The sequence below is a fragment of the Saccostrea echinata genome, unplaced genomic scaffold (genome assembly GCF_033153115.1).
Source record: "Saccostrea echinata isolate AGI-Se365-2 ecotype Australia unplaced genomic scaffold, CSIRO_AGI_Sech_v1 ptg000002l, whole genome shotgun sequence".
Lineage (NCBI taxonomy): Eukaryota > Metazoa > Mollusca > Bivalvia > Ostreida > Ostreidae > Saccostrea > Saccostrea echinata.
Window position 1 is genome coordinate 3,464,479 of NW_026889751.1, and position 288,358 is coordinate 3,752,836.

At 33.9% G+C, this 288,358-nt stretch overlaps 16 protein-coding genes and 1 long non-coding RNA gene across 18 annotated transcripts; 9 read left to right on the forward strand and 8 right to left on the reverse strand.

The window, feature by feature from the left end:
- Nucleotides 1-5,833: 5,833 nt before the first annotated feature.
- LOC133205312 (disks large homolog 5-like) lies at nt 5,834-42,139 on the reverse strand. Of its 2 annotated transcripts, XM_061341098.1 has the most exons (26): nt 41,730-42,139; nt 41,335-41,367; nt 27,279-27,344; nt 23,444-24,790; nt 19,100-19,316; nt 17,624-17,759; nt 16,222-16,349; nt 15,745-15,844; nt 15,557-15,629; nt 15,294-15,397; nt 13,793-15,102; nt 13,237-13,589; nt 13,052-13,136; nt 12,740-12,902; nt 12,222-12,324; nt 11,930-12,062; nt 11,554-11,731; nt 11,327-11,429; nt 10,932-11,154; nt 10,376-10,590; nt 10,179-10,220; nt 9,936-10,037; nt 9,517-9,644; nt 7,855-7,964; nt 7,520-7,629; nt 5,834-7,339 (listed from the first exon to the last, which is right to left on the reverse strand). In XM_061341098.1, the coding sequence occupies exons 1-26, from the start codon at nt 42,019-42,021 to the stop codon at nt 7,233-7,235; spliced, it is 5,961 nt and encodes a 1,986-aa protein (XP_061197082.1). In that variant the 5' UTR covers nt 42,022-42,139; the 3' UTR covers nt 5,834-7,232. The 2 variants fall into 2 exon arrangements, with proteins under 2 accessions (XP_061197082.1, XP_061197090.1); XM_061341106.1 differs by lacking the exon at nt 41,335-41,367.
- A 1,884-nt stretch (nt 42,140-44,023) lies between these two features.
- Nucleotides 44,024-56,664, forward strand: LOC133205369 (vitamin K-dependent gamma-carboxylase-like). The gene is made up of 16 exons (XM_061341172.1): nt 44,024-44,111; nt 44,312-44,475; nt 44,832-44,987; nt 46,288-46,453; nt 46,891-46,969; nt 47,068-47,174; nt 48,056-48,219; nt 48,466-48,647; nt 48,904-49,041; nt 49,475-49,606; nt 53,657-53,811; nt 54,003-54,181; nt 54,421-54,551; nt 55,162-55,309; nt 56,056-56,209; nt 56,317-56,664. Exons 2-16 carry the CDS (start codon nt 44,328-44,330, stop codon nt 56,447-56,449), a joined length of 2,172 nt encoding a protein of 723 aa, XP_061197156.1. The 5' UTR covers nt 44,024-44,111; nt 44,312-44,327; the 3' UTR covers nt 56,450-56,664.
- Nucleotides 56,665-59,406: 2,742 nt separating this feature from the next.
- On the reverse strand, nt 59,407-63,589 carry LOC133205379 (18S rRNA aminocarboxypropyltransferase-like). Its single transcript, XM_061341184.1, has 6 exons — nt 63,424-63,589; nt 61,603-61,807; nt 61,106-61,299; nt 60,341-60,517; nt 60,000-60,075; nt 59,407-59,822 (listed from the first exon to the last, which is right to left on the reverse strand). The coding sequence occupies exons 1-6, from the start codon at nt 63,539-63,541 to the stop codon at nt 59,642-59,644; spliced, it is 951 nt and encodes a 316-aa protein (XP_061197168.1). The 5' UTR covers nt 63,542-63,589; the 3' UTR covers nt 59,407-59,641.
- Nucleotides 63,590-63,628: 39 nt separating this feature from the next.
- Nucleotides 63,629-73,482, forward strand: LOC133205399 (N-acetylglucosamine-1-phosphotransferase subunit gamma-like). The gene is made up of 9 exons (XM_061341207.1): nt 63,629-63,754; nt 64,083-64,131; nt 67,640-67,774; nt 68,295-68,378; nt 69,420-69,513; nt 70,001-70,198; nt 70,419-70,574; nt 70,898-70,964; nt 73,182-73,482. Exons 1-9 carry the CDS (start codon nt 63,658-63,660, stop codon nt 73,289-73,291), a joined length of 990 nt encoding a protein of 329 aa, XP_061197191.1. The 5' UTR covers nt 63,629-63,657; the 3' UTR covers nt 73,292-73,482.
- A 625-nt stretch (nt 73,483-74,107) lies between these two features.
- LOC133205407 (mitochondrial import receptor subunit TOM22 homolog) lies at nt 74,108-77,612 on the reverse strand. Its single transcript, XM_061341220.1, has 3 exons — nt 77,475-77,612; nt 76,018-76,257; nt 74,108-74,343 (listed from the first exon to the last, which is right to left on the reverse strand). The coding sequence occupies exons 1-3, from the start codon at nt 77,568-77,570 to the stop codon at nt 74,224-74,226; spliced, it is 456 nt and encodes a 151-aa protein (XP_061197204.1). The 5' UTR covers nt 77,571-77,612; the 3' UTR covers nt 74,108-74,223.
- A 374-nt stretch (nt 77,613-77,986) lies between these two features.
- On the forward strand, nt 77,987-95,351 carry LOC133205389 (exportin-6-like). The gene is made up of 24 exons (XM_061341195.1): nt 77,987-78,090; nt 80,076-80,166; nt 82,567-82,679; nt 82,874-83,071; nt 83,788-83,947; nt 84,092-84,238; nt 84,494-84,926; nt 85,102-85,228; nt 85,350-85,459; nt 85,589-85,697; nt 85,958-86,050; nt 86,593-86,822; nt 87,546-87,638; nt 87,732-87,882; nt 88,253-88,399; nt 89,023-89,212; nt 90,050-90,205; nt 90,334-90,448; nt 90,658-90,717; nt 90,819-90,930; nt 92,081-92,254; nt 93,986-94,084; nt 94,438-94,668; nt 95,054-95,351. Exons 1-24 carry the CDS (start codon nt 78,088-78,090, stop codon nt 95,153-95,155), a joined length of 3,444 nt encoding a protein of 1,147 aa, XP_061197179.1. The 5' UTR covers nt 77,987-78,087; the 3' UTR covers nt 95,156-95,351.
- A 15,649-nt stretch (nt 95,352-111,000) lies between these two features.
- On the reverse strand, nt 111,001-113,785 carry LOC133178353 (uncharacterized). The gene is made up of 2 exons (XM_061313086.1): nt 113,517-113,785; nt 111,001-112,737 (listed from the first exon to the last, which is right to left on the reverse strand). The coding sequence occupies exons 1-2, from the start codon at nt 113,529-113,531 to the stop codon at nt 112,162-112,164; spliced, it is 591 nt and encodes a 196-aa protein (XP_061169070.1). The 5' UTR covers nt 113,532-113,785; the 3' UTR covers nt 111,001-112,161.
- A 10,437-nt stretch (nt 113,786-124,222) lies between these two features.
- Nucleotides 124,223-126,153, reverse strand: LOC133178354 (uncharacterized). Its single transcript, XR_009719974.1, has 3 exons — nt 125,997-126,153; nt 125,066-125,225; nt 124,223-124,320 (listed from the first exon to the last, which is right to left on the reverse strand). It is a non-coding gene; the product is annotated as an uncharacterized LOC133178354 (long non-coding RNA).
- Nucleotides 126,154-157,140: 30,987 nt separating this feature from the next.
- LOC133178355 (uncharacterized) lies at nt 157,141-157,960 on the forward strand. Its single transcript, XM_061313087.1, has one exon. It carries the CDS (start codon nt 157,290-157,292, stop codon nt 157,950-157,952), a length of 663 nt encoding a protein of 220 aa, XP_061169071.1. The 5' UTR covers nt 157,141-157,289; the 3' UTR covers nt 157,953-157,960.
- A 1,952-nt stretch (nt 157,961-159,912) lies between these two features.
- LOC133178356 (beta-1,3-galactosyltransferase brn-like) lies at nt 159,913-163,029 on the forward strand. The gene is made up of 3 exons (XM_061313088.1): nt 159,913-159,999; nt 161,109-161,185; nt 161,419-163,029. Exon 3 carries the CDS (start codon nt 161,437-161,439, stop codon nt 162,688-162,690), a length of 1,254 nt encoding a protein of 417 aa, XP_061169072.1. The 5' UTR covers nt 159,913-159,999; nt 161,109-161,185; nt 161,419-161,436; the 3' UTR covers nt 162,691-163,029.
- Nucleotides 163,030-167,055: 4,026 nt separating this feature from the next.
- Nucleotides 167,056-170,096, forward strand: LOC133205416 (uncharacterized). Its single transcript, XM_061341229.1, has 8 exons — nt 167,056-167,194; nt 167,323-167,420; nt 167,622-167,747; nt 168,446-168,600; nt 168,682-168,794; nt 168,924-169,063; nt 169,310-169,525; nt 169,832-170,096. The coding sequence occupies exons 4-8, from the start codon at nt 168,448-168,450 to the stop codon at nt 170,065-170,067; spliced, it is 858 nt and encodes a 285-aa protein (XP_061197213.1). The 5' UTR covers nt 167,056-167,194; nt 167,323-167,420; nt 167,622-167,747; nt 168,446-168,447; the 3' UTR covers nt 170,068-170,096.
- Nucleotides 170,097-171,376: 1,280 nt separating this feature from the next.
- Nucleotides 171,377-172,509, reverse strand: LOC133178357 (uncharacterized). The gene is made up of 4 exons (XM_061313089.1): nt 172,335-172,509; nt 172,072-172,215; nt 171,780-171,927; nt 171,377-171,585 (listed from the first exon to the last, which is right to left on the reverse strand). Exons 1-4 carry the CDS (start codon nt 172,445-172,447, stop codon nt 171,469-171,471), a joined length of 522 nt encoding a protein of 173 aa, XP_061169073.1. The 5' UTR covers nt 172,448-172,509; the 3' UTR covers nt 171,377-171,468.
- A 100-nt stretch (nt 172,510-172,609) lies between these two features.
- On the forward strand, nt 172,610-182,075 carry LOC133205421 (cell division cycle protein 20 homolog). The gene is made up of 10 exons (XM_061341242.1): nt 172,610-172,626; nt 173,606-173,919; nt 174,118-174,381; nt 174,602-174,733; nt 175,380-175,576; nt 177,768-177,862; nt 178,076-178,310; nt 178,540-178,665; nt 180,778-180,895; nt 181,050-182,075. Exons 2-10 carry the CDS (start codon nt 173,697-173,699, stop codon nt 181,232-181,234), a joined length of 1,575 nt encoding a protein of 524 aa, XP_061197226.1. The 5' UTR covers nt 172,610-172,626; nt 173,606-173,696; the 3' UTR covers nt 181,235-182,075.
- On the reverse strand, nt 182,005-194,554 carry LOC133205431 (trafficking protein particle complex subunit 5-like). Its single transcript, XM_061341252.1, has 7 exons — nt 194,473-194,554; nt 190,724-190,812; nt 187,768-187,894; nt 187,358-187,415; nt 187,057-187,116; nt 182,432-182,496; nt 182,005-182,325 (listed from the first exon to the last, which is right to left on the reverse strand). The coding sequence occupies exons 1-7, from the start codon at nt 194,539-194,541 to the stop codon at nt 182,236-182,238; spliced, it is 558 nt and encodes a 185-aa protein (XP_061197236.1). The 5' UTR covers nt 194,542-194,554; the 3' UTR covers nt 182,005-182,235.
- Nucleotides 194,555-197,691: 3,137 nt separating this feature from the next.
- On the forward strand, nt 197,692-224,778 carry LOC133205440 (A disintegrin and metalloproteinase with thrombospondin motifs 6-like). Its single transcript, XM_061341263.1, has 24 exons — nt 197,692-197,817; nt 198,258-198,622; nt 199,593-199,743; nt 200,292-200,509; nt 200,647-200,730; nt 203,011-203,138; nt 203,364-203,407; nt 203,625-203,730; nt 203,940-204,089; nt 204,557-204,698; nt 205,099-205,209; nt 205,535-205,680; nt 205,964-206,027; nt 206,720-206,822; nt 207,108-207,241; nt 207,457-207,580; nt 207,672-207,752; nt 208,904-209,067; nt 209,363-209,495; nt 209,762-209,891; nt 210,600-210,804; nt 211,007-211,183; nt 214,567-214,720; nt 224,385-224,778. Exons 1-24 carry the CDS (start codon nt 197,706-197,708, stop codon nt 224,504-224,506), a joined length of 3,348 nt encoding a protein of 1,115 aa, XP_061197247.1. The 5' UTR covers nt 197,692-197,705; the 3' UTR covers nt 224,507-224,778.
- Nucleotides 224,779-232,602: 7,824 nt separating this feature from the next.
- On the reverse strand, nt 232,603-256,577 carry LOC133205450 (FRAS1-related extracellular matrix protein 1-like). Its single transcript, XM_061341274.1, has 10 exons — nt 256,178-256,577; nt 239,820-242,041; nt 237,119-239,719; nt 236,743-236,945; nt 236,446-236,595; nt 236,098-236,207; nt 235,488-235,781; nt 235,106-235,268; nt 234,606-234,779; nt 232,603-233,989 (listed from the first exon to the last, which is right to left on the reverse strand). The coding sequence occupies exons 1-10, from the start codon at nt 256,391-256,393 to the stop codon at nt 233,661-233,663; spliced, it is 6,462 nt and encodes a 2,153-aa protein (XP_061197258.1). The 5' UTR covers nt 256,394-256,577; the 3' UTR covers nt 232,603-233,660.
- Nucleotides 256,578-279,957: 23,380 nt separating this feature from the next.
- Nucleotides 279,958-283,542, forward strand: LOC133203689 (uncharacterized). Its single transcript, XM_061339463.1, has 4 exons — nt 279,958-279,983; nt 280,759-280,843; nt 281,166-281,223; nt 281,382-283,542. The coding sequence occupies exons 1-4, from the start codon at nt 279,958-279,960 to the stop codon at nt 283,316-283,318; spliced, it is 2,106 nt and encodes a 701-aa protein (XP_061195447.1). The 3' UTR covers nt 283,319-283,542.
- Nucleotides 283,543-288,358: the final 4,816 nt, after the last annotated feature.

Below are 288,358 nucleotides of genomic sequence, written 5' to 3' on the forward strand. Positions count from 1 at the left end.
CGAAGTTTTAATGAAGAAATGTAGATAATTGGAATTTATTGAATTGATTCACATCCTCGCATTAAATTTTTTTCATAGCTCCAGGTATTCAATCAATGAGGATAAAAATTGATAGTTATGGCGTGAAGTGATCAGTTTTTAATTGCAGGATCGAATGGAGACATGTTTTACCTGTGAAAAATAACATACGCCAGTAACGAAAAATGGAAAAACTAAAAAAAAAATTCTTAAGTTTCCAAATATATAACAAGGAAAATTACTTGATTGATAATAATAAATGTCTGAAAAGATTGACATTTGGTTGTAAAGATTCAGCATAACCGTATAATGAGTACATGAAATACAAATCAATTGCCATTTTTTGTACGATGAGAATGGTAGTGAACAATTCCGCTTCGTTTTCTCTGAACGCAAAAACGACCGTAATTCTCGGGGGTGGGGTAGGGGTCGTATTAAAAGTAAAGAGGTGGGATCAGGTGCCATGTTCCAATATCTTGTGTTATTAAAATACAGAGAAATAATGGTTAAAACTTAGGGCGATAGTCCCCCTCCCCTTTAGTAACAGGGCGAGGCGGAGTGATCGACCTTTGGGCAATACAGCCCCATGCTACAAACAGCTGTCTCAGTAATCAAGAGCAGCTGTAATAGTGCTGATAGTTGTACACTACTAGGCATATGATATAATACTATTTGGAGAGTATACCGCTACTTTTTTTTTTGGAGAGGTCACTGTATAACTTTATTTGTTTCCGTAACAGTCTGATATTAAACAGTTCTTTCAATATTACAATAAGCTGTTCTTCCAGTATTACCAGTCGGAAGGTCGTGGGTGTGTCTGTTAATTAATAATGTTGCTTTAATTTAATTAATGATAAGTGATAGTAAGCAGATGGCAGTGGCAGTTGTTTATTGATAACCTACCAATAAAATGGTTTCAGAATAAACACCTCATAGCATTTAAATTGTGGAAAAACTAAGGGGTTTCATTATGGGAGTGATGCTCAAGCAGGGGCAAAATCAAAATAAAACAAGGGCAACATGCGTTTTGTCGGATTCTAAAATCAAACTAATTACCTGATGCCGCTAGATCGACGGTAGTATTTGGTTCGAGGGTTCGATTAAACGCATTCTGTCCAAGAATCAAGTCAATAAATGTTTTGTTATAATTTTAGCCACGGGCCCATGGGCCACAACGCTCACTTGATATTTCTAGTGGTTATCACTGTGGTATACGCGAGCCAACGACAGAGGTGAATGTATGAGCCGATGGTTGAGAGTGCTTAAGAAGATTATTTTTAAATGACAACATCCAATTTTCACTATCTCTTAATTATCTCCCCTTGGAAGAGGATGTGGCCTTCATTTGAACAATTTGAATCCCCTTCACCTAAGGGGTACTCTGTGCCAAGTTTGGTTGAAATCTACCCAGTGGTTCTGGAGAAGAATATGAAACTGTTTCAAGAGGCCCATGGGCAACAACGATCTCCTGAGTAACTATGGTCCTTCTTTATTAGCCTTTTTTTTCTCTAATATTTTCCTTTGAAAATTAAGATAAGGTCCACTCTACCCCAGGTGTCATGATTTGAACAAAAATGAATCTACAGTACCTGGGTATGCTTCAATATAAATATGACTAATCATGGTTTACAGTCCCCTAGAAGGAATTTAAAAAGATTTTTCCCTTTATATTCTTATGTTAAACTTTGGCTGCCCATTATGGCCCCATCCTAACCCCCCTCGGAAAGAGGAGGGGGTGTCTTGACTTGAACAAACTAGAATCTACACTACTGATGAAGATGCAGATGCTTCGGTATATTATATGATTAATCATGGCTTTGCTGTTCTTGAAATGAAGACTTCTACAGATTTTTTACTACGTATTCCTATGTAAATTTATAATCTTATAGTGGCCCCATCCTACCCCTGAGGGTTCTGATTTTAGCACTTGAATCTACACTACCCGAGGATGCTTCCATGTTAATATGATTAATCATGGCTTTGCTGTTCCCTTAAAGAAGATTTTCCTACATATTCCTATAAAATTTTTATCGCCTAGGCTATCATGATCCCACCCTACCTCTGAGAGTCATGATTTGACTAACTTTAATGTACACAACCTGAGGATACTTCCATATAAATATGACTGATAATGACTTTGCTGTGCAGAAGAATTTTTAAGATTTTTTCTATGCATTCCTAAGTGAAAGTTAATTCGCCCATAGTGGCCCCACCCTACCCCTGGCGGTCATGATTTGAACAAACTTGAATCTACATTGTCTGAGGAAGCTTTCACGGCAGAAATTTTATCTTTTCTGGTCCAGTGGTTCTTAAATAGAGGGATTTTTTTTAATGATCCCAATTTTCATTTTTTCTTAAATATCTCCCCTTGGAAGAGGGTGTGGCCTTGGAAGAGGTTGTGGCCTTTCATTTGAACAAAATTGGTTTCCCTTCATCCAAGGATATTCATTGCCAAGCTTGGTTCAAATTAGCTCAGTTGTTCTGGAGAGGAAGATGAAAATGTGAAAAGTTCGCCAAAACGACAGGCAATGGGCAAATTTCGATCAGAAAAGCACACTCGAGCCTTTGGCTCAGATAAGGTAAAGAGTTTACGACGACAACGACAGACAACGGACAAATTTTGATCAGAAAAGCTCAGGTGAACTAAAAATTGTTTCCGGTAAAAAAAATGAAAATGCGCTGGCTTTCATGTTTGCAATGATTTTGATTTACCTGCAATGCACATTTCGCAACTGTCGAACACCAAAGAATACAAACGGACTAACCTTGCTACGGCGCTGCTGGAGGGACTAATTAAAAAAATACATGTATTTATTCGTTAAGACAAATAAGATATTCTTCTTTGTGCGGACGAATTAGATATTTGTTCGGAAATTTTTCAGAAATTTGTTCGGACAAATTAGTTACGTATTTGTTCGGATAAATCAGATATTAGTTCGGACATATTAGAAATTTGTTCGGACAAATTAGATATTCGTTCGGACGAATTAGATAGTTGTTCGGAGAAAGTAGAATTTTCTTCGGACAAATTAGTTATTTGTTCGAACGAATTAAATATTTGTTCAGACAAATGAGACATTTAATTGTTAGCATAAACAATTATCAGTATTGGATGCACATTGGGTTTGCGATGGGTGGGGATATATCTGGAAAGGGAACTCCATTCCCTTTCGACTGCTAGAATTTCATTGAAGTTTTAGGCGATTACTTAGGTTAGAATTTATTGCATATCTACTTTTTTGGCCATGTACTGGAGATAGTTATTAAAACATTTTTGTGACGTCATTATTTTGTTTCTACAGTCTCATTTTTCAAAGAATGTACCAGCCTAGTCCAGTATTATTTTCAGGGGTACAGCACATGTATTATATCTAATATTGTACTCTAAAATAATACCGAGTTGTGTGAAACAAAGGCTGGCTTCACCTAGCTTTTACACAACGAATAAATTAGGCCATAGATAAACAAAAATTATGCATTTTATATAGAAATAAACATTTCGTAATCCAATTCAAGCTATATAGAAGCCAATTCAAATTATATAGAAATCAACATCTCGTAATTCAATTCAAGCAAAGAAACTTCAAAAGTAGGAATATCCTCGAAATCCTTTAGAATATACACTCGGTCACTGATTGTGAAACTACCGGTATGGAAGCACATTATATGGTAGTTTCCGACCCCCCCCCCCCATTTTTTTTTTGTATTTCCAAATCAATTTACATAAAGATGTAGCACTTTCGATATCCAAGGGACATAACAAAAAGAAAACAGCGCATTCCTGGGATAGTTGCCAACTGGTCACTTACAATCTTTATCTGTTAAATCCTTCACAACACTCTCAGAATCGCTTAATGTCATGAAGTTGCTCAGCTCCTTTTAACGCATATGTAGTGCCACAACGATAAATAAAATATGAACAGGGTTCAATAAGGATTTCTTTTAGTGAAAAACTATTCTTCTTTCTGAAAGAAATGTGTTAAACTCCTAAGCACCCCATGGCCCATCATTTGGTTTGGTCGCCGTCACCAGTGTCATATTATGACAATAACCAATACAAAAGTGCTTTGAAAAAATGTTTTAAATAAAGGCCGGTACACACGGTAAGATTTGTATTATAAGATTTGTATTATAATACAAACCCTAACTGTTTATCTCGTGAAAATGACATATTTACTTGTGAAAATTACATAATCTCTTGTGAAAACGAGATATTATGTCGTTAAAACGACTTATTATCTCGTGAGAACGACATATTATCTCGTGAAAAAACATTATTTCGTGAAAACGACTTATTATCTCTTGAAAACGTATGTCGTTTTCACGAAATAATAAGTCGTTTTCACGAGATAATAAGTCGTTTTCACGACATAACATCTAGTTTTCACGAGAAAAAATTTTCCTGGAATCTTCAAAAAAAAAAAAAAAAAAAATAATTACGTGTCCTAAATGATACAGTGTATCATACGATCTTTCGAATCTTATAAAACTATTAAGAATAAGAGCAATGCTCTATTTCTTAATACAAGTCTAAAACTTACCTTTCACTTTCAAATGTACTCACACTCACAGGCACTTGGGGTCTGGACCCCCCCCCCCTTTTCCATTTTTTTTTCTTTTTAAATATGGGGTCGAGTCACCTTTTTCCTATTTTTGTATTCTAATATGCACTATATGTTATCAATAATGTAACTCTTTTGTCTCTATATGCTGTTTTTAAATATACCGTTTTCGACTGATACATGGAATAATGTATCAGTCGAAAACGGTATATTTAAAAACAGCATATAGAGACAAAAGAGTTACATTATTGATAACATATAGTGCATATTAGAATACAAAAATAGGAAAAAGGTGACTCGACCCCATATTTAAAAAGAAAAAAAAATGGAAAAGGGGGGGGGGTCCAGACCCCAAGTGCCTGTGCTCACACTGGGGTCATCCTATTTTTATCATTACTAAAATTGCACATGGTAAATAGTGACCGACTTAAGAAGTAAACATTTCGAAAAATTCGTGGTTTTATGGGAAGAATTTCGAAGCTTTGTGGATTATCTCAAGTGGAAACTACCACAAAAAATACATAAGAAGCAGAGCTAATGAGACACTGCTAACAGAGTGCTCACTTTTTTTAGGAAGAAATATGGCGGGGGGAAACACGTGGAAATACCTGGTCTATTTACAATATCAGCGTGTGTACAAGAGAGTATTATAATATTTGTATTATACTACAAATCTCATCGAGTGTACCGGCCTTAAGATACAAAACTCAGATGGTATGTCAGATACGGGACTGAGATTCGGTGCTTCGCATCTCGTCCCAGTCCCATATCCGACATATTAGACCATCTTCGTCTTGTATCCCTTAGTTATATGCATAAAAAAATATCGACCAAAATAGATGTAATTCATCTTATTCAAAATGATTTCTTTTGTTTGGAAGTCCAACCCTTGCGCTCATTTACTGTGGGCAAGCAAAATTTTACTTTTTTCGTGGAGACGTAATTTCGTGGGTTACTCGTTTATATTCGCGGGGATGCATTCTCCCCCACTTTATTCTTTTCAGAATCATCTAACTTTCGGTTGGAAGGAAAAATTCGTTTATATGTAAAGTATTTTTTTTTTCTATCAAAACATACACAAAGTTATGGTCAAAATATATACAAAGTTATGGTCCATATCTAAAGATAACACAAGGAAAGAATCCTTTGCATGTTGCTGACGAGAATGGATGTAGTCAAGCCTTGTCCAGTGTCTGGCTATTTGTCATATTTAGTTTTCCATTATTAACCTCTGATCTACAACACAGACAGACTGCATTTCCCAATTTTTATTTCTCATTTTCTATAGTGCAATGTCCCTGATTAACTATTACAGGAATTTAAATGTACATAAAGTTATTCACCATCTCTTTACCCAGATATCTATTCCCTTGCTATTCTATGAATTGCCGACTTCACTGTTTACGAAAATAAGCACACTACCGAAAACAAAATCAACAAACAAATAAGCAAGTCTGAATCCGAAAAAAGATGTGCCTAATAAAAAAAAATCTACAAAACAAGTAGATAAAATCTGAAATTAGATCACAACTTCATTATATTAAATACAAATTAAATAAAACACTGTCAAAAAGTTTTACATTAATCTATACTGAAATATAACAATAAAATCATAGTGACTTCTAACACACATTTCTTCTTATACAAACTATATTTGCTGATAATTTACACCAATGAAAATAAAGATCTTCACAACTAAAATAAACTGAATGCCTCAGAATAAACTGCACACAACATTAAACATTTAAAATTAAAATAAAGGAAGCTAATTCTGACCCACTAGCCACCTGCTGCTTGAGATCAAAATATGAACAGTTATACTGTGTAAAATTCATGATAAGATGTGTATGTATGAACAATAATTTCATAAAGCCCATAATAATAATTCTCCTCCCTACCCAATTTACACATAAAACAAATTCTATGAATATTTAGGTTTTTGCTCAACTATGACTTGTTTTCAGTTTGTTTGTTTTGCATTGTTTTGTTTTTGTTGTTGGGAATTTAAATTTGATTTACTTCTTTTGGTCTTGGTTATCGTTATCAAGGACTGGAATGGTTTATTACTATAAACACTTTTTACAGCAGGTTGCCATGAACCCGAGATGGGTTTGTGTCAATGCCAACATATTAATAAAAGCAGAACAAAAAATAAATCTTCCAAAGCTACACTTAAAAATGATTTTAAAAAAAATCTTTTAAGATACACAGCAAAATTTGTTATTAATGCACTATTTTTGCTCATGCACCACTAAATACAGAAACTAGGTCACAACACCAAAACGTGTCACAAGACACCTGTTATCACAGAGTTAAACAAGACGTAAATATTTATGGACAATTTCCATCACGATCCTTGAAAACATGAAAAGGAATGAAAAATAATATTTATATTAAACAAAGACTTGCAAACAGCTGATTCCAATCAAGTTCTTTGTTCCTTTTTCTGTGAGACAGCTGTACAATATAGTATGTAAGCGTAATTTGGTAAAAATCCTTGTATTGTTAAAGACTAGAATGTTTACAGACCTCACATAAGTACAACACATTTAACGAATCTTCTAAGGAAACTGAACGTGTCTGATCACACTCTCAGACAACACGGGTTCTAGGTTTCAGGACAGATCTATGTAGACCTGTAGACATCCCTCTTCACACTCGGGGACAAACAGGAACCCAGATGGCCTTTTTCTGTTCATTTGCTATCACAGTCTTAACTTGCTGGTGCATTTCTGCCAAATTGCCACCTTGAATTATAGCTGCAAAATAAAAATGCATAAAACTACGTGTTCAGAATGAGAATGCATCATTTACAATATACATACACACATACATGTTTATGATATAGATATTTGCTATACTGTAACTTTAATAGGAAATCTCAAATACATGCACTATTTCCTGCAGATTCATGCTTCACAGAGATTTTTCTGGCCTACCTGAGAACTGGTGCTGATAATCCTTTTCTAGTTTATGGAATTTATCATACAGATCCTTGGCTGATTTAGCACTGAGTTTCTGGGAATGGAATTGGGGGTCAGTGATCTCCCTTGAAGAGTAAAATCATCAATTAGACTTATTCAACTAAATGCTCGAGTCTTCGTAAAACGCTAATTCATATCACTCAAAAATAAGCTAAATTGGTCAGCATTCCTCATATCACACAAAAATTTCTTTACACTGACCAACTGTACTCATACAAAATCTGCATGCTTATTTGACGGACCAAAAAAGGCAGGAAGAAGTTATTCTCAGCCTATCAGATTATTCTTACCTAAGCTGTTTATGTGATCTGTGCCTGGCAAATACAACAATGGGGTAGATCTGTAATCTATGAAGTCGTTCTATGGCTGATGGACTAATGTTTAACAGGCAGTGCTTACCCTGTAAAAGAATGTCGGTTTTATTATTTCAATAAAATGTTGGTATTTTCAGTGTATTTTGATTTTTGAATCCTCTTTTTTCATAAATTTTTCAGAAATAAACACTTATCTTAAATCTTTACGTCACGAGAAGTACACAGTCACAGAGGGTATTCCTGTATATGTGTAACTTCTATACAAACAGACAGGGGGTTTTCCTGTATAAGTGTAACTTCTATACAAACCGACAGTGGGTATTCCTGTATATGTTTAAACCGACAGTGGGTATTGCTGTATATGTGTAACTTCTATATAAACAGACAGTGGGTATTGCTGTATATGTGTAACTTCTATATAAACAGACAGTGGGTATTGCTGTATATGTGTAACTTCTGTGTAAACAGACAGTGGGTATCCCTGTATATGTGTAACTTCCATATACACAGACAATGGGTATTCCTGTACATGTGTAACTTCTATATAAACAGACAGTGGGTATTCCTGTATATGTGTAACTTCTATTTACACAGACATGTGTATTTCTGTATATGTGTAACTTCTATATAAACAGACAGTGGGTATTCCTGTATATGTGTAACTTCTATATAAACAGACAGTGGGTATCCCTGTATATGTGTAACTTCTATATAAACAGACAGTGGGTATCCCTGTATATATGTAACTTCTATATAAACAGACAGTGGGTATCCCTGTATATGTGTAACTTCTATATACACAGACAGTGGGTATTCCTGTATATGTGTAACTTCTATATAAACCAGGGATCGACATTAACGGTTGTCCGATTGCCCGGGACAAGTAAATTCTCAGTTCGGGCAAGTGAATCTTACGACGTACTTGTCTGATTGGGCAAGTGAATATTTCTCATAGAAATGTACATATTTATTTAGTTTACATTAATTTGTATTTAAAACCCCCAATAAATTGAAGACTTGATTTCCGCCAGGTACCTGACATTGTTTTTGCATTCGGAATTCCTTGTCAGCATTTCTGGATTATACTTTTCATTTGAAAATCCGGTTCGTTATTCTGTTTTTTTCCCTGGTAAATATGCTGTTCGTCTAACATCTCTGGAAATTTGGATAGTAGATTATTTATTCACTCACAGAATATAAGTACAGAGTAACACGATGTATCCTGATCATTAAGGTAAAGATCGATGTATGTTACCTAGCAACTATCTTCCTTCAGCGTTGTTTCACAGTTATCTCAGAAAATCACGATTCACAAAAGAATCCTACCGAAAATAAGTTTAAAAATATGAATTTTATAAAACGGAGCGTTATTGCTACATATGGCAGTGTGTGTTAAACCAAATACACATTTTTTCTTGTCGTAACATTTACAGTAATAAAAATTTATTCTGAAGTTTTTTCCTTATTTTGGGCAACCAAGTTTTGCATTCGGACAAGTCAAAGTTTGAGATCACTTGCCCGAAGGGCAAGTAAATCTAAAAGTTAATGTCTATCCCTGTAAACAGACGTGTGTATTCCTGTATATGAGTAACTTCTATTTACACAGACATGTGTATTCCTGTATATGTGTAAACAGACCTGATCACAGATTTCTTTGATGACTGCTGTTCTGATACACTGGAATTTGTCCTCTTCCTGCCAGTAATCAATATAAATACCATCTGCCAGACCTTGTTCCATCACCTGCTTGGTCTGTGGCATTACAGCTAAAGAAAACAGAGATAATTTACATACATTTAACACTATTATACTCAGCTAAAACATTTTCAAATGTACCTAAAACACATGTATTTCAAAAACAATAACATGCAGACAAAGTATGAAATGATTTCTGTGCCATGCAAAAAAAATCTAAAGGATTTTACAAAGCTGAAATGATGCAATTTTTTTTTAGGTTTATTACAGTAGATGTTTGGTTTTTTTTGCATCTAAGTAAATGTAAAATTATACATGTAGTTTGTTTAATTTTCGCTTCAGTAGTGTACTTATATACTTACTTGGTGGTCCAGTACTGTACTTGTCTGGTGACTCAGCCACCAGTTTCTTGATGAGGGAGTCAGCCAATGGTGCCAACAGTATCACTGGCCTGGTATCCTTATCTGTATCAAAAGATAATGAGGTACATGAACACTCAAAACAAGTATAAATTATATATTTTAAATTACAGATAACGTTTAGTAAATAAGATTATCACTTTCCAAAATGCAAACAACGGCTACAAGAAAACTTGAGATACTCACATTCCATCCTCTCCACCTTTGTGTATTTGTTAAATGCAAGATCTATAAAATGAAAGAGATGGAGAAGCTTTAATCTATCTTTCCATAAAATAAACAAATAAGTGCAGACACATAAAATTCCATGAACTGACAAGAACAATACTTGTAATCTGTATAATGGAAGAGATTGTACACTGGTTTGGTCTCTTTTCTCATACCTTCAAGGACGGGAACAGAGTCACTGGTGAGTGAAGTCTCCGAGAATGAATTGAATTCACGACTGTCTTTGGAGTTATTCCTCTTATGTTTAGCCTTCCTCCTGAAGAAACTACTCCGGGCAGATCCAGACATCCTTCTAGTAGATCCGCGGATCTCCTCCAAATCATGAAGACTCAGACTCTCAGAATAGCTCCTCCTCAGTTCCATTTCTAGCCTAATAAAGACAAGAAATTCTCATCCATACAATTAAGGAAATGCTAAATGCAAAAAATCTATATAAGAGCTATTATTACACAGATTAATGGATTTGCTACCTTTACAAAATGCTTGATAAATCATCTTCACTAACTGAGGGTAATGACCTCTCCTCTTTTCACTTGAAAAGAGAAGAGTGGACCATCAGCTTGCTAGTGAAGATGTTATTAAATTTAACACTAAAAAATATATTTGTATACCAAAAGTTTCAATAACTTCAGCTTTCAAATGAATATTAAATCAATATATCTTTAAATAAATCATTTTTTGATTTTGGATTTATGTTTGTTGCAGACATACTTGTCTTGACTTGGAATGATTCCTTTATAATTCAGTTTATGGCCATCGTCATCCACTAACCACGCGAACCAGTTGTCTGGTTTGCCATCATACAGAGTGTTCTCAATGAGCATGATGTCGTCCTTCCTGAAGCTCAGCTCACCCTCTCCTGATGGTTTGTGGTCAAAGTGAGCCCTCACATAGAAAGACTCACTGTTAAACTGGTTACACAACTGCCTGTATTCTGTAAAATTACATAAGACTTTGCCAAACTGTGTACATACATTTAAAATAAGTTTCTTTTACTGTTGCAATAACCATATGAACATCAGACAGCTCTTTGAAAATAAAGTTTCTTTTTTAAAAATATTCTGTATTTTAAAATGTACATCTTCAATCCCCCCTCAAACACTTACTTGCAGGATTATACTGTGCTTGCATTCTCACAAAAGCACAAGGTTTATTCAGTTCTGTTGAAGCCTTTTCCAGTGTAATAGTTAAAAAATCCACATTGTTGTACTGCAAAAAAAAAGGCAAATATAGTATAATAACTTTTTATTCATTGCAGTTTGTTGATCCAATCCCCTTTACAAAAATAAACATTCTATATAAACAATGAAGTGACCTTATGTTATCTCCTCACCTCCAGAATTTGGTCTCCACACCTCAATCCCTCGTGTCCAAACACACAGCTGTTGGGTAGGACTTCTTTAACAAATATTCCAAAGTTGGCTTGACCAACAATAGAAATACCCAAGTTCTCACTGGGTAATGATTTCCTTGCTGTAATATACCTGGATGGTTCAGATGGCAAATCAGAGCTACAAAAATGATAACTTACTGCATTAAAATTCAATGCTTCTAAACCTTTGTATAAAATTCCATTCATGTCACAATATAGAGAAACACACATATAATGTCTGATGTTAAATTCAGAAGAGTTGCAAATTGGGGGGAAAAAAGGAAAATTAAAAAAGACCAAAATCCCTCCCTTTTAGGTGAGTTGCTAAAAGACCTACCTGGGTATCCTGATGTGAGTGCTGGACTTTGAACTAATTTTTCTGCTTCTTCTGAATGTGTCTGACTCTGGAGAATTCATTGGAGAAGTTCCAGTGCTCTCCCCTGAAGAGTCAGCAGCTCTGTTGTTATACTCTGTAGAAGATAATACCGAAAATATACTTAAATATTTATAAACATTTCGCTGACCATTAAGAAAAAGATCTCTAGAAAGTAGAAAATAATGTAAACCAACAAAAATTTTGCATAGACTAGTTATTTAGTTCTAAAAAGAAAAGGCACCCATATGATTACCATCAGGATTAAACTGGACCAACAGACTCAGGGTGTTCCCTGTTTGTCGTAAGAATTTAGCTGCCATATCCTCTGTGGCTGTTCTCATGTTTATTCCACAAATCTGAAAGATAAAAAAAAATTAATGAAACTTAGTTTTCACTTATTCATTTGTTAAACTACATCCTTCACTCGGACCTTATATATAAATACAGTTGAACTTTGGATATCTCAAATACCATGGATGTGTCTAAGTGAGCTGGAGGTCCCAATGATTTTTACTTCATGTATTTCATTCTCAAAATCTCGAATTCTTGGAAAGTTTTTTATTAGTCCCAATGAGTTTGAATTAATGAGGTTTGACTGTAAATGCATTCCTGAATGTGTGACTGCCTGAACAAAAGTTTTGTTGCAAAGGATGCAAGCATAAAATAGTAACGTACTTGATATGGAAATACAGGTACCTGTATTAAGTTATCATTTTTAATCCATCACAATTTTACTTAAAATGACATTTAAATTTTTTTCAGATATTTTACCTCTAGAAGTTGGTCTCCAATGACTAGCCCTGCCTCCATGGCCAGACTGTCTTCCTGCACGGAGGAGACAAACACACCCCCATGAGGACCACTCCCTATAGAGAACCCCACAGTCTGAGAGTTCCTCTCTACATTTATCTTCCTTGTCTCTCCCATAAGAGGCCTGAAAATCATTAATATCCTCAAAACAACTGCTCTACTGTTTTTTTCACAACACCAACTGCCCAATCTCAGTACTTTAAAACAATATTAGTGTAATTTTCCCGTTATGTCTTGTTGAAAAATATGTTCAAGTTTTAAAGTCTTTCTTACTTTCTTCTTCTATTGTGAAGAGACTCTGAACTTGTAACTGGTTCTTCTGAATAGCTGGGTGATGTAGGACTAGTTCTTGCTGCAACTAAAAAACACAAAAAAATTATCCAGACCTTGCACATAGAAATACTTCAACTTTTACATTTCTGTGTATAAAACTGTGAAAACTGATCTGATTTCCTTACCAACTTCTACAGAGCCTGTTTTGCCAGTTTTTACAGGGGGTATGTAGATCCTTTTGGAGTTGTTCTTTGTGTAGGGGTTCTTGGCTGATCCATCTGTGTCAGACACAGTTTTTTCTGATGAAGCCCTACTTGGAATGTAGCTATACGGATCACTGGTAGAGCTGATGACGGAAGGACAAGGGGAATTACAGTAGTCAAAGGGAGATCGGCGGGGTTCTATGTCTGGAAACGAACCCTGGGGTGAATTATAACTTGGGGAGAAGGATGGACTAACAGCAACAGGAGCACTTGTTTGGCTGCCATGAACTGAATTATAATGAGGGTTGGGTCTCACAACCAAGGAGGAACCACCACTGGAAAAAAAAATACATGACTCTCTTCACACTTCTGCAAGGTTTTTTAACTTGACATAATCATATAAATGGTGAATGAAAATTACTTCCCCCCCCCCCCCTTTAAGGCTTTTTATATTATTATTTCTTTGCTGCATTTATCTTCAATGATTTATTAGGACTCCTTTCTAATCCCATACATGAAAATTTAATTTGGGATTTACCTGTTATGTGGCATCCTGTAGCCATGACCAGTGGGCCTCTCATGAAATGGAGGTGGAGAATTAAATGCAGAGAAATCACTTGGAAACATGGACTGCCCAGGCTGGTATTCCCCTGTAGGCAATCCCGTCCCACTCACAGAGGAGTCATTAGAGGAATGAAACTGACTAGAAGGATTGAACGGAGACAAGTTAGCACTGTGCCAATGTGGTCTGTCCTTTTCTGATGATCTCGTGCGATTCCGTGCTCTGCTGAGTTCCCATGCCTCTCTTGGAGGGATATTGGGTGTATCATAATGGTTATGATGACTAGAGGGAGGGCGTTTCTTTGTTTTAGGTGGTAGGTGCTTAACACCATAGTTATTTGGAATGGCATTGTCAGGATTAAACACAAAAGGGGCCGGATTGGGATGTAAACTGGAGTTGTTACTGTGTAGATATGAAGTTGATTTGGTACTTATGGGGGGAGAATGTATTGGGGAGTTGGACTGTTTGATTGTAGAGTCACTGCTCTGTGGACTGTGATGAGGACTCTGTTTCACTGCTATATGTGAAGCCTCAGTCCTCTCTGGGGGAGTCGGGGGGATTTTCTCCGGCCCCTTCATGAAAAAGTTAGTTATAGATGGTCTGTCTGGGTATTTCTGTGGTGAAGGCATCATGACGGTCCCTTGTTTCATTGGCTGCATTTTGTAACATTTCGGCCAAGTTCCACTGTTTTCATTGTCAAACTCACGTTTTTGAATATTTTTTCTGTGTCCTGTTCCATGATTTCCATTTTGGTCTCCTAAGCTGAATTCAAGCAACACATTGTCATTTATGGTTGAAGTAGGTCGATTAGATGTATGTCTCTTACTTACTTCATCATGGTCGTGTCGATCATGGTGTTTCGATTTGGGCTTAAATATCTTTCCAAGAGCTTTTTCAAGTCTATGACTATTTTTAGATTTATGGTTGTCCAGATCTTTTTCACTTTTGGAGCCCTTCACAGTCCAGTCATTTGATCCTGGACTACTATTCAAATTGTCTGTTTGAGAACTGCTGGTTTTGACCTTGCCAGAAGTTTTGGGGTTCTCCAAGGTATCATTTCCATCCCATACATTATGTTTTAAATCCTCATTTTTTGTGAAGGCTGGTGAGAGCTGAGCACCAGGGTCCTGACATGTTTCCTTATGATTGGCAGGGATTGGGGAGGAGCCTGCAGAGTTGAAAGGTGACATCTGTCTCCACACTTCAATGGATACAGGGTCAGAACATCCCTGAAGGAGCTTCATCAGTTCTGCTGGAGTAAAATTTTCCACTGATGTACCATTCACCTGGTGAAAAAAAAAATCAATAACGACGTGTCATGAACCTGAGAAATGAACTTGGTATGTTGATCCTTTTCTGAATAATAAAAGATGTGCATACTGAGGGATTTATTGTTTTATATCAAAAAATTTTTTAAGTGATTTGCCCTTGCCATTTATAATGCTATCATTAAAGTTGCCTGCTGCATCCTACTTACACAAATGATTCTGTCACCTGTGGACAGCATGCCTTCTTTGGCAATTGTGGATCCAGGAACAATACGAGCTATGTACAATCCTTGCTCAATAAATATACCCATATCTACAAAAAGATCCAAGACATTATTATTCACCATACCATCTACTCCAACTTTCAGTAAAACAGTATAAATTTTAAATACTTTGTTGTCTACTTAGTATTACCCTTTTGTATTAGCATTAGCAAAAACAAACTTTGTGCACTGTTGGAATTAACACTCACCCTTTCCCAATGACAAATTAAGTTGAATTGGCTGCCAGATTCTGGGTGTGACACAGCGCCTTCTCCTCACCAGCTGAAATGGTACCACAAACATACATCTCTCAATTACTGATCAAATCCATTACCTCTAAAGTCACTGTTATAGTATTGAAAAATGACTCAGAAAAAAACTAGATAATTTCTCCTACCAATGATACTTGAGATGAATTCTTTAGTGACTGAAGAACAGTTCGTTTGTCCACATTTGTCACATCCATATTATTGATCTTCAACACCACATCGCTGATCCTAGAAAAAGATTTCAAGAAACTTGTCATTAGTACATACCTCCGCACAATCTTATTTCTTTTTTTCAGTCCAGTGAATTGTGACACAATTAAAATGTAAAAGTGAGATTCTTCTTATGAGTTATGACATAATATAAAAATGTCATAACAGGGAAAAATTATCAAATGTATGGAAAAAAAAATCACAAACATTACAATGCAGATAAATAATGATCCATAAACAAACTTCTGAAGGTGATAATTTTTTTCAAGAGATAATTATGTGAAAACCCATTACTGCATGTTTCAAGCATTCCTCAAAATAATAAAAAGGATTTTATAGGGGAAAAAGTAAGGTGTAATTTGAACATGACAGCTAAGTTTTCTGTGAAAGCTTACCTGAGTTTGCCGTCTGCTACACTTCCTTTGACAATATGGTTAACATATACTGCGTAATCATTTGGAAGCACTGGGTCATCCTTTCCTCCCACAATGTCAAAGCCTAGGTTATCGGGAGTCAGGCCTCTCTGCAATTGTTTACAAAATTTTAATATAATAAACAAAATGTACTAACAAATTCCTTCATAGAAAATATTAAAATGAGAAAATTCTCAACAAACAGCATTTTCCAAAATACCCTATGAGGAGTTATATCTTTTTTTGTTGTTGACATTTTCTTTTGAAATATTAAACTAAATATGTTTAGAACTTATGTACTAATGTTTATAATCTTCTCAACATATTGTTCTTTTTCATAACCTATCACTAGACACCATTTAAAAGTGATTTTTTTCCTCCTCTTTAGTCTCATGTAATCTTCCATATTTATGTTATTCTTACAGATTTCGTTTTGAATCTGTTAATCCCATGAAAAACATATGATAAAAAATGAAGATCTAATGCTCTTTGTTTACAAAGCTCTATAAGATATAAAAGCACAGGCACAAAATAGTAAATCAAAATGTTTCATCACTTTATCTTTATTAAACAGCAGGTCCCACAGACAGCAATTGGCACAAGTTAGTATTTTATATTACAGCATCTCGATTTACGAATTAAAAAGTGTTTTCACATGAAGCTGTTTTGGTGAACCAATGGCTTCAGAGCCTGGCATGGAAACCTATTATCTCCGAACATCATGGTTACAGATTTCAGTTAATTGTAGACCTCAGCTGTTCTGACACACAGAGAAATGGTAGGTGAGGTCAAAGTTCACACAGATCTACATGCATCTTTCTTGTAGATTATCCAATCTGCGTAGTATCTCATTAAATTTTTTGATCTCGAACCTCAACAAGAAGTTTGCTTTTAAATCCCTTGTTTTTATTCTTAATTGCTAATCACACCTAAACATTCTCATGGGAATTTACAAAGACAAGCTTTCAAAAATATCTTATAATTGGTAAAGTAGGTTGATTAATTAAAGGAAATTAACTGGTCAACTATTCCTGCACTTAATTCCCTGACAAAACAGTCAAAGACAAAGTAGAGTGTTGCTATTCAAAACAAGCCATCTGAGGCATCAACACCTCTATACCATAAAGTACACTCCACTCTGCTTCTTAATGCTGTAAATCCTATGTGATATTCATCGTCTGACACTTTTAGTATTTATTTTTTTTTGAGGGGGGGGGGGGGGTTAAAACTTTATAACTTAAACATCAATAGTTCTTTTCCTGCTTGACATTCATCCCCCTACCTTTACATTTATTTCATTCCTTTTCTTTAATTATCATTTTATTTACAAAATCATTTGAGATTAATCCACCCCTGAATTAATTAAATACACCTCTTTACTTACAATGTCCACCTGTACCGTCTCTGTCTCCAGTTCCTGTAAATCAGCATCAATGGCCGAGTCTCGGCTGTGGTTGTGTCCTACCCCATTCAGTTGGTTCTTTCTGGCTTCTTTCTCCATTATGGTTTCATATTTCTCCCTACAAATTAAAAAAAAATGTATAAAATTCAGTACAATTCATATGTATGTGTATTTATCAGGAACTTCAGTGTTTCAATTTTTCAAGGCTTTTTTAATATTCTTGTTAATCTATTTCAAAAAAATTACATGTAATATATAATTTAATAAACAAAAGAAGAGGCAGTAACACACAAAAATGCAGATAATAAAAATAAATAATCTCTAAAATTTTTAGTTGTTAAGACTTTCAGTCTCATAACATCACATCTGATAAAATATTCATAATTTGTAGCAACCTACATATTGATCAGACAAGTCAACTGCATGGTGCAAATCTGAAAATATTGCACTGTAAAGGTCAATTTTAACAATTCAGAGGGCTAATTCTAAATCCAGCATCATTCTCCAGTCATCAGCATAGTTTAAATGGTACAAAAATGAAAATATTGAGCTAATATCTCTCTTGTCCATTTTTTTTAACACTTAATAAAGGTTTAATCCTAAAATCCAGCAACTTTCTGCAGCATCAAAAACTTGGCAAAGTCTCTGTCAATAAAATGCTTGAGTAACAACAAGACGCTGTATGGGGTTTAGAAGGTTGTCATATATACATTAACAGGCAAAAAACAGACTGACAATAAAAATTTGTGATTCATGAAGCCAAAAAATTTCCCCCCTGATTTCTCATCTTTTGTTTTCTATATCATTAAACTTAGTGCACTCTCTTGCTTCTGCATCAGCCTTTAGGGGTTTACCTTAATCTCCTCACAAAATCTGAGATATTGCCCCTGAACCAAGACCAAGAGTAATGCAGACAGATCATTGTGCAGTACTGTGTGTACAGACACATTTATCTTCTGTGTCATGTGCACTCTTCTCATCCAATCATTTATTTTGTAGTACATTGTGTTATAAGCTAACTATCAATGCAGCTCAATCAGGTGAATTATCAAACATGACATTTTGATGTGATTTGAATTTGACATACTTTTTTTTCTTTTAGTTCTCTTAGCCAAACTGGTACAAATAGAATGAGTTTTGTTTGATTTTCATAAGAATACAAGCCCTCACACGAACACACTTAAAACTCAAAACAACATTGATGATTCCAATGACAAGAGAATTACTTCCTCAAACAAAAACTTTTTCAAAGGGATTTCAGTTCCAAAACCAATACATGTAGTACAATTTCAGATTATTCATTCAAATGTCTTTTTTCTTCTCTTCAATACCAATACACACTGTAAATTTTGTTCATTCACTTTTATCTATGATAATTTAAAATTCAGTATTAATTTCTTTGTAATTGCTTGTATTTTTAGAACGTGACTGCATTATGAGATGTGAGGACTTATGTACCTGATTTCTTTGAGCTCCTTGCAGGCCTCCATTTTTTCTTTCTTGATGTTGTCATAGTCTCTTAGGGCCTGAGCTTTGTCACTAACAGCCCTATCCCTTTGATGCCTCAGACTCTCACATAAGGAGCGGATCCCCTCTCTTTCCTGTACAATCTTGTCTCGTTCACCAAGTGCCCAGTCCCGATTCTTCTTAGATTTATCAGCCTCTGTTTTAGCATCTGTAAAGTGTATGAAGACAGAGAATGACAATAGATTTCCCATTACTATTTCTGATTTCCATAAGTATTTACTATAAACACTACGTTAAAGTACATGTTCAACAAATAACAAAAACATATCTGAAAAAAAATCTTTCTCAAAAATGAAACTAAATTCATGTCTGCACCACTCTGTGTGGTCCTAATAAAATTCAAACAGAAATCTGATTAGGCATGTTTCAAAAACTGTCAATTTTTATTTCATTAAACTCGGTGAACTTTTCTATTTTTTTTTTTTAACTTTTGAAAACCAAGAGATTCCTGAAGCCCAACAAAAATCTGGAAACATGCACAGTATATGTGTAGAATAAAAATGGTGGTGCAACTTTATTAATTTATAAATTCACATCTTTATGCATTGCTAGGTAGATCATGTAAACATTTCCATAATGAAAAATATAACACCTGCCCCCTAGCCAGGAAACAGCCTGCCTGTTCTTGAACTGAACTGTTGTGAAGTTCAAAACATAGCAATAATCCTCTGTATACTGGGGCTGGTGAGAATATTATCCTTATATTCTAATGATAATAGCTTCTTCCTCTATTAGAGGGGCTTTCATGCTCAAAGAAAATTGGAATATGGGGTCACTGATTGAATAAATGTGTTACTTAATATATCTTAAATATCCTTATTTTGATCAGTTTAGATCAGTTTGGATTATAAATGAAACCCATTTTCTTATGTTCTGGATTCATATACACATTTATAAAAATACAACAATCAGTATTCAGATTTTTATTGGAAATGAAATTAGACATATCAAAAAAAAACTAGGGATGTCAAATCGGTCAATATTTGATAATCGGTTACTCGGACGATTTTCCGATCGAGTACCCAGGTACTCGGAAAAAGTCTATACATATAAAAGTTTGTTGATTTTATTGAGACCAGTTTGCCTCATCGATGTTGTAATTCTTTCATTTTTAATGCATATACATAATCATCGAGCCCAACGAAAACGATTTTGGTACTTAATTTAATTATAAAACAAACATAAAAGACATAATCAATTAATACACCAATAATTACAAATGCTTTACAGTTCTTTTTTCATTTAGACAATTTGATCAACGGAAGAGAAAGGCGCAACTCTTTAATGATTAGACTAGCGAAAGAGAATATCTTTAGGAATGGACGTTGTCGTGATCGCGAGTCATAAATAATTTACATTTCCAAATATTTTCTCTGTGATAACTCTAAAAATTAAGTACGTTGATTTCTCGATATTTACATCTTCACCTGTTGCCCTAGCATACCTAACAAAGTAGACACTGATTTCTTAAATATATATTTGCCCCCCTCCCCCATATATGCTGAATTTACTATGCACAGCTGACTTTGAACATTTTTTAAATCTTCGGTTATTTTTTAAACATTTCTCCACTTTTGAATTGGTAGCGATATTTCTACGTATGCCCGATTTCGCTACCGTGTGCTAATCACATATTCTAGGGATAATTAATAGATCATAATTAAACGATGTTAATTGAAAATAAAAAATTAAAGCCATCCAAAAATTAATATCACAAGAGCCAAGAACAGCTATGTACGATGTCCAGTAATGGGTTGCGGTAATTACTGTACATACATGTACACAGCCACAGGCGATAAATGGTAATAACTGGTGGTATGTGACGCTAATTACTGTTTAGACAGGACAATGCATTTTCAAATCACATAAGTTTTCAATAAATATATGCACTTTGAAATATGTGTAACCGAGTAATTTGAGTAACCGAGTATCAATTTTAATATTCGATTCTGGGACATTCGATCCAGTACCCGGTTAACCGGGTACTCGTTGACATCCTTAAAAAAAACCCATGCAACATGTCAGTGATGAGATACAATTATACTTAAAACTATTTTTGAGCAGAAAACAAAGAGTTTACTTCATATTAACTGACCTAGTACATGTATGAACACTATTTAATTCACATTATTTAATTTCCAATAATTAAATGCAAAGTATATTTAATGTGAACTGAGCATATGAGTAAAGAAATGACTAAACCAACCCCTACAGTAACATGGGGCTGGTAACATCACATGTAGTCTCATCATTCTATGGAGTAAACTCCAGGCTTTGAATTTCATAGTTTTAGCAGAGAGCTCACTGTGTGTCTTTATTATCAGTTTGACTGCTTGATTCTAAGAGTGAAGATTATGCATTTTTAACCAACATTAATATGACCAACTACTCTGCCTTAGAACCTGAAACCAAGGCCCAAGAAGTCACACATTCACAACTGAAACAGGGCTCACTGCTTATTATAATCATACAGAATGCTGCCAGCTGGTTTCAAGTACATGTACCACAGACTGCAATTTTTTAAGATTGCATTAATTTTGATGGTTTTGGCTCACTCTATAAACCCCAAGATAGTAAGGACTGTGAAAATCACATAATGCTACCTACCAGATTTGGCTGAAATTGGTTCAGCTTTCAGAAAAGAAGCTGAAGATCATGTTCAAAAGATTACACAAGGATTCAGGGGAATGGGTCATTTTAATGACCTATACACTAAGAATTGTGATCTATCACCAAATTCATCCCCTCTTGACACATAAACCACATTATTTATTTTGGTCTATAAGGCTGTAGGAAGAAGATACACATCAACTACTTTAACATCAGGTAAACCCCTAACCAGGCAACCCCTCTCATCAGCTGATATCATCTACAGAGGAAACTGAACGTTAAGTACACTCAAAATCAGGCCCGCATCACCACCTTTTTCCTGGCTAACACAAAAACCAGGTCTTGGCACTTTTAATGTTTGAACCCAGCTCTGCAAGACAAATCTTTCCTCCAGACCACTAATCTGCCACTAAAAATTAATGAATTTGTTTATCTAATATTGAGGCATTATGGGTAATGAGAGCACTCAATTGTTTTCTTGGTATGAGGGCCTTGACAAACATTGAGTGCATTTCATTTTGTGTGCTTGTTTTTACTCTGTTCTGATGTGTTCCAGATTTTCTGATATTTAATAGGTATTTATCAATCAATAAAATATAAATTTTGGACTCTGTTCAAGTTTATGTTGAAACTGAAAGTAAGTACAAAGCAGCTAAACAGGCATGACTTGGCAAGTTCCACTGGGCGATTCATTTCCATACATTTTTTCTGTGATATTGTGCAACATTACCCCTTCAGAACTGGAATCAAGATTGTACAATTTTTTTTAAATTAAAAAAAATCTGAAAAGTTGAACCATATGGTAAAGCTCGCTAGCCTTCTGGAGCATGCTCACAGTGTCAACTTTGAGCAACAATCTGATATGTCATTAAAACTCTTCTCTGTGTATTTTGTGATAAAGTCTGCACTCACATTGTAAAATGGCAGAAAATCTTATCACCTAAAAACCTGAATGACACAAATTGGGTGCTGTAAAATAGTTTATCTCTCAACAGAAGTGAGTCACAGACCAAATTAATGGGAATAGGTTGAGCAGCAATGGCTGCTGTTTCCATCCTCTCTAATATAAACAGGCTTATACCAAAACCATATACAAACAAACTCAGAACCAGTATAATTTATAGGTCAAATGTTTTTGTCTCTTGACCAAATGTCTATCTCATAATTTTTCTGTCTCCAGTATGGTTCAATATTTAGTCTGAATCCACTTATCTCTTTATTGAGGTTTGTATAATGCTATAGACTTTTGTAAAGGATACAATCCATTTAACACAGAAGTGCAAAACAAATCTGACAATATTACAACAGGAAATTGGGGTAATTTGGGATCAAATCTAGAACCTGGTGATTTGAATTACATCTTTTTTTTCTGGTTTCTGCTAATTTTGAAGGTCTTCAGCAGTACAGCTTTGATTAATTTAGTCTCAAAGTCACGGTGTATTTTCTACACTATCCTGTAATTGCTTTTTCTTGTTTACGGGGAAAAACTGATTACCTTCAAAGACAAACAAACAAGTTACCAACAGATTACCCTGAGCTGAACACCAATGTTTGTGAACAGAATGTGTTTTGTTCATAACATTTGGTAACAATACCTATGTTTGTTGATTCAAAGTCTTAACCCCAGGATTTAAGTTAGGTCTATATTACACAGGAAGGTCTTACCTGTCAAGTCATGCTGCAACTTTTCAATTATCTTTTTCAGGGCCTCTGTTTCTTTGGAAACTTGGTCAATCTCCTCTGCCTGTTCTTTCTGAGTTCTCTCCCTTTCATAGGTTTCTCGCAATATCCGATCACGATCTTTAATTGCTTCATGTCTCTCTTTGCGAGCAATGTCTCTTTCTTGTGTTACCATCACATAATCCTTTCTGAAATCATCTCTTTGATTTTCTAGATCATCGTTTTTAGATTTAACATCACCATATCGTTTTTGTGAATCTTCGAGGGCTTTCTCAGCTTCCTCTTTCTGCTGTATTGCTGTCAGCAGCTCTCGTCTCAACATCTCCATACCCTCTTCTGACTTCTTTTTCTCCATTTCAAGAGCCTGATTTTTCTGTGTCACTTCATTCAACTTGTCCTGAAGCTGGTTGATTTCTTTGTGAACACTGTCCCTTTCTGCCCAAACAAGATTGTACTCATTTCTAGCAGCATCTCTTTCTTTTGCCACTGCCTCAAACTTTTGTTTTTGAATGGAAAGTAAATGATTTGAATCCTTCATCATTTCATCCCGCTGCTGTGTGACTTTGGCTAGGTCTCTGATGGCTGATGTACACTGCTGTTTGTAAATATTCCTGTCCACATTTAAGTTATCCCTTTCCCTTGTTAATGCTTCATTCTGTTTCAAAAGTTTTAGATTTTCATCCTTACACAGGCCAAATTTAGCCATCAGCTCATTGTGCTTAGTGAAAATTTCGGTGTACTCTTTCCTTTGTAAATCATGGTCCTCCTTCAACACTTCATACTTTTTCAAAGTTTCCTCGTAAAGCCTTGCAATTCCATCAGTAGATCCTTTCTCAGAAATAACTGTCCGTAACTGTTTATGTAAATCTGATATCTCCTGCTTATCCTCATCCTGCAGATTTCTGTAATTTAGTAAGTCTTGCTGTAAGATCTCTTTCTCAGACTCCAACTTTTTAATTTCTGAATGTAAATGTTCAATTTCCTCTTTGGACTGTTGGAGATTTCCGAGTGTTGCCTTGTATCTCTGACGATTAGATTCGGATTCTCGCATTGCCTGCTCACATCTTCGAATTGTCTCCTCTTGAGACCTCTTAAGTGACTGTACCTCACTCATGGCTCGCTCACACTGGCTTTTTAGTCTGTCGTACTCGTGATGCCAGTCACTTGTTCGACTTTCTCCATTTATGCCACGTTTTCCTTTGTCTATGGATGTTTTAGATTTGCTATGTCCCTCATCTTTTTTGTATGTTAATTCGTAGTCATATTCATCAGATGGAATAATTCTGGTGTAGGTTTGTGGAGTAGCTGGGTCCAATTCCTGGGATCTGTTTTCTGAAACATTAAAACCAAAAATTTGTTACAAAATAATTATGATAAATTGCATATATATTACATTGTCATTAAAAAGAAACCTCCAAAGGTTGAAATAATCTGATTTTTTTGCCTTGAGCTTCCTTTCTAACGTCTTTTATCTGAAATAGTTGTCTGCAGGAGTCAAGTTAATTTTACTTGAATCTAACAACTCATATTAACTCTCTAAATTCATATATATCCGAAACATGAGGTTACAATTTATGCCCCCTTAACCAATTTCCTCAATCATGAAACCTCATATCAGCCAATACTGATAATATACCATTGAAGAAATTGAAAAAAAAAGTACAAACATGTATAAGGTCAGTCATACAGAAAATTGAAGCTCACTAATTCATGAGATTTGATTCATGGGAATTTCACACAATTCACAAGCTCAGCATGGGAGATCTGAGCCTGATTAGCAGTGAAAACTTCAGATGTAAACAGACCCAACAACATGCTTTCAATCTGACCCAGGTCAAAAACTGCAAGACACCTGCACATCTCTCTCCAAGCAGCAGATGGCCCAAGATTTTGGCTGATCATTTCCTCCAGGTTCTTAGTTCCTGACTCAAATTTCACCTCTAGCACCAAGGCAGAGATGAACATAGAACTGATTCAAAACATTTGGACCTTGAACATTTGAACTTGTGGCAAATTTGTGTTCAATTCATACAGATATGAAAAAGAATTCTAACACAAATGAGGAAATTTTCAAAATTTGAGAAGGAACACAACACTTACCCAGGTGATGTCCAACAGTTCCCACAGTTAAGCCATATTTAACCCGAGGTCTAGGACTAGCAGCACTATGGTGCCGTAATCCTTGCATGATATCAAACCTTAAGATTTTTCACTACAACAACTCCAAAATCAAGAACACTTCATGCCTTCCTCTGCCAGTCTTCAAGTTAAACATGGCAGTGAAGTATTTTTTTGTGCTGAGAAAAACACACGCACATCCACCAGCTCACTCTGAGTGATTGGCCATATGCTGAGGAACTCTGGGATATCCACAAAGCTGCTGCTGTTGTTTATTCTCAAAGGTCACAGGGGTCATACATGAAACTGACTGTGATCAAAAGCTGGATAATGGGGATTGTATCATGGAACACAATTAACCCACATTTAACAAGAGGGTCTCCTGAGAGTTCACAGAGAAAAAGATCATGTAATGGCTCTGGAGTTATTGAATTAATCATGCAATATTCCGAGTGTTATTAAATTAATCTCCTTTTTCTTCTTTTTTGTTGTAGAAGGATTTTCAGCACTAGTGACTTCCGATTAACACTTTATGATCATAATGTTTAGTAAGGCAGATTTACTTATGTGTAATGCTACTTTAAATACTTGAGAAAATTTTCTCAAGCTAAAAATAATGTGTTTACTTCATCGATTTCAATGTTGTTTTACCAACTTAATTAATTTCTTGTCACAGAGTTTAATGGATTAATATGCTAAAAGCATCCTTACAAAGCAAGCAAAACATGCACTTTTTTAATTAAGGCATAATAGCTTGTGTTAACTATAAGCGTATATAGTAGTTATTAATAAAGTAACATATAAAGTTCATTAATTGATCACAGTCCTAAATGAGGCCATTGAACATCCATCATTTCCTTGTCATGGACTCATCCATGTCTCACAAGGTCAAAGTCCTCAGTCATAATGCAGTCATATATCATAGCCTGCAGACACAGTGTCCAAAATCTGGATATACAGAACAGAGTGCACCAAAATAAAGACATTGCCAATTATTCCATTAACACAGTCTAAGATACATTCATACATATATAAGTCTTTACTTTGGAGTTCCTGTACTATGTGATCCATATTTCACCTCGGAGAAGCCACTCTTAGTGATTAACAAGGGTAGAGATGAACAGCTGATTAATCACTACAGATGGACATTAGTTCTGAGTAATTAAGGGAATTTCCTTACATCATACTAGATTTAATACTAATTTGTTGCTGTATTTCTTTTATTTCTTTCTTCTATCAAGGTTAGAGGTTTGCTTTGTTAAAAAAAAAAAGGCAAATCAAATGCTTACTGAGCTAAACATCTCTATAGAATTAACAGGGAGAGCTTGGTATAGGAACCTGCCATTGCAAAACCTTAGCCTCAGTTAATGTTGAATAACATCCTCAATCAAAGCAAAGTAAATCAATTTGTGTTTAAGAAAAGGAATAAAAAGGTCTTAAAAAAGAATGATGGTATGACCCCAAAATGACAAAACAGACACTGCCATTAGTAAACACACACTGAAGCTTTGTTTATAAAGGAAAGTGACAAAAAGAGAGAGAAGTCAAAGCACAAAATACTGTAAATAAGTTCCCTGGAAACATCTGGTAAACAATTTAATCTTTACGTCCTGGCATTTCCAAAAACACCTTTGACATCTTATTGCTGAATGAAAGCAACTGGGGTAAAAAGGGGGAGGTGGGCTTCAATGAATGAACTTACCAGAATGGGATGTGCTACTCAAAATATCCTCTTCTGAGTCAGATGTCAGGGACAGAGACTGGGAATCTGCAAAAAAAAAAGAGAAAAAATTCAGGTTAAAAACACTGGTAGATAGACAACATTAAATTACTGATGGTAAAGAAAAATAATAGTACAAGAAATGGAAATAAGGTTTTGCCCCGTCTTGTCTAACTGTCTAAACTTGTGGTTCAATACCAGTTTGGTAATTCAATTGGGAAAACAAACACCTAGGCCTTCCTTTTGACTTCATTATCAAGAACCAAAATAGTTTGCAAAAAATCCCTGTGCATCACCTTTTGATACCATGGCATCATTTTCCATTTCCAACAAAAGCTGCACTGAGGGAAAAAATAAGAGAATATCATAGATGAAAGAATGTAGAAATGAACTTAAGTTTGAATATCACTGCAAAACCTGTACATAAGCCACCTGCTGCAATATGCAAGAACTTTGACAGCAGGTGTTGCAGTATAGAGAAAGTAATTCAGCCACAGATGAAAGGCTAATGTAATCTTTGATGAAGTTGTACAATAAAGGCTTTAGTTGCAATACACTGTGACCAACTTGTATATGTGAGGGTTTTTATCCGACAGAAAAACTTGCCAACAAACATCCAATTAGATACAATATACCACTAGAAACAGATGAAAACAACCAATATTGAATCCCAGGGGCTAATATGTATTACCATCGAAGACGGATTGTGCTCTACAAACAATTAAGACATTAAGAGAGCAGAAAACAGTATAATACATGTATCTACATATATCATACACCAATTTACCTATAGCCAACTCTGTAGCCACAGACAAAATAAATCATAAAAGATACAGAAAATCACCCTAACCCACATACTAAAAGATGTCAGTCACAATGACAATTAAAAATATATGCTTTTGTCATTCAAACTCTTTGTCCTTGGATTTTTCATTGCTGACATTAAAATGACAAAGAAGGTCCTAAACAGAAGCCCTTTTGTGGTTTTCTTTCAGGTAAAATCATTTTAGATAGTTCATTATAGTTAATACAGGGTCACCCAGTCCACATAACAAAAACCCTTGGATCTGGGTGTTTAATTTATGGCGTTTTGATCCTACTCAGTAAAGTCTATTTTAAAGCCTGTGCAAAAGAAACACATCCATGACAAAGCCATCACTAAACTTTCTAAATCTTTAACTTCATTTGCACTATTATCTTGATTTCCCAAGCCAGTAAAACCTCCAGATTTACTTTCATAGGTATATGCCCACCTGTGAACAGCTACCTGAGTTGTCAAAATATTACCTTTGGTGAACACTGTACCTATGGATGGATGACCAGTGTTGTCCATCACCTTGGCCTTGGTACTAGCCTGCAGTATCCAGCCAGTCATGAGTTATGACAGGAAAAAAAAAACCTGAGCACAATACCTAGCTTTCCCAGGATAGAAATGTAAACAACAGGCTTCGTCTACATAGGAAGACTTCTCATCAATAACACATCAAATGCTCAGGTAGAAAAACACACCTTCACCTCAACAAATCAATGAATGACACAGTTCACTTTCCTTGCACTTTGCATACACTTTGGGACTGAGAGAGAAACAGAGGTTCTTTTGTTATCTAAAGATCATTTAATCAATGCTAATGAACTAACACCTCATAAAAGACAACATAAACCAAAGAAGACAAAAACACACCTGAGAAATTCTGAAAGTGTTTAACTTAAAACAAGAGAATGTAAACAAACTTTTTACAGACTTTTTTTTAACCATTTGGACTTTTAAAGAACTATGTACAGAAACCGTCTATACTTTAGCCAATGCTTTGAAGTAGCTCTTCATCCAGAATCTATGCCCTATTGTTTGTCCTTGGCATACAATCCAAAATGATGTCTTCAATGCATGATATAGCTGATGGCTTCTGAGCTTCTTTGAAGTAGCACTGAATTATTACTAAACAATAATTCTATGGAAACTGATAGCATAATAGTAATTGCTCCATAATCCCAAAACCAAAAGATAACCCTGGAACAGCTGATTACCTTCAAAGCTGCAACCTAACATCACTAGATTATTTACAATCAACCATACAAAATAATCAACATTGCATGGAAAATCAAGAACTTTTGATTTCATATGAGGATCTATAGCATTCCCTTGCTGTCTCTGAGTGCAGACCATTATACCCTGACATTCTTAAGGTAAACCTGTTCCTTAAAGAATGGATTCATCTCAAGGACAGAACTTGGGTGCTTATAGTGCTTTTTTTAAAACAAAGATTATCTCCTTTACAGCAAATGACTATTAATAGTTCTTAGTATATGCACACCTTTCTTTCATCATATGCTAAAAGCAATTTATTGAATTTAAAAACTTTGGAAATATAGACTGCATTCTAACAATATTTGATATGTGAGTACAATTTCAAGGGAGAGAATACAAATCATATTGCATTATATCATATAATGGATATCTAGCACTTGATCATCTAATTTTGTTATTATTAGCAATAGCCTTGACAATGCTAAAAATCAATTTTGCTAATAATTAAAAAGCATAAACAATGATAAATAATTAAATATATAGAGGGGACACTGTAAATTAGTTACCTCTAAAGTACCTAAAAAATTATTATGGTAATAATAAATGTTTGTGCACTTTTCACATAAAGTGGCTAATAGAATTTGCCTATCACTAAAATAACCTGTTATACATTACTAGTTCTTGTAACCACAAGATTAAAATTTGAAAATGCATGGATTGGGATTTTATTAAAGTAATCTAAACATGACCATGATGACTGCAGGAGAATTTTTTTTTCAATGTCAATTATCTATGTTTTGTTAGCCTTTAAAAACCAATCCCTCCTTTTCCTTGAATTCCTTCACATTTCTCACCCAATAAGATTATATGGGATATATATCAGAATATAACAATGAGAGTAACTTCATTTTAAACCCCTGCAAGGCTAATTTACTGTAAAATCTTTGTGGGGGGTAATACATTTTCCTGTAAGATACAGAAACTGTTTACGTATATATACTAACCTGGAATTAATACCAGACAAAGATGGATCAACTTAATTCAGGAAAAAATTACATGACCATTTTTTGCTTCTTTTTTTTCACAAAAATGCATTATAATTTTTGGAAGAAGAAAAATTTGACTGCTTTTAACAAATTTTCTTTAATTTAAAGATATTGTTCTGCGGCATTCACTGTAAAGCAGAGGGGTATTTAAATTCCTTGTTAAAATAATGCTTCTGTGGCTCCCAATTATTTGTACTAAATCATAATACAAAACAATTAAAATATAAAAAGCAGCAAAATGAGGTCAGATGGTTGAGTAGTATAAAACTTTATTGTTCTTACCAAAAATTAGGGTTGGAGGATGGGGGTGGGCTAGGAGGGATTTTGCACTTAAACATTAAATGTTCCTTTCTTCATAACTGATTAAATAATATTTAATATTTAAGCAATATACTTTACAACATGATCAAGATTTATAAAACTTTTCATTATAGATCATGGAACATAAGTGAATCATTGTTTCACATTTTACATAGCTTAAAGGAAAACATAAATTTGTTTGTGTGTTGATCTTCTGGTCAAGGATTTTGAAAAATAAAGCAAAATCAGTCAACCATAGTAAGAAAAAGTGGGTCATAAATAATGCACTTCATTTTCAAAACAAATTTTAATGTATATAATTGAAAAAATAAAGTACTTAGAAAACTTGACAGATACGGTTGGGAATTACTAGTCTCTAACTTACCTATGTCAAGTGTTAGATGAGTTGATATTTATAGCCAAAGGTCGTAAATGTAAATAGTCAGGTAACAATTTCTGTATCCTCCAAACTGACACACAAAAAACATACACACAGAAGTCACAACAACACAATTTAGCAAAATCTCTTTCAAGAGATGGCTGGTTCTCACACTTCTTGGTCCCTGGGAAAACTGATTGAGCCAGTGGGGAATGACCAGGAATGCTAATGTGTTACCTCTGACAGGACTAGGTTTGACACCGTGGTTCTGGTCTACTGCCCCGGTAGAATGATAAAGCACTACAGCATAGCAATCAAGCATACAGGGAAAGGCAAGTGACCCCGATACACCACTTGGAGACAGATAGGCACAGCCCCCTCCTGTTAAAGTATAGGAGGGTGGGGTGAGGTAGATTAACAGCTGTGCTCTATATTTCATCTGGGTGGCCCTACAGAAAGTTAATAATCTCCTTCTTCATATGAAAATTAGTGAAGAAAAACAAAGCCTTATCTCAAGTGATAGTAAGGGGTATAAAATTTTATAAACAATATCCCAAGTGTCCAGATATGACACAGATTTATGATGGCATCTAGTGTCTCCAGACAATGGGGTATAGTGACTCTGCCTTGTAACCTATATGGGAGTAATTAGGATTATTCATATACATGACCATACATGATCCTCTGATGCTAACAGTGTGTAAAGAGTCTGATAATATGACAGGCATCATTCTACCACATCTGTCTTATCATTAGCTGTTCTTATCCAGAAGTGAATCTGCTTCATACTGTGCTAGTGCTAAATTTATAGTGTATGGGTCAGTTACATGGAAAAGAATTGCTAAAATAATATTTTCCCATCAATATCATTTTTTAAAATTGCACTTTAACCTTTTTTTTTTAAATTAAAAGCAAACATCAATTGTTCAAGTTTGTTCTACAAATGAATCATAAATATATACCTACATGAAGCATGCATTGACATCCAAGTCAGTAAACAATCATTGAGGCATGCTATTAACAGCCCTGAGATATTTATTATTTATGTCACCCTCTAGGTTTTACTACACGAAGAACAGGTAAATACAAACTTCTATCTAGTATGCTATGGATAGTGTCCTAGGCTAATCAATCATAAAGTTTGGACATTGCACCTATGACTGACACATCCATTTACAATCATAGCACTGATTTTCACTTGTCTATAGCTAACTGCTACATTAATACTGTTCTGTGTATTAAATCATACTGGACATTAATGCAGGAGGACATTAGCTACATTTTTCTTTGATGAAACAATATTTATAACTATGTATAAACAGAGTTGACATGCAACTGTTTCTTTGTTGAGCTTTTAAAATACAGCTGCTAATGGTCACTGCAGTTACTGCACTAGTACTTTAATTTCTGAATGACTCAACATCAACTAGAGCATAAAAAGTTCCCATAGTTAGGGTGTATACCACATTGAATAATTATAGAGTTTATCAACATATATAATAACAGTTGTTTTCTGGTTTATCACAGTAAACTGTTATTTATTTTAGGTTCTCTGTCAATTTCATAGACCAATTAAAGATTTGTCATGTTCCTGTGAAACCCACCTATTCTACATTCTCTAGGATATCAATTTTTGCCTCTGTTCAAATGGTGAATCATTTTCCCACTCAGACAGGTGAAATAGCAGGTTACTGGTCTTTACTATAGCACAAAATCTGAGCAGTCAACTCTTCAGGACCTGAGTCCAGAGTATGTTTTATGTCCCAGCCCCTTCAAGTGCCGAGTCAGATACTTTTAACACTTACTGAGACAATTATTTAGTACCTATCATAGACTTAATGTCTTAATATTCCCTTCGCCCACCCAATTAAAACTTAACATACTGAGTAACATTTGTCATTTTATATCATATGCCATTTGTTGTACTGTTTCCCATACTCAAATGAAGTCCATTAGAGGTATTTGTATGTACTCTGGTGATTCCTCATCTTGAAAAACTGTGATGTCTGGCAAACAAAAAGGCCCATGGGCCACAATGCTCAGCTGAGTAATCTTATCTTGGCTGTTCTTCAAAAGTTTTTTTCCCCTCTTTATTTCCAAGAAAAATTTTGACCCCATATTGTGGCACCACCCTAGCACAAGGGGTTGATTTAATTTGTTCACTGATTTAAGAATCTTTTTATTTTAATGTGTACTGTGAAATCATTAATTTTCTTTCAGGGGGGTTAAATTTTCATTGTTTTCGTGGTAAGAAGAGACACACAAATTCATATCCCCCACTAAATGTTAAAATTTCATACTACAGTGATTCTCCTTTAACCACGAATTCAAATTCCCTCAAACTAGTAATTTTTCCTTCAACCACAAAAATTTGACCCCTCAAAAATAAGTGACTTTACAGTATTAGACTAGTCTTGCCCAGCTACTCTTGAAAAGATTTATTTTTTTAATTAATTTTTTTTTTATATATTCTCAAGAAAAATTTTGAATCTCTGTTTTAGCTCCATCCTAGCCCCAGGGGCCATGATTTTGAACAAACTTGAATGCAAACAAACTGTTCAAATTGATGACTTATCATGTTACTGCTGCTCTTGAGATTTTTCCTATGCACAGTGTTTTTTTTTAATATTCTTTTGTTCAAATAAACAGGAAAAAATACATCAAATCATTGACCACAACAGTTTAGTGCTTTACATCTGAACCTGCAGCATTTGATAACAACTTCTGGCAAAAAAGCTTTTGAAGTACTTTGTTTATGAATAAATTTATCGATTAAAAACATATTTTACAACAAGCTATCCCGAAAGTAACATGTAAGCTTATTATAGCTATATGCACTTGAGAAGTAGTCAAGTGGACACTGAGTTACATCACTAGATAATGACCGCAATACACGTAAAATCGGAAAGTGCCCCTTAAAAGACTCTTCACACTTGCGTGGCTAAAACCACTGACGGACATAAAAAGGCTCTGATAACAAGCCTGTATATACTTATATTAAGTACTCAAGGATATGTGAACTATAATGTGTGAACATAGTTACTGAACATAAGAAACAAATATAGACAACTTTGACATCACTTCAGTCTCGAAGCACTTTAATAATTTATGCCTTGTTACAATTTTTTTTTTCTAAATAAGTTGACTTCTTCGGCAAAATGTACTAGAGTAACATTTTGCTAGTTTGATAGAATATTCATAATAATATTCAAAATTTTAAAAATAAAATATTAATATCTCCTCAAAATATACCTAAAGGGAGACTTATTATATATATATATATATATATATATATATATATATATATATATATATATATATATATATATATATATATATATATATAGCACTAAAAATGACCAATGACACGAACAATAAAAATTGTCAAATTTTCGGGACGACCTGTCCCTTCCTCAGGACAAAGAAAAAAGTTAAGAAGTCATAAAAACAAAGGAAACAGAGAAACAAAAACAACTAGCACTACTAATAAACCTAAACTACCAAACACTAAATATTTACAGTGTTACATCTTTAATTTGAAGTTCATAAACAGTTGTGAAGAAAGAAATCCGGAGCGCTATGAATTGCGTCTGGTCTATCGGGTGTACTCTGGTGAAGTGCGATTTTCATAATTGAGCGAATTAATTATCGCAAATTAATTAAACCATGTAGTAAATCGTACACTGTCTTATTCTCTCAAAATAGCGTAACTGTACATGATAAAAAGAAATTAAAGAAAGAATATATGGAAAGGCAATTTTAAAATATGAATTTGGATATATTATTAAATTTGGAAATCGGATAAAAGAAATAAACAAAAATGTAAGCTATAAATATTTGGGTAGGTTGTTCCAGAATTGCTAATGCAAATAGAGAGAATGAACTTGTTTGGTACAATCCGGTATTGGGTCTAGTTCACGTTCATCCTGGTGATGTCATTTAGTTTGTTAATACCATTAGGGCGGAATTACTTCAGCCTGTGCATCCAGAACTTTTCCTTGCCTTTTCTCTGAGCGTCTGTCCATCTTGGATTATGGTCTATAACCACTACTGTCATGTCCTCCCATTTGTGACCTTCAACACTGAAATGTTCCGCAACGGGTTCATTGAGTTTTTTGGTCTTAATGGTAGAACGGTGATTATTGACTCTCCTGCGGAGATCTCCTGTTTCACCAACATACTGTTTGGAGCAAACTTTGCAACTGATGAGATAAATGCAGTTGTCTGTTTGACATATATATATACATATATATATATATATATATATATATATATATATATATATATATATATATATATATATATATATATATATATAAGACAAATCTTAGTCATATCCAAAAGCCAAAAGATATATATACACTGGAGCTTTGTTGACAGCTATACACCAAGGGGAAGCTTATGGAAGATCAGATTGGGTCAGTTCAGAGGACTATCTGCTTCTTTTTCAAACATCAGTACTAAAAGGCAAACAAGGTCACCTTTAAAAAATTGTTTGGTTACCCTCTCCCGACCAACTGGCTAAAAATGGCCTGATTCAAGACTTTTTTTAACCTCCAGGAAGCAATTATTATTATTATTTTTTTTTTTTTGGTATTCTGGAAAAAAGATTTTAAAAATTTAGCATTGAAAATGAACTTTTCTGAGAAATTTTTTTTTATCTCACCTCACCTCACAAATTTTTTCATCCTGAGTCGGGAGAGGGCAAACAAACATTATTTTAAACTTGGCCCAACAACAAAATAATAATTAAAAAAAAAAGAGAGAAAAAAAGGCCCATGGGTCACAAGGCTCACCTGAGTCACCATGGCCATGCTGTTCTTCATCAGCAGATTTCCTATATAAATATTTGATCACATATTGTTGCCCCACCTTACCCCTGAGGGTCACAGTTTGAATCCACATTACCTGAGGATGCTTTCATTTAAATATGACTAATCATTGCTTTGCTGTTCTTCTTCAAAAGATTTTCATCTTCCCATATATTCCTATGCAAAACTTTGATCACCCATTGCAGCTCTACCAAAATCTTGGGGTCTTGATTCAAACAAATTTGAATCTACCCTACCTGAGGATGCTTCCATATAAATTTTACTAATCATGGCTTTGCTATTCTTGAGAAGATTTTTTAAAGATTTTTTTCCTATATATTACTAGGTAAACTTTGATCGCCTATTGTGGCTCCACCCTACCCCGGAGGTCATGATTGGGACAAACTTGTCAATGTATCTGCACTTTACCTGAAGATGCTTCCATATTTATAGGAGTATCATGGCTTTGCTGTTCTTCAAGAGAAGATTTTAAAATTTTTTTCCCTATATTATTCCTAATATGTTAAAGTTTGATCTCCTATTGTGGCCCTGTCATACCCCCAGGGTAATAATTTGAACAAATTTGAATCTCCACTACCTGAGGATGTTATCATATTTATATGACTAATCATGGCTTTCCTGTTCTTGAGAAGAGGATTTTTAAAGATTTATATATATACATGTATCCTATGTGAAAGTTTGATCTCCTATTGTGGTCCTGCTCTACCCCTGGGAGTCATGATTTTTGAACAAACTTGAATCTAAACTATCTGAGGATGCTTCAATAAATATGACTAATCATAGCTTAGCTCTCCTGTTCTTGAGACGAAGATTTTTTCCTATAATTCCTATGTAAAAGTTTGATCCCGTCTTGTGGCCACCACCCTTTAACCGTTGGGTCATGATTTGAACAAACTTGAATCTACACTATGTAATTAAGCTTTCACTTAAATTTCATCATTTCTTGCCCATTGGTTTTTGAGAAGAATATTTTTAAAGATGCCATTAATTTTCATAAATTCTTCATTATCTATATAGCTATCCTTGAAAGACGACATGGTCCTTCATTTGAAGAAACTTGAATCTCCTTCACCCAGGATACTTTGTGGCAAGTTTGGTTGAAATTGGCCCAGTGGTTCTGGAGATGAAGATGCAGTCATGAAAAGTTTATGACAATAATGCAACAATGACACACAACGTTGGGACAAATTTTGACCAGAAAAGCTCACTTTAGCCTTCAGATCAGGTAAGCTAAAAAAAAAACAAACAAACAAACAAAAAACACCCACCCACCCCTCAAAAAAAAAAGAGAAAAATAAAAAGACACAAGGAAAGGGAATGCTATGGATTTTACAGCCAAGGTTAAAAGTTGTATATATATGTACTAGGGAAACAACTCTGCTGATGATGTCCACTAAGCACATAGGAAATTAATAATTGAAAAGGATGCTCTCAAAGCAAAAGATAATGCTGAAAAAACTTAAGGAAATCCATTAAATATTCCAACCACATTGTTTTACACATTTAGAAAGGAAAGAGCATAATTACTAAATCAAGACCTTGGAAGAAGAGACAGTTTAAACACATAATCACTAGGTACTCTAGTATACTCCTTGTGGATAACCCCAATTTTAGGAATTGATATTTTTTTTTAGTATTTTCAAAACCATGTACTCCGGACCATTATTTTTCTTGTCTTTTAATACTGGTGCATGTACTCAATGTTAGCATAAAAGAGTTGTCTTCCTTGGCCCATATTGACTCAAATGAAGAATGAACATACTTGTTACTTGTGTAAATACATGAAAAATAAGAAAATTTTCTGAATGTAGTCCCCCTACCAACCTCTATTAAAATAAATTGTCATACATAAATTACACAATACATTTCAAAATAAAATTTGAATTACTGGTAAAGTTGTGTGTTTGATAAACTATATTTGATAATTAACTGCACCATTCAATTAAAAAAGATGAAATACCAGGTATTATATTTTATTTTATTAAGTCTTAAAAGCTACCCTTAAACAAATTTTCAATGTCTAAATAGGTAAAAAAAAAAAAGTAGACAAGCTTGAGATATTTGTCAACAATTTGAAGAAAGTAAAACCCAGACAGCGATTTATGTTGTATTGGTCAGCTATTTTTTCATATGCAAACATGAATTTCAGACATTTTATATCAAAATGTAACATAGAAAATACTACCGGTAGTTACTACATACTAAACACTATATGGTAATAAAATGTAAAACTGGATTATTTCCCCTTAATGCCTCTTGCTATGCTGAGCAGATCTTTTTTAGTCCAAAAATAAAATGATAAAGTGACATAATTCAATTTTGCACTCACAATTTGAACAAAAGAATGATTTTATTCCATAAATCAATAAAATTTTGAACCAGTGGTATTTTTTGGATAAATGCAAAGTGGAAACAATTAAAATGACACTTACAATATCACTAATCTAGGCACTTTTTTGTTTTATATTTTTGGGTTGCTATTAGATGTATGTCTTGAGCAATAATGATAATAAAATGTTTGAATCACTGTGACAATTAAATATGACATCATAGGCATTAGGGTTATTGGGGGATGGGGATGGGGTGGGTGGGGGTTATGTGTCATGATGAAAATTTGCATTTTATTAATAAGTTCTCAGTCATTTAATCTCAAAGAAAAACTTATCAAAGTCTTATCTTATCAATCTTAAGTAACATTAAAGGCAGCACTAAGTTTTACTGGTAAAAATAATTTCCTAATCATGATTCACATATATCAGCCAATAAAAAATATTATCTAAGCAATCAACAATCTTGAGTCTAGACAGGCTATAAACTTGCCCTTTACAAGGAAATAGTATTTTTTTAAGTCTAAACTTCATTTTGCTATATACATACAATGTCATTTTAATTATTATAATGGAGGTAGGTTGAATGAATATAGGACTTAAGAGTCATGATATAAAAAATGAACAACAAAACACATATCGTTATGAAAATGCAAAGTTCACTGAATTCACAAAAAATTAAACTGAGGATGTTCACTTTTCAGGGTCAAATGATTATTTCCATTTCTGCTTTTTCACTTGACATATTGTTATTTTGTTTTTAATGCAAAAGTCCCCCCCTGTGGTTGAATTGTATGCATATGTATGAATTAGTATACAGAGAGATAAATATGTGTCATCAGGTTTTGACATAGGTAAAAAGGAAGTACAGAGAATAACTTGATGACAGCTCTCAAACGATGACCAACAGAGACTTCATTTTTTGACAAGGAAAGAGTCTGATAGTATGTTTAAGCCCTCCTAACATTGAATCTCCTTTTAAAGCACATTGAAATGACAATTATTGACAGCTGGTTCACATCTGTGGACTACCATTGATCATCTAAACACACTACTGTCAGTCCAGGCTTTGATGGATATAACTACAAGTTTCTTGTGAAATTTAAAATGATCAGCTCTACCTTGAAAATGATACACTGATCATGTTAGAGTGTGAGGAAGAATGACAGAACCAGTATAAATAACCTGGTCATTGGGTGCTTTTTAATTAATTTTACATATTCTACGCTACCTTAATACATGTAGTATAATAATGACAAACATAAATTTGTGGTATCAAATGCATACTTTTACACAGGTATTATTAGTTAGAGGTAATTATAACTTCAGGTTGACCTATACTGAAAGGTACTCATGTGATTTGGCATGCCATGTGATATTCATGCTAATGTGTACAATACTCTTTTATGTGCAATGAGTAAGTGCACATATACTTTGAATTACAAAGGTAAATATTAACATACTGTGCACATACAACAGAATCAGCTGATCAATATAAACTACCTGTAAAAAATAGCTAACTACTACCTGTAAAAAATAGCTTTTATTTAATTTTGTCTGAACAAACAAATTTATCATCTAGTTGCGCAAAAGAACAGGGTGTGTGCAATCTTATATGTCAAGACACATTTGTAATTATCTTCGATCAACACTTTACAAAACAAAGGCCTTATCACCATTTTAATTTCTTTATTCCTCTGGCAATACTGTGTGTGCCACTGTCAAGGTTTGGGCCTTATCTTTGATTAAAGCAGGACATGAATTCAATAGGGTGGTTTTTGGTAATTAAAAGTGCAGTGTAATAGGTTGAAGCACCATGCTTGACTGGTCCCTACAATATATTATCAACTGTCATACGTCTATGTCTAGTTGTCCCACTACCGTCACAATGTACCAGTTTAGTTCAGTTTACTGTGCACTACGTACCACTGAATCATTCATCAGACAAAAACAAAACACACCAACAGTACAATGAATTCACAGAAATAAAGATCAAAGATTTTACTTTTCTTACATGACTTATTTTAATAGATAATAAACTTTTTTTTTAAGTTGAAGTCACATGGAATAAGTTTTCTATCATTTATCTTAAAGAAGTGAAAAAAGTCTTCAATGTAATAAATTGTTAATCAAGGAGATTCAAACAAAGGACTGGATATACCGGTAATAATGAAGTTGAAACAATGTACATGTACTACATGTAATGTGTTATTTGAACATAATTTCAAATCGTCAAATTTATAATTTCCTGATAGGAAATTCAAAGAACAGATATTAATGAATAAATAATTTGGGTAAATGTTATCAGCTCATTAATCTTTTCTCTGTTTATTTAAATTCAAGTTCCAATGAATTTAAAAAGAAAGTAAAGGTTCATTAATTTGTACTGTAGTATAAAACAGCCTAATGAATGCAGGTTAAAAATGCTCACGTTTTAAATTTAAAAACAATATACAGAACACTTCAACAAAAGTACCAAGAGGCATATAGATCTGTCAATGTGTCACTCTAATCTATTTTAATAACAGAAATAAATGCAATGATGTTAAAATGTGTCTTATTTCCTTTCTTTTTTTTTTCAGTGTATATTGCACACTGTGTCTATTATTCATATGGGCAACCAAAAGCTAAGGTTCCCAAGTTGAATTTCTATCCCCCCCCCCCCATCCCACCCCCAATTATCTCTATAGCCCACACCATTCTTATAAGCATCTCAATTCTTTACATTCAATCAGGATATGAATGGCTTTCTGTATGTCTGAGATTTTGTAATGTTCAGGAATGCTGACAAACTCTTCAGGGAAAGTTCTATTCAAAACTAATGCTTCATGTATGATTTTCCAAAAGTTTGGTACATAGACACTCATTTCTTGTTGTTTTTTTTTTTTAAATAGTATACAGGGTTGTCCATAAGAATTGAAATAGCAGGGGGCATTGATTGATTGAAAAAGTAGAAGGGGGGGTTGGGGTTCCTCCCCTAACAGGGGGTTGAGGGGGAATACCAGAATAACCAGGGGATTACGCTATCAATCATATCAAGCAGGGAAATTCCCCAACCCCGGGTCTTAGGGACAACCCTGGTATATATCCACTTAGTACTTGTACCTACATTTATAAATAGAACTTACTTCTGAGATACAAGATGTCCAGAGGGCTTCCTCCTACAAATGTTTTATAACAACTTATAATTAAATTTCAATGATATATATACAGTATTTGAAATGAATTTTTGAAGTGGATTGCAAAGTTTTGATATCTTTTTCATGACATCAACAGTTTCCTTCAAAAAACTCCTAAAATATGGTCTTGAAACAAGACTTCCTTATATAGAGATATCCATGTTTACAGGTTTTATATTAACTTCATTATTTCATTCAATGCAAATCAGAGTGGTGTATTGATAATAGAATATCAATTTTACTTGTGACCTTACAACTACTTGTTCTGCAGACTTGTCTATAACATGATGACATTGAGAAGTTTCCTTTGGCACATGTATTGATTAGTCTGATAAACGTCTCACCTGTGCGTGGATCCCGGTGATTCTGTCCAAGAAACATTGCCGTTAGTAATTGGGGATATGTGGACTGTAAAGCAAAACACAAATTCTGGAAAGGAAAATCGGGTTTTTGTTGGATAATTTCCAGTAGTTTTTCGACCTTTTCATCGCCTCTGTGGTGTTTGTTTATTTCCAATATGTCATCGGTCGCAAGCACTTGAGCGCCTTGTAAAAACGGGTAGAGTCTATCGACTTCAATTGTGTTGACAAATTTTTCATGATGAATTTTTAAGAGTTCCTTGTACCTTTCCTCCATGATGTGTGTCACAGGACATGCTACCGATCACACGCCATTAAAATGTATGTTGACATTACGAGTTGAAACGATCCACTTCGATTTCAGCCATGTTTGATCTAACAATGCTATTTCGAGCAGCTGATTGGGGGAACCTGCCGTAGTTTCGTATTTGGTTTGAAAAAAAAGTAATTAATGTAACTTACAGTTGACATTACAGCATTCACACAATAACGAACTCAATTCATATTTTTTAAAAAGATACAAAAACATCTAGCATATTTTTTCTCGAACAAAAGTTTGTTTACAATAAAAAAAAATATATATATGGAAAGAAAATCGGATAAACATTACATACACATTGGTAAGTCTTTTTTTTAAATGAATTTAACAGCAAAGAACGAGAAATTGTGAAAGAATGTGTTAATTATCAACCCGAGAATTTTTTAATATAAGATAACAATAAATGAATTTATAAAAAAAATTAAAATGAAATAGAATAGAATAAAATAAAACAAAACAAAACAAAACAAAACAAAATAAATAAATAAATAAATAAATAAATAAATGAATAAATAAATAAATAAATAAATAAATAAATAAATAAATAAATAAATAAATAAATAAATAAATAATATTTGATCTATTTAGACTCTCGTTATATTTTACTTAATGATATTAAATTAAATGTTAAGTCGAAAGGTGTTTTCTGTGAAATTTTACACCGCAAGATATGCTTATACTATGACACTTATTAATAAGAAATCTTTTGAAAAAACATTATACCGAAAAACAAACAAAATTTTATATGTGACTGGACAGAGAGATGTTGAACCCTATGGCACTGGCGGATTTAGAGGGGACCCAGGGGGGCCGCCCCCTTTTGTTTCCAAAATATACAGAAGATCTAATAAATCAATTTTTTGATGTGGCCGTGGGCCCCTACCCCAACCCCAAACTGGTTGGAGGCCCCCTTTTGAAAATTCCTGGATCCGCCACTGTCCTATGGTACAGGATGCTTTTAAAACACTTTAATAGGTGCCAATAAATACAACGATGCAATGTCTGAGGTGCAAAAGACTACTACATTTAGAAGATTCTTCATTTGCTGCAATGAAAATTTTGATCTACTAAAAATGAAGAGTGATGAACTAATCGAAATTAAAGTCTTGAAGTTACCCCCCCCCCCCTTTTCATCTTCAGAGTACTTAGTGTTATGACCTATGCACTATCTTATCCTCGATTGTAGATATTATTGTGCCACATGCACCTATTAAGACATGTATCGGAGGATATATTTTAGACAAGGCATGAAAAAGATTACTATAAGATTAGGGACAAGTTCGAATTCACGACTATTGAACATGCTGAATGTATATTTTTATTGCTTTATGACTGAAAAAAGATTCCATATTCCTTTGTAACAAACAGGAAGTTTACATCACATGTGTCTGCAAAAGAGTCGCTAGCAGCCTAGCAGGTAGGGAATGTGTAAAGATTTAATGCAAATTTATGAATTTAAATATTTTTTAAATATTATAAGCTAAGAGTACATACTACATCCCTTATGCATACCTTTGTAAAAAAAACAATTAAATCCTGAGTGTTCGAATTAAAAATAAAACCCTTCATTTGTTCATCTTTCTTTCATAAAGTTTAATTATATATAATACATTTTTAAATCAAACTCAATAATAGAGCTTTTGAGTTTGTCAAAATTCACCATTTAGGACTATATCCTTTTTTGTTTCATTAGTACATTTTATCTGACTTCAATTGACAGCTTATTGATTTTTTCCCCTCATTTCATTTCATGTCTCAGTCGAGACGGAGCTGCGATCACGTTTTGAATAAAGAAGCCTTTCTGATGTATGTTTGGACAGATTAATATCTCAGATATGGCAATCCCAGCAGCTGTTTGTGAAACAATTATATACATGCATTGATAATGTTAACAGTGTAAGATAATGACAGTGAAAAAGCAATAAGTCAAGACTATTATATTGTCATTTTTCAGGAAAGGCATTGAGTAATGGAGATGCAGAACAGTAAATGAAATTGATGCTGGGATTACATAGTACCTGAAGCAGACGAGGTGTTTTGTACAGCCTGTGAGTACTATAGCTAGCATCTCAATCTGAATTACAGGTAAATATAATTAAGATAATAACTATAAATATAATTTAAAGACAACGTATTATGCCAAAGCACAAAAAATGTATAATATTAATTGGTATATATGCAGTAAATTACAATCATGAATATTATAAATGTATAAATTCTACACTTTTTCTTCTTGATTGTTTTACAGAGGAATTGATGTAAAAATGAAGAATAAAATTGATCCAAAGCCAATGAAGATGCCAGACAGACATGTGGACAGCATTAGAGATATGACATCACTATCGACTCTTGTTAGATATCTATGTCATCCTACTGACCCAGCTAATCTGGCAGTTCTAAGGATTGCTTTTGGTAAGGATTATAATCTAAACCCCATGTGGATTAGCTAATCAAACAAATATACATTTGTCATTTTTATTAGTTACAGATCATTATGTTTAACTAGTATTTGCACAGCATTCACTATGAATTATATAATTTTGATAACACTTGATCACCTATTTCCTTAAGAAGCTGAAGTATGACACAGTAGATGAAGAGATTTAACATCATCAGTTTGCACTTTGCCATAACAAAGAGGACCTTCATGTTTCTTAGATTTAAGTGTTAAAATGTTCAGTAAAACCAAGGAACTTTAGACCAGTGTAATGGTCCATGAGCTTTTTTAAAGATGCAGTGGAATAAATGTTCTTGATATTCTTGTTAAGGAATTCTGATGATGGTTGATATACCTCAGGAGAGAGGGATGTCTCATGCTGATGTCAGGTGGGGCCGACAAGATGTGTGCAGGTTCCCTCTCTTTTCTGCTCTCAAAGTGGCCCCACTGGAATGGATGTATATTATTTATCTCATCATGTTTATAGGTAACTGATATATATCCCTTTTAATATTGATTCAGCTGTGTTTTATGTCTTTAATTAAAAGAAAAAAGTCTTCTTTTTTTTGTCAAGGAAAAGCAATATACATTTTCAGAAATTAGATAATTAGCCTTATACCAAACAGTAAAAAGTGAATTGTATATGTTATGGAACAAGAATTAAGATGGAGGATACTTTCACTGAGTGTATATTTTTAGCTCACCTCGACGAAGTCGAGATGAGCTTATGCTATACCCCCGGCATTGGCGTCGGCATCCCGGTTAAAGTTTTAGGAGCAAGTTCATTCCCAAGTAACTATAAGCCCTACCTGGACCAAACTTGCATGGATGATGCATCTAGGGATGGACACTTTCAGACTTGTTTGGGATTCTGAATCTGACCTATATTTTCCAGATGAGTGACCAGGTTAAAGTTTTTGGAGCAGGTCTATTCCCAAGTAACTATAAACCCTGCCTGGACCAAACTTGCATGGATGATGCATCTAGGGATGGACACTACTACACTTGCTTCAGATGCTGAATCTGACCTATATTTTCCAGATGAGTGACCAGGTTAAAGTTTTCAGAGCAGGTACATTCCCAAGTAACTATAAGCCCTACCTGAACCAAACTTGCATGGATGATGCATCTAGGGATGGACACTACCACACTTGCTTCTGATGCTGGATCTGATCTAGATTTTCCAGATGAGTGACCAGGTTAAAGTTTTCAGAGCAAGTCCATTCCCAAGTAACTATAAGCTCTACCTGGACCAAACTTGCATGGATGATGCATCTAGTGATGGACACTACCACACTTGCTTCGGATGCGGGATCTGACCTAGATTTTTCAGATGAGTGAATTTTAGCCATATCTTAATCAAATAAGCATGTATGATGTATCTTAGGATGGACACTTTCAGAATTGTTTTGGATTCTGAATCTGACCTATATTTTCCAGATGAGTGACCAGGGTAATGTTTTTGGAGTAGCTATGTAATATTATGGCATGTTATGATTAAACTTGCATGGATGGTGCATCTAAGGATGAAAACTTCCAGACTTGCTTTGGATGTTGGAACTCACTGACCAAAATTTTCTTTATTAGTAAACAGGATAAAAGTTTTTTGAGCAGGTCTATTTCCAAGTAACTATAAGACCTTCTTAAACCAAACATGTATGGATATTGATCTTGGGATGAACACTAACTAAAAAAAATATGATGTGAGATTTGCCTTACTTGTAGATAACGTTTGTCGAGGTGAGCTTTGTAATCTTTGATTACCTATGTTTTGATATTTTAAATAGGTGCCCTTGGCATAACATTGGGGTTGTTTTACCGTACCAGCTGTTTACTGTTTTGTTCTACCTACTGGTATATATTTCTTCTGGATAAAACTGCATGGAATAATCACTCCTACTTGTATGGCCTAATGGGAATTCTTTTAATGGTAGTCGATGGCAATAGATGCTGGTAGGTTGTGTTTAGTGGAAAAAAGTTTTCTTTTTATGATACAATTTAAACAATAAACAAAACTTTCTTTGTTAGGATAGTAATTAACTTTGCAGCTATTGCAGAAAAATTGATAACCCGCATAAGCAGGTTATGTCCATTTTTCTTATTGCTGCAACCATTAAATCCTATCCTAACAAAGAAAGAAAGACATTTTATTGTTTATATTCATGTCTGTACTATTAATATAATTATTAAGACAGTAATAAGTTATTTAGCTAAATAATTTTCCATATATTTTAAATTTCTGAACAACTCATTTGTCCAAGCTTATAATCAGTTCAAGAGGTACTACCCATCCAATACATTTACCGGTAGTTGATAAAATGTTGGATACTTAAAGCTGATTATTGCTATTTTGGATACTGAAATTAAATGTTTGCTTTCTATTGCTACAGGTCATTAGATGGTCTTCTCAGTTGTTCCATCAACAATTCACATGTACCCTGGTGGAATTACTTCATCTGTAGAACACAGGTACACAATCTTTCATCATGCTAACTTTGAACATTTCATTGTCTGTATACAGTGTATGTATTGCACAATGACAAGTATTATAACCTTTTGTCTTACAGATTTTTCTTGTATACTTCATTGCTGGGTTAAAGAAGCTGGACCTGGACTGGATTTCTGGATACTCCATGCAGAGGTTGTCCAGAAATTGGGTGTTTGATCCATTCAGGTATTTCATGATCCAAATATTAAAGAATGTGAATTTCCATGTTATGTCCTAAGATGACACCAGCTGATAGAAGACAAAGGTCTTGGTCATTACTTAAGAAATAAGGCATCATTTTAAAACTTTTATGAGGATGTAAATACAGGTTGGTCACATGATCAAATCCCATAAAGCCCTTCAGGCTTTATGGTAGATTTGATCATCTACCAGTCTGTATGTACATTCCAATAAATGTTTAAAAATGACACTTTATTACTCATACAGTTGAACTTCAGTATCTCGAACACTGATATCTCGAATACCATGGATATGATTTTGAAGTTCCAACCCCTTATTCTTTAAGTATTTTACCCTGGATATCTCAAATCTTCGGCTATCTCGAAGTTTTTTCTCGGTCCAATTTAGTTCGAGATAACAAGGTTTGACTGTACTGGTATTTACATTTGTAAACTGATTTATAAGAAATATTTGCGTACTTAGTTTGAAACCCATGAAATAATTTTTTTTCTCAAAACTCAACTGTATCAATTGAATGCGTTGAACATGTCAACCACTTATACTGTCACTGTGAAATTATGTCGATCATTTATGACTTAACAATGAATTTATAGTCATGTGATGAACCTGTTTATATGCAGGCTTAAAAAAACCTTGTTCAAGTAGTGTTATACAATGGAAAACATTTACAAATGTAAATATTCATTGTACAGATGAAATGGCATGAAAGATGAAATCAAATGGCAGCTAGTGTCCAAGTCAATATAGAAAATTTGCATGTCAAAATCTAGTAGAAGCACATCATTCTACATTATACATCTACTGCTTCTGTATGAGGTTGGTTTTAACAGAGGAGTAGATAGATTTGTTTATTGTTTCTCTTTAAGGTTGATTTTGACAGATGAGCAGATAGACCTGTTTATTGTACATATAGGAGGACTTACTATTGATCTGTTTGGAGGAATCCTTCTCCTGTTTGACAGAACTAGACCCCTGGCCATTTTCTTTTTGTCATCATTTCATCTCATGAACTCAACAATGTTTTCTATAGGTATTTTATCAATGCTCTATTGAAATGATGGTCCTGTAAATATATATCTTGTGGAAATGTAAACAGTTTTATTATTTCAAATGAAAATACATTGGTTTGATTGGTGCATATAGTGTCTAACTTGAAAGATAATGAGATTCTATATACTGGTACATGTATATGATTTTTCTAGGGAGAAAAAAAAGTATTCTTGTGAAACATTTTTTTTGAAAGTTTAATTCATGTTCTAATTACATGTAATTAAAGGTATGTTTCCATATGCCATGCTTGCCACACTGCCTTTATTTTGTTCTGTGGATTGGCCCAGAAAGATTATTCCCCGACTGCCAAAATGTCTTCAAATGTTCACACCAACAGACTCAGAAATCCAGCCTAGTTCACACTGTATTTATAACAAAGAAGATATCAAGCCTGAGGAAGACAAACAGGTATTAACATTAAAACATACAACAGATGGCTTCTTATCTGTATGGAAAGCTACTAAATTGCTTAATTGTCAATTGTAGGATTGTCATAACCATAACTTTAAACTTATATTCATGTACTATTTTAGACTTTTCAAGAATTTTTTTTTAATTATTATTGTATGCTACAGATGCATGAGCAAGTTCAGTAAGTTGGGAAGCTGTACAAGATAAATGACTGTGTTTGAATTGTTTTAATATTTTAGAATTTTCTTTTTAGCGTAAAGGATCAGTTACTTCATATTCTAAATCACCCCCACCTACCTCCCCCTCACTTGTTCATAAGCTGGGGGTAACCTTTACAGTTCTTTATATTGGTGTACAGTTGTTCCTGCCGTATTCTCATGGAATTACAAAGGTAAGCATAACATGACACAAAAGTTTCAAGTGTTACAGTACGGGTCAAAGTTATACTGAATGCTTTTATTTACTGGATAAAATCTTATAAAACATACAACGATCCACAAAAAAATAGGGGGAAAAATGTGATTGTGTTTCCACTTTGGGATGTACTGTATATGGAAATGATCAATTATGATACAGTTGAACTTTGGTATTTCGAACACTGATATCTCAAATACCATGGATATGTCAAGGTGATTTGGAAGTCATAACCCCTTTTTTTTTAAGTATTTTTTAAGGTTTGACTGTAATAATATGTTTTTTGAAAATGAATTCACAATTTAAGAATCAGGAGAGATAGTAAACTGTAAGGAATATAATACTATAACTAATTATATAAGTTAAATTCATTAGGAACATGCTTATATGGCAATTTATGTTTGATTTAGGGTTACAATAATTGGACAAATGGGCTTTATGGCTACTCCTGGGATATGATGGTCCATTCCTGGACAACACAGCACATAAGACTCTCCTACAAAGACAAGATTTCAGGAAAAGTGGGATATCTGGACCCTAATGTTAGTATATCTGGCGATTTATTTACAGTATAAAGAGTGTGGCTCAGTGTTAGTATATCTGGTCATTAATTTACAGTATAAAGAGTGTGGCTCAGTGTTAGTATATCTGAGGATTAATTTACAGTAGAATGAGTGTGGCTCAGTGTTAGTACATCTGGGAAATTAATTTACAGTATAAAAATGTGGCTCAGTGTTAGTAAATCTGGGGATTAATTTACAGTATAAAGAGTGTGGTTCAGTGTTAGTATATCTGGGGATTAATTTACAGTATAAAGAGTGTGGCTCAGTGTTAGTACATCTGAAGAATAATTTACAGTATAAAGAGTGTGGCTCAGTGTAAGTATATCTGTGGATTAATTTACAGTATAAAGAGTGTGGCTCAGTGTTAGTTTATCTGAGGCTTAATTTACAGTATAATGAGTGTGGCTAAGTGTTAATATATCTGGGGATTAATTATACCCCCGCTCTGAAGGAGAAGGGGGTATATTGTTTTACCCTTGTGTGTCTGTCTGTCTGTCCATCTGTCTGTGTGTCTGTCTGTCCATAACAAATTTTGGTCACAGTTTTTTCAGCAACTACTCATTGCAGATGCTTGAAATTTTAACACACTCTTTGTTTAGGCATGCCATATGGTGGGATTCATTTTTGTACGAATCTGATGTCAACTTCCTGTTTATCTGTGTGTCTGTCCGTACCATACATAAAAAATTTTTGGTCGCAGTTTTCTTAGCAACTACTCATCGCAGATGCTTGAAATTTTAAAACACTCTTTGTTTAGGCATGTCATATGGTGGGATTCATTTCTGTATGAATCTGATGTCAACGTCCTGTTTATCTGTGCCTATGTCCGTACCATACATAACAAATTTAAGTTGCAGTTTTCTCAGCAACTACTCATTGCAGATGCTTGAAATTTTAGCACACCCTTTGTATAGGCATGCCATATAGTGGGATTCATTTTTGTACGAATCCGATGTCAACTTCCTGTTTATCCTTGCATCTGTCCGTACCATGCATAACAAATTTTGGTGGCAGTTTTCTCAGCAACTACTCATCGCAGATGCTTGAAATTTTAACACACTCTTTGTTTAGGCATGCCGTATGTTGGGATTGATTATTGTACAAATCCGATGTCAGTTTCCTGATTATTACTGTGTCTGTCCATAACTGAACTTGTGTATTCACATCAGAGCGGGGGGTATTATTAGTGAGCATTGGCTCACAGTTTTCTTGTTTACAGTATAAAGAGTGTGGTTCAGTGTTAGTTTATCTGGGGATTAATTTACAGTAGAATGAGTGTGGCTCAGTGTTCTTACATCTGAGGATTAATTTACAGTATAAAGAGTGTGGCTCAGTGTTAGTATATCTGGGGATTAATTTACAGTAGAATGAGTGTGACTCAGTGTTAGTACATCTGAAGAATAATTTACAGTATAAAGAGTGTGGCTCAGTGTAAGTATATCTGTGGATTAATTTACAGTATAAAAGTGTGACTCAGTGTTAGAACATCTGAGGATTAATTTACTGTATAAAGAGTGTGGCTAAGTGTTAGAACATCTTGAGGATTAATTACAGTATAAAGAGTGTGGCTCAGTGTTAGTATATCTGGGGATTAATTTACAGTATAAAGAGTGTGGCTCAGTGTTAGTATATCTGGGGATTAATTTACAGTATAAAGAGTGTGGCTCAGTGTTAGTACATCTGAAGAATAATTTACAGTATAAAGAGTGTGGCTCAGTGTAAGTATATCTGTGGATTAATTTACAGTATAAAAGTGTGACTCAGTGTTAGTACATCTGAGGATAAATTTACTGTATAAAGAGTGTGGCTAAGTGTTAGTATATCTGGGGATTCATTTACAGTAGAATGAGTGTGGCTCAGTGTTAGAACATCTTGAGGATTAATTTACAGTATAAAGAGTGTGGCTCAGTGTTAGAACATCTTGAGGATTAATTACAGTATAAAGAGTGTGGCTCAGTGTTAGTATATCTGGGGATTAATTTACAGTAGAATGAGTGTGGCTCAGTGTTAGTATATCTGGGGATTAATTTACAGTATAAAGAGTGTGGCTCAGTGTTAGAACATCTTGAGGATTAATTACAGTATAAAGAGTGTGGCTCAGTGTTAGTATATCTGGGGATTAATTTACAGTAGAATGAGTGTGGCTCAGTGTTAGTATATCTGGGGATTAATTTACAGTATAAAGAGTGTGGCTCAGTGTTACTATATCTTGGGATTGATTTACTGTATTAAAGTGTGACTCAGTGTTAGTACATCTGAAGAATAATTTACACAGTATAAAGAATGTGGCTGAGTGTTAGTATATCTGGGTATTAATTTACAGTATAAATTGTGTGACTCATTGTTAGTATATCTGGGGGATTAATTTCAAGTATAAAGAGTGTGGCTCAGTGTTAGTACATCAGGGGATTAATTTACAGTATAAAGAGTGTGGCTCAGTGTTAGTAAATCTGGGGATTAATTTACAGTATAAAGAGTGTGGCTCAGTGTTAGTATATCTGAGGATTAATTTACAGTATAAAGAGTGTGGCTCAGTGTTGGTTTATCTGAAGATAAATTTACAGTATAAAGAGTGTGGCTCAGTGTTAGTTTATCTGAGGATTAATTTACAGTATTAAGAGTGTGGCTCAGTGTTAGTACATCTGAGAGATTAATTTACAGTATTATGAGTGTGGCTCAGTATTAGTATATCTGAGGATTAATTAACTTTATAAAAGTGTGACTCAGTGTTAGTACATCTGAAGAATAATTTACACAGTATAAAGAGTGTGACTCAGTGTTAGTATATCTGGGGGATTAATTTCAAGTATAAAGAGTGTGGCTCAGTGTTAGTATATCTGGGGGATTAATTTCAAGTATAAAGAGTGTGGCTCAGTGTTAGTATATCAGGGGGATTAATTTCAAGTATAAAGAGTGTGGCTCAGTGTTAGTATATCAGGGGATTAATTTACAGTATAAAGAGTGTGGCTCAGTGTTAGTACATCTGAGAGATTAATTTACAGTATAAAGAGTGTGGCTCAGTGTTAGTATATCTGGGGGATTAATTTACAGTATTATGAGTGTGGCTCAGTGTTAGTATATCTGAGGATTAATTTACAGTATAAAGAGTGTGGCTCAGTGTTAGTTTATCTGAGGATTAATTTACAGTATAAAGAGTGTGGCTCAGTGTTAGTACATCTGAGAGATTAATTTACAGTATAAAGAGTGTGGCTCAGTGTTAGTATATCTGGGGATTAATTTACAGTATTATGAGTGTGGCTCAGTGTTAGTATATCTGAGGATTAATTTACAGTATAAAGAATGTTGCTCAGTGTTAGTATAACTGGGGATTAAATTTCAGTATTAAGAGTGTGGCTCAGTGTTAGTACATCTGTGAGATTAATTTACAGTATAAAGAATGTGGCTGAGTGTTAGTATATCTGGGGATTAATTTACAGTATAAAGAGTGTGACTCATTGTTAGTACATCTGGGGATTAATTTTCAGTATAAAGAGTGTGACTCAGTGTTAGTTTATCTGAGGATTAATTTACAGTCATATGAGTGTGGCTCAGTGTTAGTATATCTGGGGATTAATTTACAGTAGAATGAGTGTGGCTCAGTGTTAGTACATCTTGATGATTAATTTACTGTATAAAGAATGTGGCTAAGTGTTTTATATGATCAAGTTGTCAAGTGAATCTTTCCATTTTGAGGGTATATACAGACACACTACCAATGTTGTTTGAATTGCATTCTTTTTTGCCACTAGACTATGCATATGCATACATTGTACTTAAACATCACAACATACTCTCTGCATTATAAATAGGTTTTAGCAATATGAAAAATTAAAGACTTAGTGCAATTTTTGGTATCCAGAGAAGAACAAAGATTTTAATTTTTGTATAATTTCACATACTTCTATATTTCTTATTGATATTTCTAAAGATTTCATTCATAAATGCTTTGTGTAGATGATGATACATGTATCTCTATTGATGCTTCCTCTATACTGTCATACACAATACACATACTTTATTTTGTGGCAGGCATTTGTTGACAAAACAGGAAGGCGGTGGAGTAGTCATGGTGATATGGTGGTCCAGTATGCACACTGTGTGGCAGACATCTTAAAGAATTATAACATGTCAGTGGAACTCTACTTTGACATTTGGAAGTCAATGAATAGAAGATTCCAACAAAGGTTAATATTTTCTTTCATGTATCGGTATTTGCAGTATCAAAATGACAAATAAATTTCGTTACAGTCAAAAGTGATGACAGTATTTAAAGTGAAATGTTTCAACTTTGAGATGACTTTTGTGAGTTTTTGTCATTTCTTTCCTATTTATTTTTTAATAGTAGTAGGTACATATTTTAATGTGTATTTTACAGAATATTTGATCCAAGGGTAAATATTGTGGATGTTGAGTGGTCTCCCTTTAGGGAAGTTTCCTTTGCAATGCCTCTTCTGCTTGATTTATCACCATGGCGATCAAAGCTTGCAGAGATGGAGAATGAATTGGTAGACACATCAAACTACACAGATGTGGTTTTTGTGGCTGACTTTCCAGGTAACCCATTTAGTTTATTAATTTTTTTTCTAAACATAGTTTGCCAATTAACAAGGACTGTTGAAGTGCAATTTTACTTGTAATTCTGGTTCAAACAACAGTGACAGATTTTGCAGGTCTCTCATATTCCAAGTCAAGTTTATCATGGGAAAAAACCCCACAAAAAGTATTTTTTATTCAACCACAGAAAGGAGATGGGGAATAATTTCAAAATTAATATATAAATGTTTATATAACAGGACTACATCTGGAGGCTTTCATACAAGAAGATCTAGGTAATACCAGCATCACCCTGCTATCAGGCAGTGTCGTTGTTGAATTTGTAGACAAGAAAAAGAATGTCAGCTTAAATATTGGAGACAAAATTCAGGTAAGTTGAACAACTTTTCTCTGTGTCATTTCATGGTAAAGAATATTTGTAATTAGAAAACAATGAAAATTTATCATATCTCAAAGAAAATGTAGATAAATCATAAGAATTGTATAAGGGATTTATTTTTAATTATGCCCTCAGATGAGATTTCATGTTGCCTTATTTTTTGAGACACCTGATCATAGCATTGTATTTATTCACCATGAAGACACTTTTTTTTCAAATCCTCTGTTTAATAAATAACAAGCAATACATGTTTAACTTATTATTGACAGAAAGTTTATTTTTTTGCTTTTTATTTTTTGCAAATTATGAGCAAGTAAAATGCTTATGAATAAAATGGGATTTGCAGTACATGGAATTAAAGTTAAAACCATCCCAAGCTAATTCATCTAAATGTTTTTATATCTAATCACCTTCTGTAATGTAAGGACAGAAGTTTAAAGGGTTCAGGATTTAAGGGTTAAATTGGACTCATTTGCCATCATGAAGCCCCCCCCCCCACCCCCCCACCCCCCTTCCAAGCAAGCAAAATTCCCCAAATGATTGGTATCATTTAGTAAAATATTTGAGTTTTAATTTAAAAGATGTGTTGATGTTCTTGTAGGTGCCCCCTGGAAAGTTTCACAAAGTTTACACCGTGTCTGAGGGACCCTCCTGTTACATGTACATTTACGTAAACACCACTCATGTTGAAATTATGGAAAAGGTGGAGAAAGTTGAGAAAATAATGAGTGATAAAAACATCAGTGCAGGTAAGCAGTGTAGATTGTTTGCAGTGTGTAAAGAATGAAGATTGCTAGAAAAAAAAAATTAGAAACATAATCACTATACAGGGTGTAACGATATAACTGAAGCCTTTTGTGATATATCATGATACTCTGTAACTCCATCATGATACAAATTGCAATATTTTACCTTTAAGAATCTTTTATAATTTGTGTCTTTCTGTTCTGAATTGAGAAACTCTCTATCACGAAGTGAAAGGATAATTTTTTTTTTCAAAAAAGGAAGATTAATTATTAAATAATTTTCATCAAGTTCTAGCATTAATAAATTCTGAAACTCAATAATAAGCAGCAAAACTAAATTTAAAAAAATTGCCTTTATTAATAGGTTCAACTAAGAATAAATAATACAAATGTCTTATAATGTTAAATATCGCAATACATAGGGGAACTGCAATAAGGATACTTGTCTCATTTATCAACTTTATCTTCAGTTAAGTTGGACAAGTTAAATTTTCAAAAAATTATTCTTTCACATATATATCAAAATAATTTGGTAAATTCCAGGTAAATCCCAGATGGAGACCAGACTATAATTGCTATCCAAATATATTTCACATCTATTGTTCTATACCTAATTATCAAATGTGTGCAAAACGGGAACGCAATATACTTGTAAATTGTTTACACCCCTAGTGATCAGAACTTTATAAGAAATGTTTGAACTCTGAACAATTTTGGGCATTTGAAGCAGCAGTGTAGTATTATTTTAGCTGCAGCTGTCAAAAAGGGGATGTCTAGACATGACCCATTGGTTGAAGATGTAAAGCAAGAGATGGAGAGACGAAAAAAAGAGGAAACAAAGAAAACAGTACTGGAGAAAGTCAAGGAATTCTTTACCAAGAAAGTTAGCCTTATAAATAGAAGGTAATATTTCTCAAATATAGATAAATATATAAACCACTTACATTTTAACTACAGTTAAGTTATATGTAGCATGACATGTACAATTTCTGTTAATCTTAATTGAACAGCTGGACTTTTTTGCTGGGAGCATTGGAAAGCATAGTGTTTCAAACATCATTTGATGATTTTCTGAATATGACCTACAGCAAGGAGCAAGAAGCCAAATCACTTTTACCAGAAACTGTGGAAGTAGTGTCTTAGAAGTACATCTGTACTTCCATTTTATATAAAGTTCTAAATACATGTACTACATTAAAGGGATATACATGTATACAGGTACATGTACATTTACTAGCATGTATAATTTTTTAAGATTTTCTTTCTATGGTTAAAATTGATCTTTTTACTTGTGCCATTTTTAGCAATGTATTCAATTTATTATTTTTTTTTTTTTTTACATACACTATATTTCTTATAAGTTGAAATCAATTGAATGTGATGACCTCTTTTTATATTAGATTTTTTTTTGTTTCTCAAAAGCAGTCAAACTGTTTTACATTAACTTTGATGTGTATTTAGACATACATTGTATGTTAGTATTTGAAATCCATATACATGTATTTATATTATTTTGATCAATGACATTAAATATTTTGGTTGTGAGTATGTGTACTAGCTAATTTTTGTTTACAAAGACTGTCTCACTTTCCATAGAAATATAATATTTATTATGCTTAATTGTTGTCCAGTGTGTATGTATGCTTCCCAGTGGCTTACCTCTATCCAGGAATTCCATTGTACAAAGAATATTTTTCATTCAATGCATGGCCAATTTTGCAAATATTTTTTTTCATTTCAATTATTTCAAATAAATCTTGAATACAAAATGCATCATCTTTTTTATTGGTAATAACTTTTGAATGAGAGAAGATAGAGCTTTTATATTTTACACATACATTACATATGACAACACTTTCAGAAAGGTGTATCATTTTTAGCTCACCTCAACGAAGTCGAGATGAGCTTATGCTATACCCCCGGCGTTGGCGTCGGCGTTAGCGCCGGCGTCCCGGTTAAAGTTTTAGGAGCAAGTCTATTCCCATGAAACTATAAGCCCTACCTGGACCAAACTTGCATGGATGATGCATCTAGGGATGGACACTACCAGACTTGCTTCAGATGCTGGATCTGACCTACATTTTCCAGATGAGTGATCAGGTTAAAATTTTTGGAGCAGGTCCATTCCCAAGTAACTATAAGCCCTCCCTGGACCAAACTTGCATGGATGATGCATCTAGGGATGGACACTACAAGACTTGCTTTGGATGCTGGATCTGACCTACATTTTCCAGATGAGTGATCAGGTTAAAGATTTTGGAGCAGGTCCATTCCCAAGTAACTATAAGCCCTACCTGGACCAAACTTGCATGGATGATGCATCTAGGGATGGACACTACCAGACTTGCTTCGGATGCTGGATCTGACCTACATTTTTCAGATGAGTGATCAGGTTAAAGTTTTTGGAGCAGGTCCATTCCCAAGTAACTATAAGCCCTTCCAGGACTAAACTTGCATGGATGATGCATCTAGGGATGGACTCTACCAGATTTGCTTTGGATGCTGTATCTGTCCTACATTTTCCAGATGAGTGACCAGGTTAAAGTTTTTGGAGCAGGTCCATTCCCAAGTAAGTATAAGCCCTACCTGGACCAAACTTGCATAGATTATGCATCTAGTGATGGACACTACCAGACTTGCTTCGGATGCTGGATCTAACCTGCATTTTCCAGATGAGTGACTAGGTTAAAGTTTTTGGAGCAGGTCCATTCCCAAGTAACTATAAGCCCTACCTGGACCAAATTTCCATAGATTATGCATCTAGTGATGGACACTCCCAGACTTGCTTCGGATGCTGGATCTGACCTACATTTTCCAGATGAGTGACCAGGTTAAAGTTTCTGTAGCAGGTCCATTCCCAAGTAACTATAAGCCCTACCTGGACCAAACTTGCATGGATGATGCATCTAGGGATGGACACTACCAGACTTGCTTCGGATGCTGGATCTGACCTACATTTTCCAGATGAGTGACTAGGTTAAAGTTTTTGGAGCAGGTCCATTCCCAAGTAACTATAAGCCCTCCCTGGACTAAACTTGCATGGATGATGTATCTAGGGATGGGCACTACCAGACCTGCTTCAGATGCTGGATCTGACCTACATTTTCCAAATGAGTAACCATGACAATGTGTTTGGAGTAGCTCTAAAATTATATGGCCTGTTATGATTTAACTTGCATAGATGGTCCAGACTTGCTTCGGATGTAGGAAATGAAAGACATTTTCTTGATTAGTGAACAGGTTAAAGTTTTTGGAGCAGGTCAATTCCCAACAAACTATAAGACCTACTTACACAGAACTTGCATGAATATTGTTTTCAGGATGCACGTTAACTATAAAGAAAATATGATGTGAGATTTGCATTACTTTTACTGATAACATTCGTCGAGGTGAGCTTCGTAATCTTTGATTATCTATGTTTGACTCATGACCTTGACCTAGACGTTTGACCTACTTATCAAAAATTTTAACTTTGGTCATTACTTTTGCTTCAGAAAAGATGGGGCTTTCAAATTTTTTTCACATATGCATTACTTTTGACAACACCTTTTGGATTGTATAATGATATTTGACCTCATGACCTTGAAGTTTGATGCATTTTGAGAAGCTTCAATCTTTGCAGTAACTTTTATTAATTCAATAATTTATATCTTTTGTATGATGGACATACAAGACAGGGCACACAAACAAAATGGTTACAATATGCCATAAACAATTGCATCCCAACCACTAAGACATCTAAAGCTGGGGACCACATTTTTTTGAAATTGCTTGTTAACAATATTATCTTTCCTTTCATTGTAAATTTGTCAGTTATCAACTCAGATAAACAGTATGAAAAACACCTCTGTAGATATTTTTCTTAATCTGTTTCTTTAATCTATAATCTGTTACATCATCAAGTCCCCTCAACTATGTAGTGCTTATTAAGAGGCCTCTGTATGAATTAGCTACACAATTTTGACACCAGTGTCATGAAGATTTATAATGTAGTACAATGTTCAAATTGTCAAAGCTCTGCCATAACAGATTTAGTGGGAATCTTTTCCTACAGTTTAACACCTGTTACCTCTAAATTTGAAAGTGTATAAAGTAAAATCTGCATTTAAATACTTTATTTTTTCTTACAGATGGAGCTCTCATCTTATTGTCATAATACATACTACAAACAAACAAATTATCCACATCATTTGGTATACATATTTCAAAAGTAAATTCCAATATATACTAATTAAGGCTGTTGTTTATCATTCTGGGGAAATATAAAGTCAAAGAGATTATACAGAGTTACTGATGAAATTTATTTACATGAAGAAAGTTTACTTTATACATAAATTAACCCAATTCTTTCATGTCATTGTCAGTTTGGGGAGATTCCGTCTTTAGTTGCATTTGAGACTGTGATTGAGGGGATTCCCTCTCCTTGGTGCCCCCACATGCATTATCACTTTTATTGCAGTCATCACCAGAATCCTTGTCTCCTTCCTCTCCGCTTTCCTCTTCACTCTCCTCTGAACTGAAATTCAAAATATTTTGATCTGATACTTACTATTGATGTGAATTTTCTTTAAATTCTATTAAAGTAATAATGATATATTAACTGCACAGGCATTTACAATAGCAGCATGCACAGTATGTAAAAAAAAAACTATAAGTCAAGGTGTACAATTCAATCATGCCTGTACTGTTATACCTGTCTGTGGGTGGCATCTCTCCCACTCTTCTGTTTGGATTACAGAATTCCAGATCCATATTGATGTCTGTCAGATCTTGCAATAAAAAGGTATAAAGTGATGGTTATACTCAAATACTTGCATTTGAAAATGAAGTCAATTTTTTTTTTTTACGTCTCTCTGTATTTGGAATATTTATTATTTTTTACTCCCACACATCAAATAATGGTTTTATAGAATATATAGACACATATTTAATTAATTCTGTACCGGTGTGAACATATTATTGCATAATTATAATACATATGTGTATTCCAAAAGGATTGGAAAAATATCTTTACTACTCTGTTAAAGTTTCTACCTTGTTTTGGTTGGTTGTGTTCCACTTCTAACTGTTCTAAGTATTCTTTCTGTGCTGCCACAACCTCTGTGCTATCTTTACACTTAGCATATTTCTCCAGCAGTTCTTGATTTACTTCATAAAAGGTATGCCCCCATTTGAACTTCTTTAACAGTATATCACCAAGTTCTTTGTATCCTACAATATCCAATGTAATGTATCTTTAATGTTGGACCCTAATACTGTTCATGCATGAACAAAGCAAAATATATTTGAACTTTGGTTTATCTAATATCGATATTCCGTATACCATGGATATGTGTAACTGAGTCGGAAGGCCCAACCACTATTTCTTTATATATTTTAACATCATTATCTCAAATCCTCAGATAATCTTAAGTTTTTCTCTCAGCCCCATTGAGTTTGTGATAACAAGATTTGACTGTACTGTGTAACTAAACACTTCAAATTAACGTAAATCAACTATATATACCTTTCCATGCAACTATCGTCACTATTTTCATGAGGAGAGGAAAATGGAAAAATTTTGTTACTGTGGAATCATTAAAATTTGTGGGGGCCAATTTTTGTGGATTTCTTAAATTTGACAGGTTTGTGGGGACGTAATTTTGTGTATTCTCTTTACCTATAAAAGGAAGTATGACTTTGTACCCCTAGTTTATTAATTCATGGAGGATGTTAATTCGTGGATGAGAGGTACCCATGAATTCCACGAAAATTGAGCCACCATGAAATCTAATGATTCCACAGTACTATTAATCTTACCTGTGATATAAAATGCTGCGGCGTATGCCTCCACACAAGACAGTTTGCATGGCTTTCCATAGTTGATGGGGTTTGTAGCCACTAGGTAGGGGAGCAGTCGAGGATGTCCTCCCCTCATTCTGGAGAAGGGTGTGTCCTCCAAGCGGGCCCAGGAGCAATCTATTACTGCCACTCCATTCTGAGTCACAATTTCCCTTAATAAGAAAGATCAGTTTTAGATAAGTGTACAAGATCTATATAGAGAGTCAGATCAGCTCAAAGAATTGATGCTTTTGTTATTTCATAAACTTCAAATGCTGGCTGTACAGGTTTGGAATAAAGAAATGCTTGTTACTTCCAAATATCTGACTTTCCTTAACAAATAGTATACCTATAAATATTACTGATAATATTATCCACAAATACAATGTAATATATATCACTCTGCATTCAAAAAGATATTTAATTCAACTGAAGTTTGGATGACATTCATTACAATGTTTTACTTCAACATTCACCTGTCTTCTGGGGACACACATTTGATTCCCATGGGTGACAGTATCAGTCCGCTAAACCTCTGCTGGAGCCTCAGTGTTTTAACGTATCCTAAACGTCCCAGCTTCCTACCACTGCACTTCCTCGGATCACAGTGTTCTAAATCCCACATACCTAATGGACAGGGGAAATTCTCAGGTGCATAGGATGGGGATTCCTCGTCACTGTCTAAACCAAATTTAAATCAATCTCCTTAATTATGCTGTAGATTAATAGAAAATGTCAAAATAAATCCTGTCAGTGAATGGTAAATTGTACATACTTAATATTACTTGTAAAGATTTGTTTTTTGATCAAGCTATTAATTATGTTTGTATCTATTTTTTAGGCGCCCACTACCGTAAATTCTTTTTTTCATAGATCCAAAAATCAAAATATATATCTAAAATTCACCAAATAGGTGAGACAGAAACACACACTGAGAGAGAAAGAGACACAGACTGCCAAATGTAATCATGCTTTCTTGCATTTCAGATCAGCAGACTCCAGTGCAAATGACTCACTCTCAATATATTTACAATACAGTGAAAACGAAAATTTATGTTGCTTGTTTGATCGCGATCGCCACATTCCTTCCTCCTTAAATGTCTATGCCCTCGAAGACACCAAATCAGATCTTTTGCCCTCTGCGGGACTTTCACCTACAAGTCCAGAGGTGGTCAACAGCTATAAATCTAACAAGAAGGGAGAAATATGCAACAGACCAGACCATGAGGATTCAAACCCTGAACCTGAACTCTAGACAGGTGCTTTACAAATTGAGCTATCTACCAGTACTGGCAATCATGCAAAACCTGTTTAACTTCCACTTGCAAGTCCAGGGGTGCACTAGTGAAGCAAATTACAGTGAAATTTGTCTAATCCGGATGTTGTGTATTCCGAAATCTTGCTTACCCAGTAATATGATGTAAACATTATAAGCCCCCGGCCTTTCAATAAATTCAATTCTTTAAAATGTGGTTTAATCCAGAATTTTGTCTAAACCGGCCAATTTCTTTGGAACAGTAATGATTTGGGTCATGGATATTTGCCTGGGTAGCTCAGTCGGTAGAGCACCTGACTAGTGATGCAGGGTCCAGGGTTCAATTCCCGGTCCAGCCATACTTTTCTCCTTTCCTGTTACAAATTTGGTGCCGTTGACCACCCCTGGACTCGCAGGTGAAAGTCCTGCCAGGGGTAACTAAGAACTTGGGTTGTGTCTTCGAGGGCAAAGACAATTTAAGGAGGGAGGAATGTAATGGTTTGGGTCGTGGATATCGGCCTGCGTAGCTCAGTTGGTAGAGCACCTGACTAGTGATGCAGGGGTTCCGGGTTCGATTCCCAGTCCAGCCATGCATTTTCTCCTTTCCTGTTACAGAACCATTGGTGTCCGGATTAGATGTCAAGTTTCACTGTATTAAATGTTACAGGTTTATAGCTAGAATATATTGTGACAGATTGATATCAGATCAGGATTTGAACCCGGGGACCCTAAACTCTAGACAGATTAGCTCTACTTACTCAGCTCTCTGGCCACCTGTGATTGTACCTGTCTACACGACCTCCACAATATAATATATGCATTTAGTCTAGTAATTTTCTAGTATATTGTAGATTCATCGTGTTTCAGTTCAGCTGGACGTCACTAAAGCTTTGCACACATCTTATAACGGTTTAAAGCGATAATAAAAAGATTCTCCTAATTTACTTATTTTTTAAAATTAACAGTAGCAATTACTTCTCTGGTTTGGAAATGTCAAGTTAAAATACATTGTGACATCAGCAAATATTTTGAGCTGTCTCACCAAATTGACACGATGCCATTTTACTGCTACATTTTTCAACATCAAACTTTTCATCCCTTTGTCGTCTCCTATCATGAAACTTCTTTTTCCCTCCAGTTTGTTTGTTACTCTTGCCCATTTTTTAATTATCAATTAATAATCACTCAAACAAGCATTCCTCAATGGGCGCAGCCATATTGAGGTCATGTGACTGACTGACAATGCATGCATGTCTGCTTAGAAGCCTAAAGAAGGATGCATCGACGAAGGAGTCACTTGCGTGGTATATGTGCTGTTTGTCAGTGCATTTTAATTCTACCGTTGTTGCTTTTGCTGATTTTTAGGACTGCAGGTATATAAGAATGCTTTTCTACGATATTGTTTGTGATCTTTTGAACTTGTTTACGTTTTAACTAGAATTTCCTCAGTTTTGAATTTATAAAATGCTAAATTCAAAATGCCCTGTCATTGCTTCTTTTGTTATTGTAAAAGTAGTATCCTCGCTTTTATTACACTTAACTATTGATGGATTATTCGTAACTTATTTATAAGTAATATATTCCTGAATATTAAGCTAGAATTTAGCAGAAAATTTATTTTAGAGAAGCGCATAATTATTATAATTAAGCTGCAATGTTAATTAATGATTCGTTACTGTCTAACTTTTGTGGAGTAAATAGTTTCAGAAATGGTTAGCATGAAAATTGTGGAGGAGCCATCAAGTTATGGGTATGTTCTCTTATTGAATGTTACCTTACAGTCACAGCCATAAGAGGTATACAGGTGGTGTTAGAAGTTCATCTGCAGGAATATAATGTATAGAGAATACATACTAAAATCCACAGCCTATGTCATATCAGCCCGAGTGGCCCGTTTTCGACTTGAGGCCTGATATGGGCTGGGCCCAAGGGTTGATGTGACAATTATGATATGGATTTTAGAATGTGGTGTTCTTTTAAATATATATTTAAAATATTTGACTTGCGAGTTCTCGTAGAGTCATTTTAGAATATTTCATGTATATCTACATGTATTTGACCTTTTGCTTTAACATATGCTAGAGCTAATTCTAGGTCATTTTAAATAAGTAATTCAGCAAAGGATGACTGCACTTAACGCCGGTTTTTGGGTCTTTTTCGGTTGCTTCTGTTGCTTTTATATTTAAACCTTGTTTCACTTTTGTATGTTTATGAAAGAATCCTGTCAATTTGGAACCAAATTTAAATCTTAAAATGATTTTAGACTGTAATACAATAAAATGATTCAATGTTTTTGTCCTTACTGCTTTCCAAATATAGAGAATTTACACTTACCTGCCCTTGATTGAACATACGCTATGCATGAGAGGTGGAGCTAAAATTGTAAGAATGGGTCTAAATTTAGACTTGATAAATAACAATGACTTGTTTGAAAAAAAGAACGCGATCACTCTTTCCAATCTCCCTCTCCATTCTGTATGGCACAAATACACTACCGACAAATGTTTCAAAACGAAATTAACAATAGCAGCACGTCAATGTAATTAAAGCAGATTTTATATCGATGCCAGATGACTTAACTATTCGAACACAATGTCCTAGTTAGCATAACACATGCTACTTTACAAGTCACGTGACGGAATTAAGTATTCACAAAGTTACCTGAGGTACGAAATCACGTGGTGAATTATAATATTCAACATGTCACAACCCTTGGTTACAACACAGAGAGCGAATGTACGAAGAAGCAGTTTTTTCTCTTTTTAACCATGAGCGCATGTTTGTCTATTAATCTCCTCTTGACACATTATTATTTATGTAAATATACAACTACTGTTAAACGTAGAACAATAGACAAACATGCGCTGACTATGTATGATGTCAGTAAAAAAGTGGGCGTCCTCATTATCGAACGGAGATTCAAGAAATAGTGATGACCCCTGCCTTTGAAAACAGATTCGAACTTCGTAAATACACACTTTTATTAAACGTAATTACATAAAGTTGTAGGTTGGATGTTGACCATTCTTGCAATGAAAAGAAAAATGCTTGTTTTGAAAGTTTATTTTGATGCAAATTTCGCATGTCCTTAAGTGCAGTCATCCTTTATTGCATGAATTGTATTAAATGTATATTTCAATTAAATCAAGTTAATTATACCCCCGCTCTGAAGGAGAGGGGGGTATACTGTTTTACCCTTGTGTGTCTGTCTGTCTGTCTGTCCGTAACAAATTTTGGTCATAGTTCTCTCAGGAACTACTCATTGCAGATGCTTGAAATTTTAGCACAATCTTTGTTTAGGTATGCCATATGGTGGGATTCATTTTTGTACTAATCCAATGTCAACTTCCTGTTTATCCGTGCATCTGTCCGTACCACACATAACAAACTTTGGTCGTGGTTTTCTCAGCAACTACTCATTGCAGATGCTTGAAATTTTAGCACAATCTTTGTTTAGGCATGCCATATGGTGGGATTCATTTTTGTACTAATCCAATGTCAACTTCCTGTTTATCCGTGCATCTGTCTGTACCACACATAACAAACTTTGGTCGCAATTTTCTCAGCAACTACTCATCACAGGTGCTTGAAATTTTAACACACTCTTTGTTTAGGCATGCCATATGGTGGGATTCATTTTTGTACAAATCCGATGTTAACTTCCTGTTTATCCGTGCGTCTGTCTGTATTATACATAAAAAATTTTGGTCGTAAGTTTCTCAGCAACTACTCATTGCAGATGCTTGAAATTTTAGCACAATCTTTGTTAAGCCTTGCCATATAATGGGATTCATTTTTGGAACAAATCCGATGTCAACTTCCTGTTTATCCATGTGTCTGTCCGTACCATACGTAGCAAATTTTAGTTGTAGTTTTCTCAGCAACTACTCATCGCAGATGCTTGAAATTTTAGCACAATCTTTTTTTAGGCATGCCATATGTTGGGATTCAGTTTTTACAAATCCGTTGTCAATTTCCTGATTATCACTGTGTTTGTCCATAACCGAACTTGTGTATTCACATCAGAGCGGGGGTATTATTAGTGAGCATTGGCTCACAGACTTCTTGTTTTTACTTTAAACTTTTTAAAAATATTTCTGGTTTGATTTGGGGGTCTGATATGTGATTTTGGGTTTTGTGAGGTCACCCATATTGCGCAGTGCAGAATCAGTGTATTTACAACTAAGTATATGAAAAATTAGAATTCCAAATCACTGCCAGCTAGGTTGTTGATTTGGCGTGGCCGCTCTACTTGACCAGCATGTTAAAGTCAAATTCTGAACAATTACAAGTAACAATAGCTTACTGGAAGTGCACAGAACTCCCCAATAAATTGTTGGCATTGAGTTCCAGACTCCCAAAGGGAAGATAATATTTGTTTTGGCATTGTTGTCTGACTGACTGTCACAAGTTAAGTCACGGGCATCTGAAGTGTGGATGGATAGCCTCCCCTTTAATTAAAAAATTGTAAGAGCTTATTATTTCTCTATTTTTATGACCTTGGAGTTTAACCCACTTTTGCAAAAATTTACCAAACATCTTTAGCCTTGCTCATAACTTTTGAATGATTGGTGGTAGGGCTTTCATATTTCACATGTGTATGCCTTGTGACAAGACTTATTTTTTGGTACCAACATATTTGACTTCTTGGCCTTCATCTTGGAGTTTGACCCACTTTTGCAAAAATTTATCAAACTACCCCCCCCCCCCCCCCAAGTAACCTTGGCCATAACTTTTGAAAGGTTGGAGCAAGGACTTTTATATTTCATGCCATGTGTCCAAACCTTTTTTGGGGTAACAACATTTTTTGACCTTTTGACCTTGACCTTTGGGTTTGACCTACTTTTGAAGAAGTTGAACCTTGGCCATAAGTTTTGAATGGTGGGTGCTAGGGTTTTCATATTTTGCACATGCATTCCTTCTGACAAGACTTTTCTTTGGTATCATTATTTTTTTTACATCATGACATTAGAAGTAAGACCTACTTTTCGAAAAACTTTAACCTTGGCCATATTTTCTGAATGGTTGATACTAGTGCTATTATATTTCACATGTATATTTCTTGTGACAAGACCTTTCTTTGGATATCAACATTTTTGAACTCTTGACATTGAAGTGTGAGTTATATTTGAAGAACTTGAACCATGGCCTTGAGCTGCCATAGAGGGGCATCAGTGTTTCACAAACACATCTTGTTTTAATTCTAAACTTTATGTTATATACACTTTTGCTGGTGTTGTTACCATTTTTTTTTACAGGCTAAACAGTTATAATTTTGCCAGTCACACAGTAGATGACAAAAAACTGAAAATGAGGATAAAGCCCAGTAATTTTACAGGCCCTACACATTTGAAGAGACTGTATGGGAAATGTTTCTCCAAAGAGATGAATGAGTGAGAATTTGATTTTCTTATAATGAGTTTAAGTATGCACTTACTATGAACTGTGGGCAGCGAAAAGGGTAAAAAAAAAGAAGACATTAATGCAAAACAAACAATTAATTTTGCCAAAAAAAAAAACCTGAAATACAAAACAAACAGCTTATAATATAAACTCAACAGACTCAATTGCAAAATGAACAATCACCAATGCAAAACCAACAGTCATTATTTGATTTGACTCTAGATAACATGCAACAAAGAACAGTCATAATCAGAATTAGCACTAGACGGCTTGATTTTGAGCCATTTGTTTTTTTTTTTCAGTACATAGTTTCCTTAGTCCTTAGTTTGATCTAATTTAAAAATGTATTATCAAATAATATTATAACTACATAGCTATTATTAATTTTTCTGATAAACTCATGAAGATTTAACTATTTATTCTTTACATAGGACACCCTGTCAGTTCAGTATGTTACAGAATGATAAGAAGGAAATAAATGATGTCCTATTGTAAATATTTATCTTTCAGATACAGATACGAGTTCTGTCCATTTTTCAATGTGACACAACATGAACAATCCTACAGGTGGAACCCATTCAGTGGAGTCCTCGGGTATATTGTTATTATTACAGCAATTAACATGCAGAAAGTATCCAGAAGATAAAGCACTACATGTATATTATACATTGTATGAAATCCAATTAATTTGAACTTCAAGATAATATTAAGATAAGTACCACTTGTTTTGTAAAATCTGGTGAAGATTGAGATAGTATTATGTTCTTCATGTATTAACTATTAAAACTTGTATATGGTGACTGATTAGGCATGCATCTGTCAATTTCTTGGCATATTTTCCCTCCTGATAAAGTAACTGTCTTGAGAAGGGGAAGGAGGTATTTTCATATTCTTAAGAAAATTGTAGATGGAATATCCTGTTGGGTGAATTATTGTCATAGGTAGTGAAAAATTCAAAAATTCTAATCTTCCAAGGTATTGAGACTGATACATGTTCAGTCATTGATTGATTAGTGTGAGTATACATACACTTGTATAAACACTGTATATGATGTACAAGAACTTAATACATTTTCAACAGTGAAATACTGTGATTTATTCATTGAATAAAAGTGATATTCTCTCACAGTGTGAAAGGATACCAAAGTGATATTCTCTCATAGTGTGAAAAGGATATCAAAGTAAGTAAAATATAATTTCTGGCCTGCAATAAGATGAGATAATAACTAAACCATCTTGACAAAGACTAAAACTGCCTATTTCTTCCCAAATATGTTGCTAAAATCCATGTTTTCATCTCACAACTGCTAAGCCATGACGTCTCAACTGCTCAACTATGATGTCACAGCCTATTACATTGTGTTAAGAAAAGACAGAGGCAAAGGGAAAATCAAAGAAAATGTAATAAATAGAAAATTCAATGTTTTGTGGTTGGATATGGAATTTATTTCACGAGTGGGACAGGATTTTTTGATATTTTCACTCGTGCTTCGCACTCGTGAAAATATCAAAAAATCCTGTCCCACTCGTGAAATAAATTCCATATCCAACCACAAAACATTGAATATCCTCTATTTATTTTAAATATTTGTACATATATTGATTTCCATGATATTTTTTATTTTGTTTTTCCAGAGTATGGCAAGAATGGGAAATTGAAAATAACACATTTATTGCTATGAATATGAGGGAAGGAGAAAAGTGTGGAGATTTTCACAGAACTGTCAAGGTAAATTAAGTCACAATATTTTAAGAATTCATTCTGAAAAGCAAAAGTTTTATTTGCATAAATAGCTTAAGTAAAATTAGGAATAAAAGTGATCCCACTGATACCCTTCTACAGTATTTGTAATTAAATTTTGTGATGGAAAACTAATGATATGGATTTGTGAAAGGTTGTGCATTATGATATATATTCTTGTAGGAGATACCGGGGTAGTTGTTAATAGACTTAGTAGAGTGACTTTGCAATCTAAGACTGCTACTCTTGTTCCACTTTTTTTTTGCAAAGAACAACATAATAAAAACATTGAAAATTGGGACTTAGTCCCCCAAACATTTTTTTTTGTTTGGTTTAGCTCCCCCCCCCCCCCCCCCCCCCACTTTTAATTTGCTTCTGATTATACCAGTACTTGTAAATACATGTATATTCCTAGCTTGTGACAACTTCATTAGTAATTTTATATGAATTTAAGATTCTGCGCTCTGTTTATCAGGTGATATTCAGCTGTGGAGACAAGCATGATATAGTGAATGTGACAGAGCCCTCTACCTGTAACTACCACATGAGATTTACCTCCCCTTATGTCTGTCACAGGGACTCTATGTTGGTTTACCCCACTCTGAGTGAGAAGCTTCAGCAGGCATGGGATCAGTTAGAGGGGGAACTCTATAGGGAGGAAATGACCCAAAAAGTAAGACTTTTTGTTGATTGCCTTACTTTTCAAACCCAGGAATGGATTGGATCAAAGCACCTTAGTAAAAATTGCAATTAAATAAAAAGCATGAAAGTTTTCAATAAATCTATTTGATAGGTCCCAAAAAAATTGGCTCACTTATTACTCATGCTAATTAATAAAATAAAAGAACTTGTAGTTTCGGTTTTAGCTGGTGTATTGTTATTTCCCATTGTAGGGGTATGATAAACACTTACGAAAGATATTTGAGAAAGCAGGGTATTACATTCCACAAGAGGAGAAAAAGCTTTTAGCAGAACAGGCCATTCAACGTGAGGAACATGAAAAGAAAGAAGAAAGTGGAGAGTTTGATAACTTACCAAAATGTACAGAGGTAACCATGAGCATTTGTGCCATTTTGATCAGCATAGGGGTTTGGTCTTAAATAAATTTGTTTTTACTAGACTTCCCAGATTAAGAATGAGAGAAGAGGAAAAAATGTTATTTGATTAGTTTCAATATTGTATTCATAATTTAACAAAATTCAAAATACTTGTATAGCAGCTCTTTGAGTTGGGGATTAAAAAATCCAACATCAGATTTTATATTCCTGTACAAGTATATGTGAAATCATGGTTATGGAAAACTGAGGTAGATAATTGTGAATCCAGATAAAGAAAGTACACATTCATGTAATATAATTTTTTTTATATTTAGGAATATAGAAAACTCAAAAAAGAAATAGAAGGATTGAGGACACTGTTGGCAGTTAAAGATGAAAAAGGTAAGAAAAGGGATCTTTTGAAAGACCGTGTTAAGGCATTTATAGTTACATCTGTGGCCAAGATAATTAAGGAAAAAGTGATTTAGTACTGGTAAGTATTTATCTTAACAAATTCCTTTTATGAGACATCCTACAGCAGCTTGGATATTGGAGTGGTGTAGGTTTATAGAAATATAGAGGGAGAAAATCTTTTCCCCAAGGAAAGAAAGTCCATAATTAGTCCATTTATGCAATTTTATACACTGTACAATTATCGCTGTTTTTTTTCAGTCAGTATGACAATTTAGCCACATAAAGAGTATAATATTCACAGAGTCTATAATCAAGGTTATAAATATTGTACTTTGAGGGTGGATAAATCATTGCATTGACTGAAAAACAGCAATAATTGCTTTTTTTTTATTTGATTCAATGATTAAATTGTACAGAATTGTGCAGCAAACCATGCCTTCTTTCTTGTTACATCTCCTGAAGTCCTAGGCAAACACAATAAGAGAAGTAGGCTTAAAATAAACATAACCAGTTGATTTCTTAAACTGTTTTTGGTGCAATGTAGAAAAATATGTCAGGAATGTAGCATTGGTGAGGTTTTCTGATCACATTTTGTCCGGCGCCAGTCTGTCCCTCTCTCTGTAAACTTTTCACATTTTTGACTTCTTCTCAAGAACCACTTGGCCAATTTCAACCAAACTTGCCACGAAATATTCTTAGGTAAAGGGATTCAAGTTTGATCAATACGTGATATGATGACATTGTTTTATTGTATTTTATATTTAAAACTTATAATGCATAGTTGACAAAATAAATTTGGTAAAATAATTGTTGCCATGATTGGATTTGAACTGTGGTCCTTTGGATTTTGGGGTGAGCTGCCTATTCACTGGACAATGGAGTAAAATGTCCATTAAATCATAAATCATTTAAATAGTAATATCAATATATTGTTATTTAGTAATATTTTATGTTAAAATTAGTTTTTGGATTTCTGTAAGTTCTTAATTTAATATCACATCTCAAAATAGGAATAATATAAAATAATAGTGTTTCTTTAAAATAATAATTTTTATTCCTTTATTTAAATTGTCGGTTATTCATAACAAGAATTGCCACATTGGTATTCAGAAGCTCTGTTAAAATAGAAGTCTTTAAAAGTCAAAATAAATTCTATTTTATCATCATAGATGTTATCAAAGTATGTATCTAGGTCAATAACATTGAAGTGACAGATCACAATCCATGGGTCTTTGAACAAACTTGAATCTAACTACCTAAAGTTGCCTCTATATTTAAAATGACTAATCATGGCTTTGCTGTGCTTAAGACCAGTTTTTAAAATGTATTTTTTTTTCATATATATTCCTATATCAAACTTTGATTCCCTATTGTGTCCCCATCCTACCCTATTGGTTTTGAGAAGAAGATTTTTAAAGAATTTTCCTATGAATTTCAATGTAAAACTTCGATCCCCTATTGTGGCCCCACCCTACCCCAGGTATTTGAAAAATTAATAATCTACACTACCTGAGGAAGATTCCACATGAGTTTCACCTTTTCTGGCTCTTGAGAAGAAAATTTGCAAAAAAAATTTTCCTATATATTTCAATTTTAAACTTTGATTCCCAATTGTGGCCCCACCCAACCCCCGGGGGTCATGATTTGAACAATTTAGAATCTACAGTACCACAGGAAGATTCCACATAAGTTTCATCTTATCTGGCCCAGTGGTTCTTGAGAAAAAGTTTTTAATGACCCCACCCTATTTTTGTCTTTTCTTGATTATCTCCCCATGGAAAGGGGCTTGGCCCTTTAATTTAACAATTAAAACTCCCCTTCACCCAAGGATGCTTTGTACCAACTTCGGTTAAAATTGGCTTAGTGGTTCTTGAGAAGAAGTTGAAAATGTGAAAAGCATCAGACAATGGGAGATCAGAAAAGCTCACTTGAGCTTTAATTCAGCTAACGTGAGCTAATGAGAGTATAGCTGGCACTTGCATTGCTGATTACAAGACAGACTTCTAGTATTTCGTTGATTCCTGATGTCTTCTTTCTCTTACACTCATTTTTGAGCAACATACATGTATCTTCATCTATCAGTGTATTTTGATTTATTGTATAATTATCAAATTGCCAATCTTATAATATTGATTTTTGCACAATTTTTACTTTAAAATTTTGCTGAAACATCTTATTTTAATAAATAAACTATTTTTGTTTTAGATGCATCAAATGTTTCAACAACACAGAAACCAGAAAAGAAAAAATCTAAGAGCAGCAACAAAGTAGGAAATTTATTGAAAGCAATGTCGTCAAAATCCAAGAAGACATGATGTCAACCCACTGAGGGAATCTCATATATCATAGAACTCATATACATTGATCTCATTCATGGAATCTATTAGAGTGTATATTGGTTGTTCCATAAAACATTTGTTATTGTTAATGGGAAAACATTGCTCTATGTTGGATGTTTGAGAGTTCTGTATGTTTTATAAGTGCAATAAATTTGTTGAGTAAAACACTATATTAACAAAACACAAAATATATAAAATATCAGGTATATTTTACTCTCTGAATGTGCAGAGTTAACTTTCCATCTAATTCTTGCAGAAACTTTGTTATATTCGGCTACAAGATAGGGAAATTACGTGTATATGGAGATAGTATTTCAAGGAACATTTTACATGAAATGGCAATACATGTATTTATGACAAGAGGCCCATGGGCCACTAATAGTTTTAGTAGATTTTTAAGAATTTTTTCTTATAATTTGATCTTCTATTGTGGCCTTGCTCCACTTGGTCAAGTTTAAGGAGACTTGATCAGTAACCAGTCTGAAGACTAACAAAATTTAAAAGAATAACCTGACTGACCTCTATTGTCTCTGGATTTTGATAGTCTAAAAATTCAACCTAGTCAAGCTCTGTTGCCCCAATTTCTTTGAATTCTAGTCACAAGCTAATTATACTTCTACAAGTGAGAGACTGTTAAGTGTTAATATCCCTATGCTCATTTTATACCTTGGTCATGGGACCAAGTCAAAAGTATCATGCTGTAAACCTCTAGCATGCTGGAGTAAATACTACCATATTTGTACTATATTTGCCTGATGATATTGAGCATACATTTAAGTGTACAGAACACAATATTTTAAATTTTATATTTATTTTTATCACAATGTTAACTCACACACTTTGAATACATTCAACATTAACATGTATACAATTGATCGTTTACACAAATAATCACAGGCATTCTCAAGTTAGGATGAAGATGGAGTAGGAGGTGGCATAGCTGGGGGTGGGGGGACCATGCCAGGAGGCATCATTCCTTGATTGTACATTCCTGTCCCAGACATTGCAGAGTGAGGTCCAAGTAAAATCTGAAACAAAAGTTATGATACATTCTATAAAATAATTATCATTGTCCCCTGCTTTGGCAAAAGCGAGGGGACATTCTGTCTGTTAGTCTGTCTGTCACAAAAACCAAAACCTTGTTTATAACTACTGAATGAGAAAAGATAGGGCTTTCATATTTCACATGTACATTACCTGTGACAAGACCTTTCCAAATATACTAGAATGTTTGACAACATGACCTTGAAGTTTCACATCCTTTTCAAAAATTTTAACATTACTTTTATTTGGTCATAAATTTTGAATGGGGCTTTCATATTTCACATGTACATTATCTGTGACAAGACCTTTCCAAATATACTGATTTTTGACCCATAACCTTGACCTTGAGGTTTTGACATACTTTTCAAAAATTCTAATATTGGTTATAAATTTTGAATTAGGGAGGATAGAGTGTTCAAATTTGACATGTGCATTACCTGTTACAAGACATTTTCAAGCATGCTATGATTTTTGATCCTGTGACCTTGAAGTTTGACCTAATTTTCAAAAATGTTAACATTGTTTATTTTTGATGACCCATGATGTGAATCATTGTACATAGAATATAATGACCCTGTCATTATGAAGAATGACCTCTAAATAATGACCAGTTAATCAAAATTCCCTTCAAATAAAACTTCATGCACACAGTAATGATTTACATATAATAAAAGACATACCATTATAAAATGTGCATAGTCTGTATACAATGGATCTCTATGTCATAAAATTAATCGTTTATTCATTATTATATACACCAAATTAACAAATATGTAAATTTGGCATTCATAATTTATGAGTCAAAATTCATTAAAAAAATTAATATTTTACCCATAAGAACAGTTTTATCGACTGCATATTGAAAATTCCATTAAAATGTCAAATTCAAGGAATGCTGACTTGGCTCTCTTTTATAGTAAACATTTGCCCCAAATTTTCATTGTAGTCAGGAATAGTAATTATGAATTTATTACAATGCATGTTACTGAAAATCACAAAAAGTATTTTCAATCAATCAGCTGTGCAAAAACTTGCAGGCAAAAACATAAATAACTTCCCACTCTGATCGTCATCAAGGAACTTGCTGACATTCAGTATCACATACATGTATATATTTAACATTGCTTGTCAGGAAACTATAATAAATGAATAAAAGTTGTGCTTTATTGTTTCGAGTTCCAAATCCCAGTCTAGTGATTGAAGGTCAGTATCAGGAAACATCTTATATCAGTAAAATAAAACAATTGTTTATCACTTCAACTTGGTGAAACAAGAACCGTTGACCTGGCCCACTGCTCCAGTCGCTGATCTGACCTAGGCCGCTACATGACCTTGATCAGGTCACCTCGTGACCCACGTCTCTGATCCTTATTTCACCAAGTTGGCCTCGGAAATAAGGTGTAATTAATTGTTTATTGATAACCCCAAAACAACCTATTCTAAGAACTTATCAAATTTGTGAAAGAAAAAAAAAATGAAACTACTAAACCCACTACACTCATAAACAAGTTTAAAGCATTATCTGTCAGGTCTTTCAAACTGTGCTGGTACTTTTACCGGGTTGAAATCATTATTGTACCAGCCAAAATATTTGTTGGGAGAAAAATTTGATAACATATTTAATTAGCCATGATTAATTTTTAAAACTGGTGATGTACCTGTTTTTCCTGTTGTTTTTGTTGGTCTAGCATTTGTGCTCTTTCATTTTCAAACATAACAGGTAAAACCAGTATTGTCCCAGCAGACATCGCTACCCATAATGCACTCTTGCTGAAGGAAAATCCCCACTGAGTGGCTCTCCATGAGAGAGATCCTGCTTTACAGACCACATTTCGGACAGATTCGGGAAACATTTCTGTTAATCCGATCAATCGCTCTACCAATGTCTCATCCAATTCCTAAAATCAGATTGGAAGTGTCATTTCATACAGACAACTAAAAACCTTAATGCTAGTTCAATGACATAAATAACAAATACAGTCAAACCTCGTTATCTTGAACTCAGTGGGACCGAGAAAATGCTTCAAGATATCCGAGGATTTGAGATATCCAAGGTAAAATACTAAAGGAATAAGTGGTTGGGACTTCCAAATCATATCCATACAGCTGCAATAATGTACCCCTCTCCGATTTTTTTTTTTTGGGGGGGGGGGGGGGGGAGAGGGCTACAACTCCTTAGGATCTCCGTAATGGTGCATGTGCGGGAGTAATTCACTACCGCACAGATCGGCTCATATTACCAGTAAGTGGGTAGTTTAATAACATATCTTACCTGAACTTATAAAATGTAGTTATGCAAGACATGAATTGATCCAAAAATATACAGAACAATCCATATATCAGTTATTTTTCGTGTATGTCAACATCACAACTTGAATTTATCCGCCATGTTTACTGACCTTGATCGATTTTATTTTGGGACAACCAATGAGAATTCGGGATCTAGGGGAGTGGATCGTTTAGGATTTCCTTTATTATAAGCATAAATATCACTGTATATGACAAAAATATCTCATGGAATGCTTTTATTTATCGATGTTTAGTGATATCATACAACACAAACATTTATCAACACCGATATTTACTTTATCAAGTGATTCTAAATTTCAAGCGCAAGTCTCAGTACATCACGCGAGAACTGTCATGGCTGCTGAGAAGAATGACTGGTAAACACGCAGATTTATTTTACTTGGTTTTCGTGTATAAAGGGCTATGATGTTGATCGTGAATAAAAATTCCATCTCATTGGAAGTAAGTTGAATGCAAAAACAATTTATTTTGCCTGCAGTCGCCGGTATCTAAAAAATATATTTGCACCATTACGGAGCTGCAGTGGAATTGTAGCCCCCTCCTGAAAATATCAGATTCAAAAAAATCGGAGAGGGCTACATTATTGCAGCTAATATCCATAGTATTCAAGATATCAGTGTTCGAGATACCGATGTTCAACTGTATTTATAATAAATGATTCTGTAGTTATAAAATAACAGTAATCAATATGTAATTTGATTCTTTTAATAGGTCTGGCACAATCTATTCATTTAGCTATATACTTAAATCAAAGAGATTGTGCTGGACCTGTTTAAGGTTTGATTCCACAAGACAATTCACTCACTTCGTCATCATCGTCATCCTCAATAGCATTGGTCAATTCTTTTAACTTTTCTCCTGAAAGTTCCATATTCTGGTCGCCTGCACCAGCTGCATCCATACCAAATAACAGTATTTGTAATAAAGGTACTTATTTATTATTTCCAACTCGTGCTCTAACCTTGGTCAATGTTAATGATGTATTTGGCATTTCATCATTTTAAAATCCTTTTATCAAACACTTTGCTGACGTGGTCGGTATATTACAAACTTCACATGAACAAATGGAATAATTCCGACTAAATACTTACATATTTTTAATAAAATCGTTTACCATTAATTTCTTTTCCTATGAAAGAATGAATACTTATCATCCTTATGTTTAAAATGGATAAAATAATCATTAACATAAGAAACATTCGGAATCGAAAAAAAAGTTCACGATTTAATGTAAATTGAACGCATCTTCTGCCGGAAACCCTCGAGACTTTTCACCACTCGTCGTTTGACAGGTCAGAATCATAGGATGGAATGATAGAGCCGTTAGATGTTTTAAGCAATTCTTTGGATCTTGGCGATATATGCTCACATTGAAGAAAATAAACTTATGGATGAAAATCTGTAGAAAATAATTAAATATGGTAAGTCCTTCTTTCAAAGAAGAAAATCTCCCGAAACAGGCTTTAGATAGTGAAGATAATGCAGGAAATGAGAGATCACGATCCAATATTCTGTTCTGTCCCTGCTATAACTTTTTTTCCATGATGCTGACTTAATTGGTGATTTCAAAATTAATAGTGAAATACAAAACTAAACGAATAGTTATTTTCATGTAATATATATATGAATATGATCACCACTAAATCTCAAAGAAACATTGAGCCGTAAGTAGTCTAGAGGAAACTGCCGTGATGAATAAAGATCTCTTAATTCATTTCGAGTGTTTGACTTTTTTGTAATTCTAAATAATTGATGTTGACATATCTGTTTGTGGGCATTTAACAAAAAACATATCAAACATTATTTTATTGCCCTATGTTACATTGTATAATTAAATGAAGAGTTTATGTCTCCCATTGATTCGATACTCAAGAGCATGCTCTACATACCATAACGAATAAATTCTATAACAAGGCAAGCTATTGACAAATAAGTTGATGAAACAAGAATATTTACAGTTTCATTTAAAGTCAGCATTTTGCAAATTCTATGCTCGATAGAATTACCTTGTCAGCAAATGCAGTCAATCATTAAGTCAAATGTTGACTGATGTTTTTCATAAAAATTGGTAGGCCATTATTTTCACACTAAATTGTCTATGGATTTCTCCATTTGCTCCATCATGACAAGGAGCACATGGCAGGTGTGAGCGTTTGACAGGGGATGCTTACTCCTCCATGGCACCTCATCCCACCTCAGATGTATATTGAGGTCCATGTTTGCCCTGCTCCAAATTTGTACTTTTGAGCTTGATTACTGTTCGTTATCTTCACATTTCATTATGTAATATGCAGTTTCAGACTGATATAATTATAGAAGACATTTTTTGAATGTACTTCCTCATTATAAAGAACCAAACACCATATACCTTTGAATTCAGTAATTATGTCATAATATGTTGACTGTACAACCGTTAAGGGGAGTACAATTGTGTGTTATTGGATAGTCTACCTATTCACTTTTAACTTAGATCTGCCTCTTCAAACCTCAGGAGTCATTTGGAAGGTCTATGGTGACGTCACATGACATAGTTGTTAGTTGCATATTTCCATAACAAAGTCAGAAATGTCCAATTTTTAACAAACAATGTTAAAAATCTACCATCTATCTGGCAGTGCAATATTCATTAAATCAGTGTTAGTTTATTTTCTATATGTAAAGTTAAGTTTTGTTTGGTTTTCATGAGAATTTGTTTAGGTGCCATATGCAATTTATGGAGGATTATGGGTATTGAATTTACTGTGGAAAAATTTATATTGGATCAGTGTGCAGACAGTCCGAATTTTCTCTTTGAACAGGTGTTGCTTTAAGAAATCGCAGTGACAAGTGGCACTTTGCGCCACTTGCTGTGCTTGCTGTCTTGGTGGTGATATCGATATGTATATGAAAGCTGCTAAAACTGAAATTGAAGCACTTTTTTATTCATATTACATGATCATTAGTTTTTTTTCTGTCATGAAGTTTCTAAGAAGTTCTACATTTACGGAGAAGAAGCTATGTTTTTGAGTGCATCATCTTTGTAGGGCACTGCATGATTATCTTTGACCTTAAAATGTCAGCCTTTATGGTCTCAACAAAGACTTAATTATTCTAAAGATAACCTTAAACCATGTATTATTAAGAATACTGAACATTATGTGTAATTAGATCAATTAAGTGAATTTAGAAAAAATCTCATCTAATAAACATATGATTTATTTGGCTATTGCATGTTATTATGTCAAAAGTATACCAAATGAAATTTTTTGTGACATTGCATAAAGAATATATATATATATATATATATATATATATATATATATATATATATATATATATATATATATATATATATATATATATAATATATATATATATATATACATTGTATTTGGTATTGTTTCTTTAAATCATTTTTACATTGTAGGCTTCTGACCAGGCATCTCTTAAAGCGCTTGAGAACTTAATGACAGAGTTCTTCGATGGAGGGACATCAAATGAAAGAAAAAGAAATATAGGTATTAATGTTCACTTGATGATCTGCAATGTCATGCTTGTCATTTAGATTTCATAAAATAGAATTTTCCTAGATGAACTTTTAATTTTACAACTCTCCCTGTTAGAATCTTACATAATGAACACAAACTTAAGTGCTTTAAGTCACGTGGCAGGAGACAGTAGTCATCAAATTTCAGGAAAAGTGCAAAGTTTACCCCCCTCAAAAAGTAATAATAATAATACATGGAATAAAATGAACATTACTTAAAACAACAAAATAAATTCCAGTTTTCACTCCATAAAAAACAAGAATAAAGATAAAAGTACATAAATTCATAATTGAATATTTATGATAGTAGAAAAATTACTAGGAAGTATGTGGTTAAGTTAAATTTCTGTCCTCTCTATGGTGTAAATAATTGTTGTACATTTATTAGATAAATTTATATACAGTGTATATCCTTTTTAGGGGGGTGGGACCCCTTTTTTATGAAAGAGCAAGGTTTGCTTAGAGCCTTCTTAGACCCTGTGAATTTCTGAAAAAGTGAAACTGTTTAGTTTCAGTTGGCAATGCATTAAATATTATTTAGACCCTTGGTGACAGCGTATCTTTAAAAAATGACATTATTTTCCGGCTACTGTAAACCAACTATTATTAGCATCAACTTTTAGTTGCGATTCGTCTGTTTGAAATCAATCCGCGACGATTAATTTTCGCGACTGAGGAAACATTCTCTACAAAAACAAAGCAAAATAAATGGTTAGTTAAAGTAGGTCAGGAAACTCGCAAATATTTCTCGCACGTGAATAAAAGTTGGTTTACAGTATTAAATGCAGTGTGACATCATAAATTGCGTCATTTGTCCTAATCCTGAAACTTATGCAAAAATGGCCAAACTTTTAAGCTATTTTTCAATATTTCTTATAGAGCGCAACCTCTGATCTAAAATGTGCAATTATTTAAATAATGATAGAACTGTTTCTGATGATTACAAAATTTGTTTCAATTTTGAATTGTGGGGTGTGCTCATATTTTGATTCTTCACTGAAAGTACCGAAATAAGCGTCTTTTCTTTAAAATTCAAGTACATTGCAATTGCACAATGCCTTTTTTTCAATATCTGGACTTTTAAAGGAAACTTTTTTTTTTATAGGAAATAAAAGCATAAAGTCTCTACTTTATATTAATGTTTGAAATGGGACATAAAGTTAGAGTCATTTAATTGGTATATCTTCAGGGTCATTTTATGCATAAAGTGAACCTAGCTCTTTATTATGGAAGAGTGATGCACACACACATTAACTTTTATTCCCACTAGTCCTTTAAACAACTTAACCCATTTTGGGTTGCTAAAATGAATATCAAGGAAAATTGTGCATAAAGAAGCTGTAAAAATAGCATGCTGGTATACTGTGTATCTAGAGGTCAAAGGTAATAGTTGCATGCATGCAGCTGTTGCAATCCTCACAGCATTTGTTTAAATGATGCTAAATTTTAATTGTGATAGAAGTAGTAATTGCATAGGGGAAATGTTTATCATGTTTATTGTTATTATATATCAACATTTTATTCATATCAGTTTACTTTTTTAATTTTTAATATCAGTTTAGCATTGCTTCCCCTTAAGAAGTATATGACACTTGTTGATTATGTGGTACGTCACAAAAACAAAGGTCAAGGGTCAAACTGGATACTAGAAGATATTGACTGCTCAGTATCTTGAAAACCCTTTCCTTGACAGACGACAAACTTGATACACTGGTTCCTTTTAAGGAGTAGATGACCCCTATTGATTTTGAGGGCATAAGATCAAAGGTCAAATGATATAGGCACTTAGACATAGTAAGATATTGTCTGACAGCTCAATTATGTCAATTTCTTGAGAACCTTTGCTTATAGACAGACATTAAGTTTGGTGCACTGGTTGTCTTAAGGAGTAGATAACCCCTATTAATTTTGAGGTCACAAGACCAAAAGTCAGGGGGTCAAACTGGACATAGGAAGATATTGACCTCTCAATATTTTGAGAACCCTTTCCATGACAGACATCAATCTTTCATACACTGGCTACTTATAAGGAGTCAATGACCCTGTTGATTTGCAGTTACAAGGTCAAGGGTCAAATGTTAGAGACACTAGACATAGGATGATATTGTCAGCTTAGTATCTTGTGGAGAGTTTGTTTTACAGACATCAATTTTGGTACACTGGTACCCTCTAAGAACTTAGTACATTCCTCCTCATGATGTTGAGGTGTGATAGAGATCAGTCTTAGTATTATGTTTGCCCTTGACTAGTTAATGATTAATTGTTTTCAATATCATTATAGACATAAATTTGTTTCTTTTTTAATATTGCCATTGGGGGGGGGGGGATGTTTCCCAATTCTTCTTTATGCGAGTATTTAATTTTGTTGTAGAGGAAATTCTAAATAATTTCACACAAACCAGAGATGCCTGGCAACATTGTTTATATTACCTGGCAAACACTCACAATGAATACGTCATGATGTTCTGTATGACAGCAATAGAGGTAATATTTAATATGGCAAATATAGGAAAAAGTACAAGGTATCTTTATTAATTATTATTTGCAGCTTAAAAAGACTTATTTGAGAGCCTACTTAAAGTAATTTATATTAAAGAAAATCAACTTATTTGATTTTACAATACTTTATTGTTCAATGGAGGAAGGAAACTAATGTGGTCAATGCTTCCCATTTGCAGAGTTTGATCAATAAACAGTGGGTCAGTTTTAATGGTCAGCACAAGTTAGAAATCCGCTCCACCTTGAATCGTTTCCTGCTGGACCACCATAACAGAGTTCCAACATACATCAGGAACAAACTAGTCAAATTAGTGGTGGACATCGGCAGAATAGACTGGCCACATTTCTATCCAGACTTCTTCTCCAGTATTTTACAGGTACCTGCAAATAGGGGTCTTAATATTAAACAAGTACTCATCATTGTATGTTGATGTACTTGATTTTTTTTTACCTGTAAGTTTATAGCTTTTTGCCCAGTGCTTACCGGTACTTCTTTAATCTTTTTTTTATTCTTGAAATTGATTTTGATACATGTATTGCAACTCTTTTATGTTGGAAACCAATTCTCAGATGATTGGTACAGTGTCCATGAAGTCTGTAAATGGTCTAATGTTTTTGTGATTCACTCATGTCATTTGTCTTAATATGACCAGAGCTGAGAAATGGATCTGCTGTCATATAAATATCACATTTCTCAATGTTTTGACTTGTTTTTTGTATCTTGATTCTGTAAATTCTGTTTTGGGAACATCAAGATTGGTTAATTTTAATGGAAGTTTACACATTCAACAGGCCAAATATGATTAATTTGTAATCAACAATTCTCAACTAATTAATACACTATGCATTTATTATATTTTCTTTATGTTTTCATACAGCAAAACTATTACGTTTGTTTTCTTATAGCTTCTACATCAGGTTACCTGTAAATAACACTGAATTTTATACCATTCCCTCCACTCATGTGTCCGCTGTTCAGCCTCTTATCATTATTTAGCTTACCAATGAATTTGTAAGAATCAGTTGCATCTGTGCAAATTCAAATGAGCAAGTCATTAAATTACTAACTTTAACCATGCATTTCTACATACAGCTTGCTCAACAGCCAGAGACTGCTGTTCTAGGGCTCATTCTGCTGCACACAGCCTCAGAGGAGCTTGCTTCACCAAGGGAAGATCTGAGCATGGCAAGAAAAGAAGAACTGCACCGTCTTTTGCTTGGACAAGTCCCAACAATTCTAAGCTTGATCAACAGTATGCTTCTAGAACTGCTAATTACATCTCATGACAGTTTTAAGATTGTATATTTATGCTTCTTCCCTTAATTTGCTGTGGTGTTTTTTTTTGTTTTTTTTTTTTAAATTTAAAAAAAATTTATTTGGATAATTTATTTTCCAGATATATTGGAATCAGTGTTAGAGAAGCATCGTCACTTGGTGGCTGCCACACCACCGCCATCTCCCACCTCAGGAGAAGATGGATCCACCCGTCGAAGATCCTCATCAGTAATGTTGTTTAGTTCTCCCCTGGAATCTAATGACACTGGTTAGTCTCATGGTTAGACAATGTAAAAAAGAATATTTTAGATAAGTATTAGTTTCAATAAGTAAGTAGGTATATGTTGTAAATATTTAATATACATGTATAAATGTTATTAAAGTGGATGAAATAGTATATTAATCTTTGTTTCTTACACGATGTGCCTTGTTTAATATATAACAAATCAAATTACACCAATAAGAATTAAATTCTAATAGGTTTGAAATAATTATACTGATTTAATTTTTTTTCTTTGTGCAGGTAATGTGCTCAGCAACATGTTTAAATCTCCTAGCAGCCGGATTCCCCTGGAAGCATTACCTCCCTTGGACGTTGAATCCCAGAATCTGTGTAGTCTAGCTTTGAAATGTTTAGCTCAATACTTCAGCTGGATTCCCTTATCATCAATGATAACACCTTCCTTACTAAGTACTGTGTTTCATTTTGCTGGATTTGGATGTGAAGTGAGGAGATCCAGTTCAAATGTCAGTGCTAACTTCAGCACTAATACGTACGTTCTAGGAAATCTAGCAATGAACTGTATCAATGAACTCCTATCCAAAAATTGTGTTCCTTTAGAATTTGAAGACTATCTCCTTCAAATGTTTCAACAGACATTTTACTTGCTTCAAAAAATGACCAAAGAAAGTAGAACAAATTCAACAGGAAATAGATTGTCAGAAATAGATGAAAGGTATATTGCTTTATATTTAAAAACATGCATGTATTTTATATAATATTTAATTTATAAACTTTCAGCCAAGGAACAAATTATCTTTAGTAAGTTTTACTTGAGACCATGAAAATTTACTTGTTTTATCATTTGAAGATAAATGCTATCATTCATCTACATGTATTTTCTTTTACAGCTATGTGGAAAAGTTTACTGACTTTCTAAAATTGTTTGTTGGTATACATTTAAAGAGATTTGAATCAAATCCACATTTCCCGGTGCTAGAGTTTTTGGCGCTGTTGTTGAAGTACACTTTCAGACAGGTATTGTTAAAGTCACTGTCAAAAATTTTCTCTCAAAGCAGTTTGCAGGTAATTATAAAACATTTTATACCATTGATTTAAAGAAAAGAATGATGATTTTGAATATCTGTATATACATTAGCCCACAAATGAGGGATTTTATAACTGTCTGGATACATGGAACACATTCCTGGATTATCTGGATGACAAATTAAAGGAGAGATCCACGGACAGCTCAGCCATTGTAGCAAGGTAAATTAGACACAGTAGCTCAAAACCTCTGTAAGCTTATTTCTTCCAAATAGCTTGGATATATACACTGTAGCAGTACAATATTGAGTGCATTTATTGGAGAGTGTTTCAGGTTTGTTGATGTTACAGGTACCAAGAAGCCCTATTATCCCTGGTGTCAAACATGCTACACAAACTACAGTTCCGATATAATCAGTCACAACTAGAGGAACTGGATGATGAGGTCCTAGATGATGACGTAAGTTTTGATCATTATTACATTTCATTCTCTGTCTGGAGCACTAAATGTGGTCAGATGTTCTTATTTAACTTCGTAATTTTATGTTTTACGTGAAAATTGTAATGAAAAACTTTTAAAAGTTAATTTCATCAGTGTTAGGTTAATGGTTTTATCTATGTTAAGACTGAAGGAATAAACTTTGTTGTTACATTCATCAGGTACATTGATATACATGTACATCAAACTTTGTACAATAATTGTTGCTCTTTTTTCAACAGAATGAAACAGAGTGGCAAAGCTTCTTGTGTCAGAGTTTAGAAATTGTTGCTAAAGTAGCAGAAATCTACACAGCAGAGACATTCAGAATATTGGTAGGACTCCATCATTTATTGGTTCAGTATTATTAATAAGAATTCTTCTGGTATGGTATTTTTTTTTGCATTGCTTATTGTAAATGTCACATAAGGTGTGCTTACAAAATGAAAATTTTCCTATCTTTTAAATTAAGACAGTGCATTTTACAATGCAAAATGTGGTCATTTAACTCTTATATACGGTATGTATTTAAACTCTTGTATATGTATTTAAATTCTTATGCTTGGTAGTTTAGTTTTTATTTAAATCTATTTTTACCATTTATCACTATGAGATCAATATAACATTACATCATTATGAGATCACTTATTGTGCCTTGTTATAACACATGGAAAACACTTTTCTGGGGGTAATGTAGTTTGTCAGTATAGTTAATTCTAATGATATTATATAGTTGGTGCAAATAATACTTATAAAGGAAACAACTGTGGAACATAGCTAATAAGTACATGGAGTTATTTCTGAGTTACTGTATGTTCTTTCTTGCTTGAAAAATTGAATATTTAAACAAAAAACATCATTTATTTTTTTACTTTAGTATGAACCATTTAGTGAGCATCTAGATATCTATCTTGGTCTGGATCAGTTTGTGAGGAATAATGCACAAGGCAGACATTTAACAATAACAGCAGAAAACGAATGTCGTAAACTACACTGCTCCTTACGGGATCTGTCCTCACTGCTTCAAGCTCTCGGAAGATTGGCTGAACATTTTATAGGAGAGAAATTCTTGGAGCGATTCAGTGATGGCACCATGCTCTTAGAAAGGTGGGAAAATATTATTGTTGCTGTTAGGCAAAACAAAATTGTATTATTATTTTATAGAATTAATATTAGGATCAGCTTTTTGTACACGGTACTTCAAGCCTATGTTCACTGTGGAATATTTTAATTCGTGGGGGGCAGTGTTTTTGAATAAGCAATATTTTGTTGGTTTGTAGGGACGTAATTTCCTGGGTAACTCATATGTACAGAAGATTCAATGTATAAAAATGTTGACAAAATAATTGTTTGTGGGAATATAAATTTGTTGATAAAAGTGACCTACGAAATCCATGAACATTGGTCTCCCATGAACATTGATGATTCCACAGTATTAAGTTAAATTCTGTGTTCATCATCTGAGGCAATATTCATAACTGTAAATAAAATTATCACCATACTCTGTAATATCAGGTATATAGTTTAAGGAAGCCTGGTTATAACAGCAATCCCCATTTGGAAAGGAAATACTTGAAGAAAGTTAGATTTCCTCCTTAGATTTAGCAGATGCTGAATAAACAAACAAACAGCAGGGAGTTATTAAAGCAGTCAGTCTGGTTACTGGGAATAAACATTTTGTTTTGACCTCATTTGAACTGTAAGACTTTCTGTGTAAACTGGGTAAACTGTAAGTTAGTACACTTGAGGCCATAAAAATTCTAAGCATGGATGCTACAAATTTAAAACATTTACAATTAAATGACAGCCAATTTTTCTTTAATTTTGTAGATTAGTGAATACAGTTGTTTATGGCTCCAAGTCACAACTGTTCAGTGTAACATCGACTATACAGAATGTTCTTCATACAGATTTTGTTGGAGTGTAAGTAAAAATGCACCAATCAGATTCCATAAAATCAGTACTGAAAAGTTTTGAAGATTTCCACTATAAACTGCTTGTTTTTTTTGTTTGCAGACATGCTCAAGCCATAGCTTCAGTGAAGGCCTTTGCTCACTGGTTGTCCCAGTTTTATAGTGAAACACAGAAAGTCAACTTGAACAGAGATAAATTTGTATCTTTGATATCTACACTTCTGGATTCTATTGTTCCAATGTTCTCAAAAGAGGTAAAAGTTAAGCATAACATTGAAAAAAAGTTATTTAAATATGAGTATTTAGCATTTAGTTAATAGTCTTGTTATCTATATGAAGAAAATAACTACAGAGATGATTCCTCAATCCAGGTGCAAATAATTCTATCCATTCATTTTTTCAGGGGGGGGGGGGGGGGGGAGGCAAAGCTTTTAAAAAGTGATTTAGTAATCCATAAGAAATCATTGATGACAAAGCTTGTTTGTTATAACTAAGTGCCACTTTGCATGATTCTGTTGACTGAAAAAAAAAACCCCTGTAAGATCAGGTACACAAAGTATGAGGACAAATAGAAGTCTTTTTTGTCATAGAATTTTCTGTACTTTATTGTTTGATTCATTTTAGATACCAGAGAAAATTGTGCATTCCAGTGCTCACTTATTACTGTCCATAACCACTACTGTCCGGCCCAAGTTCCTGTTACATCTGTCCAGTACACAAACACTCTGTAAACGAGCTAGTCAAGGAGCATATGACAGGCTGACTGTTGAAGTATGAACATACACAATGATTGGGGTGTAAACAATAGCTAGCATTTATTACTTTCTAAGAGAGAAAACTACAGTGTATATGAATGTTGCAAAGCTGCTTTCAGTTCCCTTTGGCTTGTGTGAATTCTGATGATCAAATTTTGTCTCTGTATTAATTTTTCCAGAATTACTGTACAATTTTCAACCAAACTTTCTTAAAAGAGCATTTGATGTAACATTTAAATGAAGGCTCCCTTTCCTTCAAAAATTGAAAATACATGTGATTTAAAGTCTTTTAAAAAATTTCCTACAACACACAGGACCAAAAAAAAAAGAGAGAATTTTTTTTTCTGGAAGCCCTGGCCACTCAGAGTAGAATGGAGGAGAGAAAGGCATAGTTTTACATAGGAATGTAGAGAAGAGAAAATCTTACAAAGAACAAAATTTCCTCCATTTTAATGACTTGTTTCTTCCATTTTAGGACAGATCTTACTGCTCATGACAATTTTTATAAGAGTTTAAAAATTTATACATGTAGTTTGCTTCTTTATCTACCCGTTTTTTATCTCATTAATTAAAAGTTGGTTAATTAGTTGATTGAAGTAACTTCTGTAAATTCCTTCTATCTGGTTTATTTTCTTCCAGGTGCAGTTGTTGGTGTACCGAGCCTTATCACACAGTCTTATCCTACCCTGGCCAAATGAGTGTGATGAAGATCAGAACTGGGCCAGCCGAGCTGCGGATCACCAAGCTTTTGTTAGACAGCTAGCCAGACATTTCCTACAGCTGAAGGACACTAGGGCCCTAACAGCAAACAAAGGCTTGCAGGAAGAGGGTGTGTTCAAAATTAATTCTAGTTTGCCATGGAACCGTTATAAGTGGTCAAAAATTAAAATTATATTGGAAGAAAATCATATAAAGTCTCACCTAAAGAGCAGAAGAGCCAAGGTTGTTCAACAAGCAATCATTTCATGTAGAGTAGATTCAAGTTTATACCAATCAAAGGAATTGTATGGGGCTACAATAGGTGGTCAAAGTTTTACAAAAAAAAAATTGTTGGACAAAAATCTTTTCTTTAGAACAGCAATGCATCATTAAGTTGAAAGAAATCAAACAAGACAATGTTTTGTAAATACTGTGGAATCATTTTAATTTGTTGGGGTAAAGTTTTATAGGCAAAGAAAATTTTACTCATTTGTGGAGATGTTATATTGTGAGTGACTCATTCATACAGATTCAGTGAACTGATAGTTGACAAAATAACTCATGTAGTTCCTGGGGATGTAAATTTGTGGGTAAGGGTAACCCACAAAATCCACAAACATTGGTCCCCCATGAACTATGATGATTTCACAGTATGATGTCAATAGTTGACTGTAGATTACTGTGGAATCATCATTGTTCATGGGGGATCAGTGTTCATGGATTTCGTTGGTAGCCCTTACCCATGAATTTACATCTCCATAAACATTGAAACACACATACATTAAGCAGTTGAATTATTTATCTTAAAAAAATATGCAAATTACCCATGAAATTATGTCCCCATGAACCAGTCAAATTTTGATTACCCATGAACATTGACCTCCACGAACAATTCCACAGTAAATTGTTAACTTAATAAATGCATGTACATGTATATGTGAAATTGTAAATTCCGGACTACTTTCAGGTAAATCTGTAATTAAAAGGACGTTGCAGATCTTTGAGGATTGGATTGAGAATGTTGCTGGAGAGGTTGTGAAAAGTAAACAGATCTGTTACCAGTCATTACAGGGAGTTATTGATGTAGCCCTGACTGTATTTCCTGTCTATCTGCATCAGCCAGGTGAGAAATACCTGCTGAAAATTCATAGGTCATCAGTCATTTTTATGTAGTTTACTCCCTCTTCTTTGATGTATTTTCACCTTGTTTTACTACATGTATTTGCAATATCTGTATTTATTTATATTTAGATGTGGTAGACTCCTTGATGAGTTTCTTCCTAGCACTGTTCCAAGGGCTTAGGGTTCAGATGGGTGTGGTCTTTGCAGAGCAAACAATACAGACCTTTATGACCCTCTTTACACAGTATGTATCCATATCATATCTAAGTATAAAGTGATTAAATGGTAGTTTAAATTATCACAACTTCTATTCAGAGAGATTTATTATTTTTTCTGTACGTGTGTATTTTTATAAGCGATAGCATTTAAGTTATGTAATTTTAGTTGTGTGTTTCTTTTAAATACGCATCTACATTGTAATGTCTTCCTGAAGTGTGAATTAAAATCTTTCAGAGAGCAGATAGCGGAAAGTATCTGTCATGAAAGCACTGCTGCCCATAGAGTGGTAGAGAAGTAAGTACATATACATGTATATATGTGGACGTTAAAGCCTCTAAAAACCTCTAAAAACTAATCAGTGGATAAGGTCTTATGTGAGAACACTTTTTTTGCAGGTTTCTAAAGATTTTAGAACTTATTGTACAAGAGCCTGGGTCAGCATTCAAAGCATTCTTACCAAATGTGATATCGATATGTATGGATCAGATTTATCCAATAATAGCACAGGTAAACTATCTGTATAAAGGGAGAAAAAGAGGAAATTTGTAATACCCCGAAATATTTTATCTTGAAAGGAATCTTTTATATTACTTCTGCTCATTTCTTTTTTGGGGGTCAAAATTTGCAAAACTTTTCAAAATGATAAATTAGCACTCGCTTATCAATCAGTTAAAAATATGTGGTATGTTTCCTTGTTATTAAATGTAGTGCAGCCTGTGCAACTTGGAATGATAATTTTACACTGCAACTACATATTTTCAGCCATTTTTAGGGGCACTGGTCATAAAGAGAATATAGAAAATCACAAAAATACTTCTTTAAACATCGTTGTTTATAAACTTTATTAACTGAACCGTATTAAGCAATATTATTCAAGAATAAATTCTTTTTTATGCAATTGACATAAAAGATTAAGTCCACATTTCAACGAATATAGGGAAATGTGCTAAATATTTCTTGAGTCGATTTACCACATAAATTTGTAAATATTTTTTAAAGTCTTTGTCAGAATGTTTTCAATCTTTAATATGATGAAGAACATACCCAAATAATTACAAAAAGTGATTGAAATATACACCTTTCCCTGCAATCGAATGAGAGACACTCTATTTATCAATACTTCTTTTGTTGACCTTTTTGCACTTACATAGGATTTAATTATTAAATGACTGTTTTGGGGCTAAGTTCAGATTTACAATGTGAATATTTATTTAAAAAAATTTATTTTTTTTTAATTTAAAAAGATACTAGTAATATTTTAGGGAAACATTATTATTATACACCAACCATTATGAATAATTAACAAATAATTATGAAAGGGAATGCATGTCATTTCATGATAGACATTTCAAAATTTACCCACAATTTTTAACAGATCTTTGACTCAGACACATTTCATCAAGATATTCTACTATTTAGATTTCTTAGGATTTTTGATTTCCTTCAAAATAGTTGCATGCCATTCACATTATCACAGTTGTGTAACTTCATTATAAAAGACAGTCTTGGAGAAAGTATGGGTAAAAGCAACATTAAATCAATTATGATGTCATAATGGATCTAGCACCAAAAAGACAATCGAAACTTATTTACTAGATATGACGTCATACGACGTAGGTTCTACGTTAATAATCATTTTTTAAATTTCTTGCTATAGCGTCCATCACCTGACATTAAAATAAGTCTGTATAGATTAGTCCATGAGTTAATGATGAACAACTGGAGATATTTCTTCAAGGGGAATGTACTGAAGACATTAAATGTACAGCATACTCCTCAGAATGGAAATGGGGAGATTCAGAATGCACAGGAGTTTACTGCCATTATGCAGGTGAAGGAATTACTCTTTTATAGACTTCTCATAAAAGATGTACTGTAAAATCACGTTTTCATGGGTCAATTTTTCGAGGTAATTGAGGGAAAAAACTGTGTGGGGGATTTAATTTTATGGATAAAGAATTGTTGAGTAATTGTGTATTTGACATTTTACGTTTTATGGTGGACATGAATTTGTGGGTCTTTCATACCTCAAAAACAACCAAAATTCACCCCCACGAAAATTAGTGATTTCACAGTATTTGGCATTTGATTTGTTGTTAGGACATGCACTAGTTATTCTTTTGCTTTGAAATTCCTGTAATGAGTTCTTTTAAGATTATGTAGGGTTGAAAAGGAAAAACAATATCTTTATAAGATATCAGTAAACCATAATAATAGAATTTTTCTTTTACAATAATGAAAATTTCTCTGTTACTTTTAACAATAACTGCTATGAACAACCCCTGCTTAAGAAATCTAACATCTTTTGCAACCCATATGATACAAATACAGGAATATATACTTTCGCTAACCTTCCATTGTCAAATTGTGTTTTTTTCCATAATGGCAGCCCTAGGTTTTATCACCTACCATTCCTGTTATCCTCCTTCCAAAACCATTTAGTGTAAACCTTCAAATATGACCCAGATTGCCCTCATTCTAGCAATTTTCCATTGATTCTTACACATGGATGAAATAATTTCCTGACACCTTACGAACTGAAACAAATTTACTTTCACAAAAACCTAGCCTAAATAACAGCTGAAAACTTATACTTGTCAACAATAGATTTACCAATCACTAAACTCAACTGAGGGCACTTGAGAGATATAAAGGACTTCTGCTGCAATCTAATGTTGACCAAATAAGGCACACTTGTACCTATTACAAGCAAACAATACAAATCATTCAAACACTGATACCAGCTAAAACTGCCTGCACAAACTACCAAAATCCAACCAAATGAGTTGCTTGTACATGTATATGGCTACCTGTCAAATTTGGTGCAATTTTTTTTTTTACTGAAATATTGCTTCTTGTACAAGACATGCACATATAAGACATAGAACACAACAAACATGAAACCTCTGGCTTTTCATGGTACCAAACACCAATATAGGATTTGTTTTTAAGCACAGATTTAATTAATTTACTGGTATTACATAGATGAAAATTAGTTAAAGGAAGACATCTCTTGAACATAGGTCAAGGTCAAGTCAAGACTTGATTTCTTAAGTAAATCAGTTTAGGTTACTTTGTTTTGTTTTTTTTGTTTTTTTGGCAACTTGCTCAAAGGTCACGGTCAAAAAGTCAAGGTCATTGATTTAAGAATCTTGCCGAGCCATGTATGACTTAGTCAATTCTCTTGTATTCACCTTGTTAGTCCCCTACTGATGAAAATTGCCCATTTACTAGAGGGGACTATAGGTCTCCTCCTTGTCTGTCTGTCCATCCATCCTTCCATTCTTCTGTCTAGCTGTGTGTCAGTCTTTCCCACTTAGTTTTCCGCAATTTTTTTTCTAAACATTTGCAGACTTTGAACTGATTTTGGGGTTTTTCTTAATGAGTTATAGATCAAATTTGCATTTTCTTCTGCCCCGTTGATTTTTGACTAAAATTACAGCCTTTTTAATTTTTAAGGGGAACCAGATTGCACTTGCTGGTAGGGGATTAGTATTGCTTATGTAATACTCTCAGAATGCTTGTTTTATAAGACTTATTTATATCGATTTTCAATTTTCAGTCATATGGCCAGTCATTCCTTCAACCAGACCTTGCCGTATTTAAACAGAATTTGGAATCTTTAGAAACTCTCAACACAAAATGGAAACTCTACCACAAAGTAAGTCTGTTAAAGAGAGATCTTTGTTTTGAATTAATATTAATATATTCAGATTTCACAAATGTTTTTTCCATATTAACTCCTTGCAGCACATTTTTTTCATTACACAGACATACTATTTAAGAAAACAGATCACTAAAATAACATCTGAAATAACAAGTAGGAAAAGATTTTAAACAGAACCTTGAGATAATGTGCTTTTTCAAAACACTAATTGGTATTAAACAAACAAATTTTGAAAATGAGCTAGTTGCATTGCTGACATATACATGTATAATCACAAAACAGTGATTAGCACACTACTTTTTCTGTTTCATATGGACTATAAAAGTTGATATTTGCTCTCTTTTTAGTCAATATTCAGAGAAGGAATGCTTCTACAGTTTTTGCATGTTCTTGTGCAAGTGTTGGTGCAAAAATCTCATGATTTACTTCACGAGGAGATAGTAGTGACAGTGTACAATATGGCTGCTGTAGACTTTAACCGGTTCTATGCCGAATTTTTACCCCAATTTCTGTCCTCATGTGAGGGTCTGGATGCCAACCAAAAAAGTATACTAGCGACCAATTTCAAAGCAGAAAAGGTAAGCAATGTAAAAATACTGCCAAAGCACTAAATGTTAAATTACTTTCTTCTGAACAACATTATTATATTGTTCAATGAAGCAATGCAATCAGTAATGTTTAGTACTTGTGCTGCATGTATTTTAAATTTTCAATAAAAGTTCTTACAGCAGCAGGACAAAATAATACAGTTGAACTTCAGTATCTCGAATACTGGTATCTTGAATACCATGGATATGTCAAAGTGATTTGGAAGTCCCAAACACTTGTTCTTTAAGTATTTTACCCTTAATATCTTGAATCCTCGGATATCTTGAACTCTTTTCTCGGGTCCATGAAGTTCGAGATAACAAGCTTTTACTGTAGTTGTATTCAGTTTGTTACATTTTTTGTTTCTTGTTTCAGGATTTGCCGTCCTTTACTCAGAGTGTTCATCGGTTTGTGAATGATTTGAGATATTACAGACTTATTAACAGTAGTCTCCCTGCAGGATCTGTCACATTCTGATTTTTGTGTAGATTTGTTGACACCACAAGCCTGAAGTCTTTACCAGTGAACAACACAATGAAAAAAAGATGTTGATAAAAGAAAGTTTTGATTGTGAAAGGACATTGCATCCTAAAATTCAAAACCAGGCATCATAAAAGTGGTAAAGGATTGAGGAGATTTTGAAAAATAAAAATGTTTTGTTATTTTTACTTTGTGATGTTGTAAAAGATTTATGTACTACATCTCTCATTTCAGAAAATTCCTGCTACAAAACTCATATAAGATGAAAAACAACTTTATTTTATGAGAGAAATTAAGAAAATTACCAACATTCATCATTAACTTTGAGTAGCTAAGGGTTACTGAATTTGAAAACTTTTAAAACAAAAAGTAGAACATAAATATTAAGTGCCTTGTTGTAGATATGTATGAACTGAAGAAAGTTCATTGCTTCACCTGAGTTACAATGTTTTCATCCTACCTTGTGTTTAGCCCATTGTTCATCAGTCATAAGACCAAAAAAAATTAACCAATAATTTCTCAGGCACCGCCGCATCAGGTCACAAGACTTTGTCACATTGATCAATTTATATTGACATGAAAAAACGAAATAACTCAATTTACTATTTTTCCAAGTTGAAAACGAAAATTGAGTTATTCTCCTTTTCATCCATGCTTATTTCAGGGTTCATTGTGATCATACAATGTTATTTTATAGACTTTCAAAGATAATGCCCGGAAATGAAAGTGTTGTACACAAACAGAATGAATGAGTTTATGAACTTGACATTTTGACCTCAAAATCAATAGGGTTCTTCTTTAGGCAATAGGGAGGTGTTGCATAAATTTCATTGCAAAAGGCTCAAAGTCTTCTTGAGATATCACCAGGAAATGAAAGTGTTACACACAGACAGAATGTATGAATTTATGACCTTGACCTTTTGACCTCAAAATCAGTAGGGTTCTTTAAGCCATAGGGAGTTGTGGTGTAAAATTCCATTGCAAAAGCTCAAAGTCTCCTTGAGATATCGTCCCGAAATCAAAGTGTTTCACACAAACAGAATGTATGAATTTATGACCTTGAAATCAATAGGGTTCTTCTTTAGGCTTACGAAATTGTGGTACAAAATTTCATTGAAAAAGCTCAAAGGCTTTTTCAGATATCGCCTGGAAACCAAAGTTTTACACATAGACAGAATGTATGAATTCTTGACCTTTGACCTTTTGACCTTAATTTCAATAGGGGTCTTCTTTAGGTCATAGGGAGTTGTGACATAACATTTCATTGGAAAAGCTCAAATGCTTATCGAGATATCGCCTGGAAATGAGAGTTTGTTAGTGATTTAGGATGACCATGTCTTCGTTCGATTGCCACATGCATTTTTTGATAATGCTGCTGAGCATGCGCAAGCGTCACATTCTCTATTTTTTTTTTGTGTAAACTGACAAAAAATACTTTAAAAAATAATGCATAAATATCTTTTAAAAGAAACCCAATCTGCAGGTTTGGGCAAAAAAAAAAAATGATACAGTATACTTATGTTACAATTTCCTTTATGAAACATCTGTTTTGTTCAAATCATGACCCCCAGGGTTACGTCAAAGTTGAACATGGGAATAGATGTATGTGTATCTTAAAATCTTCTTCTCAAAACAGCATGGCAATAATTAGTGATTTTAACATGCAAGCATCTTCAGGTAGTTAGTGTAGATTCAATTTATTTGTATAATGTCCATGGTGGGAGTCTAATAGGGGATCAACACTTCTTGTTAAGGACAGCAGGACCATGATTATCATATTGATCTGTAGGTATTCTCAGGTTGTATATACTCAAGTTTTTTTTTTCAAATTATGGCCCACGTGGGTAGGGTTGGGCCATAATAGGGGATCAAAATTTAACATTGGAATATATATAGGGAAAAAACTTTAAAAAATCTTCTGAAGAACAGTATGACTATGATTAGTGATTTTAATACGCAAACATCCTCAGATTATGTAAATTCAAGGGGTTTTTTTTCTTTCCAAATTCGGTAGGGTGGAACCACAACAGAGGATTAAAGAATTTATCTTTCAAAAACTTCTTGTAAAAAGTAACATGGTCATGATTAGTCTGATTAATAATTATGCAAGCATCCCCTGGACCTCAGGATGTTTAGATTTAAGAATGTTCAAATTATTCAAATTATGCCCCCCCCCCCCCGGGGGGGCTGTTCTGGAAAAACAGGGCAATTCAATTGTCCGATTTTTCTGACTTTGATATGCCATGTAACCTTGACCTGATTTTGCAATTTACTTTTATTTAGATCTTGGAATTACAGTATTTATTTGTACAACTTTTAATAAAGTTGCATTTTGCGGAGGGAATTATACAACCGTTCGTACTTTTTTGAAAGCTGAAAAAAAAGAAAACATTTTATGACACAGATACAATTCTATGGAACATACAGAATAAAAACTACAATTAAAAATGGGGTAATTTTAGCCTCCTTAAAAAGGCACAATTTCCTGTCACTCTTGCCTCAAGTTTAGAGTGTCAGAAAATGCAGTTTTTTAAGGGGAGCTTAAATTACAAACGAATGGCGTGTTTTGGACCACTGGAGTATAGGCGAAAACAACAACAATATGCTGTAATTTTATTCCAGTTTGAATTTCTTCACTAGTGAGTAAACACCCTTCTAGACCCCCCACATTAATTTAAAAGAAAAAAAATCTCCTACTTGCCTGTATTAAAGTTCACACCAATTATAAATTTATAATCAAAGTCTAGTTGTGCATTCAACATTAAAATTTTCAAAATGACAACCAGTTCCATTGAAACATACGAAGTAAAATGATTGAAAATTTTAAATCTCATTTTTCTCAGTAAATGCACAACCAATTCTTTCAAGCATTTAAACCTTCTTTTCATATGGTTAAACTGGTTTCTGGAAGGAAAAATAATTTATCACAAGCAATTGGTTGGAAAAATCCTTAACAGTGCCCATGGAAACAAAAAAGGAGAAATTTTATTTTAAATGGATTTCTTTTTCAATTGTTTTTCAAACAACATGTACGTAAATTTGATGCGAATATGTCGCTTCAAGTTTCTGGGGTTTACATATCCAAAATAGCTGCCGTTGCCATGGAAATAAATTTGGGTCAATTTCTAAAAGTGGAGTTTTGTAAAACTTTCAGAGAGTATTTGCTCTCTGCTTTCAAATAACAGTATCGAAGAGATGCACATGTATGCTACAGCTTGTAAGAAAAGTGTTTCATTATATTGTTTTGTTTTTGGTTCTCAGAAAATGGTATGTGGAACCTAACAATAATATCAATTTTAGAACTTTCCATCGTGAACAAATAGGCACTACTGCGCCAAGCGAGGTGTTTAGATATCGAGTCTTACGATTTTTTTTTTTACAATTTATACAACTCATATGTGGTAAAACATACATATTTACACTATACCAACTCATTTTCCATAAAAAATTCAGTTAACTTTCATAAAAGGTTTTAGCCAAAATATTGTTGATATTATTTTAACATTGATTACCAAGTAATAGGAGAAATCCTACTCTGAGAAAGAAAGAGGGGGGAATTTTGCTCTAGTATGAGATTTCTCCTCGAGGGAAGTCCTACTCTAGAGTAAAGATTCCGGGGGAAAAGCTGGCTAAGAGAGAAATCCTACTCTACAACACCCTCTACTCTATAGAGTAGGCTTTCCTCTCTAACCCCCCCCCCCCCCCCCCCGGAAAACTGGCTCTAAAGCAGGAGTCCCCGAAAAATAGGCCCTAGAGTAGGATTTCCCCCTAAGAAAAATGACTCTAGAGTAGGATTTCCTCTATGGAAATCCCACACCAGATTCAATTTTTGGGGGTGGGGGTCCTACTCTATGTTATAGTTAAAGAGTGCCATTTCCGTCAGAGATAATTTTCCCACCAATATGACATGATGCCTGTACTTATATATGAGGGGGAGGGGGAGGCACATTGTTACAAGTGTCCCTAATAAAATTTTCTCACAGATGCTCTCGCAGTAAACAATTTTAATAAAACTCTGCAAAAATTATAAACAAAAAGTCTAGTTGTGCATTCAATTTTGAAAGATACGAAGAATGGAAATTGGAAATTTTAAATCTCATTTTTCTCAGTAACTTCCCAACCAATTCTTCTGAAGCATTAAAGTCTTATCTTTTGCAACTGGTCAAACGGATTTCTGAAAAAAACAAAAACGTAATCGATTGGACAAAGGATGACTGCACACTTAAGGACATGCGAAAATTGCGACAAAATAAACTCTCAAAATAATTCAGCCTCTTTCTTTTAATTGCAGGATTAGTCAACATTACGTAATTACATTAAATAAAAGTATGTATTTACGAAGTACGAAGCTGTTTTCAAATGTGGGGGTCATCATAATTTCTTAAATCTCCGTACGATGAGGACGCCTACTTTTTCACTGACTTTATACATAGACAGCGCATGTTTGTCTATTGTTATCCGTTTAACAGTAGTTGTATATTTGCATTAATAATGTTGTGTCAAAAGGAAATTAATAGACAAACATGCGCTCATGGTTTAAAAGAGAACAATTAAGATGTGTTTGTGAAACACTGATGCCCCCGTATGGTAGCTTATGGCGAAGGTTAAAGTTTCTCAAATGCAAGTCAAACTCTAGGTCAAGAGATCAAAAATGTTGGTACCCAAAGAAAGGTCTTGTCTCAAGGAATATACCTGTGAAATATGAAAACTCTAGCACCAACTGTTGAAAAGTTGTAGCGAAGGTTAAAGTTTTTAAAAGTAAGTAAATCGGCATGGTCAAGGTCAAATGGTGCCCAAGGGAATGTCTTGTCACAAGTGATACACATGATCGTGAAATGTGAAAGCCCTAGAACCAAATGTTCAAATGTTATTGCCAAGGTTATTTTTTTAAAAATAGGTCAAACTCCAAGGTCAGGGTCAATGCCAAAATTGTTGGTATCCAAAAGAAGGTCTTGTCACAAGGAATATACATGCGAAGTATGAAAGCCCTAAACCCAACTCTTCAAAAGTTATGGCAACGGTTAAAGTTTTTCAAAAGTAGGTAAAACTCCAAGGTCAAAGGGTAAAAATTGTTTTTTTATCTAAGGAAGGTCTTGTCACAAGGAATACATTTGTGAAGTATGAAAGCCCAACACCAACCGTTCAAAAGTCATGGCCAAGGTTAAAGTTTTTCAAAAGTAGGTCAAACTCCAAGGTTAAGGTCAAAGGGTCAAATTAAGGTGTTGGTATTTAAATGAAGGTCTTGTCACAAGGAATGCAAATGTGAAGTATGAAAGCCCTAAAACCAACTGTTTAAAAGCTATGGCCAAGGTTAAAGTAGGTAAAACTCCAGGGTCAAGGTCAAAAGGTCAAAGTTGTTTGTATCCAAAGGAAGATCTTGTCACATGGATTACACATGTGAACAAATGAAAGCCCTAGCTCAAACTGTTCAAAAGTTAAGGCCAAGGTTAAATTTTTTCAATAGTAGGTCAAACTCCTACGTCTAGGTCAAAGGGTCAAAGTTGTTGGTATCCAAAGGAAGGTATTTTCACAAGCAATATGCATGTGAAGTTTGAAAGCCCATGCACCAACCATTCAAAAGTTATGGCCAACGTTAAAATCTCATAAAATTTTACAAAAGTGGGTCAAACTCCAAGGTCAAAAGGTCAAATACAATGGTACCCAAAGAACGGTCTTGTCACAAGGAATACACATGGGACATATGAAAGCCATAGCTCCAACCAATCAAAAGTTATGGGCAAGGTTCAAGTTTTTGTGGACAAACAGACAGACAGACAGACAGACGGACGGACAGGGCAAAAACTATATGCTCCCGAATCTTCGATTACGGGGGCATAAAAAAGTGCTTCTTCTTACATTCGCTGTCTCTGTTGTAACCTAAAGGGCTGTGGCATGTAGAATATTATAATTCACCACATGATTTCTTACCTCGGGTAACTGTGAATACTAAATTTCGTTACGTGACTTGTAAGATAGCATGTTTTGTGCTAACTAGGACACTGTTCTCGAACAAGTTGAATTGTCAGACATCGATTAAAATATTCTTTACTTACCTGTACGTGCTCATATTGTTAATTTCGTTTTGAAACCCTTTGTAAATAGTGTACGTGTGCCATACAGGATAAAGGGGGAAATGGGATAACGTATTTTTATACATGTCGTTGTTATTTTAGAGCCATTCTTAAAATGTTAGCTCCACCTCTCATGCATACTTAATGTTTAATCAGGGGCAGGTAAGTGTAAATTCTCTATATTTGGAACTTAGTAGTGACAAAAAACAAAGAATTATTTTAATGTATCACAGTCTAAAATCATTTGATCATTTTTTGGTGCCAAATTGACAGAATTCTTTAATAAATATACAAAAGTGAAATAAGGTTAAGATATACAAGATGTGTTTGTGAAACACTGATGCCCCCGTATGGCAGCATATGGCGAAGGTTAAAGTTTCTCAAATGCCAGTCAAACTCCAGGTCACAAGATCAAAAAAGTTGGTACCCAAAGGAAGGTCTTGTCTCGAGGAATATACCTGTAAAATATAAAAGCCCTAACATCAACCGTTGAAAGTTATGGCGAAGGTTAAAATTTTTCAAAAGTAAATAAAACATCAAGGTAAAGGTCAAATGGTGCCAAACGGAAGGTCTTGTCACAGGTGATACTCTGAGGCGCCGTTTTGGTATTTACTGCCAAAAAGTGATATCACCTACTCGAATAGGTGATATCACCTATTCGTATAGGTGATATCACCTATTCGAATAGGTGATATCACCTTTTGGCAGTAGATACCAAAACGGCGCCTCATATGATACACAAAAAAAATATTTGAAATACGTGAAATATGAAAGCCCTAGAACTAGGGATGTTAACGAATATTCGAACATTCGAATATTCATTCGATGAGTTGATATTCGAATATAAATTTAAGATTCGAATATTCGGTGTTTTTCAGATTTCACAAAAATTGATAAATTTTAATTAGAACAGTGCTGGAATTATCCCCGTTTTATCTACTAGCGATCCCCAGATTTCTTTCACTACTTTCATATCTTATAGATCTTCTAAATTATTTCATTTTGAGTAAGGTATAAAAGAAATAAACAAGCATTTTTAATATATAATACAAAAAGTACTTTCAATAGTTTAATATGATTGGATCTAGAATCGAGGACAACGAAATGAAACCCTTCTTGAATGTCTAAGAGACGTGAAGAGTGTACTTATGAAAATAAATTTTATTGATCATTTAAATGCATCTTCGATAGAATCAGCCTGTAATACTGTAAAGGGCTCAATTTTAGAATAATGCATCAATTACTTGATTATCTCGGGTTGAATACTTAGTATATTCCTAAACTTTAAAATCATTATTGGAAAATTAATGACCTAATGACCTAGGACAATTGTCTATGGAAGTGTTTGTTTATATTTTCAAAACATTGTATCAAACATTATATTATATCTCTTATTAATGAGATAATTGTACTTAATTACGTGTATTTAAAACTGTAGAATAAATGACAATCCTTCCCCTAGTTAGATTACTGGTTCTTCAGTTTGAACTTGCAATTTGCATACATATCATTTGTTAAAATTATATTTTGGTTTTATACTTAAATCAATTATTTATTTTAAACATTGACAAATATCAATTGTAGAATTTCTTATTGTATACTGACCTACAAAAGTCAACATCCATTTTACTCCCAAATACTGACGCAAAACCTGCCATGAGAGTTTGATGATGTAAAGAACAAGGTTCACTTAGGGCCTTTTTTGGCCCTGTGAATTTCTGAAAAACTGAAACTGCTTAGTTTTAGTTGACAATGCATTAAATTTCATTTAGACATTTGGCTATTTCGAATCTACCAAAAATGACCTAATTTTCTGGCTAGTCAATGCATTATGACGTCATGACATGCGTCATTTTCCTCATATCCTGAACAATTCTACAAAAGCAGCCAATTTTTGAAGCTATTTTTCGATATTTAATATAGAGCGCAATCTCTGATCTGAAATATGCAATTATTTACTGATAGAACCGTTTCTGAGGATTACAAAACATGTTTTATTTTTTAGATCAGAGGGTGCGCTCATATTATTTTTCTTCTCTGAAAGTACCTAAATATACCTGTTTTCCTTAAAATTCAAGAACATTGCAATTCCATAAGCTTGTTTTCCAAGACCTGGACTTTAAGGAGAAAAAATTTAATAGGAAATGAAAGCACTAAGTCTCTACTTTATCTTGATGTTTAAAATGGAACATAAGGTGTTAGTCAATAAATTGGTATATCTACAGGGCCATTTTATGCATAAAGTGAACCTTGAAATAAACCAGATTTCATTTATTTATTTTATCGAATATTCGAATACTTTCATTGAATATTCGAATATGAATTATTGACAAAATTGACATCCCTACCTAGAACCAAATGTTCAAATGTTATGACCAAGGTTAAACTTTTTTAAGGTCAAACTCCAAGGTCAAGGTCAATGGGCCAAATTTTTTTGTATCCAAAGGAAGGTCTTGTCACAAGGAATACACATGTGAAGTATGAAAGCCCTAGCACCAATTTTTTAAAAGTTATGACAAAGGTTAAAGTTTTTCAAAAGTAGGTCAAACTCCAAGGTCAAGATCAATGGGCCAAATTGTTGGTATACAAAGGAAGGTCTTGTCGCAAGAAATACACATGTGAAGTATTAAAAGCCCTAGCACCAATTGTTTAAAAGTTATGGCCAAGGCTTTTCAAAGATAGGTCAAACTCTAAGGTCAGTGATCAAAGTTATCGGTATCCATAGGAAGGTCTTGTCACAAGGAATACACATGTAAAGTATAAAAGCCCTAGTATCATCTGTTCAAAAGTTACGGCCAAGGTTGAAGTTTTTTTTCTAAAGTATGTAGAACTTCAAGGCCAAGGACAAACGGTCAAACTTGTTGGTATCCGAAGGACAAACGGTCAAACTTGTTGGTATCCGAAGGAATGTCTTGTCACAAGAAAATGCACATGTGAAGTTTGAAAGCCCTAGCACCAACTGTTCAAAAGTTATGGCCAAGGCTAAAGTCTGATAAAATTTTGCAAAAGTGAGTTAAACTCCCAAGGCCAAGGTCAAATTTGATGGTACCAAAAGAAAGGTCTTGTCACAAGGAATACACATATGAAATATGAAAGACATAGCTCTAATCAATCAAAAGTTATGAGCAAGATTAAAGTTTTTGCGGACAAACAGACAGCTAGAAAGACAGATAAACGGACAGAGCAAAAACTATATACCCCCGAATCTCCTTACGGGGCATAAAAAGCAACAGAAGCGACGGGGAAAACCCCTAAAACCCAGCGTTAAGTCCAGTTATCCATTTTAACTGTAGCCAAGGGGAGGAATTTTGTTTTAAATGGATTTTTTTTCTTCAATTGTACTTGAAACGACTGCCCGCGTGGCGCAGTGGTTAGAGTGCCTGCTCTAGAGTCGCGGAGTAAGGAGTTGATCCTTACGTCGCGGGTTCGAATCCCACTGTGGGACGTGGAGACCGGTCCTTCGGATGAGACCGTATAAACCGAGGTCCCGTGTCGCAGTAGGTGCTGGTACGAAAAAGATCCCTCACTGCTCAATGGCCGTAAGTGCCGAGTAAAGGACAAAATTTGCAGCTCTTCACCGACAAGTGGTGTCGTCTCCATATGAGTGAAGTATTCTCGAGAGGGACGTTAAACAACATACAAACAAATAAACAACATGTACATGATATTGATGTGTACGTGTCTCTTCAAGTTTCTGAACTACTCGATTCAAATACATGTACTCACAAAATTGTATATGGAACCTATGAATAATATAAATTTTAGAATTTTCTCACACACTCTGTGTAAAAAGCACAGATCCATAGATAAAATACTGGGCTGGTAGAGGGCAAACAAATTATGAAATCTTTAAAGGGTGCCAGATAAACATTTTTAAAAATTCTTAAACAAACAGGTACTGCTGTGCTGTGCCGCGTCGAGTCTTAGGATTTTTTAAGTGGCTAATTTTACAATTTTCTATGAGTTAAAATCTGAGTTGAGACGCATTGATATAACTATATATTTTTATGTCCCCGTAATCAGAGATTCGGGGGCAGACATCGTTTGCCCTGTCCGTCCGTCCTTCTGTCTGTGTGTCTGTCTGTCTGTCTGTTTGTCCGCAAAAACTTTAACCTTGCCCATAACTTTTGATTAGTTGGAGCTATGGCTTTCATTTTTCACATGTGTATTCCTCGTGATAAGACCTTTCTTTGGGTACCATCATGTTTGACCTTTTGACCTTGACCTTGGAGTTTGAAAAACTTTAACTTTGGCCATAACTTTTGAACAGTTGGTGCTAGTCTTTCATACTTCACACGTATATTTCCTGTGACAAGACCTTCCTTTGAATACCAACATTTTTGGCATTGACCTTGACCTTGGAGTATGACCTAATTTTGAAAAATTTTAACCTTTGCCATAACATTTGAACGTTAGGTTCTAGGGCTTTCAATATTCTAGATCATGTGTATCACTTGTGACAAGACCTTCCCTTGGGCACCATTTAACCTTGACCTTGACGTTTTACTTACTTTAAAAAATACTTTAACGTACCTTCGCCATAACTTTTCAACGGTTGGTATATTCCTCAGGACAAGACCTTTCTTTGGGTACCAACATTTTGGATCTCTTGACCTGGAGTTTGACTTGCATTTGAGAAACTTTAACCTTCGCCATAAGCTGCCATATAGGGGCATCAGTGTTTCACAAACACATCTTGTTAGATTTCATACTAAATCTGAACAATTTTTGAGTTGATAACACTCATATTTCCATTAAAAACCAGTTGATTCTGATGTAAACTTTTAGCCAGAATATCTCCCAATTGATTTTAGCGTTGATTAAAGAGGGAGAATCCTACTATGAGAAAGAAAGAGGGGGGAATTTGGCCGTAGTGTGGGATTTCCCCTAGGGGAGGGGGAGTCCTACTCTAGAGTACAGATTCTGAGGGGGAAGCTGGCTATGGGGAAAAACATTCTCTACAACACCGGTACCAAGTTTTGTCCCAATTTTGGAGAGAAAAAAAATACAAACCAATCCAAAACTTTCCTAGGCACCGGTTTACAGTAAGCTGTATATCATTATGGACACCTGAAAGGAGGGGGAGACGATAAAGGGGTCCTGTAGGTGGTCATTTTTGTAGTTCACCTTTAATAACTTTTGTCATAGATGACCATGAAGTAAGATATACCGTGTACCGAACAACAACTAATTTACAAGTATGTTCGGGATGCTATTGGATTTCTGATTTCAGTTCGGTCTTATTATTCTTCTGGAAGGAATTCAAAATATAATACTGATAAATATGTTAGTAGATACATGTACATATGTACAAATAAATTGTGTATAACAATTTCCAAATTGAACATAGGGCAAAACGCTATAGTTAGGAGCCAATACTCAACAGGGCCAATTTTCAACGCGATAATGTCATAAATGCCGAGGAAAAAAAATAACCAAGCTGTTGAAAATGACCCCGGGTATAAATTTGGGCACATTTGTTATCAAATTTTAACATTGAAAATGTTCAATATTCAACGTTGAAAAATGAACCCCAGGTCAAATTTCAACCCGGGTCAAGAAACTTTCAGGTAAGTTGTCAAATATTTTTTTTGGTTGCCCCACCCTTTTTTTCCCAAAAACGATGCTACTTGCCTACCTAGTAATAAATTATTTGCTATCCGGTAAGGTATGACAAAAGTTTAACGGTCACCTGAATTACTGTAGCCTCTATTTTCTTACCTTTGGTATGTTGTAAGTACAGGCTTGAATCAATAGTAATATTCAGGTAATCCTCTGTCTCCAAGAAGTCTGTCAGTAAAGACGATTGAAGATAATTTACATTTTATATGCTGCTCGAAGTCTGAACTCCTATAACAGGGTCATGGAATTCTTAAGTCGAGTGACTTTTGCTTGCTGTGGCTGTTAAATCGGTAACTATGCAACCTGTTTGCTTCTTAGGTGCTTGCTAGTAAAAAGGAGAAGTTTGATAAAAATTAAATGCATTTGACACCTGACCACTTGGGCAGATGTCATTTATCTTGCACAATTTTAGTCCATCTTCAAGATGAATGCTAGCATTAAAATTGTGTTTCTTGGAAAGGAAGAATTTTAAAGAAGATATGCAATTTCCACCCTGTGGTCTGACCTCCTGAGTACATGGAGTAGAGTTCATATTATTCACAATTTATGTTGAGATCCCCATTGCTTGTTATTGCTATGCACTTAGTTTGTCTCTCAGGGTAGTTTTCTTTTTCATAGAGGGAAAAAAATTATAGTATCACCCTGTGTCCTGAACTGTCAGGCATGCATGGGTCATAAATTTTACAGTTAATGTTGAAATCACCCTTGTTTGCCTGTTATCCATCTATTTTGTCTTTAAGATATTTGCTAATAAAGAAGACAATTTTTCAAATATAATAACTATATATAGTACTGCCTACGACTTAAACAGAGTGAGGGACGTATATTGGTCCCTGATGAAGTCTTAACTTCTTGGATAGAGGTGGCTCCTAAATAATTGCTAGTATTTTTTAAATAGTACTTTTGACATCGGATGGTCCTTGATAGCAATTGGTTACCTGAGCAACTCAGGTGACCTAATAACGAAGCATTTGTTAATATATTATAATGCCTTAAATTCAGATTAAACACAGTTCCCCTTATTTTATATCCACAAACCTTGATTGGTTTATTAATATATATTAAATCGAACTTATATTTAACAAGCTAATTCAGAGAATTTTTGTCCCCCGCTTAAGGAAAAGAGAATACGGTGGAAAAACTGGAAAAAATAATTATGCAGATGCAGAAATTTAAAAAAGGCAACCTTGACCTTTCAGCTTTTTGACTTAAAGTCAATATGTCTCTTTTTTAGGTTATAGAAATTCATGACCTTAAGTTTCATTGCAAAGGTTACAGAGAACTAAAGTTATCATCTGAAAACTATGTTTTCAATATATAAATTTTGACCTTGGTCTTTGACCTTTTGACCTCAAAATCAATAGGGTTTTTTTAACGTTACATTGACTAAAGGTATAAAATTTCATTGCAAAACATCAAAGAGAATTAGAGTTATCATAAGGAAACCATTTTATACAAGATAAGATTTTTTCACCTTGACGTTTTGATCTAAGAATCAAAAGGGGTCTTCTTTAGGTCATTGAGAGTTAGGATATAATTATATTTCATTGAAAAGGCTCAAAGAAAATTAAAGTTATTTTCTGGAAACATTTTTTGCATTGTATGAATTTCTGACCTTGACCTTTTGACCTCAAAATCAAAAGTGTCTTTTTTGGGTCATATGGAGTTGTGATATAAAATTTCATTGAAAGAAGCTTAAAGAAAACTATTTATTTGGAAACTGCTATTTGCAATGTATGATTTTTCTTACCACGACCTTTGACCTTTTGACCTCAAAAGCTATTGGGACCTTTCTTAGGCCATAAGGACATGTGATATAAAAGCTCATAGGCTTTTTAAGATATCATCGAAAACTTAACACAGACAGAATGTATAAATTTATGACCATGACCTTTGATCTTTTGACCTCAGAATCAATCGGGTTTTCTTTAGGCCATGGGGGTTTGTGATTTTAAATTTTGTTTTTGAATAAAAGCTCAAAGACTAACGTTATCATCTGGAAAATGATAATTGCAATGTATGGATTTCTGACCTTGACCTTTAATCTTTTGACCTCAACATCAATACAGGTCTTCTTTAGGCCATAAGGAGTTGTGATATAAAATTTCTTTGCAAAACCTCAAAGCTTAATAAGATATCATCTGAAAAAGAAAGTGTTACACACAGACAAAAATCAATAGGGGTATTCTTAGGCTATAGGGAGTTGTGATTTAAATTTTATTGAAAAAGCTAAAATAAACTAAAGTTATCTCGATAATAATATTTGACCTTGGCCTTTTGACTTCAAAATCAATAGGGTCTTCTCTTTAGGCCTTAAGAAGTGTTTTAAATCAATAGGGTTTTTTTTATGCCCTAAGGAGTTGCTATATAAGATTTAATTGCAAAATTTCAAAGGCTTCTTAAAATATTGCTCGGAAATAAAAGTGTTACACTGACAAAAATGTATGAATTAATGACCTTGATCTTTGACCTCTGACCTAGAAATTAATGCAGGTCTTCTTTAGGCCAAAGGGAGTAATGATATGAAATTGCATCGCAAAAGCTCAAAGCCTTTTGGAGCTATCGTCCTGAACACACAGACTGAATGACAGACAGACCCAAATTAATATCCTTATATTATTAATATAATAAATTGATATATGAAAGCGGGGGACAAAAACCAAAACTCAGTCGTTTATATCCCTAAATCTTAAATGCTGAAAAGCCTGCTTTTTTTAAAATCTAGGGATGAATAAATTGTTAAGTTACCTCAGTATGCCATCACTACAATATCTGAATCGAAAGATATTGTTAAAAGCTGAGGCAAACTGCTTTATGCCCAGATACAGGTACTGTAATTGTCAGGGACTTCTATATCATTCAATGCCAAGTGTCCTAGCTACATGTGTTGACACAGCGTAAATATTTTATTACAGGTACCTGCTGAGATATGTCATATTTTGCAGGTGCGACTGGATACTAAATTCGATATATATCTGTTGCTCCTAGTGGAGAATAAAATGTAAATCAACCCAAGCGTCTGGCACCTGGTGTGACATTACCCAATTATTATTGCTATTCCTAAAATCGAAAGACTTGATCAAAAGCCGATCTCCTCAATAAGGTTAAATATCTACACAGTGGAATAGTGCAGCCGTTATGACTTAATTGCAGTCTTTTTTTTACATTCTGAATAAGAGTATACCTAGACATTCCGACTATAGGATATAATCATCTTATTGTGTGTATGATACTTAATTGATTTAAATCATCTTTGAAGAAGTTTAGCTCACCTGGACCTTGGTTTCTGTGGTATATGTCTGCAATTTACAATGTCTGTAATAATTTTGTTAAATTTCTGTCATTAAACACAAGTCGTAAATAAAGTCACATACACAAAGGGTAGCTGCATATGAATTACAAGAAATAATATTTCTGCCATCCTCAAAACTTTGATCAACATAATTATAAGTTAGCTTAGTTTGTCAACATACTAAATAATAAGTACTCGCAAAAATTAAGGAATCTACAGTATATATTTCAGAATTTGTCAACTTGCACTTAAGTTACCACATCATTAAAATAATTACACGAAAAGTCTTCGTAGCTTATCTCGACCTAATGGAACAATCTCATATCTCGACAAGAATTAATAGTATTGACCCAAAACAGTAAGATCCCGATAACTTTTTGTCAAAATAGCTATAAATATTTTTTTTTTCAAATATTGACACTTTTCCAAATGTTTGGTCATTGCGTACAGGAAATGCCAGATTTACAAGTAGATTTAAAAAAAAAATAGTGGTCAAGAGTCCTGGGTCTTTGAGGTCAAGTGTTTTGAATAAGGATTTCTTTCTTTAGCATCAAGGTCAGACAGCATTTTCTTCATATTCTTAATAATTTTCCGTAGAATTTATAATTGAAAGACTGCAACTGTAACCATAAGTTTCATAACAAAACAAAAACAAAACCAAGGTTCATTACCTGCGGGCATTTGTGCAAGATTCCATTGGATGATACTTCCTATGTATAATCCTATTGGAACTATAAACTAAATTGCCAAAATCACAATTTTGTTGTTCTTTTTTTATTTTATTCTTTTTTAAGCATTTTGAAAACAATTGAAATTATCAAAGATAATGATATTTAAATCATAAATTTTTGGGGGTATATAATATAAAAACAGAAATTCCAGGGACATTTTGTCAGCTCTTCACTCTTTAAATTAGGTAATTACGATCATTTCTATAATTATATGTACTATACTAATAAAAATATACTTTGTTTTTCCTAAATACATCAAGTATCATTGTTAATGTTTCAGTATATTTTTAATAAATCGATTAAAACATTATCTTGAGACTATCCCCCCTTCATTCCCCTTTATTTTTATTTATTTATTTAAACATTGCAAGACATTGTGTAGATACAGAAAACCCAAAACACATGAAAACACTTTGCAAAAATATATGTTGATCGCAGAGTCGGTTAATTCATTAAACTCTTGAAAAGACTAGTTTAAATTATCACTTTTAGGTGACAAGTTATATTGACTAAAGTTGGCTGCCTGAAATTTATGTGACTGTTGATAAAACTTTGGCGACTTGGCGAGATATTTATGACCAAAAGCAATATGGAGTGCATAGATATGATGACATCTTGGCAATATACATTATTTACGCTGACCAAAACCTTTATGTATTGTAGATATTTGAAATAAATGTAAATGACTTAAAGTATAGAAAATGAAATTACAGCGATTAAAACGCGCTTCGCAATATTCTGTCGAAAAAATTGGTCAATTTTGAAATTCTATGAAATGACCTCCTAAAAGTAAAAGTTGCTGACACCATTTGTAGGGACGTAATAAAGCAATTTTTCATATCGTCTACTAACTTAATGAATGTGTTAAATAATTAATAAAATAGTAAATTATGAATTGTCTGTAAGTGTATTCCGTAGAAAATTAATATTTATAGTTAACCGGGTATGTTTTGGACATACACGTCTACACATGTATATTTCAGCAAAGTGACAAGATTTGTTTTTTCTGTTTTATGTGATACTTCACTATAAAAAAAAGTTTCAATGAATCATTTCAAAATAGACTTTTGGACTGGTCCACTATTTTACATACAAAATGTGTCGCATAAATCCATCAATTGACACAAGTTTTACTCACTATAATACTGAAATCGTAAAAAAATATATTTATATCAAAAACATCATTAACAAACAACACACAAGTAAACTGTATATAAAATCCAATAACAATAAAAATCTTGAGGTATTTGTAAGAGACAAAACTTCGTAATGCTTTGATTTCACTGCTCATCTCCCGTCTTTAGTATGTGTCAATTTACACGTACATGCCACCGGGTATTTTTCATAAACTATTGTATACACTTTATTTCTTCTACTTCTTCTTCTCTTTTTTCTTTTTCGGTCTCTTTCACGTTTACATTCCCTAAGAACCTGACGATACATCATCACTTCTTGACACACTCCGTCATCAAGCATTCTTAACGTATTATCGTAATGTTTTGTGATACAATTATCACAGTTACACTTGACTTGAGCTATAGATCTAGGTATTCTATACCTATCATAGTTTATCTGAAGATGATGGGGGCAACTCTCCGTACTCCGTCCGTCAGTGGGAGGAGTCAAAGAACATGTCTTGTTGCCATGGAGATAATGAACTTTAGTATCTGTGAGGCTTTCACACTTGTTACAGTGGGGAATTTTTATATCGGGTATCATATGGAAAGACATGTCCAGATTCTCATTACAAGATCCTAGAATAGTCAGTTTTCTTCGATAGCCTTTAACTTTAGCTCGGATAGGACTGGGACATTGAGACAAGGAAAGATCCACAAACATACCGAGAATTAATAGCGGTTGAATCTAAAATAAAAAAAGAGAAATGTTTGTATCATATAAAAACAGGAAAAATAATTGTTTTGTTTTGAACATATTTTATTGAAGGAATCAAAAGGATCAGAAACAAGTTCTTACAACTTATTGGTTCCTCTCCTTAAATATAACAGTATGTCATGCAATAGAAATATTAAAAGTACATAGAAAAATAAATTTAACAAGTGATACAAGTGAAAATTCTGTTCAGTAACAGAGCAATTAAAATCTACAGGTTTCATCAATAAATTTATGCACAGCGGCAGAAATATTTTTATTAGTCTGTAAAGGCAAATTTTTAATAAAATAATTAAATTTAACTCCCATAATGTAGCATTCTCCTCTTTTGCCTCTCCTGAAAACATCAGAATTTTTGAAATTGGAGAGGTCTACATTATTGCAGCTTATGCTGATTATGAACGGAAATATGCCTTATACATGGAATTGAACTTGGAGGTCACAAGATAAGATAAAATGCGCGACAGAGTTGACACAATAATAAATGGAATAAATGCACAGATTTTCAAGTTTAAAAAAAAAAACACCGATCATTCCAGGATTTGCAGAAGAAAAATAAATCAAAATTTGAAATTCATTGACACATGTTTAATAAACTTTGCTTTTTAAAATTAATTTTTATATTTTAAAGTAAAAAAAAAATGCAACGCTACGAAATAGATTCCCGAGGCATCTGTATTGTATACAGAATGATCATATGAGATTTTAATGTTTCGTACGAACTAATAAGTGACATATTTTGAATAACTTACGTATATTTTAAACATCTCTTTGCCATGTGATATTTCCAAGATTATGATTTCAAGGGAATAAAAGCACTTTTATCTATATTCCCTATGTAATTCCCACATTTCCTCAATGTTTTTGTTTCACAGTTTAATAATGAACATTTCGGAGAGGAACTATTGCGCCAGTTTCCCATTCTAGCGAGGTGATATTCCAGGTATCGTTATTTTAACTTCCTGGTATAGAACACTATTTTCTCAATGGAAATTATTCAACAACAGAGTCATTCATACCTGACCTAAAAGTGCGCATTTATTATGCATGTATTTTACAAGGTGGGTATATTACTTTGGAATCTTCGTAATTTTTTCCCACTTTACTGTTATTACCTGTAGTTTTTATGTGCCTAATTGGGTTCTAAATTTCTAGCTCACCTGAGCCAATTAAGGTAAGTAAAACATTTTTTTAAATGGAAGCTTGTCTGTCGAATAGAAGCTTGTCTGTCGTTTGTTTGTTCTGTTCATATCTACTGAACTCTTCTTGAGAAGTATTGGGTAAGCTTCAAATTATTCTCTAGACAAATTATCTTCGAGTCACATAATGGACCAAACCCTTATTAAAGGGAGTTAATAAAAAAGTGCAGAACATCGGAATTGTAATCATAACATTGGCGTTTTGATGAATTCCATTTTTGAATGGCAGCACATAATTTTACCGTATGATCATTTTTAAAGGATCAAGCGAGTCTGTGAATTTATCCGAACTCAATGAAATAAATCGACATCATTTTTATGTTACTTGGAAATTGACGTATTTTTAATTAAACGATGATCTATATACCTGTGCAGATCACTCGTGTAAGAAGGGTGCATGGATTCAGGTATGGATTGAAGCAAAATTAAAAATGAACATTTTCAAAAGTAAAAAGTTATGTTTGGAAAAAAGTGGGGGGCCAGGCCCCCGTGATGTTACGTGTCTGCTATACTATTTAAAACAAAGCTACTTTTTGGATGTATATATATATATATATATATATATATATATATATATATATATATATATATATATATATATATATATATATATATATATATATATATATTAAGGAAAGAAAAGCGGCTTGTCCAATCCCCCCCCCCCCCTCGGAAATTTTGTTGGATCCGCGCATGACTTGGAAAATTTGAAGACCATCATAGAAATTATATTTTATAAATTGTTAAATTCTGATCCCACATATATCAAGAAAACTTTAAAGAACTGAGTTAATCTAAAGGGCTTAAAATTAATTAATATTTTGTGTAAACATTTTGTGATGAAATATTTTACTAATACAGATTTCAAAAACTATTTCCTTCGCCTAGTTTAATTAAATACGTCATACTTCATGTAGAGTCAAGCCACATTTACGCTCTTAAGTTCAAGAAAGGTACGTTAGAAATTCTTAGGAACTTCGAAATTCGATTTTAAGTCATAAATTGGTACCAGTATGCGCATACATTTATTTCAAATCTAGAGTTCAAGAACAAGGCACCTCGGCGAGCGTTGTAGTCCACAATCCTTTGCTCAGATTTCAATTTTACATTATATTGCACGCATATTACACAACACTTTGCAGCGATTGCATTTGAAGCCCATTTCGTCCATGCCTTTTACAATTCTTTCTGAGTGATTTAAAACCCAATCTGGAGTCTGAATGTTTAACCCATTCGAGGAGAAAATATGATTAACAAGTCTCAATATTGACCCATTTTTCGACCGATCTAGGATTTTCTTTAAAGCTGAAAATAAAGTTTTTATGCAACTGAAAATTGAACATAAACTTTGATAGGAAATGGTCTGAAAGATTATCTCAAACGCCGGAAATATATCGAGCACAGGACGAAATTTAGATTCGATAATTTTTTTTTATTTTTACATTTCATCATCGTAGTTCAGTGGTAATTTCCAGATATACATCATACGTAGGTTGGGTTTTTATCTGCTTATACACGAAGAAAAGGAGAGAACTAAAGAGCTAGACTTCGGCCTATATACTGACAAGTAAACCTTCACGAACATATTTTGGATGAAAAGTATAGCAATGTTTTTGTGCTAAAATATCTCTTCTATTCACATTGACAACAATGATCCATCTGTCTTTTGATGTTCGTTTGCCGAAAATGAATTTAGATGTTCAGCGGGTTTATACACATACATCGTTAAACAAATCCTTAACTTTCCCAAACAAATCAGAGAATCTGAAAGTAATCTTGAAAAAATTAATCCTTATACTGCCTGACGCACGTGGCGTCAGGCAATTATTGCCAAATATTTTGTTACACATTCAATTTTTGATTTCTGTTAAGCGGACTCAAACTTACCTTCCGGTATTGGTATGAAAATCATTCAACCGTTAAATTACCGATATTTACAAAGTTGAAGATGTCCTTACTTTTTAGATACAAAATTTTATCCTATACCCTGGTATATAATTTTTCCCCCTAAAATAGGATGTTGTGTTTCTTTTGCGTTTCAGTATATAAAGAATCCATTTATCATTGCATAAAACCAGAATACTGTATAATTAATTATTTCACATTTATTACTCGGACTTCAAGGGCGGATTCAGGATTTTAAGTTAAAGAGTTGCATTGAGGCTGGAAAGGAGTAAAGTTAAAAAGCTATTAAAAAAAAGCAAAAACATACAAACAACCTCCAACACCCCCTTCCCAAAAACAAACCCCAAATAATAATAATTAAAAAAAAGGAATTAGTGTTTCAATCTGTTTTAAATATTTATTCTAATAGTTTTTCTGGAACAGTCCGTTGGTCAAAGTTTGGGAAAGGGGTGGGTGGGGGATTGGTGAGTCTCCTTTCAAGCTGCAATGCGAAACATTAAAGTTGTGATTTCCAGAACACCATACTCTAATATCACCTAGTCTTTATGCTCACTCTGCTGAAATTCTATACTTATATTAATTTCAATATACCGGCAGTCGAAACATTACCTTTACTGCATCAAGTTATGTAAGATAATTTATTTGTGAACATGTTTCCTTCTCGCTAAATTAAATGCACGTAATCGTCTGAGCTAAAATATTTTCACGAAAATCCTACTCCATATAGGGTACACATTGATTGGAAGATAATTTTTTTTAATTTGATAAAAATTACTATCATTTGTTCTTGTTCCGAAGTAGCTTGAAGTTTGGTTAACAACGGTGTAATCATAATATGGGCATCTGACCTTCAAATGGATACTATTCAATTAAGTTACAAATATTTGGTTTATTTTATTTTTATTTTGTATATTTAGTAATAATTGTTAAATATTGTCAATTTTCGTTTTTTTTTTGGGGGGGGGGGGAAATAAAATGTTCTACAATATTTGTCAAGTGACTTTATATTCATCACGTTTAGCATTGTTATTCTGTATGCATCGCGACGTTTTGTAAAGGAAATCGGAGGTAATTGTGGGTTCTTGGAGTGTAATTTTATCATCATTTATTCCGGCAAGATTTCACTAGAGCACAGGAAAGAAAGGGAGAAATCCGAAAAATGAAATAACAAAAAAGATTTAGATGGCTAAATCTCAGACTCGTTCAAAAACCAGAAATTAAACTGCATGAACAGCAACAATTTGAAAACTATATTTCTTAAAACCTACATGGCATCCGTCACAACATGCACGGACATTTATAGACAGCGGAAAGTGAAGTACGACTATAAGCTTGATAAGATCTAGCGTTTGATTTCAATGAGAGATCATCAGGAATATATGCTGAAAATTGCATGTGCGAACGTATGATTTTATCAAGCATATTATGCAATTGTTCAGATTTGTTCCATATAAGGCATTCCGTTGAACACATGAATTGATTGCTTTTAACAAAAAAAATATTCATTTCAATTCATGATCAATTCGGTGTTCGGGTTTTCTATCTCTGAGAGTTTTAAGGAGAAAGGCGGGGTAAAACGGCAAAACAAAAACAATTCTATTTTTAAAATACTTGTATATGCATTTAATTTCTGCATATCTATTAATAAGGTGCTTTATTTTTTTAAGTTTGAAAGAAATTCCTAAACCTTATGATCTTTTATAACTAAAAATACAGCTCTTAAATATCCCTTACAGGTACCCGATTCTGTGTATATAACGTTGATGTTATGTAACATTTGTGTCAAATTTGACTCGTATCCAAAATTCAGATAGTTTTGTGTACTTACAGTAGTTTGTTTTTTTTTTTGCTTTTTACCATTGCGTGTTTTTATCATATTTATTTATCGTTCTTAATATCAACAAACACATTTGTAGTGGATTCCAAAACATGCCAATTTGTCATGGTCTAATTCTTTCGTCAGTGGAACTGTTTTGTAAATTGGAGTTTTTAGCTCACCTGACCCAAAGGCTATTTAAAGTGGGTTTGTCTGTCGTTTGACTTTCGACTGCTGTCTTTTTAAGACGTTTGGTTTCTTCTCCGGAACCACTTTCAACCAAACAATCACAAAGCATCGTTGGTAAAGTGAACACAAGTGTATCCAATCAAGAACCACATCCTCTTTCAAAAGGAAAATAATCGAGAAATAACAAATATATGGTGGTATCATTTCTAAAAATATCTTCTTTCAAATTAAGAACCACAGGATCAGAAAAGATGAAATTATGTGAAAGCTTTTCTTAATTGATTCAAGTTTGTTCAAATCATGGTTGTAGAATGGGAATCAAAATTTTAAATAGATATATCTATATGGGGGAAAATTCTGAGTACACCAGGGTCAAGATTAGTCATATCATATCTTTAAAAATGCCAAGATACTAGAACTAGTGCAGATTTGGTAAGGTGAAAACACAACAGACAATCAAATTATACATTGTAATATATATAGGAAATAATCTGATTGAGAACAGCAGATGTATGATGTCATGTTAATATGCAAGCAACCTCAGGGAGTAACAGATTCAAGTTTGTTTAAATCATGCCTTCCGGGGAATGGGCTAAAATAGGGAATCAGAGTTTTACTTTTCGGGAGTATATAGATAAAATATTTATTTAACATCTCAATAACTGCACAGGGCACTGTTTAGTTGATTGATTGATTGATTGATTGATTGTGTGTTGCTTTACGTCCCGTTCGAGAATTTTTCACTCATAAAGAGACGTCACCGTATACCGGTGAAGGGCTTCAAATTTAGACTTCTACTCGGCACTCAGGGCCATTGAGCAGTGAGGGTGCTAACGCCTACCGTGACACGGGAGCTTGGTAAAAGGTCTCATGCGAAAGACCCGCAACTTTTACTCCACAGTGCCGAGCCCTTGGCGAAGGAACAGTTCCTACCTATTTTTTTTATTGACTTAGGTCAGTTGCGGCCGTGATTCGAACACACGACCTCCCGATCACGGAGCGAGCGCTCTACCGACTGCGGTTACACTGTTAAGTCGTAATAAAAATGAAAACATACACAGGTAGTGCAGATGTCAAATCATGGTCCCCAGCCGGGGAAAGGGTGGAAACAATAAAAGATCCAAATTTTACATTAATATTTATAGGGAAAAATCTTTTTAAAGTCTTCTAAACCAACAGGGGCATGATTAGTCATATTATAATGCAAGCTACAAGTAGTGCAGATTATAGTTTCTTCAAATTAAGGACCCTGGAAGTAGGGCGGTTACACTGTTAAGTCGTAATAAAAATGAAAACATACACAGGTAGTGCAGATGTCAAATCATGGTCCCCAGCCGGGGAAAGGGTGGAAACACAATAAAAGATCCAAATTTTACATTAAAATTTATAGGGAAAAATCTTTTTAAAGTCTTCTAAACCAACAGGGGCATGATTAGTCATATTATAATGCAAGCTACAAGTAGTGCAGATTATAGTTTCTTCAAATTATGGACCCTGGAAGTAGGGTTTGGCTAACAGGGAATCTACGTTTTGCAAAGGAATAACTAGTGTCTTAATTTTCTACCGTAATTTCTTATCAATAGAAATATGCATAATGACAACAAACTAGTCATAAATAGGTAACAAAGATTTTTGTTGATAAACAGAGACTATGTCAGAAAGACAATGAAGAAAATACTTCAAAATATCGTCTCAAGAACAACGGGCCACAAAATAAATCATTTTATTCGAACATCCCTCAAAGATGCATATTCAGAATAGCCCTGGGGGTACCGTATAAGGTGAAACCACACTAAGAGAGCAAATATTCAGTTTCTAAAAATCATCTCAAATAGAGAATGGCTGTGATTTATAAAACTGCTTAGTATGTATGTATACTTAAGGAAGCTCTAAACACAAATGAAAAAAAGGTTTTCTTGACTTTGAGAAAATTGTGTCATATAAAGTGTACATACTGAATTTATCTAGTTCATTTTCAACATAGGGTACCTGCCATATTTCTCCAGGAAAAAAATGCCTCAAAAACAATGAAGAATAAGAGATCAGAAATCACTGTTGTCTACTTACATTGGGAAAATACAGGCAAATAATTATGGAACGCCATAGCTGCCTTATGTGGTTATTTCATGAGAAGATGGTGCTTTATTATGTTATGCTGTGGTTATTTCATGTGAAGATGGTGCTTTAATATGTTATGCTGTGGTTTTTTCATGTGAAGATGGTGCTTTATTATGTTATGCTGTGGTTATTTCATGTGAAGGGGGTTTTTCGTGTGAAGGTGGTTTTTCATGTGATGGTGGTTTTTCATGTGATGGTGGTTTTCATGTGAAGGTGGTTTTTCAAGTGTTGGTGTTTTTTTTTTATGTGAAGGTGGTTTTTTTTATATTTAATGTGATGGTGGTCACTCGGAACTCCTAATATTTTTGAAGACTGAGTTTAACACTGAGTTTAACTGTTATTATCTTGAAATTTTGAACGGTTGGTGCTAGGGCTTTCATATTTCACTTGTATATTTCTTGGGAGAAGGCCTTTCCTTGGGCACCATTAATTTTGACCTTGACCTTGGTGTTTGACATACTTTTGAAAAACACTTTAACCTTTTCAATTTTCCACATATTTCCATATATGGTTGCTGCTAGGGCTTTCATATTTCACAGGTTTATTCCTCGAGACACGACCTTACTTTGGGTACCAAGATATTTGTTTTGCATTTGAGAAAGTTTAACTTTTGCTATAAATTGCCATACTGGGGCATCAGTGTTTCACAAACACATCTTGTTGTTATATTTTTTTGTTATTTGTATGAGTGCTATTGGTGTGCATATTGTGTGTGCAGGTGTTATTTAAATTTTGTCTTGAGCAGGACAATAACTTGTTTGCATATACTCTTTGTCCTTTTTTAGCTCATCTGAGCTAAACGCTCATGTGAACTTTTCTGATTGAAATTTGTCCGTTGTCTGTCGTTGCAATCTTTTCAGAATTTCGTCTTCTTCTCCAGAACTACTTGACCAATTTCAACCACACTTGGCACAGAGTATTCTTGGGTAAAGGGGATACAAGTTTGTTCAAATGAAGGGCCACACCCTCTTTCAAAAGGAGATAATTACAAATTAGTGAAAAATTAATGGCATCTTCTAAAAATCTTCTCAAGAACCACTGGACCAGGAAAGATGAAACTCATGTGGAATCATCCCCAGGTGGTGTTAATTCAAGTTTGTTCAAAGCATGACCCCCCAGGAGGTAGGGTGGGACCATAATGAAAGTTCAAACTTGTAGGGAAAAAAGTGTTAGTTATTTAAAGAAATATGTAAGCATCTTTAGTTAGTGTAGATTCAATTTTGTTCAAATCATAACCCCCCCTTTTTTTTAGGGGTAGGTCGGGACCACTTATGCATTAAAGCTTTTCAATACTGAATTGATTTTTGCTTTTTTTCCTAGCCACGGTGCTCAGGTGAGCGATGTGGCCCATGGGCTTCTTGTTCAAAGCTACGGTTGCAGCAAGGGAATATATTTCCTTGCCATTATCACAAATTGTAAATTGTGTTAGTATTCTACTTTTGTTGTACGCTTTATTGAAATCGTAATTTCACTGTAGGAGGAGTAGCATCTATACTACTTCACAGATTTTGTAGTAGCCAATGACAACATCGTTTAGAAAAATCTAAAATCAGTAGAATTAATTCTCATCGTAATGAAGTATACTTTTATATCAAGTTTGATTTATATAGGAGATGTGACAGGCATAGTCTCAGAATTACCCCAAACTCACAAGGGTAAAAGTTTTTGATACATTTTACTCAAATCGGACAACAATCGGTTGCTATGTGGCATGGTTACCATGATAATATGCCCTAAAATAGTCCCATGGTTAAGTTTGCGGCTATGCAAAAAACTGAAAATGACTGTTTCAAAAAGTTAAAGACCTGATGTCTTAAATGCATGAAAAAATTTGAGTAATCAACTATTACGTTACTATGGAAACATGGTATTGAAAAGAAATTATTATATTCATTCATTTTTATTAAGTCATAAACTAAAAAATAAAAGCAATTTTATGGTTGTAATGCAACCAAATAAGAGAAAGTTTCTTGTAACATATTCCGTGCAAATTCTAGAGATTTTACATAAAGTATATTTTAATGTTAGATGAAATATCAAGGAAAAATTTGATACAATTGAGATTCAATTTTTCACCTTAATGTTTGTCACACGATAGGCTTTTCACTCGTCATGTTCACCCATCTTCAATATTGTAGACATTTTTTTTATAAACAGCTGAACATATTTTGTTTCCCTGGATACGTATCCTTAAAGCTTGTGTTAGAGTCCCCCAACTTTAATGATAGATATTTATGAACTATTATCTGACCTTTCATTTCGATTACCACACAAACTCAAAATGGATGCAAGAAGCTACCATCTTCTATAAAGTAAACAGAAATGAACATTTTCTTTAAACCACTTTGGTTTCCATGCTTACACTACAACGAAGCAATCCCCATTTATCTTATGATATCTGTGTAACAAGGTCATAACAATGTACATTTGCCAGTCTTGACTTTCCATTTTGTTCCTTAAAATAGCAGCTTCATTCAAAATAGTCTTGTCCCATGATCCCTTGCACTTCGTTATTGTCTTGTCCCATGATCCCTTGCACTTCGTTATTGGGGTCATGTAACGGCTGTATCCATGTTTAATGGCGGCGCCCATGACGCATCTGAACGTGCGAAATTCGTAGCCTGTGAAAAAAATTGGAATACCATCGAATAAACAATTTTTCACGTAAACTGCGTGTACGTATTGATTTTTCCGGTTTTTGGCTGTCTTTTTCTGTGTGTAGTAGGACGTGACAAGCCTTTGTTACTTAAATTACTTAGAAATAAATATGTAAACAAGTTTTGCTCTACATTTCGTAACAGCTCAAACAAATATTTAGAGGCGTAGCTTAGTTTTTCTTTCACCATGTAAAGATGTACTTTTGGATGCTTTTTAAATTTTTAGTGCCCAAATTTCCAAGACATTTCGATATAATATATTTTGAGGCTACACTACGTTCGAATTTTCTCCAACATGTTGTTGCTCGCGTGTATCGACATATATCTGACAGATACAATGTACACACACACACTTACCATGCTTGCAGAAATACTCTGTGTGTGTAGTGGAGGGGTGAGGTAGTATTATTAGCCTGGTTGTCTTTTTAGTTCTTTGGGACATTAACCAGTTGTTAACATTAACTAATTAATATGAGATAGAGATATGATCATGTTTGGCCTTTTTCTGACAAAAGAATTATACTTTGGACACCCTGGGGATCTTTTGAGTTCTTCTCAATACATGTTGCAGGCAGCAAGAAATGTTCAAGGCACTTTCATTGTTGTAGATGAAACCCATTGTGTTTTTGATTGCAAATTAATCACAAGTTGTGTTCATACTTTCATCAGCAAGAGAAAGCCTTTAGCAAGTAGGAGGACAGTGTTTTGAATGCCTGCAGATGTGTATAACCCACCCAACCACCCCCATTTTATTCATACATTTAAGAGAGCTACACACTGTAAAATATATTGTTGCCCGCGTGGCGCAGGAGTTAGAGCATTTGTTCTAGAGTCATGAAGTAAGGAGTTGATCCTTACATCGCGGGTTCGAATCCCACTGCGGGACGTGGAGACCAGTCCTTCGGATGAGACTGTATAAACCGAGGTCCCGTGTAGCAGTAGGTGCTGGCACAAAAAGATCCCTCACTGCTCAATGGCCCTGAGTGCCGAGTACAGGTCCAATATTTGCAGCCCTCCACCAGCAAGTGGTGGCACCTCCATATGAGTGAAAAATTCTCGAGAGGGACGTTAAACAACAAACAAACAAATACACTGTAAAATATAAACTCACATTTGTATGGCTTTGGAGTGGAGTTGGAAAGGCTGCTCATTCCTTCTATTATTCTGAACACATATGATTTTTCCCTTGTCATTTCATGTTCAGCATCCGAAAGAGGTTCATTATTTTAGAACTGAACCTTCTATTTTATTTCCAAAATTCCAATTTAAAACAATGACATTAAAGAAACAAAATGCCACAGCAGAAAATTTGCTTTATTTTGAACACTATTGTGACTTTTAAGATTTGTCTAATATATTTTAGCTAAATCAAGCAATGGTGAATAGCATATAGCCAGTCTTGGTTCTCCAATACTGTTCATATTTGTAATTAGAAATAGGGGGTGGCCAAAGACAAGTAAAATGATTGAACACTGGTCCTAGCTGGCCCAGTTTCTAATATGGAAGGTTTGAAAGCAACTGCTTCTTTGCAATCCTTATATATTCATTTTTAAAATGAAAAAAAAAAACCCATACAGATTTAATACTTTATTATAGCTTATAGACAAGTTATAGATAAAGCTGCAAAACCATTCTTCTTTCATGTGTCCTTACAGTAGTGACCAGTGATGACCTGGAGTAAATAGAAGGAAATCAGTATAAATACTCCTGATTTTAATGAATAAAATAAAATACATATGTTTTGAATCTCTTATCAAAACATATTACTTTTCATCCTGTAGATGATCTCAACATGATATCTTTATAATACAGTGTCCATGTTGATGTTTACAACCCGATAATTTACAATTAACACTCTAAGCATTTTATCGCTAATAATGCTTTAAAAAAAAAAAGCTGAGAGAAATTAATAACATCTTCAAACCAGAAAAGAGAACAAGTACCAAAATGAAAATGCATGTAAAACTGAAACAAAAATAAAGCTCTAATATTATGTAAAAAACAAGATGTGTTTGTGAAACACTATGCACCCGGCGGCAACAAATGTCGAAAAAGCTATTTTTAGCATATAGGTCACAGTCAAGGTCACAAGGTCATTGACCTTGGTGTCATTTAAAAGAGCTTAATTAGTGGAGTAAGCATACCCAATATGAAGTCTCTATCTCTCATAGTTCAAAAGTTATGGTGAAGGTTAAAGTTGACAACAGACAGACAGGACAAAAACAATATGCGCCCCCGATCTATCGATCCGGGCGCATAAAAGAAATTGAAATGCAAGATAAAGTACATGTATTTTATAACAACACAAATGTACGTAATTTTCTCATATATTAAGGAATACTTTAACATATTTGCAAATTGATATCAAAATAAAACAAACATAGTTGCACTGCAATTCATCATTTATATGCACATACCAGTATAAAAATCTTTATTAAGATTCCAGTTACAGATGATCCACAGGGTTCATAAAGTTTTCGAGCAGAATCATTCCAAAATACATTGGCTCCAGTTTATGGCACTTCTTTGGCTTCAGGAATGAATATCTTCAGAAAGCATATTTTTCAGACTTTAATCCTATTACAAAAAAAGTAATGTCATCTTTAATGTAGTATGACACTATGTATTCCATTTTATGCTGTAGACAGGTATTTAATTTCTGAGTTTTAATTTATCTAAAAGTACAACAATAAGAGATAAAAAGAGTGCCTGAAAAATGTTTTATTAGGGGTTGCAGTGGATTTGGGGGAACTCGGACTTGGTTCTTCTTATCAGTTATGGGGGTCTACATGCATTTTTTTCCTGAGAGAGAGAGAGAGATCCTTTTCTGTTAATAATGCAATTCACGAATTCAGCTACAAGTATTTTCATATGAACAGAAACAACTGAGAAAGGCAAGAATGCCTCAAATATTTGTTAAAAATGCTGATTGATTTAACCAGATTTTTGCTTGTTAACTTAAATGACATAATAAATTATCTGTGAGTATAAAATAATGTTAATAAAATTCGCTGCATGTATGTGTACTTTGGAACTTCCTAAAATATGTCAATACACGCGAGCAACGACATGTTGGAGAAAATTCGAACGTAGTGTGGCCCCAAAATGATTTATTTCGAAATGTCTTGGAAATTTGGGCACTGAAAATTTAAAAAGCATCCTAAAGTACTTCTTTACTTGATAAGAGGAAAACTAAGCTACGCCTCTAAACACTTGTTTGAACTGTTAAGAAATGTAGAGCAAAACTTGTTTACATTTTTATTTTTAAGTAATTTAAGTAACTAAAGCTTGTCACGTCCTTATAAACTCAGAAAAAGACAACCAGAGACCGGGAAAATCAATACTTACAAGCAGTTTATGTGAAAAATTGTGTATTCGATGGCTTTCCATTTTTTTCCACAGGCTACGAATTTCGCACGTTTAGATGCGTCATGGGCGCCGCCATTAAACATGGATACAGCCGTTACATGACCCCAATAACGAAGTGCAAGGGATCATGGGACAAGACTACATTCAAAATTGAGCAACAAATTTGTGTGGCTACACTGTGTTACCATAGCAATCGTGAAGTTTATTTTTAGAATACCATTGCCAATACCTTATTACGTAAGTTCAAATAGTTTTTATTGTTTTTTTTTTTATTGTTGTTGATTGAGTTTGATCATGTAACACTTATCAATTGTCAGTGTTAACATTTTTAAAAATATATTCCAAATGTACTCATGGTAACCACTTACTTAGAGATATATTCTAAATAGTTTCTTTATAGCATAAGTGGCAACAAGGTGTCACGTTTTTTGTGAGAGTAGTCTGATTTTCTTTGTCTTTATTAAGGCTCAAAAAAGAATCAAAATAACTGAAAATATCAACTCTTCAAACTTTTTCAGCAGTTCCCATGGCAACCAAATCTTTTTTGAGATATAAACAATAATGTTCTAAATTCTATTTTCCCAGAAATTCTTTGAAGTTATTTTAAGTAGTTACTGTAGGCAAAATCATCTTTTTGAATATTATTGATGGTGTCCTGTAGATGTCCAGTAAGGTTTCAGAGTTTTCGTTTGTATCTTTGGGCCACTGGGGTCAATAAACGACAATCTTTTTTACAAAAACCATGTACAAAGAATTCCTCTTAAAATTTTCGCAGTAGTCAAATCATTTTTTGGAATAATATTCATGGTGTCCTAGAGATTTGCAATGAGGTTTCGAAATATTCAAATTCACTCTGGAGACCATTTTGGGGGAGGCATAAAAAAAACATGTTTTTCTTCGAAAATCATGTTCCTAGACCTCATTTTATATTTTACGCAGTAATCACTTCATCTTTCTGAAGATGATTGGTAGTTAAGTGTAGAGGTGCAGCATGGTTTCAGAATTTTATAGAAGAGTCCCAGAACTCGTCCAACACTCACTGTAGCTAAATCATCTTTGAGAATTATGATAGATGGTGTTCTGTAGATTCACCAAGGTTCCGAAAATTTCATTTTTTTTTACCCCAGGGGCCATCATCCTGGTTCCTTTTGGTTCCTGATGGAACATATGGTCTCAGGGGCCATTGGGGGTCAGAAACGACACTGTTTATGAAAACTTGGTTCTCAGTACTCTTACATTTTACACAGTAGCAAATTCTTTTTTTTTAGTCCCCTACCGGGGAAACCAGAGGGGACTATAGGTTTCCTCTGAGTCTGTCCGTCCGTCCGTCTGTCGGTCTGTCTGTCTGTCCATCTAGCTGTCTAGCTGTCCGTCTGTCTGTCAGTCTGTCCCACTTGGTTTTCCGCACTTTTTCTAAACGCTTGCAGATATTGAGCTGATTTTTGGTATATGAGTGTATCTTGAGGAGTTACTGATCAAGTCTGGATTTCGTTCCGCTTCATTGATTTTTGACGAAATTACAACCTTTTCAGCTTTTCAGGGTTTTCCGCAATTTTTTTTTTCTAAACGGTTGCAGATATTGAACTGAGTTTTGGTATGTGACTTTACCTTGATGAGTTATAGATCAAGTTTGCATTTCGTTCCGCTTCATTAATTTTTGACGGAATTATGAAATTTTCAATTTTTAATGGGAACCAGATTACACTTGCCGGTAGGAGACTAGTATTGCTAATGCAATACTCTCAGAATGCTTGTTGGAATATGTTTGTTGATGTCCTGTATATTTGCAATAAGGTTTCGGAATTTTCCTTTCACCATGGGGCATATTGGAGGCCAAAAAAGATTTATCTACAAAAACTGGTTCCCAAGACTAATTTCTATTTTTTTCACAGTAGACAATATATCTTTTAGAATATGATTGGTGGTGTCCTGGGGATGTGTAACAATTTTTGGGGATCTTACTTTTCAATGGATAGGCCAACTGAGGGCTAAAAAGTATTCTAAATAACATGTTCCTAGAGCTCGTTTTAAATATTACGCAGTACCCAAATCAACTTTAAAAACATGATAAAGTGGTTTCCTGAAGATATGCAAACTTTATTTAGGAGGTCTCTTTCCAAAATTCCTAATTAACCCAAATTTATGCTTCTTTAAATTGGAAATGAATATACTGTGTTAATTACTTATATAACAGGTTCATTGGCCACATGCTTGCCTAAACATTTTATGGCCAATTTTATACATGTATTTTTAAGTAAATGATGGTATAACTACTTTGACTTCTTCACCAGTTACCAGGTACAATTTAGAATAACTTTAGAGACAAGCACTTATGCGTGGGTATGACTTACTCTTCCTAGGCACCTGATCCCTCCTCTGGAATATACAGGGGTCCGTGTTTTATGACCTGTTCACAGATTTGTATTGTTGAAGGGTTTTTTTTGGACATTGTTCACTGTTCGTCATCTTCCGGTGAAACCGGAGGGGACTATAGATTTCCTCTGAGTCTGTCCATCCGTCTGTCTAGCTGTCTGTCTGTCAGTCTGTCCCACTTGGTTTTCTAAATGTTTGCAGATATTGAGCTGATTTTTGGTATGTAAGTGTATCTTGATGAGCTACAGATCAAGTTTGTATCTCGTTCCGCTTCAATGATTTTTTGACGGAATTACGACCTTTTCAATTTTTCACGGTTTTCCGCAATTTTTTTTTCTAAACGCTTGCAGATATTGAACTGAGTTTTGGTATGTGACTTTACCATGATGAGTTAAAGATCAAGTTTGCATTTCGTTCCGCTTCATTAATTTTTGACGGAATTATGGCATTTTCAATTTTTAACGGGAACCAGATTACACTTGCCGGTAGGGGACTAGTATTACTAATGCAATACTCTCAGAATGCTTGTTCATTATGATAGCTTCTAGTTAGATTTGAATCCGACAGTCCATAGAAATATGTCGGGTTGATAAGACTTATATGAGGCATGGCGAACATAAAATGGTGTTTCAGATGAAGAGATACAGTGTTTCATCTCTGAACGTCCTCTGAATTAATGGAGGTTCAAAATAATCCGCTTTGAAGTGGGGACTTACTGTTTGTTTAAATGAATTCGTTCCATATCTTCTAAGTGTGAATTTTATAATACCAAAGATTTCAAGATTTCAATTGATGATAAAAATACAACATATCTTGATTTATTGGTGAAATAGACTACGATATTGCGTATTTTGAAGTGCTTTTCATAAAAAATGCCTTCGTAAAAACACATAAAAGGATATCTATACTTCAGGTAGCAGTGATATCGAGTGTATTTTCCATTACCCAACTCTACACTATTTGATAATCTTTATTTAATTATCACAGATTTAAGAAATCATAGCATGTCTTTACTGTCTTTGTCTTTTTTAAAAGCAAGGTGTAGCAATAACTGTTTAAACATACATTTTTTCCTTTTCTTAAATTCACATTATCTTCTCCTATGTCAAATGATACAAGAAAAGACGTAGTCCAAACAATGTACTTGTAAAAGCTTAAATTACTTAAAAATATGACATATTTGCGTCACCTAATTTTGTTGAAATACTGACGAAAGTCAATCCTCAAGTGCAAACCTACTAAAATAGATGAAGAGAGGCGGCGAAAAGATGAAAGCATTTGATTTTTTTCTTTTGAATTTATCTTTTATTTGTATTGTACCTTTACGAGGCACTAAGGTTTTCATTCATTCTTACTCCCCGAAAAACACTTCAAAATACACTTGCCAACACTGCTTACCAAGAGATATATGTATATTTAAAATTAAAACAAAAAGGATAGAGCACTTAAATTTAAGGTAACATTTAAGGCCAGAGTACCCCCCCCCCCCCAAAAAAAAAATGCCTGTTGACTATGTTTATTAAAAATAAAGCATCTTATTTTTACGGATATATACTAAATATGATTGTAAATTAAGATTCTAATTACATCCGCTCTTTCTAAACAAAGTTTGGGTATATGGTGTTGATATCCTTGTCCGACGTCCATCTGTCGCACTGTCTTTCTTCTCCCATTATATTTTAAGCAGTAGACAATTATATATCTTTTGAAATATAATGATGGTGTCTTGTACATGCGACATTAAGGATCACTTTACCCGGTGTCTGTCTGTTTGTCTTCCCCCTGTCACATCTTATATCTCTAGAACTCAAAATAGTTCATAGTGCCGACATACAGCATTTTTTCTTATTTAAGAGGTAAGTCTATAGAGTAAGCTATTTAGCATGTGCACTGTTGATCATAAAACATTATGAAAAATACCAGCGTTACAATCCACTTGACCTTGACCTTTGACCTACTTTGCAAAAAATTCCCCGGACAGTTTAATTTAATGTCTTATATCTTTTGAATTTTGAAAGACAGGGTTTTGATAATCAGTATAATGATACTGTACTTTGAAACTGTACGATATTTAGTTACCACACAAAATGATATTTAAATACTATGAAAATACATCGAGATCGATATTCCACTATGGATAGCGTAGACTGAAAATTGCAGTAAAGACAGACTGAAATCTTTTTTGGAGGATTGTTGGAATCATGTATTAATAAAAAGGATAAAAATATTTGTAGTAATTTCAATTTAATTATTAATTTGAGTGTTGGGGAACTATATTTTCTTTATTGAGAGATTCTATCTCACTTTCAGTATACTTTCCATGGATTTTTTTCTTTGAAGTGAATGAATTATAATATTAGTAGTTAATGAATAACTCACCACACGTAGATTTATATATACAATGTATCTTTAATGAAGCTACAAAGCAGGCGACACATGCATTCATTGGAACACTCTAGTTAATGTATAAATACAAAAGTACTTTTATACTTTGTTTTTATGGGTCAAGCATACTTGTAAATAATAGATAAATAAAACTGAAATAAACTAGATGTGTTTGTGAAACACTGATGCCCCGTATGACAACTTATAGCAAAGGTCACAAGGATTACATATGTGAAGTATGAAAGCCCAAGCACTAACGGTTCAAAAGTTATGGCCAAGGTTAAAGTTTTTCAAAAGTAGGTCAATCTCCAAGGTCAAAGAGTCAAAGTTGTTGTTGGTATCCAAAGGAAGGTCTTGTCACAAGGATTACATATCTGAAGTATGAATGCCCTAGCACCAACGGTTCAAAAGTTATGGCCAAGGTTAAAGTTTTTCAAAAGTAGGTCAAACTCCAGGGTCAAGGTCAAAGGGTCAAAGTTTTTGGTATCCAAAGGAAGGTCTTGTTACAAGGATTATATATTTGAGATATGAAAGCCTTAGCACCAACCGTTCAAAAATTATGGCCAATGTTAAAGTTTTTCAAAAGTAGGTCAAACTCCAAGGTCAAGGTCAAAGGATCAAAGTTGTTGGTATCCAAAGGAAGGTGTTGTCAAAAGAATTACACATGTGAAGTATGAAAGCCTTAACTCCAACTGTTCAAAAGTTATGGCCAAGGTTAAATTGGGTAAAATTTTGTAAAACTAGGTCGAACTCCAAGGTCAAGGTCAAATATGGTGGTGCCCAAAGAAAGATCTTGTCACAAGGAATACACATGTGAAATATGAAAGCCAAAGCTCCAACCAATCAAAAGTTATGGGCAAGGTTAAAGTTTTTGCGGACAAACAGATAAACAGACAGACAGAGAGACGGACGGACAGGGCAAAAACTATATACCCTCGAATCTTCGATACGGGGGCATAAAAATACCTTATATTTGTACATTAAATCAAGAGAGGCCAATGTGAGAGAGCTTATGCAAGGTTTACTCTGCGAATACTATTTTATATGCTCAAGTTCTATTGTGTTGTTAAGTCTGGTGATGGTGACAAATGGGAGTGTATTAGCACTGGTAAGTACAGACAAGTAACCAGATCTGTTTTATGAGTTTTTGTTGAGTACTAGACTAACTATTCTGTTGATCCCTGATAATCCTATTCCTTTTGTTTCTGGGCAGCATATCTTCATCTATCAGTTTATTTAGTTTTATACAAAAACATTCTTTCCAAAACTGCATTTCAAACAGATTTTATGCTTAATTAAATTCTTTAGTTTGAGCCTCTTAAAGAAAATTTAATACAAAGAAAGCCTCATTAATCCGATCGATTATTTTCCAAAAGATTGATTGATTGTATGTTGTTTAACGTCCTATTCGAGAATTTTTCACTCATATAGAGACGTCACCATATACCGGTGAAGGGCTTCAAATTTTGACCTTTACTTGGCACTCAGGGCCATTGAGCAGTGAGGGATCGTTATCGTGCCAACGCCTGCCGTGACACGGGGCCTCGGTTTTAAGGTCTCATCAGAAGGACCTGCAACTTTCACTTCAAATTGCCGAGCGCATGGTGAAGGAACAGTTGCTACCCATTTCTTATCGACTTAGGTCAATCGCGGCAGATATTCAAACTCACGACCTCCCGATCACGGAGCGAGCGCTCTACCGACTGAGCTACCGTGAATGGTGTTCCCAAAAAAAATAGTCCGGATTACTGAAACGGATCTTTTACAATTGGTTTATACATTATATATATATATGTAAATTCCGTTCCCACCCAACAAATTTTGTCCTGAACGCGAGGCGTCCGGACTATTGGACTCTTGACGTCCGGATTAACGACGCTCCACTGTAATTGGGCCATAATTTACAAATAAGCTTTTTTTGACAAAGACTAAGGCGTTAGACAGGGTCTTGTCAGATATCTCTATAAACCCGTATGGTCAATGGCTGTATCCTATAATTTTAAAATATACCCCAGCTATGGTTAAGAGTTCCGACAAGTAACCACAGTTTGAAAAAGGTGATTTTTTTTTCTTTTCAGATAAACCATATTTACTATTGAGCGCTTTTAAATATTGATTCCACTGTAAAATACCTGTAAAAAAGTTAAACGTGTGATACATAAATAAAGATATAAACTTTAATTAAGAGATGTAAATTATTGAACATTTAAATATTCAGTTAACAATCCTTAAGCTATAGTTTACAATTTGGTAGACCAGGTATTGTGACTTTGGAACGTACCGTAAATTATCACACCCAGTAAAACCTTCTTTACATTTTTATGACATGAACAATCAAATTCAATTTTTTTTTCATAATGCAGTTAAAATCTAGGAATTCCAAAGAAAAGATTACGCTTTCATCTGCATGATTCAATCCGCAAATGGGGCCGAAATCGACAATAGTTCTACGACCAATCATATCCAAATATTACAGAATATTTTTGACGGCGCTAAAAATGAAAGGGTTCTAATGATAATAAAGTGTGAAAAATTGATGGACAAACAAGGATTATCCCAGCGTTCCCTAATTTTAATTTTTTTTTAAAACAGCAAAAGCACTTTAGCGCATGGCTGTCTCCGGACACTTAACGCCTCTAATCAGTTCTCTTATAAGAAACAGCATGCTTCTCGGCTTTGGATCGAGGCAAGAGTACTTACAGATACTCATAGATACAGCTCTAGAGGCAAGGTTTATTTACATTAATTTTAGCTGAATGCTGTCATGATTTGACCTAATAACAAAGAGGCTCCTAAGCACCAACATTTTTTTAAAAAAAATATTTATTAAAATGTCAGGTGTAATTTATTTCAGCAAGTACTTACTGCAACTTGTCACAGAAAATAGGTTAAACACATACTGCAAATAAAATTTACAGACAATCCTTTCTTGCTCACCTGGGCCGAAGGCTCAAGTGAGCTTTTCTAATCAAAATTTGTCCTTTGTAGGTCGTTGTCGTTGTTATGGTCGCAAACGTTTTACAATTGCATCTTCTCCAGAGTCACTGGGATAATTTCAACAAACTTGACACAGAGTATCATTGGGTGGAGGAATTCGAGTTTGTTCAAATGAAGGGCCACGCCCTCTTCCAAGGGGAGATAATTAAGAACAAGTAAAATATTAAAAATCACTGGGCCAGAAAATTTATGTGAAAGCTTCTTGATATAGCGTAGATTCAAGTTTGTTTAAATCATCCCTATAAGGGGATAATGCAGAGCCACTATGGGCAATCAAATTTTTTACATGGTTATAAATAGGAAAAATCATTAAAATCTTCATCTCAAGAATAACAAAGCCATGATCAGTCATATTTATGTTGAATCATCAATAGTTAGTGTATATATATTTATGTTCAGATCAAGACCCCTGGGGGTAGAGTGGGGTTACAATGGGTGATAAAAGTTTTACATACTAGTAGGTATATATAGGAGAATTCTTAAAGAAATTTTTTTCTCAAGAACAGCAAAGCCATGATCAGTTATATTTTTATGGAAGCATCAAGATATATATTCAATTTTGTTCAAATCATGACCTTCGGGAGTGGGTGGGGACACAAAGTTTTACATGGGTAAACATAGAAAAAAAAATCTCTAAAAATCTTTTTTCCATGAACAGCCAAGACATAATTGGTCATTTTTTACGGAAGCATCCTCAGGTAGTGAAGATTCAGATTTGTTCAAATCATGACCCCCCGGGGGTGGGGTGGGGTGTGGCCACAATGGTTTTACAAAGGAAAATTCTTTAAAAATCCCTTTTCAAGAACAGCAAAGCCATGAGCAGTCATATCTATATGAAAGCATCCACAGGTAGTGTATGTATAATTTTTTTTTCAAATCATGATCCGTGGGGGTAGATGGGTCCACATTAGGCAATCGAAGTTTTACATAAGAATACAGTAAAAATCTTTAAAAATCTTTAAAAATCTCAAGTACAGAAAAGCCATGATTTGTCATTGCAATATGAAAGCCACCTCAAGTAATGTAGATTCAAATTATTCAAATCATGACTCCCGGGGATAGGGTAAGGCTACAATGGGCAATCAAACTTTAACATAGGAATATACAGGAAAAAGAATCTACTTATAAAGAACAAGAAGGGCCATAGTTACTCAGGGGGTAAATAGTGATGGGTGTGTCCGTCTTTCCGCCCATAACACTGAGGGCACTCATCTCTTATCCGCAAATCCGCCTACACTACTGAATGAAATATAATGAAACTTTCAAAGAATCTTTATTATATAGAGTCATTGTGCACCTCTTATTTTTCATTTCAATCGGACAGAACTTTGGGCTTACCCTTAGCAAAACATGGACAAAACCATTCTTACTATAACATTGGGGGTACCTGTCTCTTATCCGCAACTTCTCCTATACCACTGAATAAAGTTTAAGAAGACTTTCATAGAAACTTTATTACATATAGTGCCATTGTGCACTCTTATTATTTTGGTTTGATCGGACAGATATTTGGGGTTTCCAATAGCAAACCCTGGACACATTCATTCTTTCTGTAATAGTTTGGGTACCTATTTCTTATCCGCATCACCTCCTAGATCACTGAATAAAATTATTTAACACTTTCCAAAAATCTTTATTACAAAGAAACATTGTGTACTTACGATTTTTTAATTTGAAGTTTCCCATAGGAAAACCTGGACAAAGCCTCTCATTTTATAATATTTGGGGTACCCATCCCTTATCCGACTATACGACTGAATAAAATTTTATGAGACTTTCATAGTCTTCATTTCAAAATGCCATTATGTACCTTCTTTTTTATTTTCAGATATCTGGGGTTTCCCATAAAAAATAAACAGAAATATGGGAGCTGGGGTATCATTTTCTGAGCTAAGAGCTCACAGTACCTCTAGTTTTAATCTCCTTCCAGATCTGAATCCCCATACACATGTAGTTCCCAATAATGTGATTATCGGAAAGTATTCTAGCTAGTAATTACAAACTCTCAAGTAGAGAGAAGCTCATGCAAAGTCAATAGCCAATCAGAATTAAGAATGGTATAAAAGCACCGTCTCATTGCAATAGAACACACTCGACTAGGACATTCATTAGGAAAGCTGTTGAAGAAAACTAAGGATAAGGTGAGACAGGGATTAGATGTGACTGAACAAGTCTTTCCTTCCCTATCTTACATTAAGTTAACTTTAAAACTGAGATGTAAATAAGTGAGCAAGCATGCGCAGTTGAGACATAATTGAGAGAACTAAGTAGACCATACTGAGACCGTCATAAGTAGAGTTAATTGATATTTAGATCATTACCCGTCCCAAAGTTTTTGTAAATAAGTTCTCTTTGTTAGGTTTTCAGAAGTTATACGATATTTCCCATTCCCATACTATTCGGGGAAATGAAGAATAATAACTTTGTAAATATTTAAGGTCTTTCGTCTTCATGATGATACTACTGATTCTTTTTATTAAGGTTCTACGTCTACACGGAAGACCTTACATTGATTCTACTACTTTTTCTTCTCCCCCTAAAATATTGAACAGGAGTTTCTTCGAAAACTATTGAATGGTTTTAAGTGAAACTTTCAGGAATTATGCGTAATTAAATGAACTTTGTCCATCACAAGGAAAATTTTGAAATTTCATTTCCGCTTCTAAGTTATTGACAATTTTCTGATTATTTTTTTTCTCTCCATTTTCCCCAGGAACGACTAAAGATATCAAGAAAACACAAAAGAGATAATAGTGCATGACTTTTCAATCTCCGAATTTCACTTCCAGTCGCTAGAGCCGATTTCCTGTTTTCAAAATGAAATTTTGTCCGAACGATGTCATAAAAACGGTTGAATACTGAAATTGAAACTTTCATGGATGATAGATTGTGACTTGTATGTGTGCTAGACAGTTTACGTTGCCTTCATTTCCATTGTTCACCTGAAGAAGATATAAAATATGCATTTTTTTAAAGTTCATAATAATGCTCAATAGGGTATTTCAAGTCATGCCTCGGAAGTTGGATATTGGAAGTCAAAAGATGAGTATTTTTCACCGAAACTTTCAGGTATGATTCCTAGACGCTTAATACTGTAAACCAACTATTATTCGCGTCATCTTTTATTCGCGAATCGTCAGTTTGAAATCAATCCGCGACAACTTATTTTCGCGATTGAGGAAACATTCTCAACAAATACAAAGCAAAATAATTGGTTCGCGGTGATTAATATTCGCGATCGAGTTAAAGTAGAATAAAAGTTGGTTTCAAGTATGTAGATTTAAGTCATTTAGAGCACTCCAGTCACACCAGAAGTGAATGAAAAAGAACAGTAATTTGTTTGAAATTTATAGATTTCACTCTTTAATGTGTTCTAAACACATTTTGAAGTATTCATGTGCCTACCTCTTTCATCTGTAGTTCTTCTTTTATCAATTAAACTATTTCAGGCAAGACCTTATCTCATCAGAAATCGGACGGAAGACTTCCTCGATGCTCGAAACGAGACCTTATCAAGTGTTGATTATATTTTGCAACATCCGCTCGGTTACACGTCACTATTTAATGGTGGCAGCTATGGGTAAATAAACAAACACTGAGAATATTGAGAAGGATCTACGATTGGGGAAAGCTGAGAAATTTTGAGACGGGGATGATTGAGAGTCATATAGAGGATTGGGACAGATTTGAGACAGAAACAATTAGTCATGACGCTAGTCATGACTGGATTGGGACAGATTTGAGACAGAGACAATTAGTCATGACGCTAGTCATGACTGGATTTAAACAGAGTCAAAACGCTACATAAAACCAAGAAAACAAAGGAAATACCTAATGTTCTATTTACAAAGTATGACCCAAAGATATGATTCAAATGTCTGAAATCCAAATTATTAAAATACTAGTTATTAGTTTTAAAGGATGAAACATGCAAACAAATTTTTCAAACAAAATCAATGATTGCATATGCTAAACATAAAAGTATTGGTGATTTGCTATTTTGCCGCAATAGAAATTACGGTTGGATCCCTGATGAAGGCGGAACCGTGATTTAGATTTTTAATACACCAGTACGATATCAAACCGCCGAAACACATTGCTGTCATAACAATACATTCAACTATTAATTACTCATTCAAAACGATGTCAATATTAAAAAGAAATAAGAAAAATCGCAGCACTGTGTCGGGTCCTCTAAATTTAGAATTGCGTGGCTGATGGGTGATGCCTAAATGCACAGGCGATGAATGATTTGATACAAGAGAAAAAAATCTATAAAAGAGAACCAGTCTCAACAAAGAAGCTTCTCCAGCGAAAAAGGTGAAGACAACGAACAGTAATTGATCTAAAAAAAATCTATAAACAATACAAATATGTGAAGAGGGCATAAGACACGGACCCCTGGAAATTCAACAGGTGGGATCAGATGCTTAGGTGGAGTAAGCATCCCCTGTTGATCGGTCACCCCTGTGTATTAATCAGGCTAACGGAACATTCTGTAGCGTTTGTGTGGACCACGCAGTGCCAAGATTTTTGTTATACCCTAAACAGAAAGCTCACAGATAATATTAACATTCCCAAATTTTGAGAAGAAATTCATCTTGGATACAGATGACAGTGAGACGGAGTAGGAGCCATACAGTCACTGATACAAGGGTGTAGTGAGAGTCATAGATTTATGAAATGCCAGTAAAGAAGGTTTCAAAAAATCAGTGAGCATAGAAATTGAAAGAAAGAATGGAGACGGCTCCAACGATTGTGAGAAAAAATACTCAAAATGTTATTTTCAGACAGGTCTTTGCATGATGATAAGCTAACCTGACAAACATTAAACCAGGTGACGATACCTATGCATTTTCCCCCAAGATACAAATCTGGTGGCAAAGGGGAATAACTTCTCTCGGAATACAAATCAATAGAGCCCTGGCCAGGACCAGAACACTTGACCAAATGGTCCAGATGTTCAAAAATCTGGTAAAATTATCCTAGCTTATTAAAACTTTTACTCTGTTTGCCTCCGATATGCCCAGGAGCAGAGAAAAAATTCAAAGAAATAATGCATTTTCACTACATATTCAATACAATCTTACTCTTACACATGAACCCATGACCCAGGGTCATGAAATTTAAAAGAGGTACCCCATCGTTATAACTATGCGCTTTGTTGAAGATTTCAAAGAATTAATGCATTTTCACTATACAATCAATAGAGCCCCACCCTAGCACCAGAACCTCAGACCCAAAATGTATATTTTTACGCAAACTTTGAGGATAAACTTTCAAAAAAATGGACCGAAGACCCACTCTTATCAAAAAATTGTGTTATAGTACAATATGAGAAAAAGATCCTTTTTGCCCTCTGTAGTGTGTGTATGCTATTTCATAGGCTAATAATATCAAACTTTGTGAGATTTTTGTAAATTGTAGAGATTTCACATAAAGTATACTCTAATGTTAGATGAAATATCAAAGAAAATTTTATTAAAATTTAGAGTTAATTTTTCACTCTTATGTTTGTCGCACTGTAGGCATTTCGCTCGCCTTGTTCGCCCATATTCTTTGTATTTCTTATTTTGATTCACTCTGTTATATTTGTAATTATGGTTTAAAACTTGTTTACACCATTTGTTATACATGCCTTTAATCTGAATAAATATAATAATAATAATAAAGAACTAAAATTATCATCTAAAAGGTATGTTTGACCTCAAAATCAAAAGGAGTCTTTTAGTCATATTGACTAAAGGTATAAAATCTCATTGCATAGAACTAGAGTTATCACCAGAAAACGATTTTATGCAGGATATAAATTTTTCACCTTGACCTTTTGACCTAAATATCAAAAGGGGTGGTCTTTAAGTTGTGGATTTATGTTATAAAATTTCATAGATAAAGCTCAAGGAAAACTATTGTTATCATCTGGAAACCATTTTTTGCAATATTTAAATTTTTCGCAGTGACCTTTGACCTTTTGACCTCAAAATCAATGAGGTCGTTTTAAAGCCATAGGGAGTTACGATATAAAATGTTATTGTAAATCCAAAAAGGATTTTTATGATATAGGACGGAAACGAAAGTGTTACGCACAGGCTCAAAGGCTTTTTTTAAGATATCGCTCGGAAATGAAAACAGTACACACAAGTAGAATGTTTGAATTATAACCTTGAGTTTGACCTCAAAATTAAGGGGGTCTTCTTTTGACCATAGGGACATGGTATTAATTTTTTTTTTTTGAAAAAAGCTCAAAGAAAATTAAAGTTATCCTTTTGAAAATGTTATTTGCAATGTATGAATTTTTGACCTCAAAAGATTTGTGTCATCTTCAGTGAAAGCGAAGGGCAATTAAAATATTACGTATACTTTCTTTATCTTGAAATTTGAACAAATCTTTGTCATTATGTCACAGAAAATAGTGCTTGAATAAAGAGTGTTGTAAAATGGGTTCCTTTATTATTTTTTTTTATTCAACACGTATATGTGGGTGCGAAAAGGGGATATAAAAGACGTTAATGCAAAACGAACACATAATTTCGTAATAGACGTATTGAAATACAACACAAACAGCTTAAAATAAAATTAATAGCATCAATTGCAAAAAAACTCTGTTGCAAAATGAACGATCACCGAGTATAGGTATAAAGCAGCCCTCCACCGGCAAGTGATGGCGTCTCCATATGAGTGAAAAATTCTCGAGAGGGACGTTAAACAACAACAAACAAACAAACAAACAATACAATCTAAAAATCAAGCTTTTGTTTACTTCAGAAATAACAAAGTTGAACCCTTTGGCTTTTCATAATTTACAGACCCGTGTGCCATCTAGCATTTATTCAGAAAATGACTTTTTTTACGTGCCATTTAGCGTCGAATCAGTGAATGAGTGTTTTGCATCGGCGATTGTTCGTTTTGCAACAGAGTTTGTTGATTTTGCACTTGAGTCTGTTGGTTGTTCGTTTTGCAACGGACACTTTTCATTTTGCAATCGAGTCTGTTGATTTTATTTTAAGCTTTTTTTAAATTTCAGTACCTTTTTGTGAAATTAACTTACACGGTTTTTATACCCTTTCCGCCGCCCATATACGTAGTCGACAGTAAAATACATTATAACCTCATATGTGTTCAATCCTAGTCTGCAAGGCAGGTCGTTTATTTCAAAAGAAGTTTTGATATTTCATTTGTGTCTCTCAGAAAGTATCCTCCAAATAGAGAAATAAATTTCTCAGCGAAATGATGTGTTCGGTACTTATTTAAATGCACTAATCAGTTAGTACTCTATGATGTTTACTAACCCTTTCCAGTCTCTGCCATTTTTTCTATTGCAAAGGAAATTACGCGTTTGCGAAGGTAATTCCTTTGTTTTTTTCGAAAATAAAATGATTTTTAAGGGGGTGATAATCATTCTTTTACATTCATTCATATATTCAACTTACTAGATAATTATCAAATTATCGTCCAAAAAAAAGGACCATGTCGCTTCAAACACTAGGGTAGATAATGTATTGTGTAGGATGTTCCATAATTATGAATGGTTGCAGATTATTCTCTATTGAGAAGTTGATGGCTCGTTTTAATACTCCCCATCAACTATTGAGAAGTTGATGGCTCGTTTTAATACTCCCCCTCAACTTCTCTACGAAAGGCCTAATAAAAGCAGTTCAGAAATTGACTAAATGAAGAACCAAACCGGGTCCCACTTCGATCGATGTTTTAAGATTGATGCATTATCATAGACATATTTTGGATGCACATATGTTGTTTTGCAGTGGAAATGTGATTAAAATACCGATTCTGCTGACTTAAATACATTTATCGCGGTAGAACACTTACTTGCGATATCTGTGTCACCGGATTCGTTTATTCATTCAAAATTGCATTTAAACCCGGTTGACCTTTAAAAAAGTCTAAAACTTCTTCTCCGGATAAATTGGATTAAGTGTTCCAGTGTTAAATAGTTATCCGAAGGAATAGTTTTAGACCTTTTTAGAGGTCAACCCGGGTTCAAACGCAGTTTTGAATGAATAAACGAATCCGGTGACACAGATATCGCAAGTAAGTGTTCTATCATTAAAAATGTGTTTTAAGTCAACAGAATTGGTATTTTATTCGCATTTCTATGGCAAAATAACATTTGTGCATCCAGACTACGTCTATGATATCGCATCAGACCAAGTGGGGTCCGTTTTGGTTCTTTCTGAACTGCTTTTATTAGGCCTTTCGTAGAGAAGTTGACGGGGAATATTAAAACGAGCCATCAACTTCTCAATAGAGAATAGTTCCAGATATTGCAAAACACCCTCATATACTTTAAATGTAGCATTTCTAGTATAGGGCTTGTTTGGTCTCGTGTACCAATTAAGATGGAGACTACCTTCGAGTTTTATATGGTAGGTTGGTCAATACAAAAGTAGTTAATTACAACTTCATCACCTGCAGTGTTTGCACTGCACTTATTTAAACGGCATATGAATATGAGGGCATGGTAATTTTGAAGTTAACACACCTATTTCATATCATTTGTATACGGAGTTAATCTTAATTCCATTTTAAGCATGTCAATCAAAATGCGACCAACTCGAATTTGATATTACTTCTCAGAGGAGCAAACAAACTGTAATGATTTAAAAGTACAGAAAAAGGAGTCAGACGTACGAACACCCATGAATTGTCTGCAGTGTTTTGTCAGCGAGAGCAGCTTTATACCTGATAAACCTTACAGGTGCATTATCTCATAAACAGAGGACAAAGGTGGAGACTCAAAAATGTTAACTTTCAGATTTTGTTGTTTACTTTTCGAAATGAACTCATTTTGACAGTAGTTTTTTTTTCACGTTGCAGAACTTAGAAAATAAGACGTTAAGAAAAATTTCATCAGAAACACATATATAAGAAAATGAAACCAAAAAAAAAAATGATGTTCAATATGCATAAAAATAATTACATGCCTGCATGTTAAGTAATTCCTGTCTTTAATATCAGACTTACCTGCCGCTGCTTCATTATGCTATTTAAAGCTGGAATCTGGAACTTTTATTAGAATAATCTCTTGAAATCTTGTCCTTGATATGGGACCATGAGCACCCTTTTCTCCCTATATCCAGACAAATATAATACATATTGCGTAATATATCTTTGGTTTTCCCAATGCAGAATGCCATGATAACCAACATCTTGACCATGCATAAAATGTGCTAGTTTATTTAGAAACGCAATGGTTAACAGGATTTCAGATTTTTATTCTTATCCCTGACCTTGTAAAATTTTTATGAATAATAATACTTTAATAAATATAAGGTATCTCTGCCGACATACTAAAAGCGCCCAAAATTATTATTCGCTTCTCCTTGGTTTGCCTGAGTACCTTAGATTCTTGCTTTCTCTACCTGTGCCTTTATGCTTACTTGATACCCGTTATCAAATTACCAGAGCATACCTCTCCGATGACAGGTTATGCAGCACGATCAGAAATGAAGGTGACCTACAATTTCGCTTCCGGGTACTTAGGGACCCTTTACATGGTCACCAATGAAAAATTTTATTTTGGCTTTTTGAGAAAATTATATCGTATAAAGATGAAAATATTAAGTTAATCTGTGTCACTTGGTATCCTTCCCCCAGGAAATATGTTCAAAGATAACAAAGGATTTATGAAAAAAATCACTGTTGCGTACTAAAATGGGGGAAAAGACATACCATTAAAGTATTAAATTATTTTATCTCGATCTAATATAAATATTAGGAATACTTGAATTTATTACATCGTAGTTTCTGGTAGATTCTAAATATAAAATAATGTATTCCTAAATATCTTAACCTTAATTTACAAATCTACATGCTCTATTTCTGGTAGATTCTTAATTTATAAAATGTGTTTTTTTAATGTCTTAATATATAGCTGATACGTATAACTTTTTTCAATATACATGTAATTGTAATTTATTTGTTTGACAATTATTGCAATCATTGTATTTATATCAAGAAAAGGATTCACATACTTGAAAGGATATCCAATCCTTTAGTATGTATGTTACAATAAAATATGTTTAAAATATAATCGAATATCGTGGATTTCAATTTATTCTATTTATAAATCTATTACCTTGATCACATTTAAGCCGATGCTCGGGAGACCAAATTTTTCTCGTATAGTCGGATGAAAAACATGACCGACCGACACTAGTATCGGGCGACGCGGAGCAGTCACATTAATTCCTAGGAACACCGATAATTTAAAAAAAAAATCAATATTTTTAAGTCGGCCAATCGTCGCCCGAACATCGTTCGCTGAGCCGCAGTTTGAATTTCACCATCGACAGACATTTACAAAAAGTCGACCGATTGACGACCGACTTAACAAACTGTCTGCCGAAGGTTTTACGACGATTGAAGGTTGGTCGACGGACTATTCAACGAATGAATCGACCACCGACGCAGAAAAAATTATAACTTGACCCGCCGGACACAAAATTGACAAAAAAGAGGTCAAAAGCGGGCAAGACAACGGCCGATTAACCGCTGACTGTCGATCGAAGAATCCTACTTGCCTCAAAAATCGTCGGCCGTTGGTCGTTTTTGGAAATGTGACTGGGGTTTAAACTTCAAATGCTTTCTTCTCCCTTGATTCAGGAGTAGCTACAAGTAGAGCTTTTTCAAAAAGCTTACCGTCTTTAGCAACAACCTTGACCTAAACCTATCAGGCCGTATAATTCTTGAAAATTTCTTGGCTCTGTATTTCTTCATTAGTTTTTTCTGACATAAGCTCTACCAAGTGAAATTTTAACAGATGCTCGGCTGTCTCCGTAAACTTTGACTCTGCTGCTGAGATCATTCGGCAAACCTCGGCTGATTCCGTCACCTTTGTGATATGTAGATGAGGTACGAATCGGCCGAGGTGTTGCCGAGTGCTGCCGAGATTAGGAGGATAGTGCAGAAGAAAGGGAAAAAGAATACATACAAGTTGTAAAGCTTGCATGCAATAAAGATCAAATCTGTTAACAATGAAAATATAGAAACGTTTTTTGGTAATTGCTATAAAAAAAACTATCATGTTAAATCGAATTAATTAGTTCCAATTTCCACTGTTCGTTTTGTCATATTTTTTTACGATTAAAAATCTTGAAAAATTGTTAAGTCGTACGAAAATTAGATCATCAGAAAATTATCTCCCTTGCCTTGAACAGCATTTCAGCCAATGAAATAATTGAAAATTTTCTCATCATGCAATTTCTACTAATCACAAAAGAGAGGAAGTGCATAGTCCGAAGACTGTAAAATACTTCAACTCTGTATACCATCTTCCAAGGAAGACGGTAATTAGAGCTAGGGCAGCACAACGATATGTGGTCAATATCTAATCATAGAAATTTAGAGGAAAAAAATTTTAAAGAAGGTTTCAAAACTCTTAATAAGAGTGGCACCAAGATAACTCAGATATAACCATGGTTATAATGATTTTCCTGGGAGAAAAGGAAATTTAATTAAACTAATTACTTTTTTTACCTCGATAGCTCTAGCAATTTATGGCATCAAAACAACATACATGTATTTAGGCAAGAGAACAACACAATGACAGAAAGGTATTTTAGGCCCGTAGTACACGGGAGGAAGGGGGGGGGGCACTTTTTCTGAAAATAGTTTTTAGCTCACCTGAGCTGAAAGCTCAAGTGAGCTTTTCTGATCACCCGTTGTCCGTCGTCCGTCCGTCTGTAAACTTTTCACATTTTCAACTTCTTCTCAAGAACCACTGGGCCAATTTTAACCAAATTTGGAACAAAGCATCCTTGAGTAAAGGGGAGTTTAAATTGTTAAAATAAAGGGCCAAACCCCCCTTACAAGGGGAGATAATCAAGAAGAGACAAAAATAGGGTGGGGTCATTAAAAAATCTTCTTCTCAAGAACCACTGGGCCAGAAAAGCTGAAACATAAGTGGATGCATTCTGGGGTAGTGTAAATTCTAAATTGTTAAAATTATGACCCCCGGGGGAAGGGCGGGGCCACAATAGGGAATCCAAGTTTTACATTGAAATATATAGAAAAAATCTTTAAAAATCTTCTCAAGAACCACTGAGCCAGAAAAGCTGAAACTTATGTGAAAGCATGCTGGGATAGTGTAAATTCTAAATTGTTAAAATCATGACCCCCGGGGGAAGGGTGGGGCCACAATAGGGAATCCAAATTTTACATTGAAATATATAGAAAAAATCTTTAAAAATCTTCTTCTCAAGAACCACTGGGCCAGAAAAGCTGAAACTTATGTGGAAACATCCTGGGTTAGTGTATATTTTAAATTGTTCAAATCATGACCCCCGGGGGAAGGGCGGGGCCACAATAGGGAATCCAAGATTTACATTGAAATATATAGAAAAAATCTTTAAAAATCTTCTTCTCAAGAACCACTGGGCCAGAAAAGCTGAAACTTATGTGGAAGCATGCTGGGGTAGTGTAGATTCTAAATTGTTAAAATCATGACCCCCGGGGGAAGGGCGGGGCCACAATAGGGAAGTTTTACATTGAAATATATAGAAAAAAAATCTTTAAAAATCTTCTTCTCAAGAACCATTGGGCCAGAAAAGCTGAAACTTATGTGGAAGCATCCTTGGGTAGTGTAGATTCTAAATTGTTAAAATTATAACCCCTGGGGACAGGGCGCGGCCACAATAGGGAATCCAATTTTTATATTGAAATATATAGGGAAAAAAACTTCTTCTCAAGAAGCACTTGGTCAGAAAAGCTAAGACTTTTGTAGAAGCATCCTTGGGCAGCGTAAATTCTAAACTATTCAAATCTTGACCCCTGGGGGTAGGGCGGGGCCACAATAGGGAATCCAAGTTTTACATTGAAATATATAGAAAAAATCTTTAGAAATTTTCTCCTCAAAAACCTCTTGGCCAGTAAAGCTGAAACTTATATGGAAACATCCTGGGTTAGTGTAGATTTTAAATTGTTAAAATCATGACCCCGTGGGTAGGGAGGGGCCACTATAGGTATTACAAAAAGATCCTCTGGTGAAGAACAGCAGGGCCAAAGTTATTCAGGTGAGCGTTGTTGCCCATGGGCCTCTTGTTTGATGTAGTTGTACTATGTAAATTTTCATATGCAAGCTGCGTACGTCGTGTGTCGGTGGTAAACTTTTGAATATTTCAGCTTCTATCTTCTCTGGAACCCCTGAACCAGTTTCAACTAAATTTTGCATGTGGGTAGAGCCATTATGGGTGGAGGAGAACAAACATTTTGAATTTCATGGTCCCTGGCCTCCTGTGGGTACGTCTAAGGATGGGGCTAAAACCATCAAAGTCATTGCAATCTTTAGAGAATCTTTACTCTTGAACATCAAACAGTCAAACTAGCTGTTTCATGATTGTAAAAGGCATTGAGCCCAGGCCCCTGTCCCAGAATTGTGAAATTCATGGCCCTAGCTGGGTCATGGGTTCTGGAGTTAGGGAAGGGCTTTGTTGATCATAAAGTGAAAATGCATGTATTCTTTAAAAAGCTTCTTCTCCCCCCCCCCTCCCCCCCCCCCGTGCATGCATATCGAGGAGACAGACAAAATAAATGATTATGATGAATAAATGTGCCTCTTCAAAACTTGGGAAATTCACTGCCCCTGGGTCACGGTGCTGGTGTTAAGTGCGTGACTCTGTTGATTATATGGTGAAAGTGAATTCATTCTTAATTTTCTTTTCTCTGCCACTGTGTATTAAGCGTACAAACTTATTGAATGGTTATGATGAGTAAGGGTGCCTCTTCCAAAATTTATGGAAAATTCGTGGTCCCTTGATCAGGAGTTCCGGTGTTAGAGAAGGGCTTTTTTGATCTTACATAGTGAAAATCATTCATTCTTTCGAAAATGTTCTCATATTCCCTATGTATTAAACAGGTGAACTAAGTGCATGGCTATGATGTCCCCTGTCCCCCTGGGGTTTGAGGGGTAGGGCCAAAACATGCAATCAAAATTATATAATCTTTTAAATTCTTCTTCTCTACTCCAGGACACCAAGAAGTAAGTCAAAATGTGCACTGAGCCCTCTACCAAAATTGTAAAATCGATGGCCACAGAGTAAGGGATTCTGGGTTGATGGTGGGGCACTTGATCATAAAGTGTAAATACAATTATAATTCATTAAAATGCCACTGGGCATGGATCCTTCATTCAACAATGGAGTGATCAGTGGAATCAACGGGACTTCGCAAAACTCGTCCCTTAACATACAGTTTCAAGGTAGTCAATTACATGTACAACCTTATATGCCACAAAGTCCACAAGGACAATTTGCAGGTTTTCTGTCGCCAATACAAACCCAATCGAACACTGTTCCTCAGAGTATTGATATGCGCGAAACTCTAACAGTTATATGCAACAAACTTGAATATGTGTCATCTAAACTAAATACCCTGGATCATATAGATAAAAGGTTAAGTGACCTTGAACGAAATGTAAGTAGTGTTAATCAAGAACTCAAAGAACTGAAAAATATGAAAATTAAAGTTGAAGACATTGAGAAGGGAATGAACCATATAGCAGTACAATATGATGAGCAACAAAAGGCTGTGAAGGAAATCGAGCGGACAGTGAAAGAAATAGACAAAAGGTCGACCTCAACATTGAAAGAACATGAAGCGATGCGTGAAGAACTCAAAGCAGTACGGTTAGACTTGAGTGACCTTAAAGAACGTCACCTAGATTTACAGACAAGGTCAATGAGGGATAACCTAATATTTGACGGGATACCAGAAACTCATGATGAAGACGCAGAGACTTTGATAAAAAACTTTTATTATTAAGAACGAGCTGAATATCACAGACAACATTGAATTCCATTGGGTGCATAGAATGGGGAGGAAGGGTGGAACCAGACCGCAACCGATAGTTGCAAAATTTGTGCTGCACAAAGACCGAGAAAGAGTTAGACGTGCAGCCCCTTGATCTTTAGCTGACAAGCCATATGGAATTAACGAACAATTTCCGAAAGAAATCAATAAACGGCGTAAACAACTATATCCCCAGTACAAAGCCGCCAAAAGACAGGGGAAAAGGGCTACACTTGTTGTTGACAAGCTTTTCGTCGAGGGACAATTGGTGCCATTACAGACCAACCATTTAGGAGACCGATTATCATTTCCAGCATTTGAAAACCGCGCGGCGCCGCCGCCGCAGACAGCGCACGTAAACATCAGGAATGCGAATACGCACTAGGATAACCAAGGAGAACTGCACAAACAGGAACTTGCAATGTGTTAGCACTGGTTCTCTGCCCTTGATTCCAGTCGCTGCCGCTAGGAATTACAATTGGTTTTTCAGGGCGCTTGCGCCCGTTAACCAATGTCAGGGTACCAGTCTAGCAATGTGTAAACAATGAGACCACTCGGCACACCTCGGCCGATTCGTACCTCATCAAGTTTGATGAAGGTGACGGAATCAGCCGAGGTTTGCCGAATGCAATGAGACGAAAAACTCTCTCAACACGTTGAAAATAATTAGTCTAAACGTTTGCGGACTCACATCAAAATTACAAAATCCTGAATTTATCGAATTTATAAATGAAAATGATATTATTTGTCTAACAGAAACAAAAACAGATAATGCTGATAATATAGAAATTAGAAATTTTAATGCCTTTTGTAAACATAGATTATCGTTGTCCTCGAGAAAATCAGGTGGGATTGTTGTATATGTTAGAGATATTTATTCTAAATGTGTTACTATAATAGAAAATGAATGTGAACATGTATTGTGGATAAGATTATTAGGGAAAGCTTTTAATTTCCAAAATAATGTAATTATTGGTACTGTTTACATCCCACCCATAAATTCTCGGTTTTCTACAATAGATATTTTTGATGAAATAGAAAGAGAAACATGTAATTTTATTGAAAGTTCTGGTAGCATTTGTCTAATCGGCGATTTTAATAGTAGGGTTGCTATGGAGAAAGATTTTTTTGAAAATATCAACTCTCATAATAATGATCATTCATTTTCAAATGACATAATTGATGAAAATATTTTTCTTAGTGATTCATGTGATGTTTCAAACCTTGAAAAATACGGATTATCTGTTAATAGAAAGTCAAAAGACAAAACATTAAACCAATCTGGTAAAAAATTGTTAACTTTGTGCAAAAATTGTAATATTTTCATACTAAATGGAAGATGTAACACTGATGTAAATGGTGAATTCACTTGCAAAAACTGCAGTATAGTAGACTACTGCATTGCAAATATTAACTTTATCAAACATGTTTCAGAAATATGTGTTTTACCATTTTCTACATTGTACTCAGATGTGCATAATCCAATAACGGTAAAAATGAGAATGTATCCTGAACCAATGAATCCAACTATAGAAAATATCCCATGACATATGATTGTAATAATCAATCAGAAAAAGCTAAGAGGTGGAATAGTGATGAGAAAGTAATTTACCAAAACTGTGTTGAAAATAAAGCTAGTAAAATTGAAAGTTTAGAAGATGAACTTTTAAACTGTGGTGAAATTTCTTTAGATTTTATTGATAATATTGTTGAAAAAGCTGGTGAAGTTTTAGTTGGAAGTGCTAAGGAAGATCTTCAACACGAACTGAATATTTTTAACAATTATTGTAAATGATGGCATCTGAAAGCTAACACTAATAAAACTAAGGTTGTTATCTTTGGAAAAGGCAATCCAAGAATTGAAAAACCATTTACATTAAATGGTAATATATTAGAAATTATTGATAATTTTAAATATTTAGGTGTAAATTTTTGTAAAAATGGTTCATTTAATACAAATATTAAGGAATTATTTCAAAAAGCAACAAAAGCTATGTATGGTGTTATAGGAAAATGTAGAAAACACAACCTTACTGTAGAATGTACATTAGATATGTTTGACAAAATTGTAAAGCCTGTATTTTTATATGGATGTGAAGTATGGGGTTATAATCAGTCACCATTAGTTGAAAAGTTGCATTTAAAATTTTGTAAACATATTTTACATGTAAAATCATCTACACCAAATTTTATGGTATACGGTGAATTAGGTAGATACCCTCTTTCAATTAATATTAAGGTAAGAATGATAAGTTTTTGGTGTAAATTATCTCTTTCACAAGGTGATAAATTATCATCAAATCTGTTAATTGTTTTGAAGAACTAGAATAGTCCATGGTGTAACTTTATCAAATCTATACTGAATGAATGTGGGCTTTCTTATATCTGGCAAACTTGCCAACCAGTGCATGTATCTTGGCTGAAGAAAGTAGTTTTTAACACTCTGTATGATCAGTTTAATCAGTCATGGTACAGTGAAATGTTTAATTCACCTAAAGGTCTTAATTACAGAATATATAAAACTTCATTTTGTTTAGAAAAGTATTTAGTATCTTTGCCTTGTAAGTACTGGAAATTATTATGTAGGTTAACTTGTAATAATAAATTGCCGATTGAAGTTGGGAGATGGCAAAATGTACCAAGAGAGAATAGAATTTGTAAGTTATGTTCAAAAAATGAAATTGGTGATGAATATCATTACTTATTCAATTGTAATGATCCATTTATTCTGAAATCAAGATTATCACTAATATCAAAGTATTACTATTTATATCCAAATGTGTATAAGTTTGATCAACTTTTTAATACAAAAAATACAGTTAAATTGATAAAACTGTGTAAATTTATAAAAATTATCTGTGAGAGAGTTGGCTCTCCTGGTTAGGTCATTGTTAGTTTTTTGACTTTGTACTTTTTCTGTTTCACGGATGCACATATGTTTAACTATATTTGTAATCTGTCTCTACACTGTACTTAATGTCAGTTTATGAGAATAAATTCATTGTCATTGTCATTGCCCTGTACATTTAGCAGACAATCTAAATGCACGGTTATGATGTCACACTTTCATCTATCAGTTTATTTTGTTTTATTATATACTTTACATGGGTGTATTTTACTCAGGTGACCATTAAGACACGTGGGCCTCTTGTTATGTACTGTTTTAAATGTATGTGATTTTTAAGCTCACCTGTTGGTGTATCATTAATTATTTTTCAAAGACAAGTAACCCGCTACGGCCCGTGCAACAATCACGTATGTCATTTTGCTCAAGGGCCATGCAATCCAATTCAAACTATTCGTGTCCGTCATAAGATTGTGGTCAAAACATCCAATTTAATCACTTTACCTGGACTGTAGTGTTTGGGTGTTTTGTTATAAGAAAATGTGATGACCTCAAATTTAGACCGTTAAAAACGAAGTCATAAATCGGCTGAAACATGTTTATTTATGGTTTGGTTTCAAAAATAGTGAGAGATAACAAGGATAAGGCAATAGTTATTTCTTAGAATGGCAGTAATGATCGGAGACAAATATTTCATTTTGGTGGAAAGGAAAAAGAAATAACTGAGTAGATAAACGAACATTTATATATTGTTCATGCGTTAAGTAATGTTAATATGCCCTCATTTTCGGGTTACGTTTTGTCTGTAGTCTCCTACATAGTTAAGAGTTTTATGATTTAAATCAGCAAATTCCAGAATAAATTACATCGCTCTTTTTACAATTTAAAGAGTTTTAACATGTTTATGTTTCTACAGGTTGCTTGGAACACAAAGGAAATTGACTGGTATCCGTTTTTGTTTATTGCTTCGACGCCATCGCTAATCCCGCCAGATTGCTGTCCTATTCTTCTCTCTTTTTCTTCCTTTCGAATTTCGTGTACAAAATTCTACTTTGATTGCCATAGTCTGGTTTTCAAATATTATCATAAAATATAGAGCTTTGAAAATGTAAAAAAAAAAAAAAGAGTCAATGAATGAGTTTGAGGCCAGTATACATATGGGCATAAAATATGCAATGAAAAATGCTTCGTTCTTCCTCGTAATTTCATGAGCGACAATACATACTAAATTTTAGATAAAATACCCCTCTAAACTATCAGGAGTAGTAAATTTAAATAAATAAAGTCCTTTACTTTTCAAGAATTGTATCACAACATACTTGTTAGATTTGTTCAATTAATCAAAGTGATTTATGCAAAGACGGAAACAAATTACGGTAAAGTAGCGCCAAATAAATTAGATTAAACCTACCTTTGATTTTTTTTTCAAATTAATCGTTTTTGTCCGTTCTGAAGAAAAATAACATCGTTCAAATTAAAAAAACAAAACTGTCATGTTGCATTTAGATGTCAAAACAATCTTGAGAAATAAAATAAAATAAATGACCGTCCGTTTGAAAATTTAAGGGAATCCCCTCCTTTTCTCAACATCGACCGGTCAAATGTGTAAAATACTGATCAACAGATCTGGCGACAGGAAAAGTTTGTTGAGACTCGGCATAACTTACTTGCTCACAAAATTCGTTTTTTTTTTTGCAACAAGAACCGTTTGTTTATCAGGCGCGGATCCAGGAATTTTTTCCAGGGGGTGTGGGGGTGGGGGTGGGGTGGATTCCACCCCGGTCAAAAAATGTCCAATCAAGAAAAGATCTTGACAAGCAAAAAACAAACAAACAAACAAACAATTACAAACAAAACAAACGTTATGGCCATTCCGCGGCGATGTTGGTGGGGTCGACGTTTTTTTTTTTTGGGGGGGGGGGGGGGGTAAAGTCATTTTTTATTTGCTCCAGTATATACTTTTAGTAACTCTGCAAATTCAAGGGGGGGGGTGGATCCCCCCCGGACCCCCCTCTAGATCCGGGCATGTTTATTTGTTTTGTTTTTTCTTGTTTGTTTGTAAACTTAGTATCAGAATTTAACAATAATGTAGTATATTGTGTATGAGTAAGTAATGGTACAATTCTACAATTTTGTATTGTGTCATATTAAATACACACATTTTAAAACCAGAGAGAGAGAGTGAGAGAGAGAGATTTGTATATTCCCATCCCTGTGATGGATACATCATATTATTTCCAGACATCACTAGAAATCTGCCCATACAAAATCCAACTTCATTCATTGATTTCGATTTGTGGATATATAGATAATTAAATAGTACTTCGTATTTCGACGCAATAATTTGCGAACCGGCACAGTAACTATCAAAGAATCGGAGCAGTTTGGTGCATTGTCCTATTGTACTTAACAAAATTTCAAGTATATGCATGAGGGTGAGGTGATATTACTACAGTAAATGGAGGGAAAACCGGAAAACGCATAGTTAATATTTCTTAAAAAAGCTTATAGAGTTATTCCTCTTTGGTCCTGTAGAACTGAGTTTTACTTAACATGTCGCCTAATATTATCATTAAAGACATAAATAAAACTTAAGAATGGTCATCTATTTCTTAAATTTTATACTAGCATTATAATCAAGCGAAGAAAAAAAATCCGCGGATAGTAAGACAACGATAAATAATATTTAACATAAAAGTTAAACTCAATATAAATTCAAATTAAAATGAAAAATCAAATTGAATTTATTAAAAATAATCATCCATTCATACGAGTTTATTTTAACAATCTCCACGTTCACCAAGCCCAAGTCGGTATATCGACCCTAAACTAACGGAACAATCGGGAACATCACACAGGCTTTTCCGTCAAGTCGAGAACAACATCGGCTTTTTCTTTCAAGTAGAGAAAATTTATTAGTAAAAAAAAATTATTGATAGAATTTCATTTCAACAACTCCTGACACTCATGATCAAAAGTAGGTTTACCGATCCCGTTTTATTTTTAAAGACAACTAATGGAACAATCGGAAAATCACATGGCATTTTCCTTCAAGTCGAGAACATCACTGGGCCTTTTCCGTCAAGTCGAGAAAAACCGCGAGGTTTTATGTAGGTTGACGATAGAGGCTGAGTGAATACCGATTTCAGTAGATCATATACATATATATCATTGCTAGTTATAAACAAAGCCATGCTTCTCAAAATTCATAAGACATAACAACGGTTCAGAGTATTCTTGAAAATAGGCCAAAGGTCAAGGTCAGGTGGACTGTATCACTGATATTTTTCAACATGTCTTTTGACAAACAGTGCACTTGCCTAATAGCAAAACTTACCTCTGAAAAGGTCAAAGAATATGTGAAAATCGGTAATATGGTATATTTTGAAAAGTAGGTCAAAGATCAAGTTCAAAGGTCACGAGGTCGGTAACCCTGGTATTTCACAAAAGCCATTCTTCCAAGCAATAGATGAGCCAAATTTCAAATCCCAACCTTAAACAGTTCTCAAGATATAAGGTGTGCCAGGCAAAGTGATTTTTAAGTGTAGTTCTGCTCTACAGGCGACACAAAAATATGTTAATCTGCAAAAATCTCTTAGGACTGCAGTTTCAGTTTCTTGAAAAAACTATAACTCTGTCTTGTATAGAGACTTTCAAGTCGTTTGATAAAGGACCATGATTTAACGTGAACCTCACATTAAATTTAACAAGCTAATTCAGAGAATTTGTGTCCCCCGCCTAAGGAAAAAAGACCATACGCGGATCTAGAGGGGGAGGGGGCGGATCCCCTGGATCTACAGAGTTATTAAATGTATATACTGAAGCAAATAAAAAATGACTTTGGACCCCCCCCCCTCACCAGAAAACGTGGACCTCTTTTAAGAAATATGTTTTTCGCGGTTGGGGAAGGAGTTTAGGTTGTTTTTTCTAAAATTATTATTAATTTTTGCTCGTCAAGAAATTTTTTGGGTTGGATACATTTGGGAAAGGAGTTTAGGTTTTTAATTTTTTTTCTTTTATTATTATTATTGATTTTTTTTTTGTTTGTCTGTGTGTGTGCGTGTGTTTTGCTTGTCAAAATTTCAGGGTTGGAAATTTTTTGACTGGGGAGGAACCCCCTCCCCCTGGAAAAGAATCATGGATCCGCGCCTGGAAGAGGGTGGAAGAAATGGAATAATTTCTCAGATGGAGAAAGAAAAAAAGGTCAACCTTGACCTTCAGTTTTTGGTCTTAAGGCCACAAAGATTTAAAAGCTAGATTTTCGTCCTAATTTGCTTAAAAATTGGGGCGGGTGGGCGGATTTTATTTTATTTTTTTTTTTTTTGTTACTGTAAACATCTATATAACGATCTTCTTATACAAAATTTTCACATTGTGAATGCCAATATGGATAAATAGTTTTGTTTATTTATTCTGTAAAATGGCCTTTTTCTAAATATATAATTATATTTTTTTCGTTTGACCAACAAATACTGGTGCTTTGTCTGAAAATATCACAGATTTCCACTGTCCTTTTAGTTCTTGACGCGTTCGATATTGTCAAAATTTTACACAACAGAGGGTGTCTAATTTAGTCTTTACTAAACAGTTCTAATAGATTTACCATAGGACTTAACGTGATCAATAGAAGAAAAATATTTATTGAATTTTGAATGTGTGAAGATGCATAAAGCATACAAAATTGATTGCTTTGAGGAAGAACAAACAGCAATGTGCAAGTTAACTGCAGGTTCGATTCTAATATGAATTTCAATAACAGATTTATCTATGGTGAGTAGCAATACCTAGTGTTATACGTTTTATTCAATAAAAAAAATATTCACTAGAGTAAAATTAATTTATTTCGAGTTTGATACCAACAAAGTACTTTTACTTCAAGAGTTATTGATTTTTACTGGAGTATAAATAATTTTACTGGAGTATAAATAATTTTACTGAGGTAAAAATAATTTTACTAAAGTAGTATTTAATTGTGAGTATAGCAATTGTCAGTATTTTATTTTAACTGCAGTAAAAATAATTTTATTGCTGTAAAGATGAATATTTAGTAACATATTCATCCAAAGGCAGACTGTATGTATTATCACGATGAAAATTTTACTGTTATAAGAGATTTTTCTAGTTTCTAAAATTAAGTTACTGTTTTGTGTTTTTTTGAACAACTCTTTCAAAATTCTTGAGCTTTTCAAATCATTTTCTTTATTGAATTTACGACTCTTAATCTTTATTGAATTAAAACATCGGCGATTTCAGATAATCCAAGCCAATTGGGTTTAACACCTGTCATCGTTTGATATTGCTAAATTATCTTTATGCAAAATAACATCAAAAGGACGATAATCTGGCCCTCAATTATTTTAAGGGTTTACTCAAGTGTCAAAACCTTTATCTATTTATCTCCAAATGTCATTTTTACACATGTCACTCTATAATTGTTATATACACTGTATACTGTTGAATTTGGTTTGGATGAGCAGTCGGAATCGGACAGCCGTCCCGAGTACACCGACCTGTATCAAAATTTGTCAGTTCCATATTAAAAGTTAAAACGCTGGTTGGAGTTTGTCTCTAATCTGTTTAATAAGACTCATAGATAGAAAGGAGCGCAGATCGTGGCTGACAGAATCCGTGAGCGGCATCGTCAGGGAACTCAAAGAGAAGTTCTTCAAGCGAGAAATAAGACGTTCATATTTCTACATAGTCTTATTTTAGCACAGCCTGAGTGTTGATCGGGCGAGATAATTTTTTTTTTTAAATTGTGCTAATTGGTGGAGAATCCGGGTACAACACCACCTCTCATGAAGCTAAGCGAGTATTCCCCAAATCTCAAAGTTTCCGAGGACGACCAGCTTTAACATTGGACTGGCATGCAGTTCCGACCACAGTGGCAGGTTTCAGCGCCGCTTTGCAGCAGATGTAACAGACGGCATTACTCCGTCTGCAACGCCTTGGAGAAACGCTGCCATAGATGTGGAGAAGAGGGACACTTTAGCAGAGTGTGCGGAGAACGTTCGTGCCGCGCTGTAAAATCGGATGCAAAGAGGAAAAGGGACACCGAACGACTGCAGGATTACAACAGCAGGAAAAGGTTGTTCCGGGTACTTCCGTTTGCAAACATAAGTGATTCCAAATTTAAAGAGTGTGTCAATTTAAAGTCAGTGTTTTCATCAGAAGTTCAGTCCGTGGTAAAAGATCTCCAATATACAAAAGCGCTAATGAAAATGGACATTGAAATCCTAGAATGGAAATTGCAGAAACAGTCAAAGTCGAACGAGGAAAAAGATCAACAGATAAAACTGTATTCTACATACTTAAACTATGCCGTGTCAGATCTAAAGAAACTTTCCGGACTTGTTTCCCATTACAACTGGCTTCTGGAAAATTATGAAATGGAACACATCGTACTGCGATCAATCAAACAGAACTGTATGTGTAAAAGAGATGTTGAAAACAGTAAACTTGTCCGAAGGGAATATAGACAGTTTAAAGATTCTGAATTATACAAAGAAATTTTGAACACTAAATTTTGAATATTTACTATTGCACAATGTTAATTTTATATTTACATGTGTATATTTTTTTTAAGTTTGAGGACAAACTTTTTGTGGCAAGGGGAGAATTGTCATATACAAATTTAAATTGAAAAATTCTAAATTTTTGTATAGGACAGATTATCACGATGAAAATTTTACTGTTATAAGAGATTTTTCTAGTTTCTAAAATTAAGTTACTGTTTTGTGTTTTTTTGAACAACTCTTTCAAAATTCTTGAGCTTTTCAAATCATTTTCTTTATTGAATTTACGACTCTTAATCTTTATTGAATTAAAACATCGGCGATTTCAGATAATCCAAGCCAATTGGGTTTAACACCTGTCATCGTTTGATATTGCTAAATTATCTTTATGCAAAATAACATCAAAAGGACGATAATCTGGCCCTCAATTATTTTAAGGGTTTACTCAAGTGTCAAAACCTTTATCTATTTATCTCCAAATGTCATTTTTACACATGTCACTCTATAATTGTTATATATACTGTTGAATTTGTTTTGGATGAGCAGTCGGAATCGGACAGCCGTCCCGAGTACACCGACCTGTATCAAAATTTGTCAGTTCCATATTAAAAGTTAAAACGCTGGTTGGAGTTTGTCTCTAATCTGTTTAATAAGACTCATAGATAGAAAGGAGCGCAGATCGTGGCTGACAGAATCCGTGAGCGGCATCGTCAGGGAACTCAAAGAGAAGTTCTTCAAGCGAGAAATAAGACGTTCATATTTCTACATAGTCTTATTTTAGCACAGCCTGAGTGTTGATCGGGCGAGATTTTTTTTTAGAAAAAAAAGTGTGCTAATTAATTGTCATATACAAATTTAAATTGAAAAATTTCTAAATTTTTGTATAGGACAGTATGCTTCAAAACAAATTAGTATTACAATTACAAACAGGGCAAAATGATCTGCAATTAACTGGAATGGCAAAACGAAACCCAAAGGAAACTGAGAGAAGAAAATGACGTGAATGTACACGTACACCTGTATTTAATTTTTCTTTTCTTACGCTTTTTTTGGCACTTGCAAAATGGGAATAATGTAAAAGTAAATTATTGCAGAACAAATAAAATTCAATAAATAAAAATCATCCGAATAAACTTTTCACGTAGCAGTTATAAAAAGAAGGTAGCAGGCAAAAAATTTATTTAACCAGAATTAGTTTTCACTTTTTATATAGATCTGGGTACATATTCAGCATTATTTTTTTTCTGTTGTTGTTGAACTAGTAGTATTGAAAATTCGAACCGGATCCACTCCCATTAATAATTGAACCACCTGGTTTGTGCATTTTATACAATTCTGAATGTGAATAAATAAATAAATAAAATAAAATAAAATCATAATATATATATATATATATATATATATATATATATATATATATATATATATATATATATATATATATATATATATATATATATATATATATACCAAATCACTCGTATCAATTGTCCTTTTGTTTTCCAGCTCGACAGCTGTTATATTTAAAAACTTGAGTGTGTTTGACAGATGGTGTTATACATTATACAAATGGTTAAATGAACCATTAGACGGCAGCCACGAACTGGATACTAACACAAAAGCAGGGATGATACGATATCCGATATCAAAATCTTACATTGACCTCTAAATCATGTTGAATAAATCCGGACTTCAGGATTTGTGTTATAATTGATTAATCCATAAACGCATAAATATTTATATTGACTGAATGGGAAATATTTATATTGACTGAATGGGAAATCTGAAAACAGGAAACTTTTTTTGCCCAAAAAATTTTTGTGCTTAATTGACATAAAATGATCATAGCATAGTGTATTTGATCCTGAAAGTAGCTTCCTGCTTCATGTTCAAACAGCTTTTCAACATTCGAAATGACATATAGCTGCTGCATGGATCGATAGTGGGAACTGCTGCTTTCCGCAATGGCTAGATGAAAGTTGTCTTTAAAGTCTACCAAGACAACCTCTTGATCGACGCTGGATTGTTTTCAGTAGCTGCTAGACACGAGGAAACCTTCAAGGTACGTACAAATAACATATTTTTTTAAATTCTTTTAAACTTTCACAGTAGTGCATAAAATGAACATTTTTGTATGAACAGAATTTGCTGTTCTAGTCCCCACTGTGACGGTCGACAGATCAGATATGTATTTATATGAGAAATTCGTGATTCACAAATAATGAGTAGTCTTATTTGTATGTTACACTGGTGCCACTGTGGTCAGTAAATTCTCCATGTCTATATATAGAAAAGTATTTACCTACATGAAACAATAGTCTCATGATTCAATAAAATCTGAAATGTAACGTCTCGGTTATTGTTAAATATGGTGCAACATTTCAGAAGAAATGGTGAATTTTACTTCATTTGTAGTGATAAAGGAAATTTTGCTCTTAAAGAAAAGCACCGACCATTTTTCTTCTTAACATTTTTAAAATTATTCATTAGCTATATAGATAATGCTCTTATATAGTTTCTAATATGCAAAGCGCTGTAAATGAACCTTTTACTCCGTATTATTCAGAGACATACCATCAATTTACAAGGAAAAAAAACGGAGATTGCTTTAAAATTACCTTAAAATTACACACAAATCGACCACATAAACTGTAGTATTTTGCTGCAGTTTAGTGGATTTATTTTCTTCCACAGATAGTGCGTTTAAAATTATAATGTCATTAATGATTAACAATATAACAACGTTAAATGGTAACGTTTTAATTTAAACCCATTTTGCATGCTTATATATATATATATATATATATATATATATATATATATATATATATATATATATATATATATATATATATATACACCCCTTGTTGCTACCAAACAATGACAGAAAATCGAAATTCAAATGGTGTTTTATTTCTCAAATGTGTCTTTGAAACACTTCTTACATGCCTAACAATGTGAAATCGATTTTTGAACTTAAACAAACCTAACTGACAAAAAAGTATTGAACCTTCTATACTCTAGATCTCGGAGACAATACTTTCTCTTGCCATTAGTAAATTTCTTCTCCATCGTAAAAGTGCTAACATGAGTGGATATCTAAGGTGATTTATGGACATTCTCGTCATAAGAACATTTTTCAAATTCTTATCAAAACTCTTCTGCACATAGGGAATAAAGGATGGAAGTATGGCATCGGAAGCAAGAAACATAACCGCCGCTCGATATTTTCTTCACATTCTTAAGAGGTAAGCAGTTAAAAAAGTTATAGTAGTTTTACTATCTTCATAATGCAAGTTAGACCAGTCTCTAATTTTTGAAATTGAACAACATCTTGAACTCATATAGTTTGATAGTTTACTAGAGAACAAATTTTCCAATAAACTTTGAAAATATGTGATCATTGGGATGAACATTGGCTGATATGCTGAAAACTTTCTTTGGTCTCGCATGAAATGACTAGATTTTTCTGTTTTCACAGATTGCTCTTTTGTTGAGCATGCGATCATGTGTCCGATTTCTGACATGGCGAAGATGCAGGAATTGCAGGAATTGTCACAGTCCGTGTCTCCTTCTTACAATTCCACTGTTCCTCTGGATTTTTTTTCGTCAACAAAGGACGCCTGTTATTACAGTATTTGCTCATATTTCCAGCATCGAGACAGAAAACCTCCACAAATACTCATATTCCAACAACTTTCCACGGAAGGGATGCCCCCTTTCTCTCAATACTAGTCATTTACAAAATGTCCAGGACTATAATGGTTATACTGTGAATAGAGTTTTATTCCAGTGTGCGCCACCGTTAAACATTTCTAATATTCGAAAGAAGAAACTGGCATTTATGCCTCTTCTTTATCCTCTAGAGCTGGATATTGTACAATTAGTAAAAACACAACTCGAGGGCAAGAAAATAGTCAATGAACCCATCAATCTACATAATTTTAACTATATTCACCAAGGACAAAATATATGTAAAGAATCTAACATATTTCTCATTTTAGTTGTAAAATCTAGAGTGGAAAATTTCTTAAACCGACATGTCATTAGGAAGACTTGGGGCAATATTAGCAATTACGAAGCTGTTAAAATTGTCTTTCTTCTTGGTTTTAACAGAAGTGTGCAAAGACGAGTTGATACTGAGGCTTTGAAATATAGAGACATTGTACAGGAAGATTTTTTGGACAATTACTCGAACAACACATTAAAAACCATTATGGGTTTAAATTGGGTTTCCCATCACTGTCGTAATGCCCAGCTAAGCTTTTACGTAGATGATGACGTTTTTCTTATCGTAAATAATTTCAAAAAATTCAGGAAATCAAGGAACCAAGGTCCTGAAATGATGTTAGGTAAACTTCTGTCTCATTCTGTACCGTACCGGGATAATACGTCAAAATGGTTTGTGTCGTGGGAAGACTATCCATTTGACAAGTACCCTAAATATCTTGCAGGATACGCCTATCTCATGTCAGCGCTTGTTGTTAAGAAATTTGCTCTAGCTATACCTTATATCCAAACTATTTCAATCGATGACACTTATCTTGGTATTGTAGCAGAAAAACTGAAAATTGTGCGCAAAAATCAGCCCGGTTTCCTGATGAAGAAACCTGGACCAGTATCAAACAATGCTGTGACGATGAATTTTCGAAATACATTAGCATATCATCAAATATCGTCCCCTGAGTCTATGATGCAAACGTGGATAGAATATTGTAGAGAAAGTAAATTCTGTTCACCGACGCTTGCTTGAAGGGATGTTGGAGCATTATTATCAGGATACGATAAATTTCTCCCTGTCCTGGAAGAAATTTTTTCACATGTTATTTGTTTTATAAATTATATGGAAATGTGTATCTGCATCGTGCTGGAGCTCGAAGCAAATATATTATGTACAACTTGATTCTGCATTGTTGTACATAGTCTGAAATAGCTGAATGACGAAATAAAATATTTTTTATTAAAATAATTTTGTTGCTGGTAATTTTTTTATTTGCTTATTTTCTTAAAGGGGAATGTGATATTGAACTTACCGATAGAACTACTTGTTAAGATACCATGGCATTGTGTGTAAAGATCTATTATTATCTGACTATTTGTATGGAAATCAATGAAATATCATGATATTAATACTTAAGTTTAGGGCAATCATTTGATTTTAGAGTAACTATTATTTGAAATTGACAAAAACACAGTTGCACACATTTGTCTGCTGTCTTGACGAGTTTTCGGTTGAAACCTGATTATTTAACGTAAAATGACATTTGAACCAGTGGTTCATGTGAGTCTTCCTGTGATTTTTCACCACCTGTTTGTCTATATATGTCATGCTCTATTTTGATTTAGTGGATGGCCTTAAAATAAATTTTATTATCTTGCTTCATTTGGGGTGTTATTAATGTCATAACTTGGTAATTAATTTGTACAAAATTGTTGCATGTACCATATTGTATCCTTATCATGACATAGCACTGGGATCGATTTCGGAGACATCCCCCTCCCCCATAAAAAAATGTGGGGGAGGGTTGAAAAGTTTCATTGATATTACCTGGTTCCGTTTCAGAATTCCATAAAAGAAGGAGTACATGAAACCCTAAGGAAATTAATTTTTATTTAAGATTTTCAGAGTATTTATTTCCTGTTGGTAATGTAATCCATGTAACCTTGTTGGACTTTTTTTTCAAATTCTATGCTTATTGTTTTGTGTGTCTTTATTTTCTATAGTTCTTTTGAATTGATACATTTCATGTATTGCCAAACAATATTGCGGTGTCTCTAAATCTCATTTTAAGGCGTCGTTGATGTAACTCCAACTTCGGATTTTTGGATTTTGTTTAACCGCCTCGTAGATAATGGGTATATTTCCTTTGAACAACACCATGCCGTTTTTGTTTTGTTTTGTTTGTTTGTTTTTTAACATTCAACGTCAGAACATACTGATAAAGTCTGCTTTCAAAGTTTTAAAATCTGCTAAACTGTTAAACTTCCTGTTGTTGGAGACATAAATTCCATATGCAGGTGATAATGGTGTATTGCTACCGGTACATAAACAAGCATTCTGAGAGTATTGCATTAGCAATACTAGTCCCCTACCGGCAAGTGTAATCTGGTTCCCGTTAAAAATTGAAAATGCTATAATTCCGTCAAAAATCAATGAAGCGGGACGAAATGCAAACTTGATCTATAACTAATCAAGGTAAAGTCACATACCAAAAATCAGCTCAATATCTGCAAGTGTTTAGAAGAAAATTGCGGAAAACCCGTAAAAATTGAAAAGGCCGTAATTCCGTCAAAAATCAATGAAGCGGAACGAAATGCAAACTTGATCTGTAACTCATCAAGATACACTCGCATACCAAAAATCAGCTCAATATCTGCAAGTGTTCAGGAAAAAAGTGCGGAAAACCAAGTGGGACAGACTGACAGACAGACAGAGGGACAGACAGACAGACAGACGGAGAGACTCAGAGGAAACCTATAGTCCCCTCAGGTTTCACCGGTAGGGGACTAATAAGGAAAGTTGACGATAGAAAAGTTAAATTCATCACGCATATAATAAAGTTTAGTTGTTAGTTTGCCATTAATGTAAAAAAAAAAATTCACATTCATTCATTATTTGGGATACGAATAGTTGGTTTTATACCAAAGCTGTGCATCTGAAGACTGTACATATCATATATGTTTTTGAAATATCCCGGAGGATTATCCGAGATACACCATGTGAACTCTGATTCAGTGTTCCTTATAGGCTCAAAAAGAGTAGTGCCTTTTTATACTGGGCGAAGCGACGGCAAGTATCATTTCGTTATACTTTGTAAGTAGTTCATATGAGGTTCATACGAAGGTTAATCCAAAAATAATGTCACAACTGATATAAAATCTTTAATAATCGAATGTAATCACTAAAATTTTACATACTAAAACCCATCTCTTTTTGTTTGTTTAATTTATATATACTCTCAATTTAGTTTTCTACAGTAACACACCTTCACACATAAATGACTTGATATGTTATGTAAGAATATTTGGGAAAATCTGGCGTAAATGTGGGATGAATGCTGAATATAGGAGTGGACTGAATTACACATTGCTCCAAGCTCTGGAAATATATGTCTATGATACATAAAAGGTGTAGTATAAAAATAATAAAGGAGATGGGCGAACATAGCGTGCAGAAAGCCTATAGCTTCAGAAATATAAAAATCATGTTCAGTTTGTGAATTTAATATTTAGAGTAAAGTTCTCATTATTGAAATTTATGAAATTGTGATAAACAAAACTTTTCTGAGGAAAATTTTCTCGGCAAAATTTATTCTTTTATTAAAAAAATTAATGTGGTATTCGTGGGGTTCGAACCCTAGCAATAAAAATCCTGAGTATCATTTTCTTTCGAGACTAGCACGCTTTTTTTTTTTTTTTTTATCTTTTATTGTTCGAGACTAGCACGCTAACCACTAGACTACACAGGCCCTGACGAACAGTGGTATTTAAATCATGTTTGTGATATGACCCTTGACTTAATGGACTTCAAGTATTTCTCGAAAAGATGCGAATGTTATGTCATAAAAGTATATTTTTAAGGTATAGTGGGTCATTGCTCCATATTTTTGATAACCAAAAAATGTATATTTTTATGTAAACTTTGAGGATTATCTTTCAAAAAGGTGGAGCGAAGACCCACTCATATCGGAAAATAGTGTTATAGTATGAGAAAATGACTCTTTTTGCCCGCTTTAGTGTGTGTCTAATATTTCACAGGCAAATAATTTCAATCTTTGAGGGATATTTGCAAATTGTAGAGATTTTACATAAAGTATATTTTAATGTTAGACGAAATATCAAGGAAAATTTTGATATAATTGAAATTTAATTTTTCATCTTCATGTTTGTCACACTTTAGGCTTATCGCTCGTCATGTTCACCCATCTCCTTTGACCAGAATATATGAAATATACTTCTTCAGTATATACACTGTATACAGTTCTTCGGTATATACCCCCCCCCCTTTCGCAATTTCGTGAACACAAAGTGGCGGGTTAATTGTTGAACCAAACTCAGTAGAGTATGTTCCCAAATAATTATTTCAAAGTAACGATTATTTCGATAAAACAAGAAATAAGAATTTCACACTTCTAAAATGTGTAAGTTTCTTAAAGTTTATCACGTGAAATGAAATAAAGAAATATTCAATAAGATGCCTCTGACTATATTTTTTTCTTTTTTCTGATTATCCATTATGCGTTTTAAAGTGAAAATTGACATAAATTGAACACGGGAAATGAAGTTCTTTTGTGAAATATGATGTTTTATGAAGTATTGAAATTCATCTCTTAGCAAAATATTCAAATATACACCCCCCCCCCCCCGAAACATGGATTCCCTAGTTAGAAAGAAGAGTTTTTTGTAATTAAATATGAAGAAAAGCAACCTGTTTATGAGAAGTCACCCCCTCCCCATAGTGTTTTTATTTATTTATTGAACATCCCTCCTCGTTCTGAAAATTCTGGATCCGCCACTGATTCACGCACGAATACGCCATTTTCATCCTGACCAGTCAATGAACTTGAGAAAAAAATGCTGCATATAATTTTTTTCTGAAGTAAATTATCAAATAAAATATCAAAATATTCATTCTGTGAAATGCAATATTTCTCAATGTAGGTGAAAATAAAACCTAAGGGACCGCCGGGTAAAAATTTATCGAAGCATGGGATCGGTGCAAACTGGTAAACTGATTTAAAAAATCGTCAATTTCGATAAATTTTGACTGGTCCCTAGGCTAGGATTTTAACTATTTCCCATTTAAGTATACACGTCCAATTGATGTAGGACTAAAATATGACCGACCTAACTAGAGAGTTCCGGGTTTAAACTAACCAATCAAAATTAATATGACATGATATGTTTGTTATGGGAACAATTAACCAATCAAAAGTTTGTAACGTTTTATGATTAGCCAATCACCCAGCGGCAAACTTGAATTATCAAGCAATAGGCCTACACAGTGTTACGCGAGACTTCGCGAGATTTCAGTTTTGGAGATAAACAAACATGTCGGCCGGTGTGCAGTAAATAGTGCGATGGCGTTTTCTATCTTATATTGGGCAAATTATACAGCTGGAACCAAAAAATTGAGCAGAAAATCTGAAATAGCTGTACATTCTGACCATGTACTGAGGTTTATTTATGACCAGGAAGCTTCATACGTCCGCGGTGTGGTCCAAGCTTCAATGCGAGACAGGAGTTATAATGTAACGGTAGGCGGATTTCCCTTCATTTTGAGACTGAATACACAAAATAAAATGATAAGAAAACGTTTTGTTTGATTCTACTTATATATGAGCTAAATATATCAATATATTATTAATGGATATATAATATATAGATTAGTCTTGGAACGAATTATAATGTGGAGAACAGCACCTGTGAGTGTGTTAATGGGCAGGATAAATGTCACCATAAGGCTAGCCTCCTTCTCTATGGGTAATCTAATCTAAATTTATTTAGTCAATAAACAACTTATAAATCTATTGAATTTATTTTAAAGCATTCGATGGACCTACAAGCATAATAAAATATGCTATGCATGTTAATATATGTAACTTCTTTTCAATCCCTGGTGGACAAGTTCTAAACACATTTCAATAAAATAAGTATGTATGTCAGGTATTTAATTCTCAACAGGTATAAGAATGTCTCCAAGACAGATGTTCGGCAGTCGTGGGTGAAAAATCCGAAGTCGGTCCCACCTCGACAAACCAAGACAATGGAGGACCTTTTCCCTGCAGCAGACAGATTTGTAAATTACAGGTTAGCTAGCTCATGATTACTACATTTACTAATGTGCAAAATATATATGATTATATATATATATATATATATATATATAGAGAGAGAGAGAGAGAGAGAGATATGTGTGTGTGTATGTATGTTTGCATTTAACTTGTATTTCAATTTACAGTATGTAGTGAATGATAATATGTAGTGTACCTTAAGTATCAGATTTAATTATTTTGCATGGTAGGCCTTTGTGTTAAACCATTTAGCATTTTATTTTGCTCTATTTTTTTAACCTTTGTCAAAAATTATTAGGGCAACAAATAGGCCAGTCAATGATAGGGACAGGGAGTTCCTATATCAGAAATTGACTACTGTGGGGAGATTTTCAGGTTAATCTGATCCTTTTTTTTATTGTCACATGTTTAGCTTTGTTCTTGTCTTTTTTTTGTTCTTGTTTTTGTATTAAACTTTTAATAATACACTTTTATTATGTTTAAACCTATTTCTTTTACTCTGAAGGAGTTATTTGTACATTCTTTTCACATGTCATTGTATACATTGAAATCCCACACTTATTTGAAGTAGTGAATAAAATAAGTTTGAAAAAATATTAAACATATATACTGGTATTAATAATTGGTAATGTAACTGCAGTTTAATACAGGGTTATTGAGTATTTGCCTTATTTTTCTATGAGGGTTTAAATTTTTTTTTAATTTAATCAACAGCAATGCATTGGATACTATCCCCTGAGCCGCCTGTACCCACACTTGCAGTGCCTCTAGTTGAAGACCTCATATCTAGCCAGGAATTTATTTCTGCGGAAAATCCGATTGCTTGGATGAAGCAAAAATTAATGATTAATGAGCAACAAATCCAACAGGTAAAGACAAAAAAGTTGTGTAGTGAGTTGAAAGTATTCAGTTTTAATTTGAATGTTGTTTAAGTTTAAGGACTTTTGTAGATTGCCTCTCTTACCACTGGTCAAAAAGAAAATTGCATGTGGTCATCTGTTAGGAAGAATAGATTAACAGCATCAAACTTTGGTTGTGTTTTGGCAGCGATCAAGAGAAATAGGTATACCTGTAGTTATATGCCTTTATATGTACATTTAATTAAATAATACATGTAAAAGCAGTTAATTAAATCAAAAATATTGAAAATTTGATCCTTATTTAACAGATGTTCTTGCTCCTTATTTAATAGATATCCTATCTCCTTATACAAAAGACTATGTTCAGCTTATGATCTGTCAAAAAAGGATGCTATTATTTGGGGGATGTGCAATGAAAAAGTCGCCATTGAAAAGTACAAAACTTTTGGGGATGCAGTTGTAGAGCCAACAGGTTGGTATTTTTCTTTCATAAATCAAGCAAAATGTTAATTTCTTTAAGGCAAATAAATAATAATAAAAAAAATTGTACTTGAGATAATTTAAAATTCAGTTATTAAACTGAAGTTGAAGATAATGAGTATGAATATACTGTTTTGATGTTATGTTTATAACAAGTCTTCTTGTACATAAGTGCATAACAATATTCGGAGTGTTGCTTTATAATGTTATCCTGTAACTTTATAATGCTATTTATAAGGTATCTGGCTACACTGTAATGGGGTTCTTGGGTCAAGCCCAGATGGACTCATTCGTCGCCCAGCTGCATTCGAATTCAACTATCAGAATCCAGGACTAGCTGACATGTTAGAGATGTTAAACGTTAAGCCAGAAATTCTGGAGGTGAAATGCCCCTTTTCAGCGAAGAATATGACCATTCCAGAAGCTATTGAAAAAGTAAATGATTTCTGCCTAGGTAATAATAGTGTATATTAAGTATTTTTTTGAAAATGTTAATTATTTTCAATAACTCCAATATATATGTTTTATATGATAAAGTTAGGTACCCATGTAACAATTGTTAAAAGTTTTCTCCTCCTGTTGTAATTATAATGCTAGTACTCAAGGCATATAATTAGCGTTCTCACTTTATTGTAAGGAACAAATTACTTATAAATTTATACTAAATACATAATATTGTGTTTTAATGTTTGAAGCACCAATGAAAATTCTTATTCTATAAAAATGAGACAAATATATTTTTATTTATTTTTTCATACAGAGGTTCAGGATTTTCATGGAGTGAAATCATACAGATTACGAGAAAACCACCAATACTATGATCAAGTTCAAGGACAACTTTACATAACTGGAAAGTCCTTGTGTGATTTCATGGTCTGGACACCAAAAGACTGTGCTATTGTTAGAATTAACAAAGACGTCAATTGGGGAATTAACATATCTGTTTTGACAGACTTTTATTTCTGTAAATTTCTTCCTTATGTACAACAGCTATAAAATATAACATTAAACATGGTGAAAACATATTCTAATTTTAACATCTTAGTTGTCTACACTTGCAAAATTCTGAGCAATTTCTTGCATGAGAGGATCCTGAAAATTGACTAAAACACAGCATAATTGAAAGACTTTTGTAGAAATGTATCTAAATTGCTGAGGGACATGCCTTAAAATTTCATAATTTTTAATGCGCTCATTTGCTCTTTCAACATGTATGCGAGACTTGGCTATTTTTCTACATAGCTGGACCTCACTGGGGGTGTACTGGGATTTAGATGTGAGAAAGGGAGGAATATTTAAATGTACTCCTTGGGGCAACAACTTGTGAATAGTGAACCCTTTGTCTGCTAAGATCATATCACCTGGTGCTAACTGTTCTAAGACCTTACAATGTTCTACAATTGCAACATCAGATGTGCTGCCAGGGTACAATTTACTAATAAATACCAAAGCACCATTTGGTGCAACACCTGTAACACTTTTAACAGTGTGTGAATTTTTGTATCCACTATATGTGCTGGCCTGCAATCTCATGTCATTCCCTGGAACATCCTGGGTGATTTCCGTCGCATCAAGTACTATTCTACATGAACTGAAATCCCCAAAACTTATAGGCATAGACCCCTTGCACTTTTGGAGAGAAGGAATGCGACTCTCTACGAGTCCTTCATATAAAACTTCATGCAATGCACAAATCTGAGAAGTTACAATGTTATTTACAGATGACGCACTAGTGTTGAACCTCTCAGCTAGGTCCAAAAATGGGGTGTTCATTGTCAGTTTCATTAAAGTCATCAACAATTGGTCAGTCAAGGAAATGAAAGATGGTGTCCATCCATCAATATACTTTATCTGGAACCTCTGCATCATTTCATCAATGGCAAGAAACATGTCAGGACGTAGACTTGTGTACATCAGCATCTATATCAAAACATGACATTAAAAACACAGTGTCAAGAATGTTTCTTTTCTTTTATTATTCAAATTTATTTGCCCATGAAAATGAAAATACTGTCCAGCAGTATTTCATATAAACAGTTTTACAAGATATAAGCAGATTTATTTTCTTTCCTGGCATTGGATGTTCTAGCACTTATCCAGTCATTTATCACAGGCTGATGAACTGTCCAGCAGTTGGCCCATTATCACAATAAACATGTAAACTGAAATGAAAATACTTAACCGCAAAGTATCGTGTTCAAAGACATGTGTGATCACAGCTTATTTTTATGAAAGGAGATTTTCAACTATAAATTTAAACGTTTTAACAAGGTTTTTATAGCTGAAATTTAATTTAATGTCTATATTGAATGATAACAAAATTAAACTTATTTATCTTATATATACTATTTATACTATAATATACATGTTATATAATACCTGATATATTTATACTATTTATCTTCCGAAACGTACCTTCCTTTCTTCACTTATGATATCACCAATCCTGAATGCTCGCTTTGTTGACATCATCCTGACCTGTATTCTTAGTTCTTCAACCTCACGCCTCAGGTTCTGGTGAATACATGTAAAATGTACATATACCGACTTACAAATAAGAATTAAAACATGTACCAGGTAAAATACCAAAGACACCAAGTTTTAATATATCCTATCAGACATTTTTTTCTTAATAAGGTGAATGCTATTGCTACTATTGAAGTACATGCACTATGTCACTTATTTTTGTGTACAGCTGTCATATTTACCTGATTCTCTTCTTTTAACTGATGATATGAAGCCTGATAGGTGTGATCTAGAGAAACGTGTAATGGTTGACATGACATTGCAGTAGATTCACACTGGTCTTCAGAGACTGCTTTTTCTTTTATCTCTTTTTTTCCGGTTCTCGACAAGCTGAACAAAAATAAAATGTAACATTTTATGCACTGAAAACTTAGCTTTAATCAGTTAATATATGATTGTTTATTCCATCAGAAAAACATATAAACAAAATCATGTTTTACTACACTATATAAAAGTAGCCCTGTTATACAGTACCTGTTTATTTTGCTCGGATCAGGGAAATTGAACATTTTTCCACAACTCCATGGGAAGAGGGTGGGGCCATTACGCTTCTCACCATCTACAAAGTGACAGCTGCAGATCCTGTCATTCTGAGGGATCATGCTTCTATCCTTACGTCTGTTTTATTAATAAACGTTTTAAAAAGTCATATATTGATACATGCTCTGAAATGTATACAGCATTCTACGTACAAACAGATGACAAAGGTCAAAGATATGATAAGTGATGATACGTACCTGCAAAGTTTTTCCCATTTCTTCGCCAATGCGAGGCTGGTTGGGAAGCGAAACATCTTACATGTTTTTCTCAACCCTTGGTGGTTACAATCGAATACAAAACAAATTGTCATAACCGTATACGCCGCCAATCTACTATAATTGCACTATATATCGATCTCCAAGTTGTCTCCGGAAGTAGTTTACCGGAAGTGAGATTTTACGAGACTGTGTAGGCCTGATATTTTGACATTTTTTCCCCTGACAAATGTGTATTATATCAGGCAGGTACTTTATATGAAGAATTTTTTAAGTAAGTTTCAAACTTTTCCTTTAGTAATAGTTGTCTTGTTTAAGTGATTTTTTATGCAAAAGTTATGTAGTGAAAGCCTTTTTGTTGACAGCGTATCAGAAGTTATGTAGTGAAAGCCTTTTTGTTGACAGCGTATCAGCTGCATTAGGTTGTTAGAGTAATGATCTGACTAAATTGGATGATAAATCTCAGGAAACTGGTATCCTACCGTTAAATGTAAGAAAAAGGATGTTTTATCAGCTGTTTATGACCTCTATTTAGTTACTTTTAAGATTATTCCAAAATTGAATTGCTGCAAGTTGTGGCGTTACTGGCTTGCTACACTATGAAATTGCTGCTTTGAACAATATATGATTTATAAACTTCCTTCAAAGTAGATCTGTAGATCGCTGGATGGCCCAGAGAGCTACATGTCACCCATTGAAAAAAGTGTATATTTATTGTGCACGAAAAAAGTGTTCCGTGTCTCATTTATTTTTTCATATTTAGACCATAATCTCAAAGTATGACTAACCCTGTGTTCCTAACTTATTCTTAAACTATGTCCACATCAAAACTTTTCCAGTAACTGTTGTTAATAGCCATCCTGGGCCTTCAACTGTGAAATTGAGACTATCCAAAATTTTGCCTATTTATAGTAATTATACTGCCATTTTGGAGGGTGGCAAGACAATTCCGCCCAATGCGTTCTTGCAGATGTTAACTACAGGAGAAGTCAATAGAGGTTTAAAGGATTTTTTTTTAAATCAAGCTTTTGTACAGTTGAGGTGAGAATTTGGAGAAATAAATCCAAAATGGAGCACAACTTTTTGTGTGCAATAATATACAGTTTTTTTCTATGGGTGGCACTGTAGTTCTCTGGTCTGACAATATTTCTTTTTCAGGGCGCAAAAGTTCTGCAGCTATAAAAAAAAGTATAATTAAGCAATTAAATATATTTTTAAGTACCTCAAAATATAGATCAGTTCCTGTTTTATAGGATAAACATTATGTGGACATGATTACTAAGCCAAACCCAAAGTTCAACAAAGGGTAAAGAGGAAAAAGCAGTATCTACACTGTGAAGCAACATGTCCCATTTTAACTTTGAGAATGAACTGAACAGTGTCTTAAGGATGGATGGGCCCATAACAAAAGGACCAAGTATGAGATTTGAGAGGAAGACAGATTGTAATCAGTCTGTCAACAGTTCCCTCAACATCAGCACAACAGCAAAAACTCCCATGAAGAATCTCAACCGATCCACCAACAATCCAAAGACACCATCTAATGCAAAGACACCAAAATCTACAAGTAATTTTATTTTCATTTCTTAATAATTGAATATAGCAGTTAAGAACATAATTTTTGATAAACATACTGTATACTGTGTTTTTAAAATTGTCACATTGACACTCGCCATATCACCTGTTAAAATAAATCTATGATGGATAGATGACTTTATTGAAGAACCTTTATATGTAATATATATAATTTTAATTCTATTCAAAGGTAAAACAAGGACACCAGGAGGATCCAAAGCTCCCAAAACACCCAGTGGTGGAGACAGATTTATACCAAATCGCAGTGCTACCCAGTTTGAATTGGGACACTTTAAATTAACTTCAGACAGTGCTAGTACAAGTGAAGCAGACAATCTGTTGAGTCCTTCACAGAAGGAGTATCAGAAAATAATGAGTGAAAACCTAAATGGAGCAGACATCTCAAATAACAAAATCATATCGTACAAGACTAAAGCTCCAGGTGCACCAGAAGGTAGTTTGTCATCCTTAAAAATATTTAGAGGGAGGAAAACTTAAATCAAACTTTAAATGCTTTATTTTTATTAAGAAAAGAAAAGTACTTTCATAAATACATTTTTTTCCCCACTTAGCTAGAATATTTTAATGATAATGATGTACTTCTAAGTAAATTTTTAAGAAAAATGAATTCAGTAAAAACACTTAAGTTTAATCATAAACAAAATGTGTTCCAGGATATCACAACAACCTTCGGGTCTTGTATAGTTCATGCAAAACACCTGCTGGTTCGATGAAGAAAACCATGCGTCATATTCCTCAAGTGCCAGAGCGCATCCTTGATGCTCCAGACATCCTTGATGATTATTGTAAGTATAAAGTTTTGTAGTCATTACTGTATATATTCTACAAATATCAGTATATGTGTACTATGTTGTTAATGTATCAAATTTTTGTAAGTGATAAAAAGGACAAGCAAGTGCTGTACTTGTATATTTGTGCAATAGTTGTGAAATCAGTATTGTTATAAATTTGTTATGTAAATGAGAGATTTTGACAACTCTTTAAATTTCTTTTTTACACTTGAACATTGAAAAGTATGATATTGACTCATGCTTGTTATAGATCAGTTGCTGACAACTGTTCCTGTGTTATCTTACATTTTTGATTGATCTTTGATATGAGATGATATAATAAAATAACACTACAAAAAAACATAATATTTCCATATTCCTAAATACTTGCCAGAGTGACCATGTGATCTATTATATATTATGAAACATTTATTGACCTTTATTGAATTAACATGGTCACTAAGGTACCCAGAACAATATTTCCCCTTTGAATACAAGTATTCTTGATAAATGGCCTTATCTGGTAAAACACAATGATTGTGGCGTATTTACTACCAAGTATATGATAAAAAAAAATGTCTTCAGTATTCAAGAAAAAAGTTCAAGTATGAGAAATTTTGTGTATCCCTTTAAAACTTTGAAGTTCCACACTTGTTTGCAGACCTGAACCTGCTTGACTGGTCATGTAACAATCTCCTGGCTGTGTGTCTGGGTGGGAGTGTGTACCTCTGGAATGCAGCCACAGGAGAGATTGACCAGCTGTTACAGATGGAGAGCTCAGACCAGTATGTTGGTGCAGTGTCCTGGATCAAGGAGGGCAACTATCTGGCTGTAGGAACCAGCAATGGGGAAGTGCAAGTGAGTGAATGTTTAATAAGGAATCATGAAGACAGGTTATGTCTGAAGGGAAAAGCAAAGTGCTCTTTTGTCATTACTTAGCTGCAAGGGGTATTCTATAATTCTAAAATCATACTTAGTTAACTGTTTATTTAAGAAATGAATTTAATTTTTGAAGATTCATGAGGACATGAACTACAACGCTTCACACCAACATATTTCATGAAGCGCTTTAGCGCTTCATGATAAATATGCCGGCGTGAAGCGTTGTAGTTCATGTACCTCATGAATTTTCAAAAATTAAATTCATTTCTTATATTTACATTATTTTTCTGCTGAGTTGCCACAAATTACACCATTCAACTGTCATTTTCCAAGCAAAACAGTTTGCACTATAGTTTTGACGTCAAGTACGGTATTATGATGTAACAATGGAGATATTCATGCTCATCTCATGGTAGTTCATGAGAAAATGAACAATCTTCTAATTTGCAAAGAATCTTAAAGAAAAATACTTGGAAATGTAAATATATATACAGGTGACTCTCGATGGCTCGAACTCCGATCTCGCGAAGTTCTCGATCTCTCGAAGTGAACCTCCGGTCCCGTTTTTTCCCTCTATATAACTAAGCAAATTTACTTCCGATCTCTCGAACTTCCCATCTCTCAAAGTTCTCCATCTCTCGAACCAAGACCTGGGTCCCGTTACACACATTTCATTGTTTTTTACTCTCTATCTCTCGAAGTTTTGATTGCGCGTGTGTACACGCCAATCAAGCGTAAAATTAATGCAGCTTGGACTTACCTGGATAACAGTGAACGCCTGGGGCTGGCATGGAGGTGTTAATTGGGTGTTTACATAGATGACACTATACCTGTGAGCATCCGAGTGTTTATATAAATAATTAATTGGTTATAATTTGTAAATTATAAACGAATTGCTTCCCAACTTATTTTGACTTGACAGCGAGACGAAAATTTTTAGAAAATAATTTAAGAGGCGTGTCAATAATTTTCCTTAGATTATGAAGTTTTATAAGTGTACATAATCCCAGTATGACAAACATTGCACAAGAAATCCTATCTCAAGAATTAAATACCGATTTAATATGAGAAATCTGGTAAAAGACCCGATCAAGCCCGGGGGGTAGCCACACCGACGATTGCTATTCAGGTTTTATGTAATCATGAAATGGGAACAAATAAATATTGAAACTTAAAGAGATCGTTTTATTTATTCAAAATATGATCATTGTTGTTGAAATCAAGTGAATTACCTGTAAAATACGAATGAAAACGTGCAATGATATTATCAACGTACACTTCCGGTATTTATAATAGTAGAACAATGATGATCGGAACTGAAAATTCCGGATTTTATTCACTTTCTATCTCTCGAACCCCTCGATCTCTCGAACTTTTCTTGCGGTCCCTTGAACTTCGAGAGATCGAGAGTCACCTGTACATGAATGTGATATAATTATGTAGAATAGGTTGTATTTATGTTTGTTCATGTTATCACGTATATTCTTTTCACTTAAGGTAGGAATTTCTTTCTTTAAGAAAGAAGAAGGTACAGTTTTGGCTTTATTGTGCCCTAAAAATTTAATGTTTTCAAAAACTTATGGAATTGGCTTAAATATGAGGTGAGTATATGAATGTGATAAATCATGAAAGAATACAGCATGAAGGAGGACCATTCTGGAAATATGACGTCATTAATTTGGTACATTTCTAAGTTTTTTACAGAAAAAGCCTCAAAATGACTCATTTCCTGGGTTAATTTTCCTTAAGAAAATAGGGTCCACAGCCGTCGCCCACTGCAGTTTTTGGATATGTTGTGTAAAATCCTTTGAAAAATCATATTTCTGAAAATCTTTGTGGGTGATGCATGCGCTCTATATTATCTGAGAGAAAAATTCACTGAAAATTGATGTCTTCTGCAACTTTTAAAGAAAATACGGGAAAATGCACAAGTGTATGACGTCACAATTAGCCTTTAAGAAGTCATATGAGAAAAACAATTTTTATATTTTTACTGCATGGAATTTCAACAACTCAGAAAGCATGAGTTTTAATTTTTTACATCACTTTCATATTTTTGAAAAATACTGGGCAAGATTTGTATTGAAACTGTACCTTGTTCTTCCTACATTAAGTGAAAAGTGCTCATGTTTAAAAAAAATAACAATTGTGCAATTTTTATCTGCAGTTATGGGATGTCGCGGCAAAGAAAAGGCTACGCAACATGGCAGGCCATGCCAACAGAGTTGGGGCTCTGTCATGGAATTCCTATATTCTGAGCAGGTAGGGTATAAATCATTTGAGTTGTGCATACAAATTGACTTATGGTATATGCATGTATGAAAATGGACACTGTGATTTAAAACTCAGTGCATGTCACCTTCTTGTGGTGCACTGAATAATGTTATTAAATTTTTTATGATTTGACAAATCAAATTTTAAAGTATGAAACAACTGTTATTTTATTTGAAATATTCTGTCAATTAACAAATGTAGCGGTTCACGGAGTGGAGCCATTCACCATCATGATGTGAGGGTGGCAGATCATCATGTCGGCACACTCCTGGGGCACACCCAGGAGCTGTGTGGCCTGAAGTGGTCCCCTGATGGGAAGTTCCTTGCCAGTGGAGGGAATGACAATCTCTTAAACATTTGGGGGGCCCAGCAGGGTAGTCCCCTCACTGACACATCACCAATGTTTACATTTTCACAACATCAAGCTGCAGTCAAGGTAAGCTTACAGTGACTTAATTTGTGTGATTTTGCTGTAACAAGAAATTAAGCAAAACTTTTTTAAGATTTTAGATTCCTGTTTCTCAATTCATTTTTTATAGATTTTTATTCATAGCACTAGGGTGGTTGCAAATTTTCTATGAATTGATTTACTGAAACACTCTGTATGTACTTAATGCTGAAAGGACTTCAGTATGAATCCTCCTAAATATTTATTTGTTTTGTAGGCCTTGGCCTGGTGTCCCTGGCAGCCTCACTTATTGGCCAGTGGGGGTGGCACTGCAGACCGTCACATCCGATTCTGGAACTGTAGCACAGGAACATGTGTAGACAGTGTAGACACAAAGTCACAGGTTAGTCTACACAACATGTTATATATAAGGAACTGTAGCACAGGAACATGTGTAGACAGTGTAGACACAAAATCACAGGTTAGTCTACACAACATGTTATATATAAGGAACTGTAGCACAGGAACATGTGTAGACAGTGTAGACACAAAATCACAGGTTAGTCTACACAACATGTTATATATAAGGAACTGTAGCACAGGAACATGTGTAGACAGTGTAGACACAAAGTCACACGTTAGTCTACACAACATGTTATATATAAGGAACTGTAGCACAGGAACATGTGTAGACATAAAGTAAGGAATGAATTTAATAGCTACCCAAGTTATATGGGTTGGGGCAGTTTACGCTTTATAACCCGGAAAGAGGATATAAAAAAAGCGTAAACTGTTCCAACCCAGGTTATACCAGTATAACTTGGGTGCTATATCAAGTTTATTCCTTATATTTTAATTTTCCATCATTAAATATAGTAGTGTACAAAATAAGACAATTGCTCCTTCAAAAATGCCTTCAAATTGTACATATTTTAAATGTAACGTCAAGCGGATTAAAACGTTTTTGATGTAAGTTGTAATGATGTAGGCAAAGCAGGTTATACAATATAAACTAATTTTATTTTACCCAATCAAATGACGTGTTAGAACTAAAATTAAATATAAAGAACAGTAGCACAGGAACATGTGTAGACACAAAGTGGCAGGTTATAATAAATATACATGTAATGTTTAATCAGATTGTAGACTTCAGAATGTCCATACTAGAGAATTAAACATCAAAATTAATGGAGACTGATGTGCCATTTTTAGGGTACTTATCCTCTGTCAAGTGGCTCCGGCAAATACTATTGCACAATTATAAATTTGAAAACCGCAGTAAAATCCATGTAGAAATTTTCTGATTTCTTTGGGGAAAAAAGCCCCTATCCTTACTCATCACAAAAACATTATCTGCTGTATAGGAGAAACTTCAGACATACTGTGCTACAGCATATTCAAATATTAATAATATTATATTGATAAAATTTCAAAAAGTTTGCACTCTGGTCAGAGATCCCTAAAACTGTTGGCCGAGATACTTGTCAATACCCATACAATGAAAACTTGAAATCAGTATTGAACACAATAATGAATTAGTACAGTGTATTCATTTTTTAAAGTTTGTACCATGGCAGCAAATAAATTACCATTTGTGGTCTTTTAAACCTGCCTCGTTATACCCCTGGCTTGAAAAATGGCGGTAGTGATTGGGATTGCTGTCCTTCCATTCATATGTCCATAACACTAGGGGGTACACATCTTCCTCCTATACCACTGAACAAGACTTTCACAAAATCTTTATTTATATTGCCATTGTGCACCTCCTATTTTATGTTTTGATCGGAGAGATACATGTATTTAGGCTTTCCCATAGTAAAACATGGACACTGCCATTCTTTCTATTATATTGGGGTAACTGCCTCTTATCTGTAATTTCTCCTATACTACTGAATGAAATTTCATGAGACTTTTCATGGAATCTTTATTACAAGTGCCATTGTACACCTCTGTTTTGACAACAGATATTTGGGGTTTCCTGTAGCAAGAAATGGACATATACTCATGTTTTTTCTAAATGTCTGAAAATTCTCGACAATCAGATATTGAAGTTAAAAAGCAGAAAAAGTGGAAGGGACTTCCAACTCACTTCGTCATATCAATTTTGTATACGAGATATTGATGTTAAAGGTATCGAAGTTCAACAGTTTCATTTTCTCCTGAGTTTTTGATTAATTTCAATCAACTCACCACATAATTTCCTTTAATTTTTAGCTCACCTGAGCCAAAGGCTCGAGTGAGCTTTTCTGATCGAAGAGTATCCGGCGTCCGTCTGTCTTCTGGCATGTGTCATCTGTAAACTTTTCTCATTTTTGTCTTCTCAATCTTCGCTAGCAAAAAGTTTCTGATCCGCTACTCTCCTCACAAACCCTTGGTCTATGATGCTGTCAAGAGTCTGGATTTTTTTCTAGAGTTTTTCTCAAGAAGTGTTTTGTGAAATAATATTTTAGTTCATTCAAGATGAAATTGCCATATTTATTTTACTGTTACTGAATATTTGAATTTTTTTCCACAGGTGTGTGCTCTGCTATGGTCAAAAAATTACAAAGAGTTAATATCTAGTCATGGATTTGCTCTAAATCAGCTGACCATCTGGAAATATCCTACAATGACCAAAGTGTCGGAGTTATCAGGTAAATCATTTTTATCTTCCCAAGAAAATTCCATCCTTATCATTTATGACTGAAAAATTAGTGTAATCTTAATCTTCATTACACACTCTGTCAGAAAAAAATTATTTTAATATTACACAATTAAATCCATACAATGATGACTGATTGTTTATAGGTCACACTGCTCGCGTTTTACACATGGCTATGTCGCCTGATGGACAGACAGTGGTATCAGCTGGAGCTGACGAGACGCTCAGAATCTGGAAATGTTTCACACTTGATGAACAGAAAAAAGCAGCACAGAAATCTGCTGTCAGCAAAGACAAAAAGAGTGTGTTCTCCATGACGTCGATAAGGTAGCTGTGACCCCTCGCACAGAGTATGAGGGTGTGTAGAAGGAAGGGATCCCTCAGGAGTATCAGAGATCTTAAATTGTGTTCAGTGTGATACTGTATTTTGCAATATACATATATATATAATGATATTACTATTCAGTTTTATTCAATTCAAAAGCATTAATAGACTGAGAATGTGTTAAAAATAGCTACCCCAGGTACACATGATCATAACTGAAATTGAAGAGTTCTTCATCAGTAAACATTTGTACAACCATCATGACCAATATATTAAATCCCTTTGGCAATATGTTTTAAAAAATGTGTAAATTGATACTGTTGTGTAGACAGAAGTGACAGCATATTTTTTTGTTAAATAACATATTTATTTCATGAGGGGGATGGGTATGCAAAAGAAAGTTATCTTTCTTGCGAAATAAATATTTATTCAACAAAGAAACTTTTAATGAATTGTTATTACCGGTACACTTCATTGTCAATTTATGCATATTTTCTTTGTTCTTTGAATCCAAATCATTTTATTATTTTAAACTGAGAAAATATGTATTTTTATCTCAGTTGTGAGAACTTAATTGAAAAGGACACGTTAAATATTTACTGTATGTGTTAATGCCTGAATTGTTTGGATTTGTTTTTTTCTGGAGTCTATTAAGGTATCTCACGTGTGTCCCCCTTTTTTTTTTGCCTCTTGGGAGGTACCATTGTTTACCTTCCATTTGACATACTTGGCTGCACAATTGTTCAGGAGAGAGGTTGTTAAAATATTTTACAGAGTTAGATAAACTTGTATTTATTGTATTAAATACCAGCTTTGTTACTTTTGAACAATAAAGTTTAAAAACACATATTCAGTCTTATATTCATCTAAATCCAATGCCATGGACAGGTGATTGTTCACAGCAGAATTTTCTCCAAAATGAAGCCCAAACGCGTCAGGTTGTCTGCCCAATAAATCACAAATCCTACACATTTCATCTCAAGCTATGAGGGATAAGAAGTCAATATCTACACCATTTTATCTCTTGCTATAACAGTTTCATCAAATTCTATCATAAATGTTGTCCCTTTATGCCAGTGAGCTGTAACTTTGGCTGGCTAAAATAAAGAATAAAATATGTTATTCATCTATGTGATATTGAGTGAAAGAACCGAGATAGAATAAAAATCATCAAGAATGCCAAATACATGTAGAAATACTTACAAAGTTTGCTCCATTGAGTACAGCTTCTATTATACCAGCAGTAAAGGCAGCACAATTCAGCTTCCCTGTAAGGTGGAAACATAGGTAATCAAAAGTTATGAAGCTCACCTTGACGAAAGATATCAATGGGGAAGGCACATCTCCAAATATTTTCTAGTTGGTGTGCATCCCTAGATCAATATCGATGCAAGTTTGGTTTCGGTAGAATTTATAAATACTTGGGAATGTACCTGCTCCAAAAATTTAACTTTGAGAAATCTTCTTAACCCATAGACAGGTATGAGGCTAGCTGCAGAACTGTAGCTCTCTGGTTGAGAAAATTTGGACAGCCAACCCAGAAAGCTACAGATCCAAGCATTGTAAAAATCTTCAATTTATGGCCACTTTTTTGTGCCTCGCTTCAGGTATTATTTGTTTTTTATGCATTGTCCTGCTTGAAGCATGGTATCTGTTAATGCAGCTAATATGAGGCAAACTGTTCGCATGATTACAATGAGTACTTTACCTCTTATCAAAATTATGAATTATGGTCTAGCATTCAGGTTGAGGTTGGTCATATTGATATGTATTGAAGTAACATTTCACCTTTGAAAATATTTTTACTCCTGCACATCTGGCAGACAAAAATATTTGCTTGACTTTAATTAACAATTAGCCCTCAATCAAAATTAAAAAATCTTTAGCCCTTGACCCACAGAATACTGACATTCCAAGGCCATATAAGCCCTGTTTGGAACCCGTGAAAGGTAAATAAAGTATCAGGAATAGGAGTAAAATATATGGTTAATTAACAGATACCATGTTTCAAGCAAGGGGAATGTACAGAATACAAGAAATAATACCCGAAGCGAGCAACAAAAAAAAAAAATCACTGTAAATCAAAGGTTTCTGCAATTCTGTCTGGTTTGTCTCTCCTAATTTTCTCAGTCAGAGAACTACAGTTATGCAGCTACCAGGCACAGGGTTCAAGCCCCAGGATGAGGACTAGGTTTAAGTATAATGCAATTTATTTTCTTTACTCTTGAACTTCTAGTAGACAAGCTGAGTGAATATGGTAATGGTGATAGATTTCTCACCAGACTGTAAAATTTCTGCCACATAATTGACAAGTTTAGATCAGTTCCAGGCCCAAAGTGATCATAAGCCTGAGAAATTCATGATAATCAGCTGACCATCAAAGCCCATGGGTCTCTTGCTGCATTCTTGTCAATGTTTCCAATGTTTTCTCTTACAAAGTTATGGGCCAGGCACAATTTCTGTCATTGACCTTGAACTTACCCAAATGACTTTGTTGGTCACAACACATATCAAGGTTATAAGCAATGCCTTGTGCCTAGTATGAGCTTCCAATGTCTACCCATGGCTAGGATAGTAATTTAAGAGTTTTTCTGACAGTGACCTTGAACAAGTGACTTGTAAATGACTGGGTCAAGGTCATGACACCCCAAAGGTCAGAAGTAATCTGTAAAGTACTGTGTCAATGGTCATCCATTAGAAAGTTCTAGACATGTAGTGGTTTGGGCCATGCTTATTGGCCTGGATAGATCAGTGGGTAGAGCACATACTGACTAGTGGTGCAGGGGTCCCTGGTTCGATTCCTAGTCCAGCCATAAATTTTCTCTTTACCCGTACAAATTTAGTGCTGTCAACCAAACCTGGACTTGGAGGTGAAAGTCCTGAAAGGAGCTAAAAAGAAGTTGGGTTGTGTCTTCGAGGGCAAAGACAATTTAAGGAGAGAGCAATATAATGGTCTGGGATGTGGATATCAGGTTGGATAGCTCAGTGGGTAGAGCACCTGATGAAATACAATCTTAAAACTAGAGCTACTTGAGCACTAAGTTCACAAAATGATACCCCCCCTCCCATATGAGTATAATGACAAAGTGCATTTCTTGCTGGTATGTAAATGAGATTCTGTGAAAGTTACATTGAATTTCATTCAGGGGTTTAGGAGGGGGTTGCATTAACGAAATGAATACCCCCTTTATTGAGTAAAATGGCAAGTCCATGTTTTGCTATGGGAATCCCCAAATATCTGTCTGATCAAAACGTAAAATAGGATGTGCACAAAGATACTATGTATTACAGATTGGTACCCTCAATGTTAAATAAAGAACAGCAAAGTCCATGTTTTGTTATGAGAAACCCCTATATCCTTCCAATCAAAATGTAACATAGAAGGTGAAAATGGCACTACGTTATAAAGATTCAGCAGACACGGTTCCAGGAATTGAAGTTAGAGGGGGCGCCAAAAGTAGGCAGCTCCTGGATTCTAGAGATTTTGTAGGGTAAAAATGAGGTCTACCGAGTAGACATTTTTACATTTTCTCAATGAAACTATGATTTACACTAACTTTGACAATTTTAGGGGGGCGCGCACCGGTGCGCCCCCCCCCCCCCCCCCCCCCCCCCCTTAAATCCACCACTGTTCAGTAAAAATTTCAATTAATTGCATTTAGTGATGTAACAGGAGTTGCAGATAAGTGATGGCTACCCCCAAGTGTACCAAAAATTGCGAAGTTCATGCTTTCCTATGGGAAACCCCAAATATCTGTCCAATCAAGGGTAAACAAAAATAGGAGGTGCACAATGGCACTAAATTACAAAGACTCTGTCAAAGTCTTAATTTTATTCAGTGGTATAGGAGGAGTTGTGGATAAAAGATGGGTACCCCTTGATAGAACGTTCCATCGTTAAAATGACGTCCTACGGACCAGGTGGTGAGGGCTTGTCCCGAGACACAGTTAGATTATTCTTACTAGGGTACCCCTAATATTATAGAAAGAATGGCAGAGTCCATGTTTTGTAATGGGAAACCCTAAATATGTGTCCTATTGAAAAATGTAATACATGTAAAGATTTTGTGAAAGTTTTATTAAATTGCATTCAGTAGTGTAATAGGAGTTGCAGATAAGGGATGGCTACATCCAAGTGTAACGGATGTACTGACGGAAGGAGGTATGCCCAGACACCCACAACTATACTCACTACTTTTAATGCTTGGGATATAAATATAGGATGCTTGTATATTAATAATGAAATGTGGTCCCATAGTTCTGGACAAAAACATTTTGGCTCTGTTGAGTGAAAATAAATGTTAACAAGAGGCCCATGGGCTACAACGCTCACCTGAGACAATATGCCCCTGATGTTCTTCATAAGCAGATTTCCTCTATATATTCATATGTAAAGCTTTGATCACCTGTTCTAGCCACACCCTACCACCAGCTGTCATGTTTGAACAAAATTGAATCTTAACTATCTGAGGATGCTTTCATATTCATATAATTCATCATGGCTTTTTCTGTTCTTGAAAACAGAATTTTAATGATGTCTGCCACCCTACCCTGGGGGATCATAATTTGAACAAACTTGAATCTACACTACTTGGGGATGCTTCCATATCAATATGATAAATCATGGCTTTGTTGTTCTTGAGAAGAAGATTTTTAAAGATTTTTTTTTCATGTCAATGTTCATATACAGTGTATAAAACTTTGATCCCCCATTATGGCCCCACCCTACTACTGGAGAATGATTTGAACAAACTTGAATCTACATTACTTGGGGATGCTTCCATATTATTATGAATAATCATGGCTTTGTTGTTCTTGAGAAAATTTTCAATTTTTCCTATATATTCCTTTGTAAAACTTTGATCCCCCACTGTGGGTAATGTCTAATTGTGTCTTTGTTGTTCTTGAGAATATTTTTCATTTTCCTATATATTCCTATGTAAAACTTTGATCCCTCATTTTGTGGCCCCACCTTACCCCCAGGGGTCATGATTTGAACAAACTTGAATCTACACTACCTCAGGATGCTTTCATATCATTTTGACTAATCATAGCTTTGTTGTTCTTGAGAAGAAGATTTTTAAAAATTTTCCTATATATTCCTATGTAAAACTTTGATCTCCCATTGTGGCCCCACCCTACCACTGGGGGTCATGATTTGAACAAATTTGAATCCAAACTATGTAATGAAGGTTTCACATAAGTTTCAACTTTTCTGGCCCAATGATTCTTGAGAAGAAGAGTTTTAAAAGATTACACCAAATTTTCACCAATTCTTAATTATCTCCCCTTAAAAGAGTGTATGGCCCTTCATTTGAATAAACTTGAATCCCCTTTACCAAATAATGTTTTGTGGCAAGTTTGGTCCAAATTGGCCCAGTGGTTCTTGAGAAGAAGTTGAAAATGTGAAAAGTTTACAGACGGACGGAAAAACAGACAGACGCCAGACAAAATGTGATCAGAAAAAGACATGTATGTCTTTGCTTCCCCTCACCTAATACATGTACATGTTTTTATTTCTTCCCCAGTATATTTTCCTTTTCAGTTCACTCCCTCAACTGTGTGACAAAAACTGTGTACAGGGAAATTTTTGCCCCCGTTTTATTTTCGCCCCTTTCGCCCTTCTCACACATGGGCGAATTTAAAACGGGATGAATTCAAAGAACAAAGTATAATTTCTTAAACAGAACTGCAACTGGGCGAATTTAAAACGGGGCAAAATTGTTTGCAAGTGTGAAAGGGCGAAAATAACCCTGTATACAGTAATATACGAGTTGTGGTTAAAAACAATGTGAATAGAGTAAGTTAACTAAGTTTAAACCTGCTTACCTTTGTCTTTTGGGACAGATATATATTTGTTGACTAGGTGTTCAGTTTCTATAATATAATCTATGGTGTTTTAAGGAAACTATTCTTGCAATGCCTATTCCAGCATCTTTTTCATGTAGCATGAACACTATTCACAGCATGTTCTTGATAAAATTCTGGTGCTTTTTAAAGAATTTATCTCTTTCTTTTATAGTGTAAAAGCAAAAGTCTCAACAAATTTTGAATGGTCCTTGTATAAACATATTTTAATTAACAGATTTATTAATCTGATAAGGAATGAAATGAGATGATAAAAGGATACAAGTTTTCTCATCATCATTGGAATGTTCTAATCTGTCTGCTTCCTTTCCAAACAAAGTCTACAAAAAAATAAATAAACCAGATAATTTTATAGCATTTTTAATAATATGATTGCTAACCCTGCACGTTTGTCTCAATTCATAAATTTAATTTTTAAGACACGTTTTTTTTTATTTCATTAATAGAAAAAGTTCAGATTGTTCATCTAGAGAGATAAGTGTTTTAATTCTAGGTATTTAAAAATCATCCATGGATAAAATCCCTGACTCAGCAGAAAATGTTTAATCTGCACCCGAGGCTTCTGTTTAGGAATAAGGATAAAACCCATGCCAATCTTCATAATCCAAATTCTGATTATTCTGATTAGACAACTTAAAATAAAGTAACTCTGTAAACATCAGCAAATTTTACCTTCCAGAAATTGTTCTTTATAAATAAGAGCATGTTAAGTAGTTTTGTTTCCCTTTTATATCCCTTCTCTCTGACAAACAGGAGGTCAAGCATGTGTGAACCAACATGTTGGCCTAACTCTGATAATCTGAAAGAAAAAATAAATCAATGATACTGTATACACTTATAAATCGTCTGATTCTAATTAGAAGGCAAGTTTACTTTGTATCTTATGCTTAAAATATACATTCATGTAACATTATAAATATTACATACTTTCAAATCTACATCTATTCAGTATTTCTGACACTGGTGGTTTAACTTGTAATGAAAGAGTAAATAACTTCATCTTTCAACACATGCAATTTCTCTGCCATTTGTCAGAAAGCAACCTTTACTGAAATACAGATACATGTACTGGTCGATACATTGTTTACATGCCACCACAAACTTTTCGTTCATTCTGAAATTTGACTACAGGTGAAGAGGCAAATTTAAACTTTGTTAATGACGTGAGTGCGGGGAGGTTTCATTTCCATACCAGCACAAGAGTCATGAATCTATCGTATTTAAGGTCTCTTTTGAAGGACAGACTTATACTTTCTTGGGTGGTTGAGAAAAAGAGGCCATTACTGTGGAATCATCACTGTTTGGGGGGGGGGGGGGGGGAGGGGTATGATTTGAACTTACTTAAATCTACACTTCCTAAGGATGCTTTTGAATAAATATGACACAAAATGACTGTTGCTGATTTTTCCAATGTATTCCTATTTGAATTTTTGATCCCCCATTGTGGCCCCACCCTATCCCCAGGGGTCATGAATTGAACAAACTTGAATCTACACTACCCAAGGCTTCTTCCATTTAAATATGACTAATCATGGCTTTGCTGTTCTTGAGAAGAAGATTTTTAAAGATTTTTTTCCTATGTATTCCTACCGGTATGTAAAACATTGATCACCCATTGTGGGCCCACCTTACCCCCGGGGGTCATGATTTGAACAAACTTGATTCTGCACTACCTGAGGATGCTTGCATATAGATTTCACCAATCATGGCTTTGCTGTTCTTGAGAAGAAGATTTTTAAAGATTCTTTCCTATGTGTTCCTATGCAAAACTTTGATCACCCATTTTGGCACCACCCTACCCCTGGGGGTCATGATTTGACCAAACTTGAATCTACACTACCTGAGGATGCTTGCATATAAATATGACCAATCATGGCTTTGCTGTTCTGAGGAAGAAAATTTTTAAAATTTTTCCTATGTATTCATATGTAAAACTTTGATCCCCCATTGTTGCCCCACCCTACCCCAGGGGTCATGATTTGAACAAATTTGAATCTACACTACCTCACAATAATTCCACATAAGTTTCATATTTTCAAGCACAGTGGTTCTTGAGAAGAAGATTTTTAAATGCCATTAATTTTTCACGAGTTCATAATTATCTCCCCTTGGAAGAAGACATGGCCCTTCATTTGAACAAACTTGAATCCTCTTTACCAAAGAATACTTTGTGGCAAGTTTGGTTGAAATTGGCCCAGTGGATGAAAATGTGAAAAGTTTACAATGACAATGCCAACAATGACGATGACAACAACAACGACAGACAACAGACAAATTTCAATCAGAAAAGCTCACTTGAGCCTTCGGCTCAGGTGAGCTAAAAAGACCATGGCTCTTCATTTGAACAAACTTGAATCCCCTTTATCCAAGGGTGTCTTATGGCAAGTTTTGTTGAGATTATTTGCCCAGTGGTTCAAGAGAGTATGTTAAGAATAAGAAAAATTCACAGACGATAGACCCATCATAACAGACAGACAAACAGACAGACAATACTGGCTCAGGTAAACTGAAAACACCTCTTTTTTTTGTCACCTCAAAGAAGTGATATAAAAGCTCTCATCTAAAATTGAAGCATACGACATGCATTCAGTTTACCTGAATTTAGACATTGAATTTTTATATGCGATTTATTTAAGTGTATTGTAGGGCTGGGATGACACCACTTTTTCTATAACAATTAATATCATGATATTTGAGCCACGATATGATATGTATCACGATATGTTGGGTTAGTTGTAAAATCTTTATTTTGTATTGAAATGAAGAAAACATTTCTTCACAAATAAAAATAATTTATTCAAAGTTGTTTATCAGTTGTTAAACTAAGTTATTTTACACAAATGGTGTTAATTATTATGTATATCATATTAATATTTATATTTAGAATTTTTATTTTATAAATTAAACCCAAAATGTTAAGTAAATAAAGAAAACATGTCAGAATTTTTTTTGCGATATTTCTTCATAATGTATCGATATGCGTATCGTCCTCACACAGAATCGATATAATCGATATCTCGATATATTATATAAGATGATCATTTTCGTAATTTTCATAGGCTGAAAGGACGTCACGTGATATTCCTCCTTTTGTGATATCAAAGCAAAAGTGCGTCCGTGGAAAATGATATCGGTTACACTAAAGTTACGTAGAACGTGACGTCACATGTTTTTAAATGTGTTTAACCATTGTGACGTACTGACAGCCAAGTCTCTTCAGTTAGGACTTTGTCAGTGCATTCACTTTGAGATCACTTGATTATATAATATAACTATTATGGACTTCAGTGAAGGGTCAATATGTGGTTATAAGGACTCATGGCAATTGATATTGACCTCAGACACAGAAAATGATAGCGACCTTGCTGGCTCGGTCACAGTCACTTTCTGTGTCTTCGGTCAATATCAATTGCCATGAGTCCTTATATCCACATATCGACCTACACTGAAGTCCATAATTGTATAATATCTTCCCAGCCCTAGTGTATTGGTCCACATCTTTGATTTTCGTTTTGTCAGTTTGAAACTTTTTTTAAAAAATTCTTTAAAAAAATAAAAAAAAACAACAACAACAACAAAAAAAAAAAACAAACAAAAAAAAACACACACCAGATAATTTAATACTCACTTTGTTTGAAGCTCAGAAACACTGTATACTCTGTTTTGGCAGTATTGTACCATCTCTGAGAACAAGAGGGCAAAAGTGGCAACATTAACCTACAATGATTAAAGATATCTATTTAAGGAATGCAGCGAACTGCCAAGTTATATCATATAACCTGGGCTGGGGCATTTTACACTTTATAAACCATGAAGTGGTTTATAAAAAAGCGTAAACTTTTCCAACCCTGGTTACATAAACTAATTTTTTTAAGCAAGCAAATGAAGCATTACAACCAAAATCAAATTATTAATAGGGATGGCAACGAATATTCATTCGATGTGTTGATATTCGAATATGAATTAAGATTCAAATATTTGGTGTTTTCAGATTTCATAAAAAGAAGTACTGTGATTGATAAATTTTGATTAGAACAGTGCTTGAATTATCCCTGTTTAATTTACTAGCAATCAATTTTGATCGCCTGATTTCTTTCACTACTTTCTTATCTTATAGATTTACTAAATGACATGTATTTTGTTTTGAGTAAGGTGTTAAAGAATTGTACAATAATGCTTTATGTATAATACAAAACGTACTTTCATAGTTTTTTTTTTTAGTTAGATATGATCGGATCTAGAATCGAGGACAACAAAATGAAATCTTAAAATGCCTAAAGGCATGAAGAGTATGAATTAATTGATCATTGATTGGATGTCCGATAGAATTAGCCTAAGTCTGTAATTAATATTGTAAAGGGCTTAATTTCAGAATAAATGTGTAAATTACTTGATTACCTCGGGTTGTACATAATCCTGAATTTTATATTCATTATCGGGAAATTAGTTAATTACCTATAAAAATTGTCTATGGAAATATTTGTTTACATTGTATCAAAGATTATAGTCATATCTCTTATTAGGCAGATTTACACGCATTGAAATCTGAACAGTATACCGTTGCCTTTAGTAAGACGACTGGTTCCTCAGATGGAGCTACTATAAATACACGTTTCACTTGTTAAAATTATACTTTTCTACATTTAAATCAATTATTTATTTCAAACATTGAAAAATATCAAATGAAATTTCTTATTGTACACCTACAAAAGTCTTCATACAATTTTACTTCCAATATAAGTATACCTATGCTTAACCTTTCATGATGCATATTTAAAATAAAACAGATTTTATTTATTTTATCGAATATTCGAATATATTCAAATACTTTCATTGAATATTCAAATATGAATTATTGACAAAATTGACTCCCTAATTATTAATAACAAAATGCATGACAAGATGACCATATGCTACAATGCTCACCTGAGTTACTATGACCCTGCTTGGGGATGGGTATCACCAAAATTTTCGTATGTTGTAAAAACCTCAATAGCGACAAAAGTAACTGTGCACCTTCCACGGCAGGAGAAAGTTACCAAAGAAACTTACATCAATTGCACAGGTCAGTACAGTACAAACAAACACAAATGCACATTTATAAACTGCAATAAAATGTATCCTTAATTCTCATTATATCGTGGGTTCCATTGTATCGCGGTATTTCCCAAAAATTACGATACATAGAGGATATTCAATGTTTTGTAGATGAATATGGAATTTATTTCACGAGTGGGACAGGATTTTTTGATATTTTCACGAGTGCGAAGCATGAGTGAAAATATCAAAAAATCCTGTCCCACTCGTGAAATAAATTCCATATTCATCTACAAAACATTGAATTTTCTGTTTATTACATTTTCTTTGATTTTTACTTTGCCTCTGTCTTTTCATAACACAGTGTCAAAGGCTTGACGTCATAGTTGAGCGGATGAGACGTAATAGCTTAGCAGATGTGTGATTGAAAACATTACATAGTATGGATTTTAGTAACATATTTGGGAAGAAATTTGCAGTTTTAGCTCTATCAAGATGCATAGTTACTATCTCTATCTTATGAGAGGCCAGAAATTAATTTTTACTTACTTTGATATCCTTTCACACTGTGAGAGAATATCATTTTGGTATCCTTTCACACTGTGAGAGAATATCACTTTTATTCAATAAATAAATCACAGTATTTCACTGTTGAAAATGTAATAAATAGCTCATATCCTTTTTGTTGATGGACTATCTGTCTGTCATCTGAATGTTGACTTTTGTGATGATTAAAAGTATGGAACACCCGTTTGAAAAAATATTTATTCAAATAAAACAAAATTTTACAGATTTCCATTCCCGTTTTTATTTTATTTAGACCATTGAATATATAACCAAGTAAAATCCATAATAAAGTTCATATTTTGAAAGCCTTAAGTTTGTATTATAGTTAAGTTTTCATGTAGATTTACATCATAAATTAAAAAAATAAAAATTGTACTTTGTGACCGTGCCAAACCTCCATGTTTTTCAATACTGCGATTCAATGAGACTCTCCACTTTAGGAGGTAAATAAGACTTCCTGTTATAAAAATAGACTACCAAGTAAACAAAGAAAGCTTAGAAAATAATTAGCCACTAAAAAGTTAGGCCATTAATAGGTTTATGAATAGTATTTGGTGAAAAGTTAATGTAAGAATTTGGAATAACTTTTTTATGCAAAAGAAATAAGTACCGCGATATTATGAGACACCAGTATAAACAAAAGAAATATAAGATAACCAACAATGTCCAACATGAACATGAACTGGTGTCAACCATTCCATGCAGGTACTAGTGATAAGAAAGAAGTCAGGTGTAATGACTGCGAAGGGTTTACATGTAACCTAGTGCTGATATCGGAGATAGGAAAAGTAATATGCCTTATGCCTATTGTAAATTTTAAAATTTTAGCCTATGTTGTCAGTTTATGGGGGAAATTTGTGCAACAATCCATTTTTCTCCCGCATTTTTTACAAAAGCACGAGATTATTGGTTACTTTATAATAAAAACAACAAAACACCTGTTTATGGTAATGTTTATTCTTCTCTATTCTAACGAGGGATAATCGGGCTTTAAATAGCGAGGTAATCTCACTATAGTGGAATTGCTCCCAACCTGTTATTAAAGCCATCACAGGTGGAACAAGAAAACATTGATGTAACCATCAATTGTCGCCCGGGAAATAAATAAAGTAAACAATGGAAATGAGTCTTGATCATCAAACCGCTTCGATATGTGTGACAAAGGCATGCATCTAAATGATGGAGACGATAGTCGAGAATATTTTGAAAACTTATAGTCGGATGAAAATCGAACAAAAACGATACCCTTTTAAACTTTATCAATTCCTCAAGTAAATGTTGGCTGCATAAAATATAATTTGAAACCAGACACATGCATCACCTATTTTCAAAAATGTCTTTCACTTTAAGAATATAAAACACGAACTGTGTAAAGTACGTTTTTATGCGATAAGTAAAATTCGATGTTCTAAAAAAAGGGACCTGTCGTTTTTTCGATAGTAAATGATGAGCAAATTTATATATTAAATATGAAAAACATATATATTTTTACAGATTCACTTTATGGAAGTAAATATATTGTGTATCTCGTAATTTATAAAGGGAAAGAACATTCTGATAAACAATCTTTTTAATGTTTAGAAAACCTTTGATTCTGAATAACTTCTCCCACCTCAATCCCCATATACCAACACTTAAACTTATATGTATAGAGCAGCCCGGTCCTCCGGGCTGCAATAAAACCCTCCTATGAAGTATGAATTCTGAAATCGACCTCTTGGAGCAAAGTCTGGCTAACAATTTTCTAATTAATTATATATGAGATTACAATACCTCTGGTTTTCCTTTTCCTAGAGGTTTGTCCAGAATGGTACTTGTTTTCTGCTTGTTTATCGTCGCCATATTCCTTCTGCAGCTGAGGACTTCCGGTTTTACTTTCACTTTAATAGTCCTGAGATCTAGGAGCGGATCTAGGTGTTCCTGGTGTTCTCACTCATTTGAAGATACACACATTGATATTAAAAATATGCTAGAGTTCCTCATTGACAATATCTATGTAGTTTTTGGAGACCATGGCCAAGGATTATGAAGCAGTCTTAGACTTAAGTGAAAATTTGTCAATCCTGGATACGCCACTGTAATAAATATATAATAAATAAATCATTTTATGAATGACTGGAAATTTGACTTAAATCTAAGTCTGCTTCATGATCCTGGGCCAGATCTTCCGACAATCTGTTGGAATTTCGATGGGCACTAATTGTGCTCCTTTTTAAGCTGACTTTTTTTTAATAGTCCCATGATGCAGAATTTATTCAGAAATTTCTGTATGAGAAGAAGAAAACTTGCTCTGACCTTCAACTCGACATTCGGATCTATTTTTTGTTTAAATCAATAAACAAAAGTTACTTTCATTCATACATATATGTCGACTCGATATATCCCAGTGAACTCGAAATAAAAGACACTACAAAGTCTGTCTTATCTGTTTCATATTTGGGTGTTTTGCTGACTATAGACGATAATAACTAAACTGAATGACATCAGCTTTTCCTTCGTAAACTTCTCTTATTTATGTAGTATTACTTCAGTATTCCAGCATCACCTGCATATGGTGTTTATGTCTCCCAACTAATTCGATAGACAGGATCGAGAACGCCCAGAGGACGAACCATTTTTAAAAATCGATGCAGGCTACTGACAAAAAAGCTTTTTTACATGGTGGAAATTTGATTTTTAAAAATATAAAAAAAAACAATGTACATATATATCGCATGAATGTTTATGGTGTCTACTAAATGTCGTGTACTTTTTAGAGTTGTTATATCATATATTATTGCTGTTTAAATTTTAAGTCTGTACGATGATTTAGACATTGAAAAGTTCAGTATTTACCAAGCCCAAAGTTATAATAATATAATTTAGAATACTGACCAATGCCAAAAAATTTAAAAGGACACCAACACATAAAGTTTTAGCACAAACACAGGATAACTATTCTAGTGCTCACAAAATAAGACCCTAAGATCGACCGTAAGTTGGAATTTTCGGATTCTAATGAGGCGCTGTGTAATGGTCTTGATTTTCCATTATCACTCTCTGGGTTCATGTAATGTTTGTTTGAAGAAGGGGGAACATGCTGAATAATGGAGGGGGATAAGTAACTAGGTGATGCTTCACTCTACCTGATCGCCACGGTAAACGGAGGCAGGAATTGTACGCAACCAGCGGGACCCCGGACACAAATTAGTTATATAGGTTACTAAACCTGAAATCATGGGGAATCCAGTGCTTCACTCTATTTCTTTATCCACCTAATGGTTAACGATAACTAGAATATTAAATTTCCAGAATGCGAAGTAATTTTTTAACACGATTAGCTAAAATGCGACAGTCAACTGGTACAGTTTTGGATCCTAGATAAATAATTTAGAAATAGAGGTTGAAGAATAGACAAGTTCTTAAGGATATACCAAAATTAATTAATTATTTAATCATTTTTCAAATTTTTAGTCACATATCATAATTAGCCTTACTTTGTTAAGAATATTTCTTGTAGCATTATTAATTTCTCAGACGTAACCTGAAACTTAAAATACACGTGAGCAAAACGTTTAAGATCTCTATTTGTGTGGCATTTCGTAGATTTCTTCATTAAAGTGGTACGTGTCCGTGATTGGTACAGAAACTTTAGAATAAATCGATTTTCATTAGTTCTTTAATTTAATAGGATATTTTCAACAATTAGTTTTCCATTATTTGAAAATCCTGACTGGCTGTTGGTATGACAAAAGTCGAGACCATACCATTAGAAATTCTTTATTTATTCAAATTCTACAAAGATTAACGTTTCTTAAACATGCACATTGATCTTTGTGAATTTTCTTTGTTAAAAGCAAAGAACAAAATATATGAATAGATATAAAGTTTATGTACTATCTAGAATTCACACAGGTTTGCAAGAATACGTCTCTCTTCAATCTGACGTTAAACAAAACCATGCGCAATGCCCGTCCGAGTATTGACTCCGTCATAAATCGTTTTTGCCTATTTCGCATATATTCTTTATTTTTTACAGGCTGTTGAAACACTTGTGCCATATCAATGGATTACCACACAGGCTTGTTAAATTGTGCATAGAAGATCTGCACCTTTCGTACAAAATCGTCATCCATACACGCTTATTTCGGGTCTGCAAGGTTACCGACAGAATACCACACAGCGCCATATGCCAATTAAACGTTAGTTCAATCAATTTGTGGTTTAAAGCCGCAGCCTCCCCTACAATGAGGAGATTTTCTCCAATCTTACACTGTGTCATTGTACTGTTAATCCTTCCATTTTCCTTTGCGTTCGGTTGTTTTGACCTCTACAGGGTGTCGCAATTACTGAAAAGACCCCTCGGGTACCTCCAGGTTTTAATTTAAGGAGGTAGAGTAATTACTGACCAGGTTAAAGATACTGTGTGAAAATCTGTGTCCAAGAATCTAAGATGTATGATTAGTCTCAGTGACTACAAAGTAGGTTTTGTTTGAAAGAGGTTCTCCGTGAAATGTTCTGAAGGTTGGTCCGCTACTTTCGCCCGCCTTAAATATCAATTCAAATCATTAAAACGCAAAATGTATTCTGAAGCCTAAACGGCATTGGAACAGATTTTTTCATGTTATAATCACATGCAAATTAAATTTGGTGGGCTTGCTTTGAAAAATTGAAAGCAAATTATGCTAATGGACAAGGTTAAGTGATTGATGATTGAGAGGAAAAAGTCTATATTGCAAACAGCAATGCAACCGAGTTAGTGTGGACATTAACCCTGGATAAGAGGAAGTTTGCTGAATCAGGGCCTGAGCTTGAATGGAAATACTCTTATTTACTCACACCAGAGTAAACGGATTCTCTGCTCGGGACATTTCGAACTCAAAGTTTGATTTAGATTGCATTAAAGGAAAAAGTCGAGAGAACGAAACTTTTTCAGTTTGTCGTTAATTTATGGAAAGTTTGTTACTAATTTTACTGGTGAGTTTGGACTTAAGCCATAATTGGTGTCAAAGTTCGAAAATTTTACTATGAAAGCTCTTGGATTCGTTTGTATTTGTGCTATAGAATTTATCTTTGCAAGTGCGAGCCAAAATCAGAGAGACGAGAATGAGCATCTAAGGATACAAAATAGGAAAACAGGTAAATAGTATACATAAAAAAAACTGCTCCTGAATATCCATTCATTGGACGCGTGTTTCGTAAAAAGGTTGTGTAACAAAAAGTTGTTACAAAACAAGAGCTTATTTCGAAACAAAGAGTAGTGTTTAACTGTGACAGTAAAATTAATTACTGAAAACGGGATAATTCTATGTATTAATATTACTCTGTAAGACGAAAACATTTCACAGGGAAGAGGTGATTAACATAAGAACTTTTTTTTCAATAGTATAATTAAATGAGAGAGAGAGAGAGAGAGAGAGAGAGAGAGAGAGAGAGAGAGAGAGAGAGAGAGAGAGAGAGAATTGTACTATTCTACATGCATTTGTCTTTACATATATTACATGTACCAAGTTATTTCATTTTTTTTTCATGGTTACATTGAAGTCGAATGATTGATTCGTAGGCTTCATTTTTTTCAGCGGCTTTATTAAAAAGAATTGGACATTATGAAATGGTAATTCCGACGCTGGTGGATGAGAATGGAAGGTTCCTGAGCTACAATGTGTTTCACGAGAGCAGACAGAATCAAACGAGACGAACAAGAAGAGAACTTAGTAGGGGAGCTAACCCATCACCGGTCTTCTATAGAATATCAGCTTTTGGACAAGAATTTCATTTTAAACTAGAAATAAACCGAGGTCTGTTTTCCAGAACATTTTATGTTGGCTCTCTCGGAGATCAGGGGGAGGAACTCGAGATGGACACGAAACTTAACTGTCATTACGTCGGCTACAGTAGTGAACCACACGTCTCTACAGCAGCCATGAGCAACTGCTTTGGTTTGGTAATAACTAATAAGACATGCATTAATATGATATCTTGTCTAAAACATTGATTTACTTATGATACTAATCAGTGCGTTTCGCCAAATGAGGATAATATATAATAAGTCGACAGCTAAACTAAGAATTTGTTCGTAAATTTTTCGGAAGCTAATATGGGAAGAATTTAAGTATGACTCTGCATCTAACAATGATCCAAGATTTCCCACCTAAAAAAAAGTCTGTCCTTTTCTTTTCTTTCGTATTTGGAGGGGGTGGGTGGGTGGTGGTATATTATCCTCACTACTTTTCAAGTGTTCTTTTGAAGTCCCCTGCTACGCGTAATCCTAAGAATATTTCACTGATGAACCTTTTTAATAATCCTTAGAGGAAAGGATTAAATCAACAGATATTATTCAGGCTCGTAGGAAGCAATTTCAGCGGGGGGGGGGGGGCATAACCAAACATTTTCATTGAAGGGGGGGGGGGCAAAAAATCCCTGACAAGCCAAAAAAATATTGAGGAGACATACACATAAAGAAGCTATGCTTATTTTATTTCTGTAGTATACTATATATCGGCAAAATTATTGGGGGCAACCCTCGTGCCTCCCAGTACCAGTTCCATTCCACACTTTCCGGAAAATTACATATTGCGTACTAGATTTTATTTTTACTGTGGTAAGAGTATTTCCAGTGTATTCTGACAGAAACGCGGTAAAATCAGAGGACTGGTAAGATGTCGTAGTAATCTTGTTTCTGATTAAGATTTTGCTTTGATTTTCATAGAAAATGAAATGATATAAACAATTTTAAGACAATCGATTGAAGGCTTTATTATGTGTAGACACATTTTAAAAATATTACCATAGTCCAGCATCACAAAATCGAACTTGCAGCAAAACCTTAAAAAAATCTGTTAGATTTTTAGTGTTGGGATTTAATCAGTGCATAGTGAATTTGTTTTTTGCTGATCAACAATTTTAATTTACAGCATGGCATTTTTCAAACGGAGGATGAGGATTATTTTGTTGAACCCCTCTGGAATGATACAGCCAGTGATAGCGGCAAAGGACACCCACATGTAGTCTACAAGCGCTCATCAATACAGTTTCCAAAAGATAATGTTCATTGTGGTGTCACAGGTTGTAGTCTGGAAGTTTTTTCTTAATTAATATTTTATGGTGTGACATACCGTTGGGGCGAGTGCATTTGTATTTATTTCTGGGTGCCATCCTTTACAGCTTACACTTGTTACTTTCATCTGCTTCTTCAAACAGTGCGAGATCCAGTATAGACTGTGACATCACATTACATATGTTAGTTACATTTTTATAATGGAGTCTCAGTAATGCAATTTTTGTAACAAAAGGCATCGTAGTGTAGATATAATTTGTTTTCTTTAAGCTCTTTGTGAAATCTTCATGATAATTGCTGTACTGCTGTATTCACCATCTTCAAATGGAATTCTGGTAGCAAAAGAATTCTTGGAAGGTTTCACACAAAAATTTGCTATACGAATGTATAGATTTCACTTTCAATTTCCCCTGTTTTTACACATTAGTCTATAGAGTTCACTGCACTCGCTATTGCTAAATGTTTGCATGCTTTTAAATTCAAAATGCTACACTTGCAGGAAGTTCTGATTTTTTTTCCTTTGAAAAATGAATTAAAAGTAAAAGATATATTGTAGATATACTTAAAAACAAATTTGGACAGAGGGATAACATAGCTCAAGGTGATCCTGGACTCATAAGTCCCTGGAATAAATTGAAATTTAGGGATCGTATTAAAAGGTCAGCGGTCAGCAGGGAGAAAAATGTTGAGACTTTAGTGGTGGCCGATCACAAAATGGTGGAATATCATGGAAAGAAGGTCATACAGTCATACGTCCTGTCCATTATGAATATTGTGAGTACAATTACAGCATTATGCAACATGTTTTAAGCTCCACTTAAGTAAATATTGCAGATTGAATGTTTTTGTTCAAAATGATTCGTATGACTTAATGTTGATTTTAAGATAAAAATATCTTCATTTGAGGTCAGGTGGCAAAATTGTATCATGATGCCAGCATCGGAAATGCAGTCAATATTGTTGTGAGTCGACTGATTGTGTTTGAGAAACCACAGGTAAGAACAGTCATTAAAAACCTTGATCAAGTTTGAATGAGAATATTATGTATGAATATTTATGTCTCAATGTGTGAAAATGAAATTCATATATTCTGCTCACAAGTAGCTTATGCTTGTAGGTATTTACCATACAGTTGCAGTGAATATAATTATTTGCCTTAATTAGTGTGCTTCTATAGAGCACTACCCTACTTTATCTCCCTCCCAGCCATTATATTGCTACTCCTGCCTATCACCCCTAAATTCCTATAATGCTTGAAAGTATCACTGACAATTCAATCATCTGCAAATTTATTTTGTATACAGTATAAAGAAAATTGAGAATCACCCCCATTAACACTCTGAATCATTCCTCAGTGAGGTATGCATTTGTCTTTGGGTGCTTATCAGATGAAATTTGAACCACCTTTTATGAAAATATCTTTTATTTTGCAGTTTTAATGTCTGTTCTCTATACTAATGAACCCAGATATGCTTGTTGTTGATGTGCACTCCCCTTCCTCATTTTTTGGATTACTTTTTTCTCTGTCACACAGACATCTCAAGCATTGTAATATTTTTAAAGCATAGTTACGTGTGTGCTTTTCATCTTTGAACGCTTTCATTTGTATTTTACTGAGAGAGTGTTTACGTATAAAAGGTGCATTGATGTCCAGAGTTTCTAGGTCAAAGATCAAAGATCAAGGTCAGATTTTATTCCTTCATCAAAGATATCTTTTTTTTTGGCCCAATTTTGTTCCTACAAAACTTCACTCTGAAAAAATCTTCTAAACAAAGGTCAAGGTCAAAACAAATGCAAAATAGTATAGTGGCTCCCGTTTTATTCAATAGTCAAGTTGTCAGTCTAATTTTATCAGAATAGCCGATTATTAGAATAGCCGATTGCTCCAACCGAGTCAAAAGATAGATGTATAGAGCTACATGTATTGATAATACATCGTAGCAAATTTCAAACTTGCACTTTCGTTTTCGTTTGATTAGTTTACTTAGGGAATTTCCTAAAATAAATGATTTCACTTACTTATGAATTTAATATGACAACATTTTTCAAAGAAATTGATGTATAAAATATTTTTCTTTGATAGTTATTGCCATCTTAATTCAGCACATGTTTACATTCCTTTCTTTATGATCGCCATTTTGGAAACGGAAGTAGACTAAATGCTTGACTAATAACTGTAAAATATTTTTCCCTGAATAAATTGTAAATTAAAAATCAACAAAAATATGAAATTTTTTTTTTTAAATGTAACTTCTTTGTTTTTATTTGTTTCTTTAATATGGTTACGTATTTTATCCTGTTTGTGACAATTCTCTGGTCAATGAGTTTACCAGTCTCATGCATGCTTGTCTGCCATGTGGAGAAAGATGGTATGGATTTTGAGACGTATATTTATAGTATGGGCCGTTTGTGATTTTAACCATAAATTTTGCACTTAAAAGTGAACAAATATTAAGCCAAATGACCAAGTTAAACGACTGAATAGGCTTATTTCATTATCCAAGCAAATTGTCATACACAAGCTAATCAGTTCAATAATTAAAATTTCAAGCCGAAAAAATTTCAAATAATTGTCATTATTAACAAGTGCATCATTGAACCCAAGCTGATCACCACAACTGTAATCAAAACATATCTATCTACTATGCCCACTATTGACACAGGTAAAGTGCCTGTGTGTGTCCTGCCGTAACTAATCCCCTCATTGTCGTACTCAAGCCAGTCAAGGTAATTGGTGTCAAACTGTGTAAACAAAGGCTTCATATACGAAGTTGGAGGTGTGAACAAGGTGCTGATTATCAACAAACACTATGAAAGTCCAAATTTTTGTATCAGATAAAACGAAATTCCAATATTTTCTCATCAGAATATTAGGTGAAATTATTAATAAATATATAAGAAATGGTTTTGTGCTCTGATATATATTGAAATAGCCGAAATATTCGTTAAACCGCTATCCGATAAAATGGAAGCCACTGTATTACAGTATAATACGCTTATAACAAAGTTGCAGGGAGAGATGATTTTGCTTCGTTATAAGCGTAATTCATTGTATCAATTAAGTTTACAATATATTTTAACGTCATGGGGAATGAGTCGCTTTTCTGTAAGTGTCATTTCATTCTAATTGTGTTTACTTTAAGCGTGCTTTATTGTATTTATCTCCCTTATAAGTAGGTGCATCTTAGCAGATTACAATGTTTAATCCCTAAGAATCATACTTTAGATGTTCTGAATTGGCATTCATTTTCTGTCTCATCTCTCTAATATTTCAGAAAAACTTAACCTTGAATCATGATGCCGACCATTCTCTGGACAAGTTTTGTAAATGGCAACATCTTTTGAATCTCTCCTCTCCAGATAACAATGCGATGCATCATGATAATGCTATCTTACTTACAGGGTAAGAATTGATTCTGTTTTCTTTATTTATTCTGTTGCAATGCTTGCCATTATTACTACTCTTTCTTGTTTGTTGTTTTTAACTTCTAGTTAGCTTTTCCTGTTGTCTTTCTGTCTTTATGCTGGTTATCTTTTTTTCATCCTACATTTTCAACTTCTAATAAAAACTTAGATATACATACAATACCATTGTCATCTGAATTAAAGAATTTTATGTTTTCTCTAGGTATGACATTTGTTCATATAAAAATGAACCTTGTGGGACTTTAGGTGAGTGTCATATTCATCAAAATCCATCACAAGGATCTGTATTAAATAAAACATTGTACATGTGCATGTATATGTATAGCATTAGTAAATGAGAATGAGATGAGGTATACTTCACCAACAATTTTATGGAAAGAAGTTTGTTTACTAGAAAATTTTGAAAAAGAAAATGTGAAAAATGATTCCCTCCCAATATGAGATTTGGTATTCTATTGCACAGGCTTGGCCCCTGTGAACGGTATGTGTGGAGGAGACAGAAGCTGTAGCATTAATGAGGACATCGGTCTAGCCTCAGCATTTACCATTGCCCATGAAATTGGACACAAGTAATTCCATTTGTTTTTCATTAAAAAAATACCAACTCTTGTTTGCTTCTTAAATCTGATTTCTGATCAGCAAAAATGCAAATATGAATGATGATTTTAAAGTATTGACCATCAAAAAAAAAAAAAAACACACCAAGAAAAATTATAAATTCATGTACAGTGTAAATATTGTAAATTGTGATTGTTGCCTGACTTAAATATTTGAATAGCTTTGGAATGCAGCATGATGGGTCTGGGAACAAGTGTGGAGTGCCTGGGTCCAACCTCACAGCCGGACTAATGGCAGCCCAACTGTCTAAGGAGACCAAACCATTTAACTGGTCCTCTTGTAGCCGTGATGCTATAACAGAATTTATAGAGTGAGTCTGATTGTTAGTATGAGGGGTCTGATTTACAAAAGGGCTCACGGAAATCCAAAAATTATGTTGCCAAATATTTTCTTCAGTATAGAATTAATGTGAAAATGGTATCACACTTTTTGTATGAATTTTTATGCCGCACCATGAATATGCAGCATATGGTGAAAGCAATATAACTGTGGCATAGTCTGATGACCTTGACATTACTGTGGTCTTCACTATTCTCTATTTTGTGTTTAGCTCAAGATGTATAGATTCAAGTTAGGTAATGTGTTGATGCTTTGGATCTGGATAGGGCCACAATATGTGGTATGAATTTTTCTTGTGAAAAAGTAGGAAAACATTTTTTTAAAAAACTGATGATGAAAAACAGCAGGCCCAAGGTGAGCATTGTGGCCCATGGGCCTCTCTTGTTATATAAGGTGGGGTAATAAGTTCATATGTTGATTGTTTTGTTTGATTTGTAGTTCAGAGAAGAGTTCATGTCTGGACAACAGCCCTGTAGTGCGAGTGAAACACACTGACCACGGAGTACAGAAGGACAAGAGAGATAGTACTGAGCAGTGTAAAATCCAGTATGGCAGCCAGTCCAGAAACTGTAAACCTGAGGTACACCCCGGAATTTTTCAGAACATTATCTGCATTAAATTTTTCAGCGTTTTTCCTAAGAACAGGCTACAGGTCAAATTGACCACTTCAATTAAAAATGCCACTTAAAAATCAAAATTTAAAACATAACTTATAAGGTCCACAGAGATTTTATTCATAAACCTCAGCCCTTAGCCTGTTACAATTTATCTCAAACCCTTTACTTTGAAATAAAAGGAAAACACTGCTTTTATTCTTGACTATTGGTTAAAGTAGAATCTTTCACAATGTACTTGTATTATGTTTAGTCTTTGAATCTAAAGTATTTCAAGATGTTTATAGTTTTTATTTCTCATGCATTACTCTATATATGTAGCTTAATTCACATGCATTACAATGTAGCCTTTCTCATGCATTACAGTTGGTTTGTAGTGGACTGTGGTGTTTGAATGACAAGGGTGAATGTAAAACCAAGGGAATTCCCGCCGCAGAGGGAACTGGTTGTTTTATCATTAACACAAATGAGAAAGGAGTAAGTACATCTACATGCAGTATAGCGTAAGATTTTACATATGTTTGCGTTAGTCAAAAAAATTGTGGTAGCAGTATGAAAAATGATTGCATCTGTAGGTTGAATATAAATTTTATTTTTGCTAATGGAATTGATGGATCTAACATGCAGGACAGAGGGTTAATTATTGAAGACATCCTGCAGGTGCCATATTTTACAAAAAAAAAATAATTTTTCCCCAATAATACATGAAATAAACTTAAAATAAACATTGTCTTATTGAAGTTTTGTGCATTTATACTTTACATGTTAGTTTTTGAGAGATGACACTCCATTTATTCTGCAGTGGTGCTATTTGGGGGAGTGTCGAGCCTTAGACTACAAGCCTCAGCCTGTGGATGGCTCCTGGGGTCAGTGGTCTGAGTGGGACATGTGTACTAGGACTTGTGGTGGGGGCATTGAATCCAGCTTCAGAAGATGTAATGATCCAGAGTAAGTAACTAATGGCAGAGAGTATCCACTCCAACTGTAGAAAACATAATAAAATGTAATAAATTCTTCCACTTTGGTAGGGGCATAAATTCCAGCTTCAAGAGGAGTAATTATCCATGCTTTTGCTGAATGGGTGATAGGGGTAATGGGTATGTCAAAGCATTGACTCTTTCTTCAGGGGAAGTAATGATTTGATGAAGGTATCACATGAAAGTGTTGAGGATTTTAGAACATAAACTTAGATGGTAGTCAATACTTTAAAATTCTGGATTTTTTTTCCCAGGCCAAGGCATGGAGGGAAATACTGTGTTGGACAAAGAAAAAGATACAGGTCTTGTAATATTGAGGTAAAGTTATTGTGAGGATTACACATACAGTGATAACAGAAGATACTAGAATGTACTGAATATGCAACTGGCATCTTTTTACATTGTAATGGTTAATTTATCTGCTTGGTGTTTCATGAAATGAAAGGATATTTATTTCATTCCAAGCCAAGTGTAAAATATTTATGATAAAGAATTTTATGGCACAAGTGTATTTCATTTAAAAGATAAAATTGTAAATTTAGGACATTAATATGAAGATTTCTTTGCTTAGAAAGATATAGAATCAATGTTATGATTCTGACATCCCCATATTGCATAAACAAATCAAAATTGGTATAAACTGAGTGAGATTCTATAAGCCAGTGAAGTTTGCCATACACTGATTGAGATAGCTGTAAGCAGACCAAGATTTCTATAAGCTGATTGAGATTGCTATAAGCTGATTGACATAGCCTCAAACTGATTGAGATTGCTATAAGCTGATTGACATAGCCTCAAACTGATTGAGATTGCTATAAGCTGATCAAGTTTACTGTAAACTGATTAAGAATGTTATAAATTGATTGAGACTATCATAAACTCATCGAGATTGCTATAAGGTGATTAAGATTAAGATAAGGTTATCAAGATAAACTGATAGTTTGCTATAAGCTGAAAGAGTTTGCTTATAAGCTGATTGAGATTGCTGTAAACTGATTCTCATTTTACAGACTTGTCTAAACATTGACAAAGATTTCCGAGAACTCCAGTGTGCAGACTTCAATAAGAAACCTTTCAGAGGGAGATACTATAACTGGAAACCTTTCTCTGGTGGTGAGTTTTCTATATACATGTAGCGGTGTGGTAGAATCTACTACATATACATGTAGTGGTGTGGTAGAGTTTATTAAGTAAAATTTTGTTATTATTGGTGACAGAATTGAAGTGAAGGTTTATAGGTTGTGCCTAGTAATTCAGTATACTGGTAGTGTACCCCTCATATCTTATGTATGCTGTAACATTAGATTAATAATACATTATTTTCAAAACATACAGTTGTTGAATGTTGCTTTCATTGCTGTCAGAATATCTAGGTTATTGAAAATTTCCTTATTCCAGCCCATGACATGCCTTGTGCTTTGCATTGTATTGCTGATGGCTTCAACTTCTACACCGAACAGGCTCGTAAAGTGATCGATGGAACTCGGTGTTACCCAGACAAAATGGATATGTGTATCAATGGAAAGTGTTTGGTATGTATTGTGGGGGAATAAATTCTTTAGTAATTAAAGTTAAAGGTTAATCATCACACATTTTACTTTCTTTGACAGAAAATTATGAATACAAAAACAGAACACGAAAGGATTTAGTTAAAACAATCCTAATATAACCATGAGTAAAATCAAAACCAATAACCAATAGTAATTGACAACAGTATTGTATAACTGATTCAGTTGCTTAATCACAGCCCGTAGGATGTGATGGAATTCTGGGATCTACTGCGGTGGAGGACAAATGTCGAGTCTGTAATGGAGACAACTCTTCATGCTACACTGTTTCTGGGACTTTTGATAAATCTCTTTCTCCAGGAAGTAAGGAGTTCATCAAGTGATTAATAAGAATTGGTTTTCTTAAATGAAAAATTATTGTGTTCTCTGTTCTTTATTTTTACTTTTTTTGTAGCATATTACGAAATTACAACAATTCCAAAAGGAGCTATGCATATACGTGTGTCGGAAATAGTCCAATCTCAGAGCTATCTTGGTATGATATAAATATATATATATATTAAATGTATATTGGGTATAGTATAAATATATACATATATTAAATGTATATTGGGTATTGTATAAATATATACATATATTAAATGTATATTGGGTATAGTATAAATATATACATATATTAAATGTATATTGGGTATAGTATAAATATATACATATATTAAATGTATATTGGGTATAATTAAGTAGTAATTCAGAAAATTACCAAAAAAAAATTCACTAGAAGATGGCACTTTTAAGCAGTAAGCAATTTGGGCAAAAAACAGTATTTCAATGCTAAATATAATCTTAAATTTAATAAATTGATAAATAGTCTTACTTGCATCAATGACTTTATAATATTTTGAAATTTTGATTAATGATTATAATTGTGAAAACATGTATTATTTACTATATCAAGTCTAATTTATTTTTGCTTTCTTTGGACATGTATTGTGCCAACTTCAGATGTTGTCTTTTAACAATGACATCATGATAATAACATTAACATTTCAAGTTGTATTGTCACTATTCAAAATCCACTGAAGAGCCAAGAGTATATACATGTATGAACAATAAGACAAAAACTCCAGTCAAATGTGACAAAATAATGCTATCTATAGACTGGTATGAACTTATCTGTTTTTATGAGTGACAGTGGTGTTTAGACTGTTAAAGCATATGAAGACCTCACTACTTATACTTGCATGTATGACAGGTTCTGTCTAGTAAAGACATTTCTAGTTATGTATGTGACTGGACTAGTATGGCCTGGAAACATCTATAGTTTGGTTGTGCTTTCTGAAGACCTTTTTAGTTGTGACGGTATTTGACTGGTGCTCTCTGAAGATCTCTCTAGTTGTGTTTGTGACAGTGCATCCTAAAACCTCTCCAGTTCTCTGTTTTACTGAAAGTGCTCTCTGAAGACTAGTGTAGTTGTATGTGTGACTGGCAGGTACTCTCTAAAACTGTTGTTGTGTGTGTGACAGAAAAATGCTCTCAGAAGACATGTCTGACTGTGTTTGATTGACATTTGTTCTCAAAATACTCATCTTGTGGTTGTTAATTGCATTAATTGAATTGCCTTACTTATGTTAAGTTTTCACATATTTGTACTAGACTAAGTATTAAAGTCTACCAAATCTGTTTCAGCACTGAAGAACACTTCTGATATTTACTACATAAATGGTGATTGGACAGTAGACTGGCCCCGAAAATTCTCTGCTGCTGGAACTGTGTTTCATTATGAGAGACTAGATGGACAACCTGAAGTCATACATTCACTAGGACCCACAACTGAGGATTTAGTTTTCATGGTAGGAAAATAGATTTTTGTATCTTATATGATTTAGATTTTAGCCCAATTTGATTTGATACACCTTTAGTTCTAAAAATCATGTATCAGGAATCAGGATGTTCCTACTTTTGACCTAAGCTTGTCTGGTTATCTACACAAGATTGTACATCCCAGCTGAAGTTTGGTTTTGAAAATGAGCTGTAATACATGTAACTTAACATTTGATTACAGAAAACAGAAAATGCAAATTTCTACTTCTTAATTAGCAAAGATTTTAGGTCACACAACACTTCCTAATTTTCATGATTTATCAGGTTTTATTACAAGAAGACAATAAGGGAATCTCATATGTGTACAACCTCCCTAGAAATATGTCAGTATCTGTAGAAAACTCTTCCTTTACCTGGAAGCAGTTCTGGTCATCCTGTTCCACAACCTGTGGTAAAGGTGAGTTAGCAGACATTCAGAATAAAATGGAATCTGTTTTTAATCCACTTAGCAGAAAAAATCATCCTAAGGGATTGTTTATTGTATGTCTTTCATTTTGAACTACTGGTATACACCATGTACTAAATTGAAAATTTCATTGTATCCAAAGTGAGGGTCAAAGCATGTGGTAAAGTTCAAAGGACAAAATGAACTGTTGCATGTTAGATGATAGTGTTTCACACATGTTTATGAATTCAAAATAAAAAAAAATTGCTTTTGGTCAGGAAGAAAGACCTCCGTTCCAGTCTGTATCAACATTCAGAATAAATCAAGAGTTTTAGAGACCCTGTGTGATTCAGCATCTAAACCAGGCAGTGTAGAAGAGGCATGTAATCTGAATGCATGTCCACCAGAGTAAGTTTACATGTAATTGAATGCATGTCCACCAGAGTAAGTTTACATGTAATTGAATGCATGTTCACCAGAGTAAGTTTACATGTAATCTGAATGCATGTCCACCAGAGTAAGTTTACATTTAACTGAATACATGTCCACCAGAGTAGGTTTACATGTAATTGAATGCATGTCCACCAGAGTAAGTTTACATGTAATTGAATGCATGTCCACCAGAGTAAGTTTACATGTAATTGAATGAATGTCCACCAGAGTAAGTTTACATGTAATTGAAAGATTATACAAAATACATAAACATTTATATGCAAATGTTTTCAGATTCAGTGTATGAAACAGTGTTATATTAAACCAAAAATTGAAGTATGTGTGTAGTTATCTTAGAATATGAATGAAATTTGTAAGTCAGTAGCAAGTCTATGTGCATGAATAAAGCTACTAGAACAGTGTCTTAGGAGTACTCAAAGGACTTGTATATATATCTATTGCAAATACTGTACACAGAATTATTTTCGCCCTTTCACAGGAAGAAATCATACTTTTTTCTTTGATTTCACCCCTTTTAAATTCGCCCACATGTGTCTTGGGTGAAGGGGCAAAAATAAAACAGGGGCAAAAATGTCTCTGTATGCAGCAAGTAAAGAAAATTGTGGAAATGCAAATATTTTTTCAAAATCGCAAAATGTATAAATGTGTGTACTATTTTTTTAGGTGGTCTGTTAGTGACTGGTCACACTGCAGTGTAACCTGTGGGGGAGGGAGAAAAATGAGGACAGTCATCTGTGTACAGGTGCTCAGTCTTAACGAGAAAACAATCCTCTTGGACAGCAGCTGTAGTCTCTCCAAACCCAGAACTCACCGCCACTGTAGGAGGCTGGACTGTCCCCCAGTCTGGATCACAGGGGAGTGGGGAAAAGTAGGTAGTGGGCTTTAACACCCAGTGAATTAGGAATGAAGTCCTATTATATAAAAGCAAAGAGGAAATTGATATGTAAGGATATGGAATTTTTAGTGCAGGATTTTTTTTAAGGAAAATATGACAAATAATATATTCATACCATACTCGGTATTTTTCTGTCATGGAAAAAGTCACACAACCAAATGTTATTCTTTATAAGTGTTCAACAACATGTGGTGAGGGAGAACAGAGAAGAGATGTAATGTGTATGACGAGTGATCAGAACAAATACCTGATGGGAGAGAAGTGTGGCTTGTCTGTAAAGCCAGCCATTGTACAGAAGTGTAATCAGCAATCATGTCCTGGACCAAAGTGGACGTCAGGCAAGTGGGATAAGGTGAGTGATGGAAAGTTCAGTACACTAGTACACGGCTCATTCAAATAAAGGGCATTCAGCAGAGTTCTATACAACAGTAAGATGCTTATTACATTCAGCAGAGTTCTATACAATGGTTAGGTGCCTATTCATTACATTCAGCAGAGTTCTATACAATGGTTAGGTGCCTATTCATTACATTCAGCAGAGTTCTATACAATGGTTAGGTGCCTATTCATTACATTCAGCAGAGTTTTATTTGACAGTAAGATGATTCGTCATTACGAGGGCTGTTCAGAAATTATTGAGACATTGTGTATGTTCTTCTTTCTAATGAACGTTTTTCGGTGAAAATTTGCATATACGTTTGACAAACACTAAGAATTAATAAAAGCAAGAAATCTTTCAAAAATATTTCATTTCTTTTTTTCATTGGTATATTAATGTGTCAGTGGTAGGGGTACCCGGCGCAGTCACGAAATCAGATATTGAAAATATGTAACACCAACGTAAAAACTCCCGATGGACCCATAGTAAGAGCAAAAAAAAAATCAAAATATGTATATAATTTTTAAATTTAATTTTGACTTCTTTTTGTGCTAGTTTGTTAGAATTTCAATCAGAAATACGGAGATCATTAAAAAATCTAAGCGCGGTACAGCAATCTGGTAACGACAACAAAACAGATTTTGACGTCAAAGCGGAGCAGCGAGCATACATGTACATGTACCTAAAATTTTGTGTAGGGGTATTGAGAACTCTTGTCCAGACTAACCGACCTACTAAAACAATAACAATGCAATAAAACATGTCTAAGGGTCTAGTTTTTCATTGGTATATTTTTTCTTGCAAATAATTCAACCAGATTAAAAACAAAAGCTCCGGACGACCATCAATTATTATGGACTAAATACCGTTGACCAGGGATGGAAAAATGTAATCGATTAATAATCGATTACTTAGAGGAATTTTGTGTAATCGATTATTAATCGATTACACTCATTTTTGTCCTGTAATCGATTGTAATCGATTACTTTGGAAGATGTAATCGATTAATAATCGATTACTTCCAAGTTTTTATCCCTTCAAATATCAAAGCAATATTTAACGGTAAATGTTGATGTTATCCACTGAAGTTTGAATGTGTTCCTGCAGTTTCAGTGCAGATTCTTTTAAGATTTTATTCTGGCTAACATTCTCACTAAATGCCCAAATGAGGGATTCTCTACCGTGGAAAGTGGAGACATGATTCCTACAATAAAATATGCCAAGGTATAAATTATTCCTTTCAGCCTTGGATCTGAACCTCCATATTTATTGACTTGTTGCAAAAATTATGTAATATTTTATTGCGAATTACTTCATTAGAAGTATTTGGGCTGCCCGTATGTTGACAGTACACATTAAACATTCCTGTACGTGTCTTTTTCAAAAAATTAGTAAATTAGAACTCTTAGTAATAAACATGAAAATTAAATATGTCTTTAAGTAATTAAATTAATAGCACAATTTCATTCTATTTTGAAATAAGTGTTTTGAGAGCTATTAATTGTTTTAATTATATTGTTTGTCTTCAGTGGAGTGAAAGTGAAACACTAGGTAGTTCACAGTTTACACCTCATTATTTGCCAATCAGGGATGTCTCAGTCAATTAATTAGCCAATTAAGATTAGCAAACACAGTGACACACTCCCTCTGTTGCAGACACATATAACCTCTCACTGATATAAAAACAACCTTACAATTTTGAATGAAAACTTGAGAATGATTTTGCAAATTTTAAAGTTACTAAAACACAAGTTGGAAATTGTTTAAACATTTTCAGATATGAATAAGTATTTCTATATTCTTTTTTTTTTTTTTTCGAGTACAATGTAGTTTATTTACCAAATTATTTATATTTAATACAGCACTTAAATCTGTTTTTGCTATTTATAATTTTCTATTACAAGACAAAGTTTTTCAACATCTGAAATATGAAAAAGGACATGAAGCAAGAGGACAGTGGGTCAAATGTAAAATGCACATGAAAAATCTGTATATTTTATTAATAAATTGTTGAAATACACTTCTGAATTATTAAATACTAGACCAGTAGGTCTATAGAGCAAATTTTATTGAGAACATTATTAAACTTATGATAATAAAAGTAAGGAAATCCAAATATTACACTAGGTGGTTATATTTGATATTTATGTGTGACTGACTGGAAATAATTCTCTTAAATAACATCCATTTATATATAAATTAATCGAAAGTAATTGAAAAAGTAATTATAATTACATTGAAAATTTTAGCTGTAATCGATTAAATTACAATTACAAGTAATCGAAAATCTCTTCAATTACAGATTACTGTCGATTACTTGAAAAAAAGTAATCATTACAATCGATTACGATTACTCGATTATGATTACCCCATCCCTGCCGTTGACCTGCGTTGCATAACTCGGTAATGCATGATACTGCACATGTAAGTCAACCTGTATATGACACTTCGTGTATATTTTACACGGGGTACCAACGGCACACATTTTATCTTATTTTTTTTTAATAGAATCGTTTAAGAATTATAAGAGACAGTTTGAATTTAGGAATATTATGTGTAATGGGAGAGAAAGAAGATTGAATGCTTCCCGATCATTTTACAATGAGAAAATATCAGCTGACGTGACGTTAAAATGACGTAGCGATGCTGCTCCAGGTGAGTAGACATGTTTGTTTATAATTTCACCGGGACTTGTCTAATTATCCTATAAATTAGAAATTTTGCACATTTGTTTTATTCGTTCTTTATAAAATGTTGACGAATTTTCATGAATTTGTCTCTGTCCTTTGTGGAGTAAAGGTAATTGTCTCAATAATTTTCAAACAGCCCTCGTACTTTTGTGATTTTTATGAAAGCAACAAATTGCATTCTACTTGAACCCCCAAAATGGAGTAAACAGAAATAGGAAAGCCATACCCCCAAAACAGAGTTCCCACTTGTGCAGATGCTTAAAAATGTCATGCTTATTTCACTCAAAGAGTAGAGGTTTTCTTAAATTTAAAGAAATTTTCTTATCTCCCACACGGAAGGGTTACATTGCTATTTTTTCAAAAGTTCTTTTTAATTGAAATCTAATTAGGGAATTCTATTTGTTTAAAATGTGTAAATAGATTCTTGAAAATATTCTCATTAACTTTGCAGTAACAAAACTTCATATATTTATAAAACTTTTCAAAAATGATATTGAACTGTAAAGTTACCTTTTCCCACTTTTCACCAATAATTGGCAAAACATAAAATTGTGTAACGAAAAAAATATCACTTCTTTAGCAAGAGAAGCATTTGAGCAAAGGTGTCTCAATTTTGCAGGAAAAATATGATTATTTATCCTTAAGAGCACATTGAATCATTTACAGTGTTCAGCAAGATGTGGTAAAGGGAGACAATCCAGAGTTGTTCTTTGTCGTGATCACAGTGGTAAACTTGCCAGTGGATGTGATCCGAAAATCCGCCCAATACTCGTTAGACAGTGCCAGTCTTACTGTGAGAGCAAACAGTCTCCTCAGCTTGGTATGTACATTTTATTTATTTCAATCTTGTGTAGATAAGCAAGAATGTATTTATAAGAAAGGGAAATAATCATCCAGTATAAATTTGTACTAAATTGCACCATAAAAATATTAACATTTCCTTCTCTTTAAAATGACTGTCAAATAACTGCCTTGTAAACTCGCATTTAAGCTATGGCCTATCTCTACTTGTCTTTCTTTGTCTGATAAAGAATTTTCATAGTGCATGAATTAGAGTTATCACACTTGGCTAAATATTTACATGTTTAAGAATAAGTTTATCTGAGATTGAACATTTACATTCTGTTTTCTTTGTATTTAAATTCTTTCAGTGTTATCATGATCACAACTATTACCCTTACAAAATATCTTATAGCAGGACTCTTACCAAATGTTCATTTCTTTTGTTTTTTACAATTCTTTTTTATTTATCATGTCAGGCCAAAAAATATAATAGTCTTGTTTCCTGCTACCTGGCCGACCCTGTTTTTTGTGCCCGACCCTTAAGTTTTTTTTAGTTTTGGAAGAAAAAAGTAGGAAATTTCCGGAATTTCATCATTCTGTCACTGAAATCGGTTTGCATGTTAACACAAAACAAGCATTGCATGAAATTCTATTTTTAGCTCACCTGAGCTGAAAGCTCAAGTGAGCTTTTCTGATCACCCGTTGTCCGTCGTCCGTCCGTCCGTCCGTCTGTCCGTCCGTCCGTCTGTAAACTTTTCACATTTTCAACTTCTTCTCAAGAACCACTGGGCCAATTTTAACCAAACTTGTTACAAAGTATCCTTGGGGGAAGGGGAGTTTAAATTGTTAAAATAAAGGGCCAAGTCCCCTTACAAGGGGAGATAATCAAGAAAAGACAAAAATAGGGTGGGGTCATAAAAAAATCTTCTTCTCAAGAACCACTGGGCCAGAAAAGCTGAAACTTACGTGGAAGCATCCTGGGATAATGTAGATTCTAAATTGTTCAAATCATGACCCCCGGGGGTAGGGCGGGGCCACAATAGGGAATCCAAGTTTTACATTGAAATATATAGGAAAAATCATTAAAAATCTTCTTCTCAAGAACCACTGGGCCAGAAAAGCTGAAACTTATGTGGAAGCATCCTGGGGTAGTGTAGATTCTAAATTGTTAAAATCATGACCCCCGGGGGTAGGGCGAGGCCACAATAGGAAATACATTAGTTTTACATTGAAATATATAGGAAAAATCTTTAAAAATCTTCTTCTCAAGAACCACTGAGCCAGAAAAGCTGAAGCTTATGTGGAAGCATCCTGGGGTAGTGTAGATTCTAAATTGTTAAAATCATGACCCCCGGGGGTAGGGCGGGGCCACAATAGGGAATCCAAGTTTAACATTCAAATATATAGGAGAAATCTTTAAAAATCTTCTTCTCAAGAACCACTGAGCCAGAAAAGCTGAAACTTATGTGGAAGCATCCTGGGGTAGTGTAGATTCTAAATTGTTAAAATCATGACCCCGGGGGTAGGGCGAGGCCACAATAGGGAATCCAAGTTTTACATTGAAATATATAGGAAAAATCTTTAAAAATCTTCTTCTCAAGAACCACTGAGCCAGAAAAGCTGAAACTTATGTGGAAGCATCCTGGGGTAGTGTAGATTCTAAATTGTTAAAATCATGACCCCTGAGGGTAGGGCGGGGCCACAATAGGTATTACAAGGGAGGAAGTCTGGTAATGAACAGCATGGCCAAAGTTACTCAGGTGAGCAATGTGGCCCATGGGCCTCTTGTTTAAATATGGAATTTCATAAAATACCACTTGAGTTGTGCATCAAAAGACATGGAATTTAATTTCAAAAGACAATATTGAACTGTGAAATGTTCAATATGATCTTTCATTAGTTCATATCCAAAAATGATATCTGAAAAACTAAAATAATTGAAATAAAATAAAATAATTTTCCTACCTACCTACCCTATTTTTTTCAGGCTGGTAGCAGGAAACAAGACTATTATTTTTTTGGCCTCATTCCAAAAATATCTGTATACAGAGTGTTGATGTTCAGTGGACTTTGTCAATGAAAAGATATACACTTTTAAGCTCAGTTTCTGTATACTGCATAAAAGCTATAAATACTATTTAAAACTAGTAGTATTTCAGATATTTTTGGTGCCTGGAGCTTAATAATATTAAGATTTTCTTATGGTAATCCATAGAAACTCTGCTGAGTGGTGTAATTACTGATCTAAATTTTTTCTACTCTTGAACTTAAAGTTGCTTTGAAGTGGTACAAAATATGAATATGGCCGGGGCATATAGTGTTTGTCATGTCCGTCTTCCATCTGTCCTTCCGTCACACTTTGCGTTTAGCTCTGGTCAAAGCTCAGTTTCAAAGAAACTATCCAAGATATTTTTATCAAACTTCATATGCTAAGAGATATTGATGAGAGCTATGCAACTGAGTCAAAAAATTTTTGACCTTGACCTTTCATTTGACATTGACCTCACTTTTCTTAAATTAGTGTTTAGCTCAGTTTTAAAGATACCATTCAAGATAGTGTAATCAAACTTCATATGTTGATACATACTGATGTAACCTTTTCAACTGCATCAACATTTTTTGACCTTGACCTTTCTTTTTTTGATATTGACCTTTCATTTGACCTTGACCTCACTTTTCTTAAATTAGTGTTTAGCTCAGTTTTAATGATACCATTCAAGGTAGTGTAATCAAACTTCATATGTTGATACATACTGATGTAAGCTATTCAACTGCATCAACATTTTTTGACCTTGACCTTTCCTTTGACCTTGACCTCACTTTTCTTTAATTAGTGTTTAGCTCAGATTTTATGAAATCATTCAAGATATTTTTATCAAACTTCAGATGCTTTTACATACTGATGAGAGCTTTTCAACTGCATTAACATTTTTTTGACCTTGACCATTCCTTTGACTTTGTCCTCACTTTTCTTATATAAGTGTTTAGCTCAGTTTTTAAGAAACCATTCAATACAGTGTTATCAAACTTCATATGTTAATACATACTGATGAGAGCTATTTATCTGCATCAACATTTTTTTGACCTTGACCATTCCTTTGACCTTGACCTCACTTTTCTTAAATTAGTGTCAAACTTCATATGCTGAAACATACTTATGTATTAAAGCTATTCAACTGCATCAATATTTTTTGACCTTGACCTCTCCTTTGACCTTGACCTCACTTTTCTCAATTTGTGTTTAACTCAGTTTTGAAGAAAAATTCATAATATTTTTATCAAACTTCATATGCTAATACATACTGATGTAACCTTTTCAACTGCATCAACATTTTTTGACCTTGACCTTTCTTTTGACCTTAACTTCATTTATTTTAAATTAGTAGTTTAGCTCAGTTTTAAATAAACCATTCAAAATATTTTTATCAAACTTAAATATGCTGATACATATTTGTGAGAAGTATTCAACTGCATCAAAAACATTTGAGCTTGAACTTTCCTGTGACCTTGACCTCACTTTTCTTAGATTTTCATTTTGCTTAATTTTAAAGAAACCGTTTAAGATATATTTATGTAAGTTTATGCACTTATACATAATTTGGCGAGAATTTATCATCTATATCCAACTTTTTAGATTTCAATTTCAATTTTAAAGAAACTATTCAAGATATTCTCATCAAATTTCATACACTAATACAAATTTTCATGTTGCATTACTAATATACCGACGGCGGGACATTCATGTCCTATGGACATATTTCTAGTTTTTCTTTAATTCACATCACACTTGTTCTGATGACTATGAAGACAGCAACATAGAGATAGTTTTATTAGCTCACCTGAGCTTTCAGCTCAGGTGAGCTTTTCTGATCACCCATTGTCTGACATTCACCTTTCTAGCTGTCTATCCGTCGGTAAACTTTTCAAATTTTTGACTCCTTCTCAAGAATCACTGGGCCAATTTTAACCAAAGTTGGCACAAATCATTGGGTAAATGGGATTCTAAATTGTACAAATGAAGGACCAAGCCCCCTTCCAAGGGGAGATAATCAAAAAAAGCAAAAATACGGTGGGATCATTAAAAAATCTTCTCAAGAACTATTGGGCCAGAAAAGATAAAACTTATGTGAAAGCTTGCTGGGTAAATGTAGATTTTAAATTGTTCATATCATATCCCGTGGGAGTAAGGTGGGACCACAATAGGGGATGTAATTTTTCATTGAAATATTTAAGAAAAATATTTAAAAATCTTCTTGTCAAGAACTCTGGACCAGAAAAGATGAAACTTATGTGAAAGCTTACTGAGAAAGTGTAAATTCTAAATTGCTCAAATCATTGACCGCATGGGTAGGATTTGGCCACAATTGGGGATGAAAGTTTTACATTGAAATATATAGGAATTTTAAAAAAAAATCTTTTCAAAAACCACTGAACCAGAAAAGATGAAACTTACGTGATAGCTTCTTGAGGTAGTGTAGATTCTAAACTGTTCAACTCATGGCCCCCAGGGGTAGGGTGGAGCCACGATAAGGGATCAAAGTTTTGCATGGGAACTTTATAAGATTTGTAAAAAATCTTTTGAAGATACATGCAAACATTCCAAAATTGGGTGGATTTATTATGCCCCACCATGAATATGGCCGGGGCATATAGTGTTTGTCATGTCCATCTTCCGTCCTTCCATCCTTCTGTCCTTCCGTCACACTTTGCGTTTAGCTCTGTTCAAAGCTTAGTTTCAAAGAAACTATCCAAGATATTTTTATCAAACTTCGTATGCTGATAGATATTGATGAGAGCTATGCAACTGCATCAACATTTTTTGACCTTGACCTTTCTTTTGACCTTGACCTCACTTTTCTTAAATTAGTGTTTAGCTCTGTTTTAAAGATACCATTCAAGATAGTGTAATCAAACTTCATATGTTGATACATACTGATGTAAGCTATTCAACTGCATCAACATTTTATGACATTGACCTTTCTTTTGACCTTGACCTCACTTTTCTTAAATTAGTGTTTAGCTCAGTTTTAATGAAACAATTCAAGATATTTTTAATAAACTTTATATGCTGATACATACTGATGAGAGCTATTCACCTTGACCACACTTTTCTCAATTGGTGTTAAAATGTTGCATTACTAATATACCCTCGGCGGGGCATTCATGTCCTATGGACATATTTCTAGTTTTTTTCTTTTTTTTTAATAGAACCTTGGTTAGAGTTGACTAAAATCAGGATCAAATTTTATGTAGTGCATTTATACAGGAAAAGAATTTTCTTCATAACTATGAGGCCATGTTAGTCATATTGATATTGATACATCTGCATGGTGTGTGCATGGGTTCAGAGATGCCTAAGAGTTAGGGTGGGGCCATGATATAGGATTACAATTTTTTAAAGGGAATATATTTTTTTTTCAAAAATCTGAAGAACCACAACAGCAGGGCTAAAGTAACTCAGGTGAGTGTTGTAGCAAATGGGCCTCTTGTAATAATTTGACTCTTCCCTATGGAAGCATGATGGGCTATGAGGAAAAAAGTTAAATCTACAAAACATGATTTCCCTTGCTTATCAATCTAATTGATCTTGTTGCTCTTGAGAAAAAAAATTAAAGATCATGACTTCTATTTTACAATGCAGGACTTGATACCCACATTGCCCTATGGGGATCTTGAATTGAAAACATTAATCTATACAACATCTGTATGTTTGCATATTTAATTTGATTGTTGGCTGTTCTATCCCCCCCCCCCTTCCTCTACTGTTTCTCCACTGTAGCTCCTAGCCCCTCGGTCCATAATTTGAACAAACATGAATCCATGTACTTTTCTTGAGATGAAGATTTCTTTAGATTTCCCCTCCAAATATTTATGTAAAACATACTCCCTAGACTGTCACCCTATTCAAACACATTTTAATCTTAATTCATACCAGTATGTGTTAAAGCTTTCTTCTAAGCTTTGCCTTGTTCAATGGTTCATGAGAAGAGAGTTTATATGTTCAGTTGAAAAGAAACTGTTCAAGATATTTTTATTTTTTCTAAAAATTTTCTGACCTTAACCTTCTTTATGAACTTCATGTCACCTCTTTTCATTATGCTTTTATTAGCTCAGGTTAAAAGAAACTGATCATTGACAAGAAATTTTTATCAAACCTCGTACAATGAAATAGCAACTCAACTATCTCTGTATGTTTTGGCCTCAACTTTGCATTTGAACTTGACTGTATTTTCCCTGATATTGCAGTTTAAATTTCTGTGGAATTAGACCATTAAGTGGGACATTCATGCAGTACAGACATATTTCTAGTTAGTACATATTCTATTTATTTTTCCATGGAAGTAGAATATGACCTTTTATGAAGAAATTTGGTTCTCCCTTACCTAACAATGCTTTTTGCCAGGGTTATGTGAAATTGGCCCGCTGGTTCTGGAGAAGTGGTTGAAATGTGAAAACTTAACAGACAGATTGACATGCAAACAATGTACAAAGCTTGTTTGTATCTTTGACTTGGATGAGCTACCATGATAATGACCAGTCATTATAATTGCCCCTAGCAACATTGCCATCATTATGTAACAACTGTATCTTGTCACATATGTTAAGAATGAACTACACCAACATTTGACTTCTCAAAGAACATTCCCATTTCTCAAAAAAGTACAGTAAAATACTGTAAGAATAGAAGTTAAATTAATTTGGTTGTACATTTATATGACAAGCAGTAACATACATGTAGTTCCTAGAGTAGATTTTGACACTTTCATTCTTTTCTGAACAGCTGAAGTGTAAACATTTTTAAAAAGAAATAATTTTCCTACAGAGACATCATTCAGTATTTATGTCTCTTTGTCCTCTCTGATATGCCACATTTATCCTCAGAAATGTTGGTTGATAAGAAAAATAAGGTGACCAGGAAATTGTCTAACCACACCGACCGAGGTGCAATGAACTGACATTAGAGCAGCTTTGAATGTTTTTAAAGTTTATTAGCTGGAATATTTTTAAATAAAAAAGATGTGTTTGGTTACTTTGGTAGAGAAAAAGCTAAAATCATTTATCTTACATTAATGGTTTGAAGAATGTTGAAGTTTTTGTCAATTTTTAAAAAAAAAAGTAAAATACTTTTCACATGCTATTTGTTGGGCATTAAGAAATTTTGAACAAAAAATCCAACTGATTTATCAGAGGATAGAAACATTTTGAAACTTCAATCTGATTTTTGGCTCATTAACTTCGTTTTGATTCTTAAGCATATTTTACGTGGATTTTTGCTCACAAATATGTTAAAAACAAATAGGTTTGTATCAGTTAATGAGTTATAAATTTTCTGTTGTATTACTGATAAAACAAATCTTAATAATTGAAAGCATGTGTGACAAAGTTTGCTTTTAGATGGAAATTGTATTCATTTAGCTAATAATTAGCATCAGAAGATTCTGATTAATGGTTTTAAAAAAGAATCCACATAGATTGAACTTGTTTTTAGAGTAACAGTACAAAGCAGTTTTAGTTTGTTTCTCTGTGGTGATACCCACATTCTATGAGAACAGGTTAAGTGAACATCAAAAACATTTTTATCCATTTGTTGTGTGATGTTCGTAGTCTTACTTGTATTACGTTTTTGACTTTTTCTTCCGAACCATTAAGCTAGATCAATTTGAATTAAACTTACACCAAAGCCTCATTGGGTAGTTGGAATTCAAGCTGGTTCTTACTAAAAGGGATATACCTCTTTCTAAATGGAGAGAATTAAAGAATAGAGAAAATAAAGTTGTGTCTTTTAAAAAAATATATCAAGAAATACAGTTGAATTCAATTTCTCTTACACTGATATCTCGAATACCATGGATATGTCAAAGTGATTTGGAAGTCCCAACCACACATTCCTTTAGTATTTTACCCTTGATATCTCAAATCCTTGGATATCTCGGAAGTTTTTTCTCAGTTCCATGTAGTTTGAGATAAAGAGGTTTGATTGTACTAACCAGAAATGAAAAAAATTACATGAAGGCTGCCTTATAAGACGAAGATTCAATGGTTTGCATTCAGCTTCAGTCTTTCACACTTGATTCCACGTGAGACATCTTTCAAATGTCACCATTTGCACACACATGACATGACAGACTAAGTGAAACTACTTTGTTTACTGTGCACTGATAGCTTCATGTAAATCTATAATAACATGTTAAAAGTACTAAGGGGCCTTTTTAAATGCATTTACTTTGAGATGCAAAAATTTATACAGTTACATGGTGAATACACTTGTATTTTCTTTATAGCGCAAGAATTTCCTTAAATCCCAAAACAGTAGCACACCCTTTCCCTTTAGAGTAAAGTTTATTCATTCATTCATTCATTGGTGTTTCTATCAAGTCTAAGTCATACATTAGTTTATTTGTTTTTTTTTATGTATTTGACTGTTCTGTACATTCTATGCCATTTGTAGGCCACAACTTCAACATCTAAATATTACACTTACTTTAAAAGGAATCTTGTTTCCTTTTTTTAAAAATCTTGTCAGTGTTTCAATAGGGGTAAAACATTTAACATAGAAATATATAGGAAAAGCCCTAAAATATCATCTTGTGAGAAGGAGAGTCACAGCCACATTGATACTGAATATGAAAGCATCCCTGTATAATTTTTTTCCAATCAGACCCCCAGTACTTAGGGTTAGTGACCAGTGAGGGTAAAAGATTTACATAGAAATGTTCAGGAATAACCCAGAAAAATCTTCTCAAGAGCAAGCCTGTTGACATCCCAGTGAAAGTGGGCATATACAGAAGTTGAAGTTCACCTACAGTTTATTTGTCAGAAAGAGCTTTATGACTCAGGTTAGCATTGTGACTGTGGTAAGCATTGTGACTGTGGTAAGCATTGTGACTCTGGTAAACATTGTGACTCTGGTAAGCATTGTGACTCTTGTAAGCATTGTGACTCTGGTAAGCATTGTGACTCAGGTTAGCTTTGTGACTCTGGTAAGCATTGTGACTGTGGTTAGCATTGTGACTGTGGTAAGCATTGTGACTCTGGTAAGCATTGTGACTCAGGTTAACACTGTGACTCTGGTAAGCATTGTGAGTCAGGTTAGCTTTGTGACTCTGGTAAGCATTGTGACTGTGGTTAGCATTGTGACTGTGGTAAGCATTGTGACTCTGGTAAGCATTGTGACTCAGGTTGGCTTTGTGACTGTGGTGAGCTTTGTGACTCTGGTTAGCATTGTGACTCTTGTAAGTATTGTGACTGTGGTGAGCATTGTGACTCAGGTTAACACTGTGACTCTGGTAAGCATTGTGAGTCAGGTTAGCTTTGTGACTCTCGTAAGCATTGTGACTGTGGTAAGCATTGGGGCTGTGGTGAGCATTGTGACTCAGGTTGGCTTTGTGACTGTGGTGAGCTTTGTGACTCTGATTAGCATTGTGACTCTTGTAAGTATTGTGACTTAGGTAAGCATTGTGACTGTGGTGAGCATTGTGACTGTAGTACGCATTGTGGCTCAGGTTAGCATTGTGACTGTGGTAAGCATTGTGGCCCACTGGCTTTTCCAAATTCATTTGCATCTTGTCATAAATTCAGGAAAAATTTAAACAAAGGAGTGTTAGCTTGTTAATTAGTTTTAACAGGATATTAAATTTCTCTTAAGGATATTAAATTTCTCTTAAAAGATAACCAATGTAGGATTTTTTTTTCTTTTTTAGAATGCCTTGACCGAGATCGGGCCCACTTCTGTCCTCTTGTTGTAAAGCACAAGGTCTGTAACCGTGGTTACTTCTTCAGGATGTGCTGTAAGTCCTGTCGAGATGCTAATCAAATGCCATGATTTCAAACCAAGGCAAGGAAATCCATTCATTTTAGTTAAAATAAGCAACATCAGCAAAGGCTACAATCCAATATTTTGCTTTACGAAGAAATGATTAACTATAATAAGAATTTTGCAATGTTCAGCAGCTTCAGGAATTTACAAATGATCTGTTGTGAACTTTATCAAGCTGTATAGTTTTGAGTAATTGGTGCATATCCAGATGGCTTAATTTTGTATAAAAGAAAATGGAGCTTCTGAGAATACTTTTTGTGAGATGTATTAAAAATTGAACAGACTGAAAAAAATAATAAAAAGTGAATTTCAATGAATAGTTGTGAATTTAACACGCTACAATGTGTTCAACATATCAACAATATGACCAACATTGGCATATGCATTTTGTATGAAACACATACCAAAGTCAACAAAAATTTGTTTATTTTTAGCTTACCTCAGCAAAGTCGAAGGGTGGGAATGGGGCTTAATTATGCTATATCCTGGGCATTGGCATCCCAGGTTTAAGTTTTTTGAGCAGTTTTCTTACTAAATACTTTTCTGCCTTGTATTGATCTGAGTTGCATGGATGTTGCAATTGATATGTTTTATTGTATCGATCAGGTTTCAGATGCTGCATTTTCAGCCAATATATTTAAAAAAAAAAGGACCAGGTTAAAGTTTTTTGAGAAGGTTGAAGTTTTTGGAGTACGTTTAAATTTTAGGAGCAGATCTCATTCCCAAGTAACTGTATGCTGTCCCTGGACTAAACTTGCAAGGATGATGCATCTAAGGATGTATTCTACCAGACTTGCTACAGATGCTGGATCTAACCTATATTTTCTAGTTGACTAAACAGATTTAGTTTTTGGAGCAGGTAAGTAACTTTTAAGCCATATGGGGTTTTAATTTGCATGGAAGATGTATCGACGCACTACCTGACTTGCTTCGGATGCTGGATCTGACCAACATTTTCCAATGATTAAACAGGTTAAAGTTGTCAGAGAAGATCTATTCCGAAGTAGCCATCAAGCCATTTGGTGATGAAACTTGCATTGATGATGCATCTATGGACGCACATTACCATACATGCTTTGGATGCTGGATTTGACTTGGATTTTCCTTATGAGTGATCATTTCAAAATGTTTTATGTCACCTGAGTCTCTCGGGTGTCCTTTTACTATCTGTTTTTGTCCATCATCATACGTCATCCGTCGTGTGTTAACATTTGAACATTTTTAGCTTCCTTTTGAACATTTTCAGCTTCTTTTTTGAAACAGCTGAATCAATTTAAACCAATTTTGGCATATGGCAGTTATGGTTGAAGCGGAACAAAAATTTTGAATTTCATGGTCCCTGCCCTCTGGGGCCTGAGGGATGGGGCTAAAACCATCAAAAGTTAATGCAATCTTTAAAAACAACCTTCTTTACTCCTGGACATCAAGTAGTTAAACTGTTGGTATGATTGTAATAAACATAAAGCACTCTACAAAAGATTTGAAATTCATGGCCCCTGGGTTAGGGGTTCTGGTGGGGTGAGGCTCTTTTGATCATATAGTAAAATGCATACATTCTTTAAAAATCTTCTTCTCTCCCTCCGTATATTAACATACAAACAAATAGGGCTGGGATGATACAAGTTTTTCTATATCGATACATATCACAATATTTGAGCCACGATACAATATGTATCATGATATGTTGAATTGGTTTCAAAAATTTTTTTTGTATTGAAATGAACGAAACATTTCTTCACAAATTAGAATAATTTATTCAAAGAAGTTGTATATCTGTTGTAAAACAAAATCATTTTACACAAGTGATATTAATTACTGTGTATTTCATATTTGTATTTATATTTAGCATATTTATTTTATATATTTAATCCAAAATGTTAAGTAAACAAAGAAAAACAAGGCAGAATTTTTTTGACCATATTTAAATATTTCCTCATACGTATCGATATGCGTATCATCCTCACATTGAATCAATATCTCGATATATCATCCCAGCCCTACAAACAAAGTGCATAGTTATGATGAGGAAGGGTGCCTCTTCCAAAATTCATGGCCTCTGGGTCAAGGGTTCTGGGGTTAGGACAGGGCTCTGTTGATCACATAGTAAAAATACATAAATTATTTAAATATGTTCTTCTCTGCTTCTGGGTATTAAGCAAACAAACTAAGTGCATGATTATGATGAACAAAGGTGCCTCTTCCGAAATTGTGCAATTCATAATCCCTGGGTAAGGAATTCTGGTGTAAAGGCAGTGGAAAAATTCATATAGTCTTTAAAAATCTTCTACTGTGTCACTTGGAATTAAGCAAACAACCTTAGTGCATGGTTATGATGAGCAAGGATATCTCTTACAAAATTGAGAAATTCATGGCCCATAGGTCAGGGGTTCTGGTGTAGTGTACCAAAAATCTTTATTATTCCTCCTAGGTACTGTAAGTTGTTTTAATTCCACTGTGTTAAAATTTCATGATTTTTCAAAAAGTACCAATCGCGATGGTTTTAATTTCACGCTGCAAGAAGTTTATTTAAATTTTGTATAAGCATTTAAACGTTTTTAATAACTAATGATAGCATTCACTATGGGTTAAATTTCACGGAAAAATGATAAATTGTGAACATAGTGAAATTAAAACCATCGTGATTATTTGCCAACCTACAGTATTAAGCAAACAAAATTAGTGCTTGACTATGATGAGCAAGAATAGTTTTTTTTACAAAAATGTGAAATTCATGGCCACTGGGTCAGGGGTTCTGCTGTTTGGGTGGGGTTCTATTGCTTGTGCAGTGAAAATGAAGTGAAAATGATAGTCTTTGAAAATCTTCTCTCCTCTTCCACAATTGAGAAACTCATGACCCATGGGTCAGGAATTCTGTTGTTAGGGCATGGCTCTGTTGATCACATAGTAAAAATGCATAAATTCTTTTTAAAAAAAACCACTCTGCCTCTAGCTATTTAGTAGACAAACTACTTGCATGTTTATAATGTGCAAGGATGCCTCTTCCAAGATTATGAAATTCATGGCCTCTTGGTTAGATGTTCTGGTGGTGGGACGGGCTCTTTTGATATCAATTCTATAGTGTATTAGCACTGACAAGTACAGGCAAGTAAATAGATCTGCTTATTATGATTTGTCATGGTGTACGAAACTAATTATTATGCTGATCCTTGATCATCATATTTCTCAATTTTGGGCAAAATATCTTCATCCATCAGGTTTTGTTTTATTATATACTTCTTCGGATCTTTACAGTGTTGCATTATACTCAGTTGACCGTTAAGGCCCTTTGGAATGTTGTATCTAAGAATGTGGTTTACCAAAATATTTATTTGGATTGAGACTTTGCCTTTCTGAGAGATGACATTTGTTGAGGTGAGCTAGATTGTAATCTTTGATTAGCTATGTTTATATACTTTTGGGATTTTTACACAGGAATGGACCTTAGTTTTAAAAATATTTTCTTTCGATCTTTACAATACCTTCCAGCTTTTTAATTCTACAGTTTGTATCTGAATCCCCTGAAAATATAACTGAAGTCCCCCTGATGATTAATGTGTGTTAGTGGAAGGTAAGAAGTATATTGAGTTATGTAGCTGTTGTGTACTTGTTTCATTTAAATGTTGGGTATATTTTTAGTATAAACTTTCACTTTGCAAATAGAAATATTAGGCCAAACAAAAAAATATGTGTGGTTCCGGTTACACCTCCAAAAAAATTAGGGTAGGTAGGTAGGGATTTTTTTTTTTTTTTTTTTTTTTTTTTTTTTTTTTTTTTTTTTTTTTTAATAAAATGATTTTCCTAATTTTTCTAAATAATACCTATCACTGTTTTGCAAGTGGCATTTAGATGTGGCGTTATAATATACTAGTCAACATTGGTAGGGGACACCTTCATGCTAGATTGCTTTGGATTTGACACTATTAAAAACTTGCTTGTTGAAATGATGTTTAAGCAAGGAGGCCACCATTGGTGAAACTAAAACTAATACCGGAGCCCATGATGGAAATCGGGGAAAATTCTTGAATAAATATGAAAATTGCCGGAAAAAAGTTTAGGGTCGGGGGTATAAAATAGGGACGGTCGGGTAACCGGAACCACACATATTTTTTTATTTGGCCTTAACAAAGTAGTAATGTCTTGAAATCCAGAATATTGCAATGCATAAATACAGTGTGACCTTAGTATATTATGAATATATGTTGTGTATGTATATATTTATACAATTATTGTATTTTTTCATCAACTGCATTTCATTCCCAGGAAATAACAGTTCTTGGTCTTTATATTTGATTTTTGTGAAATGCTATTATACAGTGTTATACATGTATGTAAAAGAATGCCAAATCTATTCAACTGCTCCTATACTGGGATGGTGTATTTTTGGCTGTAATTTGACATAAGGATACATTTTACTCTTCATAAAACATACCCAAATACTTTTGAGTAAAAAAAAGTAAAACACTCTAGTTATTGACTCCCCTACATTTCAAAGACATGCATCAGTCAAGATGGATGATTGCAATGGAAGAGATATACATGTGTATTGTGTAAAATATACATGTCAATTTTAAGTTTAATGTTTAGAAGTTATAGCTGATATCAATCACAGAGAGGAATGGTCACAATATCACAGTCATCACTGCCAAAAAAAAAGCATGTATCAAGAATATATATATGAATTAAATGTGAAATGTACCATTCATGTCAACTTATACATGTTAAGCTGCAAAGTTTTGTATGTTTCAGAGGAGATTAAAAAAAGAATACAACTTTAAAATTGTTTTTTGTGATTTAGATTCTGTGAGACATATCATCTCTTGTTTAACAAATCACCATAGTTAATTCTTTCTGAATTTACTTTGTGCGGGGTAGCTTACTCTTTGAGGCCAGTTGGTGCATGAAGACACTGTAAACGTACATTTGATTTAGCAGTAACTTATTTTAGCCCCTTGCACACTGCTTTTTGCCCACTGATTCAAGTACAGGCTAATTAAGGATATCTAGTTTGTTCTGTATGCCAGGGCATTAATGACAGTTGAAAAAATAGGATAATTTGCATCATGGGCTTTGTCCATTATGCATAAATTATCCTATGTTTCCAACTGTCTTTAATGTCCCAGGTATACCCAGCAAAATAGACAGTGATGCCTTATATTAACATTTATATGTGAAATAAAAATGTAAATATAAATTAACAAGAGGCCCAAGAGCTATAATAGTTATTTGAGTATAAATACAACACTGTAAAGGATCCACAGAAGTACACTAGATCTTTTTACTTGCTTGTTTCTGCCCCCCCCCCCCCCCCCCCCATTTGTGTCTATTGTAAACTAAACAAAACAACCGGACTTGAGCACCATTGGTAAACCCATCTCATCCCCTCTCACACTGGCCTCTCTTGGTCTATGAAGAACATTTAATGTACCAAGATAAGTTATTTTTTTTGTCTCATTTCTATTTATCTGTAATTAACAAGTCTACCTGGCCATTAAGAACTGTGAAAGTACTTTTTGTATTATATGATATAAAAAAAATCTTGTATAAATCTCTTATTAAATTAGCCTTTCAATTACATTATTTACAGTGATTTATTATCATTGGTGAATAGCAAAGAGGAATAACTTTTCTCAGCAGAATACAATATTAATAGAACCCTGCCCAGCACTAGAACACTTGACCAAGTGGTCGAATTGACCCCTGACCCTTGAGCCACAAATTTCAAATTTTGGAAGATGCACCCTTGCTCATCATACTATACACTTTGTTTGCTTTATACCCAGGAGCAGAGGAGAAAATTTTCAAAGAATTAAATGCATTTTCACTATATTGTTAATGAAGACCCACCCTAACATCAGAACCCCTGACAAAAGGGCCATGAAATTCACACTTTCGAAAGAGGCATCCTTGTGCATCAGAGAAACAGTGCCTATTCACTATATAATCAATAGAGCCCTGCTTTAACACCAGGGGCCATGAAATTCACAATTTTGGAAGAGGCACCCTTGCTTGTCATAACCATGCACTCAGTTTAGCTGCTTAATATCCGGGAGCAAAGGAGATTTTCAAAGAATTATGGATTTTCACTAAATAATCAAAAGAGCCCCACCCTAATACCAGAATCCCTGGCCATGAAATTCACAATTTTGGAAGAGGCACCTTTGCTCATCATAATTATGTATTTACTTTGTTTGCTTAATACTCAAGAGCAGAAAAGAACATTTTAAAAGAAAAAATGCATTTTCACTATATAATCAAGAGGCTTTCCACCAGATACCCTGACCCAGCGGCCATGAAATTCACAATTTTGGAAGAGGGACCCTTGCTTATCATAACCATGCACTTAGTTTATCTTCTAAATATACAGGAGCAAGAAGAAAATATTCAAAGAATTTATGCATTTTCACTATATAACCAATAAAGCCCCACCCCAACACTGAAACCCTGACCCAGGGCCATGAGATTCGTAACTATGCCTGTAGTTTATCTGCTAAATATACAGGGTGGAGAAGAATTTTAAAAGAATTTATGCATTTTCACTATATAATCAATAGAGCCCCGACCTAACACTTAAACTCCTGACCCAGGGGCCATGAAATTTACAATTTTGGAAGAGGCACCCTTGCTCATCATAACTATGCACTACATTTGTTTGCTAATATCCAGGAGCAGAGAGGATTTTCAAAGATTAATGCATTTTCACAATATAATCAAATACAGCCCCTACCAGAACCTCTGTCCCTGGGACCACAAATTTCACAATTTCGGAAGAGACACCCTTGCTTAGCATAACTATGCATGTACTTTATCTGCTAAATATACAGGGGAGAGGCAAAGATTTCTAAAAAATATACATTTTCATTATATTATCTAAGAGCCCTACCCTAAGTCCAGAACCCCTGACCCTGGGATCATGAATTTCACAATTTTGGTAGAGGGCTCAATGCTTATCGTATTACAATGATGACAACAGTTCAACTGCTTGGTGTCCAGAAGAAAATAAGATTTTTAAAGATGGCACTGATTTTGATGGTTTTAGCCCCACCCCTCAGGCCCCAGGGGGACGGGGACCATGAAATTCACAATTTCTGTTCCCCTTCACTCATATATGCTGTGCCAAAATTGGTTGGAATTTGTTCAGCGGTTCCAGAGAAGCTGGAAATGTTCAAATGTTAACGGACGACGCACATAACACGACGACGGACGAAAACAGCAATAGTTCACCTGAGCGGGACACTCCTGAGTGACTAAGGTGACCTAAAAATGCTGTCTTACTCAATGAAATAAACCAAGCCGCATTCCAAGTTAATTTTGCTTATTTCCCGAACGGCTACTCGCCAAAAACATCTAATTATCACACTCAATTAAGGGGCCCTCTAAGGGGTACAGGTAGACTTACCTATATGAATAAACTACTTGAATTTAAGGGTATTTAAACAATTTTTTTTCTTTTCAATATATCCTATTAAATGAGTTAAATATAACTTTTATGCTGTTTAATTTTTGTTTCTATTTAAGGGGTACAGGTAAAGTTTACCTGTATTTAATTAAGCTGTGAAATCAGCAAAAGCAGTAGCTTGAATAATTGAATACATATACAAATATTGCTTACCCAGCTAAACACGGGTAAATCTACCTGTACACATTAGAGAACACCTTAATTGAGTGTGATATTTAATTAGATGTTGTTATTGACGAGTTGCCGTTCGGGAACACACCGTTAATTTCAGTAGTCCCCGCCCACTGACGTCAGACAATGATAGCCTGGGAAATTGACATGCATAACAGGCACTCGACCTTTCACATGCCGAAATTTACATTCAGTTGTAGATATCGAGAAATTTCTGAGTTATGAAAGAGAAAACAGCTGGAAATGTAAATATTACTTGATTAACACAAATACATAAAGAAGCTTTTCTAAAAATGGGCTTTATGATTTTTGATTATGCTAATCAGTTGATGAAAAAGATGACGCAAAATTTATAGTGCGTTAATTGAACTTTAAAAAGAAAGGAAAGTCTTTAGAAAGCTTAGAAAGCTCTTTCACATACAAAAACTGGTATTTTTTTTCAGATATACCCAAGTAAGCAAGACTGAGAATTTAATTGTGGTTTCTAAATATTTAATTTCTATTAGCATGTCATGACAGTAGTAAATAAATGTAAACCACAGCCGTAACATCGCGATAATTCAACAGTATACAGAATGCAGGATTCACTTATTGATTCATATACCTCAGTTGTTTTTAATGTGTAATATACATAAACGAAGAAGAAACATGTATCCTGATTCCAGACCAATGGATTTCTACATGTTAAAACATGCTGCTAAAGAATAAAAATATACATTTAATATAGAGCAATTAATATACAACAATAACAAATGTCATAGCACAGTTTCTAGAACAATATGATTATGTCATAACAATTATATTACAATGTATTGTCTGGTTTGGTGGTACACATTTAAATCATGTCATTTTATGAAAAAGACTTAAATCAAAACATAAGCATAGAAAATGTCTATACAGAATAAAAAAATAAACAATGTTAGCTGGGGAACATTAAGGAATTTTGTTCTTAACGCTACATCATGAGTGGACCATACTTCTACATGGTATATATACTAGGTACAAATAGTACGAGAATCTATCGCTGAAACAATATGCAATCAGTACACAGTACCAACTATTTATAACTAAACTATACTTTCTAATTAATTACAATAACAGTGGTACAAATTCAAACATAACAACAACATAGATGAATTCAGACTTATAGATCACATCTCATTATTATTGCCTTAGATTGCACAAATGTAGAGGTCATTTGACCTAGCTTATTATGCTTAAGTATGCTCTCCATTTCATTATCTCTGTTTTGAAATGAAAGATAAACATAAGGCAATAAATCCGCTTGAAATGACATCTGCCAATGTAGCTGATTACAAACTCAAGAAAAAGTTATTATAATTTCCCCATTGCCATTCAGAATGTGTTACAGACATGGTATATATCTGAATATTATCAGTCGGGCAATGTGCCTCTTCATTATTGTTTTAAGATACAATAGTCTCTTGCCCTGATAGTAACTGGGGCGGAAATAAGGACATTCTCTATACTACTATCTAGAGACAAGTCCCCAGAGTTCTTAATCTCATATAGTTATTGGTCCTTTAAACTGGTTCTTGGACTCCACCGGAAGCGTCGTCGTCGTCTGCCTCGATTTCGTCTAGGCTGGTCCGAAACTGAAAACTGCTGGGATGGAAACTTTTGATGTGGAATTCCTTCGCAGATGAATCTTTTACTATTTTTAGTACAAGATTTGTTCTTCCACTTTCGGCGTTTATTAACTAGAACACAGTTTCTTCTGTCACGTTTGCCCCTTACTTGGGGCTGATTCTTGCCCCAGTTTGTGTAACTAAGAAGAGGTATACTAGACGAACCATCCCGAAGATACTCCCAGTCTCTCGGGGCCTTTTTATTATTTAAGCCTAGACAGGAAATTAATAAAATACAGGTACATTAAAAATACACCGAACAAAAATTGGACATTGTGCATGCTTCATATTCTCACGATTTACAGACTGACAAGGAGAGAACATTGGCAAATCTTGCGAAATGAATTTGTTTTGAAACATTTCATGACATAAATATTACCATATCGTACGAATTACTTGCATGTATTCCCCATAAATATATAGCCTTTGATTAGAATTTTTGCAAGAGTTTATCCATTCGTTTCGCTTAATTAACTGAGCTCATGCCAACATTCTTGCATTTCATTCGCCGCCTTAACGTTGTAAGGTTATATATATATATATATATATATATATATATATATATATATATATATATATATATATATATATATATATATATATATATATATTCGAACATTCTGCTGGTTTTGTTTCAGGTTGAAAAATAATTTTGTTTGAGGTTGAAAAATAATCTTACCCCGCAATTAATCGATGTTAATTATATTGTCGTTAAATATAGCCATAAAGTTATTTCTAAATCTAAAAAATCGTTTAGATTATTATGAATAATTTTATTCCTAAACATGGTTTTTTTTTTCAATTTTTTTTTAAATTGAAATATACTTACCGATCCAGAAAGACGTTTTGCCGGCTAATTTAACCAGGAATTGATAGTGTGCTCTAGATCGCACCGGTGTAAGTGTTGAGGGGATGGTATTTATGGAATGACAGTGCCTTTTTGCTTCTTCCCAAGTTTTTCTTTCCTTGAAAAACTTATAGCAACGTCCCTCAAAGAATTCCCCTAAAATATAAAAACAGGTTAATTTTAATTTGCAGATCGATATAGTCGAAATAGAGTGGTAGTTTTATATCATTAACTTCCATTCTGCATTATATGTCGTGTTTGAGGTAGATGTACCTCTGCTGGAAAAATAACTGAAAAATGACGTATCTTATTTATTTTTTTTCATCTTTAGTAATGAATTGGCTAAAATTTTGTCCCATTTGATAAACCAAATTTCATTTTAATTTCAATATACTGTAAGAAAATAATAATAAGGGAAAATTATCTATTTTAGAGAGCAGAAGGTCGCATCTACCCCGAAATAAGAATGTTTTGTAATTTACCAATGAGACAGATAGAAGGGGCAGGGATAGGGCTTATAGCAGACTCCTCAGGGTTACCAGAGTCCCACACCCTCCATATATAACCGTCACATTTATACATTCTTTGTGTAAACGAATCGAAATGTAACAAATTCTTGGTTGTTCTGGTACAATTTTGTGGAGCCTGCAAAAAAATTAATTGCATGGTTTACAATAATATTACAACATACACAAAAAGTCAGGATCATAAATCATATGACTAAGCACGAGTCATAACTGTGTTGTAGCCGTAACAAGCATAAAACTAGTAAATAAGGACAATTTAATCCGTCCAGAATTAATGACATGCTATATTAATCCAATACACTCGAGAAAGAACGGTTGATGTCTTCTGCCATCCTACCTGAATTCTTAAAGACGAAGATGACAGTGGAAATATGGAATCCGCTTTCTGATTCATTGAGTTGGACTTCTTGATCTTCCGATTCCTTTTCTTCTTTCTCTTTCGACCTTTCCTCTTTCTCTTCTTTTGTTTCCTTTTCGTTGGTAATACTTCATTTAATTCGGAATTTTTGATTGTCTTTGATTTTTTTGATGTCGAAAGAGATGATTTGGACGGTGTTGAGTCGGGGTCAGTATTATAAGCATTATCCAGGGGATTTTCTTTGATTGTCCCTAGTCCCCTAAAGGTACTGAACTGTAAAATAGGAGCACACAATTTCTCAATTAAGCCAGGAGATACGCACTCTTTATGTCTGATATTGAAATCATTGACGTCAAAATACAATGTGAACTTTCTTATACACAGTGTCACAATGCACTATATAAAGTACAAAGTAAAAGTAGGAAAACTAGGCCTGTAACCTTAGCATAGTTGGATTCATTGGAGGGATCATTTATTATATCCATTGCAACAGAAAAATATCCCTTTATTTAATTAAAATGAGCTAATTATGATCAATGATTTTGTCAGATATCATCAGTTAAATGATTCCCTACTGACTGGCACTTACTGGCAGTTTTGAATCTATCTTTTTATTAGAGATGGGTGTTATTGTCTCCTCTAGATCCACCACATCTTTGTTGTTTTTGCTGATCATTCCAAGATATTGCGGACATTCACCTACACTCGAAAAATAAAGACTCAGTAGTTTAGACCAAAAAAAAAAAAAAAAAAAAAGCCTATTTGCTTCCCTACATCCGTTAATTTGTAATGTTGCGCTGGCATTTCACTTTGAAAGATCGACAAACTTAGACTTCGTAAAATGCAGGCTAGTACTCTTAGCCTGTTGTTTGACAAGCCTGTTAGTCTCTTCGCTAGAATGAACAATTTGTATAAACATTAGAGATGTTTTGATTACCGTTTTCTGCATTGATTAAATGAATGTTCATTTTAATTCTTTTTCCAAGGACAGCGTTGACTGGTTCTTCCAAGTAGATTTGGAATTTCTCGCTATTCTCCATTAAACTATCTGCAGCGATCCGTATGTCCCACGTGGCCTGGTTCATTCCTAAAATTTCATGAATTTGAAATATATATTATTAAGTGTATTTGTCATATTAAGTGACAGTCATGCAATTTAAATCAAGCATTTTATATTCCTCCTTCATCAAAATATAATAATATATGATGCTAAACACTTAAATTTCATCCCTACCTGGATTGAACTGGACTTGCTTTGCAGAGCTAGGGAAGAAGTCGAGTCCACTTTTTGCCGACATGTCCCTAATCTTAATTCCAACAAAAGAAATTTGTTGCAGGTCACCAGTCCGCTTCAGTGTAATTGTGAGAGTACCTATATCTTCACACGAAATGATTTGTTTTCTCAAGAATTCAATCCTCGACCACTTCATTTCAAACCTGGAAAATCCAAAAAATAAAGATATTCTGTTGACAATAACGTCAAGCCAAAGCGTGGATGCATTATGACTTTGTTATTGCATCTTTGACGACACTTAGATACATCTAATAATTTTTGGACATCTGAAGTAAAAAAAAGCCTTCATTCAAAAAATAAGAATTTGAAAGCTTACCTCTGATTGTCCAGTATGTTTCCCCTGCTGTCCGTCACACTGAAAGTAAAGCTGTCATTGGTATGCGCCTTCCTCTGGTTCACGATGTAATGAAGACTACTCTCGTCCACGTCTTTCTGCGAGAACCTTCGCCTTACGTATCTTTTTGTCTTGACATTCTCAACGTGACCATACTGTGGCCTCTTAATCATGTTGTATGTTAATTGGGAACTTGTAGAATCGGAGTCGATAGCTTTAAGGTTTCTGTTGGTTATTCGGAAACCGTAGCGGTCATTTCCAAAGAATTCTAATGTATCCGGCTGTTTTAAAATGAGTAATTTTGGAGCATCGTTCACAAGAGGTTTGATGAAGATGCTGCAGATAACAGGCTTAGTCTGAAGCGTTCCATTCACCAAAAAACCAGTGTGTTTACCATCAGTTATGTTGAAAAGGAAGTTGTCCAAACCGGCATGAGATCCGTCCGTTTCGTAGGTAATGAACCCAAAATTGATATCGCTCTGAGTAAAGGACCTAGTAATAACGATTCCTCTGTTATACAGACGACCATATGTAGGTGGTTTAGCGATAATGAATGTTACGTTCGTGCTCGCGGTGTCGGGATCTTGGGCTTTAAGCAACAAAGGAGACAACTCAACCTCACCTCCTTGTGTTACTTCAATTAGACTGTTCACCCTCAGAGAAGGAAGGACACGGTCAAGAGGTTCGATTGATATCCTAAATTCGCCATCTTTGGCTTGGCTAAGTCCGTTGGTTACGGTGAACTTGAATACGTCCTCTGTGTTGTCGCCTTTATTTAAATTATTATATACAACCTTTCGGGAAGCTAAATCTAACTGTGTAAAGCTATTAATACTTGTGAGGGGTCTATCGATGAATTCAATTTGTCCCAATCTGGGTCTTTGTGTTATTGCAAAAACTATTTCATCAGCCTTTGTGCTTTCATCAGATGCACTTAAGTTATTAGTAGAAATTGAGGTTCTTTCACCTTCTCTGACTTGCAGTCCTTTATTGAAAACTGCCAAGTTGCTCTTCTTCGAATTTCTTATTCTTATTTCAAATGTTTCTACATGTCGTCTGTTGGTTCCATCCGTCAACAAAAACAGAAAACTATCTGTCTCTGTATTACCCATACTTGTCGTGTGAATATATCGCACTCTGTTCATGTCCACATCGTGTTGGGTAAAGTTCTGACCGACCATCATATCCCTGCATTCCGAGATACGTGTTGGTGAGAATGGATCTGTGCAAAATTGCAATGAGCCTTTCTTTGGGACAGACATCAAAATGTAAATCACTTCATTATCGCTGTTGTCTGGATCAGAGGATTGTAGGGATGCACTCGATATCATTGCAAAGTCTCCATATTCCAACTGTAGTCCAGCGTTCTTAGTAATTTCTGGTCCTTCGTCATTCAGAGCTCTAATTGAAATATTGCAAAGCTTTTTAACTTCGTGTCTTCCATCGGATACTGTTAAAGCAAATCTGTCTCTAAAGTGTTCACTGTTGTCGTGTCTGTACTTAAGCTTCATGCCTTTGTGAAGTTCATCGACTGTGAAATCATGAACTGCAACTTCCATGTCTCCGTTCTTAGTTTGCATCATTAACAGAATATCACCATGATCTGGTGCTTGAGAAATGGATAACGTTAACTGTTCTTTTGGAACATCCATATCAATGGCATCCACGATTATCTGGTCAATTATCTTGAAAGATCCTTCATCTACCGAAAAATCCTGTAGCATAACATCAGGTTCTTCGTCGTTTTGTGGTGTGATTCTGAAACCAAGTGGTACGTCATCAGACCTCTGTTTCCCGTCTGTTGCATAAAATTCAACTTCATCATAAATCGGTTCTACCCCTTTATGATTAGCTTGAACGTAGTTGATTGTTTTATCGATAATATCCTGGAGTTTGAATGTTGTAATTCGAATTCCTGATCTTGACTTTTGAGATCCTTTCAACGGTTTTGAATTTTCAAGGTACCCCCATTGTGGTTGTTTTGTGATAACGAAACTTATTTCCTCGGGATCTGTGTCAGGGTCTTTGGCAGTAACAGCATCAGGTGTCAAAGTAACTGATCCACCTTCGTTTACAACCAATTCCAGTCCTTTGATGATTGCTGGTTTCGAATTGTCGACAGGAGTAATTGTAATATTCAAATCGTATACAGGCAAATCACCCGTCGCCATGAAGTTCTGATCAGAGACAATAAATGTTACTGTGTCTCGTAGTATATTGTTTCCAACTTCTCCACCTGTATGAATGTACTTAACTTTGTTGCCATTGACATCCTTTTGGGTAAATTTAGTCACAGGCTGATCCACTAGCTGCATGATTCCATATTTAGGCTGCTTCACTATTAGGAAGATTAATTGGCTATCATCCGTGTCGTCGTCTGTTGCCGCCAAAACTGATGACGTAACAATTGCATCACCACCTTCTGATACAATAAGACGCGGGCGAAGATTACTTTTCAGTAAAGGGGCTTTATCATCTATTGGAACTATATCTATCGATATAACCTTTGTTGCCCTGTTTACTCCATCACTGACAGTAAGAGTGATCGAATCCAAAAGAACCTCTGCACCATCGTGTACGTACCTACAAGAATTCAAGATTATGTAGTTTGAATAATAGAATGTTATTGATTGTAATCGTACGCATTAAACGACTTATGGAAATAAAAAAAAAATCGCTATACCTTATGTCGTTTCGTCTCAGATCGTCAATCTTGAATTCTCCTTTCTGTGCCAAAGCCATACCATTTTTCTGGACGACACCATATTTTGGAGTCTCATCCAGAATGAAGACTAGATCTTCAGGAAGTGTGTCTTCATCCAAAGCTGATAGCTGAAGATTAGAAATCCCAAGAATGCCTCCTTCTTCAACCAGCAGTTTACTTACTAGCAAAGAAGGAGGTTTATCATTGACTGGTTGAACGTCTATTTCAAAATACTGTCCAAGGACTTGATTTCCACTTGAATCTTGCACTGTGTAGACAAACCTTACAAGGCGTGATTCAGGACCTATGTCGGCTAATGGTGGCATATAAGCAATTTTCATGTGGTTGATGTCTTCCTGTTTAAAAGTAGATATAGCAGGAATGGATGCATTTTTTGTAACCGATGAAAAATTGTGAGTAGCGATGATTCTTCCAGCTTCCTCAAACCCCGCATTGTAAACAAAATATGGTGGAGATGTAATAATGTATGTTAATTTATTGTCGTCTGTTTCTATGTCTGTGTATTGGAGTTCATCTTTCGTTATATATGTTATATCAGTTTCCGGTACATGGACTAATCTTGTTGCTTTAGGTGCCAACTGTGGTGGATTCTCGTATACGGGGTTGATGATGATATGGAATGTTTCGTCTTCAGATTTATTAGGAGGGTCCTGGTGATCTCGGAGCTTGAATACAAAGGAATCTTTAAAAACTTCGTTTCCAAAATGTCTGTAGAAAATCTGTCCCTTTTTAATGTTTCTTTGGTTAAACTTACTAATACGCGTCCCAGCATCTCCCTGTGATGTCTTCTTTATTATTTCTCCAGCTGATGGAGGTTGTGTAATAATGAACATTATATTTTCATCAAGGGAATCTGTATCATGTGCTAGAAGCATGTTCGTGGATATCCTTCCTGTGTCTCCTTCATTGACTTCTAACCCTATACTGTTTACAAGGTACGGCGCCGAATCATCCTTTGGAATGATTATGATGGGGAAAGTAATCATAATTGTGTTCACTCCATCACTAATTCTGAATTTGATGTGATCTTTTGTAGAGTCACTGTCATCATGTTGATAAGATATCCGTCCTTTACGGATATCTTCTAGGGTCATTGCAATCGTAGATCTTTTGTTTTTCAATAGCTGACCATATCTTAGGCCACCAAGTACGTAAAGACTAACAGAGTTTGCATTATCGGGGTCCAGTATATTTAGTTCACCAATTGTTATCGGTCTTGATTGGCCTTCAAGCAGAACAAGACCTTTGTTGGTAGCTATTCTTGGTGCATTTGTAGCAGACGGACGAACTGCAATATGTAGAACAATCGGTAGACTTGATGTAAAATGACTATCAAAAACGGTAAACTGTGCTTGGAAGACACGGCGTTCTGATAGACTTGTACTTGGAGGTTGATAGGCAATTCTGTGATGTTCAAGGTCATCTTGTATGAATGAGTCTATGGGGATTGTATGATCGTCTAAATGTACGAAATATCCACCATTGCCGCCTGGCAGACTGGTTATATTGTAAACCAAATCCTTGGAGTCCGTTTCATAATCTTCAGCCGATATAACACCAGGCAGAAGTGTTGAAAGCACGAACTGGTTTACATCCATCATGTATATGCTCAAAAAGGATGATCTAGGGGGTGAGTTGGGTAGGGCACCCTTAATGTGAATGGGGAGGTAGAAACGTTCAATAGATACGTCATCGCTGACGTCTGGATCTTTCAGCTCGATTGTTAAAGGAAGATAATCCACGTCAGGATTTGGAGACTGTACATGCTGGTAATATAATTTACTATACAGGAAGTCTCGACATGATTTCCTCATTGTATTGACCATAGTCTTTCTCTCTCCAACAACGATCTGTCCAGCAATTGGCCAAATTGACCGATATGTGGAAAAACCGACAGTACAAGAGACATTGTTCTTACCACTGAAGTAAAATCGTATCACAGATGAATCAATTGGATTTGATAACCCGTTGAATTCTGGAACCACAACGGGGCGCAAGCCTCGTGTTACCACGATATCATGGGACTTGTTGGCAATTTGAACATCCAAATGGAAAGTTTGTGAAGTCGTGGAGGTATTGGTGAATTTATAAACACGTAATTTAACTTTGTCACTGTTTAGTAAAGGTGATCCGTCATGTATGTACTGAACGGTGTTGGGTTGGAATGAGCAGTCAAACATCTGTAAAGCAATAGATTTAAAATCTTAGTATAAAGGGAGATAATTTCGTATATGTGAATCAAAATAGTGGTATACTTGGTGTCTCTGTATAATAATGAACAGCTTAAAATAAAACAGTTTAAAAGTCACACAGAAAGAGAAATCAGTAACAAACGGCTACAGCAAACACGCTTTTTATGAATTCATGCTTTCAGCAAAATGATTTTTATTCCCTGTCGTCTAAAAACATATTAACTTATAAGTTACATCTGAATTGTGTTTATAACGAATCAAATTGTTCATTCCTAGCATTTTGGATTCAGTGTATTTTACTGTATCCCCCCCCCAAAAAAAAAAATTGCTCAAGACCACGTTTGATTCGAATTTGGACCAATTCTGTTTACAAAGAATTAAGAAAGGCACGTTTCCGATATAAATGTGGAGAATATCTAGGTAGTTTGTCTAGAAAAAAGGTATTAACGGATACTCAGGTGACAATGAAAGCCCATGGTTATAAATTTTCTGATATTACAATATACAGAGGACAAATTTTAATGAGGTTAAAACGAGTAGATTATTTCCACAGAAGTCGTAAATGATTCTTTAAATTGTACATGTAGGGTGGTTCCCAGCTTTCAACAAAACAAACTACATGCCAAATCCTTTAATCCATAACTCAACAAAATTTCAAAAATTCCTTCCATTCATAATTGTAATGACACCTACATAATAGATAAAAATACATGTAATCACTTTTGTTGACATTCGTTATCCCATCTATCGAAAAGTTACCTACAGTAGTTTAACTCTTATTCCATCCTAAAAATACTCTTTATTCCTGTGAATATTTGTCTGCATTATTGAAGCATAAGTACAGTACACAGAATGCTTTTGATTTCTGGGATATTACATAACAGAAACACTCAGGGAGGCATTAATCTTTGAACAGTGAAACCTTTTTCTAACACTTCAGAAGTGAGAGGCTTTCAAAGTGCTCATTAGTGTTGAAGATAAAAAAATAACAAACTTTTGTTTTTAATAAGCATATGCATATTTCGCAACGTACAGGATCTATGCCGTTTAACGACCGTTTCGGTTCTGAAGAATAACATGATTTTATTTACTGCACCTGCGACAGAATTCTTTTTTTTCATCAAAAAACGTACTTGAGAATGCACTCTTCTGACAACCAGTCGTCACTCCTATACAAAGTTTGTGGAAAACAACAACTTATCAAATTTCAAAGTCTACGGATCAGTTGATAAAAGGTGATTTCTAATAAAGTTTGTCTATCTGTAGCTAACAGTTCTTCGGCTACAGTGACATGGAACCAGTAGCAGGAGGAGAAAACTGATCAGTTTTCAGTGTGTTCGTGGTGCCATGTATAACTACGTGTAAGAATGGCGCTGATAATGAGATAGATGTTGTGTTGCCTGAATGAAAACACAGGAACCAAACAGCTCCATGTGCTGTTGCAAATTGCCAATCTTTGCCAAACAGACTCCATTGTTTTATCCAGACAGTCGCTTACGATACCCTTCTCGCAATCTTTGAACTTGCAATCATATCAAAAACAAGGAAAAACTCTTTTTCGGCAATCTTTTCTTTTAAACATCGATTGCAATATACCTTATTCCGTATGTAAAATGTGCGTATAAAAATATTTCGTATCAAATCAAGTGTATATAAAATAAAATATGATTGAAAGAATTAAACAATTTGAAAAGAGAAATGTGTTAAGGAAAATGGTACATGTTCTATGTTACATGATGGTGTTCGTTTTAATACCACTCTTGCCCCTTTAAAATTAGTTCGCACAGGTACAATGGTGATGTTAAAGCTGGCTTATCATTATCTGAACTACAATTATGCGGTTAAAATGCAGTTTGTAAGACTGTTATTATTGTCTGCAAATCAGAAATACGGACTTGGCGTGCCAGGTGAAATAAAGTGCAGAAAAATCGACCTCCAATAACAGGTGTCCCTCATTTTTAGAGCAATTTTGACTCGCAGATCACCCCAGCTTTGAGTGTATCAAATTATTGTATGATTTATCTATAGATAATATGCAATAGTAATACTTTTGTACATCTGTACACTTAAGTATCCCCGTGCAAGGGTTCTCGTTTCAACCAAAACTATGTGAAATATGTATTGATCTTACAGTATAAAAAAAATTAAAAACTCAAAGGACATAATTAAACAACAACAAAGGATGCTATGTGTGGAGTATTTTTTCCTTCCTTTATCGTTGTTGATAGTTTAATAAATACCTCTGAAAAAATTACGGACAGTTCAAGCGTAGAAAATATTTTTTCTCTCTGACAGACTTTTGAAAAAAAAAAAGGCTTTCATGGTCTCCATCTTTTTCTACGATCGTTTTATTTACCATCATTCTGTACGTAGATAGACACATAAATATAAAGAAAATTGGAGAATGTAAATTTACAGGTTTTTATTGCATCAGTCTTTCAATAACCCATGTCATAAATGAAATGTTCCCTGTTCAAATCCCCGTAACCATATCGCGATCAAACAGTTTTAATTTCTATCAGATAGAAATAAATTTTTCACTAAATTAATTTCTATTCTTAACAGTTTTCGTATTTTTTCATTGAATCGGCATGGGTCCTTTTTATTAAAAGTTTAAGTGATTTTTACATAGATAGCAATCACGATGCTGAAGGAAGTCTTTACGACCAGCGTAATAATTTTATCAAAGACATTGTATAAAAGATGTAAGACGGACCACGCATAAGAGTGCACACCCAGTTACTGTTAAATAGAATGTTATAAATTACAATGTAGACTTTCTACCTAGAGGATATCTCTACATTCCCAGTTTTTGAATTCCCCAGGTGAAACATTTTTTAACAAAGCTAAACTGGTCACCTTATTGGCTTGTCTATGAACTGCCGCAACACAATGTGATAAGCGACATTTATTATTTGAACATGGATTATATTTTATCTATTGACTGAGAAATAACAATGTGTAGTAATTTTGTTGGCTCAGAAAACATAAATTTATACACCAATGTGACGGGAAACGCATCAGATGCGTGAAAAGTTACATCTTGATCTAGAAAATTAATATATACTATCGTTACAGACGTGCAAAAGATACCATGCAGATAGCGACAGCATTTGTAAAAGTTTTATCAAATTCTCTATGGGATTATAGAGGGTACGGAGTAAATTATATCGAAATATTTTAATTTCATTAACAAGCATAGATATGTACATGTGTGCAGTATTTTTAATTTTTCAGTGTTTTAGAAATTTTGCTCATCTGTTATATACTTCTTGACCAATTTAATAAATAATCAAAAATTTTCAGCCATTGCTCTTGATCATTTCAAATTTAAAAAGCACCGAGGAATTAAGGGGAAACATGTTTGGATTCAAGTCCATGTACATCAGTGCCTTCAAGTTTATATATCCATTGAAATATCATACAGTTACATTACATCATTGAGACAGTACTTAAAGGAAGATTCTGAATCCCCGAGATCAGACATATCCTGAGGCGATATAAAAGAAATAACAGTATAGATCTGATCATGGAGAATCCGAATCTTAAAACTCACGAAATGATATACTCTGTTTTATTATACCGAAATAAAAATTAACTTTGGAACAAGGCTCCATTCACTGATTGGCAGCTGGTGTTTTCGATTTTCGTCTTCTGGTGAATTTTGTTTGTTTGCTTGCTTTACGTCCATACGGGAACGCCATCCATTGTCGGAGGAAGGTGGGAGGCTGCAAATTTAGACCTTTTTATTATTATTAGACTTGCACTCGGCACTTACGGCCATTGAGCAGTGAGGAATCTTTTTCGTGCCACCAACACCTACTGCGACGCGGGACCTCGGTTTTAACGGTCTCATTTTAAGTTAGCTCTGCCCAGAAAGTCGCTGATGGGTCGATTTCAGAGGTGGATCTTAAACCTTGAAAATAACATCAGAATTATTGGGGGACAATAGTTAATTCAAATGAATTTTAGGAAAATTTAAGCCAATATTAATGATTTTTTATATAGTGGAAAATAATATTATAAGTTTAAAAATAACAACAATTTAAGTTTAGTCAATCAGCAGTTAATTAGAAGAGAATAAATGAAAAACTCAATTAAAACTGATATATAAATAAGAATGGCATAAGCAAGTGTATGATTCAGCTATTTCTGACTTTCATTACTGGAATAATGACCCTGTGATTGGGATATTTTAATGACATAGTGTTCCTTAAAAAGGATAATACGTTAATACACTGTGGTATACTCATATATTTCAGAATATTTTTTAACTTAATGCTAGTACTTTATTACAAAAATACACGTTATTATCTGAAATCATGCCTAGAGATATGTTGAATTGCATTTAGATCTAAGATACATATAATTTCGCCAAATACAGGTATTTGTGGTTTTCCACAAGTACATTTAAAGGAAATATATACTATGCGTGCTTCTTGTCCGAGAAATAAGAAGCCTGGAAGAGACTTGATAAGATTCTCAAATGTCGATGTTAATATGGATTCACTGAATGAAGTTATTCAAATCTCAGTGAAGATATACTTATAAGGAGCTGACACACAAAAATTCCACACATGTACCACTATCAATAACCTGAATTATAGCCAGGCTGTGGCTGAAGTGGTCTTTGGGGCGAGTTTTTGTGTGGTCCTCTCTTTTGTGGATTTGACTGTAAACATTTACTGAATGATTAACAATTTCCAAGTTAAATATTTCTTGATAAAGATCGGCAATTCCTGTTTCTTAGATTCTGAATATAATTGGTAATGTATACTATTAAAGGTGCGAAGAATAAATAGTTGCTTTAACTACAGTCGGTGGAAGAAGTAATCCTCAAAGCTCGTGGCTTCTACACGAAAATTAAACAAGGGGTTGTTGATTATTAAATTACGGCATTGAACATTTAAATTTCAATTTGATGTGAAGAATTAACAAGAATGATAAGTACGCGGCCACTGAGACCCACTTAGCTTAAATCCAGATCTATACATGGTTGACACAGCAAAACGAAGACATTCGACCTAGTGAGAAGAGATTGTCTCATTAACGGTCCAAACCCTGTTGCAACAATAGACGCTCAAACAGTCCAGGTGTTCAGAATTAAGTGTAAATTTACCTTGAATAAGAATGTATTAAACTTTGAAAACAGAGGGATCTTTGATAAGGTGTGCGCTTCACAATTGTGGTTGGGGGAAAAGCCGATGGATACAGGTTCTGTGGGCTAATACAACATGGAAATGTCTAATGCATTGATGTTCAGAGGTTGTTAAAACCCGCCGATATTGAACTAAAACACCGTTGTTTCGATTTAACATTCATTACGTTTTTCAGTTTCTTAAATTATTTTGGAAAGTTTTTTCCGTTTGGTACCTAATTAGGGAGACGCCAAAAAGATGCTAAATGTAGCAATTTAAGATGTTGAAAAGTAATCAGTCGTTAGACTTCAAGTATTGTTAATGTATTCACTTAAGCGATATCATTATAATGACTTGCAATTGTAATTATGAACCTTAAGGTAAAAGTAAATATTAAAATGGAACATTTTGTAATTGTGAATTTATCTAAAGAGCAGGACACATGTTCAACTTGGGATTTGTTTGGTAAAAAAAGACCTGAAGGCAAAAACACAGTTCTAAACATGTTTCAGAAGTGAATATTTCGTGATAATGGCAAATTCTATACTTGCTTTCTTTATAAGGTTAATTTAAAATGCCATGGTCTATGTAATTACACGTATAACACCGTTTGCTGGTTTTGCTCACATCACGTGCAACCAAACATTAGTGCATGTGGAGCTTTAATAGGTACATACCGAGTTACCAAATAAACACTTCACGTTTTTCTAAACAGAACAGCTATTGTAAATGTTTGAAAATTATTCACAAAACTTCACCGACCCTTGAAATGGAGTAAAACCCGTGCGTGTCCATCAAAAATAGTAAAATACTCCTCAATTTCCTTATGACCCATTCATCTAACTCAATTTCTAAAGACCCCATTGACGCTCAACTTCTTTCTTTAGAATGAAAGGAATTTTAAGCAAATTTTAAGCGTTACTTTGCCATCAAATTCCAATAAAGGGTAAATAGCAATAAGATGAGATGAAATGAAAAGCTGTTTATAATCAAACTAGTGTTAAAGTCAGCTCTGTGGTCATGAAATGTATAACAATATTCAAAACATTTGTAACAGAAAAATCATTAAGAAATATGTGATGACACTGGAAAAATCATTAAGAAATTCTGATGACAATGGAAACAATTTTACATAGCAGTTGCAGCAGTTCCTTTTATCGAATTCTCAGCCGAAGACTGTTGGGTTTGTTTGGTTTTCCTTGAATCTCTTTGATTTAGCTTTGATATTTGGCACTGGCAAAGTTATGTTATAAACATAAAAATAAGAAAACATCACACATATATTGGAATTTAATAACAAATAAGCAAGACAGTGAAAATGAATACGAGAAAATCGCGTTTTGATTATTCTATAGGTCAGTTCCTTATCTTGATTATCATATTTTTTTTCTAAAGAATGGGATAAAACCACCAGTAAATTGCCTACCCACTCATTACAATGATAGAAATAAATATGGTTAACTTCATATGACGTAAAACAGGCTGCTGATCTACATGTGTATTCATACTTCATCGCAGTGCTTCTGTCATTTGTATGTTTACATGTTCTTACATATTCTGTGCACTATAGTACCTTTGTGTCTACGAGTTATTCCCCGTGTTTGAAATAGAGGGATTTCTTTTGGAGTCGACATTTTCTAAATGGGTATCTCGTAATTTTTAGTCTGTTTCACTATAAGCTTTCACTATGAATGCTAGCACTGCAATGACACAAGTGTTGTTCTTTAACAATATTATGTTTGCATTTCCGCATGAAGTAGTAAAAGATAACAAACGAAAAGTGATGAAAATAATTATACTTTGGAAAAAAAAAATCTTAAAATATGTTCTCTGGGGGAATGTTTGGTATTTCATGGATTAAGAACATTTGAATACATTGAGATAATTTATAGATGACTCGAACATGTTGAAATGATAAGCATTGCGTTTTACAACAGCAAAAATGTTTCTTCTTTGCAGTAGCAAAAAAAAAAAAAAAAAAAAAAAAAAAAAAAAAAAAAAAAAAAAAAATCGTCAAGAAATGTGCAAGACGCATGTTATTGAACAGACATATTTGTAATTGTTAGTAGGTGTCTTTTTTCACAATTGCTAATGGGGCATTTCTGATAAGCTTTGCGTCTGTCGATAATGACCATTCGAACGCACCCTTTTTAGTTTTCCAAATGCTTTCTCTGACATTATAAACGGTGTAACACTCCAATAGGTGAGATACATCGTTTGTTAACGCTGGATGATGACGACGCGCATGTTGTAGAAATAAGAACAAGCACGAACTGCATTCTTTTGTTAAATGCAGCTTCTTTAATTAATATCAAATTTCCCATTTCATTAACAGACGAAATAAATATTACAAGCTTAGCAGAAGTACGTCGCAATTACCTAATGGATAATCACCTAATCAGAGAGAATGAATTGGGGGGAAATCTTTTCTTTAGTGGTTTTGATTTCGTTTCTGTGTAAAGATATTCATTTAAAATGGTGAATGCTTATAGCAGGAAATGACAAATAACAATCCATCCGGATATATCTGGTTCCCAGCGTCCCCCTTTTTTGAAATTGACCACCCCGATTGGCAGTCGTCGAGGCGTACTTGATTCGTGTCATCTACTGACACCAGTATCAGAACCGCCATATTGAAAAACGGATTAATGTGTCACTCAAACGCCAAGAATTTATAAAAATGCCTCTCTGTCATCCTATAAATTTAGATGTAAGGAATGTTCTCATTTGTCGTTCAAATTTGTTTCCCTTTGAAGTTTGGAAGTAAAATAGGCGTTAATCTTGGCAATGAACTCGTGCCTGTCGATCTTATAACTGAGTGGACCGTTAATGACGTTGAAGACGCCATACTTGTTGGCGCGAGCGTTACAAGAGCTCTTCCACAAGAAAAATTCATGTCCTCAAGATCTGAATTTTCCTTTGAAATCTGGTGCTACGTTGAGTGAAGGGTCAATCAAAATATTTGAAGCTAGGAATATGCGGTTTTTAACACGCATTGAAGGGGGCTTGTATCATTCCTGCAATTTTTTTGAAGGCTTGAACAAAAAAAAAAAAAAAAAAGAGAGACTTTTCAGTAATTATTTCTGAATTTCAAATCATTTTTCTATCATTGTAAAGCTTGATTTTTTGAGGCGAATTACTCACTTAAATATTTATTTATGTCATTGGAAATTAAAATTATTTATTTCATGGTTCATCTTTCCTTACATAGAATTCACATTCCTTATTAAATTCACCTTTCAAACATCTAGCTTTATAATAACATAACCCTTAAAAATATTATCAAAACCCTTTTTATCGATCGCATAAATGTGCATCAACATTTTTTTTTACATTAATATCGTCACAGTAAGTTTGGTAACCGTCATATTTCGACGCATCGCTACTTTTCAATTATACAAAAATATGAAAAGATCATTTAGCTTGATATATTAGTGTTGATTTTACATTTTTTGAATATGCTTATCTGATGAAAAATATAATTTGCACATTTCTGTTAGACTATTAGTAATAAATAGTCTTTTCAATATTCACGATTAGACAAACGCCCGCTATTTAATTTTTTATATCCCTGGACTAATTATGAGGATCGTTTTAATCAAAGATTATACAACTTTGGCGTTTGGAGAAAATACAGTCCAATAATTGAGTATTAAGGAATTCCAAATAAAAAAAAAATGAGAAACAGACTGAAAAACATAAAAACTAGCAAAAAAAAAAAAACAAACAAAAAAAAAAAAAAAAAAAAAAAAAAAAAAAAAAAACACACACACACACACACACAAAGACTGCATGGCATGATGTTTGTAATAAGTAAAAGTAGAATTAAATAAAAAAAAAAAAGAAAATTGTCGCCCTATGAAAATTGTCGCCCTATCCTTTTTCTCAGTTATTGTTCGTAGGAGATGATGTTTTGCTAAATGTTTCATAAGCTGCTTAAACTTTCAATCAGAAGTCAAAAGTCCTCGGATAGCGTGTCCCTCTCTAAGACGAGCCAGACCTAGGAAGATTATTTGAAGTCTCTGGGAATGAGAAATCAATGTGAAATCGTCTTTTTCCGCTGAGAAAAATGATACATATTGATCAGAAGGCTCATTTTTCTAATTATTCGTCAAGCATACAATATTTGATGGGTTCTTCAAATGTTTTATCGATATTTGCATCTACAGACCACCGATTTAACCCTCATCAATACGTAACTGGAGAGGCCAGCGACAGATACCCCCGTAAAGGGCTCTACTCATTTACTTCACAAGACTTCTTATTGCACATCTTTTCAAAAAATATAATGTTTGCATTTAATTGGGCATTTTGCAACACTTAATTATTATAGCTCATACAAATAGAGAGAAACTAGACTAATTGCGTAAAAAGCATAAATTTTAAGACCAGCATCTTTCACAGACATGAAATTAAATGTTTCCTGTTTTCGCCTATCAATTCTGATAATATCTACGAAACACCTCTATCGATAAGAAAATATCTCTTTAGCAATTTCTTTGTTGATTTTGTTAGATAGTTTATACTTGGTGAGAACATTTCATTTTAGTGCAAATCTTCGTTTGAATCTTAGACATAATTTTCGTCAATACTAAATTCTTTCTTCATCAAATACACCATTCTTTCTACATAAAATATTTCTTTTTGAATTGATGTATGATATCATCATTTTGAAATAAAATTTTACCAAACATTGAAGCCAATTGATACACGTTTATACAAAGAGTCGCACTCTTTATTTTAATTTTCCGTGTTGTAATTAGACGTCTTTTTCTAGCAAGAGAGCAATGGGCCACAGCGCTCATCTGATTCAGTATGGCATTGCTGTTCTTCATCAGTAGATCCCCTCTTATCTTCCTATGTATTAAAAATTTTAAAGATTTTTACTATGTAAAACTTTGATCGCCTATTGTGGCCATAAACTACCCCTGGTGGTAATGATTTGAATAAACTGAATCTACACTATCTGCAAATGGATCATATAAATATGACTAATCATGGCTTTGATGTTCTTGAGGAGATATTTTTAATGACACCACGCAGTTTTCAGTATTTCTTAATTATCACCTCTTGGAAGAGGGCCTGGCCCTTCATTTGAGTAAACTTGAATCCCCTTTACCCAAGAATACTCTGCGCCAAGTTTCACTTTGGTTAAAATTATCCCTGTGATTCTGGAGAAAAAAAATGAAAATGTGAAAAGTATTACGACGACAACAACAACGACAGACAACGGACATTTCAGAAAAGCCCACTTGAGCCTTCGGCTCAGGTAAGCTAAAAATTTGGCCGGAAGTGGTGTTTGATTTCTGTTTTACAAAAACACAAAAACAAAAATTAAAGAAATTAAACATAAGATTTTGCTAAAAAGGTGGGTGGGTGGAGGTATTGCTAATATCTAGACGGAGAGATATAAAACATGGGCTCATCTAAATCTACGGCCACAGGGTTGGTCTATATAACTCGTGTCCGAGAATGATAACTTACAAAAATAAAAGAAACCAGGGTCATTGTCTTATTTATTTTTCTACCTGGTCGTAAATCATGTTGCCATGTAGAAAGAAGCTAGAGTGACAGTGATAATTAGTTTACAAATGTTGAGCTACCGAGGGGAGTCGTTCAATGACGGACTCCTCTATATTAGGAACACATGCACGAAGCCAGGTGTGCAGTCTATCCATTGGATGACACTAATTGAAGGAAAGGGGATATTTTTGCTGTAGAATGCTTTTAGAATTAATTTTCATGTTAGCTTTACTTTTAGCAATTTTAAGTGAGAATGATTGTATGTTTAAGATTCAAATATGGTTTCCGTCACTGCAGCTAAAAAAAACTCTTAATGCGTTCAGAGAATATTAGAAAATTTTGTACGAAGATAGACTAAAGCGTAAACATTAAACAATCAATGGTTGTTATTAACTTATTACGTCTAATTATAAAATTAAGGTTGAGAAATACAACTTATACCCATATGCAGGTTTATTAAGTTTTTGTACAAAAAAGAATGCAAATCATGCAGTATCTCTGCAAGGCGACCAGCGCATTGCTTAAAGTACAAATAAATTTTACAACAAAAGTTTATAAGGTTAGACAGTATGTCAGAGAGATTCTAGAAATTTATCACTCTCTCGAGAACATTAACAATTACACAAAAGCCAATGCAAAATCAAGTCGCTTGGAATTACTTTACTCGGTGCTAATAATACGGATTCGACCCGAAGAATACATTCCTTATTGTATATCCGTCGGAAGAAGCGCTGCTTTGTCGTCCTACAGTCACTTTATCCTGTAAATTTGATGTGATAATTGTCTTACGTCTATATCACGACTTGCATTTTGAAAATTTATTGCCGTTTTATTGCCTTTTAAGCAATGGTCTGGGTAAACGCTATATTTTCACATTGGTTCAACTCTATCATTTCTTGCAATCTAAATGCTAAATAATTCTGGTATCTTGATATTGATGTGAGACGAGGTAACTGTGTTTTACTTAAAGGCTTCATGTATAAGAAATAACAGTATAAATCAAAGTAGGGGATTACATGCAAAGAAGTGTATTAAATTATTTGAACAAGTTTATATTTTTTGACAAAATTTCAACACAAGACACTTATGAAGTTTCAAAGAAGTTTAATGTAATGTTTATTTGTAAAACATACTTATAAAAAAAAACACCCTTGCTAAGAAAATTTGCTTTCTTCTGTCAGATATAAACATTGCCTTAGTTAAAGACTTTTTATTGTTATCTTTATGTCCCTTCGAGAATATTTCACTAATTTTTTATGCAACCAACTGCCATTGGAAGACGGCCTTTTGGCCTTTGAGCAGCGAGGGGTCTTTTGCTTGTCTACATCTCAACACACAAGGCCTTGGTTTATACAGTCTAATTAATATAAAGGACCCATTGAAATCGAAATTCTGACTAATGCAATTAAATTTAGGTACGTTGCTAAATATGCAATTCTAATGATTTTCATGAATAATGACAGTATAATTAATGATGGAATTTTCATAGAGAGTTTTTTTTTTGCATTATTGTTATCTAACATCACACAGCGTTATCATTTTCAATTAAAAGACAATAGATGAATCCATTATGGAATGCCATCAATAAGGCACGCTTTGAATCGGTGAACATGTCTGGCTTTTCATTTTATAAAACATTGATTGCTGCACATGAAAAATTCTGTTACACCGTCTTTAGCTTTTCTCTGTCGACAACTTATCTAGTCGGAAAATCTGAAAATTGGAAAAATCTGCAAACTTCTGAAATATCTTAATTAAAAGGTTCGGTATTCTTCTATATGATTGAAAATCTCTGTCGAGGAGAGAGAGCTTCTTCTCCAAACAAGAGCGTGAATTCTAAAATAAATTGGATCCTTCATTTCAACTATTGACGGACTTAAAAGAGATGAGATTTTTTTCTCGCGCCTGACCACTATGAGATGGCTTACTTTTTGTCTAGCAATGGAACAACACCTGTGGCGGATACAGGCTTCCTGCAAAGTAAGACGCTAACGAGACGTCCAACAAAAAAAAAACTTAATGAGATTGCAACAAGCCTTAGCGAATTTTCTTCTAAAAGAGGATTAAGAAACATGAATATGTGTAAAAAAAAAAAATAATTGCATTGCACAAATTTAATTCTGGCTATTGTTCATTGCCTTTCCAAATAAACACGATCAAGGGTGGAAACTTTTGGTATTAGTTATTCGATAATTCTTTAATAGTGCAAAGTCATTTTGAAGTATTTATTTTGATAACATTAAAAATATTTAAAGTCATATATGATGTAAACTAAAGTTATTATAACCGATTTGGATGCTCTAGGATATATTTAAGAAATAAACAAAAGCCGAATGTGAATACTGGGGTTTTAATTTTCAACCTCGGAATATAAAACACAATTTAGACGACATTTACGTGCGTGTGAAGAAAACGACCAAGAGAATTCTAGACTGGAATCGGACGACCTGCTCCAGAGAGAGACAAACGTTACCCTGTATCACTGTCTCAATAACTCACAAAAACTAGGTAAGGTGATTTACAACACAAGGATACCAGAAAGGCAATTTACTGACAATTACAGAAAATGATACTAAGTATAAAAGAAATGACCCAAAATGAGAAATTTAATATATCCCTTCTAGAGTGACATAACGTAAGTAAGACTGTCTATCAGAGATGATGAAAGAGTGGAAGAGCTCATTATTATAACAGTAGAACTGGTTTCCTTTTGCGTACATTGAGTTGGGTCACAACAACCTGTAATGTCGCAGATGGCTGACAATTACTGTGAATCTTCTGTCAACTTTATTGGGTTCTTTATGTTCTCTGTCTTGTTACACCGTCTTCAATATCATTAGGACCGTCATCAACTTAGAATGATGTAAAATCGGGATCGAAGTCCCCATTGTGACTACTGTACATGGGATCGGTTTTCAATCCGGGTGATAACCTTTGCATCTGGTGTACAATACACGTGCATGATATCCGCAGATTTTGGGTTGATAAAATCAAAATTATCACACGTCTTACATAGATTAAGATCAAAATTACGGTATTCGTAACAGATAACCCTAGAGTCGCTAGAATTGATCCTTAGCACATTAGTGAATCGAGTAAAAGGTGGTATGTGTTTCATTTAAAAAGCTGAAATTGAGTTATTGCAATCATTAATCAAAGCTTCGAAATTTTTATGCGACACTTTGGCTTAAGTGAACGACTGTTCTGTTTGTATCTTTGTCAATATACTGTCTTTTACATTAGATTTTGCCCTTTCTGCACACAAACTTAATTATTCAAACCTTCCAGTTCTTCCAATTTTCAATGAATTCTTGAGAATTTAGCCTTCATACACCCCAAACTGCAATGAATCTGCTTCAACTTGAATTAAACCCTTGAAGATTATTTTTACATATTTCCTGTATCTCTATCATTTGTAATTCAATTTTAACATAGTTATCGAACAGAAAAAGTAAGAACTCACCAAGGGCCGGATTTGGCCGACTCGCTGGGTGATGGGGTCGTTCTGGACTACCTCAACTCGACACTCGCTCTTCTTTGTGGTGTCCACAAACACTAGATCGTCCTTTCGTAAGAAAACATTTCGTCCAATGTTCACTGATAATTCTTTTTTACTTACAAGAATCTGAGCGTTTGATGTAAGGGAAAACAACATTAAAATCCAAACTTCAAAATCCATCTTGCTTTCCTTTCAGTGAATCGACTCGAAGATTAGCGAATTCAAGGGTTTTCTGTACTCCACATTGTCACACCGAATTCTTCATCTATAGGTCATGTCAAAAAGTCCTGTCGATCATTGCTCTCTAAACTCTCACTCTTAAAGACAGCCTGTAGAAAAGAAAGGATATATTGTAATGGAATTAAGAAATCCAGAAGTCACCTAAGCAGACTTTGCAACGTCTCGAATAAAAATGTCTTCGTCTAATTGGTTTGGTTTTAATCCGGAATTAACTAAAAGAGGGGCAGTTTTTTCAGTTTCTCTTTTATGCGGTGTAAACTCTTGAATGAGTTTGAAATTTTTGCTTGATCCCGTCAACACCTTTCTGTTGGTATTACATTACAAATATTGGTGTTTGGATAAACAATGGTTTGCCCAGGGTTTAACAAGAAGGCTGTACCCAGGACTTCAGTAAACACTCGTACAACGGAAAAAGTGTGAAGCTAGCAAAACACAACCAACGGAGTGAAAAAAGTTCATTAAGATAAAATACATTACACGAGACACAGCCACGGGCTATTTTCTTATTTTCTTGTAAAATATTTGGAAAACACAATTTAAATAGAAAAACTGCAGCCGAAACTCTAGAAACGAATACTTGTTATAAAGTCTAATATTTATATTCCATTCCCAAAACTAACTGACACTTCTTTTCTCTAAAACTATAGACATGGAAATAAAAATCTTTCAGTGAAAACGTAATTACGTCTAATATTAATATTTCATTCCCAAAACTGCCTGACACAGTTTTCTCTAAAAAAATATATACATGGAAATGAAAATCTTTTAGTAAAAATCGCAATCGCATACTTTGGTTTTAAAAGATGGGTGTTTAAGTTTCAGAGAAAAAAAATTGTTTCAATTGAAAGAAAAAACAAAAATTCTTACAAAATAATTACCACCGGTTATTTATCGATGAAGTGTTAACATTTTTACCTGCTGGTTAAAAGCAAACATAATTATAAAATCAAAGGAATATTTATTTACCGTTGTGCAATACGGATTATGCAACCAACAAGAAACGGTGATCATATTCAATTTTACAACCTTTTCAATTTGATTTTGATGGACTTGGTGCTCTTTTAATGCAATGTATAAATCTTTCTGATCATGAACAACTTAATAAAAATCAAAAAGAAGTACAAAATGTCAATAAAACAAACAAATTATTACTGTATGACACCTAGATTGAAAAACACATTTTTAAACCCATTGATAGACACTTAGGAACGAGAAACGCGCGGACGAATATCGGGAGTAATTAGCGGAGATTGAGGATTTGGAGAATTATCCGCCAAGGCGTAGGAACTGACACCCTGAGGTGACTAAGTCGAGACTTGACCGGGATTCTGTCGGCAATGACTGGAATTTGGGGCAAACATTTATACGTATATATATTTTTAAATTACCTTCAGGATAAATAAGACAAACTTCTTTTTTTCAGAAATCAGCAATATATCGTATAGATTTATATTCATATAGGTAATCTGAAAAATGCAAAAAAAGTGCAAAAAATTTTGTAATACTGACAAATGTGCAAAATTTTGTATAGATTAACATAGAAAACGGCAAAAAGTCGCATATTTCAGCTTAAAAGAAAACTTGAGATTTCTTTATATATAAGAAATTTATGATTTATATGTTTTCTATTCAAAATCGGTCAAAATATATGTATCTATCCATATATCAGTCCATGTATCATTTTTTTGTTGTTCGTGTTATGTATCCTTAATATCTTATCAGGGCTTTGATGATTGTCTAAATCAAAGGCGCTCTGTATATACATAATTATGTTCTATAAAAAATGGGGGAAAACAAGGGAAAAAAAAAATAAAATCCCGTTTTAATACTTTGTTTAATGTACATTTGTAAAATGTATATTAATTCATATAAGTGTAAACTTTGTTATTTTTTTTTTCAATAATAAATTAATCAAAATTCAGGAAGACTATAACTTATTGAAATGTTGATTCAGACATTACAATCTCAGAGTGCACAGTAAGCTTTCAATCAGACTTACAACAGACTCCTAGATGTTTAAAGTAGTTACAATTATAGCAATGTTTATCAGGAGACGGTATCGGAGAAATCGTATCGTATTTACACTTCACACCTTTCTGCTGAAAGAAAAAAAAATCCCACAAACGAATCGGGTATAAGGCGCCGTAAATTTTAAGTTTTCCATTGCTCGACTTATAGCATCGTCAAATGGATAATAAATCTAAAAGCAGTCTAGGTGTTTCAACTGTGTTAAGTTGATGTCGAAGTTTACTCGCTATCTTTGATAACAAAATCGGTTTTAATGCATATTAAGGTATCCTGTTTCTCTCTTAAATAAAGAAAAATAAGGTTTATTTGCAGAAGAACTATTGGACTGAGTAGGATTGCTGCCTGGGTCTTTCTTTTGTCCTACGAATTTAAGATTATCTTTCCTTGGGTTATTCTGATCTTATGACTGGCAAAGTTTTTGATAGGTTATCTGCGGATTTATCAAAAAGATATCGGCGATTTACGCCCTAATCCCTCCCTTCCTGCGCATCACCAAGATTAATGCTACACAACTATTTATATAGCAGTGGAACTGTTCATCATTGATTACTTGGTACACGAAAAATACCCTGTTCAAGATCAGTTAAAACTAATATAATTGAATTAATCATTGTTTATTGTTAAATTTCGGCTCAAGATATGAAAGCAGACGATTTAACTGTTATAAAAATGCCATATAGATCATAACTGGAACAAAAATTGCTTCCGATGTTTTCACATGTATTTCAAGACTTAAAATTCTTGAGACATTGTGATGAGCTTGTCTCTCTAGCACACCTAGAATTTGTCTAAGATATTTCGGTTATATAAGAAACTATGATATATCTACTCATCGCTTACATAAAAATGTCAACGCGTCATAACTAAAATAAATGTAAATGGCTTCGGACATATTCACCAATATAAAGGGTTATATTTCATATCTTTATGAAGTTTTCTAAAGTACACACACTTGTCTTTTCAGACACTTCTAAAGCACAGATACACCCGAAGCCACTGAACATTCTGATTGTATAAGAAACTTTAGTATAACTAGACCTACGCATTTGATCATTCATTTTGAAATACCTTTAATGTCTGCAATGTGTGAATAAAATGATATTAATCTTGACAAATATCACACAAACTTTGAATCCTTTAAGACAAGGTCAATACTCAAATGATATTCTTTCATGAAAATTAATTTTTAAAGACCAGGGTTTAAGCATGGGTGTCAATTAATTAACTGCAGTGCCGGACTAAAGCACTTTCACACCCGCATGGTACATAATCGTTCTAAGTTACCAGGAATTTGAGCGAATTTAAAGGCAAGGTAACATAATTGTACCGCTGTCTTAAGATTACGTAAACCTGAAATATTTCAATTCTTTTGGACCTCGAAGTCGGTTGAGATGTAGCTACCAAAAATAGTACAGCTTACCGTAAAATACGAAATATAATATATTGTCCCTTGACAGCTCTGTAATCTCCTTTAAAACTTATAACAAGTGAAAAATGAAGTCTTCTTTTGATTAAATTGTCTAGGTGGTATTTCCCTTATGGTATGATTACATCTCTATAAAAGGCTGGAACCGATGGACTATTATTAGGAGTTACATCGAGGTAAGTATAAATATCATATTATTGGTTTCAAGATTCGATGACACGCAAATTCGGACACGCACAGGTGTGCGAATTATTGAGGAGTACATTTAGAAACCATCACCTTAAGTTATGTCACGAATGAAATGTGGTCGTCCTCCTATGTTTTTGTACCCCCTTTTTGTCAAAAGAATGTGGGAAAACTAGAATTAATCGGTTGTTTACCCCAAGACATCATATCCCCAACTGGGACAAGGGGGTGTTCAAAATAACATTAAGTAAATGCTAAATTAGGAACTAATCGTCAAATAAAATATCTTTGTTTACAGAAATTCTGTGAAAACTTTGCGGAGCTGTTTCGAATATATAATCAAAGTGTGATTAATTATCTGTTATTTTATTTTTAGTATGTGGAAAAGTAAGTAAAAATATACGAGTTGTAACTTTAATCTGATCATTTATAAACGACTTTACCAGCACAGAGTGTTTGATAATGTGATACGGCGATATTTAGTGTGCAAATAATATCAACATTACTTAATAAACTTCACAACTTACCATAAAACCTAGAAAATACAAACTAAGTGCACTTTGATATAACGCCTTGCCATTTTGCAAGTAATGTTTCTTAAATTAAATCTTTTGAGTCAAGCTGAGGGGTTGTGTGGCCCGTAGCTTATAATTTGTCTTAAACGTCAGAAACATTAAGGCTCCTATACATTTTCATTTGTTAGACAGGCCACACTCCTACTATGTAACAAAAAACTTGTATACAGAGCTTCAGAAGAGCATGCTGTCTTTTTATTGCCTCTTTTGTTGACAAAGTAGTATTCTAAGGCACTATATATTGTTAATTAATGAACAATGGAATGCATCCCGTATTGTCTTCCCTCGATAATATATCTTAACAACGTCCGTATCTTTCTAAATTTAGCCAAGACACGTTGATAACAGTCACAACTTTAGACTATCCATGGTAAAAATGCAAAAAGGCTCACAACCAAAATGATAAAAGCTGATCAATAAATAGCTAAAATCATTAAAAATGCAGTGACACAAGATAGGTGAACATTGTCCTTAAGGAGAGCGTTAAAGATAGAGATCGCAATGAAGATACTCAATTTATTTACCACACCTAAATCTTCAAAAATGACGGGGAACAAGTGATTTTTATCAGAAATACGGTTGGCAACACAACAGAACTGAACGAGCCATGTATATAAATAAAGCGAATAGGCTACCCCTGTTTATGCAAAGGAAGGAAATACTTGTTTAACGTGCATACAAATTATGCACTATGTACAAATTATAAGAGATAGTGATCGATGTTTTTCTTTTGCCTGTCTGCATAAAATTTAAGAAGGCTTCTGAGTACAACAGTCAGTCGTAATAAATCTCGACAATATTTTAAGCTCCAAAAACGCTTCTCCGCTTTTAGAAATGTATAATTATCCAACTAAAAAGAATCGGATTAGGATACCTACCTGATTGCTGCTAAATCAAAGGCGGATCCCAAAAATGTATTCCGTCTTCGGAAATCTAGAATGGATGATCCAAGTAATTGATACCCGCTATGCTCGACATGATAAGCGGTTAATTTTCATCATTTAGTAAGAAATTCACACAGAACATACTCTTTTCGCCAATTCCAGTCAGTTTGCTACCACATGCAATAATTCCTGTGTCTTGTAACAAAATGAAATATACACCAGGCGACAGTATTGATTTCTAAATTAGCATTTTATTGCTAGCATTAAAATCCAACCGAGAATTTTCAGTTAGTTTTATCCATTAGTTAAAGATGACTGTTAATTATATTTTTTGGAGGAAAAATTTCACTGAAAAGATGCTCTCACGTCACCTATCGCATTTTAACTGTCCACTGAACGTGGATTCCACCTGAATTTTAATTTTGAATTTATTATTTTCTTTTTTTATCTAAATTCCTCACAATAACAGGTATGGTATTTTGTAGGTGATAAGAAAAGAAAAAAATCATTCTTCTTTGTTCCTCCCGCTAGACACCACGTGATCTGTGAAGCACTATATATTATTGTCGTATTATCACTGAAAAACTCTTACTGGACCAAACGATTGTTTAAGTGAAAATAAACCGACTTTCTGCAGCTCATGCACATTGTAAAATCCACGCTATAAGTAAACTTAACGTCAAATACTTAAGTGTTTACACCTGCCAAGGTGTGCGGATGATCCTCACATAAAGATACGGGGTGGGTTCTCCCCCTCTCCGCAGCAGATAGAGTTATTGTGGATTAAAGATTTTAATCCATCACCAACTAAATTTGCATTTGAAATCCTATTAAACTTTCAGGTTCGTGGTTTAACATCCGACTGCGAGGGATTTCAATCCAGGCGTTATCTCCATACTAAAAGGTGCTCTTGCTCCGTTGTTATACTTTTTCTTATATTAAAGGGGTGTTCTTCCGAAGTAGAGAAACGATACACGTGAAATTAATTTCATTTCAATTGACGATAAAGGGGGCGTAACGATACATTGCTAACAATTAAAACTAAATTACAGCTCTTCGTATTTACCTTGGCCAAGAGCACATATTCCACCTGCAGCCCGACAGGAGTCAAGGTTATCTCGTTTTTTCTTCTTGATTTTATCTTTTAATTATAATGCTTTACCCTTTTTTGATCAAGAAATTTTTGATTGAGTTCAAGTAAATATTTGAAAAAAAATGTATTTCATCAGACCAAATTGAAACAGTATTTACACAAAGCATTCTTGCAGCTGTTTTACTTATTTTGAAAAAGAGTGTTATTATTTCATTTAATTCCTGCTGCATTTAAGCAAATTTTAACATTTATTTATTCTATAAATCAAGTTTACATTTTTATAGAAAAAAATTAAATATACTCGTATTTAGAGGATGAAATGATTAGGAGGTGGTTATGTACTCCGATATCAATAATATGTGAGACAAAAATGTGAAACACAAAATATTGTGGGCAAATGAAATATGCATTGTATCAAATATCACATTTTTAACGAGATTCGTGCAAATGCATTACTTCTTTAGCATGCTAATTGTTTATATGATATTCTAATGGAATCCCAAGATTTTTACCCGGAGTGTAATAATGGATTATCAGGGTTAATGTCTTTAGAGAATTTTCTTTTCTCTATTAAAACAAAATTATTCTATTTCTCGAAATGATTTCAAAATAAAAATTGCACAATGGGGTTGAACTTTATTTTTAGCAAATCGATTTTAAAAAAAATGTAGGGAAATATTTGTTTACAAAACTGAATATATATTAAGAATTTCCTTTCTTTATATAAAAAAAAGCCGAATATTTTCCTCAAACGAAATTTAAGGACATGGATTTTCTGCCTTAACATTTTCTTGGAATAATGTATAAATTTCCAATTGCATAATAGTATTTTTTAAATTAATATATGATGACCTGAAGTAAAGATATAAAGATATTAAAAAAAAAAAAAAAAGAAAAAGAAGAAAATAAAATATATGTTATTTCATAAAATGTCATTGTTAGCTCATCATAAATAAGAAATTTAATATAAACCACAAACGAAGGGAAACAAGGCGTAATATCTTTGCGTTATGCCATACTGAATTTAAACACGAGAGAAAAATGCCTTTGCAAAGCTTATGACCCTTTGAGTATTTTATATTTTTTCCTGTCTTTATTTCAAAGAGAATAGGTGAATTCCTTACAAAATCATAAAATTATAGCATGTTGAATATAGGATATCATATTTCAGAAACCGAAAATAACAAGTCTCTAGACTCATAAAACAGAAGATACTGGATAGTGTATACCAGTTATGCATTTCACAGGTAACCCTTAATCATTTCAGAAACGTCTTAATTTGGTGTTTTCGTCAACGTTGAAAAGAATATTTGAAACAAAATAGCTTTGTGAGAAGTTCAGAGTGTATAAAATGATTGTGTATGTCATCAGAAATAGTTTAATCATGATAGGGTTTCATCGTGCGTCAAAAGCTAGATTACCAAAAGGCGGGAAGGGACTCCATGATAGCTAACCCCGGAATGGAGGATTCACTGAGATTACAGGTCTACATGTGATAACCATCACTTCCACGTGTCTGGAAAGAATGATACTTACTAGTCAACATCAGATTTATCTCCGCCAAAGAACAAAATAAGGGAATATGAAAAAGTTCTAATTACTATACATTTTGTTGATAGTCTAGATCACTGCATAATTTGCAACTTCCTTTTATTTAAATGAGGAATTTAGCTGATCTACGTTGATTTAGTCTATGCACATACACTTTCTGGAATGTTATTAGACCCCGGGGATAAGGAAATACGTCCTTCCTACATCATTTTTCAGTTGAAATATCTTTGAAAAATCCTTTTTTTAATGACGGAATGTGTTTTCAGAAGATAGACAATCATTATGTTTCTGATATTCCAGTCAAGTGAAACTTCTATTATATAGTTTACTTGACTACTTATGCATTTGTTGTTGTTGTTGTTTTTGGCAAACTTAAAATCCGCAGCATTTCTGCTGTTTTCTTGTTTTTGGCATAATTATTAAATCGAAATCGATAACATGACTTTGATTTGTTTGTCTTTGACAAATTTAAAATCGGCGAAAATAATATGCAACGCGACTTCTTACATTTTCTTTGTTTTGTTTTTGGCAAATTGAAAAACTGCAAGATAAATTCTTGTAATTTTTTGTTTTTGGCAAAATAAAAATCTGAAATATAACTACTTGCGTTTTTTTTTGTTTTTGGCAAAGTGAGATTTGCAACATGACTTCTTGCATTTTAAATTACTGTTGTTTTTCTTGGTGGGGTGGGGTGAGGGATCTGCAACACGACTACTTGGTTAATTTTATTGGCAAAATTAAATTCCGCAACATGAACTTCTTGTTGATGTATAATTTTGGCAAAAAGAAAATAATCTGTAACATGACTTGCCATTTTTTTGTTTCTGCTATTTGGGGGGGGGGGGGTGTAACTAAAGTAAATTAAATGTTTGTGGCAAAAATAAAATGTGCATATAACATGACTTCTTGCAGAGTTCTGTTGTTTTTAGCAAAAAATCTGCAAGACTACACTTGATAAAATTGCCAACGCACATCATAGAAAAAATATTTTCTACTTTTTCTACTGTTTAAGACGTATCTGATATATAAATATGCGACAATGATTAAAAGTAAGATGTTTAAATGCTCAAACAGGTAAATAAATAAATGATAACTGAAGTGAAATGCATGAAAATCGTGCTCACACGTTTTAGAGGTATAAATTCCCATTTTCTTCTTTGAAATTCTTTATGTTTGCATTAATTAAAAACTCAGAAAAACCATGACTGGATATGCAGCGTTTGACAATAGAAGAGCTTGGTAGGACAGTAGGAGACGGGCCCGTAGCAAGCAACACGACTTATTTGCAGTTTTTTGTTAAAATTTAAAATCAAAAACATGACCACTTGCATTTTTTGCTGATATTATTTTTTTTCCAAAATATCTGCAACATTATTACATGCAGTTGTTTTGTTTTTGGCTTATAATAATCAACATGACTCCTTGCAGTTTTTTTTTAGTGAGATGTCTTTTCTTCTACCTCGTCATCAGTACAACAATACTACATATTTTAATAGAAAATTATCTATTTCATCAAAAGTAACAAATCTGATGAATCTGTTGGACCTTAAACTTATTCATTGTGTTTGAAAGTATGGACGATTCGTCCAGATTTCAGAATTTAAAACTAAATAACCCTATAACCAGAGCTGGAATCTTAAAGTTTCTCTTGTTCGAAGTTATTCGCGTGTGGGCTGGTGAAAATGGCGCTCAAATCCCAGCGTTGACAGAACCAAGTCGCTTCGGTTTGTTCATCTTTTGAGGGCCTAATGTTCTCCAAATGTAGATGAAGATAAGATTATAAAACAGAATGTCAGAACTGTTAATCCAGCTGTTTTCCTTTGATATGCATGTTTTGCTAATCCGCACAATTGCAAGCTAGTAAGATTCGCCAAGCGTCCAAAACAAAAAACACCTGAAAGCTCCTTGTTTGTGCAGCTAACAGGAACCACATAATTCATTTCATCAGTTTTAGCTTATTTTAACTTTTTTGAAAAAAGTTAAATCAAATAAATGTTGACTGTGACGTATAGTTTGTCTTTTTGATGTGTTGGTCACCAAAAATACCATCTACAATCTGCAGTAAGCATGACTAACAAAACAAAATGATTTATACAGTGAGTTACAGCATAGAATAAAAATGTCTTTACTTTTGTTGCCAAAACTTAAACATATATGTTTTGAGAACATTTTTTAACCCCGCGTACATATTTTTATCATAACATGAAAAGTGTACGTGTATGCGATCACATAAAATTTATATATTCCTACATCTTATGAAGAGGTGAACAAACGATACGGAACATGCTTGTTTCTTTCTATTCACGTTAGGTCTTAAGCAATTAATACTAAAAAAAGATTCATTTATTTAAGACAAGTGACTTTTAAACAATATTTTTTGGGGGGAGGGGGGGGAGCCATCCATAAACCCAATATGATAAAGCCCTTTGCTGTCCAATACTGACACAAATACAAAATGGATATTCTTCTATCAATTCAAGACCGAATCTTTGGGCACCCTATACAGTCATTAACATTACAGTGCATACAGGGTCACAGGGACAAAGTGCACTCACCTACATGTAAATCAGGGACACTCATGTTGTTACCCATGGCCAAACGACCTTCTACTTTAGGGGTCCCCGGCTAGTGTAGGTGTTTCCGCTCAAGATTTATTAGAAAATTTCCAGTTAAGTTAAAGAAACATGTAAAGAGGGTATAATACCATTAATCCACGCTCTTTGAAGTTCGTCTGTCCTTTGTAGCAAACATTCCACGTTAGTTTGCGCATTTTTAAACAATTTTTGAAGGTTCTTTTTATCATTGGAAAAGTCTTCTCTCTGTATACAAAGACTATAAAAAGGAAAAGGTTTTCCCTGAACCACTTTCATATATGATTTACTGGTGCATATGAAATATGCAAGAATTAAAAGAATGGATAACTTGTGACCGAATTTAATTTTTATTACACGATGTGTATTAACTGCATGTAAGAAAACTTTAATTAATGTTCTACTTAGAGAATAAGTTACTTTTGAGTCATTCAAAGAAATCCATCACGATTCCTCTGGGCAGTGGCAATTTATTGTGACAATTGGTTAGGGGTCTATTCGTATACATTTACTTCGATAAAACATGTTTTTCAATAAAAGAATATACTTCTTCAAATTGTTAATAGGGTGCATGAAATATGCATTAAAAAAGTACCACGCTTCGCCATTCATAGTCTTTCCATTTTGCACTCTTTCCTTTGTTAAGCCCTACCTTTTTAACATATGAATTTCGTATTGCTTTATTTATTTGTACACCAGATGTTCGAGTTTAAAAAAATTCTATTCCACTCTAATGATAAAAAAAATGTTTTCCACCCTAACGATATAAAAAAAAAAAGATAGAAGTGCAAATTGAAATCAGCCTATTGTTGAGCTACTGTTCCACGAAATGTCTGGTTGAAGAAAATCCACGGTTCCCGTTTGAAATTATTTGATGTGAAAAATCTAATTTTAGCTACAAAAAGGAACAGCATTTATGTTATTTTTTGAACACTTATTAGTTTTTAAATTAAGATTAACTTGCGTAGTAGTCGTTGCTACAGGGAGACGTTTGTTCCGGTGTGATGTTCAGTGATCTTCTTGTCTGCCTGTGGCGTCTAACATAACATTTCATTATGAAAAAAAAATAATTTAAAACTTAAAACTGGGTGGGCATTAGATAAAATGTAACCTTTCTTCAAATGTTTTACTCCAATCTTTTGCAACTGGTCGTTTGTAATTCATGCACATGTACATATTTTCAATATACAATGTCTGAACGATTCTATTTTTTGCCAAGTTATAGGATTTGAGTTTGGACCTTAGTTTTTAACAAAAATATAGGCATTGTTAGTTAAAGTGTATGAGAAAACAAAATAAAGATGCTATCTGCTTTTACAAATAAAGTTAGGCGTCCTAACGTTTATTATGTTTGGAAAGGTGGAATAGGCTCTAAATGTTCTCTATTGTACATTTTTCTGATGTCTTGTCAAAAGAATAAGATTTCTCGAGATAACGACTCGTTAACTGAATGATATTTCTGCCTCGCTGCTCCAACTTTCTAAACCAATATGTAAATTTTATGAAAATGAAGTGAACATACATGGCGACTTTTGAAATAGCCCTCAAAAGATGTCACATTTGATTGAGTTAATGATGAATCTCCAACATTAATTGAAATGGAAAACACTTCCAATTTTTATCCCAGTTACTGCTTAAAAAACCGTCTTTAAAATATTTCCATATTACTTTTATAATATTCAAAGATATATATCGGTTATCATGTTTGAAACCTTTAAAAAAAAGGAATAATTATTTTTCATGCAATATTATTAAAGAATTGACATCTTAATACTTGCTATGCTTCTTTAAATCCTACCAAATTGATGTGGTTACTACACAAGACATACATGTATGAACCTCAGGTCATGTAGTTTTAGTAGTTTTCAAGGTTTGAATTACTGAGCAGTTTTAGACAAATAGTTTTAAAATTATTTAGTCGCAACGAAGTTGGAGGGGATAAAGTCACGCGCTCGTCAGTGTATGCGTGAGTGGGTTAGTGGGTGAGTGCCTAACGGAAGTGATAATTTACATCGGAATCAATGTCATTGGCTGCCTTGCTGAACCATTCGTAACAACTCGGCCATTTTCCGAGAAAAAAATTACATTATTTATCGTTCACGGAAATGGCCGAGTAGTTACGATGCATCTTCTCGGACCTTTTCGGCAAGCTTGGAAAAACACCTCCAATGTATTTACATCACCTGATGTTAACATTTATACAAAATGGAGTCGCTTCCTATTAATTAAAGTGTTGACAAAATAGAGTTGTTTCTTTCCTCTGATGTATAATTTAGTTGAAATCGTTGCATTCTATGAAGTTTAGTTCTAGACTATACAGAGGTCGCCCTACATTTATTTCACTGTTCATGAAAAGGAGGGTTGTCATGGATACCTTCGTAACACATTCGAGGTTGTTTTTCCGCTTGCCGGAAAGGCCTGAAAAGTTGTGATTACCTTGCTGAATTAAATTTTTGTTATTATTCAACTCTTTTTTTTTTCGTAATTTCTGCATTGCAATCACAGAAATATAAATAAAACATATGAGTCAGTCTTTAGCGTTATTATTCTTTTTTCAACGTGAATATTGAGTTGTGTGCAATCGGGTTCGGAATTTTTCTTTCCTCAACTCAAATTTGCTTAGTGGAAGTATATCAGCAGTAAATCATAAATTTATAGGTTTTAGAGGTTATGTGACATGTTTTGCTAAATATGAAAAAATTTAATAAACCACGTGATCATTAACGTTTTGACGATAGAAACCATGCGTAGGCATTTACGTTTCGAAGATTATTCTCAGTACTTCGGCCCATCCCGACACGATTCGGCCACTCAAATGCTCCTTAGGCCAACTTAGAATCAGAGTTTTAAGACCAAATTGATAAAACAGTTAGACTTAATGATCCTATTGAATGTGATTTTTTGTCTTTCTTTCCTTTTTTTGAATTGAATTGTATTCTTACCAATAAAACGTGTTTTGCAATGGCTACATGTATAATGATATGTGTGCAGTTTTATTGATGTTAAATAATATTCTGTTCCTATGAAGATTAAATTAGGAACCAATGGTATTATTCCTTTAATGGAGTGAATAATGTCACTGATACAAGATATAATGTCATAAATTCAGGATTACATATGTAACCTTAAACTTGGATGTATGATTCTAAGTGAACATCCCAATAAACTTGGTCAAAGAGCAGACACAGTATAATACACTGTATATGATTGCCGGGCAGAACAAGAATTCAGATTCAGAATTCCTTGTTTATTATGAATATTATATACTCATATGACCTTGAGATATGAAGTAACAAGTCAAGAATTGGTTTTGAACTAGAATATATAACCTAGATACACACCACCACCAAAACTTAGAGATATATGACATATTATACCTGAACAAAGAATTCAGAATTTTGTTTTTGATTGAACACAGAATTATAAGCCATGTCTAGACTATCATCAGTTTATAATATTTAATATACAATGTAATAAGTATCGACTATCCAATCCTAAGCTACATTTAAACCTTTTTATTGCCTGGAAATATAAGGTTGCTTTTACAAATTAAAATCAAGCATATACAATAACTGCAAACAAGCTGGATAGCAAAATGTTGAAAATTTAAAAATAAATCTTCTGTTTCGGACAATACTTGAATATTTAGTTTGAAATATTTACTTAAAAAATCGAGAAACTGACAATTGAAAATTAAAATATATATTTTTGAATGATATATCAGATATTGAATACTTTTTAAGACCAAACTTAATTTGGAAATAAAAAAGTATCATTTGGTATGATATGATAGATTTCTGGGTCGAAATTGTTTTGTGCCATTAAAGAAAGCGTTTCATAAAGAAGACAACCTTCCTTATAAATCGGAAGTGAAAAATGAAGGTCATAGTGCTCTAAGTGAGAAGTTCTAAGCTCAACTTTGTTATGCATTCCTCTCTTATACTGAAATAGGTATCCAACCAGAATATTGTGATATATATATATATATATATATATATATATATATATATATATATATATATATATATATAAGGAAGACTATTATTTTTCTAATATAACAATCCCTATGACCCTAAGTTTTTGAATATGATAACATGCCAAGAACTGAAATCATATAAAATTATATGAATCATATCGTCTTAAAACTTTTTTATTAGAAAAAAGGTAATCTCTTTACATTCTTTGTTCTAGGCTAAACTTTAAAAGTGTATAATCATGAGGGAAGAATTCAATGTTATCAAAACCATGCTTTCACTTCAATAGAGGGTGATGGAGTTCTCAATGGCGATCCTTGTTTCACACAAACGGTGAGAAGGGTAAATAGTTTCCGAGCCAAATCACACAAGGTCAAATCATTCCGACACAAGGTCATATGAGATTATCAAAATCATTATGCACTAAAAACAAAAACTTTTTATCGACAAAATTTTAGGTACATGTTTGATAATCTTTGTTAAATTCTTTAAGGCTCGACTGATTAATTGCCCTGGCAATCTGTAGGGTTAGCAAACAGAATCAAACTTTATTTCCCCCACATTTTCGCTACTGTTTCTCCAATGTTAAAATGGATTTGATAACCAAATTCTGTGCGAGAAACAAGATGATAGACCTTCAACAGGTAATACTCCTCTGAAAGGAGTCCCCTAAATGTTGACTAATACACACAATCAATACCTGTACGTCCCAAGCACTGTGTTTGGCCAGACATTTTCATGCACTTTCCACAAAAGGTGCAAAGAACTGATTTGGTACTTTTTATCTGTAAAATATTGATAAACAGAGGTCTTAAGAAAGTGTCTCTCAAATTGATTTTGAAGATTATCTTTCGCTCTCGGAGATAGGAACAAAGCAAAACACGAAAATTGAGTCTTTGGGGATTTGTCAAACACTGACGTGATAAAACAGACAGTTTGATATCAGATCCTAGAGTAATCTTATTAGTAATCCTTTAGGTTTGTAAAAATTTTTAAAACTTTGGTACTGCTTTACATTCCATGAATTTGACTGTGAGAATATTTTACCTGAATGACAATATTCGTCATATTTAATCATATGTCGTCGTACTACAGGTGTGCATCGTTGAAATGTCTGTGGAACATTTTGAGAATCGAAAGTCTCGGACTATCATGAAATTTCTAAGATGCACCCTTTGCTTATGATATGCATTTTTGTCAAATATAACCAATAACGTTTGAAGAGGATACTGACTGCTTTTGGTAAATGATATCTTGAAATATTTCTGTCTTTGTATTTAGGCGTCATCATATAAGATTAAAGGAAAATATACTGTCATGCATTCATATATGAAAGTTTTCTGAGTTTTTTAACAAAATATTTTTCGTATCTCAGGTATCAGAGTACTTATCATAATTATTGCAAACACACAAATCCTACATAAAGATATACCGAGAATTAACAGAACTAGTTATACTAAATTCATTATCTCTTGAAGATTCATTTATTTGGACGATTATATAAATTAAAATGAATTACCGAAATTACACTAGTTTACATTTGCATAGTTTGGTATTCGTTTGACATCAGTGTCCCTTTCCTCTGCATACAACATAAACGTCGTCACTTGTCCAATCAACGGAGGTAAAGAGTGCTAACCAAGATAACAGGTGAACGAAATCGAATAGGTACAAACTGCAGTTATCTTTCTTTAGATAGCATGAGGACTAGTTTAAAAGATTGCGTCAGCTTATTCAGACATGTCACTGAAACTACTTTTAATGAGGCATTAAATTAACCACTGATAGATATTGCTTAATTAATGGATTAAAAGTATTTCTTTGATAATTTTTATGAGTAGTATAGAGTAGGAAAATGTCGTTTTGTATTTATAAAAACTTGAAAGGTATTACTCCATATTGTTGGTATTTTCAAAAAGGTAATTGCATTTTTTTTATGAAGGTTTTTTTCTTTAATATTTTTCAATAATGACAAATACGTATTTAATTTTTAATAGCAGAGATATTTTCTTCATAAATGCTTTACGGCATATTACTGAATGTTTATGGAATTTTAAGTAACATATACATGTATGCCGTTAAACCCAAGGATCAGTCTTATGAAACATCAATCCGCGGGATAAATTTTTTGTGAATTCTCATGGTTTAATAAAGAAATAATTAACTGTCTAGTTTTTGTTGTGAAGTGTTTGGGGATATACATATATGGATGTATGTATGTGCACTCGGTAATTCGCACAAATGGCGAGGCAAGGTGCTCCAGTGTATATCTATATATAAATCATACAGAGACGGTTATTAGTCCCCTACCGGTGAAACCGGAGGGGACTATAGGTTTCCTCTGAGTCTGTCTGTCCGTCTGTCTGTCCCTCTGTCTGTCTGTCAGTCTGTCCCACTTGGTTTTTCGCACTATTTTTCTAAACGCTTGAAGATATTGAGCTGATTTTTGGTATCTGAGTGTATCTTGATGAGTTACAGAACAGGTTTGCATTTCGTCCAGCTTCATTGATTTTTGAGGAAATTATGGTATTTTCAATTTTTAGCGGGAACCAGATTATACTTGCCGGTAGGGGACTAGTATTGCTAATGCAATACTCTCAGAATGCTTGTTCATTGTATTAACATTTTAATTAATGAACACCACCGATATTCAACGAAATACACATATGTCGACTCGATATATCCCAGTGAACTTGAAATAAAAGATACCACAGAATCTGACAGATCTGTTTCATATGTGGATATTTTACCAGAAGAAGATGTTGATGGTAATCTAACATTAAAAAATTATGATAAACGTGATGACTTCATCGTTTTTATCGTACACTTCCCTTACTTATGTAGCAATATATCTTATCAATATATACCTTATCACTGCATATGGGGTTTATATCTCCCAGTTGATTCGATACGCAAGAGCATGCTCCACGTACGAACTATTTCTAAAACGGGTCAAGCTATTAACAAACAGGTTGATATAGCAAGGATATCAATAGCCTCGTTAAAAGTCATCATTTTGTAAGTTTTATGGTCGATACAATGACCTTGTCAGCAAATACAATCTACCATTTAGTCCAATGCTGACTGACGCTTTTCATACTAATTGTTAGGCCATTATTTAAACACTGAATTGTCTACGGATTTTTCCTTTAGCCCGATCATATGACAATGAGCACACGGCGGGTGTGACCGGTTTACAGGGGATGCTTACTCCTCCATGGCACCTGATTCCACCTCTTTTTTTAGAGGTCGTGTTTGCCCCGCTCCCGAATCGTATTGTTTCAATGGAATTTTGAGGACTTTTGAGCTTGATTATTGTTCGTTATCTCCTATTTGATTAGTAAAGAAAACAACACACCTATGTTCCAGCTATAATATTGAATGCAATTCCATTATTATTATCTTTTTTTATTATTATACAGAGTTCTTCTCTCACTGTATTCAATTCCCTTTTCTTTACTCAAAAAGATGTTTAAACGTTTAAAATACTTTCTTTCATCAGAATTTGACCTAATATCTATTATTATGCTCAAAACTTAAACGCGTTTTTTTTTTTCCAGCAAGGTCAATGTAAGTAATCACTCCATAGAGCAAAGTACTATTTTAACTGTTTTATAGTCTGAAGAAAACTAGCATTATGTTCAATAAACAAAACGGGTGGCCGCGTAGAACATGCGCATGAAAAATCCATCAAACTAAAATAAATGTTGAAACCGTAGTTATAATGGTAAAGTCGGGGAAAATTTTTAAAAAAATATTTCAATAAAAAAGAGGAAATTTTATCATAAGCAACCGAGGAACATAATTTATTTAATTATAAGATTGACTCACAGAATTGTGTAACATATAGATTTGGATAATTTTTTTCTTAAAATCGAACAAAAACTACGAAAAGAAGGATAAGGAAATTTTTATTAGACAGACGTACGTACACACGCGTGCGATTCAAAGCTCTCAAGAGCCAGCTCTTCAGATCTTTTACCTGGCAGGCAGTAGGGCTAAAATATTTCAAAAAAAGGCCAATTTTTAAGGAAAGCAATTCATGATTGAACACATTGCTGAAGGGGAAAAAATAATCATGCTTCAAATAAAAACAGCTACTCACCACCTAATATTTTCAGACACAATATCTCTTGGGCGGTATATTTTTGCGCAAAACCTTAAATTTTGGCTTCTTCAATATATATATATATATATATATATATATATATATATATATATATATATATATATATATATATATATATATATATTGAAGAAGCCAAAATTTAAGGTTTTGCGCAAAAATATTTTTGCGCAAAACCTTAAATTTTGGCTTCTTCAATATATATATATATATATATATATATATATATATATATATATATATATATATATATATATATATATATATATATATATATATATATATTGAAGAAGCCAAAATTTAAGGTTTTGCGCAAAAATATATATATATTAGGGATGGCAGTTTGTAACCGGTTAACGATTACTCGGTCGGAACGATGGCAATCGGTTGGCAAATCTGTAATCGGTTAGTCGAAAGAAATGTATATGTTTAAACTTCCTTAGAAATCAGTTTTCAAGGTATAAAATCTCTGAATTTATTTCAGCCGACTAGGAGGTAATTAATTAATTTAGTCTCTCAAATTGAGGTCTTTGGTGGGAGTTGGTCAGTTTGTGAAGTGTTAATTGCTTTTTTAAACACTTTGTCGTTAAACTACATATCCTGTATCTCTTTTATGATATTAATTAATTAAAATAACTTTTGAGTACTGTGAACTGATAACAATGTAACTTACCCGTCTATCTTCTGGAGTTGTCTGCCAAGTTATACTTTTAAACAAACATTGCAAATTAAGTGTCAGTTCGGTCTCATTTTCTGTTTATGGTATTAATGCAAAATGATCTTGCGTAAAATCATCAAATAATCATCTTAAATATCTGATGGATATTTCATGGTTTTCTTATTTTTTACTATCGAAATGTGTGTGTGTGTGTGTTCTACAAAGCTCTTTCTTTCCTCTGCACGAAACTGTTTGCAGCAGTGAAGGAGAAACGTACAACATATCTGAGAAGTGGTGTTAATCAAATGTGGATACTTAAAAACGCAGCAGAATTTTTGAAATTTTTTTGTTAAAAACAATGCATCAAAACGTATTACTTTTCAACACCGTGTACAACACAATATGAACATAACGAACAATAACCAAGCTCAAAATTTTTTTGGAACTGTACAAATTGGGAACAAAGCAAACACAAACCTCTAAAAACGTTGGGATCAGGTGCCATTGAGGAGTAAGCATCCCCTGTCAACCGGTCACACCCATCGCGTGCTCATTTTCCGTTCGAGAATTTTTCACTCATATAGAGACGTCACCATATACCGGTGAAGGGCTTCAAATTTAGACTTTTACTCGGCACTCGGGGCCATTGAACAGTGAGGGATCTTTATCGTGCCAACGCCTGCCGTGACACGGGGCCTCGGTTTTTAAGGTCTCATCCGAAGGATCCGTAACTTTCACTTCAAAGTGCCGAGTGCTTGGCGAAGGAACAGTTGCTACCCATTTTTCATCGACTTAGATCAGTCGCGGCCGTGATTCGAACGACCTTACGATCACGGAGCGAGCGCTCTACCGACTGAGCTATCGTGACGGCTACTGTCAATCAGAAACCCAACGACTTACAATAAAAAATTGCAAAATGATTCTGCAGATGACCAAATGACTAGGTATGTAAATTTAAGATGTCCGTTATTAGCTGTTTATGATGTCAAAAAGGCTGGATTTTAATTTGTCGTAGTGAAATGGTTATATAAAGTGATGAAAAGTCGTACATCTTAATGCATTTGATTTTGGTAAAATCTTAAATGTTCTAAAAGTTCCTTGGAGTTTTTAAGTATGCTAATCTGATTGACACCACTTCTCAAAAATGTTATACAGTAGTCCTGAAGTTTTTCCTTCACTGCTGCTAATATTTTGGTGAGGAGTAAAGAAAGAGACCTGGTAGAACATTTACTAAAACCCGCTATGCATCTTTGTTTGTAAGGATTTTTATGTAGTTTAGAAACCCAGTATAGGTATGATAATTCAATTTCAGTTTGAAAAACTGACATATGATTTTGAAGAATTTACTTCTTAGAAAGGGAACTATGATTATAAATTGGATTACCAAATGTAGAATTAAATCCAAGTTCCTCTAAAATACAATCAAAATAATGAGTCTTGCAAATAAAGACAATCTTGTTATCTGCTAAGTCAGCTGGGACCAGTGCGTATTGATCGTGTAAAGAGATGGGCGAACATAGCGTGCAGAAAGCCCATAGCTTCAGATATATATAAATCATGTTCAGTTTGTGAATTTTGACAATTATTATTGTCTCATTATTGAAATTCATGAAATTATGATAAACAAAACTTTTCTGAGGACAATTTTCTCGGCAAAATTTATTCTTTTATTAAAAAAAAATTAATGTGGTATTCGTGGGGTTCGAACTCTAGCAATAAAAACCCTAAGTATCATTTTCTTTCCAGACTAGCACGCTAACCACTAGACTACACAAGTCCTGATGAAGAGTGGCATTTAAATCATGTTTGTGATATGACCATTGACTTAATGGACTTCAAGTATTTCTCGAAAAGATACGAATGTTATGTCATAAAAGTATATTTCTAAGGTATAGTGGGTCATTGCTCCATATTTTTGGTAACCAAAAAATGTATATTTTTATGCAAACTTTGAGGATTAACTTTCAAAAAGGTGGAGCGAAGACCCACTCATATCGAAAAATAGTGTTATAGTATGAGAAAATGACTCTTTTTGCTCGCTTTGGTGTGTGTCTAATATTTCTCAGGCAAATAATTTCACTCTTTGAGGGATTTTTGCAAATTGTAGAGATTTTACAGAAAGTATATTTTAATGTTAGACGAAATATCAAGAAAATTTTGATATAATTGAAATTTAATTTTTCATCTTCATGTTTGTCACACTATAGGCTTATCGCTCGTCATGTTCACCCATCTCCTTTATCTAATTCTTTTTGTTTTGAAATCAATTACCCTTCTGTCTTCAGTTATTCAGAATTCTTTTTTCACTTCTGAATATTCGAAGACAAAATGATAGATGGTTTCATATTGCCCCTCAACCGTGTAATGCGAAATTTCAACATCCATCTGATACATTTAATCCATTCTGGCAAAGTGTCAAGGTCTTTTTCATGATTGGCTCATCGCCTGCCGTAATCTTCGAAAGAATCCATTCCTCTCGACTTATAGACCGGATACATAACTGCTTCTTTTATGAAATGGAACTCGGAAAGTTAATTGTGATTGGTATCTACAAAATTACTTTGTTAAAATGAAATCATTCTGATTCCATACACAAGTACTCTGACGTTGATACAAAGAAGATTCTGGAGCTCTTCATTGACAATATCTATGTAACCTCTGGAGACTAGGTCTTCCAGCAATCTCTTGGAATTTCCATAAGTACATGTAGTACTTGTATCTCTTTATTTGCAGACCTGTGACTGCATTCTTATGAAGCAGAATTTAGTACTAATTTTCATTCATTAATTTTGCATCGATATATCCTACTGAACTTGAAATAAAAGGCACCTCAGAGTCTGACACATCTGTTTGATATTTTGATGTTTTACTAGAGAAAGGAAGTGATGGAAAACTGACAACAACCGTATGATAAACGTGATCACTTCCTTTTTTGTATCGTCAACTTCCCTTTTTAACGTAATAATATATCATTATTACCTGCATATGGGGTTTTTGTATCACAGTTGATTCAATACATCAAAACATGTTCATCAAGGGATCAATTTCTAAGCGGAGGTAGGTTACTGACAAATAAGTTGATGACACAAGGGTGTCCACAATCTCGTTGAAAGATGGTCGATAGAAAGACTTTGTTTGAAAATACAACCTGTCTCAAGGTCGAATATTGACTGATGTTCTAATACAAATTGTTCAGACCATTATTTTCGTACTTTACTCCGTTTACCCGATCATGTTAAAGGGCTAACAGCGGGAGAGACTTGTTGACAGGAGATATTTACTCCTCAATGTCACGTGACCCCACCTTTGATGTTTTCAGGGCCCATGTTTGCTTTGATCTGAATTTGTAGTAATTAATTGGACAAATGAGCATGTTACCATTCCTTATTTTCACATTACATCTATAAGTGAGTAATCAAATTCTCTTGGGTCTTTGCCCTCTTGGGTTCACCATAACTATTTTATTTCTCAGAGTGCACTCCGAGTTGTTCGAGACCGACATTGTGACTGAGAAAATGAAATTTATATGCGTTATACATATAAAAAAGAATATCGGAGTAAAAAGCGAAGAAAAATATTTGACGATTCAAATAAAAATATATAAAATATATATAAAGCTTTCTATCAATTGCGATTGCTTTTGTAGAGATATACATGACTCAAGTTAATATTTTTAATAAAACTCTTTTTATAACAATTATATTTTTAAAAAATCTGGTTTATCTAAATTCTAAAATACTGAAAGGGTATGAAATAACATAGCAAAATAGTCTTAACCAACAGGAAATATATGACATTTCTTAATTTACATTTTATGGGTATTTAAGTATTTATTTCAAGAATTTTCTCATTAAAGTAGACAATGTTTATCATGTTACGGATACAGACTAAATCATAGAATCTATTGGCCTACGTTTTCCTTTTACAAATGTTTATAAAATTATGACCAATTATAAAGGTACTTTTATAGTTTTTGGAATTAAAATCATTAATAATAGTAAAAAGAGGTAAGCGAAAATAAATGTCAGAAAATTGACAAATTGTGAGAGAGTGGAAAGAACCAGAGATTCGGCTCCGCATACAAATAAGTTGTGACAAGATTAAAGATTTTATTTCTTTTCTGATTTTTGAAATATTAAAAATTCAAACTGAGCTTTTTGCTTTTTATATAAATATGAAATGACTTATATAAGGGTTAAATATTCATTACTTTATAAAATTAATAGTAAGTTAAAATGTCAAAAATCATGCAACATTTGTAAAAATTGATTACCATATTTGAATGAATAAATTTTTTAATAAGACTAATACTTGCTGAGCTGTAAAACAGTCCAGATAACATGAATAAATAATATTTCTTTCTATGCGCTTCAAAATTTGCCTGTATATTTGTACTCTTCTTTAAGAAGGACATGGATGAAACAATTACCCTTCTCCTGTACGTAGAATATTCATTTTAAGCTGGATTGGTTTTAAAAGACAGAGAATTTATATCCCTTTTTTAAAAATGGGGCGGGGATAAGATATGAATTTTATTTTCTTGTGAATATTGTTAATGATGTTTCTTTTGATCTGATATTTTATTCCATAACGTAGTTTAAAGTACATGCAGTCTCAGGTATGCTTTTGTCATATGATAGATTTTAAAATTTCAATGGTTCCAGAAAACACAAAAAAAATCCATTATGATTATCAAACTTTACATTTACTGTCACTCAAAATTGATAATATGTTATGGTCACTTTACATAAACATGCATTGTATTGGTATAGACAATGGCATCTTGTGTTCTAAATTCTTTTTAACAATAATAATAATGTATGTATTTATCTTTTGAATTCATACAACAAGGCAAAAAAGCTTTAAAATACCCCTACTGATTTTTAATAACGTTTCTGTCGTCTAACACCTGGCATAATTTAACCCATGGAAGTTTCTAGTTTTTGTGCACGTACGTCAAAATAATTGAATAGAAATCAAAACAAAGAATTTGATTCCATGTAGACCTGATTCTTTTGAAATAAATTAAATGATTTCTATTGTTCATGTACAGTTTATTTTTTTTATTATTATTTTTTATCCTCTGGCAACTTCCGAAAAACAAGTACATTACTTAATGCATGGCATACACGATATGATCACGGAATAGAGTTTTTATCTTACAAATGCCTGCCAATCATTTTATCAAAGTTTCACCTAATTTTTATCCTTAGAACTGTCGAGTCACAGAAGGCAATAAATAACTGTAACAATAAATCAGACCTGGAGATTTGGACAGAATTTCTGTCCACAGATAACGTAACATAATGATGTATGTCAGGCTTTTTCATTATAGCAAGTTAATTGATTTCCTTTACTCAGGAGAAATAATCACGTGGTGGCCTGTTGACAGGTGATTATAAGTGAGTGACGCCCATCTACTGATTTAAAACTTGTTTTCCAGATAAACAATTAGCAATTTGAGTTTTGTCTGCACAATGGTAAGTTCGCAAAATTTCACAATGATTTATGTGATTGAAAGATTTATTTAAAAAAAAGAATAAAGCTTTATTTTGGTCAGGTAATCATGTATATACGATGTATAACACGAAGTAATTCATGAAATTTTTAATCTTTTCAGGCACTATACTTGGTATTTGCAGCAGTGCTTGAATTCGCTTTTGCAGAACATTTACTAGGTAAGAAAATACCTTGCAAGTAAAAAGTCCTATAGTATATTAAAAGGAATTCTTTTATGAATCCTGCTTCAGACATAATATCAGAAATTTATTTTTTATTTAATTAGTTCAAACAAGGAATGTATTTTTACGAAGCCATATTCTTTTTTACATTTCAGAATTTGCCTCCTTAAGATTATGCGGAGATACCTCGGACATAATTCCGGATCCAACAGACTGTGGATATTTTTTTGATTGCACGAATTATTATGCAGTTCGTCAGCGCTGCGCACCGGGGACTTTTTTTAATGACCTTACAAAGAAGTGTGATTTTCCAGAAAATGTCCCTCGATGCGAAAAACAATTGTACGGAGAATTCAAGAATAATTACAACATGGATGGCGTTGCAGACCCAAATGAAATCATAGTTGTTAACCCAGGTAATCAAGATGATACAGAAGTCAAGAGTATACCTTCCGAAGCAAAGCAGGCATCAAATTCTGCAGTTCAAAGTGATAAAAAGGATATAGTTATCGGAAATAATACGACAAATGGAAATCATGACCCGTTTTGTTTTGGGAAAAAAGTTGGAAATTACCCAGACCCCAATAACTGTGATTTCTTTTATCAGTGTAGCTTAATATTAAGTCGAAGACAAAAGTGCGCTCCTGGGACTGTATTCAATCCAAAGAAAGACAGATGCGACTTTCCATCGCAAGTTAAAGGATGTGAAAATTCCTTTACGAGAAAAAGATATGGCTCAGTTGAACAAACACATGTAAAGAAAGAAATTTCTGGCACCGATCTAAAGAAAGCACCAGACTTTATTTTGCAGAAATTTCAACGTCCTTCGATTCCATCAGCTACAACTACTTCGAGCAAAAGATTTGAAAGTTCTACCATTACTGCAATAAAGCAAGACACTTCCAGTAAACAGTTAAGTTTAACAAACACGAAATCAGATGAATCTCTGAAGAAGACTTCAGTGCAAACCACTGACAAGAAGACAATAAAGCCATCGATTAAAGATGCTGTGGTTTATGTCAAGAAAGAGGGTGAGAAGCCAAATGAGAAAGACTTGATTTTTAAACAAAGGACCGTAGATACAAAACTTTTCAGAACAGGGAATAGAAATCTGAATATGCGTTTTTCTCTTCGAGACCTTATTAGAAATGGCGGGAAGAATCAGCCTGCTGCTAAAGAAGCTGTGACAACAACGGCCCAACCAACATCAACAAGACATGTTCGATCAACTACCACAGTGTTATTGCCTGTGGTTCCTACTAAAGCTTCTTATAAATCAATGCTGGCAAACGATTCTGTGTCTTATTCAGAGGAAAATCAGTCAAAAGTTCAAAACACACGTGTTAATGGTGAAGTAGTGAAATCATACCCACAAACATTTGATGAGATTAGAAGCAAAGTACAAAGTTCTTTGAACAAAGTTGTTGTCTCTGAATATATACAAATGGTACCTACAAAATCTGAACAAATGGGTGATTCTGTTCACTCCGCGTCAGGCGCAAGATACTCACAAAGAACAACAGCAGTAAACGCACAAACGACGACACCATCACCTAAAACAGTTGACGAGGTCCTTGAAAAGGTTGGTCACACTGTCAAACAGGCTACAGTCGAAGGAGTACTAAGTGCCGCTCCTTCCCTTCCTTTGGATACCTATTCAGTGCATGTTGATAAAGAAGGTCAAGCCAGGAAGTTTCCAGTTATAGAAACGGGAGATATCAACGGTAATTTTGGATCTCAAAAGGGGATTCTTAGCAGTATTGGTAGTACTCTTAGAGGGAAAACAGTAGACAAAAATTTGAGGGATTCTATTGAAGCCAAATTGAAAGCTTTAATGTATCTGACAACTTTCATTAAATCAGAGAGACTCAATGAGATATTTAGAGAAACATTACGAAAGAGTAAGCTGATGGATAAATTTGCAAAGAAGACTACAAATGGTTCCAAAGTGATGGCTAAAACTGGCACTAAACGGAGAGGGAACGTGCATTATCCACGGCTTATTATCGTGACTAGTATGGGGTCTGGAGATTCCAATAAAAAACTTTTAGAACAGTTTGAGGTCGGTTTGCCTCCAAAACAACGAAATTGAATTATGCAATTTTTTTATGTGTTGTAAAGATTTATTAGATTAGTGTATAATTTATTAGCGACTAGTCATAGAAAATTGTGTAAGATTGACCATGATGGATATTTTACATGACGAATGCTTGTAGTTAGTGCTTAGTTGTAAAGTTCGATCAGTATTTTCATTTAGTAAGAAATCCGCTATTTATGGCATAACAGGGTATTATTATCGTTGACTGTAATTGTTTTCAAATGTTTGTAGTAAAAAATAAATTATGATACATTTAATGTTTGTTCTTTAGACAATGTATCTTCTTATCCTTAGAAATACAAAAATATCAAAAATATTTCTGCTTCATTAAACCACATAAATAGCTTTTGATATTAACTAACATATAATATTTAAATTCAATTTCATTATATATATATATATATATATATATATATATATATATATATATATATATATATATATATATATATATATTATATTTATATATTTATATTTATATATATATATATATATATGGAGAGAGAGAGAGAGACATTATTTTATTTTTTCTATTTATCTATTATTTATTTTATATATAAATTTTTGTCTACTGTTTTCCCTCTAAGAGTACTACCAATACTGCTAAGAATCCCCTTTTGAGATCCGAAAGTATTAAAACCTATGTATTTATAACATTTTTCTTTATTTGGAGAGATACTTGATTAAGATACATAAACTAAAATAGCCTTGGAGAAAATTTTGCGGTTGCTGACGATTTTGCCAGAAAATTTATTTAGGTTTTTGTGACCTCTCTCCTTGTTAAAAGAAGTATTTCAAAATGAACAAAGCAATAATTATTCATATGACAAAGTTAAACAGATGAAAATTTATTTTATTACGTAATTTGGTCAAAATTTAGTATGGAAAGAAATTAATTAAAGACCAAGATAAATAAAACAATTGAAAAAAAAAACAATTTAACGAATCTTATATTCATTAAAATCAGGCGGATGAAATTTGATTTACATAAATCAGATATCATTTAGGAAGGTATATATAAACTAAACAACAATAGTCTTTTATTTACTCTACTTAACACAGGTAAATTACAACACAATCCAGAGATATATACACATGATGTTATGATGAGAGAAAATTAAAACAATCCGTTCATTGTACATGTATGACCTTGAATTAATTACGGAAGTTTTGGCAAAAATATGTGCAAGAACATATGAGTTATCTTAGAAACCAGATCAATACAAACTTTATACAGTCAAAGACTGGAAACTAAATATCCTTCAGAAATATTAATTTATTTATAAGGATACTTGATCATTATACACCCCTGCTTCCTCCTATGTCCAAGAAAAAGAATTTACAGAAAACTTTAAAAAAAATTACAGATAGTTTTGGACTTTGGACACTCTTCCAGTTAAAATCATCTGACAGGGCTATTTTTTGCATGAACTGCTTTGTACTCTTCATATTGATGACTTACTAGTCATGATAAAAAATTCATGTCTATAGACTCATTTTCACGAAGTTACTGCCTTAGACTTTGAAAATGTCTAATTATTACTGTTTTCCGGATTTTTTTTTGTAGTGCATGTAGATAATTAGCCGATTTTTGATTTGACCGATTATATTGAGCACTTGCAATTAAGGTTTGCGTTTAACTATTTTGGTTGAGCTATAAGGTGACCAGCTGATTTGACGATACTTTATGCTCCCGTAATCGAAGATTCGGGGACATACAGTTTTTGGTTTGCCCGTCTCTCTGTATGCTTGTCTGTTTATCTGTTAAATTGTCTGTCTGCAAGAAATGTGGATTGTGCTAGGGCTTCATTTTTCGCGTGTATTTCTTGTGACACGATCTTTCTTTGGATACCAACAATTTTGAACTCTTGACCTTGGAATTTGACCTATATTTGAACAACTTAAATCTTGAGCTTGAGCTGCATTACGGAGGCATCAGTGTTTCACTAACACATCTTGTTCCTGATATTCTAGAAGGTAATAAGCTGATTTTTCTTGTGTTTATCTTTATAATAATCACTTGCAAATCAATTAAATTTCACTTTCATGTATACTGACCTTCTGGTACTTTCTCCACAGTTACCTTCGTTGGACTTCAAAGTTGTCCCTGATAAAAACTTAATTTTTTCTACAGACATTGAATATTGAAAATAATAAATAAAAGCATTGGTATTGTTTTTATCATATCATAAAAAGTATGTCGAATGATTGGTGTTACAAAAATTACAAGTCATCTAAAATTCATTAACAGTGTTGCAGTGCACGAAAAATTGTGTTATCGAAATATCGTAAATCATTTAGACCTGGTAAGAAAAGGAGGTATAATTCGCTGATTTTAAGTTAATCAAATCTTGATAAGGTGACCTGACCTGAATCAGCCGCGTTACCACCTTTATTCATCTTGATTGGCCAGGTATCGGGTCCTTATTTCACAATGTTGACCTCATAAGAGGTAATCAATTGTTTTATTAAACCGATATAACATGTACCAAATTGCAGCCTTATTTCTAAAGCCTACAAAAATTGTTTATTATTGATCGGGATCGGTTTTCGCTAGTGAAGTTACTTACATTTTCGCAATCGGCAACCCTCGGTTGACTCCGCTACGCTCCATACAAACCTCGGATATGATTGGTGGAGGAATATGCGTCAAATCGATACATTTTTCCGCCGAAAATTGCCTTGTAACTCATTTCATATTTCGCTCTGCATAAAGTTCGTCAATAGTTTTTTTGACTTGTCTATTTCTTCCTTGTATATTGGTTTTGATTACAACCTTATTTTAGTAGACCTTGAAAGCAAAAACTTAGTGTTGGGCGTGCCACAAAGTAACTCAGATTTCAAAGGTATAACATTTTGATGAATTTCAAATAAGATCACATGACTGTATCAGCAAAATGGTAGAACAGCGTTTACGTCCGAGGTTAGTGTGCGAGGTACGAGCCACCGAGTGTACATTTTCGCATGTAAGCTTAACTCTTGATACTTGTTTGTAAGTTTTTGCACCGCTTAGTTATTAATAACGTTCGTGACTTTTGTTGTAATTTTTCACAATCACTTTTCTCGAGTATTAAGAAAATCTAGTGAAGATTTTTACTGTATTCTGCATTCCTTGAATTTGACATTGTAACGAAATTTTCAATGAATAAACGATAACTTTTAGTTTATGACGTATCATAAACTTTTGTATTTACATTCCACATTTATTTAAGAAATAAGGTATCATTTTTAAACATCTATCGGGATATAAATACGGGTTGGTCACGAGATCAAATTCCATAAAGCCCGAAGGGCTTTATGGTAAATTTGATCTCGTACCAACCCGTATTTATATCCCGATAGATGTTTTAAAATGATACCTTATTACTTATATTTACATTTGTGACTTATTCATATTATATGTTAGTCTGATTATAACATTTAACGCATGAAATGTTTTATTTTTTCAAAATCAACGGCACGAATTTGATCTATTGATTGTGCGTCGACCCTTTATGACGTCACAGAGAAATTACGTCGAACGTTTATGACGCGAGGAACCCGTGTTTATTACGGATATAGATACGCGTTGCTTTTAATAGTGTTATATAAAAGAAAACAATTGCAAATGTAAATATTATAAATTGTGTGGAAAGCGACGGCATTCAAAACACCATAACAAAGTTTGGAGGTCAAAAGGTTAAAGTATGCATTTTTATTTTGACGTCACAAACGTTGAACGCCTTGCAAGTGCATGACTTACTGAATTCAACAATCATATACCCCTACCACTTTCTCTCACCTCTAAAAATATTAACACGCAAGGATATTCCAATTCAAACAACAATTCAAATATTTAACACCTAGAAACTAATGAAACTTATAGAACTGGTATATGTTTGATGCTTGAAAGCACTGAAAAATTAGAGGATGGCATGCTATATTCTCCTAGATCTATTGACAACTAATAATTGAAATCCATTAATCCAAAATTTGTAATTTGCTTAATTAATTTTAGTTTTGAGAAGATACCCCTAACTTGAGGAAATTTAGTCGAAAGATTCTCCAGAGTTGATGAAATTCTGACTCATGTAACTGACAAAATTTGACCACATTAACCGTAATTTTCAAATATCAATCCATGCAGTAAAACATATCTGCAATTATAATAAAGAAAAATGCACAAAATAACGTCATCCAAAAAACAAGAGGAAATTTTGCAATATGGACTTGTTAAGAAGTTGATTAAAACCACAATCCATAGTTCGTGTAAATGAGTGTCTCCCTTGTGATGTATGTCCAGGAAGAAGAGATAATTATTAAGTGCATGTAAAGGTGTACATGGGCTACCTGTCGCAGAAGAATCCAGTAAAACATGAAGAGGTCGCTGTAATCATGCAAATTGTTTTTCTAATTGTGCTTGCATTATAAGAACTGTTTTTTCTTTTTTACTGCAATTTAAAAAAAACATATCTTGGAGAATGCATGTTGCCATGAAGTAATCGGCTTTCCAAAGTTTAGTTCGGAATATATGAAACGTAGAGAAATATCTGAAGCCATGCGAATTTTATCTGCAAATTGTTTGGGCGTAGGGGAATGGGGTGTGTGTGTCAAAGAATACTATATTCTAAATTTACTCAAAAAATTACTCTGAGAATCAACATTTATTATTTTCAACAAAGCGCAAGAGTTATTATATACCACAGTGTTCTTTTCAGCACACTCTAAATATAATTGCAGCATTGACTTTTAGAACCAGGTACTCCAATTTAGTTCCCCATTAACGTAATTGTGTAAACACCATTTACATAGAAACCATATTGTTAGATGAATACATATACTGAATAAAATATAAATATTCATTTAATGTGCAAAGATCATTAGATTTAATATGTCAGAGTCAATAAATTCGATCAAATTATTTGACCCAACCCGATACAGTAGACCTAGTTTTCCTTATGAAGTAAGTCATTTGATTATCCATATAATAATTATGAATAAGTCCCTTATTGTGAATGATACAGCTGACTCATCTTACGTTATATATCCATTCAT

Bases quoted from the DNA above. Each gene is read 5' to 3' on its own strand.
- LOC133205312 (XM_061341098.1), bottom strand. From the start codon at position 42,021: ATGGAGGAAAGGTACAAGGAACTCTTAAAAATTCATCATGAAAAATTT. The intron at 13,137-13,236 runs GTAAGGAAATCA...TGTGTTTTTTAG, and splicing joins AACAGGCTCTGTAGAAGTTG to TTGCAGCAAGAACTAGTCCT. The intron at 7,630-7,854 runs GTAAGAATAATC...TTACTCTTCAAG, and splicing joins AGATCACATAAACAGCTTAG to GGAGATCACTGACCCCCAAT.
- LOC133205369 (XM_061341172.1), top strand. From the start codon at position 44,328: ATGAAGAATAAAATTGATCCAAAGCCAATGAAGATGCCAGACAGACAT. The intron at 46,454-46,890 runs GTAGGTTGTGTT...CTATTGCTACAG, and splicing joins GTCGATGGCAATAGATGCTG to GTCATTAGATGGTCTTCTCA. The intron at 46,970-47,067 runs GTACACAATCTT...TTTGTCTTACAG, and splicing joins ACTTCATCTGTAGAACACAG to ATTTTTCTTGTATACTTCAT.
- LOC133205379 (XM_061341184.1), bottom strand. From the start codon at position 63,541: ATGGGCAAGAGTAACAAACAAACTGGAGGGAAAAAGAAGTTTCATGAT. The intron at 61,808-63,423 runs GTGAGACAGCTC...AATTTGGTTTAG, and splicing joins AATGGCATCGTGTCAATTTG to ACAGTGACGAGGAATCCCCA. The intron at 60,518-61,105 runs GTAAGATTAATA...TGGATATTGTAG, and splicing joins CGCAGCATTTTATATCACAG to GATACAAAGAACTTGGTGAT.
- LOC133205399 (XM_061341207.1), top strand. From the start codon at position 63,658: ATGCATCGACGAAGGAGTCACTTGCGTGGTATATGTGCTGTTTGTCAG. The intron at 70,575-70,897 runs GTAACCATGAGC...TTTTATATTTAG, and splicing joins ACTTACCAAAATGTACAGAG to GAATATAGAAAACTCAAAAA. The intron at 70,965-73,181 runs GTAAGAAAAGGG...TTTTTGTTTTAG, and splicing joins GGCAGTTAAAGATGAAAAAG to ATGCATCAAATGTTTCAACA.
- LOC133205407 (XM_061341220.1), bottom strand. From the start codon at position 77,570: ATGGATGCAGCTGGTGCAGGCGACCAGAATATGGAACTTTCAGGAGAA. The intron at 76,258-77,474 runs GTGAGTGAATTG...ATCTGATTTTAG, and splicing joins AGGATGACGATGATGACGAA to GAATTGGATGAGACATTGGT. The intron at 74,344-76,017 runs GTACATCACCAG...CTTTTGTTTCAG, and splicing joins AAAAACAACAGGAAAAACAG to ATTTTACTTGGACCTCACTC.
- LOC133205389 (XM_061341195.1), top strand. The intron at 85,229-85,349 runs GTATTGTTAAAG...TATATACATTAG, and splicing joins TGAAGTACACTTTCAGACAG to CCCACAAATGAGGGATTTTA. The intron at 94,669-95,053 runs GTAAGCAATGTA...TTCTTGTTTCAG, and splicing joins CCAATTTCAAAGCAGAAAAG to GATTTGCCGTCCTTTACTCA.
- LOC133178355 (XM_061313087.1), top strand. From the start codon at position 157,290: ATGCAGTTCCGACCACAGTGGCAGGTTTCAGCGCCGCTTTGCAGCAGA.
- LOC133178356 (XM_061313088.1), top strand. From the start codon at position 161,437: ATGCGATCATGTGTCCGATTTCTGACATGGCGAAGATGCAGGAATTGC.
- LOC133205416 (XM_061341229.1), top strand. From the start codon at position 168,448: ATGCATTGGATACTATCCCCTGAGCCGCCTGTACCCACACTTGCAGTG. The intron at 168,795-168,923 runs GTATACCTGTAG...CTTATTTAATAG, and splicing joins GCAGCGATCAAGAGAAATAG to ATATCCTATCTCCTTATACA. The intron at 169,064-169,309 runs GTTGGTATTTTT...GCTATTTATAAG, and splicing joins TGCAGTTGTAGAGCCAACAG to GTATCTGGCTACACTGTAAT.
- LOC133178357 (XM_061313089.1), bottom strand. From the start codon at position 172,447: ATGACAATTTGTTTTGTATTCGATTGTAACCACCAAGGGTTGAGAAAA. The intron at 171,928-172,071 runs GTACTGTATAAC...ATTTTTGTTCAG, and splicing joins GATCCGAGCAAAATAAACAG to CTTGTCGAGAACCGGAAAAA. The intron at 171,586-171,779 runs GTAAATATGACA...TGTATTCACCAG, and splicing joins AGTTAAAAGAAGAGAATCAG to AACCTGAGGCGTGAGGTTGA.
- LOC133205421 (XM_061341242.1), top strand. From the start codon at position 173,697: ATGTCCCATTTTAACTTTGAGAATGAACTGAACAGTGTCTTAAGGATG. The intron at 173,920-174,117 runs GTAATTTTATTT...TTCTATTCAAAG, and splicing joins AAAGACACCAAAATCTACAA to GTAAAACAAGGACACCAGGA. The intron at 177,863-178,075 runs GTAGGGTATAAA...TAACAAATGTAG, and splicing joins AATTCCTATATTCTGAGCAG to CGGTTCACGGAGTGGAGCCA.
- LOC133205431 (XM_061341252.1), bottom strand. From the start codon at position 194,541: ATGGCGACGATAAACAAGCAGAAAACAAGTACCATTCTGGACAAACCT. The intron at 187,895-190,723 runs GTGAGTATTAAA...TTTTTCTTTCAG, and splicing joins GTTTCTGAGCTTCAAACAAA to ATTATCAGAGTTAGGCCAAC. The intron at 187,117-187,357 runs GTATCCTTTTAT...AAAACACCATAG, and splicing joins CAATGATGATGAGAAAACTT to ATTATATTATAGAAACTGAA.
- LOC133205440 (XM_061341263.1), top strand. From the start codon at position 197,706: ATGAAAGCTCTTGGATTCGTTTGTATTTGTGCTATAGAATTTATCTTT. The intron at 200,510-200,646 runs GTGAGTACAATT...ATTTGAGGTCAG, and splicing joins TCCTGTCCATTATGAATATT to GTGGCAAAATTGTATCATGA. The intron at 210,805-211,006 runs GTAGGTAGTGGG...ATTCTTTATAAG, and splicing joins TCACAGGGGAGTGGGGAAAA to TGTTCAACAACATGTGGTGA.
- LOC133205450 (XM_061341274.1), bottom strand. From the start codon at position 256,393: ATGGATTTTGAAGTTTGGATTTTAATGTTGTTTTCCCTTACATCAAAC. The intron at 239,720-239,819 runs GTATAGCGATTT...GAATTCTTGTAG, and splicing joins CTGAGACGAAACGACATAAG to GTACGTACACGATGGTGCAG. The intron at 236,946-237,118 runs GTAAGCTTTCAA...TGGATTTTCCAG, and splicing joins AACATACTGGACAATCAGAG to GTTTGAAATGAAGTGGTCGA.
- LOC133203689 (XM_061339463.1), top strand. From the start codon at position 279,958: ATGGATGAAACAATTACCCTTCTCCT. The intron at 279,984-280,758 runs GTACGTAGAATA...TTTTATCCTTAG, and splicing joins GAAACAATTACCCTTCTCCT to AACTGTCGAGTCACAGAAGG. The intron at 281,224-281,381 runs GTAAGAAAATAC...TTTACATTTCAG, and splicing joins TTTTGCAGAACATTTACTAG to AATTTGCCTCCTTAAGATTA.